The sequence below is a fragment of the Thunnus albacares genome, chromosome 14 (genome assembly GCF_914725855.1).
Source record: "Thunnus albacares chromosome 14, fThuAlb1.1, whole genome shotgun sequence".
NCBI classification, from domain to species: Eukaryota; Metazoa; Chordata; class Actinopteri; order Scombriformes; family Scombridae; genus Thunnus; species Thunnus albacares.
Window position 1 is genome coordinate 17,420,779 of NC_058119.1, and position 233,146 is coordinate 17,653,924.

The 233,146-nt window shown below is 39.7% G+C and overlaps 11 protein-coding genes and 1 long non-coding RNA gene across 20 annotated transcripts; 6 read left to right on the forward strand and 6 right to left on the reverse strand.

Moving 5' to 3' along the window:
* Positions 1-6,318: 6,318 nt before the first annotated feature.
* LOC122997557 (dickkopf-related protein 1-like) lies at positions 6,319-10,244 on the reverse strand. 2 transcript variants are annotated; one of them, XM_044373778.1, is made up of 5 exons: positions 10,135-10,244; positions 7,923-8,158; positions 7,653-7,794; positions 7,318-7,452; positions 6,319-7,193 (listed from the first exon to the last, which is right to left on the reverse strand). In XM_044373778.1, the coding sequence occupies exons 2-5, from the start codon at positions 8,136-8,138 to the stop codon at positions 6,928-6,930; spliced, it is 759 nt and encodes a 252-aa protein (XP_044229713.1). In that variant the 5' UTR covers positions 8,139-8,158; positions 10,135-10,244; the 3' UTR covers positions 6,319-6,927. The 2 variants fall into 2 exon arrangements, with proteins under 2 accessions (XP_044229713.1, XP_044229715.1); XM_044373780.1 differs by lacking the exon at positions 10,135-10,244 and having other exon boundaries at positions 7,923-8,915.
* Positions 10,245-10,358: 114 nt separating this feature from the next.
* Positions 10,359-95,253, reverse strand: LOC122997545 (cGMP-dependent protein kinase 1). Of its 2 annotated transcripts, none has more exons than XM_044373756.1 (18): positions 94,502-95,253; positions 85,030-85,196; positions 65,671-65,784; positions 41,898-42,003; positions 38,192-38,255; positions 32,466-32,543; positions 30,828-30,919; positions 23,505-23,570; positions 21,885-21,959; positions 16,781-16,877; positions 16,506-16,645; positions 16,066-16,155; positions 15,214-15,355; positions 14,638-14,801; positions 14,309-14,431; positions 14,152-14,214; positions 13,976-14,042; positions 10,359-12,995 (listed from the first exon to the last, which is right to left on the reverse strand). In XM_044373756.1, the coding sequence occupies exons 1-18, from the start codon at positions 94,756-94,758 to the stop codon at positions 12,897-12,899; spliced, it is 2,004 nt and encodes a 667-aa protein (XP_044229691.1). In that variant the 5' UTR covers positions 94,759-95,253; the 3' UTR covers positions 10,359-12,896. The 2 variants fall into 2 exon arrangements, with proteins under 2 accessions (XP_044229691.1, XP_044229690.1); XM_044373755.1 differs by lacking the exon at positions 94,502-95,253 and adding an exon at positions 90,407-91,019.
* A 15,170-nt stretch (positions 95,254-110,423) lies between these two features.
* Positions 110,424-135,238, reverse strand: sgms1a (sphingomyelin synthase 1a). 4 transcript variants are annotated; one of them, XM_044373771.1, is made up of 7 exons: positions 135,125-135,233; positions 133,093-133,233; positions 115,571-116,480; positions 115,325-115,442; positions 114,278-114,431; positions 113,217-113,383; positions 110,424-112,879 (listed from the first exon to the last, which is right to left on the reverse strand). In XM_044373771.1, exons 3-7 carry the CDS (start codon positions 116,185-116,187, stop codon positions 112,703-112,705), a joined length of 1,233 nt encoding a protein of 410 aa, XP_044229706.1. In that variant the 5' UTR covers positions 116,188-116,480; positions 133,093-133,233; positions 135,125-135,233; the 3' UTR covers positions 110,424-112,702. The 4 variants fall into 4 exon arrangements, with proteins under 4 accessions (XP_044229706.1, XP_044229707.1, XP_044229704.1 ...); XM_044373772.1 differs by having other exon boundaries at positions 133,059-133,233; XM_044373769.1 differs by lacking the exon at positions 133,093-133,233 and having other exon boundaries at positions 135,125-135,238.
* Positions 135,239-135,377: 139 nt separating this feature from the next.
* Positions 135,378-141,920, forward strand: LOC122997553 (multiple inositol polyphosphate phosphatase 1-like). Of its 2 annotated transcripts, XM_044373768.1 has the most exons (7): positions 135,378-135,600; positions 136,599-136,710; positions 138,106-138,604; positions 138,686-138,880; positions 139,548-139,645; positions 140,388-140,518; positions 141,024-141,920. In XM_044373768.1, the coding sequence occupies exons 2-7, from the start codon at positions 136,609-136,611 to the stop codon at positions 141,406-141,408; spliced, it is 1,410 nt and encodes a 469-aa protein (XP_044229703.1). In that variant the 5' UTR covers positions 135,378-135,600; positions 136,599-136,608; the 3' UTR covers positions 141,409-141,920. The 2 variants fall into 2 exon arrangements, with proteins under 2 accessions (XP_044229703.1, XP_044229702.1); XM_044373767.1 differs by lacking the exon at positions 135,378-135,600 and having other exon boundaries at positions 135,616-136,710.
* Positions 141,921-144,724: 2,804 nt separating this feature from the next.
* Positions 144,725-150,589, forward strand: LOC122997550 (multiple inositol polyphosphate phosphatase 1-like). Its single transcript, XM_044373762.1, has 5 exons — positions 144,725-145,631; positions 145,714-145,908; positions 148,023-148,120; positions 148,899-149,029; positions 149,844-150,589. Exons 1-5 carry the CDS (start codon positions 145,043-145,045, stop codon positions 150,265-150,267), a joined length of 1,437 nt encoding a protein of 478 aa, XP_044229697.1. The 5' UTR covers positions 144,725-145,042; the 3' UTR covers positions 150,268-150,589.
* Positions 150,590-151,032: 443 nt separating this feature from the next.
* On the forward strand, positions 151,033-166,490 carry LOC122997548 (bifunctional 3'-phosphoadenosine 5'-phosphosulfate synthase 2-like). The gene is made up of 12 exons (XM_044373760.1): positions 151,033-152,110; positions 155,091-155,205; positions 155,325-155,560; positions 155,700-155,838; positions 156,037-156,155; positions 160,642-160,755; positions 161,809-161,920; positions 163,182-163,387; positions 163,689-163,824; positions 164,547-164,815; positions 164,957-165,186; positions 165,539-166,490. Exons 1-12 carry the CDS (start codon positions 152,084-152,086, stop codon positions 165,678-165,680), a joined length of 1,845 nt encoding a protein of 614 aa, XP_044229695.1. The 5' UTR covers positions 151,033-152,083; the 3' UTR covers positions 165,681-166,490.
* LOC122997560 lies at positions 166,238-166,946 on the reverse strand. The gene is made up of 2 exons (XR_006407234.1): positions 166,905-166,946; positions 166,238-166,753 (listed from the first exon to the last, which is right to left on the reverse strand). It is a non-coding gene; the product is annotated as an uncharacterized LOC122997560 (long non-coding RNA).
* Positions 166,947-168,673: 1,727 nt separating this feature from the next.
* LOC122997551 (phosphatidylinositol 3,4,5-trisphosphate 3-phosphatase and dual-specificity protein phosphatase PTEN) lies at positions 168,674-181,602 on the forward strand. 3 transcript variants are annotated; one of them, XM_044373763.1, is made up of 11 exons: positions 168,675-169,610; positions 174,042-174,126; positions 174,287-174,331; positions 174,442-174,485; positions 174,729-174,967; positions 175,445-175,586; positions 178,081-178,164; positions 178,266-178,334; positions 178,892-179,058; positions 180,152-180,424; positions 180,578-181,602. In XM_044373763.1, the coding sequence occupies exons 1-11, from the start codon at positions 169,532-169,534 to the stop codon at positions 180,761-180,763; spliced, it is 1,413 nt and encodes a 470-aa protein (XP_044229698.1). In that variant the 5' UTR covers positions 168,675-169,531; the 3' UTR covers positions 180,764-181,602. The 3 variants fall into 3 exon arrangements, with proteins under 3 accessions (XP_044229699.1, XP_044229701.1, XP_044229698.1); XM_044373764.1 differs by lacking the exon at positions 178,081-178,164 and having other exon boundaries at positions 168,674-169,610; XM_044373766.1 differs by lacking the exons at positions 178,081-178,164; positions 178,266-178,334 and having other exon boundaries at positions 168,674-169,610.
* A 26,472-nt stretch (positions 181,603-208,074) lies between these two features.
* Positions 208,075-215,173, forward strand: fas (Fas cell surface death receptor). The gene is made up of 9 exons (XM_044373860.1): positions 208,075-208,896; positions 209,330-209,451; positions 210,809-210,940; positions 212,717-212,831; positions 213,025-213,083; positions 213,200-213,286; positions 213,489-213,541; positions 213,901-213,919; positions 214,515-215,173. The coding sequence occupies exons 1-9, from the start codon at positions 208,823-208,825 to the stop codon at positions 214,790-214,792; spliced, it is 939 nt and encodes a 312-aa protein (XP_044229795.1). The 5' UTR covers positions 208,075-208,822; the 3' UTR covers positions 214,793-215,173.
* A 3,392-nt stretch (positions 215,174-218,565) lies between these two features.
* LOC122997246 (cholesterol 25-hydroxylase-like protein) lies at positions 218,566-219,815 on the reverse strand. Its single transcript, XM_044373283.1, has one exon. The coding sequence runs from the start codon at positions 219,777-219,779 to the stop codon at positions 218,958-218,960; it is 822 nt and encodes a 273-aa protein (XP_044229218.1). The 5' UTR covers positions 219,780-219,815; the 3' UTR covers positions 218,566-218,957.
* A 2,578-nt stretch (positions 219,816-222,393) lies between these two features.
* Positions 222,394-226,800, forward strand: LOC122997188 (inositol 1,4,5-trisphosphate receptor interacting protein). Its single transcript, XM_044373208.1, has 2 exons — positions 222,394-222,532; positions 224,433-226,800. Exon 2 carries the CDS (start codon positions 224,490-224,492, stop codon positions 226,101-226,103), a length of 1,614 nt encoding a protein of 537 aa, XP_044229143.1. The 5' UTR covers positions 222,394-222,532; positions 224,433-224,489; the 3' UTR covers positions 226,104-226,800.
* A 130-nt stretch (positions 226,801-226,930) lies between these two features.
* On the reverse strand, positions 226,931-231,626 carry LOC122997189 (glutathione S-transferase omega-1-like). Its single transcript, XM_044373209.1, has 6 exons — positions 231,482-231,626; positions 229,136-229,244; positions 228,795-229,017; positions 228,596-228,697; positions 228,223-228,329; positions 226,931-227,398 (listed from the first exon to the last, which is right to left on the reverse strand). Exons 1-6 carry the CDS (start codon positions 231,507-231,509, stop codon positions 227,248-227,250), a joined length of 720 nt encoding a protein of 239 aa, XP_044229144.1. The 5' UTR covers positions 231,510-231,626; the 3' UTR covers positions 226,931-227,247.
* Between the last annotated feature and the right edge of the window lie 1,520 nt (positions 231,627-233,146).

Genomic DNA, 233,146 nt, shown 5'->3' on the forward strand with positions numbered 1-233,146 from the left:
AAAACCCTCTGAAGATAACTACCTTTGATATGACCCCCTGCGATTCACACTGTCCCCAGCTTAGCCCCACCAGCAGGGGCAAGACAATCCAATCCATTTGCCCCCCAGAGAGATCAAAGCCCCAGCCTCCTCCTTTTCATTCTATTACCAAAGACTCCACCTTTGCAAAGTCCCTACACAAATGAGATTGTGCATCAGCCATTTTCTTTTGTGGGGTTAAAGTGTTTTTGAAAGGAGGAAAAACAAGCAGGGACATTAAAGAGTTTGGGTGATGAAGGAGAAGAGATGGACTGGGAGGGTGGGGGTGGATGGGGAGGGTGGCAGGGGGGCATGAAAGGAGATGGCAAGTGGCAAAAAAGGCCTGATTAAGGCCTGATGACCGTTAATGAGACAATGGTTGAACTGCTGAGGCCATTACTGTGCCATTGTCTGATAGGATGCTTCCCCGTTGAGTAAAGGTATGCCATTACACAACATTCAGGGCTTTTGATGCTCCTGCTTAAGCACAGAGATATTCGTTTCTCACAGGAGAGGATCCAACGAGACAGACTCATCTCCTGTTGAGGATGTTTCATTAAATGAACTGAGGGCTCAGACACACCTATTTCCTGCCCCTCATAAAAAGCAGTAGTCTGTCTGCTGTGAGCATACTGCATTAGGCATGGTCACCAGCAATGCCTACTGATGGCATGCACTGACATGCCAAATACTGGGGTTTGCCAGTCATTGGTTAAACTGTCTCTCCTCAGTACTATAAGATATTTTTCAATGTAAGTATAAGGTTTCTGCGGTCCACTCTATTCAATCAGCTGTTCTAATTGACTGTGACTTCATAAGCCTGCCATCTTTCAATGTTATATAACTGCGTATAACTTTATTTTTTACTGAATAGCGACTCAGTCCGTGTTAGTTTTCCACCAACTCTCTCACTGTGCAATATATTTTTTTAACTTCTTCGAAAACTTTGTGAATAATGAGTAAATTATATGTGTGAAGCAGCTTTGCGCAATGTGGTTGTGGCTGAGGCAGACTTTACATAGCAGCCAGGAGCTGAGCCAGCTCTGGACCTGGCCCTTGTCCTAGTCCCAGCCCCTAGGCCGCCAGCAGCAAGCTTCTGGACCAACCATAATGAAGAGTAGGCATTTTTATCCCCTGCTGTAACTCTGCCCCCCTCCTGGTGCATCTGTTCGCTCCCTGCTCGTCTGGCAGAGCGGGCAGACATTGCATATTGGGATATTATTTGTATAAACAATGGGCAGATTGTTTGTTTGCAGTGAATTGGTCGCAGCTGTGAAAGCACTGGGATAAGTGGCACATGGAGGGATTGGAGAGAGTGAGGGAATCCACCTGAAGGATACAGGTGGTGGAGGACAAATTGAAGTACCTACATGGCCCTTGAGTCCAACAGCCTCTGGCTTTGTTGAAAAAGCCAGTCTCAAAGTGAAAATAAACATGTACATGAGTCCAGAAGGCAACAGAGCAAAGCAAAACACATGGTATTGTGGTCAGGTATCTCTTTCCTTGGGCTTTCATGTAGTATTACTGTAACAAGCAGCTTATGCAACATAATACGACACTTGTTTCTGTTTTAGCCCAACACACTTACAGACCACGGGCCTTTACGGCTTAAGTCAGAGCAGCCAAGTTTCCTTCATGTGGTTAATGGGGACTCAAACATGGTATGACATCATCAGAGAGGGACCTGAGACCACAGAGGAGGTGTCAGCCGCAGATGGAGGGAACACCAGGATGGATCAAACCAGTCCATCCACGGGACTCCCCTGGTGAGCGAACCCAGTGTCACGGCTCTGTCCTAAGGATGGCAGCGAGAGACGGGCTGGGCCTTGTGGACGCCACATGAACAGCCCCACACACAGCCCCACACACAGCTCTCTAATTAAATGGAAATGTTTTAGAGGCATCATGCTGATATTTTAAAGGAATATTTTAGGAAATGGGCTTCATTCACTCTCTTAAACTAAAGTATGCTTCTTCCTGAGATCTATAAGAAGATCAATGCCATGTCTGTGAAATATAAGGCTACAACCAGCAGCCGGTTACCCTAGCACCAACAACTAGCATGGCTCTGTCAAAAGGTAACAAATCCACCTACCTGCATGTCTAAAGCCCACTTTTGAGATAACAATAATATTTTTAATGTGTTTTTAAGACATATTTAGTTTGTTTGATCCAGGAAAAAAAGGGTAATGTAGTCACAGTGAGGTTACCGGGCAACCACGGGGAGAGAGAAAGTGATAAAACTTTGGAGTTGTTGGTAGGAAGATTTTGTTACCTTTGGACAGAGTGAGGCTAGCTGTTTCCCTTTGTTTCCAGTCTTTATGCTAAGCTATGCTAATCGACAGCTGGCTGTAGCCTTATATGTAAAGGACAGGTATGGAAATGTTCAATCTTCTCATCTAACTTGTGGAAATAAAGAAAATATGCATATATTTCCAAAATTTCAAACTATTGCTTTAAGTGCAGAGCTGGACACAGAATGTGTTAAGACCTTGTTAAGTACAAAGACTGAAGGTGGGGAGAGAAGCTATGCTGGCTCTCCAAAGTAAAAAATACACCTACCAACAATGCAAAAGCTAAATAATATAAGAATATAAATAACTAATTAATAGTTCATACAGAAAGACAAGAGTAAAAACAGGGAATTAGTTATTAGAACTTTCTTTTTGTGAACAGCCAGGTGCAGTGACTATATGCAGCATTCGAAAGTCTTGTTGTTACTATCAGGTTTCAGGGTTTGTGCAAGATGCTAAATAAATAAGCTGTTCTTTTTCAAGAAAAATGTAATATGATACCCAATCAAAGTACAATATGTCATCACCTCGCTCTGTGAAAACCCTTGTTTCCACTGTTGTGTTAACATCACTCAAAAGTTGAATCAGTGGAGCAAACCTGTTCTCCACCTGCATTCACACACACAACACATTGTTCTGAATGAGTTGTTCTTTGTTTAATTATTATTTCCCAAGGACAGGGAGATTACCCCTTATTGCTCAATCAGGCAGGCTGTCCAGGCCCGGCGCCAGGATGAAGTGACTGAGGGGGCCGTTAAAAATTTCTAGGGGGCAATTATTTTCATAAAATGAAAATAATTAATTTAACCATTCAATAACCCCAAAAAGGCTAAATAACAACAACACGAGGCTACTATTTAAAAATCAAAGAATACATTTGTATTTGTAATTGTCTGTCCCAAGATTGACAGGAGCAGTGACAGTTGGAGCTGGAGGAGGCTGCGGACCCATTCTGCCTCTGCATGTTGTGGAAGAGGCCGCCACCGGAGTAACGTCTTCTGCAGCTGGTGGAGCTAGCTCTATCCCAGCTAGCTCGATCTTAGCGATATTATTGCTGCTGCTGGGCCTACTGGCCTTGGTTGGAGTCTCTTGTTTTCTCTCTCCTGTTTTTTATTACAAAACCACATTCTGATATCCATCCTTATTCCTGAACTGCATTTTACGGTTAAGCAAACAAGCCAGGTAACATGTAGGTGATACGTTAACGCTAACGTTAAAGTTAGTTGAACTATGAGTAAACAAGCTAGCTTTGGTTTTTGCTTGTTTTTTTCGTCGTGTGTGGTGCACGCACCCCCTACACACAACAAACAGCACTGTCCATGGTTCTGAAACAACAGCTAAACGATAATCACATGCATCTCTGCCAATAATTTTGTTGTTTTTGCTATTTTTCTATAGATACATAAAGCTTAAACCGAGGGGGCAAAAAATACAACTGAGGAGGCTAAGCCCCCTTAAGACTCTTTGTGGCACTGGGCCCGGCATTGTCATCCCACAAAGATGAATAGCGAGCATTGTGTTTCTTCTCTATGAAGTGATGGGTGCCAGCACCCAGAAGTTTGACACCTCCCTGTGAAATTTTGTTTACATAAGAGCTTGGTTTTGATCCGAATGCTCATTCCAGAAGTATGCCATCTCTTTCATCTGACAAAATAACACGCATTGCCTCTGTGTACACTGCCTTGTTTCTTTACCCTTTGATCGCTGATGGTTCACTCATGAGTTTGTTAACTCAGGGATGTCTGTCAAGGGTGTTTGGCAGCAATGTTAGAATAACAATGACAGATACGCCAGGTACTCAAGCAGAGAAAAGCTTTATTGTAACTCTTAGATTGTGAAGTGTGATAGCATTTAGGGCAGCAGTATGAAAAAATGATTCATTGTTTTATTGCCTATTAATTGTTATCACACAGTAATACTCTGAACCTGATGAGTATCAGTCCAGCTAGATCTTAATCTCCTTATGAAAATAACATAGAATGCATGGCTGAATGAAAACCAACAGACTTCATGGATAATCAGTATTCTCATGAAATGTAACATATATGCATTTTGTTAGGGGATAAAAGCTTGATCTAGTTACATGTTTCCAGTTTCTGGAGGTCTACAGTAGCATGAAAACGCATGTCAGTGGAAATGCTGATTCATTCTTGTGGTATGACAACACCAAATGTTGTTGGTTAGGATGCCATTGCGTGGGTGAGTGTGCTCTACTCCAAACCTCTCACACCCCAAGATTCGCCCATACAGGGTGTGTGAATGTGTGTGGACATGTGTTTGTATATGTGTAATAGCTGTGAGTGGGCATGTGGGGACATGATTGTGTGTGTGTGTGTCTGTGTGTGTGTGTTTGTGTGTGTGTGTGTGTGTGTGTGTGTGTGTGTGTCTGCTGGTTGAAGTGGATGCTGTTGTTGTGTATGTACCATACACACACACATACTTTGGCCTTCCTGGACTTGGGCACATGCCTGTGGCCAGTGTTAGTCTGAGGTTGGTGTAATGATGACAGGCTCACACACACACACACACAGATTCCAGGACCCCCACAAACATGACTTGGCTTCGACTGCATGGTATATTGTACTGCTCCCATTACTCTTAATTACTCTGAAGAATGGACACTAAATTGTTTAAATTCAGTGTGTCTCTGTATGTCTGCCTGCCTCTTTGTCGATGGATCTGTCATCAACAGTGGTGGAACCTATATTCAGATCCTTTACTTAAGTAAAAGTAGCAATACCACAATATAAAATAGTCTATTACAAGTAAAAGTCCCACATTCCAAATTTTATTGAAGTAAAAGTACCTATTATCAGGAAAATGTACAGTACCAAAAGTAGAGGTACTAAGTCAGTATATATTGACTGAAAGAAAATTTATTGTATTTTATAAGCTCATTAAAGCTTTTTAAAATCTTAATCTGCAAGTTAATGACTATAACTGTCCAGTAAATGTACTGGAGTAAATAGTGCCTAGAAATGCAGTGCTTAGTTATATTACACCACTGATCCTCCGTGACAGCCAGACTAAACCTAAAAAACTTAAAATTAATGTATATGGGTGTAAACAGATGAAGAGGTTACCTGACTCGGTCAGAGTGTCTTATGCTCCTTTTGATCTGACACGAGAATCGAGCAGAAAGTACAGTAATTTCCTTGCCATCTTCTAATCTAAACAGGTCTAATTACAGGCACCAAGGTGTATTTGGGTGGATTCATAGCCTACACATTAGAGCACATCCATTGCACAACAGCCAGGAAATGGGGTGTGCTGTGCAATTGGAGAGATTGAGACTGAAGATCCGCGCACCTCATTTCATGAATCCTTGTGTAGATTGAGTAAGATGAAGTAATTAGAGGCTTTAGCTTGGATAGCTAACTATCTGCTCTGCTGCACATGAAGGCAGGGAAGTTGTAATTAGAAACTAGCCAGCAACACCAAAGGGTTAGGTGGCAAACCCTCGCCAGGACACACATACTTTGTTATTACCTCTTTGCAGTTATCATTTGATATGGCAGCATCCTGTCCTGTTTTTAATGTTCGTCTGATGACATAGCCTTGATGGACCATCATCTGCTTCCATAGCAGGATGTGGCATGTTGGGGCTCTGGTAATGACTCATTAAAAGTTGTATTTTTGTATGTTTTCTGTACCAGTGTGCCTGCACATATTTCAGCAATTGAGGGTAATGACTTTGAGAAGCATATCTGGGCCAACATTTAAACCATCCACTCAGCCTTAACCACTGATAACTGGGCTATGAGTTAAACACTTGCACCAGTTTTTGTTCAAATAACTGTTGCTCTAGAATGGGGTTGTTATTTTGTAATACCAGAAACATTTTCTTCCTGTAACCCAACTTAAAATATTTGGACACCTTGAGTAAAACGTCACTGAAACAATTTTCAGTTTTGAGTCAAGATTTTCCTTTTGTTTTTGCAACACAATGGACACATGTAATCCATCAAAAAAACGTCTGCCAAAAATGAGGTGTAGAAAGAGGAAGTAAGGTTATCAGAGTAGTGTTTAATAAAACTAATATATTCACATTTTCTGTATATAACATTTTCTTATAAAACAATATATATAACACATTTACAATGCATGCAACACCATGTCTTAATAATACCGGTGTTGACAGAATTCAATAGTTCAATTAAGTGCCACCTCCAGGATAATATTTACAATACAGTAATTTACTGCAATAACTGAGGCTTGAAGTTCCATAAAAAGAGAAACAAAACAGCTCTGCCATTACCGATGACATGAATCGATCATGCCAAGACCTCTGAAATGTCACTTCCTAACTTCCGACTCCTTATCTGTTGATGGGGAATAAGATCAGTCCATCTTGCACTGTTGCATCCCTCTGGGTGTATCACTTTTCCCAGGAATCATGTCTGTCCTTCCGGGTGCTGTGTTTGTGTCAGCAACTTTGGCAGGAAAGAATGTCTTAGGTGTTGGTGTCTGTGTGTGTATGTCAGCATCTCTGGTGTATGCAAGGCTGAAAAGTGTTTGTCAGTGTCTATGACTGATTTGTAGGTTTGCAGGATGTGTGTGCTGTATGTGTGTGTGAACGTGTATTTCTGTCTCTGTGTGTGTCCATGCGTTTGTGTCAGCGTCTCTGACAGGTGTGTAGGTTCCGGGCTGCAGTCCTGCTGACACTGTGGTCTCGCTCTCCTTTCTCTGGTCTGCAGGCCAGACCGTCACCACAGTCGCAGCGCTGGAACAGCTCCAAGCCATGGTTGCCTTTCCTGCGGTGGCGCGTACACACCTGTCCCTCCGTCAGCACCGGCTTACAGATGCGAGACCAGAAGTGTCTGGCACAGCACAGACCCTCAGAGCAGTCTGCAGATCTCAGGCAAGTATCCCCCTCTTGACCTGGAGAGAGAGGAAAGAGAGATGACAATATGTTACATGAAACAGATCTCACTGAAACATTAGATGTTAAGAAAGTTGTTACTTGAGCCCAATAAAGACTAATCATTCTTAACAGCAAACTCACCTTTCACAGCATGGGGCTGATGGCCGTGGGTAGAGGGAGGCCTCTTGGTATGATGATCCATGGTGCTGTTATGTGTGTGCCAGCCAGTGGTGATGGGTGCATCTGTACCATCAGTGTCATTTGGCTGACAAACACCTGGAAATGTCAAAGGACAGAGGAGACTTGCATTTAAGGGTCTGTATTTATCACAGCATATACAAAGTCATCTATTTTTTGCATAAGATATGAATGAAAACGCAGACATGCAAGACAGTATGGCTACAAGACAAACACATTTCAACAACTTGGTAAGCATAAATGTAAGTATATAGTTCAGATGAGATGCCTCTACTCACCATTACTGCAGCGGTTCCCTGCACAACACATGGAATCCCGTGCGCAGCGCTTTCGGCTCTTACGGCAGGGCAGGCAGACGCCTCGGGCGTCGTTGCAGAATTCATCACCTCCGCAGTCTTCATCATCTGTGCAAACGCCTGACTGCAATGGCATGATAAAAACAAAAGCAGCGTGTCATTGAAGTATTAAGATTACTTGTAAAACATACGTGAATGCAACTTTTAACGTTGCGCACAGACTTGACTTTTACGCACGGGTGAATGAATTACCTGCAAGGTGTCAACGGATAATTTGTGTCCCATGCTACCGGAGGGCGAGGTACGCGGACTCGGACTGACAGTGTCGGTGCCTTTGCTACCCGAAGCACCGGGTAAGTTTTTGATGGCGTTGGAGTTCTTCGGAACTGTCCCCGCGTAAACGTCCCCAAGGTATCCAAACAGCGTGAGGTACACAGCCATGAAGCAATGCGTTGACGGAATCTGCATGATTCTCCTCTTGAATTCTGCTGTGTAGCAAACACACAGGGAGAAAAAAAAATCCTTTTTCTCTTTCTGGAAAAATGACTTGAGTGACAAAGTCCAAAGCGGCCTTGAATCCTGAATTCCAAAGTTTCCAGAGAGTTTCGGCACGATGCTTGGAAGTCTCCTGACGCACTACAGCCCTGGGATGATCTCTTTATACATGTGGACCTGTTTGTCTTCCCGCCCCTCGCTGAGCACAACAAAGACGGAGGGGTGGAATTTCAAAGAGAGCCCCACTGTACGGAAATGGCCATCTATTCTCCCTGCACAGGACTGCGATTCACAGTGTCTGTGTAATGATAATGACCTGCAAAGCCTGTCTGAATGCCCATCGTTTAGTGACGCATACTGAAAATAAAGTATATCCAGGACGTACTCTATACAGGGAGTTTAAAAACACATTTTCTTGTGAATAAAAATGAATAAGTTATTTATTTCCACTTTTTCTTTTTTCTCAAGGGTAATTTTTTGTCAAGGTTCACTAGTGTAGTCGTCTACCTTATTCTGCTTTGCTTACGGAAATGTGTGGAAAACATAATCACACTACATTGATACAACTTATAATATGGGCATTTTATGCAATTATTTTAAATATCTTGTTTCCCAATAAAAACTGAGCACAAGACATGTTTTTCTTGCTTTATAGACCAGAATTCATTTATTTCTCCAAATTTTTGATGCTAACATTTCACCACTTATACGAACATGGATATATTCTATCTTGACTATTACAGGTCTGATTCATTTGACAAAACAAATGTATATGCTACAAAATGTTGCAGCACATTTTATTTGTCAAGTCATTTCGCTTTATAGACAGTACTCATCACAGTGTGGGATTTTGTGTGTTTCTTTTTTCATAGACTCAGCTCTCCCTCTTTATAAGAGCTGTTGGATATCCCGGTTTCTTTGACATTCAAGTAGCCTAACTGCCCTTTGGCGGTGTGAAGACAGTGATTGAAGTTAACTTGCGTCGATTAACTACTTCATTTGATCCTTCTGATTGCAAAGGGGGCAATTATCCTCCAAAGTGTGCTTGATTACACCAGTGGTGGACATCAATGTGTAGGATATGCAGACCATTAAGGGGTGTGAAAAGTTTACCGAATTAATGGACTTCCGTGGTGAGGCCTTTCAGGGTTGACTGGCACTTTGAGATTAAAGGCAACTCTGATCTGTCCTGCTTTCTGACCCTTTGAGTTCCCCCACTGCAAGAAATACCCAAACTAGGGGAAGATGCATCCTGCAATGTTCAAATTAAGTCTTAAAAGTGTCTTTTTGATAAGAAGTTTGCCAGCCAAGACAGATCATTCCACCTTTTCATCCGGTAAACAACAAACGTAAACATTTTTATTTTATGAAGTCGTGAACTGTTCTATTTCTCTGCAAGATGCTCTTGAAAATGACTGACTCAAGTGAAACTGCATTTAGGAATAACTAGGACTCGTTTTTGTCGTGTCAGGAGGCATTTTGGAATTGTTTTTAAGACAAAAAGTAGACTGGGGTTTATTTGATTTTGGTCACTTCTTGCAGCGTGAGCCAAAGTCAGTTTCCGATGTGCCGAGAAAAGCTCACAGGTGCTGAAGTGCGCGATGGAAACGAGCACTTTGGTCTCTCTATGAAGTTATTTTGGCACTTGGACGTCATCTGCTGGTCGCCTGTGTTTGTGTGTGTGCGTGCATGTGTGTGTGTACGAGAGAGAGATGCGCTGTAGACACCTGACAAACACACTGCAGCACTTTGCGCGTTTGAATTGCTGTATATCTTTTGAAGTAGAGCTTTTATCTCCACTTTACTAACTGTCAGTGTTGGTAAGGTGAGCTCCTTTGATGCACTTTGATCCCCTTTGATCTTGAAGACGTCACCCTGTTGTTATGGCTGAAGCCGTTCCCCTGTCCCCCAAACAGATTTGTTGTGCGAATAACACTAGGACCAGAGAATCTGAATCATCTGCACTTACCATTAAGTGGATGACATTAACTCTAGGGCTGATTATTAGATCGGAGGCAACCTTAACTAGTTTACATCAAGTTGAGGCAGCTGGGTTGAGGAAGATCTGTCTTTCCTGCAGCTCCCTCATGTGGCAACTACAGCAAACTGTAAAATCTTCACAGTTCAAGCTCTGAATAAATCATTCTGATTTGTTTCAAATGACAAAGAGACAAACACCACTCAAAAGTATTGTTTTTACTCTATAATTTTAAAAATCTTACACGTGGCACTCTGCAAAATTAATTTACAGCGGAAAAACAACATAACACAAGGCAAATATCAGGTAACATTGCAGAAGGCGGGTCAATATAAGACTTAGAACCAGTGGATTGTAAAGTGATGACATACATAAGGCTTTGTGATAAAATTAACCTGCCCTTAATACAGTAAAATACTTATGGTATGCCTACAGCACTAAGATTTCTTCTTCTCATTTTTAGTTCTCCATCAACATGGTGGTATCTATTCAATGATTCATGTATTTAAATAGAAGTGTGTTAGTCTGTTTGGCTTTCTGGGATGAAATATGTTGTTTACACCAAATGATAAAATGAGAATTTAGATGACAGTGGATCATGATCAATGCTATCATACCATCAAAGATTGTCAACAGTGGTAAACAAGAGGATTGTTTTCATATTAGTTAAATGTTTAAACTGCAAATCATTCTTGCCATCTCTAAATACTCAGATTTCACAACCGAAACGAGTGATGGATGGTCCCTCCGGGCTATGATCTACTGTTCACTTGTGTTTCATGTCAAGCCAGTTGTGGTTGACTTCATAAAATCACATTAGATACACAGAGAAAAGCATGTCAATGCAGTCATGTCAGGTATGATAGATTTGATCTTTTTACTATTAATAAATGTCCATGTGAGATAAATCAAAGGGGTAAGCAGGAAAATAATTTCGTATACACTTTTCTCAGCCATCAAATGACTAGAAATTCTCTTGCCATAGTGATTAATGTATTTATTAGATATAACAAAGGATGAGAAGCAGCCATCTAAGAGGACATACGTTTTTGAGGTGTATATGTGTTCATGCAGCATCGAAAAGGTCTTGTGATGTCAATTTTGTATGCCATTGATTTAAGGCACTTACATTTCTTCTGATTTAATGCTCTGATTGTTGGACATGAGAGGTGATGTGTAGGGTGAGAGATCATGGTGCTAGTGGACAAAGTGAGTTTTCACAAAATATAATCTTTCTTCTTTCACTATTTGTCTCTGAAAGACTTTAAAATTTCTTGATAAGATGAAGTTAAGATAGTCTTAAGATCATGTGAATGTGGTATATTTTGCCTCCAAAGAAGATGAACTCATAAGGATTTACTTGACACGGTTAAACCTGTTTAAAAACCTTGAGAATACCACTTAGCACAATGTAAGATGGTGTCGAGTGATATAAAACAAATGTTCACTCAAATTTACAAATTGATTCTAGTATCCAATTTTCTAAAGAAGGAAGTCAAGTATACATAACAAAGAAATCAAGCGCAAAAAAAGTCACTATACAAAACAATAACCAGTACTGTCATCTCACCATCGCTTATTATAATTTATCAATAACAGCACCAAAGACATTGAAACCATGTTCACAGTTATGTCAGAACTATACAGGAGCAAACAAAGGAAGTCTGGTTTGGTTGACTGGGAAGAGGCATTTGGGTGGTTTAAAAACAAAATTAATAAGTATGTAGGTACCGAAGCATTCATATGCGTGATTCAAAGCGTATTTAAGAAAAAAAAAGAATGACTTTATCTACTGAGGCTTAAAATGAGCTTTAACTACTGATTTTCTCAGTTAAAGGATTTGAATGCATAATGACACATTGCTTAATGGAAATACTAACAGACATTTCACGTGTGTCGGTGTGATTAATTAAATTTTAAGCAGGGCACTTGAGTCACGTCTCTTTCCACTGAACGCACAGTGTTTGTGCTTTTCAAGGTAGGTTGATCTCCTATCAAGTGTACGACGTATTTGATTTCAGCCTGGATATGATCATGTGTGAGAATGTACCTTGTAAATTCAAATACTATGTACCGTACATACTGTATGCCATATGGATGTCTCAATAAAAAGAAAGTCAGTGACATTCAGGTTAGTCTAGAGCACTTGATACCAGTTTTACTTGCAATCCGTTGTGTAGCTCTCTGGAAAGTATCAGAGATTGCAGCCAGCAGCTGCATGTCAAAAACCAGGAAGTAACTGCACATCTTATATCCTCCCATAAGTCCACCAACAAATATTGAGGAAAAAAAAAAATCGATCAGCCTCCTCTCTTTTTGAGCAGTCCATCACATTTTTCACTCTCTTATTTATCCTAGAACCAAACTTAGACAGACTATTGAGCATTATCCACCCATTACGCATTTTTCCCTGTTACATGGGAAAACCTGGCTTCATTATCAGCCTTTTTGTATTGTATGTATGTGTGTGTATCCCTGCACTCTCTTTGCCTTTGCCTTTTACGCCGAGTGTAAGACAACACTGAAGAAGTGCTACAGCAGTCCCATTATAAATGCTTGATCCAGAGCCACAGTGAAATAAAGGCATATCGGTGACCCAGAGGGTTTGCCATCCATCCATTTATCTTCTTTTTCATATCCTCTCTTTCATTTTTAATGCAGTTTTTTTTTTTTACAACACAGCCATGTTCTCAGTATGGCCTCCAAGCCAACAAAAGAAGAGTTTCTCCTGGTCTTAAGGGGACAGCAGGACTTCAGAAATCAACATCCCAGCCAGAGTTGTCATCAGGAGGCGGGTCCTCGTTGTCCTCTGGGAAGCTGTCGAAGTTACTTGTGTCAACTGCTGATGTGACCTGGTAGAAAAACAGAAAAATCATACACATGGATGACAATTTACAATTTTGCTTTTATCCAAAGCGACATATATCTGAGAGCTGATACAACACAAGCAAGGATCTAGTCTGGAGAGAACAACATGGGTAAGTCCCATAAAGCTAAGCTCGAGATGCCAACAGGCAGTGCACAGAGGTAATGCATAGACTGCATAGAAGCAGATTTTTTTCTCAGTCCGTCAAGAGCGGATGTGTTTGCGAAAGAGCTGGGTCTTTAGCCTTTTCTTAAAAACTGAGAGGGACTCTTTAGATCAAACAGAGTTTGGTAACTTGTTGCACCACAAGGGAACTACAGAAGAGAAGAGTCTCGCTAGCGACTTAGGGCCCTGTTGTAGTGGTATTACCAGACGCCTTTCTTTGGCATGTAGTGAGCAGGAGGGAGCATAGACCTGAATGAGGGAGTTCAAGCAGGCGGGAGCTGTTTTAGTTGCTGTTTTGTAAGTGAGTGTCAGGGTTTCGAATTTGATGCGGGCAGCAACTGGGAGCCAGTTGAGAGATATGAACAGAGGGATGATGTGCTGTTTTGGGCTGGTTGAAGACCAGCCATGCTGCTGTGTTCTGTATCATCTGCAGAGGTTTGAACGTACATGCGGGGAAGACCTTCCAGTAGTCAATGTGCGATATTATGAGAGCCCATACCAAGAGTTGTGCTGCATAATCAGACACGTAGGGTCTGATCTTCCTGATGTTGTACAGAGAAAATTGACATAACCAAGCAATTGAGGCCACATGAACCATAAAGGTTAGTTGGTCATCAATCATGACACCCAAGTTACGGGCAGACTTTGTAGATATGAGCTGGGTTGATTCAATGTTGTATAGAGGGACTGGCTGGGATGACAAGGAGCTCGGTCTTAGAGAGGATTACTAATGGATTTTGACAATGAGATTGAACATAAAAGAGCATATAAAGAGTAACGCTATCAGCAGTGTGCACTTACATTAGGGATAATAGGAGGTGTCAGTGTCCCCTTCTTCAAGCCCTCACAGTTAAAGCCCTCAAACCATCTAAAAGAGAAAACAGCATTACTTCTTAATTTCTTAATTATGTTTAACAGCATGATTACACTGCAAAGACAAATGAAAGAGGATTCTATTAATTTATAAGCACACATACTTGTGCTTTTGGATGTCTTTGACACCATTTTTCAAGTTTCCCAGTCGTTCAGAAGGATTATCCCTGCAGTAGAAAAAAAAAACACGATACTTCATTATAACAGACCACACTTAAATTAATCACACTGAGTTGAACTGCTGGAGGCACCAGCACTCACCTGCATAGCTTTTTGATTAGGTTGGCAGCATTTTTGGTAATTTTCTTTGGAAATTCGATCATGTCGATGCCTCTCAGGATGATGTTGTAGGTTTTCATGGGATCAGGGCCAGAGAATGGAGGGCTATGTAACAGAGGCAATTGTATTAGTTTTGAGTAAAAAGTGTAAAAAGATAAGTAATTATCAGTAATATTATACAGTATGGCAGCATATTAAAATACTCAGTCTCCGAGCAGATTTTTTCATTTGTTTGTTTTGATGTTTATGGTATGACAGAATATGTCATCACAAGGAACAGTTTTTATGGACATTGCCAGGTTTGTGTGTACCTGCCAGTTAAGAGCTCAAACATGAGGATTCCTAGGGACCAATAGTCAGCTGAGATGTCGTGGCCCTTGTTTAGAATGATCTCTGGTGCTACATACTCCGGCGTCCCACAGAAGGTCCATGTCTTCTTCCCAAAACCAATCTTCTTGGCAAAGCCAAAGTCCACCTAACAAAAAGAAAGACTTTGTTAGGTCACTCAGTCAAAGTTGAAATAGTGTAATTGTTTTATATACATATATAATATATATAATATTAAGGTTTTTCTCTTGATGCTTTGCTGTGATGGACAGAAATAATTGAGCAGCTGGTTGTTGCTTTACCAAAAGCTACAAACTGGCTTTTCCATGAGGAGAGAGGGGAATGGCGGTACCCCAAAAAACACAGAACCCGACTTAACCTCAATCATTCCACACTATAATTATGGTTTTATCAACAGCTAACATGAGGCCAGTGTTCGAATTTCATTTGATCCTTCATTGGAGCATCATAAAAAGATGAGATTTTTCTAGTTTGCAGCATTTTAGACAAAAAAAGACAATGCAAAAGTTTTTAGGTTGTGCCCCCTGTTGATCTCTTACCAGTTTGGCATAGCCCCTGTGGTCCAATATAAGGTTCTCTGGTTTGAGGTCTCTGTAGATGATGCCTTTGGAGTGCAGGTAGGCGAAGGCCTCCACCACACAAGCCGTGTAAAACCTGGTAGTTGAGTCCTCAAATGAACCCCTGCAAACACAGCAGGACAACAGAGATGAACTGACAATCAACTCTGTAAAGATGCAGACAAGCACTGGCTGCATGCTGGTAGATAACGGCGGCAGTCGAATAATGACGTCTTTTCATAGACCAACCAGGAACCAGTCTCAGGAAATTGTATTTGGTGTTGAAATAGTAGAAAGTAAGCTCTTTCCAGAAAATAGAAATAACCAATTGACTCAACATATGTAGGGCTGCCACTAATGATTATTTTCATTATCAATAAATCTGTGGATTATTTTCTTGATTAATTGATTAGCCATTTGGTCTTTAAAATGAGATGAGAAAATGGTAAAAAAAATACCAATCAAGCCCAAGATGCAACCTAAAATGTCTTGTTTTTCCGAACCAATAGTCCACAACCCAAAGTAATAATCAGTTTAATATCATATCGGATCATTCCACTAATCGATTAATTGACTAACCATTGCGGCTCCACAAATATTTGATCTACACATGTTACAAGAAAACTAAAATTGTACTGCTACAAAATTCATAGCTGAGATGTAAACGTGTAATTTATGTTGAAAAACTCTAGAAATCTTGCAAAAGAACATGGCTGAAATACTTGAGGTTTTAGTGCTGCACACACACCATACAGTATATTGTAGTCACTCGTTGTATCACTAACATTAACTAATACAATACATTAATATCTGACGTGATGAAATAGAGCTTACCGGTCTCGAAGAATGGTCCACAGCTCTCCTCCTAAACACGCTTCCATCAACATGTAGAGGTACTTGCTGTCCTTGAATGTTCTATAGAGTCTGAAAACACAAAAGTGGATGTTATCTTTAACAGCTGTCAAATGCAAATATATTAGACGAATGGACGGATGGAGAAAGACAATATGTGGGGAGTTGTGGAAAATGGAGCATTTTCCAGCATACACAGGGATGAATGCGTCAAAAAAAACACTTTGTATAGGTCACCAGCACAACTCAGGAACATACTTGACTTGCATGTGGGAAGAAATCTTTATTATGAGAGAACCTGCAAGCTCTAGAGAGAAAACTCTGGCAATGAAACCCAGGTCCTTCTGGCTCTGAGGTAATAAAGTACTGATCCTTATGACATGTGTGGCATATACAGTAGTGAAATTGATCAGGCGGCGTACCTAACAATGAAGTCAGAGTGGGCCTCCTGCATTATGAGTTTCTCTGAACGAATGTGCTCCTGCTGTCTTGTGTCGACAATGTGCCGCTTCTTCAGGATCTTCATGGCAAAGGTTTTGTTCTCATCACTCTTGAGCTGAACCTGCAGAGAGAAGAATAAAAAAGAAACTCAGATATAAAGGTCAGCCTTGCACATTAATCTGCACAGCTGGTTAGTACATTTGATTGTTTAAGATTCGTATGATTCATGTCACTCTCAAAGTGCGATGCCCCCTACCAGCTCAACACGTCCAAAGCCACCAACCCCGAGAGTGTCGATGATGTTGAAGTCAGCTAGGTTGAGATTGAAGAAAAATGCATTCTCTGCTTCATACCTGTGGGTCCAGGAAAAGGGGGAGACAAAGACAGAATGGGAACAGGATTAGAGATGAGATGAAGTATGAAAGAAGAGATAATCCACTTTCAACAACCTGAGACAAAATATCCGTCTCTCTTTGAGCTCATTTGTTTGCAAATCTTAGAGGATTTAACTCATAGTAATCTGTCAAGGATGTTATTGAGGATGTGGAGTGTATAAATATGAACACGTAAACAGGATGAGTTGGAGTTTAGTCTGCTGGCAAACCACTTTGACCTCTGTCTGAACACAGACTAAACTGTCCCCAGCCTGTCCCCATTCTTGAGATGAAAGAACAAAGACGGGACATCTGTCACACAGGCTGCTCACTGCTCAGCTGGCTCTGAAGACATGCTTTGGCTCTGCCACTGAACACCCCAAAATGCCATTGCTGACCTGCACATGCTGGCAGCGGAGATTGTTTCCAACATGTCCATCCTTTATCCCCAGATGCCCCATGTCTTCTCTGGTTATTGTTTGATCCAGACAGAGTTTCATCAGATCAGTCTCTGGATCAGTGGGCTTAGGACAGATCTGAGCCTGGACAGGCCTTTCTGGGTCACTCAGAACAGACTACTGCATGAAAGTGAGGCCTTTTCTCTGACAAAAACAGTACAGTCTTACGCCAACATTTATCAAAAAAAACAACCATACCATTAATCTTGTTTAGGCTTGTTTAGATAAGTCAGCAATCTTCCTTCATAGAGCAGCAGCAATTAACTTTATTTACATAAAAATAAGTTAAACAATGACTCATTTTATGAGCACTGTTTTTAGTTAGAATTTGATAAATTAAATGTCAAATGAGATTTCTTTGTTAAATAAGTGGCACTTTAGATGCGTAAAGGGAATTTCACTCCATCTGATCCACCAGACACATCAGTAATACTACAAGCTAGAACAATAAAACCTTTTCCCTAAGCTGCTTGCCAATGGGCACAATGGTGGCACGTGTTGGCAGGTTACTGAGCATGGTGTTTCTAAGAAACACATCAGGTTACCAGGGCAGTCGCTGTGTATTTGTGTGTACAGGCACTACTACTATAGTGTGAGATATAAAGGTGATCCTTTCATCTTTTTCTCCCCATCCATCATCTGGAAGCAAGCCCAGAAAACACTTCAAATCCCAAAATGCTCTCTGCTTATGAAAAGGACAGAGAGTTGTGACAGAGAGTACAAAAATACTGTGTGTGAGACAGGATTATTAAAAGGTTGGACTGACCAACATTCAGTGGCTCCCAAATATGTACAAATTTCTGAGTGTTTAACACACACAGAGACAAATCAAATCTATGAGATGCAGACATGAGGTTTCACAAATTCTGTCAAGATAGAAGGCCTTATGTTTGAGGCAATCATTTCACATTATGAAAGTCTTAAAAACATGGTTGCTTGTTTAAAAAAGGTTTAAAAATAATAGTAACCTTTTGCCAGCAGATGGCGACATTGCTCTATTAGAGGTATCAAGTTAAAAGAGAATATTACAGCTGAGGAACAAAAACTCAAAGGCATTAAAGCTGAATCACAGAGTGAAGATATATTATCCAGCGGAATCAATCCATATACTCTAATCTGTGCATTAGATTAACTATTCTTAAAGCCAATAAAATAAGGTAATTTTGAAACCAGCTGGTGAAGTTCACTGTAAAAATAGTTATGTTTCAGGAAAAACACTTTGTGTCACTGTGTGTGTAAAACAAGGGCAAAATGGCTAGATTTATTGTTCTTGTGGAGATACATGTATGTATATTTTTTCCATATAGGCAGACAGCAGCACTTGTCTATGTTCTTGAAGCACTAGATGTCAGAAACAGGAATATGATACTGGCCAGCAGACCCAGAGGGTTTAGAACCATACATCCACCTTAAATAGATGTCTAAACCATGACCTTGACTGAAAACTAACACGGAGCTCAGCTGCATCCAACACAGTAATGTAACCATTGTTAGTTACATAGTACTTGTATTTTGAGGTCACTTGCATCAAGTGGAAATAACATGTTACTTACCACTGTTAGGTGGCAAATCCATTGCTAGCACTGTAATAACAAAGTGTTCCTATGCGGGTCAAGTAGCACCGCAGAGGGTGATAATCTGTATCAGTGGACAGATGAGATCATAAAAAATGATGCAATCCCCATGTGTCCAAGTGTGCGTGTGTGTGTGTGTGTGCATGTGTGTGTAGTATGACTTAAGTCACTTTCAGGGACATACACCAGACTTAAGATCAGTTGACTGGGGACGGCTTTTGCAACTGGGGACAAAAGCCGTGTCCCCATTTGGTAAAATGCTGATTTTTGGGTCAGTGGTTAAAGTTAGGGTTAGGTTGCGTGTGTGTGTGTGTGTGTGTGTGTGTGTGTGTGTGTGTGTGTGTGTGTGTGTGTGTGTGTGTGTGTGTGTGTGTGTGTGTGTGTTCTTCTTCTCTGGTCTAGCCTGGCTCAAGAGAGAGGAGAGAGGAAAAGAAAGCATCTCTGACCTTAAAGCTGACTGACCTTAAATGCCACTTTTATTTACCAGTAACCCCTGCTTTTTGAACTCCTATACCTGCCCAATAGACACAGGACATGCTGAGTCATAGTGGGTCATATTTTCTCATCAATCTTCAATCATACAGAGCTTTCTTTCTAGTTGAGCAACAAAAACATTAACTGGAAAAGAGCAGTATTTGTGCTCAACACAGGCCATCTTTGAATTTCATAAACTCAGATATAAGACTGTTTAATGACAGTTTGATAGGAAAATTAGACTAATTTCATCATGTAAGACAGTGGGGGGAAATGAAAGCAGCTGCTGACCTATTAGAGAATTTTGAGAACAAAGAAACGGAAGTTTTTATTACTTTAATGGACAGTATGCAGCAGAGATAACAGGAAATGAGAGGAGAGAGAAGCCTCTGATCAAACACAAAATGTGGAAGTTGTCATTTCAGGGACTCCTCATGAAACAAAGCTTATTTTAGACTTCTGCAACTGTATTTAAAAGTTTTAAGTATGTTCCAGTAAATAGGGATAGCATAATTTTGTGAGGATTTGCAGGCCCTACCGATAAGATTATTACGGTTTGGTATTACGGCTCTACACTGCAGGTGAATCTCTGCTCACCTCACCTTCCACTAAACATAATACTTGGATTCATTTTTTATGCATGTAAAAATACAGGTGAAAGATTACAACAGAGTTGGCTGCGTTCTCTCTATTATGCATTATGTGAAGCTCCTCCTACAGAGAGAAGCATGATCAAAAACAATGTGCGCACACAGCACATAGCAGGGAGGTAGTCTTTGAAGGAAAGACCTGTCAACCTCACAGAGAGCAGCTGTAGTTTGCTGTATAGTTACAGTACTGCTGCATGGTGCTTATCCGCTGTGACCAATTAGAGATAGTTTCCATCACTGTGGGATCCTGACTCAGGCTTTCCTCACCAAGAAACAAATGTGCTCTGCTGGGCGGGAAGTGCCAGCAAGAGCTGACATACACACACATAGCACACGGCAGGTGAAGCTACCTTAATCAGGGTGAAAACGGCTTTGATGTGACAGATTTCAGGGAGCACGGGGAGAGATAGAGACTCTATTTTAAAGGTTCAGTGTGTAGAATTTAGTGACATCTAGCGGAACGGAATTAGCAGAAATGGAATATAATATTCATGTATAGTATAGTAAGTATGTTTTAATTAGTCTATAATCACATGAAAATAAGAATTGTGTTTTTGTTACCTTAGAATGAGCCCTTTATATCTACATAGGGAGCAAGTCCTTTTCCACAGAGCCCGCCATGTTGCACTGCCATGTTTCTACAGTAGCCCCGAATAGACGAACCAAACACCGGCTCTACAGAAGGCCTTTCATGTGTTTTGCGAGTTTTGCAGCCACGCGAGATTCTCCTACATGCTTTGAAGGGGAAGGTGAGAGGAGGTGTATTCATTTGGTTTCAATCTGCAAACCCACCACTTAATGCCACTAAATCCTACACACTGGTCCTTTAAGTCGACGTTTGGTGGAGAACAAGGTTGATGATAAGGTTACAAATGATAGCCATGGAAAAGTGTGATTTGTGATTCATATTTGCATAAAATCCATTTCAAACTAGCTTCCCTGAAAACCTAGCAATGTGAAGAATGGGCTAGAGAATGCTCACTGCAAATCTTTTTCAATCACACACATCTGCTAGCAGAGCAATCATCAGAGGTATTGAGCCATAAGGACCACCTGGCCAGGGCTAAATGCCAGAGGCAAGCCACAGTTCCCCCCTCTTATACCTTCTCTCTTTCTTTTATGCCTCTGTCCAACTGAATAACTGGTGTTATATTCTGCTCTTTGCTGACTAAATGCCACTGACTTGCAAAGATGACTGACAATCTCGGCGGTCAGCTAGAAGTCCAAAGCATCAGCCAGTAGTCTAGTCTGCTTCATCTTGTTCTCTCCCTGTCTCTCTTCACTTCTTGCGTCTATCTATATCTCTCTTTCTTTTGCCGTGGTGATAAGCTGCCCCTGCTCTCTCAGTCTCTGTAATCTGTCATTACCGGCCGGGTTCTCGTTTCCCCTCACCTTGACTCACAATTTAGCGCTGAATGAGTGGGGTATCAGATTATGCCAATATATACCCCAAGATGCCCACCTCATTGCCAAGGTGCCCTGTGCTTTCTATAGTGCTATTCTCTTGTTTCCATAGCGATGATAAATAGAGTACATATTAATTCCTCCAGAAATAGAGGCGGAGGTCATTGCCTCTGCTTTCTGGCCTGCCACCCGAGTATTGTCTTGTTATGTAACAAACCTAAAGGCACAATGCATTAACAGTTGGCCTAGGGCATGTTCCTGTATAAAACGTTGCAGCTGGTGAGCAGTCACGGTATGGTGCAACGCTCTAGAAGCTAATTGCTGACTGAAAATTAATTTGCTAATTTAATTGATTAAAACAAAAGACAAACAAAAATCAAGCCCCAAGCACAAATTCAGACATAGCATTAATCGTTATTGCCTTACTTGGCTTTGGCATCTGCATCCTCTTGACTTTTACTGGATACATCCTCCAAACCTCCAATCAGGTGCTTAAATGAACTGCAACAAAGAAAATAAAAGTTAAAACAGCATTGATTCACACTGTCGTGACCATTTACTTTGTTTAAGGATCTTCTCTCTATCCAGCCCAAAGTAGTACACACATTCTCCACTTACAGTATGTAATGAATTAATAGCTTATGGTTAGAGGGAACAGAACAGCTTGTACACTTCAGGCGATCCATATGAGAAGCTGGTGAAATATATGGCCAGACTGTCATAAAAATCACTGCTGGTTACTATGAAATATTAATCAGTCTGCTTTTAGAGACAAGCCTCTGCAAAAATCACTGTGAACAGACGAGGAGACAGAGCTACCCCGAAGAGGCGTAAAACAGTGTGATAGCAGACGGGTGCTGAGTGGGTATTTTGGAGACAAAAGTAGAGGTCCTGCATAAATTTTTTAATCAATGAATTATGAAATAGGAAACATACTGTGCTGACTGATGAAAAGACACTGGATAAAACTTGGATGGATATACAAGTTATCATTAGACATTAAAACCCCATAAAATATTGTCTGTTCTTTTAGCAGCTAGTAAAGTTATTCAACTCAAAGAAACATTGAAAGAAACAGCAACCATGGTTTATGTCAGGCCTTTATCATTAAAATAACAATAATAATTACAAGTTCATTTTCTCACTGGATGTACCTGAACTATTTTTTCATTAACATGACTACAGAGGCTCATAAAAGCATAAATGAAATAACAACTTTCCGAGTTGCACACATGGGGAGATCTGGTACATGAAAACAAAAACAATACTGCTTATGTAAAAGACTCAAAACATCCTGGAAGAACAACTAGCTGAGACAGTTTTCATGCAAGGCTCATCAAGCTGTCAGACAGAAGATGCAATACAGCTGCTGTTTTCTCCTGTTGAGACCATACTGTCTGTGAGCTTGGGCTGTTTCAGAGCTGCGCTTGTCTTTAAATGTTTGGCTGGTTATAGTGTCTACTGCAGTGAGTCGATGACTCCCTGCCATTTGCTTTTCCACTTTCTTCCTACTGTCTTTTTTTCTCCAGAACAGCTCCTGCAATTCTCCTAATCTTACCTCTAAAGCTGCTATGTTTCATTTAAATGCGTCACACATGCATAGACATACAGGAAATTAATAAATACACAGACAAATAAAGCTTTAAATACAACCAACCAACACAGTAACATAATGAGCTAGCTTTGTGGGCTATGACGGCATTAGCTACTTGTATGACAGGCTGTGGTAATCACCTGTGCTGGATGACTCACTCACTATCCTCTCTGCTAGCTCTGAGGATGGTCCATTTGTGCCTGCCTTGTTCCCTGAGGGCAGAGGGAGGCCCTGGGTAAGCTGATACCATCTCCTCCCCATGCCCAACCCGTCTGTCTCTATATTCTCACCACAAGACTTAATGCTAGAGATGCTCAGAGACAAACTGTTTCCTTAGATAGTAACCTTATATAAACTTCTTTGGATATCTACATTATTTTAAACATATGATAAACATTAAAATGTCAAACCATGTTATTGCAATACAATGAAATGTGGGAATTGATACTCACTCTCTATCAATGACCAGACAGGTGACTGCCTCTGCTGCAATGACATTGGCCGTCCTGATGTCCTCCCTGGAGAAAAAGATCATAAAGCATGATTAGCTACAATAGCAAAATTATACATTTGAACCACTGATCACACACTGTGTGGCCATCATTACATCACATCATTATTAATTTTAAACTCTGTATCAGAAGTGTGATGATGGAACCAGTCAAACCAAATACTTGTAAATCAGTCATGTCTTACTCCATTCACTCCATAAATGAAACTAGCACAGGCAAAACACAACACTGAATGATTGACATTACTCTTTATTATATTTGACATCAAGTTCATCTTCCTCTGATGATGATGCTTCTTCAGAGGAGTCGCCCCAATCACATGAATCCTCTGAGTCTGTATCCCAAGAGTCCATCTTTCACTGTGAAAAAGTCTGCGACAGAGTCCCACAGCGATAAGCTCTAAATTTGAACCAGTGCACTGCCCAGGGCAGTCCTCCAATAAAAGACTTGTCTGTAATACTTGTATATAAATCTCCAATCCAAGAGTAGCGTTATCCACTCTAATATATTAGAAAAAGACGGGGGATTCTTCGGGTGATATCCCATAAGCAGATTATTTCATGCCCCATCTTTTCAAAAGAGGAAAAAACAAATTCTGACTCAAGAGTTGATCCAATTCAATTGAAGTTCGAAAAGTAACTGACAATCACTCTCTGTGTCTGATCTGAACTCAGACATATGGCAATCTATTTCAATAAGCTGAGGTGACAATTCCTCCTCACGCTATGTCAACTCCCTCTGCCTTCCCCTCTTGTAAGCACACACATGCGCAACCGTCCCTCCTCATGCACGAACTCACGCACACTCTGCCTCGCTCTCTCTGCTGACCCCTTTGAATAAAAGGTCACAGCTGGTGGGGGAACAACAAATTTTGAAAGGTGAGGACTACAGAAGACAAGAGAGCAGAGCAGATGAAGGAGGTGTTTGACAGGGGAATAGGATATATTAAAAGATGACTATTGGGTCCCTCTAGCTAGCGTGGCACATACAGTATTTCATTCACCTCTTATGAGCTCCTATGACCTGCATCCAAGCTCTGAACACTATTCTCTGGCAAACGCTGCTCCACCTGTTCTTGTGTTTGCCCACAACAGCATTCAAAACCTTTCCACCCATTTACATTCCATTAAGCACACTTAAAGTATTAATAACCATGTTACAGTAATAGGTGAAAGAACAACAAATGTCCCAGTTTGGATGAATACACAGTGTTACACCATGACATACTGTATATACTATTGATTATGTAATGATTAGTTTGGGAAACAAGAGTCTTGATGAGCGACAGTCAGTGGGAAACAGTTCTCCATGGTTAACATGCACAAGACTTTTACTCTGTATAATTTAATCGACGTTCTCATGAAAGAGTGACTGATTTAATTAATTGCAAATTACAAATTGGTAAGAGAGGAGAAAAGAGAAATGTCTTCTTTTGTGAGTATTTAACAAACTGGTTTAGTGTAATTCATAAAGAAAAGCATAAGAGCCCTCATAATATAGGTTTAATCAGGTGATTATTCAAATATTCAGATGAATAGGGAGTTAACTTGCACTTTTTAGGGCTGTTGAGGCACAAATTCTTGTAATATGCCAGCTGTGAATTTGCCAGTGACAATCCACCAGATGTAGAGTCACTTTTCAAAAGCTATCACACCACTTCTCGAAATTTACCTGCCTCTGTGGAGTAACTTTAACAAGCTTATTTTTAATTCATGTCATATACAGTATGTATCCAAGGACACATCAAAAATGCTCCTCATATTATAGATATGAATTCAAAATGTTGAGTAGTCATTAGTAGATAAATTAAGAACCTCTTTAATAAAACATTTTAGCAGATTATGCATCACTTTCCCTTACTGGTAAATATCTTAACAAAGGTCTGCACATCAGACACACACACACACATACACCCACACACACACACACACACACATCAGTTTTCACATCAGTGTTAATGAGCTACAGCTACAGCGACATCCTCAATCTGTTACATGAGTTAATTTGTCACTTCATAAAAGGAAATGTACAGTGTTTGTGTCATTTACTAACCATGGTGACACAACACAACAACACAACACTTTGGGCTATATTGAAATAGTGGTTACGTAAGCATGAATCATCCTTAAGAGACCTAAAGGGTTTCATATTAGACAGCAGCTTGTTACACCTGTCCCCTGCTGCTTGACTGTAGCTGAGGGAAACAACTTACTGCGCCATTGCGTTGATGCTAGCGATGTTCTCTGTGAAACACAATCGCCAAACAATATCTGTCAGAATGAGTCATTTTCACACTGCTGAGCCTAAGTCATCCACTAAGCCAAAGATGGCTCTGCACTTGTTAATTTGCAGTGCAACAAGGAATACACTGGAAAACAGACACGCACACACAAGCACAAGTACAGACACACTAAAAGCAGCTGCATGCTGTGTCTGGAATGTCCTTTGGAGTTACACAGGAGGGAGCCTGTGGTGTTGATTTCCAGGAGATGGTTGAAATGAACATGGTAATTGGACAGTGATCTGGTGTCCTGGGAAGGGGGGTTATGAAAATAATGTACAGGCATGGAGGCTGAGAGTGGGGCAGAAGCTCTAAGCTGGAGAGAGAAAAGTAAAGCCGGGGTCAACACCGGGGCAAGAACAAGAAGTGGCTGTGGAAGACACAGTCGATGATTTGAGCTTAAATTCTGTGACTGAGAGGTATTCAGGTGGGCTTGGATAGCTGTGTAAGAGACTTCACAGGCTGGGATGAAAGTGCTTTAGTAAAGTGCCAGTGTTTTTGCAGCTTTTTCCCATTAACTGTGCATACTCCACATAACTGCTGATTATGACTTCTCTCCAAAGCGCATTTTTACATTTATGAATATATCTTTTCTACGATTCCAGGCAGCCACTGGCATCAGTTTATGAAAACTAAGATTGCTTTTAAAAACACTTCCTTGTTGGTGCATTTATATGCTTGTTTGAAGCTCTGACATCCACGATTAAAGTGTCACAAGCTATTTGTTGTTAGAATATCAAGCCCAGAACACATAAGCAAACATGAACGATTTGAAAGGGACACTGAGGAGAGTTACCCCTAAGTCTCAGATGTCTGTGCTTCCTACAACCACATGACCACACCAACTGGGAACTAGCATTTCTCATGTATGGGATTTATTTTGGTAGCCTGCCCAAAAATAATCCTCTTTTTTTCTTGGCTGTCAAAACTCTGCTTGGACATGAAGTTGACAGATCACTCTGCCAGAATGGTACATACTTTTGAAATTGTTAGTTATTTTGTGAATTCAGTGCTAAAGCTGCAGCTGACTCTCAATGCTTGTTGATGCTGTTTGCAGCTCCCCCCCACCCCATCCCTCCACCCCCTTCCTCCCACCCCCCTTTCGGCTCCAACACCTAAAATAAATTTTGGGCCTGTGGGAAACTCTGAAGGAACAGTCCCAGTTTGAAACTGCTTTACCACACAACGATTGTGCATGTTTCTAAAATAAAATAGGCAGCATGGGATTCTCTTTGATCAAGTACCTCAAGCAAGTTTCAAGTGTTTGGAAGTTCAGTGCGGTAGCTGTATAAAATAAAAAAATATCTCCATTAGTCTAGATCCTACGGTATGCTTTAGAGGAATGTGAAACATACAGAGGATACAGACAGGAACATGGGAATGGAAAGTTTAAAGTAGTTCATGGTAAATGGCAGACGTTAAAGCGGTGACTCATGGTTGATGAGCTTTTTAAAGAGTAAGCAATGGCTTGGAGTGAGGGGAGAAAGAGAGGGGTCTAAACACAGCTTGTCATCAAAAAATGTAGCATTCATTTCAATGAGACCATTGTGTTGGCACAGCAGGGCTACTGTGGGATCAAGCTCGGGGGGGAAAAATGCATGCATCATCTAGCAAAAAGGTAGATTCTGGCTCAACTTTTGTAGCAGCACAGTGCAGCGTTATCTGTACAACGTACATGCAAGCACACAGAACAGAATACCTTGTGGCGTGGCCCTTTGCGCGTAAAGGATGAACATGTCGCCTTTGAGACCGGAGAAACCTATGCTGTTGAGTTATCTTTACAGAGTTGTAAAACTGTACCAAAAGGACTAAACCACTGTGCAGTGTTGCGGTGTGATAAACTTTCAAAGTGGACTTCCTGATTCGTTTCATCTGCACGCCGGTACCTGTGGCAACACACCCACACTGACACAGCCTCTTGCTGTGATTTATCAGATGTGGCCGAACACTGACACCAATTACATTTCTGTCAGTGGCATCACACTTTTTTTTAACAAGCTCTCATCTTCTCCAGGCACACCCCCGCAAACATACACACACATAAACTCACACACACACAGTACACACAGGAGAACAGGTCAGGGCACGCATAGGCCGTCCTGCTGATGGATCTACACCTCAAGTCAAAGCTCACACTTCACCATGACAGGAAGAATGTGACATCAGATATGTTGTTGGCTACGTCCAAACAACAGTTGGAACATCCACTTATTGGGATGAGGTACTGTACTATTCATTCAGGGCTATACATATGTTAACCCCTTAGAAAAAACATGCAACATGATATTTCTTCTACTGCTTTAATGCACACACACACACACACACACACACACACACACACACACACACACACATACGTCACACACCAGCACTCACACAAGCACTAACAAACCATTACGGCTGGCAGAAGAGCAGACTTTGATTTGTAAATATGTTGTTCTCACAGATCAAAGGCGATGTTTTCAGATGGACAGAGTAGCCTTTGAGTAGGGGCTATTGAGTTTCATGAGCAAGGACACACACAGTTAACTTCTAATTAGAAAGATGAGCCTGCAGAAGAGCCCTCTGATCAAAAGCCAGGTTTCGAAGATGGCCAGCATCTCAATCATTTAAATTTGCGAGACACGCTTGACCATCAAAGCTGTGGTTGAATAGGCTTCTCTCGTTCAAGACACTCCAAGACAAAAGGAGGAAAACAGATGATGACAACAATGAGCAGACACTGAGGCGGGGAGAGCACTTTCTTTTAGTGGGAGGTAGAGACAATATGGTTTTCCTGATTAAACAAGATGTGAGATATTCTTGAAGTTGCTTTGAAGAGCTTTTCAAGACACTACTTGAAATCTCACTCTGGGAAACACTACACATGTATTGATGTAACTGTATATTTAAGGATAAATGTGATATACCATATTTACATATGGTTTGATGCGGTACATATGTGTGCACATACAGAGTCACCAGAGTGATATGTCATGATTTTTGTGCTTTCCCTTTTAAGTAATCTCAGCAGTGCTTAAAAGAAATCACTGAATTCCTGGAAAAATTCAAATAGTTCACTTGAAAAGTAGCACAGCTGCTCAATCCATTATAAATTAGTACTTTGTGTCATGCTCTCATTCATCATTCAAACAGTATGTTTTTACATCTCATTAGTGTAAAAGGATCAAATTTCTATTAGGAACAACCCACTCCTCCCACTGCCAAGAGATCAAGCTTTCCTGTGCCTCACATGTATCTTATCTCCCATCTTCCATATCCTATAGTCATTAGTTTTAACATATGGAAGAAAGCCCAACCATCTGTGCAGTTCCAGCTGTTGCATGAATATCACATCTAGCATTTGCAGTGTGAATTGGACTTTTGAAAATAAAAACAATGACAACACAGAGGTTAGCATTTAGCTTTCTCTGTGTTTTAATGTGTTTATTCTCTTGATATATGATTGTTAAGGGTTTGAGAGCTGATTTGAGATGGGTTTCACATTCAATGACCACAAGATGGCGACATCTCCATTTTTTTTTTTTCCATTTTGACATGCCTGCACTTGAATGTACCAGCATGAATGCATACAGTATGCTCGCTGTTTCTACCTGACCCCCTCACAGACATAACACACCTCAGACTATTGGCTATCTTTACCCTCCCTCTGGTTTAATAAAACATTGTCCATGGAGGTGCACCGTTGTGACAAGACAAGACAAAAAGCAAGGTAAAAATAGCACTTCAGGACACTGGCATTTGATGCCAGAAGCCATATAAAATATTTTTATTGTACCTTCGTGTTCTTTCAGTAAAAGTATTTGAGTGCTGAATGTTTGCAGTGGCTTTGAATCACTTGATCCCTCAAGTATATACAGCCTGGTTACTTCAAATTTGCCTCAGTACATCTACACAGCTATAATACATATTCCTGGCACAAGCTTACATAGTTGATTTATATCTGCTTTGTACATGTTTATTTCTATCAACATTGACCTCTGGACTAGTAACAGCAAATATGCTCATATATTTAACACAAATGTTCATAAGAAAACATACAAAGAGAGTGGAAATTCATTAATACAGTCAAGGACAGCATGGAGATGTCCTTGATAGCACAATGGTCTGGCAACCAAGACAGGAAGTGAGAGGAAGAGAAGAGAAAGGAATCTAAGAAGCACATAGATAAAACTGTCTAAATGAAATGAGTCTTCGCCTGGGGAGCACATTATATGACTGTCAAACACCAAATAAATGACTATGTTTCCCTGTAGTTTCTTGTGTGACATGGCTGTGTGCACAATATAGCGCAGATGGGTTGTCACTTGGTGCCGTTTTGAGGGATCTCCACTGTCACTTGAACATAAAAACACTTTTTTTTCCTTTTGATTTGGGTAAAAATAGAGCTCTCTTTTGTATTTTCTGCAAAGAGGGTTGGAGGTGAACTAGCTGAACTTGGCAACTTTACATATTTATGCTGTTTATACTGTATAGTATTAACTAGAAATATGACTTCATAAGAAATCATTTCAGAACTTGTCTTATTTCAAGTTGCACAAAAAACCCTAATCTGATAAAAAAAAAGATTTCAATTTCTGTGGCAGCCTCAGTCTTTCTTATCAGTTCAAACATACCAAATTTTCTTTGATTCTCAAATAGAAATTTTTGTGTCAGATCTCAAAAATGTGTCTGGAACAGCTATAGTAAATCGTCCCTGAAGTTGTGTAATGTGTACCCGGCTTTAAGCATTACCAAACATTTAGCATGTTATCACACCTGTCAAGAAGAGTGAGTGGAGGAAAAACTGATGGAAAGATAGGACCTGGAGGCTGATTGATAGCAAATTAGAAAGGATAGTTGCACAGAAGTATAAGAGAAAGGATATTAAAGACAGATTGTGTGTAAAAATTAGATGGAAAGTGGGTGACAGTGAAAGAGACAGAAACAGCAGGAGAGCAGGCGATTTAAATTGGAAGAGTCAGTTTTAGGAACAGTCTTACCCTTGCAAGGCTTTCTCTCCAAACCAGTCTCCTTTCCCAAGGCTGCGCAGGTAGACAGGTTCTCCACTGGGCTCCTCCCTGGTCACATTAACCTAACAAGAGAAAAGAAATCCAGGAAGAGGATAGTTAGATCGAAGAGTAGTGTGACTGGAAGGAAGATGGATGGAAATGAGGAAAGAGAGGGGGCTGTAAAACAATGAAAAGAAAGTAAAACGGTATGAAGATGTGTGGCAAGTAGAGGAGGGGAGATAGTTTAGTTTATAGGTGATAACATTTCATAAACACTTACACATCTCCATCATTCAGGAAGAACTTGACATGTAAATGATCTGTCAAGATGGCAGGCTAATCACACTATTACACACAGGGGAGACAAACCAGTATGACAGGTATCTCTGTGCATGGCTAGTCTGTTACAAACAGGTGACTGCCGTCTCTGTGCAAGATCTGACCACTTCATTAGCCAGATGACATGTGAGTGATGGCACTGTGCTGTATGAAAGACTTTACAAATCAAAGTGATGACACTTGAGTAGATTTTAGAGGAAGTGAAAAAGAGACGGTCGTTTCGCCTAATGAGGGATCTTGTCTTCATCGATTAGTCAGATCTGTGCAGGTGTAGCAGCGTATCCAGCACCAGCACACTGTAATGCTGTCTACACCTGAGTAACAGCGTAATTATGCATGATCTAATCCGATCAGGTGGCTGCAGAAAAAAACACCAAAAAGAGGAAGTAGGAGGTAAAAAGTGTGGGGCCAGAAGGCAGATTGTGTGTGTGTGTGTAGTCAGACGCCAAAACATGGTGGTATGTCTTTTTCTAGTCCACCGTCTGTGGTCTGGATAGAGACAAAAAGCATTGATAAGGTCAAGTATGTTTGTGTGTGCTTGTGTGTGTGTGTGTTCATGTCTGCGTCCATGTCCTTGAGCATATCTGTGTGTGACTTAGATGTGCCGACCTTGTGAAATGTATTTTGGGTCAAAAGGAGAGAAAAAAAGACAGAAACATATTGTAGCTTCATCCTTTACACTGACACATCCTGGAATGTGTGAACTCAGAGAAAATGTGAATTTATCTAACTGACTGGGACTTGAGGAGGAGTTTTTGGTTGTGGGGGTAGTGGAAGGAGGAGAAGAAACATGATTAAGGAAGGTAAGAGAAGAAGTGAAGGAACATGTGTAAAACGGACAAGAAGGTAGAAGTATCTTTAAAAACAGCTGAGAGAAAATGGGGACGAAGAGCAACAGGCATCTAAAAGGGGGATGAACATTCTGCAACCTCAAAACATGTTAATAATACCGGGAAATAAAAGCCCTATGATAGTTCTGATGACGGACGGGACACTTGTGTCATCTGTGCTCAGTGTGAAAGCCACTGTGGATGACAGAAAGGTGAAATGAAAGTGACTCCGTTCTCCTTTCTAGATGCTCCCACTGCTCCAGCAAGAGATGATGAAAGACGCGGCACTTCTGTCTCTCTTCTCCCCTATCTCAAGATGATTGATGACAGCCAACTTCCGCCCCAAAAATATACTTCTTAGCTTTAAAGATAGGTGTCCTTTGCCGTGTGTGGCATGATGCCCTGCGTTGTGATGTCAGTGATGATTATTTTGGTGGTAGGCTAGAGGCATTTTTCTCACCTTTCCCTTGCTGATGATGAAGAAGGTGTCTCCTCTGGCCCCCTGTCTGATGATGTACTCTCCATCTTCGTAATGTGTCTGTCAGAAGAGAAGAGAAGAGAAGAAGAGAGGAGGAGAAGAGAAGAGAAGAGAAGAGAGGAGAGGAGAGGAGAAGAGAAGAGAAGAGAAGAGAAGAGAAGAGAAGAGAAGAGAAGAGAAGAGAAGAGAAGAGAAGAGAAGAGAAGAGAAGAGAAGAGAAGAGAAGAGAAGAGAAGAGAAGAGAAGAGGAAGAGTTAATCAGGCACATTATAATTCTTCTTCCTTATTTCTCACATGGGAGTGAGATGCTGTCACCAAAGATAAAAGGGTACTCCTCAGAGGAGATAAGGCTGAAACTGGTCCAGTCAGATAAATCGCAATTAGATGCTTTTTCTTAATACCACAGACTGGCAAGAAGTCCAGGGTGTTTTTCTGCCTTCCACACACTGCTTGCTTGGATATGCTCTGCAACCTTAAATACGAATAGACAAGTAAATAAAATAATGATTAAATGAATAATACTGCATAAAATCTAGTGACAAATCACAGTTCCTTTCTAAGAGTAAAATTAATGCAGGATATCTATTCATCAATCCATTTTCTATACCCACTAATCCTGTTCAGGGTCAGGCCTTCTGGAGTCTAACCCAGCATGCACTGGATAGGCTACACTCTGGACTGGTCACCAATGTAACACAAGGCTGACACACATACACAGAAAACCACTTTCACAGTCACATTCTCACCTCATGTTGAAAATAACCTTCACTGCCAAATAAGGAATCAATTTGCTCCAAGGACAGTTTCTTTCAGGTTATATTGAAGTGGTATGTAAGATGTGACATAACTTGATGTGATGTGAAAAACCTTTTGTGCCGTGGAGAGAATAGGAATAACATCAAGTTATATCATGATCTACAGTACAGTAGAGCTACAAGAAGGTACAAGAAGTTACTGAAAAACACGGACAAGGACCACAGTCTAACATGCATTGTTTTGTTTTTATATTACAAGTTCTGGTAGGATTTTCACTTTCTACACTGAAGACAGAGCTCAATATTTCTTATTTTTTTAGAGCATCAACAGATTCCGCACAGACATTTTCCAGGTGTTTTATTCTCATACAATTTTACCAAGAAAAGGTACCTTACATCTTACTTCACACCAAGCAGTGTGTGTATGATTCATGCCTGCTGAGTGTCAATCAAAACAGAGCTTTTGAGTTAACAGAAAGTTGCAGTTGTGATGTTTAGTTCAGCTTAATATATCATGGACTGAGAAAAATAGCTATATCTAACTTATCACAAATCAATCACAGACCTAGCACAGACAGAGACCTTGAAATTCCCAAATTCGTGAAACTATTTTTTGCTTGCTTCCATTCCCCACAGTTCCCTTTAGCCATGTTTGCCCCATTTTATACTTTCCAATTCAGCCTCTGACACTGTTTTACCATCGGTGGCATAGCTTGCTGCCTCCTTAGGTCAATGTACTTTCCCACAAACCTCTTTATTTTCCTTGATGGAGTTGTCCTTGCCCATAAAGGTTGTTATGTGTAAGCCCATAGCTTCCCTTGGTTCTCCTGCCCTTCAATATCCCAGCTGACTGGCTGCAGAACTGCATCTCTTGGGTTACATTGTTAGTCTGCAGACACTTTTAACTGTTAGGTCTTCATCATCAATTTGACCTTTAAGTAGTTACAGAATCTCCGCACAGAAAAGTTCCATACTGTGATGGAGATGGATGGCATTTTCAGTTTTACCATGGTACATTCCCTACTGCAAATCATGTAATATGTGATGGCGGTATGTTACTGGCCATTGTATTAGCCATGATCCTGATAATACTAGCTGCCATGGTACTGAAAATATAATGTAAGTGGCACAGCAATGTAGCACTTAGTCCATGTGTAGTACAGTTTTGCAGTGGTACATTATCAGTTGTTGTATAAAGAATAAAATAATAAATAAAAAAAACTTTGCACTGTCATGTTACATGTATGTCCCTAACAATGTGTGCAATTGTCTATACAGTCATAAAGACAACCTGATCATTCTGGCTGGCGGTGTGGGATTTTATATCAATATAATTAGTACTTGCTGCACCAGGTAAACTATGAAAAATGCCTCATGGTGTCATTACTTGTATATCTTGCACACACATCAGTCTTCTGGCTTTTGTTTTTTTTTTTCATTTTCTGGGCCATACCGCTTTGACGCATTACACTTTACAGGTAATACAGTGAATTAAAAAGCGAACTAGGCTAATTTAGTCAATAGTGAATGTCATTGCAGATCTAGGCTACAAGCATGTGCATTACAAGCTGGGTCAGCACATTTTGCTAATCATGATGTAGGCCACTGTATACAGATACAGTGAATGAAAGACTTACACCACAATCTAAATGCCCCGCAAAGACACACAGAATCTCCAAACTATGAAACAAAACCTGTCTAATGTATTTAAAAGCCTGCTATCAATCACATAACTAGTATTTGTGCCCAATGGAGCCAAAATAATAGGCTAGTGAGGGATGACAAATAATGATAAACATTCCCACCTACAAGAAACCTGATTGGACAAGCCCCAACCAATAGCCTACGTTAAATGAATCTGCTAATCAATCCATTTAAACCACCACTGGTAGCGCCATCATGCACGCAACAGACATTCACCGCAGTTTCCAGTTCAACGACCGTTGTAAGCAAATAAAAGTAGTTAGCTAGCTAGTACAAATAATGTGAATAGTGCATTCCCTCTAATCCCCTCTAATCCCCCCATCAGGGGGCGACTCCACTGGCTCCAAACAGAGGTCCATTTGTATGGAATGCGATGGGATATTGACCCTACTTCTCACTTGATTTATTACCTCAGTAAACAGTTTCTTGATGAGTTTATGGTCTCAGTCGCTAGTTTTAAGGCTTCTTCAATACAGCATGATGTATTTTGTAAATTATGGTGACAATAAAGGAGGGTAGGCTTTAGGCTGTGGCTATGTTGTGATTGACAAGTCCCTACCACGGCGACAATGTTGGTTAGGTAACGTAAACATGGCGTAACCTCAGATTCACAGAGTGTAGCTGTCGCTATCCCAGTGTGTTTTCAGTTCATGAAAGTTAATTGTAACATTTTGGTCGCCTAACAAAGTCTTGTCCGGTAAGTACATTTTGTTTTAATGGTCTTGAGCCCGTTTTTTGCTAGTGAAGATTACCATTACCATTAGCAGTATCACAGTTAACCATAGACTGTAAATGCACCACACTAACCGAGCTAGCAGCCAGCGTTAGGGTCAGCACCACCCTCGTCCAAATATGGCCACAAACCAATGGGTGACGTCACGGTGGTTTCGTCCATTATTTTATACAGTCTATGACTAGTACAGAAGCTACATATATGGTTTAATGGTAGACATAAAATGTTAGCTTAAGCATATAGCTTGTGTTGTGCTAGCAAACTATTTACTATGAAGTAAACATTGAGTTAACAGCAGATATATTTCTTTCTATTATTGGGGGGATATCTGTTGAGAAAGAGCATTGTAATTAAGAAAGTAACCTCTGATTTTACTGTTGACAACATAAGGCAAGGTTAGGCACATTTTATTAACTTAACAAAAGTGTCACAAGTAATCAAAGGCTAGGTGGAATTTTATAAACCTAAAATAGCTTTGTGTTTTTAGGTGGTGTCATGTTTCCTGTGTGAACCTCACATACCTGCCCAGCCAAGATTTTGAACTTCACTGGTATGTAACCTAGCTAGATGATGTGTTTTCACTTGTCTTTACAGAAAAGATCAAATTTTCCATCTTGTATTAATAAATTGCATGTTATTGCTTGTTTAACCAGGATGATATGATGGAGAGATAGTAAGATAACATGTTGGCCAAATACAGTAAGAAGCCTACATTTTACACCAGAAAAACAGAAACCCTCACAAAGTGTAACAAATACAATCCAGTCCTGAAAAAAATATGTTCTAACATATTGAAGATTTAAATATGAGACAGTGTAAGAAACACCATGATTTAACTTTATGGTCATTTTTGAGTCATTTGTAACAGTTTTGCATTATGAATACAGACCAACAGACCATTACTGTACATTCATGTTCATGTTGCCTGGTTGGTCAGTTACATTTTACTGGATGGGGAGAAACAACTCTACAAATGGCTCACTGAGTATTATGACATCTCTGCTGTAGTTTTGATGTTTGAAAAAGTTACAACATAATTGTAGGTTTAAAATGTGTCTGTGTAATGGTTCTTAAAAGTAACAATTGTGACCATATTGCATGTTTAGCAGTTTGTTCACGTCACATTTAAGAACAAATGTAATTAAAACAAATCTTTAATCTTCTATTTTTGCTAGAAACTCCTACACAAGACCAGTGCGAGCATTAGATGGTCAATCCATTCCCCAGGGTGAGTCTTAAGAGTGGAAAATCCTTGCAACTTGGCCTTCTTTGGCTTTTCTTTAAAGCAAAAATGATCTGGGCTGCTTTTGGTTGCGTACATGATCACATATATACACACAGAGACATGAAATAACCTAAAGATGTGAGCAGAGGTCATATTTGAATGCAGTTCAACAAACATACTAAAAGCCTCAATGTCAGTAGCACACATCAAAAGTGTGAATGAGAATGTGTTTGCATAATTAAATTATGCTGGAGAAAACATCAAACGAAGTGGTGTGCAGATGGGTAGAAAATGTGATATTGAGACACATTTCAAAATGCACACTGTCACCAGCATGACATGTACCCAAAGAAGACATCCTGCAAACTACAGTTAGAAGAACAAGGATTTTGCAGGTTTCAGTCCATTTATGATAAGTCACACATCACAACTGCTAACCATTTGGCAAACCATGCTGGTTTGGTTCAGGTTGTTTAATGTATTCTTCTGGCTTTCAGGCAACTGTTGGTTTCCATTCATTTACATTTGGAATGAAAATCAATTAGCAGACTCTTAATCCATCACAGTAAACACTGAGACCAATATATTTTTGTTCAAGTTACAACATTGTTATGAGGTAATGCCAGGCAGACTTTTCAAATCAATTTGTACTTTAATTGCATTATCTCATTACAATAATGGAACTCGAAAAAACTTTCATTCAATATTCCATTCAGTTTGATGGATTACACAACTCAAATCTGAAGGGTGATTTCAATGTCTGCGTAAATGAATGCAAAACAATGTATGCCACAAAGAAGAATGGTAGGAAAAACACACATTAAAAAAACAAAAACAAACTATGCTCTAAGAAAAGAAAGTGCTTAAAGTAGTAGTAGTAACATCTAAGTCAAAATGGATGTCACCCTTCAACATGTGGTAACGTGGATTACAATGCGCCCTGGCTTGCTTAGATTGTTTGATCCCTTTTGAAAGCTGAAATGACTCCTGGCAACTGTGCACTCAATTCCTGAACTGGTTCATGAAATTAACTGTACCTTAGTAGGTGGACCATTTAGTTCAATATTACCGCACTGAGCATATACTAAAGAGTAACAACCCCCCACCCCCCACCCAACTTGTCCAACTGCCTTCTGCCAGTGCACATTATTTGGAATATGCCTTTGTTACCCTTCTGGATCCCTCCTCTGATTGCAATAAAAGAAAATGATTGGGTGAAAATCTAACAAGATGAGTGGACATCTGCAGCTTTGTGCGGCAGATGTCACAGTCTTTGGAATAAGGCACTTACCTCCTCAAGGACATCGGCAAGCTTGCTCAGAATATCTTCCTGCAGGCTGTGGAATGTGGGGACGCTGCAGGAGAAATAAGAGGAAGTACTTTTAGAAAAAAGGCTCACACATATTAAATATATTACTGATTCAGTCTTTTGTAGTTGTCAGATAGAAAAAGATGTAGAAAGATGTAGCTGGCAGCATACGTACTGAATGCATTAGCTTAAACAGCTGACCAGAATCTAAGCAGACCTATTTAAAGATAAATATGTGCAACAGGAACACATGAAGATCAATATAATGCTATGGGTGTTGGCCTGTATACTATATTACAGTACGTGTATATAAATATTTCAGAATGAACTGGGCAACGTGTCTGGTTACACAGCAGGGCATCAGATCCTAAGGTTGAATACACCAGAATGAGGCTCTAATGTTTGTTCTGTATGCTTCCGGGCAGCCTCATTGAATGTTATCTGCCTGTTATCAAGCCTACTAAATAAAAACTGGCCCAATGTTTATCAAAGAGGAGAGAAAATAACCCGTGTTGGTGAACAAAGGGCTTATCTCCCTGTATCATCTCTCTCTCTGTTTCTCTATTTCCCTCTCCCCCTTCATTTTCCATGCTTTATTACAGTAATCTGAACCATCTTGTCTCAGCCCCCAACCCAGGCCCTAGCCACTATGCTGATCCTTGTTTCATTGCTTCCTCAACAGAGGCATTAGCTAACCAGCTAGGCAGTGAACAGATGACCCTACTCTACATGAAACATATGGAGTTTAAATCCTTCAAGCTGTGAAGCTGTTGACACAAACAAAAGACCTCTGTTGTAGTATATTTCCGATTCATCAACTTAATTGTGTTACAGCAAATTAGTTAGTTGTACAAGGCCAATGGGGAAGTGCTGTTTCCCTAATGATACTGTACCATAAAAACATCTACAAAACTAGTATTTCTTTGATGAAGAGCTTCGATTAGTGATTTCCACGCCATTGCCCAAGTCTGGTGAATCGTTGGGCAGATGGTTGTCTGTTTTTATTTTGTGCCTTACAGCTAGAGTGTATCTATTAAGTGGAAGGGTTCAGAGGGTTGAATAGCTCACCAGCCTTAGAAATATCAGTTACGGCAATACACATTTTGCAAATGTAGGTGATGTTTGTAAGCTCATTAGAAACTATCCCTGCAGTTACTCCCCCTGGAGCAATGTATTTGAGTGGTTTAAAATACATGATAAGGAAGAGGTAATAAAAAAATACTCAAGCACACTTACACTTTGCATATAATACAATGTGGGATTTCTCTTTCAGTTTTTCATCAGTATTCCTCCTACACAACTTCTGAGAGCCAATATATAATTTTACAGCAGGTAAAGAGTGGGTAGAAGACTAGAACCAGCATGTGTTTGTTCTTACACTTTACCTACACTGCTTTTATTAGATCTGCTTCTGAAACAAAACAGGAATATAAATACATATTGTGAATTAACAGATGTTACTATAAATCTCTTATATAAATGTCCCCCCTTGACACCCTGTTATAAACCAAACACACTGTAAGCCCAAACCAAGCAATACGTACAGCTATTAAATATTTACTTATCTGTTGGACTGTTATACAAGAGCAGCTGAGAGGCGAGAGCTGCCATACAGTACACACTCACACTCAGTAAAGAGATAGTGTTTTGTCTTTTTTTAGTCAAAGCCATTACTAAAATAGCATCAGTCTTAGACAGGAAAGTCTGATTAATAGTGTTTTTATCTGGTTTGAAACATATTTCTTGTACTGTATGTCTTAAAGTCTTCCGTCATGGTGTAAGCATGCAGCATTTGTTGTGCTGCATGCATGTGTTGATGTACAAAACGCTTAAAAACAACCTTGTGGAAGCCTATAGGGGACTCTATCAAAATGATAATGTAAACTTAAAAATTGAAATGTAATTCCACAGTAGCATTATAATTTTCCACATACATATGAGCTATTTGAGTAAAAATGAAAATTCAATGATCCAATTTCCATTTTCATTTTCACATACTCCTATGGGCAATCTGTGACCATATTAAAATGAAAATGGAAAAGTTTATGGGGCTTTTTTCCTATCTTTATTCAAGAGCATGGTCTTTTAATTTGAGAGCATGATTTATTGATTTCACGTTTAGATTTTGTAATTCTTTCCCTCAAACCCTGCCCTTGCACTCAAATAGCCCCTGCTTGCACTTAGATTTGCTCTGTTTCTGCTCAAACTGTATGCTTACACTCAGATATATTGTTGCTTGCACAGATTTCCTACTCCAGTTTCAGCCCTTGTCCTCACACTCAGACTGCGTCTGTGCTCCCGTGAAATGTCTGCGCTGCTTTCGCATTTTTTGTGTGCAATAACCCTGTCAAAATCCCCCAACCAATCCCCCAGTGGTCTTAAGCCCATTTTTTACTAGCAAAAATTAGCATTAGCATTAGCATTATCACAGTTAACCATAGACTGTAAATGCACCGTGCTAACCAAGCTAGTGGCTAGCGTTAGGGTCAGCTCCACCCTCTTTTCCAAATATGGTGACTTCTCATCACTTCTGGCTCCAAAAATCCAAGATGGCGAAGGTCAAAATGCCAAACTTGAGGCTTCAAAACATGAGTCCAAACCAATGGGTGACGTCACGGTGGCTACGTCCATTATTTTTACAGTCTGTGGTCTCGGTAGCAAAGGCAGAAGTTGTACAACATTGTTATACAGCTACAGAAATTATAGGGTCTAATGGAAGATGTTAAAGTAAATGGCTGGGTGTACAAGCAGTGTGACTTTGACATCAACAGCAATCGTTGGTTTCTTTTAACCATGTCTGTGATCCTTTCCTAACCTTAACCAGCTATTTTAATTTCCCAAACGTACATATACCAGTGGGTCATTTTGGAATGAAGTGATTTTGCAATTCGAGGACTTGCTGGAAATTTCTAGCGGAAAGCTGGTTTCCTGTGTGCTGTATCTATCCGCCTGCCTTGAAACAACTCTGTCAAATGGTGACAGAGTCTGATCATGATCAGAGTGATTCATGAGGATTTGTTCAGAAGAAATGATCCTAAACAGAGCGTGTTCTTTAATGATTTTGGAAATTCAAATAAACATAAACAGTGGAACACATGTGTGAGAGGGAGTGAGAAGAGAGAAGGACAAATGACATGTAATATAATATGTAATATAGGGGAGATGTGATATAATCACTTAATTGGCTTGATGAAGACCAAAGTGGGTGACAGAAAAACAGGAGAGTCGAACAGAGATACAGGGTGAGAAAGATTTATACTGTAATTGCATCTCATGCATCTTGATCATCACACACTGCTCCCTCTGTCTTTTGATGAGTCTTTCTTTTATCCTTTACTCCATACAGGCCAAAAAAAGAGAAAAGAGTCAGCAGGCCTTTTAAGTGATAATAGGCTTCTTCACAGAAAAGTGGTCAGGGCTCTCTGATACAGATAGGGGCTTTAAAGAAATATGATACAAGTACAAGGTATTTTTCCTGTAGGATGAATGACATCTTCATTGAAGCACCAGCAATTTATGTAGAGTTATATGATTTATTGGCACAAATGAGGAGTATGGAATCTTCTACGAAACAGCTCACACATATTCTCCTGAATTCATTTTGTTAATTAATTCATTGCATCCCAGATCAAAGCTCTATTCAGGTCATTTGTCTGTCATTGTGGGACAATTTGCCTTGGTTCCTCACCTTTTCAGAAACTCCATATACTCTGTGTGCTTGATGAGACCCGTCCTCATCATGATCGTCTGAAAACATTGTCGGTCGATGGCCCACAGCTTCACATTTGTTAGAGCTGGAAAGAAGAATACACGTGAGCAATGTCATGTGAGACAGTTTTTACCCTCAGGCGATAAGAATAATAAAACAGCATATATAGTATACGCATAATACATGGCCTGCAACAGCTTTATGCTTTGTGCATGCACAATATGAATAAAGTGAATATTATATGCAGTTTAAGGCATTTTATATTGAACTGGAAATATGAGAAGACGCATGTCATGGTATACTGTATGTGAGTGAAATTAAACTAAAATCCTACTGAAATCACCAGAGAGAAGAGAGGAAAAATCTGTGAACCTTTAGGTTAGGTAGTCACTCTTTTAATAGCAATAACTTTAATCCAAGTGTTTTCTCCAGCAGCTGATCAGGCCTGCAGAGCAAGTAAGAGGTATTCTGGTCAATTACTCTTCACTCTGCAGTTGGGAGTTAATTGGTATTTTTGGAATACCTTGCATGGATGGCTTGCTTCAAGTCATGCTACAGCATTTTAATTGGTTTAAGGTCAGGACTCTGACTCGACAATACTAAGTTGTTTCATATCACAAACAGATAGCCTGATATTATTCTGTACAATTTCCTGGAACAATTTACAATTAATTGTTCCCCCAGTGATTGCAATCTGCACCAGCCCTGAGGCATCAATCCAATCCAAACTGTAATGCTCTCTACACATGGAATAGATGAAGGTTTAATTGTATGTATGCAGTGTTTTTTTCTTTAGATATAGCATAGTGTCTTGTTTTACCAAAGAGTATTATTCCACAGAGCACCATGTCGGAGACAAGCTTTAGACAGGCAGAAATACTTTGTCTTTGGACAAACCATGAACAAACTAGATGAATTTTGTATTGTGGGCGGATTATGTGGAATTAAGTGAGTGTAAGAGATACCCAGTATGCATTGCTCTTATGCTAGCTTTCATTGATACCTCTGAATAATTTACAGTTGTCATGCAGCAATCTTAGCAGGATATCCAGTCCTTCAAAGAACCATAACAGTGCTAAGTCTCTCACATTTTTTTCTCATTTTTTATGGCTGGCTGTTGATTGATGGAAGCCTCGGTCTTTTGAAATTCCTTTGTTGCCATTTTCAGTGTTTGAGCCTCAAAAGCCCCTTCTCAGAGGTCCTCTGTAGTCATTTTTGATTAGAATATGTTTCACCTCAACAGATCTCTGTTGTGAGCCAACTCTGTAGAAGCCAGGCCTGCTGGTTTTTCATCAGAGCACTGCACCTCTACACACACCTGAATGTCATTAAATTTACCAATTGAACCCCATTTCACAGACAAAATGGAGTTGTTGGGGCAGAAACTTTATAACAAAACATGTAAAAACCTCATATTCCGTCTAGCTGAGCCACATTGTAAAATGTATTTGAGAATTTAGTGCTTCGCTTTGTTAATAGCAGTTTATATGATAATTATTCCCAAGTAACGTTGGTGTCTCTCACAATTGCCAGTGTCATTATCTTCTTCAACAAAGGCTCTTAATTTCAGTTCAGTGTTTCAATTGTGCAGTTGTGCGGTAGACTGTGAGGAGTAATAGGAAAGAAGAAAGAGAAAATCTACAGTCTGACCCCAAAACAAATCTGGAGATCCCCTGGGAGCCCTCTGGCAACAGGGACATGTAGTAATATTAGAAAAAAAATCATCAGATAAGAGTCAGTCTACTTGGTATTTTATCTGAGTGTGTCTTCAGTATGTCTGTTTCCAGAGCTTTTCATTTTATGTCACCCTCCCAGTGCGACACTTCTCCACAGAGTTTTAAAGAGTTTTGTTGATAACGGTGTGATATTTATTGAGTGTAAAAAAGTGTTTTTCCCAACAGTGAAGTCACAGCACAGGCTTCACTACAAAGCAGCAGGCTTGTGCTGGGAATTCAGTATGTCACTTCAGTAGTGTGACTGCTAGGCCAGGACCCTGGTTTAATGGAATTTCCTAATAGCTTATATCTGATACTAGTACTCTTAATGAATATGATTCCAGTCACTCACACACACAGAACACCAAATTTGTTTCTATCTTTGGGATTTACCTTAGAGAGTTTTTGCTCAGAGAGGTGATTCCAGCCAACTGACACTTCTTCGAGGAAATATTTGCTTGTTTTTAGAATGAGTTTTAGGTGAAGATAATGGCTATGGTAGTTAAGCATGAACTGCTGAAGGGTCAGATCAGAGTTGAACTGTTGTCAGTGATGACCTAGTAAATACTAGAAATTCACATATGGCTGCACATACTGAACACATACACACAGAAATGCACATACATACTTGCACACAAACCCATATACTGTAAGTATGCATGTATACACATATGAGACGCACTCTGACAGACACCACAAATCTTTCTCTCTGCAGACCAAGACTTTGGCAGCACTTAAAAATAGGACCAAACCACAGGAGAAATGCCCTCATTACACAACCTGACACTGTTTTTAGTTAGAGACACTTTCTTGGAGGAGGAACCCAAAAACACACAGTATGACATATAAATGTATACAGAAACACATGCGTGGATACACAGATATGCAGACATCCTCTATAAGCATGCACAGATGTGAGAGTACACATACAGGATGTGCATATACACATATGTATACAAGTATGTCCTATTAAACACACATACTCATGTGTCCACATGCACACATAAACATTAAGCAAGTGTCAGATAAACTAAGTGGAGAAATTTGAATTATACACTGTGACATACCGTCTGCACTGTGCATTGTAATATTGAAGCCAGAGTCCAGGCACACATGTTCCACAATAATACATTTATTCTCCTTGCAAGTTTTCCAAAGGCGTTATTCTAAAATTTTCAACCATATCTGATCGAGTTATGTCTTATCTAATCAAAAAAGTTATTTTCTACTGGGGCAATGTGGCCAAATGGTGGCAACAAATTACTCCAAGGTGGACTGCAGACCCAACAAATCTGGTATATGGAGATAGGTCTAGAGAGAAATGATTAGAGTTGCCTTCTAATTTGACCCTGAAGCAACAAGAGTGGGAGGTTAGACGTCATTGGCCACTATATAGTGTGCAATGGAGTGTTGTGGCAGAAAGTGGGGGCACTGGGAAATAAGATATGTAAGGAGCCTGCAGCGCACCACAGTAGGTAAACGTATTATTCGGAAGCTTGACTAAATTGCAGTGAGACTCAGGGAGCTAGTTATCCTGTAGTGAGGGCACAGATGAATGTCTTAATGCTCATGGGTTGCCGACCATTAGCTTCACAGCTTTCTAGATGCACATAACACCCCAGGCAGTGCTGGAGAGATGTAAGTAGTTGTCTGTGAAAGGTTTTGAGGAATGGAGTAGAGTGTTGTTCCATTGGGATGATCACCGGGGTTTAAACAGTCAGTTCAACAGTAGACTATAAATGCATGCAACACTGAAACCCACAGGTGCATACTGTAAACACTGGAGGTAGACAAAAAACTGGAACACCTGTGCAATTTTATGTCACCCAATACAGAAGCTTGGCAATAAATACTACCTTTGGGAAAATTGGTATTGAAGGCCACTTGCTTCAAATTGCTTTGTATTGTTGTTGCATTGTATTGTAATAGCTGTTATCTTACTCACCTTATGTAATGCTATCATATAAAGTACATGACAAATGCACTGGATTAGTTCAGTTAGTCATCTGTGAAGGTGATCATTAGCATTTGTCAAATTTCTGTCATTTCTGTTTTAGTTTTGCCGTGGGTTTGAAGGTGAAAGGTTTAAAATATATGCAGCCATTTTCTTTCAAAAAGAGCAAAACATCAAACAATCAAGGTACAGTAGCCATGATGTGGCAACCCAGGGTGCAGTTATGATAAAATTGACACTTTCGTGAAAAATTGACTGTTGTTGGTGCAGCAAAAGTGGCATCTTGATGTGCACCAACCCACAATCTGCTGGTGTGTGAGCTTACAGAAAATAATGGCTGCGAGGATAGTTCCTTCAAAATTTTAAAAACACAGTCGCAGTTTTTTGTATGTGCATTTAAGAGTCTTCATTGACATAAATACATATTCAAAATTTTACTCCCTGAATTAAAATCTTGCCAACCTCAACATACACAATGCTGACTGCCACTGTTTTTAACACCTATATTCTTTGCCCCTGAAAGCTCCTCTAAATTGAATGTAATCCCACGTCAGAATGAGAGATGACTATTCATAGCCCTGCTGCTCACAGCCGAGTACTTTATCATTATCATTTACTCCTGCTCCTCCTTTCCTTCCTTTTCCTTGATGTAGTGATTGTAATCCCCAACCCTTCAATTTCTCCCAATTATTTGCAACAAGAGACCAATATGTGTTGATAGTGAATACTGCAAAAATGGGACAACAAGATCCCTTGGCATGCCAGGCCTCAAAAGGGAGGATCTGTGTTTAAGCCTGAGGAAAACTGTGAGAAATAATCATTTGAATGTCGCCAACAACAGAGAATGCAGGACAAGGCATACTTGTGTCGGAGGGAGTCACTCATTCATTTGCCTCAGTCATAATTCATCGTAACTGAATTTCAGCCCAGAGCATTATGCAAATGCTCCATGTGTGTTTGTTCTTGTAATCTAATTTTTGCTCATTAAATTATACAAATATAGCATGAGATCAACAACATTTCTTCTCTGTACTTAGGTTATGACAGTTTACATCCAGAGAGTGTGGGGTTTGGAAACATCAAAACATTGTGCATTACTGCGACTGTAATCTTGATTTCTGTTGTGAGTGTTTTAATGTAAGTTTTAATGGGGTTTAAAATGACTCAAAACAGTCTACGTCTGGGCCATGATGATTCAGCTGAAGTATAAAGCTTCTGCCATTTGCACTGCAGAAAATCCACATTCCTTTCCAAAAGTACCATTGGGCCACATGAAAGCGGTACTTAAATAGAGATTAGAGCTTCAAGTGGTGAAGTGTGAAAAAAAACTTGTACTCTCTGATGAGAAGAAATATATGTGTTAGTAACATAGTATTAACAGGAGAATACACTGCTTATTGCAGTGTACACATCATTTAACAGAAAATAAGTTCCAAAATAAACTCTCCCCCTCTCCACATTCATCTATCTAATAGATGCAGGGAAATCTGCATTTATTATCTGCCTGCTGCAGTGCCAGTAGACATTTTCTAGTGGAGAAATAAAACCTGCCACAAAAAGATCATGACAGATCATGTATTTTGACAGAATACTGTATATTTTAACAGGAAGGCCACGCTACCACGCTGGTAATCAAATCATTGTAATGTAGCAAAGAAAATGTGTTAGAAAACCTTGGAAACATTAATCAAATGTGTCTTTGGTGCTACATTGATTATTAGGATGTTCTCAGATGTGAATTATCATTTTAACACTTGTAGATGATTAACCTGGGGTCATACAGCTTTGAGAGAAGGAATGGCGTCTCCACCTAATTAGTGAGTGCATCCACCATAAGAATTCTCACTCAGAAATATTGTTATAATGTTTGGGTTTCAGGGCATTTGAATTTGTTTTCACTGTCACTTTATCAACTTTTCCTTTTCAAATCTTTGACTTGCCTACTCCTGCAATGTAATTTCTATCATTGCCATTTTATCCAAAACACCCCCCTTTTTCCTTCCCTGCGATGTCTTAGAAAATTAGATGAGCAACCGTTCTCTTCTCTGTTTCCCATAGGACAATTGCTTTGGGGTGGGGGAGTAGGGGGCAGCCAGCAGCCAGCCAGCCATTTCTCTGTTCTCTGTTTAGAAGCAGCTGAGATTGACACTAAAATGAGAATAGCTGGTCCCACCTTAAAGGTCAGTCCACCTGAAGTGAGCCTGGTCAGGTTAAGCTAACCCATTGTCACTAACTACGGGGCTAACCACCTTTACTTTTCCAGCAGTTGGGGAAACAATGGACAAGACTTTTCTTGGTCTTGAGAAGCTGCAGCATTTATTAACTGACACACTGTAGCCTATACTGTACATTCACTGCCAGATGGACAACTTACTGCTAACCTTTTCCTCTACTCCGCTCACATTCAGGTCACCTTTTGCTGCTTGCTCACCCTCGCTCAACCACAAACTCACTATGCACACACATTAGATACTGCCCTATTCCTTAAAGGAGCTACAGTACTCTTATAACAGTACCTTTCATGTAGATGTCCTTTGAAGAATGAGGAGAGGGAGAATTCTAGTATTTGATGCACTAGTCGATGACTAAAAACAATTTCACAATAATGTAGGGTGTTATCGTGCTTGCACAGTGTGCGAGTGACAATCATTAGTAATCCATCTTGGATTTTTGGAGCCAGCAGTGACCTTATTTGGACGACAGGATGGAGCTGACCTTAACGTTAGCTGCGCCAGTCATCCCATTCATTTGAATGGGGGTAGTGCGGCTCGGCTGCGGCCATTTTGGCCTCTGCGGCGCCACACTGGACTGTGGCCGGAAAGTTGAGCCATAGTCAACTTTTGGAGAAACACAACCTGATGTCACTGCGCCTGAAGGCTGTGGTGGCCAATCACAGCAGGAGATCAGACTGACAAGAGTTGTAAACTCTGCCATCAGGGAGGACAAAGACATTACTAGGACGAGGGGAGGACATTTCTCTTCACTTGATAACGTTAGTAAAGTTAGACTTTGCTGTCAGCTTCCCAAATCAATTTAAAAAAGACGAGAGATAAAGAGAGAGAGAGAGTGAGAGAGAGAGAGAGCAGCTGTGGTCGAGCGAGCTAGAGAGTGAATGAAGAGAGGGAGTGCTGGTAGCGAGAAAGTCGGTGAATCAGATCATAGAGCACAAATAAACATGCCCACAAACCCACACACCTCCGCTCGACCCTGCAGCTGAACGCTGCACCGCCTGATTTGGTGTGAATGCAGCCTAAGTCTCTTAAACTTTTTCAAGTCATTAACTCTACAGATGTAATTCCACCTCCAACCACAATGTGGGTTGCAATGGCAGAGTGGCACTGTTAGTATTTCCCCTCGTTGACATTACGGGCAGAAGAAGAAGCAAATCAATGTTGTTTATGAGGTATTTTTATATACTTCTCAAGAACCACTCATCCAAACAACTTCACACTCGACATGGCACCTCCTTGAGTCCCCAGCAATACATCAGCCAAGTCTGAAGTAGATTGGATGAACGGTTCTTGAGAAATGTGAAAGACAAACATACAGACAGACAGACAGGCAGACAGATAGACAGACAGAGATTCCTTGCTTTATAAACCACTCCGGGACTCCGTAGCCCATTGATATTAATGATCATGTGAAATTTAAGCAGTGGTACTCATAATTCTGCAGCGGCGAATGAATATAGGGGAAATACTGCTCTTCTCAGTGACTGAGACACACATTTAAAATCACAGTCACGTGAACGCTAGTCCTTCGAGGTTTCCTACACGTCTTGTTTTGGAAAGCGTTAAGAGAGCGATGCTGTCATGGCTGCAGGTTGGAAGAGTGTAATCTCCTTTCCCCCTAAGTCATTAATAACAGCAGCCAAGTCTGATTACATCTGGACGAGCTCTTTAGAGCGTGAGAAAGCAGGACAGGTCATTTACACCAGACTGTCACAGAGCCTAAAGAGAAATGAAAACAGAGGAATTCTCCTCATAATTATGTCTTTAATTATTATTTAGGCTTAAAGGAACATAACACAGAGTAGGAAAAACAGATACTGAGAAATACATTTGGTAATAGTTGAAATATGTAATACGTTTCTAAAATTCCTGTGCAAAAGAACAGCCACCTATGATTTAAATGATTTATTGTGAACCGTAGCACTGAGTGTCTGTAGTTAAGGTGGAAGCATGTGCTCTTACGACAGATTTCACAAATCACTGAATCCCAACACAGAAAACTAGCTTGCTTAATCAGATGCAATCTCCAGCTGCCAGTTCTGCCAATATTCGCCCCATGTGGGAGACAGGAGTCCATGGACTTGGAGCAGCAGCTGCTTGAGAAATATTGAACTGAACGTCATCTCGCCGCCATCCACCCACCATGCTCACCCACACTTTGTTGTGTATAGAGCACCAAAGGGAGGACAGAGTAAAAGAAGATTACTTACCTTTTTCCTTTTGTTTTAGAGAATAACCAATATAATTGCTGTTATGTTTGGTGTTTCAATTTCAGTGGTTACAGAAGAAAAAGTTTAATTTTATAATCACTGAAGTCCAACAGGGTCCATCAGTAAAACAAAAAAGACACCCAGACGTGTGGGAATCATAATATTTAAATGCATAAATCTAACACTGAGCACAGGAAGGATACTCTCGTTACATTTCAGTCGGAAACTTCCTGTCACCGGCTGATTGAATAGGAATATTTCTGAAAGCGTGCTTCTAGCTTTCTCTGTCTCGGTGAGTCCTGAGATAAAAACACCATTTACCACTCATCTCTGTAACATTAACAAACCTCACTCTGGGCCTTTATTCATCACTTACAGCTGATCTTGTTTGGAAGTTCATCATAAACATGCACACATTTAGAAGACTGGAGTTTTGTCAGTTTAAATAAGCATTCCATTCTCCTGAAAGGAGAGTGGCCCATCTAAAGTTAGCTCAGTGAATGCAGATTTGCAAATGTTATTCATACCTGAAGCAAAGAATGAAACATTTCCAGCTTAAAGACTTTGACAACTTGAGCAAGGAGTCTGTAATCTTTGGGATAGAAAAGCATTAATATTTAAAAGTCATATTTGGTGGACTTCATCATCTCTCCATTCCATTCAAGGAATAGCTTTTCTAGGTGAGATGTGCTGTCTTGTGAACAATCAGTGATGACAAGTGACACAACAAAGATAATTTACATGTGTGATTACTTAACACTATTTTAAAAACAGTGTTGTCAGTTGAAGTTCACTGTCTAGGTCTCAAATATAAGTTTGAACAAAATGTATGAGAAAAAGCCAAATTTAAGGTCAAGTAGTCTAAGTAAGTAGGGGATATGTGTCAACAGGAAGTATTTGAGAGCTACAATACCGCTGCAAAAACAATTTTTTTGGCTAAACTGTCCTGTCCCTGTTTCTGCATTTGCAGACAAAATAAAGGAAAAAAGGTATCTGAGTGGTACTGTACAATAATTTATTTTACAGTACATGATATAAGAGCAACCCAATTGTATGAGACATAATGAATGGTTGAGGAGTCACTGGCATACATTTGGGTGTTAAGCATGGTGCAGGGTGAACAGATATACAGTCATCTTAAACCTCCAATGGATAGGAGAAACGGATGAACACTATATATTTGTGAGCATGTGTTTTAGTTATGGGGATAAATTAGTGAAACTGCAAATAAAAAAATAGTAATAGCTATAGGGTGAAATACCAGTCCCTTTGCAGTACATTTCATTTCATGTATCTAGAAGTCTTTATAGCTGTTTAATGTTGATGCATAAAGGTGAAAAGGTAAGCTGTCGCTGCAACAGCTCCATTTAAATTCACAGTGATGGATTAAAGTAGGGTGGCAAATTTCAACTCTAAAGCCTTCATAAAATGCAGTTTCTCAGATGATAAATGTTTCACCTGAACCAGTGAAGGTAGGGGGGGTCATAGGCCAAAAGAAAAGTGAGATTTCTCTTTGATGAGGAGGAGTTAATAAATGGTAGACAGGACAGAAATTACAAAGGACAAAAGAACAGAGTGTTATATCAAAGGAAAAAAATGAGCAAAACCATTATCATATTGTTCTTTTTTAAAGCCTTTAATCAGTCCAGTAAATTTTTAACAGGTCTCTGTCCTTTGTTCAGAGTTTTTCATTAACAGGAATTCATGTCATGATGTTATTGCTGCTACCTGAGCTGGTGACGTCAATAGTAAGGACAAATGCTTTGTTAGGGGGAAAGCGGCAATTGAATTTGAAAGTCAATAAAAAATTACATTTTCAGCAGAAATTGCTTTCTCATCAGTTTGCGAGATGAATTTTAATTGTTTGTTGTCATTGTCATTATAGACAATCAACCAGAAACTATTTGCCTCAGAGGAAATCTGTTTGAATAACCTGATAAATTTCAGCCTTCCCGGCTGTAGAAAATCAAGTGGAGGAAATGAAGTGTGTTTGCTATTCATCAGCAAGTGGGTTATTTTAGGCGCTGGTCCAGGTTGTATCAGGTGATACATTTCTCTATATAGTTGGTTCTGCAGGCTAGTCGTATTCCACACTGAGATCTGTCAAATTATTGGTTTGTCAGACAGTCAAATATCATGAGAACAATGTGAAACCATGTGTCACACATTGTCAGCTGGAATTATTCATGTAATGTCCCAAGACAATATCCTACTGACTGATATAACCATGGTGTCTACTCTAAAATTACTACAAACATAGGAGTATTTTCTTTTTCCTGACAAGAAGAAATGACTTGTTGTGTCATTGTTCAATTTCATAAGGTCCTCTGTCAGTCACGGTTGATGTTTTGCAATCCGCTGAGGGAAAAACATCAAATCTCTGCACTCAGAAATACACAGTGAAGCTAGAGTGATAATTTCCCCCACTGCTTTGCCAGAATGTGATGAAAACATACATGTGTCTATGTGTGAGTGAGTGACTACATGCCAATATGTGTGTGTACACACTCATTGCATATGTGTGTGTGTGCTGCTGTTTTTTTAAAAAAGAAACAGCAATTATTCTGTCAAGAAGCCTCTTTATTCTGCAGGAGTTCTACATTCAGCTCTGCTTCTGTGGAGAAACTGTTCATTATAGGGGGAAAAGATGTATAACCATACAAACATTAATCAGACCTACGACTGGCCCGGAGGTTATAAATGTGTTTGTCTGTTCAAGGATCTCCTGTAGGAAAAACAAATTACGCCATGTTACAAACGTTATCAGAGTGGTTAGTTTCAGTTGAACTATTTGTTGTTAGTAGCGCAGTGACATTGATACATTATGAGATCTGTGACCAAGCAAAATACCTTTCAAATGCTCTTGTTGGATTATTATTTGTAGGGACTCCATTCCTTATAGCTTTTTTTGTGACAATTGTTTGTAATTTGTGATATTAAATTAGCTTTTCTGAGATTGGGTTACTGCTAAACAAGCTAGCATTATACTGATTGTCTGACCGGGATCACGACCATGCAAACGTGTTGCTACAGCATTCTAGGTACTTAAACTCTTGTGGACTCTACATTCATGTTTACTAGATTAATTACTGTGTTGTACTTCCCATAATTACATATACCTAATATTTCAAGAGAAATGTAATGCCACCTGAATTATATTTATATCAATATAATGAGGAAACATTTTTAATGAATGTATCGACAAAAAATCGTTTGACAACATATTTTATTTGTTATCCCTGCAATCTTTGCTCTTACAATGCAAAATCTGCTTGTAGCAACTAAAGCCAACTAAAGGAAAGATAGTGGCCGTGGTTAAATACAGAAAAAATGACTTGAAGCACAACATATTTTGTTTGCTTTATTAATGTGTAACCGAAACCATGATCCTTCTGACCCAGAGTATTTGTAACCAAATGCATGACTCTCGATGTGAACCCTGGCCTCTGGTGTTACAGTCCTGTCCTCTGTATGGCTACTGTCCACCAATTTGTGGGTGGTAGAAATAAATAGCAATTCTCCAAGTCATAGAGACATTTATAATCCTGGCAGTAACAATTTCGTGATATAACTAATTTGACAGCTAGTGTACTTTTGTAAATCCAGTTTTCTTGTTACTGTACTAATACATTTTTACAATACCTTTTGTCTAAATGAAGGAAAGCCTGTAAGCTAGTTCAGGCAGCCCAACTCACACTTTTGCTGCATCCCTGCTGCCACACTGCTCAAGCAAGCTATCCTGTCACTTGCTGCTACGACTGCTGCCGTTCATATAGTGTTTGCTAGTTGTAGGCTTTGAGTCTACCTTCCCCTAGGCGAGAAGTTATTATCGTCGCTCCCCACTCCCTACTGTCCTGAGCTCAATATTTCCTTGGGGGGAGTGATGAGGTTAGAACCTAGACACCAGACATTAATGCTGTACATATTCTACATTTAATTAATCTACTCTGCATGAGTCGGATGACTGAACTCATATTTATGGTATCTCATCTCTTTTCTGATTTGTAATCACTATCATTGAATGTACTGTGTTTAATCCAATACTGTTTTCATAGTTGCTTCATTTTTGCAACACTGTTTTCAAGCTTTATAAGAGATGTGTTTAGCTTGGTCATAGCTAAGATCTACATGCATAATGAGTGAAGAAGAATTGTATAAATTATTGGTTTTCAGAGGGTGAAAGTCAACAAAAGTAAGGATGTTATAGGAATACCATTGCTTCTCAGTCAGTTGTTTTAATTGTATTTCTGGTACCACACATCAAGGCCTATTTATTGCCTCATGCTGAGGTCAGACCAGAATTGGCAAGCATGAGCGAGCATGACTGGTAAACTAATATTAACATTCCACACCTTCTAAATGATCCATGTATATAAGGCAATGTATTGTCCTCCGCCATGCCACACTTTCTGCTGCTTCTATTTTTTCACCATGCACTTAAGAAACAACAATCAGCCCTTTTGAATGAAAGGTCAGTCCTGTGTTCTCTCTCAGATTGGCTCAACATTAGTCTAGCAATTTGGCTAAGAATGGCTGCATGGTATGTGTCCTAGACCGCTGGACCACACCTATCTGATCTTTGCACTGGGAAGGTCAAACTAAATTAAAACCTGTAATAAGCATTTTGTTCCACACTCATCGACTTTGACTCTCGAGGGTACATTTTCTACACTGTGTGAGAAACAGCTTGCTTACAGAATTCCTTTTTACAAAGATAGCTCAACAAGTTCATAAATCAATAAGCCTGTAAAATAGCCAAGGTTGTGAGTCATACATGCTCCAGTTCATTCTGTGGAGGATAAGAGTTCATGTTCCTCACAAGCAGTATCTTCCAGTGATAGCTACTAGTATCTGAGGCCCTATTTAAACTTGACATTTTAAGTGTCTCGTACTGAGATAAAATCCAGATGAGATTTAAGACCCTTTCATGTAAACTTAGCCACATATATGTCTCCATTGGCCAGATCATAAATCTGATTATAATCCGCCTTCTGCACTCTATAGTTAGTAATAACAACTAGCTAACAATTATCCATAAACTAACACAAACACATGGATGGATGGATAAACTACTAAGTTTTATCGTCTTCACAGGCTCTCATTCATGCCATTACCCTCACCCATACAGGTCAATGCTTTCTCACCCATACAGATCATTTAGTGGTTAGTGGTGGTCAAGCAGCGGGGAGAACAGCGGCTAATTTCAGTGTCATTTCAGCATTACTTTAGCTGCCATTATCAGAAGGGACAGACAATGCCAAAGCTACTTTCATAGAGCGTTAACTGACACATGTGTCTCAAACCACCTCCTGAAGTAGCTCGCGCAATTGGATTTCAATGCATTGCAAATGCTTCTTCAATACATTTACACTTAGCTTTTTAGAAATTGGATGGCTGTCTGATCCAGCCAAGACGCATGAAGTGACTATGTGTAAATGGAGTCTGAGTGTAAATGGGTTGTAAGATTCAAGTAGACTAGTAGCATCTGAGTAAAAGTATTGTTAAGAAAAGCAGCACCACAGAGTTTCCTTAGCTTTGTTCCCTCACTGGTACTCAGGTACAACTTCACCAACAAATTACTTTTTTGTCACATAGATGTTTCCCAAAACTGTATCGAAAAAGGCAAGCAGTGCAAATGGCCCCTGGATAATGCAAGGTAGGTAGACACCAATCTTATCCTTAAACGGAAAGAGCTGCCCTCAGTTATCCGACAATCCCCCAGAGGAAAATTCATGTTTATATTATTAGCCTGCCCATATTGTCACATGAGACTATTAGCATAAAAAATGCCCAAGAAAAGGAGTTGTTTAAAGCTATGCCTGCAGGACTGTTTCCTTACTGACTGACTGTATATTGCTGCTGTCTGAGGTTGCCTCTCTCTGAGAATTTTAACCTTTCGAACCGTCTAGACCCCCAGAAGAGCCTTTAGCTCCAGGCTCACACCTGTGCTCCAACTGAGAATCAGGACAACAACAACAGCAGGGGCCCTCAGTCGAAACACACACACAGGGAGAATTATTAACACGTGCACTTACACACAAAAGTGCATAAGAATTCAGATGTTTCCATCCATCTACAAAAATAAGCCACATTGTCAACTTACACATACCAACATCAGACAAAAATTCATGCAGTGACCAGCACAACAACCGTGACTTCAAACAGCTGGGTGGGGGCTACCGTGCTACCATCACCATTTTACCACCGCATTTCTTGCTGCACTCTGGCAACGGTGTTACCATGGCAGCCATGGAAACAGAGAATATTTTTTTCCCTGCTCGGTCCCACTGGAATTCTATCTACCAAAGACATTCTCTGTGTCTTCTCTCCTGTCCCTGTTTCTGCATTTTCTTCGGTTAACCAGTGAAATCCCTCATCCCATAACAACAGTTCTCCTGAACCTCTGCACACACAAGCATGAGGTGATGAAAGGAGAGTGATGGTGCCCTAGCTTTAGCAGCAAAATATCAGATCACAACATTATGCACATGACAGTCACAGCAAATGAGATGCCAGTTTGTGAGGTTTGTTTTCTAACATTATCATCATTAGTATTCATTCATGTTGCTTTGTGTGGTGCATTTTCAGATATTTCTTGTCCAATTGCTTGTGTGCACTCTGATGTGGATTGTCTAAATAAACCATGAAGTCCATTTCCCATTTCTCTCATTTTTGCATTTGCATGTTTGTCTACTGATGCATTTGTATGTCTACCTTGTCGCCTGTCTTTCATTTCCTTGGCCTTGGTTGCACCTCTAATTAAAGTTGGGGTAGATGGTATTCTGGAAAAGGCAAAAAGAAAAACTATGTCCAGAATATGAAAATAAAGCCCTCCTCCTGCAGCTCTCCCTCCTCCACTCTCTGTCCTAAGCCCCTCCCACCAGACAAACACAGGCATTAGCATACTCCCACGCAACACAACAGTGTTTACTACTGCACTCAATCACGCACACGACTTCCTCTCAAGGCACAACAACCATTAGTAAAGAATAAATAGTGAACAGGAAGTGAAGTCTGCCACAAAGTAATGAGTTTCCCATCTCCCTGCTTGAGTTCCAGTGATATTGTGTTTCTTTCATTGTCAGCCTCCAAAACCTCCTCAGTCAGCCATCTGTTAGAGAGCCAGACCCGGCCCCACAGCTCCGAACTGAGTCCCAGAGTGACAAGTAGAACCAGGGCGCAGAGACGAGTTCACTTCCATTGAAAGCCTCTTGCTCCAGCATTGTTGATAAGATGATGCGCTGTACAGTTTACCCTGCACTACAGGCAATAGTCTGATGATCGCACAATGTTTTCATTCTTTCTGTTGAGATTCCTCTGTCGGTATCCCACTGCTCGCCTGGCCTAAAAACTTTTTATGTTGTCTACTTCGCCGTGATAGGTAGGTTGACAGGCAGGTAGTCCGTCCAATTACTTTGGGCTGAATGAAATGATTGAACGGACTTATTACAGGCCTGCGCGAGCCACAGATACTGCATTTTTTTTCTTTTTATTGTCAGAGCATTGGAGTTATTGATTGCTGTTGGGATATACAGAGAATTTCAACAAATATTGCAAAAAATGCTCCTAAAATATTTCCTACCCAAGCTTTAAGGTTTTTTTTATTGTCGGAGCATTGGAGTTATTGATTGCTGTTGGGATATACAGAGAATTTCAACAAATATTGCAAAAAATGCTTCTAAAATATTTCCTACCCAAGCTTTAAGGTGAGTAGCCTAAAATTGGAAAATACACAGCAGCACAGCAGATGGAGCCTGTGCTCGTTGTTAAGACTGCACTCACTATCTTTCCTGAAGAGCCCTTATCTTCACAGCCCGGCCCTGTCTAATGATGGTGTATAGGTCCACCCTTAGTTCACAACAATGAATCTAATTTGTTGTTCCTCTTAAAAGCTGCAGTGGTCTTATGTCTCTATGGTATACATTACATACTCTTACTCCACTCATTCTACATCTACATCTCTGAGGTAATCTATCCACTTACTCAACAGTACAGTGTGCACCCTTTTCAGTGCATATAGCTTCTTCTCTCCCTTCCCAAATCCAAATAAGTGTGAAATGACTTGCCACTAGATATTAAGACAACCTGCCTGTTCCATATTTTAATTTCATCATATTTTAAGACATATCTTTATAAATTACAGCTACTTACCTATTGCACAGTATTCAGAAAGTCTCAGTCTACCATCTCCAATGTTTTTCATCTTTGTCTGATTTGATTTAATTGAAATAAATAATGCAAAGAAGCAAGCAAAATACAAATGTGTTGTTTTATATGAAAATATTAAATGAGAGTAAATAACAGAAATATAGATAAATGAACATGATATAAGGCTGTAGTGTTGGAAACAAGCTCCAGGCTTTTCAACAAGTGACATTTATTTTGAGGAAAGCTTATATCTGTGATCAGAGTGTAATCATAAAAATTATAAATTTGAAAATCACCAGCAAGATGCTATTTGCTTGGATGTTAAATGTGGCTAACGTAGCTGACATAGAGTTAATGTAAGATCAATATAAGACAGAGCCACTCACTCCAACAGATTTCCACTGTCAGCATGCAGAAATATTAGCCTAGTGGAGGCTGCATACCTGTCTCAGTGTTTTTATATTCAGTTGAATTTATAAGAAATTGCCAAATTTAAGGTGCAAATTGAAAGTACTCACTCTGGTTTTCAAAAAGCACAGAAGTAATGATTTTTTGCAAGGAGGGTGCTTTTACATCCTGCATTCACTTTATTTTATTCACATAGTATACCAACAGCTGGTGCTTGGTATTCTATGTCAGGTCTAATGTGAGTATCCAAGAACATTGTGGAATCACACTGCTTGGTCAAAGAAAGGCTTCATTATCAAGAGATGTGTGAAAAATGTTCAAATGCAGTCAAGAAATGTTTTGTAGGAAGTCTTCATTTCTTTGTGATGAATATGTGAAGTAAATACGTCATAGACACAAGAAGAGCAATCAGGGAAATAATTGTGGAATAGATCAGAGACGTACAGTATAAATACACAAAGTGGACCCAAGAGTAACAGAGTGCTAGACATACTGACACATACTGACAGTCATACAAGCAGCATGTTTTATTATTTAAGCACAACAGGCTCACCAGTAAAAGCTGCCATTCTCTACCTTCCGCAGCAGTCATGATGATGTTTAACTTGGTGCCTGGTTCTCCAAGGAGTCAAACCTGTAACTTATCTCTTTCTGCCAAAACAAGATTCACTTACTGTGGACAGGGTGATTCCTGAGACTGAGCAGACGTAGTCTACTACACACACACGCACACATTTACACACACTCGCATGCACATTTTCTTCTCTCAGGCTGATTAGAAAGACAACTGTTTGCTCACTCCCAGCGGAAGGAAGGGTTTTTAAACAGCCAAGCTATCACTCTGTAACAAGGGCCATTCTCTGAAGTCTCCAGAACAATGCTGGTGCTATATGGCTTCATGTTTTTTTCTGTGATACCATGATCCCAAGTACTGTTTTTAGTAATGCACAAGTGTGTGTATGAATACAGATGCACAAGCATTGCGTAACATCAGCACACTACTAGCTGTCATGTTTCATCTATGGAGCATGCTGAGGCAAAAGACAGTTTTACCTGCAAAATGGCACCTGTCAAAATGCAGATTTGTATGCATCTGTGCATATGTCAGAAAGTACATAGATATGTGTGTGCAGTTTGAGCGCTTTATTTGTTAAATTCAATTTCTCAAAAGAAATACTTTTAGCTCTGACCAGAACAAGTCACTCTGATTGTCAAAAATAAATAATAAACATACTTCTCTTTGACTCGCTCGGTGGGGGGGGAAGACAAGTTGTCCATGCAACAGCCTCCAGTTTTTAACCCCCAGTCATTTAGTTTCCAGTCAATTTAATGCAACCATTTTCATAGCCGAGCTTGTTTTTCCCAATATCTGCAGACACACGCTCCTTTAAACAAGTGAAACCTAATTTTCAAATGAGCATGGGACCGTGAATGGCATGCCAGTGTAAAAAATGACCACCTAATGTTGGACATTGATCATCATGAAAATGAATGCTTGTCAATTCTGACTGTAATATACTGAATTCTCTCTGTGAGAAAGAGTGAGTGACAGAGAGAATTTGTGTGTGAAATGTGTGTGTGTGTGTTTACGCATGCCTGCATGCCAGCTGCTGGCAAATGCCCAACAGTCTGCTTGATGGCTAGTGCTAAATAGGATTTCCTTTCAAAAACATGCTAACCCCCACCTCTTCTGGATCTCCCTTTAAATGTTCTGTCTGGCCTGGTACTTCTCAAAATGGATTATAATGTTGTTACTGTTCGAAAAGTATTATAATCTTGTCATATGCCAAAGCATTCATGTGCATTAGATATGATCCCAACTGAGAGCTCCACTGAGTTTCTGCAATGACGTCTGAGACTGCGTGTTCCACCACTATCATTAAGATGGAGCGCACAGATAATCAGTCTCGCTGATTATGTTAGTAGTGACTGCCGGTGACCTCACTCTCTAAGAGAGGACTGCTCCAAAAACAATGTTAGAATTTCTTGTTTAGAGCAGCTATGACTGTACTTTTTTTAAAAATCTTTGTGCCACATTCTGGTATCGTATTTAAATATTCTAATATGGTTTATATTTGAGCTTGAAAGGTTATTAATGACCTTGGAGCTTGACCTACAACAGCGGTTTGACAAAAATCTAAACTCAAGATCCACTTTTTCTGCAGTTCACCCAATTGTTATGGGCAGATCTGTCTGCTAAGAAAGACTATGTCCTGGGGTAGAAAACTGTGGGAAAAAAGTTAGTAAGTGGACTAAGGATTTATTTTTCAATGGCATTTTTCAAGAAATAGTCAGAACCACACAACAATATTGTTTTAAATGATGTCTTTCCCACTGATGTCATGTGGTGCAGTGATGTCTACTACATTCAAATGCTGCACAGCTTTATGTCGCTCTATGCTGAATTGTGTCCTGGTATGCTGTCAAGTCCAAGTCTTCATGAAACAGTGACATTTTGATGCTATAAAAGAGTTTGTTTTGTTTTTTTTAAGCAGAAGGCCACTGTCCTCCTCACTTCTCTGTCTGCAGACAAAAAAATACCAATTTTGTCTCACTTCCCTTGAGGTGGCTCCCTCATTTTGCTGTCACTCCTTTACTTTATTTAACACTTCTCTCTTTTGTCCATCACTCCTACCTTTTTCTTCCCCTCTTCTCTTCAGCCAATATCTTCCTATTTGTTGTCATGTGAAAATGAGGTGATATGGTATGGACTTTTTTTTTTGTCTCAGGCAGCATTTTTTGTCCTTTCCTCATGTAAAAGCCCACCTTTTTTGCTGCGACTGGCAAAGCCAAAATCCCAGCGAGGCTGTAACTCTACACTTAAGTGTGTCTGTATCCTGGAACTAAACATAACCTATTGATTAGTTGAGCTTGTTGAGGGCAGTGAACAGCCTGGGAGTAAGCGCTACTCGAAAGGCTCAAGTCGGGGCAAGAAACTTACTTAACAGGATCCATTTCTGTTGGGAGAGTGCAAGCGTGCAAGTGTTCATATGATGGCAGACAAATAGCCGTCTCAGTCCGTCCAGGAATTTGCAATCATGCAAATGCAAGAAATAGTGTTCAACTAATCCCTGTATTATGTGGGAGAGCTTGCAATTGTGTCTAATCCACATGAAAATGTGTAACTGGTTCATTTTCCAACATAAATGGACAAATAAATAGTTGAGCTGAAATATGTATCATTGATTTAGTTTATTATTCATTTGTTTTACTGAGCCTTTTATTTGTATATTGTTATGGTCATTCAGTGTATTATTAATTTAGTGTATTATTCATTTGTTTTACTGAGCCTTTTATTTGCATATTGTTATGGTCATTTAGCCAACTAGAGCAGTGATTTAACATATTTTTACTATGTATCACAGATATTGTTGTCCATTACCAACCATTTTCCAAATTGTGTTTTGCCTTCTTTCCAGGCGGTCATTGGCTCACTTTCATGCTAGTGTGGTTTGACAAACAACTTGCCGAGATTTGAAAATTAAGTGTGTGATAGATAATCTATCATAGCGAACATTATGTCTGCGTGTATTCTTGTCAGAGTCATGTTATCACTTTGTAGACAGTTGAAAGTGCAGATTGATTTGGAAAGCCATCAGACACAAAGCTCACTGTGATGAATTACCAAAATCAAGCCAGTTTCAAGTCTGTGAAAAGATCGTTTTCATAATGTTCTGAAATTAATAGAAACCAAATGAAGCCTGGAAGATAGGACACAATGAAAAATCTGTAACAGTGTTGTGTGCTTTGGAAATTGTTTGCACTTTCGTAAAATATAGATAATTTAAAGTAAAGGGACTAAAATAGGCTAAATCACAGTAACTTTCCTTTAAGACAGCAGCTGCAATACAACATTTCAAGCTAATTTTACTGTCACTGAAATTAATTAAACAATCACATTTCCTTGCCTGTTTTATTTCAAAGCAACATAAAATGTTGCAAACTCTACCACTTCATTATTTCAGCTACGTAAACACTTTGTGGTGGAGGAGCCTTGTGTTGCTCTTGATTGATCTGACTGAGTTCAAAGCACAGTGTTCAAATCAGAACCACACACAGTTTCTCTAATTGAGTCATTTTACGTAATGGCTAATTGTTTCTGCAAGTACTTTTAATAGGTGACAGACTCAAATCATCTCTTCATTATCACAGTTAACAGTAATGTCATTATACTGTGAGTTACCTATAGCATTAAAGGATGAAGGGGGGATACTGTACACAATTTTATGGATGAACTCCTCTGAGTCCACATTAGCAGGTTCATCATTTAAAAGCCAATATGTAATTGCTCATGCGTATGGCTTAGGAGACCATGCAGTGTAAATTGAAATTACACTGAGGATGAATCCTCCTACAGAGTTCCACATGCAGATCAAATTAAATTGGTTTATTGGAAGCTATACCCCCTTGCACTCAGGTAGTTGTGTGATTTCCATCGGAGGCCGTCACCTCTAATAGCCCATGTGGCAACTGAATTTCTCGGCACATTCTTGTGTAGACACATACATTAAAACAAAGACAGCCACCCTCAGAGACAGTGCCAGTGACCCTGTTAGACTGTAAACACACTTCTGCCAATGTAGACAGTTACATCATTTGTTCCATGCAGAGTTTTTATTAAGCAGCCACCTCACTGGCAAAGCACTGACGTACACTTCTAACGACGGTGGAAGGACAGGCCGGTACGCTGGTGGAAGGCAAAAGAATATACAAAAAGAAAAAGACAGACACTGTGTCGCCTGTGGGAAGGGGAATATTTTATCCCACAAGAGTTGGCTCATCTCCCTGTGGGCACCTGTTGCCATAGCAACAGGAGCTGGGAGTTCTGTCAGGATGGCTGGTCAGTGGTAGGGGATCACGGGACATGAAAGGGGTCAGCAAGGGGCGTGCAACCTTGATGCCATCATCAACCCGTTTCCTCCAACCTTCAACTCTTGCCTCCTTGTCCCTTCTTCTACGGGCCCATTCAAAGTCGGGCTGGGCGATAAAACGATATCGATACGAGATTGCAATAAAATTTATGTCGATAACGATGATAAACTTTGGACATTTTTTTATTCAATATGGATGGATCTAACAGCATATCACTCAGCAGAAATAAACACAACAACAGCCAATCACTCTGCAGTTTTTTCGCCTGCACATCAAAGTACACACCCATTTCCTACCACATCCAACGAGACTACACTAGTGCTATAATTAGCAGGGCTATGCCTATCTGGAGTGCCCGTCACATCTAAAATAACATTAGCCAAAAAAAGCTGCTCTAAGTCATGGACACGTTTCTCTAGTAGAGACATCCTGCTTGCAACTGCGGAACAGTCATCACACGCCATCGTTTTAACAAGGCTGCTTTGACTGCGAATGCACAAAGCTAAGTGCTAAGCTAGGCTAAACTCGAAGCTAGTAAATAGTAGAAACTAGAGGCTACACACTAACACTATTGTCATTTTATAAAGAATCTCATGATATGTGACCTAAGCACAGAAAATAACATAGTCAGTAAAATAAATGAAGAGGTTACAGCAGAATATGTACTGATATATATATAAAAGATGTAGCATAATGACTGGATTACAATTTTGCACTTTTTACTCTGATTTCTACCTCTAAAACATTTAAGAGATGTAAAACCAGTACATAATTAATATCTTTTAAACTTATTTGATCTTACAGTTGAGTGTATGAATGTGCTGGGGCCTTTGTGATCCACTTATTTACTTTTTTTGGCTTGGTTGAACCTCTACAAACATTTGAGATGTTTGCTGCCCTGCCAAAGGAATTTGATGTGATAATAATCACAGCTTTTAGTTTTCTTTACATTATTTTAATAAGTTACAAGGCAAGCTAACTTGTATTGTTTTGTTACAGCAGATAAAGCACGTTTGCAAAGTTAAATGTTTATATTATGTTATGTATTTTTTATGTTAATAAACTATATTTTAACTAATGAACCCTCTGGTTTCTTAAGGCTTCAGTCATTATCAGGATACTCTTTAAATGGCAGAATTATCAATTATTATTATATTATTATTATATATATCATGGTAAATATTGATATTGATCAATATGGAAAAAATTATTGTGATTTTTTTTTTTGCCATATCGCCAAGCCCTAATTCATAGCTGGGCCACACATAGATTTTCACCTCAAACACAGACAACTTAACCAGCTCTCAGTGTGTGGAATTATTTACCAGTTCAATAGTCATTATACTGAATTCTTCCAACACAAATTTTTAAACTAAATATAGAGATACATATAGATACAATTTGGACAAGAAAAATCTGAACATAATATCATCAACTGTCCATCACAGATGGTCTGCCAGTATTTTCAACAATCATTTAAGGCACATGCACACATCAAAACACACTCATACGCAACAAAAGACAGAAGACTAAACATTAACATTAACCATTTAGTTCATACTGTCACTCAAGAAGACCCTCCCCTACATTCATTTATTTCAATTTAAACTGCATGCATGTGCACATTAAACCACCAGACCCTTTCTTATCTCACCTTTTGTCTATTTATTATTCTATCCAAAGACACATTTTTAGCCATTTCCCATTTCCTGCCTTGCATAAACACACATTTTTCATCCTGACACACTCTCTTATAACACACAAGTTCTCAAATGTGCGTGGTCCACCATCTGTCCTCTCCTTTCTCAGTCTCCTCTCCTTACTCTATTAGGATGACTATTCAAATCGCCAGTCTGATAGACCACATACTCACCACTGTACATCCTTCATAGCTGGAGCTTTGACACATGAAAGAGCAGAGGCAGTAAACCTTGCCATTTAGCTCACTAGGGGTCTCACAAGACACTTAACCGGAGTGTTGCGAAAGCGAGGACTGGTGATGGGTAGTGTTTCATCATGACCGAGTAACAATGCTATCGCTGGGTTCCATGCACCCATTCATACAGTGACAGTGTGATCCCTCTCTCTGTGTCGAAGCGGGACTGATAACTTAGAGGCTAGAAAGACCCCTAATTCTCCACACAAAGGCAACAGATTGGCAACAGACTCATGCAAACACTTCAGATGTTTTTCCAGGTGCCTGTGGAGACTCACTCTTGACAGTGGCAGTCCTGGTGCAGTTGTAGAGAATAGCCAGCTCTCCAAACACCTTTCCTGGCCCCATGGTGCAGAGTTTCAGGCTCTCCTTTGTCACCTCCACCTTGCCGTCTGAAAAATGCAAAGAAAGACAGATACACCATTAGACATAATGCTATTCAAACTGCATTTCTTTTCCTGCCTGATTACCCAAGTGTCTGAGTCTTCTGCTACATTCAATATGATCAGCAAACAAAGTTTCGGTAATGAAATGGAGTGGATGATAGGTATCTGAGGGCTTTTGCTTCATTCTTGGGGGCACTCAGCCAGATTGCTCTTGACTCACTGGGCTAGAAAAAAAATAAGATTATTTTGCAGTGCTGTGGACTTTCCAAGGGCTACTGGCCTCCTACCAAGGCTTGTGCATGGCCCTGTTAAATAGCATTGCAGCAGCACCAACGTGAGAAAAATCTGCTTTAAGCTTAGCGCATCATAACTCATAACTCACAGACACAGTATGCTCTGCCTGAAGGTAAGAACTATTTTAATCAATATACTGTATGTGAGAATGTGTAGAGCTGAGGCATTTCACAAGGAATATTCCAAAATAATATTATTATTAATTAAGCATACATGCTTATATGTACTGTACATTGAAACAGCTTTTGGTCACTGTAATAATTCCTCCTGTCCACACTAGGACATGAGATTCCTTCTTAATGTGATTTCAATGTCAATAATGAGGGTCAAAATCCACAGTTCAGTGTGAAAATACATTCTGTTGTTTAGCTGAGGTAAATATGAGGCTTTAGTCAGCCCTGTCTCCTCGAAATTACGTTTATATTTTCTAAATGGCAACAGCAAATACGTTTTTTTAGGAAGCATAATGTTGTTAATTAACATATTTGGCAAGGAACAAAAATGTACATTAGATTCTGAACATATGAGTGAAATGTTCAGTGTATTCCTTTTTTTTTTCATAATATCAAATTAATCAGTAGAACATCCACTGGTAGTAACAACAATGCTATTAAACTTTGTTATGTTTGTCATGTTACAGTTTAGTAATGTCATTTTTAGGAAACAGGGTTGCTTCTGTGTTGGAGTTTGCCGAGTCAACTTCCAAAGTTACAGTCTGTTAACTGTCAAAGTTCACCACAGCTCAACAGGGACCGCTGTCCAGGGGGAACACAAAAAGGGGGATTTGCCACTGAAAAGACTAACTTTGGGTTATACCCACAAGATTTGACTTTTTCAGACTACTGAAGCCAAGTATTATCTTCAGCTGAACTTGAGCAACAACCCAGAACGAAGACTGTGGATTTGGTCCCTCATCTCTTATGATCACTTTAAGAAAGTGTGAATGGAAGGAATTACAGCGACCAAAACCTCTTTTGACCTACGTATGGGTATGTGAGTATTGTACTAACATAGACTTGAAAAAATGTGAACCTGTCCTTTAAGGAACCATTAACTGCTTTTTATCTCATTAATATAATATACTCCAATAACAATGGGGTTTTTCCCAACAAGACCACATGAAGAAACACTTAAGCAAGTACATCCATTTTCTTCTTTAACAGTGTAGTTCTTTGTGCCTGTGACTGAGGGGATGGCTGCTGCCACTGTGTTTAGACAAGCCTCATCAAGGATGTATGCTTTCCTAGAAACTGAGCATTCCAGTTCCCTATAACTCTGATTCACCGAGAGCAGAAACTCAAAGAAAATAGTTCAAGAGTGCTCTAGGCAACTGATGAAATATAGCAAGATGATAAGAGCAAGCGAGTCATCCTCAGAGAAAACAGTTTGACACGTTATCTTGTTAGAGAGGGCCTCAAACCCCTTTGACAAAAAGCCCCCCAAAAAACTTGTCTGTCTCAGGACTGATTCTGTTTCCTTTGTAGTCTTTTTTGGCACCTTATTGTAACTATAGAGTGCCATTTTCAACGTAGTAAACAATATATTTTCCATTTACACTCAGCGTGAAACGATACACGAGGGAGAAAATACTCACCTCAAGTATGTCACCATCTTACTATCTACTTTCCCGATGTTTTCACTGCCCCTCTTATACAGCCTTTTTGTGTCAGAGCCTTCTGGTAAAACTCTGCTTTTTCCACTCAAATAATGAGGTAACAGTTTAGAAAACTGAGATGTTTTGCCATAAAAAGTTACTTTCCGATTTTTTTAAACAATGCTTTATTTGTGCATCGTTTACAAGCTTAATTCATAAGAGGTTTCTTAGACTGATTGAAAAACATACACACAAAACTTGTCTCTCTCAGATGTTTCTTTAAAATCCAGTAATGGCAGAGTCAAACACAGGATGGCTCACTTAAAGACAGTAACAGGAAGCTGACTGCTTGATCAACTAAAGAATTATTTAAAATTCAAAACAATGCTGCAGTTCTGATACATAATCATGGTTTTGGTTTATGTATGCAGAAAAATTATGAAAGCAGTCATTAAACACTGTAGTTTCTCATATTTCTCCTTCTACTCCTTCTAGACAAGCTGATGTTTGTCACTTTCATGAGCATGAAATCGATCACTTCATGAGCACCCCTCGTGCTTGTTCACAAGAACGACTGTAGAATGTTTCATGAACTGAATACAGCTGAAATGTTTTTGTAGTGTCAGTCTAGCCTCAGAAAATCTATAGACTGTAATAAGTGAGCTCAATTCACTATAAGATTTAAGTCTGGAGAACAGGCATTGAGAATCGATTGAGCTCAACACATACAGTACGTGTCAGACTAATCAGCAAACTGTGGGGGGGGGGGGTTTAGATGCTGACATGACTTGTCACCTCTCAGAACTCGTGGATCTTTACAACGAACTATTAAACCTATGTGTCACAGATAGGGGATACAGCACAGCTCTGAAATTGATGAATGGAAATTGGCAAAGGTTTCTCGACAGCTGCCATGTTTTTCTTGTTTGAAAATTGTAAGCGAATACCAAAGACATGCCTGCGTGTAGAAGTGGTTGTTCTCTGAGTGAAGGAGGAAGCTGTCTGTCATCAACTGTTTGAAATGTCTATTGAGCTTTGCTGTATCAAAACAAACGAATCAAAAATTGTTGGTTGTTGTTGGAAGGCTCTGATTCATCAGTAACGTTTAGTTTCAAGAGGAAGAAACTCTGGTGGAGTGCAAACAAAGAAAGTCCCTGCAGTGATATATAGATAGAGATAGATACACTATATATCTGTATATATACAGATTACTGGCACCCTATTCAAAAGGACACACGACACAGAACCTCATTAAGTGCAATAAAGGGCAGTCCGTGATTTAAAAACAGCAGTGTCTTGTGGGTTCATGTAAGGACAAACACAACCACATACCAGGTAGTAAAAACTTTCAGTCTCACATGGACAAAACTATTACTTTCCTGTGGAGAGCCATGCAATGTTTCAACTCTGAGAAAGGTGAGTCGTCAGAGTACAGCGCTTGTTTTGGATAATTCACTGGCTGCAGGCTGTGAGAGAATTGCTAGGAAATTAAGTAATCCAATTATCCAATCCACGAATGGTGTTTTTTTTTTTTTTTTTTTTTTAGTTCAAGTTCACACGCACCCAAGTGCACACACACAAACACACGGTCCACCTTCCTGTTTTCGTGTCTAATAAGACCTGCTTTATCACATTCTTTATTACGGAAGCTCCAAATGCACTTGAAATTCACCTCTCATATGCAAGTGCTATTCAAATCTTATTCAAATAACAACACCACAGGCAAATGCGCTCTCTCTCTTTGGGCAGTCGATCTGATATCAAAGTACAGTACATTTACATCTTACAGAGCCATTTAACAACAGCCATATACATGTTGTCTAAAGGCAAATTAAAACTGATAATAGAAGGAACTGAAAAATTCAAAATACATTAAATACTGTATGTATAACATTAAGTGATGTTATATTTTTCACTGTCGATGTATCACAGCAAGCCTTCTACCCCTGAGGCTGTGTAGCTATGTTAATGGTTGATCATTTGAATGCACACAGTACTGCGCTCCACATAGCAGGGCATCAGGACAGACCTCTGAGCAGACTTCCCTTTGGTCAAGTCAGATGTGATTCTGCATTTCAGATCAAAAAGCTGCTCTGTTTTGGGTTGATTTTATTTCACACTGGTGTTAAAAAAAAAAGGTCCACAGATGAAAAGCAATGTGAATATTCTCCTACTAATCTTCCAGTAGGAGTCACTTAAATAGTCCTCTGTAATGGATAGGGATATCTGACCACATTATCAACTTTTTTCTATTGAGACATCTGTCTTTTAGACAAAATTTGATGGCTACATTTAACAAGATCAGATAAAAGATAAAGTCATTATGATTTCAAGGTGCCTCTGTAAGCAGCATGTGACAAAGTTCTCTGTTAGTGCCAAAATAAATTAGAAGAAAAGGACATCTGTTAACTTCCACGTGGAGTCATTCACACTGAGGCCATTAGACTGTGTCTATAAATAAATGTGAGTTTCAAGGGTCAGGCACAGGATACTGTTTGATTTTTCCTCTTATTCCATTGATAGTGTATATGTTTTCCGAGCAGCACAAAATGAACATCAAGAAACAGGATGTGGGGGAGTTCAAATCCCATAGAGGATAACACACAACCACCATTCCATCCTGATGGGCCTTGTTCTTCCGCCACTGCACAGGGGGTCAGATTACCAAATCTTATCCCTATCCATTAGGACCACAGAGGAACGCTGATACTACATCAAGCAGAACGTTGTTTAATCCTGTTCCCACTGATCAAAAATGGGGCCATTATCATTGAATTGTTTTCAGGTGGTACATTGCCCAAGTTGACACCTCTGACTTAAGGTCAACAGAGATGTCTATGAGAAAAAGAGTCACATTCTGTCTGACAGTTTAAGTGGTTTTGTGGAGGAAAAGCCATGGGAGAATGGAAGACAGAGGTTGAAAGCTCTTTTGGTCAAGCGTGGGATCAATTCAACGGGGACTGAGATGGGATCAGAAAATTCCATGGTTTAAAAATCAACATTTGCCCTTTTATTTTTTTTTTAAAGATGTGGTTTGGAAGAAAAATCTATTCAAAAGTTTGACTGAAATAGGGCTGAAACTGTAGCTTTTTACAGTACATCAGCTCCAAGCAGTTATTTGTGTTGTCACCTTGTTTTTCAAAGAGCACGATATGACCTCTCAAAAAACCCAAACACTTTCAACAGAAAAAATATTCATAGCAGCAGCACAGTGAGGAGACATCAGAAATTGAAAAATATAATAAATTGATCTCAAGATGAATGCAGCACTCTGGTTCACATTCAGTGGAAAGATATTCAAAAGGCTAGATGTCAAAACGTGTCTGGGTTTGAGGCTAATAAATGGACCTTATTAAATTAATCACATTTTTAAAGAATTGGTAATTCTTCCTGACCACAGGACTGTGACTGTGTTCAATAATTAGGACTGTTTGTTCTGCATCAGTGTTCAAGCACATGTCCTGCATTACTATTCTCTCCAGCTCAAAACAAAATTAACCCTAGAGTTTAAGAAAATACGGATGTGAGCTGAAGCCAACAGCAAGAACAAACACAAAATAAGAGGTAGAGGGATAGAGAGAGAGAGAGAGAGAGAGAGAGAGAGAGAGAGAGAGAGAGAGAGAGAGAGAGAGAGAGAGAGAGAGAGAGAGAGAGAGAGGAACAGCACTGTTATGTTATTAATCGGGACGGATGGCTCAGAATGGGAGAGACTTGTATCAAGTTCAAAGCACCCTGGCACTGGAAATGACAGAAACACTGAGTGTTGTTGTTTCTGGGAATCCATGTTTGTATGACTGTGTAACTGTGAGCTGAAAGAATACAAGCAGCAGGATGATGCATGGCTGGCGAGTGCCAAAACAGGGATAGAGGGTGAAGGCAGTGGAGTTAGATAAAAAGATGTTTTGTTTTCAACTAGAGCTGCAACAATTAGTTGATTAATCAATTAGTTGCCTACTATTAAATTCATTGCCAACTATTTTGATAACCGATTAATCATTTTGAGTCATTTTTTAAGAAAAAATTTCCAAATTCTCTGATTCCAGCTTCTCAAATCTGAATATTTTCTGGTTTCTTTAGTCTTCTATGATATTAAACAGAATATCTTTGGGTTGTGGACAAACCAAGACATTTGAGAATGTCACTTTGGGCTCTGGGAAACAGCAATCAACATTTTTAACCATTTTCTGACCATTTTATGGACCAAACAACTAATCAATTGATTGAGAAAATAATCGAAGGATTACTCGATATTGAAAATAATCGTTAATTGCAGCTCTATTTTCAACTCGCAGGATGAAAATGTTGGGATACTTTCAGATAGGGAGTGCTTTGGCGGTGTCAGTGTTTTGTATTTAAATGGGTGGCAGAGGAGTGCTGCCATAATCAAAAATTGTAACTGATGTTGTTCCAAAGACATTTTTTAACATTTGATATGTTTGTTTACCTCTCATTGAAATGTTTTCCTGGGTTCCCATGACCACACAGCGAGCCATGGTGGCAAGTTGCACGTTTACATGAGCAGCAGCTGCCCTCTCTCTCCTTGCCAATGCTGCTGCCATCAACACTAATGTTTACATGGGAAATAATGGAGGTGGGGGTGGTAACTGCTCGCTGTCTGAAAGAACCTTTAGTTGTAGTAAAGGTAACCCTGGATCTCTTCCACAAAGCACAAATGGTAGGGTAAACATAAACACAGTTTGATGTATGCCCTGAGTCACCCATCCCTGTTCTACAGAGCAGCACGTCTGTAGCTTCTCCCAAAAATATACTTGTTGGCCGTTGTGAGCTTTCTGTCAACAAACTTGTGAAGCAGTCTGTGTATCCTGCTGCAGCTTCAGGAATCTTACCCATTGAAGAAGTAAGAGAGGGATTGCAGTTTCTGTACTGTACAGCTGAAAGTCATTAATGGTGATGTTGTATGAAGTTGTACCAAAATATTTTAACTTTTAAAGCATGTAAGTCATTAGACCTAATATAGAGGACAATTTGGGATTCACATTGGTCATTGTTATGTTTGTGTCAGCTGTTTTCTCTCAAAACTTGCTCCTTCTCCCAACTCTTGAACAGAGCAAGAGATGGACACGATTAGATTCAGGATTCCAAGTTGAGTCAACCAGCTGACTGACTAGCGTAGCACAACTTTCAGCTGTTTGGCCTGGAGTGCACTCAAACTTTTTGTGTCTCGTCGAGAAACACAGGTGCTTCCTTTTGAATTGACAAGAGCAGACAGTTTTGTAGATACACTTTATTAGGAACACCTGTGCAGTCTAATGCAACCCAGTACAACAGCTCTGCCGTAAATTCCACATTTACAAAACTCATACATTTTCAATTTTTCTTGACATTATCAGTAAGGTGATAATTCTACTTTACTTATTATTTTGCCCCCCTCATGTATGTTAATGGAGTGGACAAAATATTAGGAACACTATTCAATATAATGCACCCCAGTACACCACCACCACCACCCACTATGACCTCAATAATAAACATAATGTAGAATTAATACTTTACTGACAATGTCAAGAAAAACTGAAAATGTATAAGCTTTGCAAAATGTAGAATTTATTGCAGAGCTGTCGTATTGGATTGCACAGGTGTACCTAATAAACTGAGCGGTGAGTGTATATGCACTGCTCTTTGGGTTAGATCCGAGTACAAACCAGCTGACGTCAAACAGCGCTTTTAAACGTATGCCATATTTATCACAGGGACAACAAAAGGGAAAGAGAAAGGAGCAGGGGAGAACGCAAGAGGAGTGGGACGAGAAATGCAAGACAGCAGACATAAAGCGAGGATATGAGAAACACGGACAGCAGGGGAGAAAGACGCAGGAAGACAAGGAGGAACACCTGATGCTATAGGTGAGCATCATATCATTTGGGATGAGAGCACTTAGAATCTTTTTCAGTTCAACTAATGCACCCTCACGCAGGATTGCCTGCCATCAGCACGGTGGAAAATTACATTGCAGTCTTGTACAAGTGGTTGGTGGGACCTAAAGACACTAAACAATGTGTTATCAACAGGATGTAAAGGACAGCTGGTTTTATCTTTTTTACATTCCACTTTAGAGTCAGGGCTCTGGCAAGAACATACTATATGTGCTATATATGTCTACTTTTAGAGCCCTTCTGCCTCACACTGAAGCTTACTTTCATTCAGTGGAAATAATAGGACATGTGAGGTGAGGCGCTACAGTTAAATTCCCTTATGTAGAGCCTCCCTCCTTTCTCTGTTTTCATTAAAACATTTTAATAGGTCTGGTTCCATCCCTGCTACGCCTCTAGTCATCAAACTCTGATTATGGCTCATGTGTTGACAAGCTGATTGATAGCCAGAGCAGGGGGCAGTGAAAATGATCATTTTGTATTCACAGACCAAATCACAGCGTTGTAATTAGCAGTTAGCGACCATGCCACATGCACAAACTGTAGCTTTTCTTTTATGCAGTCCAGACTTAATTAGTCAGCTCCAGCATCAGAATACAGATTAATGTGGCATCTAAAGTACCACAATAATGGGCCCCTCTCATTTCCGCAGCCCGCTCTCATTTCAGTAGTGTGCTGTATCACCACAGACATGAGAAGGCACTTATAAGGAATCACTGTCAGTCTCGTCCCACAAATTATTACACACACAAACACGTGCAGTAGTTTCATGCATAAAAAGTACATGACTAAGAGTCTACAGCCACTCTAACAACTCTGTGAGACAGTACTTTGAGCTAAACGCTAACATGCTGATGTTTTAGCAGGTATAATGTTCACCACTTTCACCATCTTTGTTTGGCGTGTTAGCATGCTAACAGTCGAGGCTCATGGGAATGTCATTAGTTTTGCAAGAATTTCGTCATAAACCAAAGTATTGGATAAATTAAATCACTGACCTGATGATGGCGCTAGATAAAAAGTTAAGGGATCACCACAATTTCCATTCTTTCAGATTGTTTCAAGAACACATGCTGCGTCTTTTAACCTCCTTGCCTCACTAAACCCCTTTTCAAAATCCCTTCATGTCCAAAATGCTTTGTTATCAAGCTTAACACAAAAACTGTTTGTCTTAGATTTGGAAAAGTTGAGATAATTAAAATAAAACAGCGTGTGCTCCTACTTTATATGTATGTGAATGCACATACACAAACACTTAACACACACATATACACACACACATACACACACAGACAAAGGCAGCTTATAACAGTGATTTGTACATGGCACAAAAAACGTGAGGATTCCCATGTCGGGGGTTGAGGGTATTTGGCGGAGGCAATCAAAGTTCAAAAAGACATCAAAGAGATGAATTTTAACTCAGGAGACTCAATAAAAAGTCTGCAGTGAGAGAGGAGAGATTTAAAAGAGCCCCTTATCTCAAAGTCCTGCAAAGCTTGATTCCAGTGACACTGATTGATGAAACGGGCCTTTCCAAGTTCAGTGTATACAGGCTTCTTTAAGTATGTAAGTTAACAATAAAAGCCAAAAACACTGGTTAACCTGCAAGGCTGGACGTCGTCACTGTCCTCAGATAACAATCTTGTATAAAAGCCAGTGCAGTCAGTATTGTACATGTTACTGAACCCTGAAGTTTTTCTTTATTTTTGCAGCTATTGGACATGTGTACAGTATATGTGTGTGAACGTGCTAGTCTAAGGGTGAAGGGAGGGATTTGTCTGTCACTGTAGCAGAGCAGATTACTCGCACCATATCTTGTATCCTCAGTCTGAACCTCAGCAAGCACAGAGCTTATCCAGGCACAGCAGACTCTCAGCGTTACTCCAAATGTATGGCTACCATCTCCCCACACACACACACACACACACTCAGACATATACTCATAGCAGTAAATATACAATACAGTACAGCTTATACCTATAGTCAAAGCAAAGATTAGATTTTCAAACATTTGCATACTATTCGGCTCATATGATGGTTTTGAGCTCTTTGTGACTGTCTCTGCTTTTCTTTCCTCGTCCTCCGCTCTCCTCATGTCACACACACACACAAACACACACGCACACACACACACTGCTTTCATGATCTTTCCAGGTGAGGAACTCTCAAAAGTGGGGTTAGCCACAAAGGGGATAAAGGCTAAGGAATCATTCACAAATTACTCATTAATTCTCTATCTAAGGTGTATTCATTGGCCTCTGTAGAGTGAAAATGAGGATCAATTTTTACTCTACGGTTTGGAAGAGAAAAAAAAACAAAGGCCGCCTCACCCTAATCAGAGAAGAGGAAGAGACAGACAGACCGAGAGGGAGACAAACGCAGTGAATATAAAGAGAAAAGTAGAATGAAAAGGAGGTGAGATGGACAGATGGGCGGAGAATAACAGGGGAATAAGACAGAAGAGGAAAAGAAGTGACGAGCAAATGGGGAAAGATGGTGACAAGAGGACAGATTGGGGTCAAAGTCAGTAAAATGTGAGGAGGAGTGATAGAGGGAAACATGCATGTCTCTGGTCTCGTATTTGAGCTTTTTGAATTGGTAAATTGGTACCAGCGTGTGTGTAAGTGAGATAATTAATGAGAGAAAGCGACAAAAGGAACAACTTAGAGGCAGAGAGGGCAAATGAGAGAAGACACAAGCCAGAGAAAGAGTATTTTCAATTGGTGTTGAGGGCAGATGATGCACTGCTAAGCGTAGGTGAGATTATTAGTCTGCAACACACGCGTACACACTATTTGCACATAAATAGCACATTAGCTGAAGTTATAGCTTTCTTGATAGAAGTATTTCAAACCATTAGGCTATTATATATTAGCAAATACAGCTGGATATTTACCCACCTTTCTAAAAAAAAAAAATCAATAAGCTACCTGAATTTGTTGTGGTGAATAGAAAACTGTATTTCCTGCTTTTACTCCTTCGCCCTTACACATTTTCTTCTCTTTTCACTGCTTTTGATGAATAAAAACCCATTTCCAGTGTAGCGCTCATCTGTAGAGGCTTTGCATCCAGTTAATTCACTGTTACATTGTAAGCTTTAAACTAGAAATCAAATCACAAAATGCCAGAAAGTAAAAAATATTTCCTGCAGGATCTTTCACAACAATCGATTTTTCATGCCTGAATATTGCATCAACGATGCCGTCAGTCAAGTGAAGAAAGAGAATTATACACACACACACACACATACACACACACACACATTGTATGTATAGAGATAAAAAGGTGCAAGTATATTAATCTATCTCTCTGTGACATTTCAGGCAACAACATCACAGAAATGTCATTACACACGTATTTCATTTAAGAAGGTGCAACTCTGTCGATACAGTTTCTCTGCACTCGCTACTATTTCATTATATAGGGGCAGATTTCAGTAGCGACCACATGTAAGCGAACAGATACAGGGCTACCACCTGATCCCAACAGTTCCTTTTACCGTGTGTGTGTTTGAGATAATAAGGGAGAGTGTTTAAATGTCATTCCAATTACAGACACCTCACCTTTTCCCCTGATGACGCCTTAATAAACCTCCACTGAGAGCCTCATTAGAGTTATCATGAGAGCCAATAGCCTTGAAGAGGGCTAGCTATATGTGAGTCAATCTCGTGGTTATAATGGTATTGTGTGCCATGTTGCATACGCGGGTACACATACTCACGCGCATAGTCAATCTTACATTCGATTTTAGTCCTGAGTAGTTGAAATTGAGTTCCCTGTGATGCCTTTTCAGCAGAGAAGGTGAGTCTGAGCCTCAGCAGTGGGTTATGGTTCATTTCTAACCTATAATTTACTGCTGTATGATGTCGTCAAGACACAATGGGCAGTAGTTACTGTATTTAAAGTTGGCTGCATGCTGTACTCTTTGGGGCCCATCAAACTAAAATTTATGAGCCTCACATTGCTGAGCCTTTTTCCCCAAGATGCTACTTTGACAGCAACAGCAGCAACAATTTGAGATCTGCATTAGTTAAGTTGCCAGGCAACAATGTAGTGTAATGGGTTTGTGCACTCACGTTTCTGCAACCCAATGCATTTGCTATTTGCACATCAACTCATTAATATGTGAATAGATCGTAATAATCACTGTGATCAGCAGATAGTTTATTAACAGCAACACCAGTAGCAGTGGTTATAACTGTAGAGGTGATACTAGTAGAAGCAGTAGGAACACAAGATAATCCCTCTAATTTGCTTTACATATTGTGTCCTTTCACACATATGACATTGAGTCACACTCAGGTGCCCGTATTGATTACATCTCTAAGCTCTGCTGAAGATGAGAGAGGAGCCATCTCCCTTTACTCTGCCTCATTGACCAGTAGACTCCAGCCTATGTTAGAATCTCAAAGAGACACATTTATTTATTTTGTCTCTTGCAGACTCTTGCCAGCTTGATCCTTGATTATGTTTTTGGGCTTGTTAGCTGGTGGTTAGTGACATGTTAGCTGGTTAGTTAAGGTGGTTAGCACAGGCTGAAGACATTTTATATGACTCATAATTCCCTTATAAATAGTCAATGTTGAGGAGCTCTAAAGATTTATGTTCATGTCAGGTTTTAATAACTCAGCCTGTGTGGTAGAGTACAAGGTGACAGAGAGGCGATAAGGTGCTGGTTGAAGCTAAAGGGGATTATGACAAGATAAAATATGCAATGAAATTAAATGTAAACAGACACCTCTGCTTCTCATTTCCCAGTGTTTTTTTGTTTTTTTTAGATTATTTGTTTGCCCCTTTTTGCCTTTATTGACTAGTTATTGGTGAAGAGGCCAACAGGAAACAAGTGGGGAGAAAAACAGGCATGACATACAACAAGGGTCCCTTGCCAGACTCAAAACAGGTACGTTGCAGATATGTGGCATGTGCAGTAACCATTCAGCTACCAGGGCACTCCAGTGTTGTTTATATTTGATTAGAGATTCAAGCAAACGCATCAGAGTTTGATGCTTACACACACAATCATGTCTACCAAGTGTTTTGAGTGTCTTATCATAAAGAGTCAAAAAGGTTCAAATACTTACTCCCCTCATAGAGACAAACTAGTATCGAGCCACAGTGGGTAAACATTGTTATTCATTGTTATTCATAGGTATATCTCTGAAAAAACAGAAGGAAAAATGACAAGAGTGGTTCAGCATAAGCCTCTAAACACCACATTGTTTGTTTTCTGTCATATTCAAACATTAAAGGATAACATTTAAGCCTCAATTAAACTTCAACTATTCACGTCTTCTTGAAGACACCTGTCAGAATAGTATATTTACCTTACCTAACTGTAGGTCAGATAAAATAATTGGGACTCTGTCCAATTTGTTTTGAGAAAATGTCAAATCCTAGGTGTATTCTCAAATCCCCTGAACACTTCAAGCTGAATAAAATGGTGCATCAATGGTTGCACTGAATTTTGTTAGCCTGTCAAAGAAACTGTCAATGTGAGCACTTGGGGTTTGGAGCTGACTCTTACTGTAACATCACCACTCTCTTTCCCCACCTTTCTGTCTGCTCTCCCTGTATACTTAATAAAACTAGTAAAATATACAGTGAGGGCAGACAGCTGTTTTTCCTACAAGATATTGAAACAAATACATGAGTCAGAGTCAATATCACATATACAGCCTCCTGGCAAGGCTTTTCTTGTTCTTTGAATGTTCTTGTTTATCACTCAGGCTGAAAGTTACAAGACAAAGTAGGAATCGTAAGTGAATATTCAATATTCAATTCTGGCAACAGGAAATCGAGTCAGGAGAGACCTAATACATCCTCTTACCACAATAAAGTTGTCAGATAGAGGAAATCTGTTCAGTTAAGCTTTCTCATCCAAGATGTACAGCCCAGACTTTTAGCCTAAACTTAACAACACCAAACCTTTACTTAACCCTGTATCTCTAATATCAACCTAAACATAACTATTGTCGGATCTATATGGGTACTTAACCATCTCAAATTTTAACTCAACATAACTAGAACTGAAAAAATTAGTCATTTCCAGGGATCAAATGATTAGTCAGACTGATGATTTTTTGAAATTTTGATGATCGTTTAATCATTTAAGCAAAAATGCCCTAAATTCTCTTGTTCAAACTTCCCAAATGTGAATATCTGAGGGTTTCTTAGTCTTTTATAATTGTAGATTGAATATCTTTGGGTTTTGAACCATTCCCAGATAGCAAAATTGCTGTGGACCAGATCCGGCCCACACCCGACACTTTCTGCACTTTCATCTGGCTCACATACCGCATGGAATGATGCCACTTGGGCAGTCCACTCCTGTCTCCCAGATCTGGGCCACAAGCAAGCCGTATGTCAACCAAGAACAAACCAGATAAACCAGAACTGGCCCACATCCAGAATACACATACCTGAGAGCACCGCACCTTTACCAAAAAAGGCCCACATTTGATTTGGGATATTTGGGCCATATTTGCTATTTTACATGTGGGCCATTTCAGGTTCACATCCATTTTGCCCAGGCCAGAAGAAGGTCAGCAGTGCCTGAAGTGGCCCACTTCCGTATGCTATCTGGGGTAGTTGGACAAAACATGCAATTAAAATATGTCAACTTGTGTTCTGGGTAACATTTTTTGGAATATTTTTCACAATTTTCTTCTATTTTAGAGATCAAACAGTTAATCAGTTAATCGAGAAAATAATCAGCAGATTGATGAATAATGAAAATAATTGTTACTTGCAGCCCTAAACATAACCATTTTTAACGTTAACACCGAAAGCTAACTTTCAAATTAGACAGGTCAGTTATTACCAGTAACAACTGAGGGATTCCTAATTTTAATGTCGTTAAACTTCAGATATGAGCTCATTCTTGTTAACAACACAAAACTGTGTATTTTTTAACATTCTCCAGCTGGCGGGTGAAATGATCACCATTTTCTTGAGAATTAGACTAAACTATAGTCTGTACTCTTCCTAGTTTTGCATTTTGACCACCACCCAGTGTTTCAGGGTGTTTATGCCATCCAAACAAATCACTAAATCTCTATTCCCAAAGCTCAGGAAGCTTTGGGAATAGAGATTTAGTGATTAGGCGGCTCCATTGCACCTTAACAAGCTTACTGTTAACATCATCAACACTGTCTCCTACTGCCACATGTTCCTCGAGGATATGTGTAATAGGAGATACTTATATTTATTAGCACACAAAGTTTCATTAGATTGAGATGAATGATGACCATGGGCATTTCACTGTCGAGGAAATATTTGATAGTAATTGAATGTGATTATACTTGTTATTATTATCATTAGCCACCTGTATGGGTGTTCGTGGATGACACAGTCAAGCAAAAACCTATCTCATCTCCATGGAAACATGAGCTTTTGTCTCAGTTGCAATCAGTATTTTTAAGATGACTGATGCCATATACAGCTCAGTGGATCCAATCAAAATACAACAAAAATTTATTACAGCAGCCACAGCCAGGCGGGCAGTCTCATCACAGCAGCAAACCAGTGCCAGAATCTATTCCGTTTCTGCAGCTCCTGTTTTGTCTGATCTTTAATTATCAGGTGCATCTGTAATAACTATCCTGAGGTTGTTAACACACAGAGGCTGTGATATTCTCTGAAATATAAGTCCAGTCTTTCACTAGGGAAGCATAAATGATGTATATGCTCTCTGTTTCATGAGATTGTTTTAATATTTTTATTTTAAATGAGAGCAATGATGTAACACACTATTATTGTTATTTAATCTTTGTATTTGTGTAGTTTACTTGAGCCTCATATGGTTACATGACGCATGACAAATGCTGTCAGCCTCAGGGCAAAACGTTAATGATTAGCCTGCCAACTCTCAATACGAAATGACACTACTGCCAGCGTAGTGAACACTTCATTTGCTAGGAAAATGATGTACAATGTTCAGCTGACGAAGCTGTGTGTTTGACATGCTATGGCGTAATCAGACACCCTGTCAGCATGGATTAAAAAGTCGCAGAACGCAATGGCCTTCCTCAGACCTTGGCACAAAGTCATCACCCCTTGGGCTAATGCTTTTAACATTTGTTTTTATGCAAAGCAAGTCAAGGCCAGGGACAGTTAGAGTGAGAACTGCAGGCAAGGGACTCGCTGGAACATGACGCAAAGAAACAAAAAGGAGGCGAATTAAAAAGTGGAATAGAAGAGAGTAAGGGGCAACAAGAGAGAGATGAAAATATTAATTAAAGATAAATATGTTAAGCTTAAACTGGGGATCTGAAAATATAATATAATTACCAAAACATTTGATATTAGTGGCACATGACCACTGTTGAATTGAAGCCCTATTTCTAATTATGCTACAGTTCTTTCCTCTATCGCTGTTAGAGAGGAAATCACAGAGCCCCTCAACAATTACTTCTCTCTCAGATTTGTATCTTTCTTTTCTTTCTTTCTGTTGCACTCAAGAGAAGCCTATTCATCATGTCAGTGTGACACTTGCTCATTGGTGACCCAGCATGACGAGTCACCTCTGGTACAATCATCTTCTCACAGCCTCTGTCACAGAGAGAGATTAGAATCCACTCACGACATACAGATGAGACTGGTGTTCAGGTAAAAAAACACTGAATTTTAGACAATTGGCTCAACATGTAGAGGTTTATACCCTGACTTTTTCCTTTTTCACCCACAATTGTTGGATTCACGCAGGACACCGGTGCAATAATTGAAGATGTGGTTTCTCATAACACTCATCAGGTGTCAGTACATGAAAGATATAATCTACAATACTTCCCCTCCCACATTCCAAATTTTCATCTCAGCTCTCTGTTGGCGGTTTGCACAGTCCACAGTTGTGTTTTGCATTTCATTTGCATTATGACAGTTACATGTTCGACTCTTTACATATCTGACTTCTCTCTGCAGTTTACAGATAAGGACGACAAATGACGTCCGTCTTACAACAGTGATGTGAAACACTGCAATTATGCATGATGTAAGACGGTTCATAAAATTAAATGTCTAAATCTAATTGACTGTTCAGTGTGTTGACTGACAGCCAACATGCTGTTTTGTTTGGTAGAACATCTACTTTTTGTAGTCATCACATAATTTACTGTAATTCTTGACCCATTCTTACTGTCACCTTTTCACTCCCCCTTAGTGAAATGCCCTATAAATAAGGTGTTTTCATACACACTGAGATTATAAATAATATGAACAGTATAACACAAAAAACATGAATAATGTATCTTTGACATCAAAATATATATGAGATATGGGAAATTCTGCTTACACCAATCATTTCAGGCATTAATTAGAAGTAATTCATTAGACATTACTTCAACTAACCTAAAACTACCTTGAAGAATTATGTCTTTAATTATGTGTTGATATTAAGGCAGTTTGAACAAGATTAAGAGTCCACAGCTATGCTAGCAGCTCTGTGAAACTGTACTTTGGCACAGTGGTGCTTTGAGCTAAATACTAATGTCAGCATGCTAACATGCTCACAATGACAATGCTAACATGCTGATGTTCAGCAGGTATAATGTTTACTGTGTTCAGCAACTTATTTTAGCGTGTTAGCATTTTAACATTTGCTAATAAACACAGGAATGTCATTAGTTTAGCAGGTATTTGGTCATAAACCAACAAATTGGAAAAATTCAACTTTGGACATGATGATGGAACTAGAGAAGTCAGAGTTCACCAAAATCATTACAGTTCATCCTGAAGATGATGAGAACAAGAATATTGAACCAAATTTCATGACAATCCATCGTTTCACTCAGGTAGCACTAGAGGAAAAGTCAGGGGGTCACCCTGGTCATTAAGATTCATCCTCTGGGGAGCATGAATGTTTTTATGGTAATATTTTCAATAGAGATATGTCAGTCTGGTCCAAAGTGGTGGACCAACCGGCACAGTCAACTTCAATTTAGTTCAGTCTAACAACACTACAGTTTTTTTTACATTTTTACTTCCGTTTAATATTATACTTCATACAATTATAGCTATCTATTTCTTCAAGATGACAATATTTCATTTCAGTCATAACAGACAAAACACAGTAAAAGACCCCTGTTGGTGTACTGATCAATATGACCAAGTCATCTTCCTAATACGATAACCTTTGAAGTCATAGCTTAGACCCCCCACAAAAGGTTTTTGAATTCAAACCCAGTGACTCACTAAAGAGAAGATGAAGACAGAGAGCAGCCATAACATTTCTGCTGGCATCCAAACAGAGACACTGCCTGTGGAGTCCTTTCAGATATGTCAAATCCTATCTGCCTGCGCTTGAAGAGAGCAATGTGCAGTTGTATAGAATTATAGATTTATGGTGTTATATAGTGTATATATATATTTTTTAATTTCTTTTTTCTGTTCTTTTTTTTTTTAAAGAAAATTGCTGTCTCATTATTTAAGCCGTACTTTCCCACAGACCTGTTCTTAACGATGTTTGGCTGAATGGAGCATGCAGGAAATGTCTTTCCAACCCAATAATCAAAATAGGTGGCCAGCGTGAAACAATAGGAGCAACAATCAATATCATCGTTCTTCCTTGTAAAATATTAACCTTTAAATGCCACTGCTTATAAACAAGATTCAAGCTTACTGCTTCGTGGTTTCCATTTTTCTCATTTTTCTACCATGATGTTTAGATTTAAGGAAAGTATTTCCACCATGAAACATTTTGAATTCTTGAAATTGTATCTGAGTCATGTGTAAACTGTTAAGGTTTTAGAGAGGAAACAAGCGATTATAGCTTTTTATACAGTATATTAGATACTTCTGTATTCTAATCTGTACAATGTCAGTGAATGCCCACATTCACCTCTATATAATGATCAATTATATTTTGAATGCACTGACTGAAGCCATTTTCCATGAGGTCAAATCTAATGTCAGGGACGACAGCTCTCTAAACATTTTATTGCAGTATCACTTGTTGCAAATCATGTAGCAGATATGCCCTTTCACAAATCCCATCAGTGCCAGACTGGACATTGTTCTGTTGTTCCCATAATCCGAGCTCTCACACTCAGAGTCACCAATCCTCGTTTAAAAACGATGAAAATAAAAGCCATATGCTGAAACAATACTGGTAAAAAAAAAAAAAGAGTGAAACATAAAGGATGCAGCAGGCATGCAACGTCATTTAAAATAAAATCATTGGGATGTGAGTGAATCATATAGCAGCGCCAAAATGTTGTAGTCTGAAGTTTTAGTTCATCGCTCTGCAGAAACCCATCAATAATGTCCTTTCATTTCTTTTCCATAATTGTCATGATGATGCTCTTAAAGCTCTCCAGATATTGCCCTACAATTTCAGTTGTGTTATATTTTTATTTTTAAAAAGTGTAATTGCGTACGTCATTTTAGACCCCAGCCTTTCAAACTGTTGTTTTCATTTGAATGCATTTGTGCCTCCGCAGGATGGACAATGTACCTTTTGTGCATGTGTGCTTTTACCTTCCATGACGTAGACCAGTGAGCCCACATCGCCCTCCTTAATGATACAGCTGTCCTTTCCATACTCCACAGGGTACATGCAGTCCACGATCTCTTGGATCTGCGAAAGCTCCAGGTTCTTCATGAAGTCATTGTCCAAGATGGCCTCCTTGATCAGATCCTTGGACCTTGGAAGACAAGGTGAAATGAAATGAGATATTCCAATATCAGACCTGCACAAGCACAAATTCATACTGGTGCTTCTCGGCTGTAGGAAGACAAAATGATAAAGAATAAGAGAGAGGAATTAGCACAAGAGTCTAAATGTATCATACACGAATCTCAACCAAAGATCTTGGCTTAAATGAAAATATTCTCTACAATCCAGTGAAGGATGTTGACCAGTACAACAGGCAGGTACACTGCCTACTTTTAAGTGAATTAAAGTCTCACACAATCTGCACAGTAGCTTTTCAAAAAAGATATTCTCCTTTCAAAGACGTCAAGGTGAAACCTTTTTATTTCCTCCAAACGCTGGAGCAAGTTAATAAATAGCTAAATCTATGCCTAATGGAAGCAGATTGTTTCCATTCAGGGTTGTACTTTTGAAAGCCAAATCAGCCTTCAGACTGCGGAGTAATTAGGGCATTCCACAGGTAAGTATTTTCTGCAATGACTATGCAAGGAAAGGAAAGAATGTAATTAACTGTAAAGCTAATGTGCAGTCGTCAAGGTACCGCTGGGTGTACACATGAAAGAGCACTTTGTCAGGCGGGCTAAAAGGAAAAGCAGACAAATGGAATTAGACCACATTATGAAAGGGGACATTAAGTCAAATCATCAGTTAAATCAAGGAATACACATTAGATTCTGGTGATGGATCATCGAGGGAAGAGAGGTATTTGTTTGTAAAAGATGTCCGTATGTTTACAACAGGTGAACGCAGGCCAGACGCAGTGACGTTTGAGACTGTTGAGGCAAACGTTAGTTGGGTCCTTTTGGATACATAGTGTCAAGATATGCGAGAGCCATTTGAGGCGGACCAGATCCTCAACAGTGAGTCAGGATCACTCATTCATTGAAGCATGTCATCACCAGAGTCTGACTTGCTCAGCTGAGTGCTGCCTGGCTGGTTTTGACAGTGTCAGCTGGATGAATGAGGTTAATAATATGTATGAGGGTTAATCCAACAAGATGACCCTAACCCTAACCCCTACCAAGAAGGGAAGCTTTTAAACCTTATTACATAAAAATGACAGAATGCACCCCTCATCCCCTGCTAGCTGGATATAAAGGCACTGGTGAACTGCTGCTTGCCTTTTTGTGCCTGGTGCCCTTTTCAGAAACAGATTTCTAGGGTGCATTGTTGATGCTGATCACCTGTGGAGCTTATAGCTAAAAGGGCAAATAACCTGGAAGACATTTATGAGGCAGAGCTCCCCCTACACACAGGCTTCTCTGGCCTGGTGCCATGCTGAAGCAAAGTCCTACACAGACCACGTGACTACACAAACCAAACTTCAAGCAAGAAACTTCAATGTCTGCCATGATACAATATCAGCAGTGCCCAGAATTTTTTTTTTTGTTTTTGTTAGATTTATGCACAGAGCACTATGAACATGTCTGTGTTTTTCAAAGAGCAAATACTACAAATTCCTCTGCACATTTATGTATGTGAGGTAATGTTTAATAGAGCTTGCATTGATCTTTTAAGGTCACATGAATTTTTCTCCTTAAAAAACGAATCTGCAAAGAAAAATGTTGACCCCTCCGATAAAAAAGTCAAAATTGTGGGAGATGCCAAACAGCAGATATTACGTCTGGCATGTAAATACAAATTTCAACCTTGACAAACATCTACAAATTTCAAGAGCGTCTTTTCTACCATCAGCTGAATGATTTGTTTTTGTTTGAGTCTCAAGTAGCATGCTAAATGATCACTAATGTACTTTTTGCATTCAACAGCCGGCTGAATTTTCAGTTAGGGTTTCAAGGCTTGTGGATCCCCAGACGGCCCTGCTTTTACTCTCTGACAGAAATTGAATTGAAGCTAGAACAGTTAGCCTCTCCAACAGAACGACCAGGATGATGTTGAAGTTCCTCATTAGAGATTTTTGACTCTGCCTTTGAGAGTCAGAACAAGCTCCTGTTGGGAATTGAAAAGAGAAGATTGAGGTGTTGCACCTATTTTTAAATTCTCACCACTCACTCTGTATTCATATGTGCTTCTCAAACCCTCCTCCTTTTCTCAGCAGTGACTGCACATGGAGATGATTTTGATTTCATCTTGAGGTTCTCATTAGGTTTTGAGGTGTAGATCTTAATAAAGGTGTGAAGTGTTGTGTTTTTTTGGACTGTGATGATCCTTACGACCTTTATTGAGATGGTGAAATAGGCTTAACTTTATACAGCAGAACTAAACAACCAGGAACAAACTGAAAATCCGTTTCCTTGAAGTTGACCTTTAATACTCTGGAAATGTGCCTCAATGACCCCGATTCTGTTACATTTACACCCAGGACATTTCTGGCCTTTTCCATCCCAATGGGACCCCCTGACTCGAGCCTCTGCTAGCAACGTTGAGCAACGTTTTGTCCGCTGCGGCCAACCAGACCCTTATAAAAACATCAGCCTTCCTCTCCTTTGTGAGGATGATATATTTGCCTTCATCCACTAGTGAACTTTGGGGCTGAGCAAGTTCAGTCTTCCTTAAAAGGAGAAAATATGCTCTTTTAGGGGGAAAAAAGAAGAGAGATGGCAGAAAAGTGGGAGAGGCTAACAGGAATAAGAGGCAGATGGAGGGAGAGGGATGGATAGCGTATGTGTAAGGAACACTCTACGGGCCTTGTAAAGAAGATAAAGTGGGCAAGAATGAAAGAAAAATATAAATATTTAGCCAAATCCAACAGTCATTATCGCTACACTTCAAAAACCAAAACAAAATGAAAATATAATGGACCTGCTTTTATCCCAGGAGGCCCTTGTGTATTTTATAGAAGAAAAATAAATTGTCTGTGTTGTCAATTGAGCAATAAAAAATAAAACCTAAGTTACAAGAGTCACACGGAAACAAAATAGCTAATAAATGTTTGCTTTGTATCATGAGAAAAATATGAACTTTTTCAACTTGCTCGAGCAAAGATGTCCAAACTAATTGGATAATGATAATACTGCTGAACTAATCAAGAAAACAGCGCCCAGACATACTCAATTATTTGCATTCAAGAGTCTGTCTGCTTCTCAATCATAATTTTTTTCATGGCTATGCTTATAAGAATAGAGACACTGAAGAGAAAGTCATTTTCTGTCAGATGGAAAGTGTGAAAAGAAAATTGAGGCTATAGCTGGGAGGCTTTTGATAGGAGTTCAAACAACCACTTGGTAAGAGGAAGTAAATTTTCAGTCACATCAAGAGATTTCCTTTTCGATTTTGAGATCATGCAAAACTGCTGTCACAACGGGTTTTTTTTTTTATAAATCTGTCCAATCTCAAACTGCCCTTTGTCCATCATAATTGAAAGATGATCGCATTGAAACTCCTGAATAGATGAGACACCAAACTCTTCTGGGAGTAAAAATGTCAAAAGGCTTGACAATCCCCCCAATTTTTTTGAAAAGTTGATATTTTGTAGATGCTGGGTTTTTTTTCAGGAACCTGATAATGAGAAACTTCCTGTTATGATCTCACTAAAAGCCTCTTTGGGAAATCCTTTAATGGAAATAGCCATATACAGCAAAAGCTTTAGGATGAGGACGATAATCATAATGAAACGGTCACTCTAGTGTGTTGTCCTTATCTGACATTCCAAGCCCAGCGTCCAGGGTCTCGCGTTTATTTATGACTGTGAGACAAATAAAACAAACACAAGAAAAGATTTGGCTTTTTGTGTGTTTTCTACACAGCTGACAGGTATAACAAAGACTAATGGCCTGTTCCTACTCAAATAAATAACCCCCCTTCATATTTGAATCTCCTTTGATGAAATCTTTGGAGCTTTCTTTGTCTGCGTGTCGAGAGCATAATGCCATTCATATGACACATGTGATCTATCTGCAAACTGTGCAGTGTTGTTTTTTTTCCTCTCCTTGTTTTTCATTTTAGTCTAAAACACCATGACGACAAAAGAAACATTTTATCAAATGCTTTACTGGGGTTAAAAGTAGATAATATACCAATAATTTAAATCGAACACCTTCGTGCCTATGTTAAGTGACGTCCATTTCTGCATTTCAAAGCTGGATTTAGTTTTGATTATGTATTGAATATATCCAATATTTCCACATTTCAGTGTGCTTGCAGAATGAAGGGTAGATATTCTTCCCGACCACCACAGGGGTAAGTATTGATTCATAATAACACAACCTTAAAGTTCAAACTCAGCAGATAAGTGGGTTAATTTAAAACAGAGTCACTTTTCTAATGCCAGCTTCAGTTTGAGAGACTGGCCTGACGTTGCAGACCAGGTTGAGCAGGAAAAGGGTGCTTGAGAGTTCGAAAAGAGAGAGAGATTAGCTCTAAACAAATCATAAGGTTAACATGCACAGAGAGCCTGTTAAGACTGGCTGTCACAGAATATGTATGGGCGGCTCAGTGGTTAGCACTGATGCCTCACAGCAAGAAAACAAGAAGGCCATCCCAGGTCCTTTCTGTGTGGATATATGTTCTCCATGTGTTTGTGTGGGTTTCTGCCGGGTGCTCTGGTTTCCTCCTACCATCAAAGACATGTATGTTAGGGCTAAAACTCCTGTCAGTGCCCCTGACTACTGGCACTGGCAAAAAAAACTGGAGTTGGTCCCCGGTTGCTGCACCATGGCTGCCCAATGCTCCTAACGTATAGGATGGGTCAAATGCAGAGGATTCATTTTGTTTCAATGTATGTGAGTGCTGAGAAATGATAATAAAGAAATCTTAATCTTGATCACAGCTTGTATAAGATAAGCAAAGGTATATTACACTGAGCTACCACCTCCAGCTCTCTAAACCTATAATCCCCTTTGACTGGATGACATTTCATTCCTCTCTAATCTTAGCCAATTATTGGACTGTCCGGCTACCACTGGACTGCTGGACAGCTGATTAATCTTATTAATAACTGTCATGATTGTTTCCTGATCATTTTTCATCTCATTTTCCTATAGTTGAAGGCGTCATGACATTTCCCCCTTTACGCACTGCGTGTCTATGTGTGTGTGTGTGTGTGTGTGTGTGTGTTTTGTAGAGCAACACCTCATCCTCCTTATGTGCTACAGGTACCGTACCTGCTGCGCCATACGTAACATTACGCACAGCAATCGGAAAGGTGACTAAGGGTGAATTAATTCATACTTGAGTGCAGCAGCTAATACAAGATGTCGTTATTAAAAGTGAATATTGTGAGATTATAATATGGACACCTACTGTGGGCTTTTGGGGTAGAAAGGTAGGGTGACATGGCTAAGATCCTGGATGTCGAAGGCAGTGGGTTCAGCCGAGATTGCCTGTCTCTTCGTCCGCTGCTGCTCATGCAGCTCATTCTGCTTGTGGACCTGCTGGGTTGCCGGTTTGATAACGGAGCGATATTTGTCCAGCTCGTTCTGTAGTCTCTGTATAAGCTCGTCTTTCTGGTCGAGTTCCAGTTCCAGTTCGTCGATGAGCGCGTCCCTCTGGCGCAGCTCCTCAATCTTCTCCTGGAGCGCGTACTGGAGGTCGCGCAAGGTGCCCATTTCACTTGGTGGCTACGAGCGACTTCCCCAGTAAGTTTATCGAAATGTCTGCAGTCTAGTCTTTATCCTCGCTCCTCTGCCACGCTGCTCATAAACTTTATCCGGCATCAACAGCTTCGGAGGATGCAGCCCCTGTCTCTCCTGAGGGGGGGATTCCTCCGTCACAGTCCGTCACAAAGCGGATGTTGGGAATTTAAGCGAAGGTATGCTCGGTGGATGCCGCGATTGCCAAGGTGAGCCCATAAAGCGTCTCAGCCACAGTCACGCAAAGTTTCCTCTCTCTCTTTCTCTCTCTCTCTCTCCCTCCCTCCCTCGCTCCTTCCCTCCCTCGGTGCTGTGACAGCGGAGGACCGTCCTCCCCGAGTGCGTCAGGCTGAGACCCGGAGAGAGCGCATGTCGAGAAGGGCGCCTACAGGAATCTGTGGCACAGTGCAGTCTGCCACTCCAGAGAGAACTGCGCTCGTCTCACATGAATAATGGACTCAGTGAGAAAGCCACTGCTCGGAGAACCATGTCATCATACCTCAGTAACTGGTCCTGACGCCCTGAGGCTGCTGAGTTACAAATAGATGAGCACCGGAGCCTTAATGGATGTTGAAGGTGATGGAAACTTAATGAACCTCAGTGTAAAAATAAACAACATGTTTGTCATCTATTGGGGAACAGAGGCTGCACCGCTTGTATTGTGTTGGAGTACTTGTAAGTTTTTGTCAATTTGGACAAAAGTGCAAAAATCAGGAAATATTTGAAACTATTAGTGTGGATTTGAACCAAAACAATTGACTTTAGGCAATACAAAGCATGTCAAAGTGGTAAAAAGTAATCCCACTTTTCTCAATGTGTGTGTGTGTGTCTGGGTGTGTGAGTGAGTGTGAGTGTGTGTGACAGATTAAAAACTGGACCAAGTGAAGGTGCTAAAGGCAAAGCATGATAACCTTACAGTATGTCAGACACCACCAGCAACAGCTGCTAAGGCTCACAACTCTTCACAGCAGCTCCACATTCCTCATCTAATCTTGTGTGTGTGTGTGTCGACTCTGAGCGCCGCTCTTGTCTGTCCACATTATCCCAATGAGTCATCTGAAGCTCAGCGAACAGCATTTGGCCTGATGCGCTCTGGACAAATTCAGAGGAGGATAAACTGCCAAGGACAATCTGACAGGATGAATAGTTACTGAGGCTAAAACAGCAATTACTGTGCTGAGAGTGGGGAGTCACAAGCTGGCAGTGTGGACAAAAAGTGAAGAGCAATGAGATTTCTTTGGCTGTAAGGAAAGGTGTTTTTGGTGTGGTGGTCAAAGAGCATTTTTTCCTGACAAGCATGTGAACAACACTAGGCAGAGACAGTTGGTGTAATAAAAGATCACAGCTGCCCTCTTGTGGCGGATTAAAAGATCAACCCAGGCAAACAACAACAAGGTGTCATGCCTCTGCTCTGCAGGAAAAAAGGTCTATCACTTAATGTTCCCACAATACTGGTGTTGAATTAGTGAATTAGTGACTGACTGAGCAGTGTGTTGAGGAAATAGGTTGTTTGTACTGTTAACAACAATAAAACAATTAGATATATCATTGCACATAATGGTATGTACAGTAGGCTTATGCACAAAAAGTGAAAGTGCCCCTATGTGGCAACCTTGGAGAGATTTGAATAAAACAAATGCGCATCAGCAGCTGAGCACAAACAATGCAAACCTGTTTTCAGAACTCACAGAGGTGAAAAGGTATAAATGTAAGCTTTCTGTGAGACTTTTAACGAGATGAAGCACCTGTGAGGAACACCTGTTCAACAAACAGTGCAGTTAATAGTCTGTTTAAGCCACTAACATAAAGGCTTTATATATTTTTCTGAAAAGATTTGTTTTCTTGTGCTTCTCTCTAAATGCAGATACCTAAACTTTCTAATGAAGCCAAAGCAGCCTCAGCTAATTAAAAAACCATCATATTTTCTTTTATCTCTGTCAAGGGAAGCAAAAGTTCATAGGGCACAAAGCTTGAGCAGCAGCAAAGTTTACTTTAGATTCAAGCTCTGGCTCTCTCAAGTCCAGTGTTGCATCCCCATCCTCCCATCATCAAAAGGCCCTCTCTCTCTCTCTCGCTCTCTCTCTCCCACTGTCCTTCAAAGCACCTCTGCGCTTTAAATTTCACCTCTCTAACCATCCAGCTCAGCCCTTTTCCTATGCAGATCAATAGAAACAGGATCCGTTTCTCCATGGTGCGGTAATCCGATGAGTGGGGCGGGCCGCCGGCTGGTGCCACGTCCCTGACTCTAATGGGGGCGGGGGGGTCACAACGTCTCTGACCCCACGGTGGCAGCACAGGTGGACGCCCTTCTCCAGACACCGGTGGCACCGAGAGCAATCACGTCATTTCACCGGTGCTTTACACAAATGCAAACAGGTTTACTTCCGTTTCACTGCACATGCATCACAGCCACAAGCAATTAGCCTTTCTGTTCACTGGAGGCCCATTCAAGCGCTCATTGTGCCTCATCAGCTGAGTATATATGCATAATTTGACCTTTTTCAGAATAGACCCAGGTCCTATAGAAAGGTTGACAATAGATCATCAGTATACCTGATTATTTTTGTCTTGAATATTTGTTAGTCTTTATTTCTCAACCTAGGTCATTCAGGAACTCTGTGTCTCATTCTCAAGTACTTTTTATTGTAATTCATTATGCTTCAGGACTCTCTCTGAAGAGTTTTGTGTTGTCTGAAGGGACACTGAGCATCAATTAATGAGTGCAAATAAGGAGCTGCCCTATCTGTAGTTTATTCATGCAAATGAGGATTGGATATTGTCTAGCCATCTTAACTAAATTAACCCTACTGTCTGTTGCATCTTAATTGAGTTATCAGAGTGATTTCTGTGTGTGTGTGTGTGTGTGTGTGTGTGTGTGTGTGTGTGTGTGTGTGTGTGTGTGTGTAATATCAATATAATTAGCCATTTATCCTGATGTGATTCTGATAAGAGAAATTGAGATTAATAGAAATTAAAAAGCGCAAAAAGAGAGAGAGTGTGTGTCAAACTTTTAGCTGGGAGTAATGGCAACACAATCAAGCTGAATAGACTGAAAATAAGTGAATAAATGAGATAATAACTGACAACTAATCACATACAGGCCTCATGTGAAACCCTCAAATTCAGGACAACCATACTGTGAAGCTAAAATGAGCACCTAAAGGTGATGCAGGAAGCATATGGTCAAACAAAGCGTTTTCTAATGGAGTATTAAATATCCTCAGACATGCACTTCGGGTCCTCAGCGTCCAGCTACTAAAAGCCAATAATGCATCGCACTTCCTCCTGTCTGTGTCCTGTGGGACCGCCGTGATGGATCTGATCAATTAGGAGCTCTTTCTGAAACTCGCCTTGGAGCTGCGTCATCGCCCCCAAGAATGAAAGTGCTCGCCCATTCATGGCAAACGTCTCCTCCATCTCTCATTTAAAAAAGAAAGAAAGAAAATGTAGAAAACAGCCAGAAAAAAGCTCTGTGGGGGTGGAGATAGGCCACTGAAGTGCCACAAGAAGTGTGTGTGTGTGTGTGTGTGTGTGTGTGTGTGTGTGTGTGTGTGTGTGTGTGTGTGTGTGTGTGTGTGTGTGTGAATGAGTGTGTGGAATTCATAACATGTTCATTCATATTTTTGTTGAAAAAAAGAGACTTCTGCTTCTAATAACATATTTCATGGCACATCTTTACATTTTGGCAGTGAAAAAGAAAAACACAAAGCTGACACATGGGCGTAATGGGAAAGTAAAGTATCAATGCCATGCTGAACAATCTTACCAGTCAGACTTGGCATATTTCCGAAAAGACTGCCTTGACAGGTCCTGGTGCGTTTGAGGCTCCGCGGAGATGCCCTGCGCCCTGCGGGTCCTCGGTCCAATAAGTTGAGCGCTGGGCAAAACAGACTGACATTTGTGCAATTTTCTCTTCAGTTCTTGAATCTCGTCTTCCCTGTCCGCCAGCCGCCTCTCCAAGTCCCGTATCCTCTCCTCCTTTAGCAGCAGGATCTTAGCAAAGTCGTCCTCCAGGTCACTCATGTTGAAAATCTGCGTTAAACTTTGCCCCGCGATTCTCCGCTGATATGGACAAAAACGATTAACTCCAAGCGCTCGCACAGGTTGTGGGAAAACGGACACAAAAATCCCCTCTAAATACGCTCAGGATGATGATGATGATGATGCTCCGATAATGCCCCTTCACTGCCCACTTGTTTATTTCAGAAGAAAAGAGCAAAGCGGTGTTTAAAGCCGGGAAATGGACGATTGATGGAGCAGCGCTACGCTACAGTCCACCAAGCCTCCGGGGAGCAGCTGATGATCCTTCATTGAGAAACCAATTACAGCAGCTCTTCCTCTCCCGAGGACGCAGGCAGGCCGTCAAACTGGGCACTAAAGAACCGAGACAACTCCTGTACTTCACCGCCTCTCACACTGCAAACACACTGAGGAAGCTCAGGGCTGCTGTTACTGTTGCTGCTGCTGCTGCTGCTGCTGTCAAATATTTGTTTACCATATATCTGCACAATCCGGAACACCCTTTGAGTGACAAAAGCGCAAACACCAACATCACCTCCACGACCTAACCTACTGAAAAAATCAATTGTCCCGCACCCGTATTGGCTTCACAGGACAGTGGATTAAGCCACAGCTTGTTGGCAATGGATACATTTTATATATGGAATGTGCACACATCAGTGAAGTGAAAGTAATCTCTGTACAAGGCTAACAGCCTTTATATTGGCCAGAAGCCTCTGTGATTGTGCTTGCACAGTGTTGTTATGGAGATTTATTCATTTATTATGCGAGTTTTTAGGATGACTGTGCCTTTTTTTTATCAGTAGTGATCCTAACTTGTGTGTCACAAAAATAACCAGTTGATATAAAACAGCAAATTCAGGACCATACAATAACCAAAATCTTTTATATAATGAAATTAGACATCAGAATTTAAGGCTGTGAATGGCAAAAATGAATGATTCATAGTTGCATGAGATTAAAAAAGAGGCTTTATTGTGTGCATCCAACATAAAGTAGCCTAAAAGCTAATTACACAACAGATTTGGAATGTGTAATCTTACTGATTAGTTTAATCAGTAATTACATATTTTGGCAACAGTGCTCGTCACTTTCATCCTCACTATGCTGTATATGGAAGAGAGTTCAGTGATAGATCATCACTTCTCTGGCTGTAATATTAATCTCCAAACCCAGCCAGTCGTTTTTTATGCACCATTTTTCATTCTACTGCCTAAATCTGTTTCAACTCAATGAATTCATTGAGGGGGGAAAAAAAGGGAGCTCATGGGCGCTAGGGGGATGTTTCATTAAGATTCTGGGTTAAAAATAGAGTGAACAGATCTTCCCTTCGCTCGTGTAGTTCAACATATCTCACCCTTGTCTACTGCTTGCCTTCTTATTATTCCAACCACCTCTTGTTGGGCTGGAGATGAATGCTTGTTGCTGGAAAGCGTGGCCATACAGGTCTATTTGAAGAGTTTTATTACACATTATTTGACATGACCTTTTCCATTCAAACCTGCAGATCTCCAAATAGTTCACAGAGGAATATTGCCACGATAACTGGCTGTTAACCCTCGTCTCCCATGTGAGACTTGTGATAACCCGTTTAGCTCGCGCCTGGCTTGATAATCACCCCGAGAGTTATCAGGTGCAGATTGCACGGTGTCTCTTGCAGCGGCATTTTTACTGTTGTTACTGAGATCTCTGTGTATGTGTCTCTCCATGTTTCACAGTGATTGTGAGCAAAGTGAATGCAACCAGCATTCAAAGACAAGGTGAGGACTGGGGTCGTGCTGTTATCAATGTGGAAAATAGTGATTGATTAATTATGTATGCAGCAGACACTGTGCCCATAATGACAGTGGTAAATTAAGTATCACCTTCTGTGACCCTGTTCATATCCACGGAGAATATGGTTACACTGAAAAAGCACTACTGACATCCTATTCAAGAAAAGGACATTCATGCATTTGGGACAAAAAAAGATGCACAATATCAATCAGTTTTTCATTATCTTTGATCTTTGATTTCATTATCTTTGAACCAATGCTCACTATAAGTGCCTGTACCTACACACACTCTTTACGTCGTCACCATGACAATATCAGCGTCACTGGCCTAAAATCTGTGTAACCTCAACACAAGACTACTTCCATGTTTACACAGGGTGAGAAATGCTGCACTACCAGTCTCAGCTTGTGTTGTCTGAGCACTAGATGGGTCATCTCCCTTGGATGTTGCAGGTTAGGTAATGGACCCCGAGTTGACCTTACGGCACTTAGAGATAGACACTCTGACTGCCTCTCGAGTCGCTGTTCGTGGGCGTCATTGAGTTCACGGTGATTGCTGAGTCTCGCTGCGCTGTATTTAAAGGTTCATGTGCTGTCTTTGCAGTGTTTCGAAGGCGTCTCTGGGCAGAGAAAAGCCGGTGCCCTCTCGTTCGCCTCGGGGACAGATCAGCTTACGGAAGAGAAGAGGGCAGACATTAGTCACTGTTTTCCTGTAATACACTCACACACACACACACACACACACAAGCGAGAGAGAAATAGAGAAAGGTATCTTGGGTATACCCAGACATATACTTGCACATTATTATCACCCATGCACAAACTCGCATACAAAGATTTATGTAACCATTCACAAAGCTAAAATCCCTGTAGACACACAAACATGATCATGCCAGCAGCCCGTATGGAAACCTTAGAGGGGATTACTGTGAGTGCAATGGTAGGAGAGGTATGTTGCTACATCTCTGGAGAAGCGTCCCCTTGAGCCCCTGATGTCTTTAATACTGCATCTGGCTGCGCTCTTGTTGCCTCTGCTGCCGGTCCCAATGAGACACCACCAGCTGGCCGCCTGCCTGGGCCTGCCATCCCAGGAGAGGTGAGATGAGCACTGGGAGAGTGTGAAAGAGAGAGACATCATGGGGCGGGCACAGGAGAGATACTTTAGCCTGGAGCCATCTATTTTTGAGCCTTTTTCAGTACCGAACAACACTAAATCCTGCACTCTAGCAGCAATATCATACTCTGACTTCACATCACATTGATGTAGTCTTACATTGTAACATGATATCATATCCAGAGCTGAAGATTGATCATTCGCTTCACACTGGAGATGGATAGAACCAGAGCACAGGAAATTGACTTAGCAAACGCAATAATGATACTTCCTTCCTGTCTTTCTGCATTAGTAACATAAATATCAGATAGGTGGGGATAAACTGGATTCCACTTTTTTGTAACACTGCTAGGGCTGCAACTAACAATTATTTTCATTACTGATTAATCTATCAGTGAATCTGTCTGTGAAGATTCTCACTCATCAAGGCACTAAAGACACTTAACATCTATAAAGAGGCTATGATCAATATTTTGATATTTATATATGGATCACATGGCTACATGTATGTGAAAGGGGTCGCTCGTAGATGTTTTCACTCTCACCATCCTCGTTTATAGCTGCAGCAGGCAGCTGATTTTGGTGGAAACGCTCTGATGAACACATTGTAAACTACTTTCCCAACACCGAACAGCAGATAGATGAAGCTAGCAACAAGTGAGAAAGAGCCAGATGTTTCCCTCAACAGAGCGTAAAGGAGAGTGAATATTGGATTTATATCTGCCAGGTCACCAAACACAGCTGCAAATGGATGCTAATGTGTCTCTTTTGGATGTGTAAATAAGCAGCTGTTCGCTAACAACTTCGCCGTATCTACTTAAAAGGTTATAATATGTTAGTGTCGTGTTCGCAGCCTGGTTTTACTCAAAGTGACTAAAAGATCGGATAATGCAAGTGTAAGAAAAGTATAGCTACTTAAGTCCAGTTGTCTTTGATGTAGCAGTTCAAGCTATCAATTAATCAATGAATAATTTCATCAGTAAAGTCTTGAAAATGTCCAAAATTACCCAGAGCTCAAGTTGACATCATCAAATTGCTTGTTTTGTTTGAAAACAAACAATCCAAAACCTAACTATTTAATTCTAAAAGATGAATAAATAATAATTAAGGGGTTGGTTGATTGATCTATTTTCTGCCGATGAACTAATTGATTGAATCATTTCAGCACTAGACACTCCCTGAATACTATACAGTCTGATGGAGAGAGGATACTGCATTTTGCATTTTGGTGTTACAGAGGGAAGAAACGTGTCTGTGAGGTGAACAGAAGGTCAAGGGTCACTGGTTGGAATGCTGTATTCACGTCATCTTCCAGGTGCACTGGCTGACTAACATTGTTAATGGTCTTAGTCACATGTACAGTGGCCCAGAGAGGTCAAAGTACTGAAATTGAAGGAAACAAACAGACAAACCACAAGCAAATATAGGAAAACAGTTCATTAGTTTGACAACCCATACACAATTTAGATAAAAAAAAAGCCCTGCAAAGAAGTTGAATAAAAACTGCAAAACACATTCACTGGTTTGACTTTACATTTGCAGCGTAACAAAACACAATACAACAATACAACAAAACACAGAAAACATGCTACAAATGCAATACAACATGTTGGAAAATAAGCAAAAAGAATTTAATCTATTTTAGTTATTATATTATAATTATTACAGATACTTGCTGGTATTAACCTGTCACTGTCATTCCAATTTTCACATCCACTCCATGCAGGGATTGGCCAGTTGTGCAGAGGTAAGCAAGCAGAGTTTGGATTTATCCTTCTAGCTCTCTTTTTTCATTCTTCACGCAACTCTTTGTTAGCTTTGATGTGTACAAATAACCGTAACACTATGAATGCCTGAATAATATCATGTCTTCCCCCTGCTCCACTGTTTTGTCTGTTTGCATGTGTTTTATTTAGTTGCAGTGCACTGAGCTCTCAGGGCCTCCGTACACATGGCCGCCCACCCACAAGGTTCACGACTTTGTGACAGAGGAATTTTGTCTCAGACTTGCATCTTTTGTCAACCAACTGAAAATAACAATTTAGGGAAATGAAATCATGTCAACAATCTCACGAATGCCTTTTGTTTGGTGTTGTGAAATGAAGTGACATTAGCAAATGTTAAGCTGAAAAAAAAAAAATACTTATTTTGAGTTTGGCATTGTTGTAACAATAATAATCTGCTGATGTTTTCCAGACATGCTAAAAAATGGCTGCCAGTATTAGCTTCAAGTTGAAACAGAGGGAACAACACGTGGTAACAGGAGAAGAATACAAACAGATATTGTCATGAACCCTTATCCAGGCTGCTCCTACATCATCTTATTTTTACTGGAGAAAATGGAGGCTCTGCTGTTCTGTGTTCACTCAGGTGAAACTGGATTATTTTCTGCTCCTCTGGTAATTCTCGGGTGTAACAGAGGTGTTTCTTTTCACGCCTGTCTCAAGCTGTCTGACACTGTGTCATCAAGGAGCAGGGAGACAATAGCTGTGATGTCGTCATTTCAGAAAAATTGACTGTTTGCTTTTCCTTCTCCTGTGTGTGTTTATTTTAAACTGAATTGAGGCGTGTGACGGTTTAAAAAGCAGCAGCACAGATTGTGTCCATGTGGGGAGTTTACTTTTATAAAGCAGTATCAGGCTTTATTTACTAATTTTACAGACAGATTTGTGGTATAAATATAGTTGTTCATTGATTTTAGTCCATGTCAGGACATCTGGGTCATCAGAGAATTTATAGCTTGCTCTCATTTTGAACCTAATCTGGTGCCACATCCGTAAAAAAAAAAAAAAAAAAAGAAAAAAAAAGATTGAAATCCCTGCATTCATCACATTATTGATACCCATCTCGAGTAATGGACAAAACCCTGCCTGCATTGAATGAAAAGAGACATGTTATGTAAGCTGTGGAGAATCCCTCTCATCTCTAAGGCTGTGAGATAACAAATAGCCTCCTTTCCTTCCCATCTGGCTTTACAGCTGCTGCACTAAAGCAACAAACTAATATCGTGGCAGAGATGGGTTGTAATTGATGGTTCTGTGTGAAATAAATGACCCTGCTGATGCCTCACACATACACTAACATGATCTCACTCTCACTACCTGAGTCTCACTTCCTATGTGTTTGTGTAAGTGTAAGCACGTGTTTGAAAAGGTCATCACCTGTGACACATTTGAGGCGAATAACTGCCCGAGAGGATGAGTTGCTGTGACTTTTTCTTGGAGCTCGAAATGTGTTACATTGAGTGCTAGTCCATCTCCAGAGGAGCCTCTTTTTCTTGCGTAATAAGCTGTAAACACACCTGAGTGATGAGTCACTTCACTGGGGAGCTGGGACCTACTAGCGTGCCGTTATCGGGCTGTTTGCAAGGAATGTGTTTAATGGAAGCTAGTTTGAGAGAGCACGTTCCTCCCCCGGAGTAAACCATACCATATGGAGGATATACGTCAGGCTTTAGGCCAAAGCATTTCAGTCTTACTCTGTGAGGGTCAGGAGACAAAGATGGGACTGTATGCGCAAAGCTTTCACATATACTGAGCTTGGTCTGCTGAAATTCTTTGAATTGGGATGTTTTCTTAGACATTCCTCTTAAAAATAAGAACCAATTCTAGTAAAGCTTTTACAAGACATCACAGCCCATTATTCAGCTTCAAATGAATGGCTGTTATGAGAAAAAATGCTCTCCAAGCACTTAAGTTTTGGGTTGACCTCTTTGTATTTCAAACTCGGCAAATTAGTAACAGTCATATTGAACTTTGTTCAAAAAGGACTTTAAAAGGGACTTTTGAAAAGAAAAACCCAAAGTGCTCCACAGTCCTTAAAACTAGAAGTAAACAATTGAAATAACAAAACATATACAAACAAAATGATGATGTAATAATAATAAGAACAAACAATAAATAATATGATGATATCAATAAGAACATATCTTTAAAAAACTGCAGGTTTATTAATAAATTAGTTTTCAGTGTTTTTAAGTCTAGGTTTCTATTCATACAGGAGTCAACAACAACACTGAATGGTCAAAGTCTCAAGCCATTTCCACATTGATTACTAATAATATCACCAAATATGTGTAGATGTAGGCGTAATGTGTGAGTCTGAGAAGACTGCAGTGCTGGAAAATTGAAAATTAGGCTTTTAAAGCAGCTTTGAAACTGTGATTTATAGTGTGGGTCAATCACATTCGAACCTACTATGAGTTAAACTGTCCTCCATTACACTGTGTGCATTATGAATGAATGAATAAGAGGCATGCTGAGATTCTGACCAATGGCAGCATCTGAAAGTGAACATCCTACCTCCGGTGAGATAAAAAGTTCTCCTGCAGCTCCATGTTATTCTGAAAATGCTCCTGAATCCCTCAAAGCTCTCTGAGCTGTCAGAGAGTATTCTCCAAATATTTTTAAATACACTCTGACCTTTAACATTTTCACCAAGCTTATAAGCAGCCTCTTATTGCAAAAACATAGCATCATCAGCTGTTCATAATTCTGAATAATGTTTAGAGTAGCACATGGAGATGGAAAAGTTATAGGTAGCTAGAAGACGGTAGCAGTTGCAAGTTATAGAAGCCTTAAAAAAAACAGACATTGCACCCCCAAATTCCTCTGGCACATGCCTATCTCTGCAGGGTTACCAGCATACTAAGCAAGCTTTGCACAACCCGTGGAAGGAAGTAATGTAAAGTCATGGCAGAGGCCGGTCTAAGCGTCTGGAGCCAGCTCTGACAACAGTGCCACAGCACGCCTTCACTTCAACAAGCTCATAAAAGTCAGTGGAGCTAAAGATAGGCACAAGCAGCGAGAGGGACAGCAATAAATCAGTGGGAGACCCCCAGGGCTCAACTAGAAAGGGTCCTCAGATGTTGTAGCCATTACGCTGATCCTCAGCCTGTCACTGAACTAAACCCCTCTTATGATGTGCACTGTGACCTAAAGACCCAGCTGTCCTGTGTTGCGCTTTGCAGTCGGATGCTCAAACAATGACCTAAAGATTTGTCAAACCTTTGATAAACTGATGATACTAGCATTAACTCTTCAGGAGAACCCTCTCCTGCCTGCACGGTTGATCCTGGCTGCTTTGCGCCCATAGGGGCTCCACATTCCTGTCTCAGCTGGACATTCAACAGGCCACCACCTGCAGCATGTCAACAACCACAGGCTCAAACCGCACAGGGTTAACAATCCCCCACTCACTGTGAAACCATTTACCGTCTCCCTAACTGGAAGGTGTTATAAAAACAGTGTCTGAGAGCACTTATGGACCTGTTAGTGAATGTTGTTTAGTAATAATTTAAAAAATAGTAACAGTTGAGGCAAAGAGGGGAGTAATAGTGTAATTTTTTTTGATGAATGTAAACGAGAAAAATGAAGAAAAAAATATAGCTTCAAGATAAACAGTAACAAAGAAATCAAATGATAGAGAGAAGGTTATGCACATACAATGCCAAAGATCGAGAGATGTTGGGGATACAGATGATACAGTTAAAGCTCAAAACAAAAGACTGACATCTTTGATTGACATTTGCCCATGGCTGTACGTGCTAACAGTAGGGGGGGGCAGGGGGGAGTCTTGTCTCAGCTGTCACTTCTGAGTCTGTGGTGGGAAAACGTGAGAAAAATGCCCACACTCTCCGCCTCTTAGTCACATCCACATGCTTAGATCCCTCCACCACCCCGATAAATCCACACTGGCACATCTTTTGTTTTCCTCCATGGCTTTGTCTCCTTCTTATTGTTGTTTCACTCAGATTGCTGTCAGTCATTGTGTGGCCATTAAGAGTTGGAGTGTTTTCCAAAGTCTTCCCGTTGAAAAGATTGAGTGACTGATAAAATTTTTTTTAAAAAGCATCATTAATTTTCTTTGGCAGCTGAATACACCGATCTGCTTTGATGTCTGATTTAAGAAACCATCCTTCAGCAAGAAGGAGCTGGCTCACTGTTGGTTACGTGCAAATGTAATTTCCATATTTGCATGACAAAGACAAGACTGACTGATACTGGGAGAGATTGAGATATTATCTGCGGCTCCTCTTGCGTGGTTGCTGATTTGTGCGGCGTTGCAGTTGCCTAGTAGCCAGCGACGCCCTCTTCATTTCCAATCGACATCACATGGCGCCAGAGGAGCTCACTAGAATAACTGGACAGGCCTCCAGAGGCAACTGCTCACTAATGTAATATGTGCTAGAGTGGCCATCTCTAGAGTGTGAGAGATACAGTGATATGAACAGAAACAGGGAGACATTCTTCATAGATGCTTGAATGAATCTGTCCCTATATTGCGTAACAGCACGCAGCAAACTCACCCTGAATTCAGTCAAGAGAGACCCTTATGACTTTGCAAATGCAGTAAAAATCTGACCACGTTTTCCGGATGAGAGCATATCACTGTTCACTGCCGCAAAAAACTGGTGGATGACTCAGCCTCAGGGGTCGCTTCGAGATATCTGGTTGAAAAGTCAGGCATGGCTGCCGGGAAACACTCCAAGTTTTCACGTTCCAGGCATGATCACTCTTCATTTGCCTGCGCTGCAGTAAATCAGCCATGCAGGTCTCCATTATGGGAACCCTTTGACCTTGCACAAGCTCATCAAGACAAACAGCATCACTCAGTGGACACACTCATCACCCAGTGTACTGTAGACTTAGATTTCAGCTGGACTGTTTCTCTTATTTCTACCATACCATCCGTGCCTCATGAAGTTATAACCACATTAATCACATTTATATTATTTTATTTGATCTCCATTATTTGCAACACAAAACTGCTCCCTGCTCTACTTTTCAATAACAGGGAATGTTCCCACAGGCAAAAAGCATGATTTATTTAACACAGTGGACTTGAGAGCTTTTAAAACAGCGAAGATGAAACCTGCTTTTACAGGCTCTGCTTTGAGTTTTTAAAATCCTTGCATGGAGCAGCTTATAGAGACATTTAAAATAATAGCTGTCTTGAAGATTGTTTGATGGGTTGCGATCTATTCGGCCGTTACGCTTTGGTACTCTTCTGAACTGCAGAGAAGCATCTCACTGAAGCTGGTAGTACTCCAGGATTATTTCTCAAGGACACTTAATGCAGGGTGGATGCTTTATGGCTTTAACAGCTGAAGAACAGCCTCAGTACTTTCTATATAAGGCCATTATTGTGTCCCTGTTAATGTTGTAACTCAGTGAACTAATATGACAGTCACATACGGTATTAAATAAGACTTTGTGGCGTCTGTACTTATCTCTGACATTCCCCTTTTGCTGACCAAAGCTTTGTTCCTCTTTCACAGCGTCCAAATGCCATCCTAAAGCTAAGAAGTCACAATGTCATCTCGGATCAAAGGCAGCTGTGTCTCTGTGACTTTTTGAGGCGTTCGGTGCCTGAAAATGATTCATGTATAGTAGTATAGTCAAGGAAGTGGAGCTTGATTCTAAGCATCAGAATACATCGATTGCCAAGAATCATTATCATTGCTGAGAACCACTGAGAATCATCAAAGGAGGAGAAAATAGGAGGAGGGCGGAGGGAGGCTCGCTTGCAGTCGACGTTGCAGTCAGCTGCCATATTTCAAAATCATTCTGTATTGATTGACTCCCTGCTGATGGGCCTTTCAAAGCCTGTGCAGGTCTGGATTCTGACTCAATGTATACTGATGGAAAAAAGACATTTTATGAGTTTAAACACATTAACTTATAGTTGTGGGCATTTGATGATTAGAAAGTAATGCCTAGGCCAGGCTTAGTTTCCCTTAATGCCTCAAAGCCATGTCCTTCAGGTACAAGGTTATGAAACAAATCCTCATTTCCTGTGTGACCCCACATTAGGACAATATCAGGCCACTCACTTCCTATATGCTCTACATTAAAGATGCTCTAATCAATATTTTTATATCAGCAATGGATCACATGACTTGTATGGGAAAGAGGTCATAATGGTGATAAACTTACAGATAATTGTAACCCAACACTGCAGTTCCCCTCAGCTGTATGGAGCGTTTTAGCGTCTTTCAGCTTATTGTGGATAAGGAAGTGGTGAAGACCAAAACAGAGCTAAAAGGAGAGTAAATATTGGACCTTCGCCAGGTGGCCAGAAACACAAATGAATTCAAAATGTTGCTTTTTGTCTGCTGAATGTGTAAATACAGAAGGCAATTGTTTGTTAACACTTTCACTATATCAACTTTATTGGTAATGATATGTTGAGTCTAAAGCTTGTTGCGCTGCTCCAAGTGTCCAAAAACATCAAATATTGCAGATGATACTTTTAGCAGTTTGATACATATGAGTCCTACTACTCTGCTCACCAGTAGCTATCAATGTCGTCAGGCCTTTCTACAAATATTGCTGCAAATAACAATTATTTTCCTTAATGATTAATCTGTGGATTATTTTCTCGATAAATTGATTAGTTGTTTAATCCATATTTTGTCATAAATTTGTCCACAACCCAAAGATATTCAGTTTATTGTCATAGAAGACTAAAGAAACCAGAAAATATTTACATTTTAGAAGCTGAAATCAGAGAATTTAGACATTTTTTTCTTAGAGAAAAAAAATTGACTATCAAAATAGTTGGTGATCAATCTAATAGTTGGCAATTAATCAATGAATTGACTAATCATTGCAGTTCTACAATATATCACTATTTATTGAAAATCCCAGTACATGCACCACATTACAGAAAGGCAAAGTTCAATAGAATCATTGACAGACAAAATGTAGTGTGATCAATATATGTCAACAGAGCCACATTTAAAAAGTGGTGTGGTCTTTATATAAATGACACTTTGACAACCAGGATCTGACATGAATCAGTGTGCCGTCTGCTCACACGAACGTGTCTCTGCAACACAGCCTATTTCTAAAAATCCTCAACAAAAATAAACTACTCAGCAGCCAGAGATCAAAGTGTCTGTTCAAGGATGATGCATCGAAATCGGCCTTCCAGGTAGAGTGACAAGATAAACCAGGATGTCTGCGTTCGTGTGCTGTGCTGCGCCAGCACTGGTGGCAAGGACTGTCGACAGATGGCACGGAAACTGCTTCTATCAGTCATGAGTGTGTCCCCTCAGTTGGTGTGAGTTGACTTTTGACTTGTTACATCACACAGTATGTCGTCTTCAGAGATGATTCCAGCTCGGCCGAGAGACTGGGAACAAAGCTTGTAAGATTATAGAAGGTAAAGGAAGCAAAGTTACGTACTGTATCCTAACTTAACAGCACAGTTTGAGCTGTAGTTTGACCCAGTTTCCAGCCTCAGACCTCCACCACTAAAAAAAAATCACCATTTTATCATATCGGCTGTCATGAGTAACAGTTACTGAGTCACCTCTCCAGTGGTGGATGGGCTGAAACTGCATTGCAATTTCAAATGGTCAGAGGCTGTAGGGAGTGTTGGACCAGCTGACAGAGCGTGGCGAGATGAGCAAGCTCTGAAGCGAGGACAAACTTCAATGGTTAAGGGGGGTTGTGGGGGTTGATATGGTCCCCTCTTCAAACTGGTCATTTCATGGCCTCTTGAGATGTGTGTGTTTGTGTAGCCCTGACAGGGGAGAGGGGTGGCATTACAACTCAACAACACTGATAATGGTGTGCGAAGAAAATAACTATCATCATTACAGCTGTCGGCGTCTTCTGCAGCAGCCACATTCATTCTGGGCCTGAAGTGCTTCGATGATATCTAGTCTCTTAAGAGGAAATGTGTTGTTTCTCTCCTGACCTCACCACATCTCAGAAGTACTAAGCAATAAAAGAAATATAATAGTGTTTCTTGATGTTTAAATGTCACCACTTTTAGCCATTTTTCAGTCCCCCAAATCCATGCTTGCAGGCAGGTAGACCACAACAGCACAGTATATATAGTAAGCAGCGTAGTTCCGACTTACAACATCACATATTATAGATATCAGTTGGAGAAATTGAGCATTTTTATTCACATGCACCATTAAAACACTTCACAACACTGGACAGGTGATTGAAAACAGAGAGAGACGTGCAGAGGAATTCAGGTTCAAACTGATTGCTTATCGAGCTTTAAGAGACATTTAACAATCAGCGGATTTCATGCACGTATGTAAATGTGTGTGTATCTTTCTATCCATAAACTATCTCTAGTATAAGCACATGAGGGAATGAAGACAACAGTTCAGAACATGATTGTATACACCGTGGCAGTTTTATTACCCAAATCTTTTTTTCTCATACCACCCACTTTCCAAGGCATCCATTAATAGACAAAACTCCATTTGCACTGTGACAACATTATCTTCTCAGACTAAGTATGGTATTACGATGAAAAACCACAGCACTGCTGAGAATAGAATAGAATTTTTTTGTGAACCCATGAATCAGACTGTTGTTTCTCTTGGCTTTGGGTCCTCTAAGGAGGGAAAGTTACTCTATAGTAACAGTGCAGCCTTGCAACTGTAAAAAAATATTTTCACATATCGAGGCAGTAATGCTCCTCTTTAGAAAAACGAAAGCACAGAAAGCGCAGAGAGGGGCCAGATTGGAAAACAGGTTGGTTGCAGGCTGCAGTGTGGACAACAGCAGAGTAGAGGCTGCGTTTTCACATGCTGCCATACTATTCATGCACTATATGATTTGATTAATACAAAACTAACTACTTGAGTCAAACAAAAATTGCAAGTGTGAAGCATTTTAACACCCCTCTCAATCAAAAAAAAAAAGAAATTTTTTTAAAAAGTAGCTTTTTTTGCATGGTGACAGTAATTAAGAACACAGCCTGTTTTCTCCACACTGTTGTACAGACTTTACACCTTCATAATTACAATATTTTCAGATGCATTAAGTTGTGAACTATCTTTAGAGCATCAGTCTGGCCTATTTAAATGAATTCAGCTGAAACTAGAAGATGCAGCAGACTCCCTCCTTCCTCGTTTGACTGTGTACAGTAGTAGAGTGTGGGAGTTCAGCTTGGCTGGCCAGCACACAGTCTCTCCGGGGTGCCAGCAAATTCTCCAGCACGCCGAGGAGCCAGCTCAGAGTAAATATATACCTTTTCTCATCCAAGAAGTAATGCGTACCTCTCGCTCTTTTAGCAGGCAATTTCAAAAACTCCAGAGGTAACTCAAACCCCCTTTTCAACAATTCATCAACAACAGAAGTCATGATGTAATTAGTTTTATTTGGATCTCTCTTCTCCCTAGAGGCTGTTGTGGTGAGAATCGACGCTAATCAGTAACGGATCAGTCCTTCGATAATTTGCAAGATAAAAATATTTTGGACACGTTTTACTTTGGATTTCCAAGAGTATGTTCACAACTTCATTCCTTGAATGAAATTGGGTGAAAGTCAGTAGCTAACTTTAAATTATGGCTGTCTCAAGAGCCCCGAAATCCTATTTTCTCAGTCAGCTTCTTATGTGCCACAAGGTCTTATAGCACATCCTTATTTTGACTGCACTCTTCTCACTGGTTGGGACACATTTCTGTGCAACACTCAGGAAATGACAGTTGTGGGGTTGTTTGCTCATGTGGCTGTCAATCAAGCCTGATAAATCCTCACCTACACAGTCCTGATGAAGCAGATTACCTGAGTTTAAGCGTTGAACTAATAAATAGGGATGCACCAATCCGATACTAATATTGGATATCGGGTCCGATACTACTCGGCAACAATAGGGCCAATCTCGGATGATCTATTATCTAGAAAGGAAAACACAACGGTGGTGCTGTTAGATGCTTTTCTCCTGCCGGAGCTGGGTTGCTGCTGGTGTTTCAGCATTATGAAGCACATTGTTTAATAGACAGTACAGAGTGTATGCAAACGTATAACACTATGTGAAGTTGCTTTGGATGCTATCTTTAGTAAAAGCATGCAACTAATAAAAGTCATATTTCTGTTTGATTATTTAGCAATGGCTGGCAGTTAGTGTTAGCTCTGCTCCTCAGGCTCACTTCAGGCGCTTTCCCCTCCAGGATTCTTGCTCTCCTGCAAATGAATGACTTGAATTACACACTCATGAATTCATGATTATATTATCAATTTTATACAAATAAACGTTTATTTGTTACATTTTGTTTTACAAAGTTAGGAAAGTAATGTTAGGACAGCAAAGTCAAGTCTGATGTTACTTTACACATAAAATGACCCCAGTCTCTTCCACACAGAGTCATACAGCTTATTAATTAAACAATGATATCAGATTGGTACTCGGTATCGGCCGATACCCAAAACCCAGGTATCAGTATCAGGACTGAAAAAGTTGGATCAGTGCATCCCTACTAATAAATACCAGATTTTTTTTCAAACTTTAACTTTGATTGCTGAATCACACAGGAATATTCAATGTTCAATTCAAACCACAAAGTTTTTACCATAAAGTGTGCACTAGGAAAATTGTAAGAGGGCTACAAAAATGCTAGAAAACTCAGGTGTAAGTTTGTTTATTCAAAAAGTTCATGCTCCTGTTAAATGGATGAGGTCGACTATAAACAACTGGGCGGATAAGTTGAGAGGATACAGGAAGACTGAGTTTAAAAGATGAGAGAGATGTTTGCAGAATTAACAAGAGGCCCAGAATGAGCCCAAAATGAATGAAGGAAAAAAAAACAGTGACAGACATACTTGCAGTAGGTGGAGTGCACAAATACATTCTGGAAAGCAAAACACATTTTGGAAGGAGAGGCCACCCTTCAGTGTACTGCTCTTATTTATGTAACTCAATGTGTCCATCTGCTGGTTGTTAGTGGGTCTGCCATGACGTCATCTTTTGACACAATGAGAATGTAACCCGCTGCAAGAAAAACAGACTGACCACTGATAAAATACGTTATAGTAAAATCTTTTATTCAAAAGCGCCCCAAGTAGATTCCTTTATCATATCTTACAAACATCTGGTATACGCACAAAAAAGGGACAAACTGGGTGAGAAGTTTACAGAGAAACATACACAATAGCCAACTTTCATTTCTTTGAGACAAAAAAAATAAAATAAAAAAATAGACAGCTTGATTGGCAAACTTTAACTCCACCCTTCATCGATATCATGGCTCTCAAACGTAATTAGAGAGCCGCGTTTGTACTATAATCAAAATATGGCCGTATGCAAGGAACCATTGTGCTCTTAGAAGCTAAGAAACTGCTTTCTGTGAAAGTGAAATGATTGGACAATGCTACAGGAAGGAGAGGAAGTCTACATTGTATTTTGTCTCAAACAGACTTCAGACTTCTTCACATTGAAAATGTTCTCACCTCCTCCTTTTGACAACATTTAAAGAAATTAATCCTTGATTAATCATCATTATTTATCTGAAATTTGTGCAGTTTTTCTTCAAAGTTAATAGGTTAAATTTTAAGTGTCATATGACTTTAAAGTCATTCCCTATAGATGAACTTGTGTAATACTTATTCTTTTAAGTTCAGTCAACATGTACATAATTAGGATAATCAACAAGGACACATCTTCACATTCATGGAAATCAATGTTATCCTATTTGCACTCGTATGGCCGAATGTATCACCCGCTCTGTGCATCATGCTTCAACTTGTTCCCCTTACACAAGTTCCATGTTGAGTGTTTGCTAGGTCTATAAAGAAGTGTGTTTTGGCGTTACACTTGGGAGACAATGTAGAAGATACAGTGTCTTTAGACTGTAAGGTAGCAGCTTGATTTAGTACAAGACAAATCATACAAAGCACATACAGAACCATTAAAGACATGCTCAGAAACTTTGCCTGAAGCTTCCATTTTCACGACTTTGACATTCCCTAAACTCAACACAGTTGTCAAGTTGTACATTTTCCTAAACTTCTCATCACCAAAAGGGTACAAGACAAGATAGTAATGAGAGGATTTCCGATTCTGTAGTGGGACTCAATGTGGGGGAACAAGGTCGGGGCTCATTTTCTTTCTGAGCAAGAGATGTAGCAATGATGCCAGGTGCAGAAAAACTGGGATATTTCTGATCAAATTTCCAATCAGGCAGTGATGTTTGGCAGATAAAGTAAAACCTGCAGACATGGTAGTGTCACTGGGCGACTGAGCGTCAATGCTAGGGTTTTGAACATGGCTGGTGTTACTTAGACTGATTGGTAAAATGAAATGGTACAGACATTAAAAAAAAAAATACAATTAACAGTCATTTTTCTGTTAGAACAGTATTAACCAATTAAGCACAAGCTGACATCATAAAGCATCAATAAATAAATGGGACATTTCACTCACTGCATTTAAATTTGGGAAGACCAATCTTCTGGTAAGGCTGGCGTAGTTGTTTTTACATTCAATTGAACGAGACTGTTAACTAAGTACTGCCTCGTACCGCGGCATGGTCACACCCACGGCAGAGGGAAACAAGACACATAGTACTTGAACTGTTTTACAATCAAGCTAAGAAAGGCACTGGAATAATGTTATACCACATTAGATTCTTATGCTCTCAGTTATCCATCTTGAAAAAGGTAAAAATCTAAAAATCTTTTGTTGGACATCATTTGTTTTTGAAAAAATAAGGTTTGACATACTTAGAAAAAAGTTTTTTTGCACCTTTGACTCATTTTAGCAAGGACAGTTTACAAAACGTAATTTGCTATAATAAAAAAAAAAAAAAAAAAAAAAAATGCTTATGGCATTTTGGTTATCAAATATGGATTTGATTGACACTATTTGCACTAAAAAAGTTTTGTAAGAACATGAAGACATTAAGTTTTTGTGCTGAGAGAAAAAAAAAGTATGTCTGAGTCCTTATGGCCAAAAACTATTTGAGTATTGACAAGTTTTTTTGAAATGCTTCATAGATCTGCTACAAAAGCAGAAACTGTTATGTGGCCCACAAAGAGTAAAGGACACAAAACAAATATAAATTAGTGCTCGGTGTTGACAAATACTACCAGAAGAGAAAAGAGGACAAGAGAACAGAAATAATATATATAGTACATATACACGTGGAGGAAAAAAAAAAAAAAAAATACTAGGTGGGTCACAGTGTTACCCATTTGGAGAGGTTGTGTCTGTTACTAGAGGGGAAAGGACAGCGCTACATTAAACAGTGCCATCATGACAGCACTTCTGGAAGTCACAGTCCTCGCCTGCTTTGAGATAAGGGTCACTGGATGTCCAGTTTGCTGTATTTTACACTGCGGCTCCACTGCAAAGATCGCCATGATGACGGCAGCTGATAATTTCGAGGGACTGTGCCGTTGACGTTTTCTTCAAAGTATTGGAACAGTCTATACCACCACACCCGCGAGAACGGGTTACTCTGTGATGTCTCTTTCAGTGACTGAAACAAAAAAAAAAAAAAACAAAACAAACAAACAGACATTTAATTACTAGGGTCATTAATATTTTACGCAAGTTTCCTTATCAGTTAATTTTTGTTTTGGGTAAATTATCTCTTTAAATTATTCCGGAACTTGTCATTTCACAGTGTGTCAACTATACTTCTGTTAAAAAATGACAGTGCTTCACTGGACCCATTTATGCACAGATAAAAAAGGACTGATGGAAGCAAATACATGGAAAAAAAATCCTTGGGCTGAATTACTTTCCTTACTTCTTTTCTACTTTAATTCAAAATCCAGCAGAGGAAAATAATTTGCTCAGCATGTTGTACTCACCTGCTGGTTGGCCATAGTGTGGTACCACCAGAAGAGGCGTGTAGTGATAAAATATGCCACCACCACATCCACAGTGTAGTGGTCATGGGCCAGGAGGATGCAGAAAATTCCCACAGCGCTCAAGAGCCAGCAAATCCAGTGGTACCACCAGAAGCGTTTGGGGGAATCTGCCAAACAAACACAAAATCTTAGCAGGGTTAAAATATGTCTGATTTCCTCCTAACTTCTTAATTTATTCTTATTTGTATAAAATGTTTTAAGGTTCGGGAGCTAATATCATTCATTGCATTGATAAACATGTGTTTCGTAATGTGCAATCATTCTACTCTTCAGTGGTCCATAAAGGGCTGGTGTAAATTTAACATTCTCCTTTTCACCACTAGATGTCACTGCTGTATCTTTATCAGGTTTGTCAGCACAGCATTTTAACTCCACGTGATGTAGCTGAGGAAAGAAGAGTTTACACAAAGCTTGCATGAGAAATGTCATAATCTCTACAACTTGGCCAAGCTGTTAAAATCTGAGCCTTTCTGACCCCTGTGCTGAGGAAATGCATATTGAGGAACAGAAAATGTATTTTTCACATGTTGAAACCAACATGTTAACAGATAGTGGATAGTGCAACGTTTCCTCTCCATTTTTTTTGTGTCTACACTTCCTGATACAGTTCAGAGAAGTGTTGCGAAAGACCAGCAGTAATGAGAATTGCAGGGTGTGAACCTGAAACGTCAGTTATGAAACACAATTTGTAATATGTCATCTTTAATGCCAATTTAATAATCCAAATGAATAAAATAAAAATAAACAATAATGCTCCACATAATGCTCCACATTTATATTTAGCTAAGACTAACAACCTGCATATTCTTGGCATTCAAAGGAACATTGTTTTTAACAACCATCATTCATTTGATATCTGAACGGACATTCGGGAGGAAGTGTGCACTATTAGATTATGGCAGGAGGGGTTGTTGCATGATCGGCTGCATATTAAACAATATGAAACTAAATTGAGCTGTATTTGGCTGAGAGGACTACAGTATAAACACTGAGGAACTTACACTCCTTGATGAAGAGGTATGTTAGTGTTAACATAACAGTGTGGCCACTGTACAGATAGTCTCCACACATGGTGTGGGAACCTGTGATTGATAGGCCCCCACCAGCAATCATCTTCATTACTCTTCTCATCTGCGCTTCCCAGTTCCCAAGAAGCTGAAAGAAACACAGTCATACATCCCATCATCTTGTAATTAACAACAACGTAATAACTGATAACATTACCAGTGATTGCTAAAGAGATGGTTTGTGAAGATAAGATGTTGAGGAGAGAGAAAGACAACATAGCGGTACAAATCAATGAATTAATCCAAATAGGTCTTTTCATTCAATCATGGCAGGGGTGAAGACAGTTACAATCATGTTTTCCATTTAGTTTTCTTGTCTCTAAATTACTTTTACATTGCTTATGATATAACTTATCATTGCATGTGCATTTTTTTCCTCTTGTATGTTTTTTTAAGCATGTAGCTTTAGTAGCAGTTCAGGTCCCGTCTGTTGATTTCTTGTTGACGACTTTCCATGACCTTAACCGTAACATTTACCTAACCTTAACCAAGTAGTTTTAGTTTTCTGAACTCAATCTTAACAATAGTTTTTCCCTAAACATACACGTACACTGTGTTTCTGACCACTAGTGCAGCAAAGCAATGTTTTGACCCATAATGTTAGTGTTCTAAATCTTATGCAAATGTTTTACAGGTAGATATAAATGAAAACTTTTACTAGAATATTTTTAAGATGCTATAATCACACAAAAATTATGCACAATGTGAACAATGACTTGCTTTCCTAGTTGAATATTGCATTACATGCAACAGGAACTTAAAAAAGTGGAAGCAACCATTCGAAGCAAAAAGTAGGCATGAACATATACTATCGATGGTCAGTGGAGTGCACTCAGAGGCTTTCAGTAAAAAAAGAAAAGGATTTCATTTGCTGGATTTGCCCATTCAGCGCATTTGCACCCAAAGTAGTTAAGTAAGAAAGCTTTCATGCTCAACCAACCTACAATGGCGAGAGAAATATAAAGTGTATATGTGTTATACCTTTGGAGAGCATTTGAAGTGCATCCCGGGAACAGGCAGAGTGGTGATGTACATTGTAATACACCGATACAGATAGAGTGTGCCCACAATGAAGAAGAACCGCCTGCCTATAATTGACCTAGAGAGAAAAAAGGGGAAAAAAGAGACAATGAAAATGAATAACATGACATTTTTCATTTAGTTTGGATTCAGATTCAAAAAAGTTATTTTCATCTCCACAACTAACTGCAAGATAATTGAGCGTACCTGTGCTTGAGTAGAATCCACTGTATCAGCCAGAGTCCCACTAGCAGCATGCCGTTGATCTCACAGATGGAGAAGGCCCACTCTATCCTGTTAAACAGGTCAAAGAACTTATCAGGCAGCGGTGGGGTATGCTCCTTTGATGGTACTCTCTCATGGACCACCGAAATGACGACAGTGGTGGTCACAAAGCACACCACTGCATAGACGAACGCTATGCCCGTCTTCCCCCACTCGGCAGGGAAGGAGGTGCGTGTCGCTTCCATTGTAGGGGGGATGGGGATGTGGACCATCTCCATCCTGAAGTCCTTCATCCCCAATGTGCCATTCCTTAGGGCCTTGCTAGTCCCATTGGGCAGCCCACCAGCATGCCCGTTTGCATGCCCATTTTTATGAGCCTCGATATGAGTCTCTATCCGCAGTGTCTCTACTTTCTCCAACAGTTGCTGTCCACCATCAGATGAGACCAGCGAGAGGGGCGGCATCTGGAAATTTGCCTCTGTGAGCCTGAGCAGGGCGGGGCCGTCTGTTTGATGGAGGGCATCGATGTACTCTGGCATCCCCTCTTTGCTCAACCAGTCAGATACGTCCTCTGGTGACCATGCCGCTACCCTCTTCATCTTGACCGGTGAGCAGTGTGGAGGATCAGGAGGGTCCTCAGACTAGAGGGGAAGGTACACAAGGTTTGGCGGTCTATGGGGTAGTAGTTAGGCCGCTCCAGCTTTGGCACATGGTGTTTCTTGAAAGAGGGCACCCAGAGGGACCCCTGCCTCTTCTTGAAATGACAGGGGGGACTGGGAGAAAGTAGGCAGCAGGGTCACTCAGGGTTAGGGCCAACAGATAGCAGATGAACCACAGTGGCCTCCTTTGGCGTTTTTCACCTCATCTGTCTTTCCCGACACACACTGCACCCCTGTTGAAGGGAAAATATAATGCATGAATCATAAAGCTAGTGATGACTACCAAGTTCACTTTCACAACCCTACTGGGTGTAGTCCTGGACCGGATGCCTGGCCAGAAGTGGAAACTAGCATGTGCACTCTGTGATTGAATAATAGAGCAGCAGAGGTTGCATGGCCTCATACAGAAAATCACTGATGAAACCACTTAAGCTCCATTTCTCTGGCATGAAACATTAAATGATTTATTCACATCATTCTTAAGCTTTTAGGATAATGACATCAAGAGTATGAGGCCTCAGTCGATCAGCAGGTTTCTCCTCTTTGATCATCAGTACAGTGAAACCCTTCATGCATCTGTGGCAAAATCCTGAGTGAATTAGCTCTTGTATACATGACCCTGTTCTCCACCAAGAAAGTGTCAACATACACAAGTACTGTGTAGAGTAGTTATGAAATACCCACATTAAATGGGCCTCTGGTTCAAAACCACTATTATTAGACAACAATATGTAAGCAGATCTGAGGTGAACTAAAGGTGAGATGTGATGGATGGAAAAAGAGAAAAAAACATGTACACAGGCAGTGATTAATCATGCATTTGATAAGCAGAGTAGACAGTGCCAAACACAGATACATCTTAATGTCTACAGTTTGATGGAGTAGACTGCCAAATTACTTCAAATTACCATGTAATTCAGGTTACTTAACCAATTTATCACTCGGAACAAACAAACAAAATGTATGAAAAGGAGTTCCTACACTTTACAGATACAAATACCATCCCTACTGGTACAGTACTTTCACAGCCCTTTTGTATTTGTTTTCCAACCACATCCTAGTTTTCCATTGTGTGTATTTCTCACCCGGGCTTCAGGCAACAGCCAAAGCTTAGCATCAACAAGGAAAGGAACTCACACATCTGTTGCATATCATGCGTTTGTTTATAGGCAGCAATGTCTGTGGTGGACACAGGGTGGTCCTGCTTGTATTTGGGGGAGTGTGAGGTACAGCTGGAGGCAAGTTCTCATCTAATGCGAGGATAGGAGGAAAGCGGAAGGATGGGAGGGGAAACAGATTGCAAGTAGGAACTTATAAATCAGAGGGAAAATCAGCACCAAGCACCGAGACAGCCCCACCCCTGTGCAGAGGGCATTCAGCCAGCAGTCAGGCCCCAGCACAGCCAGCTTAGCTCAGGCCAATAGCAGCTAAATACACTGGCAGGCTGGCTGGTTGGCAGGACAACAAACTGCACATCAGTACTTTATCTCACCTCGACTGAGCTCTGCTCAGCACAGAGCCCTGTTCATGTAGGCCAGCAAAACAGGGCCGAGTTAAAGGGCTATAAGCTAAGCCATCTACAACACTGAGAACACCTGGCATCAGATTTATTCCTGCTGAGGTCTGGAGAACAATTTGACCTATTAATCCCCACGATTCTAACGTAAGATACAAACATTAAAGAGCTAGTATGAAAATAAACATATAGATAGCATGCAAACAGCACAGCATGAGAGTCCTTATTGCAACAGACTATCCACGTGACACCCCAGCTGTGCACCTTTAACATAGTGTGAGGAGTGCAAAGGAGAACACTATTTAGTGGAGATAAAGAGAAACAGAGACGTACATCTGTCATCAGTGTGCGATTGAGACAGATCCGAGATTAGCTGTCACTGAGTCAGCTATGTGCTGAGGACCTTTGGTCTATGAATCAGCTTACAACGTGCTCGGTGAAGCAATAATCTCACTCAACTGAACTGGAAAAGGGAAAAACAAAATAATCCTTACACTAATAAACATACTTTAACACTGGTATCTAAATATATATACACAGAAATACAGAAATCCTGGATATGAGGGTATTATCCATTTAAAAAATTACTGAGTTTACTGTAATTACATGAGAATATGCTTATACATTTTGGAAGTGGCGTAATGGAAAACAGTATGATGGTGCTGTGCTAGAAAATACAAGTACTTGGAGTACATGTGCATGCATTGGCTGTAACCTCACCCTGCAGGAACACATTCTGGATCACACAATAACATGAGGTTGTGGAAAATACATATTTCTCCAAAGCAAGTCTGTGTGTGCTGTTAACCAACATTTGGGGCCTGTATCACGAAGTGAGAACTGGGTTAGCCAGTTACCTTTTGGGCTCCAAAGCAGGTTAACTTCAGAGGATCAGATCAAAATCTGCCAACAGCCCAACTACTGACCAGTCGGCATTCAGCTCAGTGGAAAATTCCATGTCATTCCTACAGGATCCTGACATGGACAAAAGTCCTGAGTTTTAAAAATGTCACAAGTATTAAAGAGCAATATATATTTTTATAAGTCAGTAGAATCACTCTGCTGTTCCAGGCTTTCATGTGTCCACTTTGGGCTTAAAACAGAGCTTTAAACTCAGAACATAATTTAGTACAGACGTGTACTAAATACATAATGACAATTACTGCTGCATGTTAACTGTGCTACGTTTCTTGGATTCCTTAAGATGAAGAAACTTTTACACTATATACATTTATACATCCCATTGCTGAAGCTAAGAATAACATGAGGCAACTTTGTATTTCCAATTATCATCACAAACTATGCCCACAGTTGTCTTTTGTAGCAAAATGATCCACACACTAATAATTAGCTCCCATGATTATAAATTCAACATTTCAGTCAGATAAACTTCGACAGACAGTAACTTATTTTCCACTCTAGCAGCAGAAACAGTCCAACTTTACTTTTAACTTTTTTATGTGCATCACATATTCATAATACTTCTTCAGACAAAGACACAAAAAATATTCACTCTATACTAAAGACATATAAACATAGCGCAAAAAGTAAGGAAATTTCTGTTTGGTAGATTATTTCTTTGTTGTAACAATGCTTCCTGGCAATAAATCTTAAACCATTGAAAAGCCTGTTTATTTCCCTTTTAAATGGTGCCACATTCGTAAGGAACATGCATTTGTGGGAAGAGCAGCAGAGCCCAGTATGTGGGTTGCACCGATGAAAAATTTGCCAAATCTTCTCTGCCAATGCCAAACAGCTTATTTCGCTTATGCTATTGACTCTTGTTTTGAGCTTCTGGTACCCCCAGGTGCTGCCAGGAGGCCGGCCATGACTGCCCTTCACCGTCAGGCCCGTTTACGCTGGTGTCGGCAACACGTGCACTGGACATGTGGAGGAACGTTATATTCAGTGATGAGTCCAGATTCTGCCTATGGCAGTTGGATCACTGGGTCAAAGTGTGGAGAAGACGCGGAGAACGCTATGCTGATTTCTGCACCGATTGAGTAACATCTTTTGGTGGAGGCAGTGTGATGGTGTGGGGCGGCATCTCCCTCACTGGAAAAACGAGACTTGTCATCATTGTAGGCAATCTCAATGCAGAGAGATATCGAGATGAGATTCTGCAACTAGTGGCAATCCCATATCTCCACAGTCTGGGACCGAACTCTATCCTCAAAGATGACAACGCTCGCCCCCACAGAGCGGGGTTTATCAGAGACTACCTCCAGAATTTGGAAGTGGAGAGGATGGAATGGCCTGCCAGCAGTCCTGACCTCAACCCCATTGAACACTTGTGGGATCAGCTTGGGCGTGCTGTTCGTGCCAGAGTGACCAACACAACCACGTTGGCTGACTTGCGACAAATGCTGGTTGAAGAACGGGACGCCATGCCACAGCAGTGTGTGACCAGGCTGGTGACCAGCATGAGGAGGAGGTGCCAGGCTGTTGTGGCTGTGTATGGTTCTTCCACATGCTACTGAGGCTCCTGTTTGTTAAATGAATAAATTGTTAAATTGCCAATATGTCTTGTTTCTTCAAACTTCAAACATCCAATCCACCAAACACCAAACAAGAGTCAATGGCAGAATAAGCTGTTTGGCATTGGCGGAGAAGATTTGGCAAATTTTTCATCGGTGCAAACCACATACTCAGCTCTGCTGCTCATCCCACAGATGCACGTTCCTTACAAATGTGGCACCATTTCAAAAGGGAAATAAACAGGATTTTCAACGGTATAAGATTTATTGCCAGGAAGCATTGTTACAACAAAGAAATAATCTACCAAACACAAATTTCCTTACTTTTTGTGCTTTGTTTATAATAATTCCTACACTTCTTTACAGTCCTAGCCTTGCTTTTAAATGTTCAGAAATTATTTCTAGTGTTTCTACTGCTTCTTCCATTCTCAATAGGTGCCTTTGCTGTCTACATTTCACCTTGTTGAATATAACCTTTTGCTGTTGCTGTAATCACATTTTCCTGCAGGTATCACTGTTCCATCTCATTTCACCTTTCTCATATTTCTTTTAATCAGTGTTGCTTGTAATTAACAACTACGCCTCTGCTCATGCACGTGCTGATGGCTGAATAGGAAAACCCAGAGTTAACTGAGCCAGTTGCTAACCAGCTTTGTGATACAAGATATCCGATATTCACTTATGTTAGACTCAGTGAGGCCAGGTAACCCAAAGAGCAAGTAGTTGAACTTGCCTGGCGATAAAGGCCCCTGTTGATCAAGTAGCAGCCTTTGATAAGATGTTTCTGCCAGAAACAATACAGACGGAAATAAGACCAAGCATGACCTCAGGACAATATTGTTTGAGAGCAGGGAACTACAGAAACAGGACAGAAACAGTCAAGAAATGCTTCAGCCTTAAGATGTCGTGCATTTTGATACAAGATAAAGACTGTCCTCCCTAAACAAAGGATTTTGACCTTGAAAGCCTTTCATTTCCCTTCAAAACTATCCTCTGCTGTTGTAAATGAGACAACAGCAGAGGATAGGATTGTTGCGTGCAGCGCTCTTGAAGAGAGCTTTTTTTTTTTTTTTAAGAGCTGAGGTGTGTTCACTGAGCAGGGAGCTCTATTGTCATATGTTTACTTATTGTAAGCCAGGAAGCTCCTTCTTACAGCACTGACATTATTCATTTAGCCACTGTTTAAAGTGTTGAAAGAAAGCTTTTTTTTTTTTTTTTTTTACCTGACCACAAAGAGAGACATGGCACATGTTCACGATTGCACGTACACATACAGAGAGATGATGATATTGTTTTTACCATCACATAAGCTTAACCGAGCTGGACTTTGGATCTTAACGTTGCTCATAAAGCAGCAGAGTTCACCCTTACTGAAGTGATAAACAGGATGGAAACTAACTTAACACAGAGTGCTATATACTAGAGCCTTGACACAAGGTCTGCTTTATTTTTTGTAGTGCTGATTTCACGCACAATGCAATTTTTTTTCTTTCTTGCCTTATTCATGCAAATTTGACTGCTAGAATGATTTTCAGCACACTTCAGATGCTGTAGTTTAAAACAAGCCCTGCCTCTGTGTATATATGTGTGCATGACAGCTCACATGGGCTCATTTCAAAACCTATCAGGATCTCCACTGGTTTCATTTCTTTTCCTCCACACACTCTTTGCACTTTCATTTCCATTATGTAAATGTTCAATTTACTTGAGGACAGTCCTCGACAGTGTTGCATGATGGTATCACAGGCCTGGAATTAAGTCATTTTTAGGGCAAGGTCACCTTGGCCTTTGATAAATACAAACTTATTGGGGCATTGCAGCCAAAATGTAGAGCACCAAGGCCAAAACCAATGGTACAATAACAATAAGTGATAATTACATTGTATGAAGACAAAACAGTTTACAATCAACAATTAGGAGTCAGTATATTGAAAAACAGTATTAAAACTGTACACTGAATGTTTGACTTTTCCACAAAATGCTGTCCGATTGATTTTTTTTAAATGTGAACAATTCATTATATTAATTGTTATATTTTAATGATAAAATTAAGTCTATAAATGGGCTAAGAGTGATCAAAATTAATCTGAACAAGTTTCAACACCCATGCAACTATTAGCATTTGCATCTGAGATCATAGGAGCAGTCACAAAAATGATTTAACACACTTTTTCAAACGTTAAACATTATGTAACAGCCAACAGACTCTCCTGATCTGTCTTGACTGAGAAGTGACTGTCTTCTTACAGAGATGTGTGCGTGTGTGTGTGTGTGTGTGTGTGTAAACTTCGCATCACGCTGAAAAAGTAACAATCTGTCAGATCTCACAGCCAGTTATAAGCTCTGTGTACGTTCTTAGTTAGATAACACTATGCAGCAATATCCTGGTAAACTTTAAAACACACAAGTATTATGCTTATACTGTACAGTGTTTAGCTGCTTGTGCTTATTACATAATGTTAATTATTAACTGATGTTAGCTAACAGGTTAGCTGTTAATGTTTACGTTAACGTTACACATATATTTGCAGGAGTTGGAGAAATCTCGCACGTCTGTTGATATCCAGCATGATGACAGAGACACTGGGAAATGTGAGTTTGTTTATTTGCTGTGTTGAATGTAGTTTTAACTGAAGCAATCCACAACTTCCTTTTAAGGGCACAATGGCCAGTACAAAAAACGGACATGCCAAACTGGTCGTGCGGGTTGTTAATTTTCAAAGGGGCAGGTGCCCTGGTATCATGGCTTACCTTATGGATAATGTGGTAAAACGTGTTTGTTATGTAACTAACACCTGCCTATCAAGGATCATCAATTATTCATGTTAATATCTAAATTGATCACTAATGTCAATTGTACTTTGTCATTATGGCCCACAGACTATAAAAACTGCCGAAAGACAAATACCATCTTAATATCACTTAATTTTTTTTTTTTTTTTTTTTTTTTTTTTTTTTTTTTTTAAATCATTAAATCATCAAGTTAGTCTACTCTGATAGTAAACTGATAGTAAACCGGAAATCATTTGAAAGTGAAACACTTACCCCTTTGAAGGTTTGAAATGTGACTACAAGAGGAAGTTTGTCATTTACACCTTCACAGACAACAGAGGCTGTGATCAGCTTGTATTCATGGAGCCATAGATTCTACTAGTGACACTAGTACTACTTTAGGACAGCTAGGTATTACCACGAGATGAATTAATTTGTTCACTTCTCTTCACTGAATCTGTAATGTAAAATCATAAAAAACTTCAGTGCTCTGTTCTGCTTAGAGGAAGTGGGTAGAGGCAGGTTTTTGGGTGGAGCATTGTTTTGAGGGCACCTCAGAAGTGAATGTTGGGGCAAACAAGAACACGAGAACTGAGTCGGCCACTTCCTAGTCACTAGCTCACTTTGTTAGCGTGACTTTCAAAAAAAAAAAAAAAAAAAAAAACTACCAAGCCTTTGCTAATGTGAGACACAGCTCAAAAAGAGCTGCCTACTTTTGTCCTTTAAGTTCAGCTTGATGGTTGCAAGCTGATTATGGATTGCTTGCTTCTGTTTTTAAGTGAGTAATCATTTAGCTATTGGTATTTAACAGCTATAAATGCAACAGCATGGCCTGGAGACAATTGAAACCAACGTTATATCTTAGCAAACTAATTGACAAATCATGATTTGCCCAAAGAGAGTAAGTAATGACATAACAGGACACTTAAATCAAGCAGAAATGCCATTAAATATTTAAAAACTAATATAAAGCAGTATTATTCTAGCAAAGTAAAAGTGACAACAACACAGAGCAAGACGGCTAAATTAGCTGTGGTGACTGGAAAAAGTGATATGCTTGAAACTGCAAGTGGAATACTCTAATAAAACATTACCACAACTGCACTTCTCCCTCATGCGGTAAATCTTTCCCCTCTGGAAGTTAGGTTTGCACAAGGCAGTACATGTGACATCACCAGAAAAAGATCCCACCCAGGAGCGGACAATATGTCAAGCCGACACAAACATAAACACACCACCCATCTTTAAGAAGCCAAGAGCAAGACCAAATGACTCATTCTCAATGGCTTTGAAAAGCCTTTCAGAGACAAGGAGAGTCAATTCAGATTGAAAAACTGGGTCTGCCTCCGGTATACGTTGCATTTAGACTCTACGTTTTTTGTTTTTTTTAAGAAATTTGTCAGGCTACCACCTTTAAGGTTTCAAAACTCATCTGAAACCATTACTGCTAAACTTCATGTCAATCTTTTATGTTCTACTTAATTCCCCCTTCTCCTTTCATCGGCAACAGCATTGGCCTCAGAGGAGAGGAAAATTGTTTCTCTGACCTGTCACCACCCTCTATTTTTCAGTTTCCACCTCGTTCTTCATTCTCCCCCCTACTATCTCACCATCTCTATTGCTGCACATTTGTTTCCTCTCGTTCATTTCATTCTCTATTGTTTTTGTTTTAGCCCCTCATAAAAATAAGCTGTTAAAAGTTGTAAGAATTGAAATCTCCTGGTGAAAAGAATGGCCTTTGTCAAACTGGCAGAATATGTGATACGGATATGTGAATACTTCTGAAATGTGAGTACAGATGCAGCGCAGCAGCTCAACACACAAGACACACACACACAGGCACACCATCCCGTGGCATATTACTGTTGGCCTTACCAGTCTTACTACATCAACAGGAACATGTCGCCAATTTCTGACAAATTCAGTATGTCTCTTAGTCATTGAAATCATTGAGCAGAAGCATAATGCAAATTCAGGCCCACCAGGCCTAAGCATCAGGATTTTTTAAAATGTATTTTAAGATTATTTTCTAAACTAAAATGTGTTATACAAGTAGCATAGCTCAGTGCGTTGTGAGTGAGAGCCTTTGTGTGACGGTGAGGCTGCAGCTACCGGAGCAACCCACCTACCATCGAAGAGCAGGCTGAGCAAGCAGAGAGCGGGAGAGTTTCTGCCAAAAACAAGCACCAAGACCTGGTGAGACATAAGAGCAGCTGCTCACTAACAGCTACGTGTGTTTACAGCAGAGAGCAGACGTCTAACTCCGCTACTCTGTGCTGAGACTCTGCTGCTGCTGTGGACAGTCAGGGAGCAGACACTTTCAGTTTATAAGTGTAGCGTCCGTTGCCTGACTAAGTATTGATAACACGCTTAGTGTTTTACAAATTAGAGGGTTTTTTTTTTTTTATTTGATGAACGTGGGCGCTGATACACCAAAATTAACTAGCCTAAAACCCAGTACCGGCTTTTCAAGACAAAAATAATGTGCTTGAGCTTGTTACCGAGCCAAATCTGGATCCAATCCAGTGTTTCGAACAAGGAATTGGTGCAGGGTAATGTCACCACCATGTGAAGCTAGGCTAAAAAAGAAACATTTCAAGGTAACTTGAAGTACTGAGCAGCAAGGAGAGGAATGATGACATGAAAAATGTAATTCAGAGATTCATTAAACAAACGTATGCTCTACTGTTCCCCAAGATAGATTAGAAATGAATTGTAAAGTTGCAAAATTATTGTGTACATGACAGGAGAACAAGGAAGTGTGAACATTTGGTTAACCAGAAAAAAATAAAACTGCAAATTGGAAAAAAAAAAAAAAAAAAAACATGACATAAGAATAAAACTGGAATAAAAAAAAAGGTGCAACTGTGCAATAACAGGAATGTTTTCAATTTTGTTTTGTCTCCTTGGATACAAACTGGCCAGGTTGGTTGCTTTTAGCAACCATGTTTGACATGATACAAGTTGTCATCAACCACCACAGTACATCATGAGTTTTCCTCTCCAGTTGCAACACCTTGTAAACAAATGAAGTGCACAGTTTGCTGTTGTTGTTATGCTTCTGTTATTTTTATTGCTCCTGCAATGTGAATGGGCAACTTTCAGAACATGAGCCAACTCATAAAAAGTTTTGTTGGTGATTCCAGCGCTGAACTGACTAAAGCTTTAAAAAAGAAAACCAAGAACAAAATTGCTATCATTCACAAGGGTTAACAAACCAGTCCTATAGTTTCACTGATACTTCTCGTTTTTGACAGCTCATGTTGCATTGAACCTGGATGTCTGAATGTGATACATTTCAACAAAACAGTCTCTTCTCATATGTAGGTAAATCTTTGAGCAGTTAGAACAGACATGACATTGTGTTACCAGCAAACAATGTCTATCACATAAAAGGCAAACAAAGACGATATCCCCCCTCAAAAAACTGCTTGTCTTCTCCCTGCCCTGTGTCCTAAGGGTGTTGTTCTATTCTTTGTACAAAGGCTTTTTGGTTTTTTTGGGTTTTTTTTTTTTTTTTTTTACAGATTATTTATGTTGTGAGACAAAGCAACAATGGGTGAACAACATGCTCTCACCTGTATCCCTTTACACCCAACGCACAAATACTCCACAGGTTAACAATGAAAGGTCAATATTTACATAACTGGGAAAGCCTGAGCTTTAATGAAAGACATTATGGTTAAAAATTAACGGTGTATGTAACTGCTGTAGATTACACAGTTGTTGGAATGAGTTGATAAACCTATGCCAGGTTTTCTGAAATACGATGCTGTGACATATCTTGCTATTTCTGAGAACCCTTAAATCATTGACCAGCACATAGTCAACTCAGAAAAACTCATACAGAAGCAAATTTAGTAACAAAATGCAAACTTCTAAGATGCTTAACGACTGGCAATACACAGGACATCTTCACTAAGACTATTTGGGAGAGACAGACTAAATGAGTCAACTGTGTTAAGCTTCAACAGACACATAGAGGATGAGTAACATTCCTGGAATGTGCAGTTTTTTCAGAGATTAGAGGGTCCACACAATCACAAAAAAACAACATTTTACCACTTACTAACCATGCAGATACTGTAGTTTGGGCCAAGGTTTTATGATATCCCGCTTTTGCAATTGCTCCAGCCAACACAACAGCAATTTTATTTGCACTGCTTAAGAAATGAAAACTTTTATTTGAAAAGTTCATCATTGACATGTATTTCCAAGAACAACGTGCTGGTTACTAAATAATCCCAATGAAAACTATTTATAGTAAAGTCTGTGGATTATCAATAGTTGATGGGACAGGGGTCTTACTTTTACCTGAGCTTGAATCAACTTTAAACTATTGAGATGCCATTTTATTTCATTGCTTTATTTGGATTTTATTTTAAAATCTGTATTTCTTAATTTTAAAGTTAACTTTCACTATCATATTCAATTTCCAATCATGCTTTGATATTTAGCCTAATCTTACATGAATTTTTAACCTTGTTATTAACTAATCAAGCACTAAATTACATAACTAAATAAACTACTGTAAATTGACTTGACTTTGTAACTCACTTAATAAAAACAAAACCTACATTACTGCTTAAGTGCTCTGCGTACTTCTATCTCATACACGTGTAAAGTTTATAGCAGGCAATAAATGTAATCTAAATCCTTTACATTACTGTATGGTTACGTCTTGCTATGTATCCAAGCAAATGAACAATGAAGGTGGATGCAATGGTAGACTATAGAAATCAACACAGAATTTGAGTTTTCAACAGACCAAACCAATATCAATAAATATCTTTTACATCTGTCTTGAGCTAACAAATTCTCGTCATTGCATGTAACAATGACCGATAGTTCGATATGTCTGGTATGTTGATACGCACAAGCACGCACAGGCACAAAACAGTTCCTGGAGAATGGAGACAATACCAAGCTTCTTGTGATGGCATATGTGGAAATCTGCAGTAGATAAAAATCATTCCATTTATGAGACATGTCTAAACAGTCTTAACACTGGCACACAAGATACCCAGGGCAAGAAAAATGTATGAAACTGAGAAATTTAATGCTGAGGTCTGATGACTGAGGACAGTTAATGTGAAGTAAGACCACAGGCAATGAGGTCTGATATGTATTAGTGATAGGGAATCATCAATTTGCTAGCCGTAACCGCTGACAACAACAGCTCCAAAGCATGCATTACGTAACATCCTCCTACTACTGCCTGGGAATATTACACCACTAATTTTGCCTGAAAACTACATATCAGTTGTAGAGGGAGAACAAGCAAATGAAAATATGCCAATTTTGTCCATTCTAAATATTTTCTAGTGTGTGTCAAAGTGTCTCTGAACTGTGGTCATAGCTCCATTATTTATCTGTTTTTGCAAAGTGGTTAGTAGAAAAGGTAAACTAGATTCTGAGGACTTAGTATTTATTTTTTTTAATTTATTTATTTATTTATTTTTTAAATCAATTAAGTTAAAGTTGATGAAATGTTGCTAAGGCAGATGCAACACTTTCCTCTGTCTGTATAACAAAACCACCAATCTGATCTGTCATTACATATTATCATTATCATTTTCATTATTATTATTATTATGAGGAAAAGATGTGACAAAATTAGGTTTACCTTTCAACATTTGCAAGTAACTAACTAAAGGCTAAGATAAATACAACTCAAAGATGTCTTAGTAGTTTCTGTTAGTTAACAAGGCAAAAAAACTACAGTCTTAAACCGATGTGAGGTGATCAGCTACAAGAGTCGCCAATCTGTTTGTCCCTGCAGAAATACAAAAAGTCCACTCACTGTCATTCAGTGGGGCTACAGAGTGACTCACAAGCAATCTTTGGCTGAATACAGACATAGATTAAATTAAAAGTAGAACAGACCAACTTTTTGTTAACATTAATTAGCTACAGCTGATCTAATCTGCCATTTTAACCAGCGACAGTAGCGCTTGACTAAAACTGAGAAGCCTTCTACCTATATGTTTTCCATTCGTCTCTGCCAATAAATATAAAGAGTAAGGAGTAATAAAATGTTTGGTAAGAGACTCATTAGCCTTTAATCTTGACAAATCCAGCTATTTTGCCGACAAGGAACCACATCCAAAATGGAACTGGCCATTAGAAACCATCCCTCACAAGACCAAATAAACCTATTGCAAAACATGCTTCATCACAGAGACCATAGCAACCCTGCTATCACACAACAATATTATGTCCAATCAGTCTATTAATTAACAGAGCAAGGTGTTTGGCCGAGGGTAAAGATGAGACAGACCATAAAACATCGATGGCTCTTATTGAAGTCTCTAAGGAGCTGAGCTCAATGGCAAAACAACCACTGTACCGGTAGTTGCTATCTGCTAATGAGAGAAGCACCTGTGGCTTTATGAGTCACTGATTAGGGTGTCAGGCCCTCACAGCCCCACAGGACCAACACACGACTTGCCTCGTCTCTCTGGTTCAATTGCAAGTGGGGCAGACACTTCAGAAATTATATCTAGGATGGCACACTCCGGGACTTGTTGTCAACAGGGAGTAATTAGTGTGCAGCACAGCGTTCAGCCCATCTTTATATATAAACTTCCTCACTGCGAAGGTCTGTGTCAACAAGACCAATAGCTTAAAAACACCAGCAATGACTTTGCAGAGGCTTGTGGGTAGCGGGTACAACTAGAAAAACCGTGCTTCAAATAAAAAATTAGCACGCTTGAAGTAACAGCTAAGCTCAAGAGTTGACAGAATGCCAGTAAATGTGGTGATGTTCTTTCACATAACACAACTGACAAAATGCAGGTCTCTCTGGATTTAAACTTAAGTGAATGTAATCCATCTACTATTTAAAAACAACTTAGCTTAACCTGATGACTCTCTGCTAACGTTTTTGAAGCCCTGTTGGACTTTTAAAAAGGTAGACACGAATGTTGCGTTTTAGGAGCAATGACTTGCACAGCACACCGAGTTCTGGGCCTTCCCTTCTGGGTTTTTCTTCTGTCTGCACACTTATGATTATCATGTTTAATGATCTCACAACTTGTACTATAAGAAAATCCACATTCTTCAACAAGGAAAGAAAAACTCCCCCGCTATCAGATAAAGGTTCATCTACTCCTAGATGGAGGCACAAAAAGCTGCAATATCCTGTTTCATTTTTTAGTTTTTACAGGTGCTGTCAATGTTTCTACTTGTTTTTGGTTTCAATCATGTTATTCCAACTATGTACACATAGTTGCATTCTTTACCCATGAAGTGCAAACTGGGCTTAGGAAAGGGTTAGGCGGGTGAAGCAAAGATAGCACCCACAACCACAGAAAGTTATTATGCTGTAGATAATCTTATACAGTCATAAGGCAAGTTTCCATATAGCCTGGCACTGTGTCATTTTCAATTTAAAAGAATTATTATTTAAAATCAAGAGGAAAATGAAGAAACAAGATACTTCGACTGCACATTAGCGTAGGAAGACTTTTTTACTGCTGCTCTGGACTGAGCAAATAGAAGATAATACAGAAAACATCTCTCACAGGACTGTTTTTGGCACTGTTTTTTGGTTAGTGTCACATTTGCACTTAGCACCTACATATTGGTTTTAACATATATACAATTGTCCCTCCACAAGAGTTGTGGTGACAAAATGGCACACTGGCCTGCCCTTGGCTAAAGATGAACCATCTACTCTCAATATAGTATCATGTTGCATTTGCATTTAAATTAGGCCAAAATATGCACACAAAAAAAAAAATAGGGCAGGAGCAGGTGTATAGCAATTAGGCTACTTGGGTCTTTGCTTTCCCAGTGTTGAAATATCATCACACTGGTGTACCCTAAGTTGAAAAATTCACTCATACACTCTTATTCTCCTCACACCCTGAGAACTTTGATTAACATAGGTGGAATGTAGAAGGGAGTCAGAGTTACTCTAAACAAGTCATGACAGGGGGATACCCGACTCAAGTGTAAGCAGGCAAGACAACAGCACAAAAACAGAAAAGAAGCTGGCCTTCACAAGAGCAGCTTGCACTATTTAAAATTCCTTACTAACACTCCCACTCCCCCACCCTCATCCACATGTGTTTGTTACTACATTTGTCAAGTATCTGCATCATCTAGTCAAATATACAACCTTGAATCGTGCCAAATTCATTTAAAGTCTGTGTGACTCCTTTATTTATTCGAACAATGCCGTGCCAAGCAAGTAAGATGATATTAGCCTAGATTAAACTCTGGCATACTGTTCCACAAGGACTTTTAAACTTTCATATCATATTTTATCTTATTTTTTTCTGAAATACACAAAGTAGGCTACATCAAAGTGCTACTAGCCTAGATTTCCAAAAAGCAATTGTAGGCCACAAGAAACTGGGACATCAAGTGAGTGGCAGTAAAACTTGATGCGTTACTAATTATGGCAGAGAAGAGATTAAAGCCGATAAATATTGTTTTTATGGCGGCAAACGTATAATGCACATCAGATAATCAATTGCTATTGGCTGGCACTAACGTTGTATTACCATATGCTAGAACAACAAACAGGCCAAGGCCATCAGGTAATAGCATTATACCCTGGCTGTGGTTTCTGTGTTGAGGCTCAGTTACGCAGAAACAGAGCAGATTTGCAAATGTGTAATTGTCTTAAAAAAAGATCAACATGTATTTCAAGCATCAAATGTATATCAATTTTTAGAATGTCAGTGGACCCACACAGTGTTTTCCTGTTAGGTATCTGGTAACCGAATTAACGACAAATGTTTCATGACAACAAAATAAATGGCATTATTTGCCAGGGATTTGAATACTGTATTAATAGCACCAAATACATTTAATGGAGAAATGTTTTGATCACAGAGATCTTCATCTGGTGTTGTCAAGCAAACAAACACTGGCAGGTAACGCAAATGCTTGTTGCAATGGCAGTGACCTGTATAATTTTGGCTCAACACAAAATTCACCCTTAATATTAGCTAAGTATCGGTACTTAGATTACATTAAATTCATGTAGGAGGCATTCAAAGAATATGGTATACAAGAGAAAACACATGATATAAATGTACAGTACCAGTCACAAGTTTGGACACACTTTTTCATTCAAGTGAATGGGAAGGTGTGTCCAAAGTTTTAACTGGTACAGTATGTGATGGAGACAAAAGGCTAAATGATCCAATGCACTTCCTTTATGGTCGGTGAATTAATGCTTTTGTGTCCGCTGGATGGAGAGGGATTCAGTCTAAGCACATTTTAGGGTGTTGTACCGAGATAGTAGGCTTAGATAGGTTCATTTTGATGATGGTGCTCACTCAGTGTTGGGGGGGGAATGCAGATTTAACTGCTGAGCAAGTAACCTTAGTGGATCATCTGCTTTGAATTGAGAGTATAAATTCGATATATGTTGTTGGCTGTTTGTCTCTTATTATTGATTTAAATGTTGAGTGAGTGGTGATGGTGAGTTATGATACTGTTTTTATTTAAATGTTAGCAAACGATTGTTGATGCGTTCAGTGCTCAACTTTTGCTGCAATGCAATGTGATGACATCCATCAAGGCATTGCTTTGACCAGTCACATACATGCAAGGGCACGTCCCTGGTGGATTACTCTTTAACGCCAACACTGTATTTCTACTGTTTGCCTTGCCAAATAAAATAGTTGCCTTTACAACTTTACAGTTGTAAAATACTGTCTGTATTATAAATAATTGTCCTGATAAGCCATTAAATGCATTAATCTGTTATTCAAACTGGACTTCCTGGATCGTATTTCATTGTCTCACCAGTACCTTAAACAACACACCCCTGCCAAAGCAGCCCCCTTTGTTGTTTTATCACAGGGCTGTTTTTTGGTCTTAATTCCCGCTAAGACTGCTCAGGTCTGCTGTGTGGAGAAGTCAGACCGGTATTTTGGGGGTTTATAGGCATTATCACTGCATCAAAATACCCACAGACTTTTACTCACCATTAGAAAGCCCCCAAAATATCCACATTTAACACTCCTAGTATGTCTTTAGACAAACAGACTACATGAACTAAAAATCACTCATTGTGTGCTAACCTCTTCCATGTTGTCTCTCTTCACCTGCTCTCACCTGCTTCTGTACCTGTGTCTCATCTGTCTCTCTCTCCTAGCTGCTGCAAATGTCTTGTCTGTCTTACTCTTTGGTCCTGATGATCTCCATGTCTTTTCGGTTTCTCATGACTTCCTGGTGCTGTCTGTTTCTCTCTCTTGCCTTCAAAATTAAGATCAAAAATTTGAACCAACACTAACACGGGGTTAGAGATAAGTGCAGACATTATTCAGAGCGACGCTAATGTCTGCTTAGCTATGGAAAGTTATATCTGCAGCTCTAACTAATTTATCAGTTATATCTAGTAAAGCTATATTGTTCTCATTCATATAAATAACACCTCACTCTGATGTCATTAATCATTAATCAATCGGCAGCCTATGGAAGTGACTAACAGCGTACTCAGAGATGCACGAGTCACAGTTTTAGTTCCAAGTTAAAACAGAAACCCTTACGGAGATCACTTTATGACTCAAGAGTTTATCTATCCTCTAAAGACAATAGTGATGTGAACACGCCTTTTCCAGGCCAGAGGAAGTTGATGATCTAAGCTAGCGTTGGTCAATATGTTTGGTCGTCAGCTGAGACAGTTTTTCAAGGCCAAATCATAGCTGTGCCAACAGAAAACTCATTGTTTCCACTAAAAGACAAAAACTTGCTGTGTCCTCCTTGTCAAATGTACCCGTTTACTTGTTGATAGTCTGACATGCTTTGGTTTGGCAGTGACACTTGCTCTGCAATTGGCCGGCTGGATGCTATAAGAACAATAACCCCTTTGACTCAGTTTAACATTTTGCCCCCTTGACACACACTGCAGTCACACTGTTTATGTCTGTGAAAAGTTGCTTTCTCACCAGTTGCTTTGCACAGAAATCTCCCTGTTCATTTCGATCAATGTCTGTGTTCGCTCATCTGTATGTCTGACAGTCTTTAAGGCAGTATTTTTTTTTGGCCTAGCCGTTACACACAGCATGTCTTTGCTTACAGGGCAGGGGCGTCTTTTTCCCCCTCAAGGACACAACTGTTAAAACACATCTGTGATCAAGTTTGACCCCTATTTTCCAAAAAAAAAAAGGGGGGGAGGGGACGTTTCTATAAAACTTGTGGGGGGGAAAGTGCTAAATTGGGTCACCCGTTCCTCACTGTTTTTAGGTGAATAAACAAAGCAAAACAGACCTCAAATGTGAATCTGCGTAGAGGCGCAGAGCAGAAACAAATGTTTGACTACCATAAATATACTAGGTTAATATTTACAGAGAGGGAGGGAGGGAGAAAGAGGGAGAAAGATCAGCAGATGATGTCGGTGTTTCACAGCTACTATAACGTTAGTTGGCACACCTGTGAGATAGCGTTACGTCAAAAATCATGGCTGTCACAGGTGGCTTAACATGCTAAAAAAACCACCCAGCTTTAATTAACACTAAGGCCTTGTCAGCCGCTGTATAGTATAGCTTAAGAGCTTATAGCCTGGTCACCTAAAAATAGATAAGCAAGCTGGCGTCTTCAGTATTTTAGCTAGCTAGCTGGTTAGCTAAAATACAGGCTACACTGGGCTCTTTCTTGTAGCGCGATTTGGGGCAACTGTTAGCTACATATAAATGACAAAGCTGCAAAAAATATTCATTTGTCTTTCTTATATAAATATTAACCTCTCAGCATTTTACTCGTGGTAAAATGAACACACCGCGAACTGAGAGTAGCTTCTCTGCCAATCACGTTGAGTCGGGATTAACGATAACGTTTCTGTCGTCAACTGATAAAATGTTCCTACACAAGGCCAATGAGCAGTATGAGTTAGCTGCATTTGGTAGTACGTTTAACGTTAAGAAAAGGTCTGTCCGTTACGTTTACTAATAAGCAGTGAAACGTATGTCAAAATACCGCGGTGAATGTCTCAGAGTTTGTGTTAACCGACAGCAGAACACATTAACTAACAGTTACCTTGTGAAGCCAGTGCTCACTAAACAAGCTCACACCGGGATGAGAGGACTCTGCGGTTAGCTAGGGCTGCTCTCGACAAAAGAGTAGCAAAGACGTGTGTAATATAAAATACCTTGCCGTCGAAATGATGATGGATTTCTCTTCCAATTGTGGTGGTTATCACCGCAATGTGCTACGAATCCCTCTGTGAGTCCGTCCGGTGTTTTCATGGGCAGGCGGTTTGTGAGTCGGGAGAGCGGGGAGTTCCCTTCATAGCGTCACCATTGCTGCCTTCAGGGACCAACAGAAATGAGAAATTATTCAGAACGTCAGCGCCAATATTAAAAATTTGGAATATGATGCGATGGGTCACGGCAACACACTTGATTTCTAAAAGACACAACACCACGATTAACCATCACTTCTCACAGCATATTTATTCTTTCTTTTTAGCAAAAGAATGAGCGACAAGACATATTTATACATTGGAAGGCTAGACTCGGAGCATAGAAGGAGCAATTGAATGCAGCAGCAGTGACAACTACGCAGAAAATGCAGCGTTGGAACAGTTGAAGCTGACCCCACTCACTGATCTGAAGCCATCTATTGGTGAGGGTTTGGCCATGCCAAATACTTTAAAAGTGACTCACTCTATTTTTGAAAGTAAAGTATGGTTTCACAATATAGCCATGTTGATGAAGTTAAAAAAAAGACATATCGATTAATGAAATCACAACAAAATAAAGTCACAATGTGCACATACACACACATATGACTGGTAGGGATTTCCAAAGTTTAGTAGGAGAAATAAGGCAAAATAATGGGTAATGTAATGGGGAGGGCAGCAATATTGTTGAAATCAATATCACACTATTCAGAACAATATTTTATCCAGTATGGATATGGCAAATGTACGCAAAATACCATCAAATTATCAAATTGATGTCCAATGCAAATAATCATTCATACATCAGATCAAATTCCACTGTCAATAAACAACAATATTGAATTGAGTAGTGTTGGTGATGGGGGACGATATTCATTCCCCTAAAATCTTCTCAGAATATCTTTCTGGATGCAGCAATACAAAGCAATTCTAAGCTGAAGTTTCAGTCAGGCTTTTATAAGCATCACTCCACCAAAACAGCACATGAAATGTTAAAACATACTGATAATACTCTAGTTCTGCTTGTCATTCATGCTGCTTTTGAAACCAATGATCACTTTATCCTGATTGATGAGACAGGATGATTGGGTTATTTTGAATACCCACTGAGTGAAATTTCTTCTGTTTAATCTAGCAGAGCATTCACTGTCACTATATGTAAATGTATTTCCCTATCAGTCGTAACTGATATGTGACTCCTTCATGGATCAACAATGGATCAGTTTTATTTATCTCTCTGGATGTAATCTGTTAAGCTTTAAATAGTCTATTTGCCTTGTAAAGCATGATTACCTAAATTCTGAAGACCAAGACAGGACAGAAGTTTCTCTAACTAACATACAATAAAACAGAAATTCTTGGGCCTTCTCAAGGCCCTGACAAGTTTGGTAAAGCACTTAGCTGTAGGATAAAAACCACGCCTACATCTTCTCCTTCCCAGACAACTGCAAATGTCTTCGCACTGTCATTCCCTTGTCCCTTGTCTTCGCCTCATCTACAGCAAGCACAGAAGGTCTTTGATTGGCTCGTGGAAAACAGACCATATCATCCCAGTATGTGTTCCCCATTACTGGCTCCCAGTTCACTTCTGAATCTACTTTGAGTTTCGGTTGTTTGTTGAATAGACGGACCCCTACACGGTGACTTGTGTGTGGGACACTGCTACTATACTGAGTAGTAATTAATGAATCATAATTACTTGTAGGATTGGATGAGATGAAAGTTAAAGAATCAGTGATTTTTGTAAAAAGTTCATAGAAACAGAAAAAAAATTAAATGTTTTGGTATTATTATAATGATTGTGATGTCAGGATTTGGCCCAAAGCTGCCAGAGCTGATCTTGCACTTGTGGAGCTCTCATATAAATTTCTAAATTGCATCTTGACATTTAGTAATCTGTTTAGATATCTAAATGCATGTTGATTTAGATGTTGCCATTTAATAAGGTCTAAATGTCAAAACCACATTACATGCTTTGGAGTTTTTTTTACCAGTGGGTAGACAAATACAGTATTAGTTCATTAAAAAATATAAGGCCAGAAAAGCAATTATTAAAAAATAGACTAGCATGCTTGTGAATTCATGTTCACCTACAAGATTGAATTTCTGTTAAACAGCATCTAGTGAACTGAAATGTAGCTGCCAGGCTAATAACATTATGTCAAGTGGATGGGGAAATTATGGACAAAACACTGCACAGTGCCCTGCGTAAGGACAGCTTTTGCACAATAATGCATAGATTTTTTATTACACTGGAACTTCCAGTTCTGCACTTAATGTTTGGTCACATTACATGATGTGTAAGCTGTTCAAGGGAAACTGTTGCAGCTGTGATGATAAATATTTGTACCTACGAGATTGTTGTCAAACCAGAAAGTTGTGATCAGAGTGATAGTGTAGATAAAACAAAAGGTTTCACAACAAAACTGTATCCACATAAAACAACCTCACAGTGACACTGTGATGGCAATGAGGTCAAATACAGAAGGAATGACTACAGCAGTCTGTTACACAATCAGTCCTCCAATCAGTCCTTGTGGAACTCAGTTTTTGTTTTTAAGTTTCTAAATAATTTTACAAGAAGGAGCTGGATTATAATACATGAGATGCCTTAAAGACATCAGACAAAACTTCTATAGATGGTTTAATTTCTTACTGATTTAATCTTTTCTTTTCAGTGGTGAATGAATTCTCTGAAAGTTCAAATCGTGTTTACTTTACGTTTAATGCTGTGAGGAAATTGGGGTAAATAAACTGGACTGGACTCTGCACACTCCTGTTTTAGACAACACACAGATGTTTTAGGTTTAGATAAGTTGGGGGGGGGGGGGGGGCAGCTGCTTTTCATGTCTCCTCTTGGGTGCATCATGCTGACTTTCCTTTGGAAATTCATTGTCTTTCATTTCCTTGTCACCTCCTGCTGTTTCCTTAATCGTGTGACTCCTGAGGAGAATCCAAACATACCAGCGATCGCCAAATATTTCACCACAACAGGGCGGTATGAGGAAGTGAACCCGTATCTCATAGAGGACATACTTGCTGTAAACAGATCCATGCTTCAGCCTCCTTCAGCACAATGTCGCCAAATCCATCTGACTGCAATAATAAGACATGGCACGAGATACCCGACCACCCAAAGCATTAAGAAGATGCAGAAGCTGTACGACCTGGTAAGAAGCAGAGCCTCGGGCAAAGAGAGCTGGTTGCGTGAAATCCAGACCCAGTGGACGATGTGGTACACTGAAGACATGGACGGCAGACTAGTCCAGAAAGGTGTGAACGATCTCAAGCATCTGTCCGTCAGACTGTCAAAGCTGTTCCCCTCACTGATTTCAGAGCAGAAGCTTCGAGGTGGCCACATTAAATTCATAACCAGCTCAAAGCACAGGTGTGTCAACAGCACACTGTCCTTCAAGGCAGGACTGACAGAGCTGTGGGACATTAAAGGTATGATGATATAATATCATATTATGGGTTTATTACTTACATGCATTTAATAATATGTTCCTTTTTTCTCCTCCTACCTAGATAGGGAGTTTGACCATGCAGTGAATGATGCTTTGATGAGGTTTCCTCGCTGGTGCACCAGGTTTGTGCAGGAAGATAACCACAACCTGTCAGCTGTGGAAGAGGATGACAAGTTCATGCAGGGACCAGAGATGAGGAGGGTCCAGGAGAAGATTGCAAACCGTCTCAGAGTCCCGTACAGTAACATCACACATGGTCATATCTACCTTTTCTAAATTTTAGGCTGTCGAGTGTGTTGTGTGCATGCAGTCTAAAGTATTTAGCCTATATCAGGCTGTCCCTGGTCTATTACAGGTCCCCATTTGAAAAGATTCTTGAGTATGTTTGGCTTTAATCCAAGCAAAGTAAATTTACAGTATTTTATTTGTGTCACAGCCTGGCACAGACTATAGATTCAGTGCATATAGATTAGATATCTGCTATTATACATGAATGAAATGAAAAATTGTAAAGCAGAGATGTTTTGAGGGGGTAGTGTATCTTATTGATCAAATTTTACAGTGAGTCTTTGCACACTGGGTGGAGCTGTTCTCTAATTTAATACTAAAGCCTTTACATCAGGTTGTAGCCCACATGATCATTTACGGCCATGGATTAGTATCATGGGATTCAAATAGGTGCAATAATTAAGGCAGTTGCTTTAATGGTGCTTTAGTTTTAAGATAAAGCAAGTGACTTTCTGAGCAGCTGTAGTGTTACTACACAGTAAAACAGTTTTTGGTGCTTGTAGTGGAGGGATGTACTCCCAGCGCTTTGTCATTTATTTTGTGAAGATGTCACCTCTTTGGTATGTAAGATTAAATAGCTGCACCGCTTGTGTAACTTGACCAATTACCATTTTATGACAACCTCTTTCTTTCAGATATGGCTGAGTCTGCATTTGATTTGTGTGCTTTTGAGTTTGCCATCAAGGCAGTGAACTCCCCCTGGTGTCGGCTCTTTGATGAGGATGATGCAAAGGTCAGAGCATTAACTGCATAAAATTTCAATGTGGTAATGATATAAAATACTTATAATAATTATGATGGTGATTACAGAAGATATATTGTGGATCAAAAGAGTATGTTTCAAGTTCATTTATTACTGGAGACATTTATCACAATATGAATGAAAGCAGACATTCTGCTAAAACAGCGTTGAATATCAAAATACAACAAATGTCCATACCTCTCTAAATTTATGTGTTCAATTTTACAGTCACACATTCATTTATTTATAGAGCACTTTATCGCCAAGTGTAGAACAGGAAGCTTCTCTAGATAAGCAAACATTGTTCAAATATGTCACAAGCAAGTCTCAGAGGATTTCACAAAAAAGAAACAGAGTCAGAGGTAAAATGAAGCAGCACTTTAGTCTTACGCAGGGTTATTGTTAAGGTTATAGGGTTCATTTTCTCATAAGTGACTCTATAGCTATCCAGATGGACAATTGGGACAACCGGAGGGGTCAAGCAGGAGCACTGGAATATACGGGAACTAAACTACACAATCCAACACAAATAGAACAAAGCAAACAAACAACCTTATCTAATCTCAGTGTTTTGTGTCTTGTGTTACAAGCTGACCTAACACTCAGGTGGCTTGAAATGTTACCTGACACAATGCAAAACAGATTGCTATCTTGGGATACCCTTTTCTTTAAAGTCTTTACATAAAGCCCTCCAACCCACATACAAGTTACCTTTTGACTATCACTTCAACAGGTTATGGAGTATGCAAGTGACCTAAGGGAATTCTGGAAAAGAGGCCATGGTTATAATATTAAAAGCAAGTCAAGCTGCATCCTCTTCCATGATGTGTTCAGTCGGCTGAACAAGTCGGCCAGCGAGAACAAGTGAGTGGCCCTTAAATGTCCTGCAGAACATACAAATGTAAGGTGTACTTGCTCAAGAGGAAATTCTTCCGTAGAACAGATAGAATAATTACAAGTATCAGTGGTTTTAGTTATTTCTCCCACGGTCTTTTTTGTTTTTCCGTATCTATTTGGTAAGCTGATCTGTTTGCAATTTTCACTGTTTTGATAAGATTAAAAATAATAATAATAAAAAAAAATTATCTAAGAGAGATTAAGTTCACTGGCATGTGTCCTTTTCCTTAACTACAAGAATGGAGGTTTTTAATGTGTCCTTATACATATACAGACTGAAAAATAACAGTGGTAAAAACAGCCGTCTAACAACCCAACATTACTTTGTGTAGACTGTATATTCTGCTTTGTAGCATGAGTTTTTGTCATCTCTTGTGTTGTACTTACAAGTTTTTTTAAAATACTGTTTCTTCATTCAACTCAATTCTAAACCCTCAACTCCACATCCACCATTTTGCCCTGTATATTTCAGGTCTGGCCAACAGGTGACTGAAGCTGTGACAGTCCAGGTTGGCCATGCAAGTACACTGCTGCCACTGCTAACCCTCCTGGGCTTCTTCAAGGACAACGATACCCTGACATCAAGCAACTACGCCAATCAGACTGAACGCTCCTTCCGCACCAGCCACATGTTACCCTTCGCAGCTAACTTACTCCTGGTGCTGTACGACTGTGGAGGAGGTGACCTGAGACTGCAGCCACTGCTTAATGAGAAGCCTGTGACTTTCCCTGGTTTGACTGACCAGCAGGCCTCCATGCCGCTCTATCGGGATGTCAGAGAACACTACAGGGAACTGCTCCAAGGCTGTGACTTTGAGACAGAGTGTCAACTGTTCAAGCAGCCGGCTGATGTTTAGGCAGACAGCGTGGACTCTGGACACAAAGGCATTATTCATGGTGTTGATCAGAAGTTTATGGTAGTTTTGTATAAGGCGGATTTTGAGAGCCTAATTAGATACGGCATCACAGCTTGGTTTGGTAATCTCTCTGTGCAACTGAAGTCCAAACCAGTCCGACTCATGCAGACTGCTTGGAAGATAATAGGTGTAAGACAGCATCCATCCCTGCAGTCTACCTACCAACTGACTGTTCTAAGGCAAGCCAACAAGATAATAATTGACCCATACCAGCTACTGCCATCAGAGAAGAGGTTTAGAATACCATGTTGTTGATTGAATAGATTTTAAAACTCTTTTATTATCACTTCAATAAAAAAATTTAAATGGCAACAGATGAAATTCTTGTTCCTTGTAGCTGTCTTACCCTGTCTTTTATGAATGTGGAATGTTTTTTGTGGTTGCAGCATGGGTGAAAGCCTGATCCAGATTTCCTACAATGTGGGACAATAAAGAGAATCTTGAATCTTGAATTATAGAGGCCTAAATCTGTTTTATATGCAAAATAATAAATAACATGTTCCTACCATGAAAATGTAACTGGTTACATAAGTTTTTTCCCCCTAAATGTTCTAATTTAGAAGTTTTAAATATGAATGTTTCACATTTATCACTTTGCGGTTTTGCTGATTGCTGTAATCAACATTTTCACAAAGAACAAAAGTGTTCTGTGAAGCACTGAATTCAAAATTAATATTTGGCTAAATCTTCTGTTATTTTTTTGTTGTGTTTTTTTTTCCTGTGGGCTTTGTTTCCATAGTTATGGTAAAAAAAGAAAACTATTTAATCAGTTATTAGCTTGGCCAGTTTCACATTCCATATATCTGTAATTTATTAATAACTAGTCAAAATTCTAATTAAGATTTTAAAAAAATCAATTTCGCTATTGAGTTGTCTGGAACCATCAAAGATATTGCAAGATATTTAGGTCTGGCTTTATATCAGTTTATATCAACATACAGTATATCTATATGCAACAGTATCTAGATAACTTAGATAATAGTCTATGAATTTATTTAATTGGTGTAAGGCCAGAAGAGTGACTTGTAAAATTTCAAATTGTTTAGGTACGTGCTAAATTAAAACAGATTTTTATGGTACAGCAAATAATGTACAGATAGGATGGTGACTATAATTCAGTACATGGTAGTACAGAAGTCAGGGTCATTTCTAGTAACTAATTTAAAGCAAAAAACATTGAAAAACATGCCAGGAATCTCACAACGCACTCAACTCCAGTACATGTTTTATTGTGTTACCTTGATCATAGAAAGTTTCTTTAAACCTTGCACAGTCCAGGGTGGAGCAAACTAATTCATTTCCAGCAGATAAAATAAAAGGCTCTAATCTGGTACTTCACCCCAAAAGCACTATAGGTCCTCTAGAATTTAAAGATCCCTTCCAGACATGGTTTAAAATCCAGATGAAATGGCATTTCAAGAGTATTTATCTTCCGTACCGTGACGTATTTTCAAGTGAAACAGAACAGGCAGGACATGATGTTCAGAGAATTTGATTTGAACATTGAAAAGTGGGCATGTCATAATGAATCTTAGCTCTGTGCCGCTAAAAGTTGAAGATTAATTGATAGGTGGATGTAATGATATTATTGGTTGAAATTGGTTGATTCAAGTCTACGTAAGCACACGTCATATTTCGTTTTACAGGAAGAAAACATGATTGGATTTTGATATAAGAATACAAAGACATTGTTTTTTGGGGGGTTTTGGCATATATTGTTAAATAGCTGCACAATATAACTAATGTTTACCAGTCTGGTTTCAGAATTAACCACAGTTCAGAAACTGCCCTGGTCAGAGTTGTGAATGATCTTAAAATGAGCTCAACAACCATAACGTTTCTGCTCCTCTTGACCTCAGCGCAGCCTTTGATACGATTGACCATGTAATTCTTCTTCAGCGCCTTGAACACTGTTTAGGCCTTAGAGGCACTGTTCTTAACTAGTTTTCGTCTTACGTTAAAGGTAGATCTTTTTCTGTTTCTGTTGGGAACTTTGAATCAGATAAAGTCAGCATCCCATATGGAGTCCCTCAAGGGTCAGTTCTAGGTCCTCTACTGTTTAATTTGTATATGCTCCCACTTGGGTCCATCATTCAACAATACAACAAATCATATCACTCCTATGCTGTCGACACACAGTTATACATATCTGTTTCTGCCAACCACTTTAATCCAGTGAATGAACTCATCCAATGCATTACTGATGTCAAATATTGGATGGCCAAAAATTTCTTACAGCTAAATGAGGAAAAACAGAGATTCTTTTAGCAGGTCCGAAGGCTCTAAGGCACCAGATTCACTCATTGTTAATTCCCATGTCAGTAAAACCCTGCGAGCATGTGAAAAACTTGGGTGTGATTTTGGATGCTGATCTTAACTTTCAGAGGCACATATCCAATATCTCTAAGACTACTTTTTATCATCTTAGAAATATATCGTAAGTTAGATCTTTCCTATCACAGTCAGATTCTGAAAAGTTCTGTTGTTAAGTTTTCACATAGAGCAGGTCTAAACTGTACTCTTTAATTTAGAGAGACCCAACAATTCCCCCATGAGCAAGCACATGATTGTATAAGTTGCATACTGGACCATGATTGGCTCCAAACTAGTTGTGATGTCACAAAATCATACTCTACACGCCTTTAACTCAGTGAGCACAGAGAAACTTTCCCCCTTTAGCATAATGTGAAAACAGCCTTCCAGGGTCAAACTCTGCATGCACATCATTCTGCACAGTGAAGTAACAATATGCACAATATTTTTTTGTAGGATATAGGGGAGGACTTTTAAATGTCACACAGTGTCACGTCAGGCATTTTAATGCTGCTAAACGGGAGAATTTTTACCAGACATTTTGACCGTCACATCGGGCATTTTAGTGCTGTTAGATGGGACATTTTTACCAATTTTTACCGTCACATCAGATATTTTTGTGCCGTTAAAGACGCCATTTTACTGGATATTTTTTACTGTCACATTGGGCATTTTAGTGTTGTTAAATGGGACATTTTTACCGGATTTTTTTACATCACATCAGACATTTTAGTGCCGTAAACCGGACACTTTTAACGCATTTTACTGTTTTACCCCAAACCACGATCTTTCCCTAACCCTAGCCAAGTGTTTTTGTGCCTAAAGCTAACCATTTTGAACCAAACTATGGGAAGGATTGGCGTTTAACCAGCAAGCAAATACGTTCCTCCATTTTTAAACTATTTAAATTTGATCACGTGATCTTGCGCAATCAATACCAATGCGCATGCGTAATTATTCCGTACCAACAATAAACGGACTTTTGACACAGAGGAATCCGATAGCCACTTCCTTTTTTTAAAAAGTTATATTTCACAACCTAAAGGTCTTGTGAGCACTAAAAAGTAGCCAATGTCCATTATAGCCCATTATGTAACGACAATCCTGTCTCAATGTATGGTTTTGGACTGGCTTGTTTTACTACTAACAACCTCTGGGTAAAGGATTGGCTGGGCTGCTCAGTCCCACATGGACGACGTCACTCAGTTTTGGATCTGGTAGGTGGGGGCTCGCACAGCCACACAAAATACGTGGCTTCATCATGTCGACCATTTTTTGGAAAATCATTGTTATTCATTTCACCACCACAATCGGCATTTCCTTCTGTTTTCGTAACGATGTGACTCCTGAGGAGAATCCAAACATACCAGCGATCGCCAAATATTTCACCACGAAAGGTCGGTATGAGGAAGTGAATCCGTATCTCATAGAGGACATACTTGCTGTAAACAGATCCATGCTTCAGCCTCCTTCTGCACAATGTCGCCAAATCCACATGACTGCCATAATAAGACATGGCACGAGATACCCGACGACCAAAAACGTCAAGAAGATGCAGAAGCTGTACGACGTGGTAAAAAGCAGAGCCTCGGGCAAAGACAGCTGGCTGCGTGAGATCCAGACCCAGTGGACGATGTGGTACACTGAGGACATGGACGGCAGACTAGTCCAGAAGGGTGTAAAGGACCTCAAGCATCTGTCCGTCAGACTGTCAAAGCTGTTCCCCTCACTGATTTCAGAGCAGAAGCTTCGAGGAGGACACATTAAATTTATAACCAGCTCAAAGCACAGGTGTGTCAACAGCACACTGTCCTTCAAGGCAGGACTGACAGAGCTGTGGGACATTAAAGGTATGATGATATAATATCATATTATGGGTTTATTACTTACATGCATTTCATACCATGCTCCTTTTTTCCCTCTCCTACCCAGATAGGGAGTTTGACCATGCAGTGAATGATGCTCTGATGAGGTTTTTTGACAAGTGCGTAAAGTTTGTGCAGGATGTTGACAAGAACCCATCGGCACTGTCAGAGGTCGACAATTTCAAGCAGGGATCAGAGATGAGGAGGGTCCAGGAGAAGATCGCAGACCGTCTCAATGTCCCGTACAGTCTCATCACAGATGGTCAGTGCTGGAGGAAGTATTTAGATCCTTTATTTAGGTAAAGGTACCAATTACAGCATTGTATAAAATACATTACAGGTAAAAGTCCTGCATTCAGAGTCTTATAAAGGTAAAGCTACTTATTATTAGAAACATGACCCCTGTAAGTGTGTCATATTATATATTATATTATTGGAGTATTATTATTATGCATTATTGTGTGGTAGTATTTACTGTCTGTAATGCATTTTTTTATAAACTGGTCACATGTTTAGTGTGTAAAATCCTGATATTCAAAGTAATTAAAGCTGTCAAATAAATATAATGGAGTAAAACATACAATAGTTACCTCCAAAATGTAGTGGAGTAGAAGTACAAATGAGTATAACACAGAAATACTCAAGTATAGTACAGTTACCTCAAAAAATGCACAGTACTAGAGTAAATTTACTTGGATACATTACACCACGGCAGATAATAACTTTATTTATTTATATAGCACCTGTCAAAAACAAAGTTACAAAGTGCTTTACAATAAAAACAGATAATATAAGTAAAGAAGATCAAAAACTTAATATATAAACAAGATAGAATTATTTCAATATTTACAACAAATACCATCAGTTAAGAAAAAGCCATAAGATAAAAGTGAGTCTTAAGAAGAGATTTAAAAGAGGACACTGAGTCTGTCTGTCTGAGGGGCCGAACAGCAAAGGCCCGGTCACCTTTAATGACAAGTTGTTATTTTGGAACCATTAGTAGGGCCCTGCTGGACGATCTCAGGCAGCAATCAGGTTCATAGAAAGTTAGCAGATCCCAGATATAGGCAGGAGCCAGACTATTCAAGGCTTTAAAAACAAGCAGTAAAATCTTAAAATCAACTCTAAAACTCACAGGTATCCAGTGAGGGGAAGCAAGGATCGGTGTAATGTGGTTGCTTCTCTTAGTACATGTTAAAAGCTGCAGTCTTTGGATGTTTCACCTGCTGATACTAGAATAAAGAAGCAGATGACCATATCTGAATTAGGACTATATTTTCTAATCCAAGGCTATTGAGTCTGCTGTGTGCATTTATTCTGATGTATTTAGCCTTCATTAAGTCACTTAAAAAATTGTGAACCTTTCCATTAAGACTGAATAAAGTCATATTTAGGTACCCAAATAAAGAATGATTCCTGATTGGCATGATTGTTTTTTTGTCATGACTGAGTATATTTGTCCTATATTCCAAACTCAGTACGTGGTGACACTTTACTTTAAACTTCTGTAATTGCTGAGTGTAGGGAAAACAGAGCTGTAGTTCTGAATATTTGAGTTTAGTTAGTTGTGTTGAGTTTAGATGCAGTTTTCATTTTCATAGGAATGTCTTTGAATGGAATTCTCCATTTAAACCCAACTAAATATTAATTCATTATTACTATAACTTTATACTCTGTAAATGATGAACTGTATGCTTGTCTGTCAACAAATCTCACATTCTTGCATGTTCAGCTGGCTCAGATGCTCAAGGTTAGACTCACAATTAAGTGGAAATAATTAATTCAAAGTGTAGCAACTGAATACTGTCTTCATTGTAACTGTAATTAGAATAAAATTGAATGGTTTTTTCCAGGAACCTCCCCTGAATTCACAGTTACACATCAGTTCTTTTTTAGGAAAACTATGGGACAATGAAAACAAAGTGTCACCCAGTGACAACTGATTTAGTTTGAAACAGATGTATCATGCTATCATGCAGTGTATCAGCTATTACACACCAACTTGAATGAATCTTGTGACATTTTAAATGAAAAATTGTAATCAGATCCGGAGGGATAATGTGCACAACATCCCATTGGTCATGTTTGACAGGGAGTATTTGCACAGTAGGTGGAGCTGTTTTTTCCAGTGTCAAAGTATTATAGCTTCTGTCCCAAGTAATTAATTGACTGAGCTGTACTCAGTGTTGCCTCAGTCATTTGTGTGACCTTGAGTTAGTGTCACAGGCCTCAAACTGGTGCAGTATTTAAGAAATTCACACCATTGTGTTGAGGTTCTAGGACAAATTGTGTCAGTTCACAGTGATTTCTGTTGTGTTTGTTTAAATGGCTGCACAGCATGTGTGATTTCACCACATTTCAACCTTTCTCTGGCAGATATGGCAGAGGCTGCGTTTTACTTGTGTGCTTATGAGTTTGCCATCAAGACCGTGAACTCCCCCTGGTGTCGGCTTTTTGATGAGGTCGATGCACAGGTATGAGCCTCAGCTATTTAATGATTTTAGATTTAATGTGGCAGTGTCATCAAATGTCTGTTATTCAGCTTTGAAAGCATGCAGGTAAGATTCCATCATGAAGATTGTTATTAGATTGATTACACATGTAGCCGCGAGATGTTTATGGGTCAGTAACCTTTTAAAGTTCCCAGTATAGACAAACAGGATGATTTCCTGCACAAGTGGACTCAAAACTGTCCTGAATTTCAGAATGCAAAAATATCTTTATCTTGATGCATCTCTGGCAGTGAATTTGTGTTGTTTTTCATTGTTGCACTGTCTCGAGTTACTGTATTTACTTGCATTATTTCTTTATCACAAGCAAGTCTGCAAGAAACAGAAAACATATATAAGAACAGAAAGGAAAAATAATTAGATTTAAGGGGGAGAAAGACCGATCTTGTCATCTTATTATCAGTTTTAGACCCCAAACTCATGGAAGAAACAATATCAAAAACACCTTATTTGGGCAAAAATGAAGAACCTGTTGGTAGGCTGATTTAGACCTGACCCTTGACTATTGGTTTAATTTCACTTGTTTGTTCCACTAAAAATTACAATGCATTTCCTTCTCTGCCTCGCCACGGTATTCATTCATTGAGAAACAGTTGGGCATTATTCATGTCACAAAGAGTGTTTTGTGTCTTGTGTTACAAGCTGACCCAACACTCAGGTAGCCTGAAATGAAAGACTGACAGATTGAGGTCTCTTTTTAGTCTCTCAGACTAGCAATGATTGGTGCTTTCTGATTTGACAGGTTATGGAGTATGCAAATGACCTGAAGCAGTTCTGGAAAAGAGGCTATGGTCACGATATTAACAGCAAGTCGAGCTGCATCCTCTTCCATGATGTGTTCAGTCGACTCGACAAAGCAGCCGAAGAGAACAAGTAAGTGACCCTTAAATGTACTGCAGACATCAATATGAACCTTTCCTGAATCTGTTTGCTCAAACACACCAATCTGTCCCCAATGGACTGTCTCTTGGTTACTAATTACCCAATACACAAACACTGTAGCAGGTAAAACAAGAAAATGATCTTGAAGCATAAACATACGCAGATTTGCGGCCTGTGTAGACAGCTGTATTGATTAATATAGTAGCATCTGGAACATATCTGTTCAATCAGTACATGTGAAATGGACAACTGAAGCACTTGTAAATACCATGTAAGGCTGTGATTGCAATAATTAAATATTATTCCAATTAATGGTAAAAAAAAAAAAATGGCCATCACATTTTCCCAGAGTGGATGGTGATGTTTTTAAATGTCTTATTCTGTCCAATCAACAGTCTAAAACTCAAAGATATTTAATTCACTATTAAATAATTCAAATAAAAGCAGCAAATCCTCATATTTGAGAAGCTCGAACCAGGGAATGTTTGGCTTTTTGCCCACTAAATGTCTTGGACAATTTATCAGCATCAAAATTGTTTGCAATCAGTTTGCTGTCTAACGACTAATAGATTAATCCACTGTCATTTCAGCACTAATATCTACAACACCTATACGTTAATAGTTGTCTACGCAGTTTTAAACATCTAAACATTCCTCATAATTCTGGTTGAATGGACTCTTGTGTGGATGTTTTCCAGTCTGGAATCTTAGTCTGGATCATTTACGTTGATGCCCCCTGACATTTTTCAAACTGAGCTCATTCTGTGTTAGACCTGAAACTGATGTTGAATGTCCTTTATGTCAGGTCTGGCCAGGTGACGGAAGCCGTGACAGTCCAGGTTGGCCATGCAGAGACCCTCCTGCCACTGCTAACCCTCCTGGGCTTCTTCAAGGACAACGATACCCTGACATCAACCAACTATGCCAATCAGACTGAACGCTCCTTCCGCACCAGCCGCATGTTACCCTACGCAGCTAATTTAGTCCTGGTGCTGTACGACTGTGGACAAGGCGATCTGAGACTGCAGCCACTGCTCAACGAGAAGCCTGTGACTTTCCCTGGCTTGACTGACCAGCAGGCCTCCATGCCGCTCTATCAAGACGTCAGAGAGCGCTACAGGGAACTGCTCCAAGGCTGTGACTTTGAGACGGAGTGTCAGATGTTTAAGCAGACAGAGTTGACTCAAAAGTTAAGACAAAGGCATTACAGAGACCTAAATCTGTTGTAAAATGATGTGGAAATTCTGCACCTAATGGGACTAATAATTAGTCCAAATGCTTGTCCTATGCAAACCATGAGCACATGACTGTCTGAACTGGCTTTTTATCTGAATGGATCAACAAAGTGCCTTCACAGTTCAATGTAGTGTGCTCGTGGAGGCTTTATCTTATGCCTGAGAAAAAGCAGAGTTGGTGTCTTTGATACACCAATGATACCAGCCTAGGAAATCAATTTCAAGTTCACTTGTATCATAACAGTATTACTAGTGCTATACTGCATATTTTTCCAAGGTGTTCATTGCTGTGCAGGAATTAAAGAATTGAATTTTTTTTGCAGTGTATGCATTTTATGTGTTCTGTGTTTTTCGGGAAGCACTGAAACATTTTTTGAACACTGAAGTCGAAGTTCGATTGAGCACAAGATTGAATGGTCAGTATGTATCATGAGAAGGTTGGTGGTGTTTATTATCTCACAAGTAATTTTAATTTGCTCATAAAATTTATAAGTCACGATTTCCATGTCAGGCTGACTTATTTAATATCAATATTTAACTTTGACAGCCGATGTTTTACTCACATACGGTTTGACCTTTAACCGCTTTGAAGAATATCTCGGTACAGCTTGTAACGTTACTTATTTACTTATTTATTTACGTTAGTATAATTTTAACTGCATGTTTTGGGGATTTAATGGTGACTGACATCCACTTGGTTAAAGCTGATTTATGGTAGGTCGCTCGAAACTTTTTATAAGTGTCGCTCGACAGAAGTGAGGCATTTTCGACATAAAAAAGTGTCGCTCAACACTTTCCTTTCGCGCACCTGGAGAAATTTGATCTGTCGCGGACACCGTTATATTTTGTCGCGCAATGTGATTGGGTAGTGTTACTAACGTCGCCATGGAGATTGTAGTTTCCACTGAACTTCCTTATAGTTTGGTCTGAAACTTTACATAACTTGTAATGTAATTAGTCCCGGTCGGGATGATATAATGTAACTAAACAAGCCGGCTGGAGGATACCGTCTGGTTACCATGGAGATGACGGAAACCTTTTGCCGAAGCATACAATGAAAACGTCGCGCGACGCTTTCATTTTATTTATTGAGCGATTTTCAAAAAGTGTCGAGCGACCTACCATAAATCAGCCTTTAACTTTGGTTGAATAGCACCACAAAAGTGCTAATAATTCCACCAGAGAGAGAGAGGAACTGAAACTTTATGACAGTCTGCTTCGCTAGACGTTAGCTAGCGTAACCGTTACATTAGCTAACTGAGGCTAATTAGCTTGACAGTTAACGTTAGTTAGCCGGCTGTGGGTTAGGGGCCGGTGTATTTTTAACGGTTCCGTTTCAATCTGGCAACGGGGAAAACCAAACAATGCTTATCGCTAGTTTTGAACTGAGGTTCATATTTTCCCAGTAGTCGCCTGGCACGGACGTATTATAAGCAGTGATTGACTAACTGCTCGGAGAAAGTATCGCTGTAACGTTCCCCCCAGCTGTGGCTGAATCTCATGCCCAACCTCCGACCCAATCCTGCCGGTGTCGATGCTCGGCCCCGTCCTGTCGTTATGCTTGAGTATTGGCTGGTGTGCGGCGAATTATGCAGATTTCTGGACGTCGGAGGAGGAGGGCTGGAGGCTGGGCCAGCGGAATGCTACGTGTCTTGAAAGTCTCTTCTTTTAAAAACCCCCTCTTCTGCATCGATTACTGTAGCCAAAAGTTTGGAGGTTTAGTTACAACTCGAGCGAGCAACAGAGACTCCCCACATCCAGTCCGAGCCCGGAATTCAGCAGTACATCGGCGGTGTTACCCTCGTACGAAATGTCCGGAGTGAAAAAGCTTCGCACGGTAAGAAACTAGATCAGATAACGGGGTAGAAAAGCGACAACTGAATGTCAAGTTGTCATCAGGTTAGTCTCAAATGTTTCTCAATAGAACATTTAAGTGCTTTTGAGCCTACAGCGACGAGATGTAAAAGTCCTCCTATGTCTGTGTCTAATAAGTGTTTTATTAATACACAGTAATAACGCCCTTACTATCCGCTATATGTTCCCCGCTGACGATACTGCGGTCATACAGAAAAAAGCTGTGGGAAAAAACACTTTTTCCTTCAGAGTAACCCTGAATTTTTTGCTTTAAAAGCTCGTTTTCTGTGACACCATCTTCACTTTTGTGCCTCTTTACTGTATTTTACTACCAGGTGTGATGGTTGAAGACATGCCTGGACTCTGAATAGGCCGGTTGTTGTAGTAACGTACCCATATCAATTTGACCCATTCATAACGTAAGGTGTCTTGTGAAGGGGGGGTGGCTGGCTGGGAGAAAGAAGCCACTGTGAGACGGCAGGCTGAGACGAAATGCTGCACAGGAATGTTGCTAACTTGGAAAACTTAAAGGGAGTTTATCATAAGAATGGGAATCAGTGGAAAGCTCATATTTCATGTCATGTGTCATTTATCAGCAGGAGAGCTGCGTTTTGTAGAAAGGTGTACATCATTTAAAGTCTGACAGAGCTGAACTGATTTGTCAGTAACCAATCAGTCGATTAAGCCAGTGGGGTCCGGGGTCCCCCAGGGGCCATTGAGGTGGTTTCAGGGGGGTCTTCAGCAAAAATAATTCCATCCATAAGTTAGACAATGACAGTGTATAACTGTTTTGGTCGTGGGTTTCATACACTTTCTGTAATAAAAATCTTATCAGATGGGGGTCTGTGGTCTAATTCGTGTCAGTTTCGGGGCCCTTGACGTGAAAAAGTTCGAGATACTGGATTAAGCAACTATTTTGATAACTGAAAGTCACCTTTGAAGCAAAAATGCCAAACATTTGCTGGTTCCAACCTCTTATATCTGAATATTTATTGCTTTTTTCTATTTTATATAATTGTAAATGAAATATATTTGAGTTTTGGACTGTTGATCGGACAGAACGGACAATTTAAACGTAAATGTGGATATTCTGACATTATATAGTGGACAAAACATTATCCAAGTATTTGAGAAAATAATTGATAATGAAAATAATTATAATCAGCTGTGATTTCATGCATACTGTGGTATTTGTTTTTAAGTTAGGAAATGCTTTTGCCAATTTCCATTACTGCACGTATTCCTTCAAGTTGAGAAATTTCAGAACACTTAAACATCATAGTTTTATCTAATGTGACTTCTGGAGAAAGGGGATGTAAGCTGAACTGAGTGCGAGAGGAACAGAGATGATAGTAACAAGAGATAATAGCACACTTCTTGCCCTTTTCAACGGTTCAATTCATTGTAAAAGCAAGCAAGAGGAAACAAAGGAAGACATTAAGAATGTAATGAAATCAAACTGAATAATGAGTTTTACATGAAAGCATGTCTTAAGAGGTGAGTCTTGAATTTTTCTCTTAAATAAATCAACAGTTGTGCCATGATTTCGATGACGGCGCACAAAAAATACAGCATGTTCCCATGAATGTGGAAAGGAAGGAAAAGAGGATAAGGAGAAGTGCGTTGGCAGCGGGGATTGAGTCTGCAATGGCTTAATAAGACTATGTCTCCTACATTTGGAAGAATAGCGCTGTTTGTCTACGGCTCATACAGTTTGAGTTGGTGTGTGTGGGTGTGTGCATACATGAACAGCAGGCTATGTGTCATTTGGGGAAAATTATGCTCATCATTAGAGTGTGTAAAGTGGACTTTTGCTTTGCTCACGCTGCTCACGGTACATTAACACCATTTAAAGTCAGGGACCAGAGCAGTAGTGTATTGAAAGTCACACTGTTGTTATAAAACAGCACATTTTACCATAAACACAAACTCTTCAACCTGTTTATGAGTCCTATGTGGTGTGATTTCTATTCTTTGGTACCAGGGATGCCCAGACTGGTTATCTATAAATTCCCTTCCTTCATCCCTCCCTTAAAATCCTTTCTCCACCAGGGAGGCAGCAATACAACATAACTTTATATGGTGATCCTCCCACATCCTTGACTGAAACATGCCTCACTGTGCTTTGTCAAGGTCATTGTTTTTTGGTTTTTTTTTGCAGTCATGGCTGTGTGTGTGTACATGTAGAAAGGCTTTATAAATGCAAATACATACTGAATACCGCAAGAGCATATTGCAGGATTAAACTACTGTAACACTGGGTAGAAAATGGAAAAAGCAGACAGGTTATAGGCAAAGTGTATGGTGATCGAAGGAGAGCGGGGATGATTATGCAAAAAGTGAAGCGATGGGGTGGATGTAGGGAAGAAGGGAGAGTGGGTGCAGAGGGCGAACGTGTGGGCACGAGCACTGCCACATCATCGCTTGGCTGCAGGCAGCACACTGGACACATTGTCCAGTCAGTCCTCTCCCTCCCTCCGTCCCTTCCATGCCTCCCTCCTCTACCCCTCCCCGCTAGAAGTCAATACAGCCCCATTTATCCTCAGTCTGGTCCACATAGTCACTTTGGTCATATAAAACCAGACAGACTGTGGTAAACCAAACTCTAATCACTATGCAAAGTGGGTGGGCGTGGACATATTAGTTGCATGACACAAACAGTTAATTCTAAATGGTGTCAGGCCGGAAGCTACTGTACAGATATTTTACAAGTCATAGCTAACAATCAACTAGCAGATGTTGCCAGATTTGAACAGACAAGATGTAGGTGGGGTGTGTGATACTGTATAATGTCATAGTGAACTGAGTGATTTCAGCTGAATACCTTAATACTCAGCAGAGGCTCATTGCAACCACCCATTTCCTGTTTGCCTATTTTCAACATGCAATCAGCAGCACAAGTAATTTCCCAGAACGATTTGAGCTCGCCTTATTGCCACCATCACTGTGTTCTTCTATTTCAGGACCTCAACAGGTCGACTAATGTGGTGTACCAGGCCCACCACGTCAGCCGGAGCAAGAGAGGGCAGGTCGTGGGCACCAGAGGAGGCTTCAGAGGATGTACCATCTGGCTCACTGGTAAATTTCCATTAGTCATATAATAACCACTTACTAGTGATGAGGCTGCCATCTAGGAACCATTTCAAACACATATTTCAACCCATCTTAAAATATGCCTTATCTCATGTATCTACTAGGTTTGTCTGGTGCTGGGAAGACTACCATCAGTTTTGCCCTGGAAGAGTTCCTTGTGTCCCACGCCATCCCTTGCTACTCACTGGACGGAGACAACATCCGCCACGGCCTGAACAAGAACCTGGGTTTCTCTGCCGAAGACCGCGAGGAGAACATCCGCCGTATTGCCGAGGTGGCCAAACTGTTTGCCGACGCTGGGCTCGTTTGCATCACCAGTTTCATCTCTCCGTTCGCCAAGGTCAGAAAACACTAACAGTTACAGTCAAGTGCTGGTGCATAGGTGTTCATTTAAATATCTAATAAACATTACCTGATGATGATGGATGTTAGAAATTTGGGTTTGATGAAAGAGTTTTATAATGTTTTATATTCCACAGGATCGTAGCGAGGCGAGGAAAATCCATGCAAGTGCTGGGCTACCGTTTTTCGAGGTGTTTATCCACGCTCCTCTAGAGGTGTGTGAGAGCAGGGATGTCAAAGGACTTTACAAGAAGGCTCGAGCTGGCGAGATCAAAGGTGAGTGCGGCAGTGCTCACCTCATCAAACTTTCTCCCCATGTATTACATGCTACCACACTTCTTTGTGTTTCCACAACTACAGGATAGTTCACTTCCCGTTTTAGTTGTACTGTATGTTATTCAAGTCAAAATGGAAGAGCAAAGTCTGTGGGGTTTTAATTACATTTCTTTATATGGTTTTCACATTTTTTGCCAGGTTTCACCGGGATTGACTCTGATTATGAGCGTCCTGAGGCTCCAGAGTTGGTACTGAAAACTGGGGAGCTGACAGTGAATGAATGCGTCCATCAAGTGTTGGAGCTGCTCAGGGACCAGGTGGGTTTGACAGAGAAGAATTACAGACTTCTCTGCTTAACACAGTAGCACAAACCACCACCCTCTGTACTGTACACGTCATCTCTATCAGTGTCAGTTTATAGCTCTGTATCACAAAGAATTTACAATTCAAACAGTAAGAAAACGTTTGTTAGTAAGTGACGTAAATGTTAAACATCAATCTGTCAGGAGTCAAGACACTAAAAAATACTTTATATCCCTGTTTAAACAAGGAGCTCATGTTACATGGTAAGTTCAATATAGTCAAGGATGGGCTATACTAGATGGCCTCCTAAAATCAAACAATGACTATGTACCAGTACAGCTGAAGAAGTTCTCATGGCTACAATTAGCCAGAGGGAGATAACATTATGGTGTTAGTTTAATGGTGTTTGGTTGCTCAGAGAAGATGACACTATTGATCATATTGAGGACAATAGGTCACAGCAGCAAAAAGCTGAGAAAAATGATATCATTACATCACATATGCATCATAATATAAGGTGTATTAAACAAAAATAATACGTTATTAGGATTAAAAATAGCTTTTTTGATAAATGTAGCTGTAGAATACTACAGAAGAACCTAAAGGAAATGACCCTCACTTGACATGAACTGAAAGTCTAAGAGCAACATAAATATCATTCTTGCTATGTTCTCCCTCTAATTTACTCCCGTCACACATGAGAAAAAATAAATATAAGGTATGACTCTCTTGCTCTCAGTGGCATTTTTACCCAAGGATCCTCTACATGTGTATGCACAGGAATAACAGATCCAATCACAGATTCAGACACAGAGTTCACATTACAGTGTAAATATTGACACATCACTGTGATCAGAATTTTGTTTTATATTTGTAACAACCTAAATCACAAAAGTCAAACTGGAAAGACAAATGTAACCCCGGCCATAGAATATAAACCTAAAGTACTATTGATAACATAATCATTAAAGGTAGAGTCAGTCATTCTAGAGAGAGAGTGTTGATATTTGAACTAAACACCTAACAAATACACCCCTCCCTTCGTGCTCCTTCAGGAGCTCCGCCTCCCAAATTCATGGACGCACATTGCCAAGGCAACGACCAAAAGAAAAATATGGCCGATTCCAGAGCTATGCGTCAGCTTTAGAGTCACTTCTGTTCCTCTCACACATTATCACGAACAGAAAAAAAAAAAAAATTGGTCTCATGTGAGCACAGCAGCCCAGCCACACTCTTTGCCTCTCTGCGGCCTCGCCACTTCTCAATCGACCTGTGTTCAGCATCTCTGTCCACAGAAGCAGCCGTCTGTCAGCTGCAGCTCCTGTAGAACTGAGAGGACGGTGACCAGACAAACTGCCTTCACCAAGCTGACTGACAGCAGAAATTTACTGAACCAAAATAGTTTGCATGTCGGCTCCGTGTCAAGAAATTGACACAAAGAAATCGTGTTTGAATTTATTGATTCATTGATACGACCTCTCTCTCTCCAGTTCGCCAGCCCTCCCCCACCATTCAACAGGTGCTGGAGACGGGAGACTGTCATGTCGTCACACAGACAGCTGCTCTGATAACTTCCCCCGTCCTGTGCACGAGCACGAATGCCCTCCGCTGCTGATTGGCCAGACACAGAAGGGACAGCTAGTGGAAATATTCGCTGAATTTGACAAAAAGCATTCTGGATTAGAATTGCTGACTTTACCTTTAATAGCGTTATATAACATTAGCAATAAAAATATATTTGTATTGCTAATGTCATGTAAAACGTAACATTGATTCTGCTCCCAAGGCTACAATATATCAGCTTTTTATTGCCCTGGCACAGCTGACTTGCTTTTAGATAAAACAATGCTGAGTCAACACAGCAAAACATGGGAGTGTAGCTGCAATATTGTACAAATCACTCTCAGGAATCTCAAAATTTAATTGCATTTACTACAGATGAGTAAACATATTATTCATGTCACAAAGCCAGACCAACGCGGACTCATATATTTGAAAGCAGCTATTGAGAGATTCAAGAACATTAAAAGAAGACATTGATGATTATGATTGTAGTGCTCAAGCTCAAAGAGCCAGGAGAAAGAAACAGAAGATAAAACGGTGTTGTATCATTTATTTAAGCATATTTTACAAATATAACATGAGGTTGTAAAACAGGTTTAGCAGAAACACTGTAGTCTGCCAAATGACAAAATGTGAAATGCAAATGTGAACTGTACATACTGAACATATTTCTACACCTTATCATATATTACTGCATTTTATGGAAATATCCTGCATATAATAATAATACACCAAGATTAATAACAGCCATTTTACACTAAAACCTAAAGAACACAGGTCTGACTCAGAATATAAACATGTATTTTCATGCATGTAACTGTATTGCTTAAGAAATACTTCAAGGCAAGCTGTGTCAGGCTGTGTCATAGTTGGTTTCCATGAAGCTATTGCTATTGCCACATAACCGCTGACAGAGCTGTGCCTTTTACACATGAAGTGAAGGAAGTAAAATTACACATCACATAACGGTAAATTATGTAAATTACATCATAATCGTATGTAAGTGTTGATTGCTCATTCATTGCAGTATTATTTGGTAAGCTAGATTAATAGGTTGCTCACGACAATGAAATTGCAGAACCCTCTAAGTGCACATGTAATAATAAAGTAATAAAAAGACAGATAAACATTGATTAAAATACATAAAGTGCAAAGTATATTAAAGCACTGGGCTTGCTCCAGTTATTGCACACTGGGAGGTGAGGGGATAGGGGTAGAAGCAGCATTATTTAGTAGCGCCACAGCCCTGCGAAAGACACTTTTTCTTCTTGGAAGTCTGAGCTGCAATGTTTCTGTATCTCCTCCCAGACGGCAAGAGGTTGAACAGGTGGTGGCGCTAGTGGGATGGATCTTAAATGATGTGAGCCCACAATGTTGTGAGGTGTAGATTGAGTCCAAGTCTGGTAGATGGGTCCCGATGATATCCTGTGCTGTGTTCACTATCTGCTGGAGAGATTATCTGTCGGCCTGATTGCAGTTGGCATACCACACTGTCATGCAGTATGTCAGTGTGCACTCAGTAGCACTGTGGTAAAAATTCACAAGCAGTTTATGGGGTAGACTAGTTTTCTTTAATGTCCTCAGATAGTAGAGGCGCTGCTGGCTTTCCCTACTATCACAGAGGTGACCTTTTCCACTATGTCTCCATTTATAAGGAGTGGGGCGTGTTCAGTCTTTTTTGCTTTCCTGCAGTTAATGATCACTTCCTTATTTTGTTTTTTTTATATTGAGTGACAGGTTGTGATTATTGCACCATGTGTACAATCTAATGACTGTAGTGTCATCCACAAACTTTACAATGGAGTCAGTAGGGTAAGTGGGGACACATTCATGTGTGAAGAGAAGTTTAGAAGAGAAAACACAACCCTGTGGTGCTCCTTGCCCAGTCTGACCATCTGGGTTCAGCCTAGTCAATTACACATCAAAACAACCACAGAAATTTACAAATATTAAACATAATTGCAGCCAGCTCATACTTGTTTGTACATACAACACGTGCTGGACTTCTTTCTGTCTCTGTCCTGTAAAACTGATGATTTTGAAAATTAGCTTTGTACAGAGAAAAAAAGTTTGGTTTGTGGAAGAAGGTTAGTAGAGATTATCAGTAACTTTCTCCAAAGGACTGTGTTCCCTGTAGTCAGCTACTGCTTTATTTCTTAACTAATGAATGGACTGACTGAGACCAGGACAATACGTTAACTCAGTAAACTACCTGGTTGGATTGAAAACCAGCAGCACTCTGGAGGACAAAAACCTAGTAGATTCTGCATATAGCTGCAAACATAACATTTTGAGAGTATTGACAAAGATTCATAAAATTATATTAAACATTTGACATTTGTCAGTTTCCTGGATCATTAAGAGCTGCACCTATTGGTTCACTGTTGACTCAGGTTTTGACATAATTTTACATGTTTACTAATGAAAGCATGATGGAGAGGAGGGGGAAGAAGAAATAGTCCAGTATCTTTTTGGTGTTCAGACATCTCAGCAGTGTCAGCTGGTCCAGAGCAGAGCTTTTCATTGTTTTTAGCCAACCCACTTTCTCTAAGAGCTCTTCTCTGGTTACCCAAAGCTTAGATCTGATTCCCACAAGATAAACCTGCTTGAGAGAAGGTTAAGTGTACAGCCCGAGTAACCATGTACCACGCGAGCCAAGTGAGCCATTGTGGTGAAGCTGAAAAACTGGAGTAAAGTTACCTCACCCACCCACACATTTTTGTGAAACAGACCTTTAATTTATGGATGAATTGTAGTTTTAAGCTTTCACCCCACCTTGTGGATACCGTGCCGCTCTTAACTACAACAGTTTTCATTTATTCTTATCTGAAAATATAGCCAAAATATTTACAACAAAAACTCTAAACGTCTCTAAACATCAAGCATGCACTGTAAATCAACATGACATTAATATGACTTTTCTCTCCTTGTATGTAGAATATTGTACCAGCAGAGATCATGGAGGAGGTGAATGAACTCTTTGTTCCGGAGAACAAGCTGAATCTCGCTGTGGCTGATGCAAACACGCTGCCCACCATCAGCATCACCAAGGTAACCCACCACTCCAGTATATAGCCTTCTTATTTATCACACAGCTAATGGACACGTAGTCAATACTGGACATGGCAGAGAGACGCTCATGATAAGCCCATAAATATTCCATTTTGTTTGGACTGTTTGACGTCCCTAGCTACTAATAAAGATCTTAAAGCCCAACCAGGCTACAGTACAGCAGGGTGTTTGAAGAACTGAAATACACACTAACAGGATTGTCAAATACTGTTCAGGTCAAGAAGAATGTTTTTTTTTTTTTGTATTTATACAAATACTTTGAATTATACTTTTTTAGTATTTTCTCAGTGGGTCCAGTCAGATCATTATTTCAGATATGTTGTTTTATCTGTAGCTTTGATGCATTTGCTAACTTAAGGTCTGTGTGAGAAGGAGTGACACATCACTGAATGTGTTTATTCAGTCAAGACAGTTCAGCAGACATGAGATTTGTCAGTTTCCTTTTATTCAAGTGGCAACAAACTCAAAATAAAGAGATTAAACCAAGTGATGACTATGCACTAATGTAGTAATACAGTATTTATGAATATGATTATACACTGTTATTATTTCTAATAATACTGTTTACTTACAAGATATGTAATTTGTTTTGGTTAGAAAATAAACTAGTTATAATTATGTTAAAGCCAGCTCATGAGTTCTATTATTCATCCAAGGCTGTGTGTTATCTCACAACATCTCATCATGTTTTTAGTGAGGAGGTCAATATATTGATCATAAATACGTCAGCAATAATATCTTATTCAAACAGCACAATGGGGCTTTTATATAGTCAGACACTGAAGGTCTTTCAGTTATGGAGGAAGTTCAAAAGGTCAAAGCTCATTTGTGAGTTTAAAAGAAAGCAGCTGATTGGCTGTGCCTGTTTTCCATCTATCCAGCATTCTTATTTCCACAATTCATCAAGTCATTCATTCATAGCGTAATTACAGACTTATTGATTAGTGTATTGACATTTACAAGACACTGAACACCATCAGTATCATTTTCCTTTCATGCTGTTCACTAAGAGGGATTATTCTTTTTCAACAGCTGGATCTACAGTGGGTGCAGGTTTTGGCAGAGGGCTGGGCGAGTCCTCTGAAGGGCTTCATGAGAGAAAGAGAGTTCCTCCAGGTCTTGCACTTTGGCAACCTGCTGGATGGTAAGAGACGACCACGCCGTCATATTTACTCCTCTCATAACCTGCTGGGAAATTATCTCTAAACCAGCCTGCCCACAAAAGCATCCACAGCAGTGTAGTGTTAATCACATGTGCTACCTGTTCCCTTTCAATTTGGGTGCTTAAGTTATGATTAAGTTTGATTTCAGGTATTATTTTTTAATCATTGTGCAGTTTATTTTAAAATAAACCAAATACGTGTTCATGTCATATTGTCAAATAGTCCACATGCGGCATCTTACAGCAAAAAAACAAATTCATCTTTTTTGGTTTTACTGAATAACTTTTTTTAGATCATTATATAAAGGACAATATCAAAGCAAATACATTTATTTTTCTATTTTATTTAACTCACATAACCAGTAAATCTGATCATGTTTTTCAATTCCAACATAACGCCCTGTTTCCAGATGTTTGTAGTAGGTTACACACAGATCTTTTTCTTTCAGGCTGATTCAATTACACGTGTCATTACTTAACTCAGTTTTGAGTTTACCATATGTTCTAAGTTTGGTTTATTCCATTTCATTATTTGCCCATTTTTCTTCAAACAACTGAAAAACTAAAGCTTTAATCAAACCAGCATTATATTTGTCAATCCAAATGCTTCCTCACAGCCCACTTTTTGAAATAAAGTGTGCATGCTCTGCCCACAGACTGCGTATCTGTGCTCCCATATGAGGAGTTTACTATGTTGTCTGCTTCACTGTCTAATCATGGAAATAACATCTTTTAGCTATTTATTTCAGTTATCCATCTCTTTTGGCTATTTCACCATTTATACTTTTAGCTAACTCTTCAACCATTATCCAATACCTTTAGCTAATGAAAAGTTTATTCATTACGATTGATTAACTATGTCAACTTCTAACTAGTGATAACAAATGTTCACACACTAGTTATCACTCTCTCAATCTCTCAATTGCAAGAAGTGTTCAGATGTTACAGTTGACTCAATAGTCAACTGTTTAATTTTAAATCAAGTCCTAATTTCTATTTTTTCAAATTATTTGCACCACAATCTTATCACATATTCTCTGGCAACTGCAGAAGTACCACTTGGAGGTTGGGGATCACTCTAACAAGTGCAACATTATTTGGAACTTACTTAGCGGTTGTCATGAGAGCTTGAAGTGCATTATATTTGATTTCTTTGTGTTTTTAGTATTTTGTACATTACAACTCTGAAATAATATTCGCTTTGGTTCACTGGTTGAGATCGCTGCATCCTCTTCTGTCTCAGGTGGGGCCATCAACTTGTCTGTTCCCATCGTCCTGCCTGTCAGCACCGAGACCAAGCAGGAGCTGGATGGCTGTGCAGCCGTGGCTCTTGAGTACCAGGGTTCTCGTGTGGCTATTCTCAGGAACCCAGAGTTCTACCAGCACCGCAAGGAAGAACGTAGTGCCAGACAGTGGGGCACCACTTGTCCAAAACACCCTTACATTAAGGTTATAAGGCATTCATCAGAAGTCTTCACACAGTCATGCACAGTTATAATTTCAGTGTCTACCACATGGTTGCCCTGCAGACAGTAACAATCTCTAATACCAACGTCATTGTTTACTCTCACTGTGTCAATGTTGAAATGGCAAACAACACGTAAATCACTTAAGCCTAATAAAAATATTACATAATATTAAATAATTCAGAAACTTACCTCAAAGGCAACTTGAATATAAATCATAAGTGCAGTTACATGTGAATAATTGTGTGAGCAAAAGACAACTGACAGTTTCTCACCTTGTGCAGATGGTTATGGAGGGCGGTGACTGGCTTGTTGGTGGAGACCTGGAAGTGCTGGAGCGAATCAAATGGAACGATGGACTCGACCAGTATCGTCTTACTCCTTCTGAGCTCAAGCAGAAGTTCAAAGACATGGAAGCAGGTTAGAAAATCCTCAAAAACGTTATTCCCACAACACAAGTAACAATCAGGGAACACAAAATGACATACAATTTGTTGTAAGTAGCTACTGACTCTTATGATTAATACCATTCCATAAAGAGCATATCCGTCTCAGCTGGAGAGTAAATAAAATGAAGGCGGTTTATTCAGAATGCCCCATTTGTCTTTCAGAAGAGCATGACAAAGGACCAGATGAAAAAAATAAAATGGTAAATTAAAAACTGCATGGTGATGTTTGTGATCTGTGTTCAGTTATCAGTGGAGATGTATCTTGATGAACATTGAACTATGATCACCTGTTCTCACTCTCACTTTGATTTGAATGCTGTTCTCAAGATTGTTTAAGAAGTGTCCATTTATTTATCTACACCATAATACAGTAGATGTTTGGGTAGTTTTTGTTTTTCAGTATTCTTTGATGCTCTGTGGTCCCATCTTGAGGTTTTTTTTTGTGATGAAAGCATGTTGTGATGCTCATAAAACACAACCCACAAGCGACTTTGATGTCAAATTTATGAAAAAAGCCAATTGGAGTTTTGTGAAATGCATGATGAGCATGTTTGCTGTGACAGATGCACAATATCCACACGTTTTGGACTGCACAGATCACGCAGCTCAACAGCTCAAATAATGCTGCTGCTAGAACTCCAAATGTTGTTGTTATGTGAACCTCATTTTGTGCTGCATTCCCTCCATGTTTAGATGCGGTATTCGCATTTCAGCTGCGCAACCCCGTCCACAACGGCCATGCTCTACTGATGCAGGACACCAAGCGTCGTCTGCTGGAGCGAGGCTACAAGAATCCAGTCCTCCTGTTGCACCCACTCGGTGGCTGGACCAAAGATGATGATGTGCCTCTGGAGTGGCGGATGAAGCAGCACGCCGCTGTCTTGGAGGAGGGCGTCCTGGACCCGGCCACCACCATTGTAGCCATCTTCCCCTCACCTATGATGTACGCTGGACCCACAGAGGTAAGGAGCAGCGTTGGCTTACTGTTTAGTTAGGTCTTACGGTCAGTCAAGGTCTAGACAACACTCTTTGTTTAACCATTTACATATGATATAAATGTGTGGTTAAATATCAACCTGCATGTCTTTCAACTTTTCCGTCAGGTTCAATGGCACTGTAGGGCCAGAATGATTGCCGGAGCAAACTTTTACATTGTTGGCAGGGATCCTGCAGGCATGCCTCACCCGGAGACTAAACAGGACCTGTATGACCCCACTCATGGAAGCAAGGTGCTCACCATGGCTCCGGGCCTTACCTCTGTGGAGATCATCCCCTTCAGGGTAGCTGCCTACAACAAGAACAAGAAGGCTATGGACTTTTACGACTCAGAGCGGTGAGCAAAGAAAGATCTGCAAATTTTACTTGAAAACGGCTAAACCATTTTAAAAACTGGGAACCTGACAATTAAGAGGAGGTTCACCAGTGCCAAATTATTTCATAACACATTTTAACATATTTATTATTTTTATAATATTTATCTTTCTGTTGACTTATAATTACAACCATCATCATGTCCTGCTGTCTACTGCGTATTTATTTATTTTGTCGAATAGATTTTTAATGCAGAACCTGGAGTCTACGGTAATGGTTGTCCTATGTCATTTTAGAGGAGACCACACCACCTCCAATAACCTATCCTGCCCACTCTCTCCATGTTTCCCCTCCTCATTTTCTCACCTTCTTAGACATGCCGAGTTTGAGTTCATCTCTGGAACTAAGATGAGGAACTTGGCTCGCAGCGGAGAAAACCCTCCAGACGGTTTCATGGCTCCCAAGGCCTGGAAGGTGTTGGTCGAGTACTACAACTCTCTTCAAAAGGACAAGTAATCAGCACAGTGGCTCGGCTCGCCAGTCAACAGCATACTATGAAAAGATACAGTCGGTTCTTAAGGGGGGTTAAATAAACACCCATCTCTACAGGAGTATCTTAGATATCTGCCTCTTTTATCTCGTCCAAAAATGCTCAGTAAGAGTGATGAATTTAGATTGCTATAAAATAATAAATAATGGCAAAGGTGGGTGCTTTGTAAGTCTACACCAGATCAAAATGACTTGCCGTAAGCAGTTAAAGCATTATATTTTGCAATCCTTTAAAATTATGTGATTGTATGTTTGTATTCATATTAACTTAAGCTGTGTATTTTAATAAATTAAAGGTAACATGAGATTCTTTATACTATTTTTATTTTTTAGGAGCACATCCCATGACAGGGAAATCATTTTTTATATTTACATATAATATCTGAAGGATGCATGAAAAAAAAACCATGTACATTTCACATTTTATAACAATTACATCACAGTCTAGTTATTTGTATATTACCTGAATGGAAGTATTTTTATCACTACCTACAGTGCCTGGTTTTTACATGTATGGATGTTAATTAATTCATCACGCTAATGTTTCCTATTATTGTGAAATACAACGTAGATTTTTTCATATGTGAAAGTGCCTTTCTCTCAAATGTCAACATTATAAAACTAAAATTGTTAAGAATGTGTTGTTGGTGTTTGCCTGAAATGTCTCCGAGATTCATATGATGTTGTGAAGTGGGCATGTGCATTCATTTAATAAAGATGAACATAAAGATGTGTATGTAAAATGCACTAATAAAGGAACTTCTTTGTTATTATGAATCATTGCTGACTGACTAATACTGGGATATTGTGTTATGTAACCTAAACCTGTGTCCTTTAATGAAATGGATACATGTTTCCTGTCATATCTCTGTCCTGATGTTGTGTGAGTGCCGCTGGTTACGCAACATACCTTACATTAACGTCTGTCTGTGCAAGGTCCACCCTTATCAACTGAAGGTTAAAGGTTGAAGTAGGCTGACCAATGTGCCACTCTGAGCCTGCAAAGCCAAAAGTGCACTGCTGCCATCTGCTGGCAAAAGCTGGTACAGGGAAACACACACACATACATACACACACACACACAAAAACCTGATGAATGAGAAACCGCTGTGATGCGTGTAAAAGGTCACAGAGATTTCTCTGACAGTAGATCAGTTTGATAACTGCACTCATCATGATAACTTCACTTACTGAGATCAGACCCATATAGACTTATCTGTGGCTCTCTGATCTGAAAAACAATCCCAAAACAATCAGATTTACTATTGGCATGAACTTTGATTAAAATTTCACAACTTGCAGCAAATCAACAATGCCAGTGTTCTTTGAAATGATCTTATGTTGTGTGTTCACACGCTGGGAAACATGGAGTCGACACTGGGTTGGCTACACCAGATCGATCTTTTATAATAGATTAAAGAGATCCTGAGACACGTTCAAATTATACTTAAGAGATGGTTGAATGAACTTGAAGGACTGATTAATTTTGCCAGACATTAAGCTGTGAGGGCTTACATTGCTATGAGGAGACCCAGTCTCTCCTGTAAGAAGCAGATTTCTAATTAGCCTTACATGGGATCAGATCATTTAATCTGCAATGTTCCAGGTAACCCCATTTAAATCTGCTGAACTGCACTCTCAGTACTTAATAAACATCTCCAACTACTGTACATCCAACATGTCATGTCACTAAGAAATGACAAGGACAGCTCCTGGTGTAAATCTTAGAATATGGTCAGTGTCCTACAGACCTTATACAGTATGTCTGAATATATTCTGACCCTACGTTCAGCTCTGGCATGAGAGCTGATGCTCATGTCTACTTATTTGAATATGAAAATATCAATTAGTTATTACAGATTTTGAAATGGTATTGTGGTGTTGCATGGAATGGATTGAGTAGATTTCTAGATGTAGACTGATGATTATGTGTAGTTGATGTTATTGTGTCTTCAATTATTTTGCAGTATGGTTGTGAAGCTCCTCTCGCTCTGTAGCTGGTGCTGTTTGGCTGGAATAGTAATGGGCCCCGCATCCACAGCCAGTTTCTGAAAGGCAGATCATGAGATGCATTCTTTTTTTTTTTAAATTATTTATTTATTTTTGCTGGTGTGGTGGAGCTGCAATCATAAGATTATTTTGTTATTGATTAATCTGTTGATTAGATTGTTTAATCAGTTCATCAGTTTGGTCTATAAAATGTCAGAAAATAGGGGAAAAATCCCCCTCATAATTTCCCACAGTCCAAGATGATATCTTCACAAAACAGTCCAAAAACAAAGATATTCATCATTAGAAGTATAAGAAACCCATTAAATATTTACATTTTAGTAGTTGGATCCAGTGAATTGTTGGCACTTTAAAAAAAATTTGATTTTCTGTGGATCAACTAATTTTTTCAGCTCTAATCCAAACCCTATAAAACATTACCTCATATTGATACTTTGGTTACATCCCTATCATTAACATTTTTTATTAATACTGATGATTATAATCTATTTGTCTGTGTATTTATTGTTCTGTTGTCATGCAAATGTAGGCTATGAATGTGTCTTCAATCTAATTACGTGTAATATAATGTGTTTCTTCCCCCACTGAAATTGTGCTTCAATGAAAACAACATTTGCGTCTATGGCTTATACAATTAACAACACTGGTGTCATTTAAGATTTGATTTGCCGAGATTTTATGTAGGAGGCAATAAAGGTACAGCAAAGTATATTAATATTCCATTGTAAACGTAATAAATGTCTTATAGTTTACAATTATATGTTTTCTATAGCTTGAAATGACAGTTTAAACCGCGAAAAAGTGACATTATGTTAGAAACTTCCCTAATTACAGCCACACGTGATCACTTTGACAGAAGGGAGCGTCGCATGCGGACTCACTTTATCCTTCCGCCACGAGCAAGAAAATAACTCCATTGTTGCACTTTTACGGATAAAACAAGTACACGCGTGAAAATAGCTGATCGTCTACATCTAATATAAACACTTTAAACATTAGTAGCGGATACTGAAATCGTTCGGGTTTTTTCTTTATTAAAACGTGGAACTATATGGTGAAGGCGGTGGGATATTTGTTTTTTTAAAATCCCAGCCTGCTCTACCTTCTTTTTTTCCTTCGGTTGGAGGCCATGATGGCAGCCTGAGTTCAGCTGGAGCGAGAGGAGCCAGAAAAAAGAAGATGATTCCCCGGGACGGACCTGTCAAACCGACCTGTGAAGACTCCTGAGCTTTGTATAGTCTATATACATTTACGGTGGAGCCTGTCACTTTTCTTTTCTCAGATGTGTTCTTGGCAATCAGTCGATGACAATGTTGACTCGTTAGGAAGCTTTTGGCTCGGAAAAAGGAGGCAGCGTTAGCTACTAGCTGCGAGCTAGTTAGCTAGCGAGCTAGCTGCGTCTGAGTGACTGGATACGGGTTTTTTTTTTTTCTCGGGAACCGGTGACTTCTCTCTCCTCTCGCTGTCAATCGCGGCGGCTGCGGTTGAGCCACCGAGCTTGCACCGAGTCTGGCATCTAAAAGGTTTATTTTTTTTCTCTCTCTGAGGACAACTGCATGTGTTTTATTCGGAGGTTGTTCGCAAGACGAATTGCAGGATTGGGGGAAAGTCGGGGCCTGCACGGAGGAGCAGAGCAAGGCCCGTCTTTATGATCCAGAGGAAGCCTGTCTAATCCTACCCGACAGCCATCGCTAGCTCTGCGGGCTAGCCCGTCTCTCTGCAGACCCTCGGTGACCGCGACACACAACGACTAGAAAAACCTGTTTTCATCATTTACCTCCTTTTACAGACTCCTGTCACCTGCTGCGATGGCTGCGATTATAAAAGAAATGGTCAGCCGGAACAAAAGGAGATATCAAGAGGATGGCTTCGACCTGGACTTAACGTGTATCCTTCCCTGTGTGCCTTATTTCCCACAGCACCCGGGATATTGATCAGTTGCTGTGTAATAGATGCATTGATTAGTAGAGCTGGCAACCAGAAATGTCAGAGGAGTAACGTGAGGTGAGGTAGTTAGCTCCCCTTGCTACTTGGCTAACTGGCTTTGCTGTCACCCAAAGCATGTTTGAAAGATGGTGGATCTGTCAAACGAGCACGCAATAAATGTCACAGTCATTTTTTTGCTGGACATTAGTGTGTGTGTCTTTCAAAAAAAAAAAAAAATAGCAGGGCATGTTACACACACACACACACACACACACACAGAGGTGGATCTAGCTTGGGGTTGTGAAATTGTCAGTGGCATCAAGTCAGATTTTTTTTTTTTTTTTTTGACAGGTAGATGCTTTCAAATCTATATCTCAAGACGCTTTTCTGTATTTGTTGTTATATCAGTCTAAATAAGAATATGTGTAACCTCAATATATGGTAGGGATGTGGTTCATAATTGTGCAAATACTTAACATCCCTCACCTTGCATATGTGTGTCCTCTGTAGGTGATTATTCATTAGTGGGTTTCTCACTATTCTCTGAAGTGTCAAATTAACATGTTTCTTTCCCCTTCATGGTGATATGATCATTTCCAGATTTAAGAATTGCTATTTCAGCCCCCCCACCACCACCCCCCCTGTCTGTAGGACTCATTTCTCATCTGTTACCACTGGTGATAGTTGACCTGGTTCCCTGATGCATCATTAGTCCTGAAGTTTGTACTTTTTTTACTTGGTTGGCTGGTGTGAAACAAGATTAGCAGCCAGTGTGGTTGACCATGACCAACTTAACTGCAAAATCTAGTATGTGACAGTGCAGAGACTGAGTCGTGGTCTGCACTTGACATTGTACCAGGATGTCAAACCGCCTTATACAGATTTTTGAGTTTGATACTCTTGGAACTAAAGCTGAAACAGTTAGTCGATTAACTGACAGAAAATCACAAGGCATCGATTCAACTTTTGTCAATTTTTAAGAGGAAAAAAACCCCAAAATTCCCCAAAATATTTCCTAATTTTTTTTTCCCTTGTTGTCTTGATAGTGAATTGGATGTCTTTGGGTTTTGGACTGCTTGTTGGATAAAACAGTTCATCTGAAGATGTCAGTTTAGGCTTGTGATAGGCAGTTTTCACTACTTTCTTAAATTTATAGATCAAATTGACTAATCAAGAAAATGGTCAGCAGATGAACTGATGAAGAAAATGATAAGTTGCCGCCCTCTGTGGTTCTCTGCACAGCATGTAAAGAATTAAACAGGCCTGAGTATTTATGGACATGATTTGCTTTGGTAATTCTCCGTCTTGTGGCATTAATGTCATAATATTGCTGAGTATCATGTTTTCTTTTTCTATGTGAATGGAAATGCAACGCTGTGTGCCAATCACCTCGATTCAGTCCCTGCACTACAGATGGAAACATACTGAACTGAATCCAGGCAGATCTGTCAGCTGGGATGTATATGCTGAAATGTGTAGCATCACAAAATTCAATCAGATGTCTCTCACCTGGTTTCATAATGTTGTAAAGATTGGGTCAGGGGGGGCCCGCGGTTTGCCTCTACAGCTTTGTGCAGGTGTGAAGGGGGCATACCACTGAAAAGCGGCACCTTTCTTTGGCTTGAAGCGTCCTCTTGTTCAGATATGGGCCCTTTCGGACTATCCCTTTTATCATTTTTGGCGTGGTGTCTAAAAACAATATAGGCTCTCTGCAGTTATGTAATGCAGTATCACAGTTCTGGGAATTGCCCTTAAAATAGAGTTGCCAGTGATCTTGTATCAGCATTGCTGTCTGAGTGCTCTCTCCCTCTCTTGCCCTCTCAACCCACCACCTCTCCTTTTGCTCTTTTTCTTTACTACTCCCACTCTAATTCTCCCTCCCTCTGCTTGCCCCCTTTCCTCTGCTCTCCTCCTTTCCTGTCCTCCCCACCCCCTCCTCGCTCGGCGCTCGCCGGTTCCCACTCTCCCTTTCCCCCCCTCTCTCTCTTGCTCTCAGTTGTGGATTTGGCGTATGCATAGAGCTGAGGCAGGGCTGGCTTTAAAGAAAAGGCGTGCCTGAAACGGCAGATTTTTTTTTTTTTTTTTTTCTCCCCTCCTACTTGGAGCTTCCGTTGGGGGTCCCGCATGTGCGTTTCCTCCCAGCTGCAGAGACCAAGCCCCCCATGCCCTGGGCTGAGGCTCTCCTGGGAGCAGTGGAGCTTTTTAAAAACACTTAGAATAGTCTGACTGGGATCACTTTGCCAGTAGGTCCAAGGGTTGGAGTAGCCTATTAAATAACATAGAAAACCTGCATTTGGCTCCTAATTAGGTCTTTGAGGCATAAACGGAAGGGATTATCATGGCACAGTATGTACAGATAGGCTACTGTGTCGTGAGCTACAGGGAAGTAGTTTGGCAGTATGCAAATATTACTATAGATTTTGTTGTTAGGTATGTTGAGCGTACCTTAGCTGCATTAGGGATGCTGCATTTTACAAGATAGCTAGATATTATCTAAATGTGAAATTGCATTCGTCTTTGTACACTTGTCCGTCATCATACAGTTGATCTCGACTACTTGCTCTGAATCCCAACCTTTTTTTTTTATATACTAGCAGCTCCACTGATTGAACAATGACCTGTGTGTGTGTGTATGTGTGTGTGTGCGTGTGTGTATGTGTGTGTCTGTCACAAAAACAGTTTTCCTCATGTGTTTTCATGTGCAGGTACTCTCTTGTGCGCATCACAGCAAAGTTGAAGCTTATGTAGAGCCAGCTGTGCCTTTTCACCAGAGTTGTCAGATGCGTGTGTCCAATTTTTCTGACCAGTTAAAAAGTGATTTGACTCTGGGAAAAAAATACAATCCGCAGAAAATAAAACAGACACGTCCAATTAGAAATATTCAGCTTTTCTATTTTTGACACGGTGGCACAGGAAGTGTAAGAAAAGGTTGCCCTTTAGGCAGCGGTTAAAGTGTGAAATCCCACAGTTTATAGCGACAAGCAGACTTCAGTTACAGGTAGGCGTTGCAGCCGAGCCTCGAAGTCATGCGTGCCAGCTCGATTATTCTTTTCACTGCAATGTGACACTGATGTGTGCCTTTTAAGATTGTATGTATGTCACCTTATAATTGGCCACGACGCTTTCTATCGCTTTTCTGCGCTGAAATGTGGAGCACCGGTCAATGATGTAAGGCAACTGTAAAATAAGGCAGTAAATGTGTAGCACAAGCGAGGTGGTGCAACTAGAAGTTAAACTTGTAGTTAAATCTGATATGTGTGTGTATGTGGTTCATAAACTGTTGCTTCCCACTTGTTTCTGTGACAACTACCTCCTGCTGCATCTGCATCTTGCAAGTGTCAACACAATGGATTTTATGTTTGCTGAAACTTTTTTTTTTTTTTTTTTTTTTTTGCCACTCGTGTCTTCATGTTGCCTGCATTCATTCTACATAGATAGATATTCAAATTTGTGCGGCTGAGCTCAAATGGGAGATAAGCTGAACATTTGCAATCATCCCAATATAACTTTGAGCTCTAAAAATACATGCAGGTCAGGGAGCGGAGACTCTCGTGCACCCACATGTAGGACTGGCTCGAGCAGGAGCGCTGTTACTCCCGTTCCTCTCTGCCTGCTTCTCACTGTCAAGGCCATCTGTCACAACACGCGGACACACACACATACACACACACTGATCAGCACCCCTCCTCTGTGATCTCATCTATCCATAACCACAATGACACCCTCATATTGACATTGGCTGAAACTTTTTCATGCTCTGCTGCTCATCTCTGCATTCATGTATGTGTGCGCTAAAGACAAATTCGTATATAGTAACTACTTTTAAAGGTCCACTGTGTAGAATCTAGTGGCATTTAGCAGAACAGACTTGGCAGAAATGGAATATAATATTGAAAAGTCTGTTTTAATTAGTGTATAATCCCATGAAAATAAGAATTGTTTTTGTTATCCTAAAATGAGGCCTGTATATCTACACAAGGAGCGGGTCATCTTCAACAGAGCCTGCCATATTGCACCGCCATGTTTCTACAGTAGCCCAGAACGGACAAAGCAAACGCTGGCTCTAGAGAGGTCCTTTCGTGTTTTTCGAGAGTTTTGCAGCCACCATAGCTTCTCCTACATTCTTGGAAGGGAAGGTTGCAATCAGCAACCTCAGTGCTAGATGCCACTAAATTCTACACACTGGTCCTTTAAATACATTTTTTTTTTTTTGGAAAAAAAAGCATTATAGTCTAGTTACATGGCTGTTGAAAGCATCAGTAAGCCTACTTAATCTGAGAGTTAAAGATGTGTTGCCAGCCACCTCGGTAGTGGCACTTTCATGCCACCTTCTTTTCATGCTCTTCTGTTGCGCACAATGTATGTATATTTCCTTGACTCCTGCCTCAACAGATATCTACCCAAACATAATTGCTATGGGCTTTCCAGCAGAGAGACTCGAAGGCGTGTACAGAAACAATATAGACGATGTAGTACGGTAAGTTGTGCTGCTTCTATTACAGTCAAGATGTGATCATAGAAAAGGGAAATGTTGAATGTAAGTTTTTTTTTTTTTTTTTTTTTTTTTTTTCATTTTGCTCTGGCACTTGAGTTCATTTACATATTCTGTATCTGGTTATGTTCTCACCATCAAACAGGTTCTTGGATTCCAAGCATAAAAACCATTACAAAATCTACAACCTGTAAGTGTTCCACATATTATCTGCACTTAAACTGCTCTGTGTTTACTCACACTGACTTCCTCTGTGTGTGTGTGTGATTGCTGACTGGATTTTTGTTCTTCCCATTTCAGCTGCGCAGAAAGACACTACGATGCTGCCAAATTTAACTGCAGAGGTAGGCTGCTTTACACATTCAATAGAACCTTTTCCCCCCTTTAAAACAGTTTCACAGTAAGCCTGACCTAAAAGCCTGATGACTCACAAGGTCGTTTTAAAATCTCACAAAATGTCCACTGTGTCTTCCTCCCTGTCTTGTCTCCTCTGACCTGTCTGCCGCTGTGTTCCTGTCTACAATTTTTTTTTTCTCTCCCCTCTCTCGTTACAACTTTGCGTGGGTCTGCATCCTGTCACGCATCAGTTGCACAGTACCCCTTCGAAGACCACAACCCTCCTCAGCTGGAGCTAATTAAGCCGTTTTGTGAAGACCTGGACCAGTGGCTCAGCGAGGATGACAATCACGTGGCGGCCATCCACTGTAAGGCTGGGAAGGGCCGCACTGGAGTCATGATCTGCGCCTATCTCCTCCATCGCGGCAAATTCCTGGAGGCCCAAGAAGCGCTTGACTTTTATGGCGAAGTCAGGACAAGGGACAAGAAGGTGAGATGTTCTTAGGGGACTAATTGTCTCAACTTAGCAGGTCTTTATCAACTTCACGTCATTTTTTGCTAAAAGGGCTGCGACTTATGATTATTTTCATTATTGACTAGCCTGCTTATTTTCCTGAGCTATTAAACATAATAAAACTGTGAAAAAATGCTCATTTCCAAACACTTTCCCAGATACTTAAGTGACTCAGATTGCTTGTTTTGTCCAACTAACCGTCCAAAAATCCAAATATATTCAGTTTACACTGATCTTAAACAGAGAAAAGCTGAAAATACTCACTTTCAAGAAGCTAGTACAATGTTTGACATTTTTGTTTGGAAAGTGACTCCAACAATTAATCACTTGTCAGACTAATTTCAGTTCTAGTTGCAAACGCTTGCACTCACACAGAAAAGAGCAGCTCATTTGAAACAGTCTTGATGGCTTGTGTACGTCCAGGATCTCTAAACATTGTTACTGTTGTTACAGGGAGTAACGATCCCGAGCCAGCGCCGCTACGTCTACTACTACAGCTACCTACTGAAGAACCAGCTAGAGTACAAGCCGGTGGCGCTCCTCTTCCACAAAATGGTGTTCGAGACTCTCCCGATGTTCAGCGGGGGCACCTGCAGTGAGTCACACTCGTGTTCAGCTTTAACTCCAAACTAGGGCGTAGGCACGCATAGCGCTGTTCAAACGGAACAAGAGCTTTGGATGTGTTGTGCTCTGTAGGGCTCACCCACGCTACAGGTTAGCCCCACAGAACAGAGCGGGTCATCTTTTGGTAGAGCTGAGTCGTCCTCTGCTGGGGGTTCTAAAGTCCAACTGAAATCACATTTTATCATCATGCTTTGCAGTCAAAAATAATGTCGACATGTGATTTTAAAAAAAGACGGAAAAAAAGGCTTTTGGGGGAAATATCAGGGATGCTCCTTTTTGTCTCAGCCAGCTGTTTGGGGGGGGGGGGGGGGGGGTGTCAGTGTCTGTGTTTGACATTACATGGCACCATACAGAACTTAGACAAAGTAAACAAACTGCTTTAGCTACACGTCATGGACAGACAGTGTGTCTCTAACGGGGATTTTAAAGAGCAACAACCAAACCACCATCCAACAGTTCCAAAGTGACATTTTCAGGTATGTTTACATGCTGTTTAATGTGCTGCAGCTGAGCAGTTAATTAGCTATCTAGCCTGCAAACTGACGTTAGCGGTGCACTTTTCCCCCCCGGTGAATGTTTGTTTGGTGGTTCGTTCAACAAGCTAACGTGCAGGAAAAGACATGTGTTCATGTTTGTATGTTGGATAAGAAGGGAGACTTTAGCAGGAAAGCTAATGGGGGTTGTTGTTTAGAGTCTGTAGCTCTCGTTTTTCGTAGCAGGACGCTATCAGGCTCTGTGTGACTGTCTGCTCTGTTCGCCGTGCTCTGAACGCCACGTTATCGCTTTATTCAAGATTTGATTTGCTGTATCGGAATAAGGGCTCCAGCCATGTAGGCAGATAACAGAACAGTATTTCATTGAATTAATGCAAAACTAGGAGGGAGCCATCATGAAGCCAAATAATTTTAAAATATAAATTTCTCCCATTTGGCTTCTGATTTTTCTTAAAGAAGAAGACAGGACAAGTGATGTACAGAGCAGATATTTATCTAGTTTAATTTCAGTTGGACTTTAAAACCAAATCAGGTGTCACTGAATTTCCTGCAGTATTTTTGGACCTTTTTTTAATTAACAAGGGCAGCTTCTTGTTGATGAAGTCCTCTTTTTTTTTTTTGCTGCTTTCAGCAAGGTCAACTTTAAACAACTTGAAACAAATAAAATAAACTTGTTGAATCAAATCCCCTGTTTGTCCATAATGGAATTTTCAAATGTTATTAGGATCATAAGATGTCTTTTCTTTGGCATCTCTCACTGAAAAAAAAACACATAAAAACAGAAATTGGTTGCGTTTTTTAAAGAATTTTATTAGCTCAGAAAGCTTCAAACTCTCTGCAAAGTCAAGAAAGGAGATATTTCAGCTGTAATTTTTTATTTTATTAGCTTCCCCTGAGGAGTGTCTTTTTATATGAGTCAGGCTGTGTGCGTAATACTAATGTGTAATACTTTTTTTGTTTCTGTGCATAAGAGTTATAATATGCACAGTTTAGACAGTAGAGAACTATGAACCCTGCGTGAGGGGAAGTAAACTGTGGACTCAAACACCGGACAGTACAGTAGCAGACTTTATGTGCTTTACTTCCACATAACCAGGAAGTGACAGAAAGTCAATAAAATAATTTGGTCAGTGATTTTCTTTTTTTTCTTTTTTTTTTTTCACAGCACAGCACTCATGAGTCACTGCAGTTTCCGTCACTCAATCATGTGTATTTACATATCACTGCATGTTTGCTCGTAGCTTGAGTGGTATGACTTTGTTGTAAAATAATGTGTTACTCAAACAGCGACCGGAGTGACAGACACAGGCGAGGCAGTCGGACTCGGAGCGTGTTTGATTTTTATACCTGTGCTGGGGAAAAAAAAACTTAATTGACATCCATACTAAGTTAAATTAAATCTCCACTGAGACTTTTGTTGGGCCTCGAGTAAAATCTTCACCTTTTTGTCTTCAACAGAAACTTATTTTCATTGTCTATGACCATTATTATTCAGGATGTATTTTTCTGTATATACCAAACTGTATACTATAGTGTGAGTCATACAACGTTGTGCTTTTCTTGTATCTGAATTTGTTCATTTTTAATTGTCGGTCAGAAAAAAACGCCTCCTCTTCCTTTTATTTCTGTGGCTTTTTCACCCTAACACCTGACTGTGCTGAGCGGCCTTGACTGTATTGATCCTTCTGTTTCCTCCTAACTTAACCTTAAAAAGGCCCTATTCTGAGTTCATGACGTCTTAATACATTCACACACACACACACCACTGTTTTCTAGCCTCGGGTTTTAGCTCACCACAGCAACAAAAGACGAGAAGTTAGTCTGATAAATCTGTTTTTATAAATAACCAAACATGCATTTGTTTAAATTTACCAAAGAAATCTGATGTTTTTTTGTGATTGTTTGAGAGTGTCAGCAAACTCAAGTCTCCCCCTCTCTTCCGTCCCCTTTGTGTATCTCACAACACACCAGGTCTCACGCCAATGAAGATTGACACCTCCACTTTAAAGCCACATATGTTGTTTCTTAAGAAAAGCTATGTAGATGCAAATATCTGTGAGTATTTTGTTTAGATATCTTTGTGTTTGTGCCTGCTGTGCTGCCCCTGACAGGCCAGCCAGGCCCAGTTTGTGATAATCTCCTTCTTTCTCTCTAAGGGGACAGTACCGTTAAAAACAGGAGCGAGCCGACCCCTCAGGGCTTCAAGAAAGGGAATTGGCATTGGGGTAAATGAGCCTTTCATCCATTATTATTTCATTCATTTTCTTTTATATGGCCCCAGAGATCCACCAGGAAGGAGCAGTCAGAGGTAGACATGTTGCCTAGCAGGATAGGACTAGTTTACAGGCATATGAAGTCATATCCAACACCAACCTGACAGGAAGAAGAAAGTTATAAATTCCTCTAAATGCAACGTGTTGCGCTGGTCCAAGACCAAACCGTGACTGTCTATCAGAATAGGGTCCTGTGTCTCTGGTTCTGGGTCTTTGGGTGTTTTACATTTTGTGGTCTCTTTCCCTTTCTCCTCCTTAATTTTAATATAATATTTTTTTCTCTTTTTTATGCACTTACTCAATTGGTGGATTGTGCTGTTTCCTTTGTCAAACTCATGTAATAACACAACTCTTGTCTTTCTCTCGGTTCACTCCCCTCTCCTTGTCACTCACTCTTCTTCTCATGTTTTCTGTCTCCTCCCCTCTAAATCTCTCACAATCTTGTCCACCCCGCCCTGTGCGGCGGCAACACTTTTTTTTTTTTTTTTTTTTTTTTTTTGATTTTGCAGATCCCCAGTTTGTGGTGTACCAGCTGAAAGTGAAGATTCACACGTCGAACCCCACTCACACGCGGCGCGAGGACAAGCACATGTTTTTCGAATTCCCCCAGCCACTGCCCGTTTGTGGAGACATCAAAGTGGAGTTCTTCCATAAACAGAATAAGATGATGAAGAAGGTCAGTTTGTGTTCGTTCAGGGGTTTTGTCATGATGTCCGCTAGGTCAAAAAACAATAAGTGTGCATTTGAGTAAGCTTTTATTTCACTTAGTTGTGTGCCAACAGTTATGCTTTTTAAATGATGATGCTTGAATTTGTATACACAGTGAATTGATCCTATAACAAGTACTGCCTGTGTAGCTGAAGCCATTGTTGTTATATATTAAAAAAAAAAAAAACCCTATTTAAAAATACAAATACACACTGTTGGACATGTTTGTTTTGTTTGTTTTTGTTACCATGATCATGAGCACTAAAGTTTATTTTGAGTCATCAAATACACTGTCCTGCAGCTGCAAATGCACACCACTGCACAAAATGTGTATTAATTAGGGCTGCAACTTTCGATTATTTTCATCATCGATTAATATCTCCAGTTACTTCGTGATTAATGGATTAGTCATTTGGTCTTTGAAAGAAAAAATGTTGATCATTGTTTCCCAAAGCCCAACCTGCAGCCTAAAATTTAATGTTTTGTCTCAACCAGCAGTCCACAACAAAAGATATTCAGTTTACTGTCAGAGAACTAATAAAACCAGAAAATATTCACATTTAAAAAGCTGGAATCAGTGCATTTTAGCTTTTTCTCTTTATAAATGACTCAAAATGATTTTATCAAAATAGTTTGTGATTAGTTTTCTGTTGCTTGTCTTATTGTTACAGCTCTAGTATTAATCAACAGTTAACTAAAACAGTCCCTAACACTATTTATTCCTTTTTGGGTAATGTTTGCTAGAAACTGCAGTGCCCAGCTGTTTTTAAGGAAGTTATTTTGTTTTTTTTTAATAAATGAAGTCATGCATTTGTGAGCTGTTGATTTGTCTTCAGTAGGAATCAGAGGACTCGGCTAAACGGGGTGGAAAGTTGGAAGCTATTGAGACGACAACACATTTTTAGTCTTGTCATGGGATTTGTTGACAATAAGAAAAATACAGAATTTTGCCAAGCTTATCCTTTAAACAGGACTGAGCCCATAAACAAGTGTTATTTGAAACTTAAAAATGTGTTTGAGTTCTCTGTCGTGCCCCATTTCTGATTATATCTGCCCTCCAGGACAAAATGTTCCACTTCTGGGTGAACACCTTCTTCATCCCTGGACCAGAGGAGAGCGGGGACAAGATGGAGAACGGGGCAGTGAACAACGTGGAGAGCCAGCAGGGGGGACCGGGCCAGGGCCAGCCGCAGAGCGCCGACAGGGACAGCTGCAGGGAAAGCGGCAGGGAAAGCGACAGGGACAGGGACTACCTCATCCTGACGCTCACTAAGAACGACTTGGACAAGGCCAACAAAGACAAAGCTAACCGCTACTTCTCGCCAAACTTCAAAGTAAGTATTGACGGAACAGACCGGATTTAGATATTAGTTGGATAAAAGGATGGATTATTTGTAAGTCTGTTAATTGCTTTGCTGTCAAGTCACTTGTTTATGATTATTTTTGTTGCACAGACTGAAGTTTGTTGTCTCGACTCTCAATTTCAGGTGAAGTTGTATTTTACGAAAACCGTGGAGGAGCCTTCAAACTCGGAGGCAAGCACTTCTACATCCGTCACCCCGGACGTTAGCGACAATGAGCCAGACCATTATCGATACTCTGACACCACTGACTCTGATCCGGAAAATGAACCTTTTGATGAAGAGCAGCACACGCAAATCACAAAAGTGTGAACTCTTTTTAAACAGGAAAAGAAGAAATTATACACCAGAAAAAAAGGAGAAAACTTGAATATAAACTCAAAAGAAGAACGTTTGTCCCTTCCCTCCCCAGACGGCAATAGAATATCATCATGTCAAATGCCAATTTTAGGGAAAAAAAAGATAAATATCTTGACCAATATATTGTTTTTTTTTTTTTTTTTTTTGTTTTTTTTCTTTTATTTTTCTTTTTTTTTCTTTGGCACGGCCATGTACCATGTGCGAGGTATTGACACTGTTGCCCCATGGGAAAAGGTGCTGTAGCTATAAAAATGTTTATATATATATACATACGTATATGTATATACATATATACATGCATATATAAACAAACAAACTTTTTTGTGTCAAAGACAATGGAAAGAGTACCACAATCAGGAGACGGGAGTTGAAGTGTGGGAGAAGTTTGAATGATATACTAGGACTATGCTGCTCCTTCTCCTGTCTAAACCAAGGCCAGTGCTGCAGTCACTTTGTTTCACTCCCTCTCTTCTCCTCCTCCCCTTCTCCCTCTCATCTTTTACTCTTCCCTCCCCTCCATCCTATCCTCCTTCCTATCCTCCTTTACTGTGAATGCTTCTTGTGCTCTTTGCAGGCTGTCTCACGTGACTTTTGGCCTTTGTGCAGTGCAAACTGCATGCGGGCAGTGGGTTGGGGGTGGGCGGGGTTATGAAGAGGCTGTGATGATGTCTAAAGCATTGCCATTCCTGTTCCCACTGTGTATACGTTAAATTATGCAGAACAAGGCATCCCATGTAATTGTTAATGTTTTTTTTTATCCTAAGATAATAAAAATATAATACACAAAACAGCAGGGAGACAAGTGTTTGCAATAATGTCAACACTACATTTAAAGGACAATGGTGATTTGCATGTATTGGAATTGGCGTCCATCCCTAATAAATGTATGCAATGTTGTCTTTTCTTAAAGAAACCAGCTTTGAGATGTGTCTTCTGCGTGGGGTTCCCCAGTGCTTTGAGTCATGCTCAGAAAATTACATCAGAGGTTTATGTAATCTATTCCCTTCACTGCTGTCAGTTAATGAAAATCATGCAGAATGAAAATGAATATTTCTAATATGCAGTTGTCACCGAACGGCGAGGCCAGTGCAGTCTTTTAACTTGACACCGACGCTGTCAGCTGAAGTCATAACCCAGACCCCGTAAACTAAACTCTAGCATGTGTGAGATGGTGGTTGACGGGGAGGGAAAAAGTGCACGAGCGCTGTGCTGCGCTTGATGAGAAAAATGCTGTAAAGCAGGTTGTCGTTGCAGCTGCTGGAGCTGTGTTAACAGTAACTTCCTGCTTTAAAGGTCAGCACTGCAAATAGCAGGTGGGACCTGAGGTAGGGAAGTGATGGAAGGCTTATTATTAAAAGTTCAACTGAGGGCGTAGAGCCCACTTCAAACAAATAACAGTGACTCAACCATTGAGCTGAGCATCTACATTAGTGCCAGTCTGTGGTCGGTGAGAAAATGAATCTAGTTTTGAGAGTTCTGCTTTCAATTTGACTTGACTGGTAATTGATGTACACACAATTGAGCTTTTACTTTGTTTACAGATCAAATGGAGAGTTTTTATTTTGTGTTTCAGCCAAGTAACAGTTCGTTTCCTGGCTGATTTTAAAGCAAACTGACCTCTGAACCTTGATTTAAAAAAAACAAAAAAAAAAAAACATGAATATTTGTGAGTCAAAAGCAGCCCGACCTCATATCCAACCATCAGCGTTGCATGCAGAGTGGCTGCTGCTGGTTAATCAAGGCGTTCTCCAGATGAAATGAGCAGAGGAAGGAAAGGCTACCAGCCCAGGAGGGAGGCCTCTGGGAGACGAGGCTGCTCTGCTTGCAGGCTTGTGCGACTCCCCAAATGAAAGAGTAACAGGATTAACGACCATGTCACTGTGATAGGAGAGCAGAGAGTGGCAAGACCCTGGCTAGAGCATACCCCGGAGTCTCCTGATAATAAAATAAAGTATGAATTAAACATACATATATTTTTTTAAAGAAATGTTCCACCCCCAGAGGCAGGCAGTCACATAATCCCCTTCTGCTCTATTAAGACTTTGTCCCCAGCTCTTTCGTGTTGATAGAGACATCAAAGCCAACCAGTGCAGCGGCGAATGAGACAGGCAGCAGTCGCAGGGGCCCGACTGTAATTGGCTGAACTGAGAGGGAGGGAGAGACTCTGGTAGATTAATAATGAATGTGCTGTGCTGGGTTGAGAGAGACCAGAGAGATGCCTCAGCTCTCCACAGGCAGGCAAGACTGAAGAGAACGAAGAGGGCCGACTTCAGTAGAGTTTGAGCCCACATCTTTGCTTTTGATTGCCCTCCTCATCACATACACAAACACAGACACAGCAGCAGTAGCAGCAGCATCTGAAATATTAATCTAATCAATATACAGCTTCATTTGTATGCCTTGAGCATCAGCTCCTCTAAAGGTTTGTTTGATTTTTCTGCATCAACACCTCTCTTGAGATGAGACAAAGACGGAGAAACAGGAGATTTGGAGGAATGTTTGCTTTGTATATTTGAATCTGAACTTTACTCGATTATGTGGGTGATATATTATAAATCCGGGCAGATAAGGATACAATACGATACATTTTTTTAGTGTATGATGTGAAATTGTGTTTGTATTGTGTTGTATTGTAAGCCTATATGGAAGCCAGTTGCCGCCAGAAAAAGGCCTCATAAAAATAGAAATACTCATTGTATGTAAGAAATTTTACTTATAAAAGTATGAGATAGTGAGTCAAAGTAATGAAATAATAGTAAGTCAAATTTTACTTCCTAAGTCGGACACACTTCTCGCATACTTACTGAGTGACAATTATAAGATAGCAAATCAAACGTATAAGATGGCCAGTCAAAATTATACGATAGTAAGTCAAAATTTAGTTTTTCCACACTTATTAAGGGTGTTTTCAAACCTATTGTGCATTTGCTCTGGTCAAAATCAGTGGATGAATTAGTAAACTTGTTTTTTTTTTTCAAAAATTCAGGCCAACCAAAAAGCACCATTGAAATCCACGTTCACACCTCTCATTAGTCTGGGGCCGTCATAATTTCTTGAAGCTCAAAGAGACGTCTTCAATTATCCTGTTTTATCCAATCAACAGTGCAAAATCCAAAGATATTCAGTTTACTATCATGTATGACACAGAAAAGATTCAAATCCTCACATTTGAGAAGCTACAACCACTAAATATTTGTCATTTTTGCTTAAAATACGACTTAAATGATTATTTGATTATCAGAATAGTTGCTGATTCATTTTCGACTAATCTACTGGGGAAGTCTGAAGAAGGTCCTGTCTTCCCAAATCTCAAGAAGGCAATGTACATCGCTGCTAGTCCACTTTGTTTCATTCTCCGGCTAGCTGCTAGCAACCGTTGATTTCGCTCATACACATCCCAGTAAACAAAGTCTACCCAGCTATGCGTGCTATTTAGCTAAAACTAAGTACGTCTTGTATTTGTGTCAGGGTTGAGGTGGTGTGACGTTCCTACCACAAACAAACCGCTCCACTTCCTTGAAACGGTCTCAATGTGGGTGTTTTGGTCCACACCTAAGTGCGATTGCTGTGTTCATATCTGCTCAAATGAATCGTACCAAGAGCAAAATTATGAGATAGTAAATCAAAATTGTTAGATTGTAAATGAAGTGAATTTCAAAATGAATTTCGTAATCTTGACTGTTTATTTTTGTCATTTGTTTTCCTGGCGGGAGTGACCTTCCATAGTCCAAGCTACAACTACTGTAAAAAGAAGGAAAAAAAAGCTAACACCAAAATATAGAGATTTAAGTATAGTATTATGACCACATGAGGGGCTGGGGGAGTATGAGGGGGAGGGGGTCAGTCTGGCCTACAAAGAGAAGATAAGCCCAAGCTGGTAACCCCATTTCCCTTCCATCTGTTGGTAGCAGTTGTAGAGCATGGCTGCACTCACCAGGACCTGGCAACCCATCCCCCAAGCCCTCTTTCTCTGGCTGACTGCACAGCTGTGTTGCGTTTGGATTAGGCCAAGAATAAAACAGGAAGTAGAAATTAAACAAAAGCTTAAACACACACACACACACACACACACACACACACACACATACACACACACACAGAGAGAGAGAGAGAGAGAGAGAGAAACACACACTCACACACACAGGCACAGTAAGTTAGCAAAGGCTCGGCAGCAGCAGCAGCACGAGTGACAGCCTGTGGAAAAAGTGCACACACACACACACACACACACACAAATATGCTTCAGTATGTACAAAGTCATACTCTGCCTCCCACAGACTCACATAAGCCCAGTCAGGACCACAGGCATATCATTTCTCTGTGCCCACACTCATGCTCACACATATGGTCTTTTTACATGCTAAGTGCCTCTCTGCCTCTCCTCTCCTCTTTGGTGGTCTGCTGCGGCGGCTGACGAGGAAAACTAGCAAACACGCTCAATCAGTCGTGGAGCATGCCAGCGTAATGATGCTAATATGGAAGTATTTTGGAGAGGAGATGTCATGCAAACTTTATGTTCATAACAAATGACTATGGATAAGATAAAGACCACATAAGTGCTTTGATTACTTGTGCATCCACTCTGGTTATTATGCAAGCTGGCTCACTAGGACTGGAATATGGAAACCATTGACGCCTAGAGATGTAGAAACACTTCATTTCTTGTAGATTTTTTTCAATTAATTCACTACAATAAAGGTTGAATCCCATCCAGCTTTTCTTTGAAGGAGATTAAATAAAATATAACACTTGTATTGTAATTTTAATCAGTATTTTTTGCTGTTTTTAAGGCACAAATCTTGATTAATCTCTCTTAGGTCCAACTTCATGAATACCTTATGATCAAAAGCAACAGAAGATTCAATCTGCATTGCATAAAAAAATCATAATCTGACCATCTGATCAAATCTGATCCAAACAGCATAAATCTAAGTAAACCTTAATAAGAATATATTAAATGTTTTAAATCATCACTCCTCAATCCTTTTAGCAGCCCTTTAAAAGTATCAGACTACTAAAATAAGGTCATTATGAACTTGATCCCACTATCAACAAATCCTCTGCACGGTTTCTCTTTCTGTGTGAATGCACCGAAATAGCCCCGCGATAGCACACAGGAACTATGCTGAATGAGGAAGTGGAATTGGGAAGAAGAAGATGAAGAAGAAGGAGATGTTTGGAAACACGTAGACATGCATTGGACAAGTTAGTTGGCAAGGTGCATTTGATGAGAGCCCATTAAAGTGCTTCTCGTCATGAGTTGGACCAACTGTTAATGAATATACGGTAAATGTTTACAGATGTTATTTTACTGTCAAGACTTGAGTCACCTAATGAGTCACATGAGCTCTCTGTATGTGTGTGTGTGTGTGTGTGTGTGTGTGTGTGTTTGTGTTTTTGTTGACATGGATATGCCAGCATGCTTGTCAGTTTGTGTGTGTTTATGTGTGTCTTCATGAATAAGGAAAGCACATGGAAACACTTACTGTATTGCTGTCGTTGCTGACCCCTCCCCTTCCTCAACACACGTACACACACATGCGCAGGCACACACACACACACGTGCACACACACGTGCACACACACACACACACTTATTCTCTTTATGTGAGCAATGAGGAGCACATATGTGTCCATTGTACTGAATAATAGCCAACATGCATAGCCAGAGGCAAAAAACACGGAAAGAAGCGTATCAGCTTTACCATAGGGCTCTACATAGATACAGCCAGCACATGTATGCACACACACATATTTGCACGACAGGAACTTGCATTGTGTTTAGCTTGGCTTTCTGTGATAGGAACCCAGTAGTGAAAAGTGCTCCTGCTGCAGGGCTTTAATGTGTATCAGGGTGAATTTGTAAAGTGTACATACATACACCATATATCCTCCACAAGGGGGAATGGAAGTCTTCGCATTTATCAGACTTTACTTTGACAGGCTCTGTTCTCTACCTGACTTCTACCCTGAAATCTTAGAGCGGGCGTAATCCTTCCCCCAAGCCTCCTCCTCCTCCTCGCTCTCTTCCCTCTCTCCATCTAGTGTCATCAGGAGGGTAATATGAGGCATATGGCTGCTGATGACAGTCCCTAATCCTCACACTGATAACTGATAGTTACCCGCGCACTTCTCATCCCCATCTCATCCTTATATACCAAGAACAAGCAAGGGAGCTGATACTCTGCTCAGCCTCCGCGTCGCTCCACTCTCAGTCTCACCCAGCTGAGAGTCATTATCTCAAAATGACTGATGTGAGAACGACTGATGGACAAGACCGATATTAGTGTTTGCGCTGGAGAGTGAAAGTTAGAAATGGTACTGAAAACTTTCAGAGTTTCAGAGAAGAGAAACCGCCTCAGGGTTTTGCAGTATGCGATGCATCAAATAGACATGTACAGTACATTTTGAGAGCTTGCGCATGACTTTCAAGTGATCACCTTCATCCAGAGATTGGTCTGCAACATTCGGCATTGCTTTTCCAGTGGTTTAAAGCAAGCCTATGTAACTTTCAATGATTGGGGCAACAAGTAACAATTATAGGACAATAATTAATTTTAAAATGTAGAATAATGCTGGCATCAGTAGAGAAAAGTCATAAATTTATCTGATACAATGTTCAATTACTAGGTTTCTCCTGAACTTTAAACCACAGCTGACAAAATCCATCCAAAGCTAGCAAGTGGACCTTGAGGTATCCCAGTGAGCACCAACGGGGATTTCAATGTTGATTTCTAATTGAAAACTGGGTGATATTCAGTCTGAAGACCTCTTTCCGCTCTCTTTTCAACCAGCTAAAATGCGGTTACAACACCAACGTGTCACAAAACACAAATCTGTTTAATCATTTTGATTATTTGTTCAGTTTTGCTTGAAAGAGAGACGATATTTATTAGTGTGAAGGTATTTCTCCAAAGTCAGATTGCACTGGTGGGCAATGTGGTCTACACAAAGATATTATTTCAATGCATTTAATTTTTCATATAAAATGTCATATATATGAAAGTATATAGTACAGGTGGAGCAGAATCCGAATACAGTATTCAGAAAAGATTATTATTACCCAAATAGTGGGTAGCTACGAATATTTATTTTGTACAAATACTTTAAAAATGATTTGTTTTCAGGAAGAAAAAAAACATGTCGAATAACAGCGTGTGGGTTGGGACTTGTAGTGTAGCGACATTACATTGTTATGTCTGTCTCTCTCCTCTGCTCCACTCTGCTGTCTGTCTCTGTGTGAAGGATGTGTCTGTGTATCTGGCAGAGCTGAGCTTTGGCTGAGTGGTCAGCGCAGTTGTCTGTGGTCTGGGAGACTAGAGTTTGAGACCCAGTGTGGGAATCATCCTTTGCTAGACTCTATTCACTGGGATTTGCAACAGTGAAATTGCTCAATGGGAAAATGCTCACTAGGATCAAGATTATTCGATGAAACTACCAATTTTTATGGTCAAGAATGAACTGTCACACTCAAGAATTAAAAAATCAGCTAATTCGCTCAGTAAAGCCACTTACAGAGCAAAATCTATATCCATAAGTAAGCATTAGTTAGATAGCAAAATCAGATTGAAACATTGAAATGTCGTTAGGCAGAAGTATTGAATGTGCGTGGACACCTGACATTGAAGCCAAATTGAAAGTGCTCATTATGACTGTTTTTTGCTGAGTGGCAGCTGTAAAAGACAAGTTAAGCTAAGTTTCTTTCTGCACAGAGCCGGTGGCTGGTTTAGGCATGAAAAAATGACAAAGAGGGACACAGGGCCACCCTTGTAGGGCCTCTTAGGGCTCCATAGAGGAATTCATTCATTTGTATGACTTAAACTGTATTTTTATTTTGAAATGTAAACAGTCATTTCCTGTAACTGTAACCTGGACCCTCAGCCAATCCCCATTGGTCAGTGTGACCTATGACCCGTGACATCCCCAGGTCAATAAAAGGGCCAGCTGGCCTTTGTTCCCTGTCTCTTCTCCTGGGCTGTCTTCTCTTCACTGCTGCTGCGGGTGCAGCAGCAACTGCTTGGCTCTCCCCCTCTTCTCTGCCCACGCTCTTCACTGCAGCATGAGATACAGCTCTCTGACCTCTGTGTGGCCTGCTCGGAGCAGACTGCACTGAACTCTTTTCTTAACAGCAGCGACACAAGAGCCTGCCTAAGATTCAGTAAACAAGTTTATTGAGCGCCAGCGGCTATGACACAGAAGCTGCACTGCCAGCACAGCTGATCTCCTCAGCAACACGGAAGCCGGCAGCAAGACCGGCCTGTACTCCTCCAGGAAGCCGCGCAAGCCTGCAGCTCACTGGACAGAACAAAGCAGCAAGCCAAAGTATCTCTCTCCCTCCATGGACTTGGTACATACTGGGCATAGCATAGCAGAGCAGAGCAACGGCAAATGGCTAAGCACAAGATTGTTTAACGTTGTCAGTGTACATGTATTGACTTGGTTTAACGTTGTTCACTAAGCTTTGTTATTGTAATGTCCTTTTACAGTTAGGTTATTGAGTAGCTACACCGCTAAGTTGATGTTAGTTTATGCCTTACACACAAATTCATAGAACTGGAGCTACATCCAGCAACTACCATATCTTGCATGTAGACTAACTATCCTCTTTTCTAACCTGGTGCCTTTATACTATATGAATTGGCCTTATCATAGACACATGCTTAGAGAAAACTCAAAGCTCCTGCTTTATACCCTCTTTTGTTTCTGACCTAATACATGTGTTCATGCTCGTGCACGTGGAACGCACGGAAGAACGGAAGAACAAATAAACACACACTCTCTCTCTCTTTTGTCTCTTCACATGCCATGCGATCCCAGCAGCCATCTTTGATTTCGCCATCTTGTTTGTAGTTTTTCTATGATTCCGCCATCTTATTTGTAGTTTTCTTAGTTTACTTCTCACACGTACCATGTGGTCCCAGCCACTATTCTGAGTCAACCATTTTGTTTTTGTCTGTTTTCCTACACACACACACCCACATCTGTATATATTACCATAGCTATCGATTATTCAAATATTATGATGCACCAGGATCCACTGACATCATTTGTATGTCAGCTGACGTTCTTACATTTAAATGAAAAAGTTTGGAAAATATGCTCATATGCTTTCTTGCCAAGAGATAGATAAGACGATCAATACCACTCTCATGCCTGTGGAGCTACAGCCAGCAGCCAGTTAGCCTAGCATAGCATAAAGACCAGAAAGTGGAGGAAACAGCTAGTCTGGCTCTGTCCAAAGGTAATAAAATCTGCCTTCGAGCACCTCTAAAACTCACCAATTAACATGTTTTATCTTTTCTTTTAACTTGCATCTTAGCAATCACCTGATTCCAACTCCCTAAACTTAACCTATTACACAGTGTACAGGGGAGGAAACTCACCAAACACAGTCTTGTATAATGGTTTGCCTGAATGGCTGCTTGATTCCCTTGCCAGCCCAGTTAAAGTGACAGGCCAGGAAGTTAGAGTAGCTGACAGCATCCTTTGGATCATGGAGTCTGACGTGGTGCCTCCTACAATACAATATAAACAAACGAGAGGGACAAAATGGTTGTCATCATGATGTTGCCTGCACTGGAATCATTTTTGAGGCCACTGCTTATACTGTTGTGTTGAACTACATTATATTGTTCTGTGGGACGTTATGCTGGTAACAGCACAGCAGAGCACTCCATTTCATGAACACACAGACCAACTTCTGTTTCTACAAACCCAGATATTCCAGCCAGTGGTGGTGGTGGTCAGTCAAATACACTCCAGTCAGAAGTTTAAAAGGCAATAACTGCATTTTTGCTGCTAAATGTAGCAGCCTGTTTTTGGTAATTTATTTTTGAAATGGCCATAAAATTATATTGAAAGGGCTGCTACTCATTTTATCTATACAACACTATTTTAACTATTTAGTTTATACTATGCTGTGATATATAAAAAGCTGTTAGCATTTTTATCTGTAGTTTTTTCTATTTTGTGTTATTTTTGTTTGAGGAAATGTGAGCAGGGCTGCACTGTTATTACCCACATCATTTCATATTTCTCATACAGGCAGAAGATTGTAAGGTGTTCTCAAATTATTGCAGTTCAGTTTGTCAAATAAATTACCACCTTGTGATGGACTGATTCATTCTTCAGTAATGATTCCGCCTCATGGAAGTCCTCTTCATTCATAATTGGCAGCTGAATGGGGGACATCTCAAGGGTAGTGGCTGGCACTGGTCCCTGAGAGACCACCCCACCCAGGGTCATTTTGGTGTCTGCCAATTCATTTTTGACAAACTGTATGTCTCTTGACACTTGCTTTACCACCACTAGTACTTCAGCAAGCTTTGAAGTCATTTTCTGGATGGCAAGGTCTTAAGAAAAAGAAAGCTGAAAATTGTTAGTAAGTGAGAAATTAAAATAACTTGCAAATTACTACTGCGGAATTACACAGTTTGAAATAGACTCATGCCTTTCAAAAGCTGTCTGGTGTGTTCACCTTGGCATTGCATCTGTGTGGTTACATCTATAAAATACAAATATTAATCACTGCACACATTTTGAAAGGTATGAATGAAAAGCCAGTCATCATTTTAACAAAGAGGATTAATATAAAAGCAGAATTTTATAAACATGCAGTAATAGGATTGTGACATCACCGGGTGATGCACTCACGTCCAAATTGAATTACTGCATACAGTATGATCATACATTTCCCTCTTAAGAAGTCTAGAGTTAGGGAAAGTTGTACACAAAAAGCATAAGACCAGTTTGTTTTGATTTGTTTGCACAAACAATTTTATTTTACATGCATTTTATTAGTAAATTGTGGTTATTAGTGCTTGTTGTGGGTGACAAAGGGGGTTGTATTGCTCTGCACTGGATCCCGATATACCTGTTGAAAAAAAAAAGCTGTAATGATATTTCAGTATAGTTTGGTAGCATTCGCCATTATAATCAGCTCGTTATAGGAATATATTTGCAGAAAAAGACCGAACCTAAGCTGCAAATTTGAGAACTGCTTAACTATTCTTTGACTACATATATCAGAGTGACACAATGGCATATTTGGTAACCTATTAAACTGTTAAAACTGTATAAAAGAATTATTGCCATGCCATTTTGTCATTGTGATATATGTACCTGGGAAACCCACATCAGGCGGTTTGGCAAGCCTTTTATTTATTTTAACATCACCATTTGATGGCTCATCTGAGTCTGACTGCAAAAACAGGGGATTTGGCCTAAAGAATAAAATAAACAGAAAATGTAGTTATTTCAGACTAAGTTTATTAGCCCTCGTCCTCAGATTCTATCTCAGAGGTTGCACACATTGTCGTTTAGCTTCGTCAAAGGTCTTTCGGAGAGAGCGGAGGGAAAATAACACCACTTACTTAATATAACATAACAGGTATAGTGTTAAGGCATTTGTTTGTAAAACTTTTATACACTTAGTTACAAATATAATTTAAGTACATGCATGTACATGTGTGTTGCACTGATTACCCACCACATGTAATTAGGAGGCGGATATCCTCATATGAGATCCATTTATCATCTGGTTTCATTCTATCTCAAAGGGCCTTTGAGACTTTAATGTTTTTGGGGTCCATGACAATGTCTTTTCTTTTGCTTTAAGCCAGCTCTCTAGAACTACTGCTGTGCCAACATTTAGGAACTGTGTAACTGACCACAGCACCACCTCACCTCCTATCTTGAAAGGTCAATGTATTTTCCATGGATGAAAATGAAAAGAATTACTTATGATGTACTATGATCTCTCCCACCAAGCCACCCTCCCCCAACCCTTTGCCCATGGCTATAGACTACTTACTGCATATGAAAAAGGGGTATTTCCATGGCACTATCTCCATCTGGATAGAGAAGACATTTGTGCTTGATATAGCAAAGTTTACCTATCCCTATATTCTCTTGCAACCCACTGACCTGTATGTACCGATGTATGATGACTCACAGGGAAATATGTAGTATGGCTGTTCATAAACAACTTCCTCTGATTGGACTATATTCTCCACTGCAGCATGTTCTTCAGATCCATGCAAGATCTAAAGAACATGCTGCAGCCAAACTGACAGCTGCAATGAGCAATGTGTCGGCATGGCTAGCGAATTCATGTTTGACCCTTAATGTAAACAGAACAGTTTGCATGTATTTCACAGCGAGGATCAATAATTCAGTCAATCCTAATATTTTAATTAATGGTGAAGTCATTAAATCTGTGACACATGTTAAATATTTAGGCATTATAATTGATACAAATCTGTCCTTCAAAAAACAAATTAGTAGGGTGATCAGCAATGTTGAGTTTTATTTGAATAATTTTAAGAGCATCAGGCACCAGTTGTCTCCGTCTCCTCAAGCTTAATACTCACTCTATAAACAAATCCTAAGTGCTAGATAAAAAGCCAAGGGATCATCATCATCGTAATATTCTAAAAAATATAATATTCTCAATTTTGATAATTTTATTCTGATGTTTAAAATTGTTTATAATCTCGCACCCCTCCTCATAGAGGATACCTGGCCTATCCTGGCAGTGGCAGTGCCGGTAGGACTAGAGCATCTACTAGGGGTGACTGGGTACCACAGATCAGATAGAAAACCTTTGGTCAATCTGCTTTCTCGGTCAAAGTAGTGGGGAAGTGGAATTCCATACTAACGAATATTAGCTTTGCAGTGTTTAAAACCAGCCTCAAGCTTTGGCTAAAGTCAGCACAAAGGTGTCACCTCCAATGATTGCCTTGTATTTATTGTATGTGTCATACTGATTATATTTATTATCTTACACTGATGGCTTATGTATTGTGTTGTTTTATGTAGTTTAATTGTTGTACTGTGGTTGTTATTTGTCTACCTACCCAGAGACAACAGATGTAAATCAGCTACTCTGGTGCAATTACTTTTAATTGCGCACTGTCCCTGTAAAAATAAATAATAATAATAATAAAATCTATCTCCCACCTCAATACAATTGTATCGCTTCTTTGTGGACAAAGTAAACAGAATAGTGGAGACACTCCTGTACTGTTGTGAAGAAATGAACTGTGGGCCTGTGGGGGAACAGGACCATCAGTGTGGATGTTGTGTAACATTGGATCATTTCTTGGATATGGTACCCCAACATCTGGAATTTCAGACAACCTGCCATAAGAGGCTGACGTGGCTTGCGTAGAAGATGCTTAATTTGCCCAAGATAGTTCTCAAAAGGGAATCCTGAGATATTATCTAATGGACCAAACTGCCTGTATTCTTCAGCCAAATGAATAAGCTGGTGTACATAAAACACAATCTCATCCCTTCTGTACAACTGTCCAAAGTGTTCAACAAAAGAAACCATCAGCTTGTGTGCAAAGGCACATTTCCTCATAAATATCAGGGACAGCAACAGGTACAAGCTAACAGAAAACAACATGAAGCTGTCGTACATCTCACTGGGAAGGCAATCCTTCAAAACAACAGGGCCCCAATACAACACAAAGGATTGCAGCTCAGTGGCTTTCCAATGATCTGTCTTCGATAGTCCCCTTGGTTTACGATTAAATTCACAAGGCGTGCAGGAATGTAGTGTTAGCAGTTTTCTTGAAACGGTTGCTACAGTTTGGGAAGGAGGACTTGTCACCAGATTTTTGCCCTTTAACCACATACTCAGTAGTTTCCTTGTTATTCTGAGGCAAATGAGATACATGTAATCAATTGGGAACATAAAAAAACATCATTACTACCCCAGATAAAGGGGATAGTAAACTGTCTTCCCAAGGTATGTTCCTCATCAACTATATCTTTGAAACTGTCTGTCCTGAGTGTCACATTTGTTCAAGGATGTGTCATTTTCTTCCTCCACACACCCCCACTGAAAACACTTGTCACACTCTGAATATCCATTATTTGCCTTAATCTGCTCAATGAAAGCTCTAGCTGGAGCATCACAAATAAAGGAAGAGACCTGTACTTTAAATTGCTTGCCATTATGAATAATGCCATTAGCCAGTGCATTCTTAAGACCTTTGACACGTTGTTGTAGGTACTCAAAAACATTGTTTGGCTTGCTTATACCACAAAAGATACAAAAAACAAATGGGGTCTTGGTGTAATCACATTTGAGGTGTGCAACTATGGGCTAAAACTGAATTTTGGAACTTTCGAATAAGGTAAACCATCTATATTGAACTGTAAAGTAAGTGTAGTCAGAGTTGCTTGCTCAAACATGCCAACCGTGAAAGTACTCCTCTTACTAACCCAAATTGATAATACTCGCCCCCTTCTGTTTTAGTGGTCAACACACGTGCTTGTGTTCCAAACGAAGGCCTTCCATCTTTGGGAAGGGTGGAGTGAAATATCTTCAAAATAGACAGCAAAGCAGTAAGGTACAACTAGAGACACTGGATGGGTTGTTGCCCAATTTTTTAAACTCCTTTTGAGTAAATCTGCATTAGGCTCATCACTGTCACTCTCAGCCCCAGCTTCATTTTTAAAATTAACATGTAGTGAAGATTTCAAGGTTTTGGAGTGGATATTTTCACTCTGCACATTGATAATTAGTGGTCTGTTTAGCAAGAGGTCAGATGAAGTTGATAAATCATCTAGCAGGCACTCAGAAGAGGCTGTGATAGGAAGATTTGTTCTCACAAAAGAGTGAAGGTTTGCACTTGAAATATCAGTGGCTAAATTATATTCAATGAGAATATCCTGCTCCTGCTGTGTCCCTCACTAATTTGCTGACTTTACATCTTTTAGCCCAATAAGAAGACATCTGAACAAGAGTGATGGAGTGAGTGGAGTGATATAATTTTGAAAATCATATTATTTTATGAGTTGTGTGATCCATGTGTTAAACAAGAATCATCATAGCAAACTCCTGACTTTATTAACAGATAGGTGACATTTTTTCAGCTTCAGTTACCACTGAACTAGCTAATGTTAGGCTACATCTAACTATGATAACCAAGTGATTAAGTAAGCCAATACATGAAATAATCAAAGTAATGCTAGGTGCCACCATTTTTATCACTGAAATATTTCATTAAAGCCAAATGATAATCTCACAAATTCATTTTGGCTCTAGCCATTGATGCTTTTTTACTAGTTAGCTACACTGGCTAAGTTAGCCAAGCGGCATGTAAACTAAACCCCTAAAAGTCTTTATAAATATTTAGCTTAATGCTAGCTTGTGCCATGTTTAAGCTAACATTACCCTACACCCACATTAAATCAGCAAGGTTAATATTAGCCACTACTAGAGTGTAAAGAAAAGAAAGTATGTTAGTTAAATAAATTACGTTTGATAATTCAATGTTAGCTAATGCTAATGCTAACATTGACTCGCCAAAAACTTGATGTGGATGCCCTGTTTAAGTATCTTAATTACTTTTTCTTCACCCACATAAGTACTCTTAACAAAATTAACACAAAACACTGCAATTATTTTTCACAGAATCTGCTAATATAAAAGTAATAAGAAATTCTCAACTTACCCTTTCTTTTGGAAGCAACATGACAGACGGTGATGCGCTGATGGCAGGGACGTTAACCGCTAAATTTAAAATTATGGAACATTTCACAGGGGACCAATCCACTCTCTAACTTCCTTGCAGTCTCTTTCCAAAGGTGACTTTTAGATGCTTTTGTCATTACACATTACACACATACCTAAAGAAGATTTGCACATAATAACTGCACATAATAATTTAAAAAAAACACGATCCATCGTCCACAGACCTCTATCATAAAATGGTCTCACCCAGTTCTCTACTTTAAAAAATGTACAGGATCTTGAGACAATATTGATGAAATGTTGTCTGAAATGTTGTTTCAGTTGTGAAATTTAACCATAATATCATGTTAATTCAATAAAAAAATCTTTTCAACATTTAAACTACTTGGACCACAATGGATTTTTAACCTTAACCGAAAATCAACCTTTTTGATCGTAACTCAATGTTGAATAAACAACTTTTGCTATAGTGGTCATACCAGACCAGCCAAGACTGCAGCAGCAAAACCCCCTGAGTGTACTGAATTGAGCAAATGTGCATTTTTATTGCTTTTGAGTTCCACTTTTTAATTGTAAGAGGAAGAATGTGTTCTTCTTTCAAACTGTACATACATCTCACTTTAAAGAGCCTGACAGTGATGTCAGCTAAATTCCAAAACCTTTAGTTTACCATAATGCTGAAATGAGGAACCACTATGACCTAGAATATTTTCTTTTTCCTCTGCTAAAGAAGGGACCTGTTGATTCTGCACTCTTGTTCTCATTCAGGCCACTGTGTTTAGTTTTAGTACATTACATTAATTTGCTAGATGCTGCTTCCATTTTCCCCATGCATACACAAACATAGGGAGCAGTTTGGGGTTGAGAGTCTTTCTCAAGGACACTTGAAGGAATAGTGTGTTTATTTGCTTTCTTGTCAAGAGTTAGATGAGAAGATTTATACCACTATCATATTTGTCAATTAAACCTGCAGTGCAGAACTTTTATATATGAATTAATGTGAGTTTTTAAATCTCATGTTGGGTGCCACCTTCCCGCACTGGCTGTTTGGCCGTTAATCGTGCGGCTCTTCTAGACTCTCTGAATATTATAGGACCAAATGGATCAAATTCTGAAGCGAGTCATTTCGTGGGGGTTGTGTGACACTCAAATCAATTTATCCACCATTTTACAGCTGCAACAGTAGGTTACGGCTAGTGGTGTATTGGCCATTGGGCATACTGGGACAAATCCCGGTGGGCCAGTGAAACATCAAAAAATATGTTTTTTGGGCTGGTGGACCGCCAAAACATATCTGTTTTTACTGGCCCTCTCTGTGTGCCTGTCACTCACGGTGTGCATGAGAGCATGCTGCATGCCTGTATCAGGCAATCACAGCTTTACACTCAGTGCCAGAATGCGGAGACAGAAGTTTCAGATAATTAGTTAGCTTAGCATAAAAACAGGAAACAAAGAGAAACTAGCCTGACTCTGTCCAACGGTAAAAAAAAGTCTTCCAACTTGCACCTCTCCAGCTCACTAGTTAGCATGGTATCTCTCTCTCTTTTTTTCTTTTTTTTTTTTTACCTTTGGACAGATGCTAGCTGTTTCCCCCTGCCTCCAGTCTTTATGATAAGCTAAGCTAACAAGGCAAATAAGTGTATTTCCCAAATCTCGAATTATTCCCTTAAAAATCTGGAAGATGGAGTTGAGGATCAAACCACCAACCAACAGTCGACCCGCTAGACCACCTGAGCTACAGTCGCCCAAATGTTTTTCTGAAAATCTTTCAGAGCAATAAAGGTTTCTGGGTAGTAAACCACTTGTTGTGTTAACCAAAAGGTAGATTAAATGTACTGTATTTCACAGTATGGTATGCATTTATTTGAACCTTCTGACATAAACTACATGTCTGCAAATGTTTATGGGTAAAGCTATTTTCACCATATTGGATAATACCACTGAAAAAGCAACATGCAATGGAAATTTCTGGTGTGTGCAGCCTATGTACATACTTGTACAAACAAGTGACATACTTTCTGGAGGCCTAGTGGATGTCAGTCACAGGAGCGGGTAAGCATGGTCCTTCCCCTCATTTAGAGCCTGCCAGTCAGCCAGCCACTCAACCAGCCCTGGAACCAGCCAGCCAGAGCTTTTTAAAGGGCCTGTGATTTGACAGAATCCCGTGGGGGGAGATGGGGGGATTAGGATTAGCAGCTGTTTCCCCTCAAACACTGGAGAAGATACGCTATAGCTACACCACGTTGATGGCAAATTAATAGATGAATAGAACATGCGTGCGTCGTCTCAGATAATGTGCTAAAGCTCCCCGTTTCATAAATAGAGAGGAAGGTGTCCTTTTCTTGAACCCAGCTGCGTGGATCTCCTGTCACACACACACACTGAGTAGCGGGGAGGGAATCGAAGGCATATTGTAGCCGTGAGAAAGGTTTAAAACATCATCACTTTAATCTGGGAGCACAAAGCCAGCTACAGATTATGCTTCTGCCTCTCAAGCGACTCTGCTGCAGATCCGGTTTAGATGACCCCCGCTAACACCCTCAGAGACAGGGGCTTTTAACCCCAAACAAACACTGATAGCAAGCAGCCATCAAATGAGAACACACAGCAAGCGCGCACACACACACACACACACACACACACACACACACACACACACACACACACACATTATCCAAATCTATGGCATGCACACACCCACAGCATCCAAAAACACCTACTGTACATGTAGGCACACACACAGAGCACAGAGAGGACACCCGCCTGCCCACAGCACATGCTCACAGCCACAGACAATAACAGATAAACACAAAGGCTTTTGTCAGTTCCACTTGCATCCATTTCAGACTATTAAGCAAGACATGAAACGCCCAAACTGCTGTTTTGCCAACAGGTTTTGAGGTAGAAATGACACAATTGCTGGACTGTCACATACACCACCTGAAGTGAGGATGATACTTCTGTAATGCTGTGAAGATTTATGGCAAAATAAAAGCCACAAGTGCACATGTGAATCATCTCAAAGCAAACATTTTCATTCAGAAGATCACAGAGAAAAGTTCAACAGATGCTAGACTCCTCTGCTGCTGACCTTGTGGACCTGTATTACCTGAATTAAGTAGATGAGACACCCTGAGGTAACACTCACAGATTTTTGCTCAGTAGGCTTTTAAACTGGAGCACCAACCACACAATTAGCTCCCTGTGAGTTAATGACTAGTCTTCTCTATCGCTTATAAAAATCTTGGAAGGGCCACATTCAATGCAGAAAGAACTTAATTCTACCCCAGTCTGTTATTTCCCACCTATCTGTCCAAATATTGAACTATTTCAGTTCACAAGATTGGCATACTCTGTATAATTTACAGTATTTTTTTAAAAAGCTAGCTCATATATATTTAATTGGAAATATGCATTATTTAAAGCTATCTACATTGAACTAGAACTTAACCTTTGCTAAAGAGAGACAGGCACAGAGCAAACAGAAATGGAAAGAGGGAGAAAGCGAGATACAGGAGAGAAAAAGGATATAAAAGAAGAGTGAATTCGACAGTGGTTCGCCACAATACACTTGGGACCTGAAGGATGAGTCAGAGAGGAGATGGTCATGTTGAAGAAAATTGTGAAAGCTAAAGACAGAAAAAGAAGGGAGGGGGGATTTTTTTTAAGCACAAGTAGCATTCTGTTTGAACTTAGCCCTTGATTTTGAACTCAAAGAATAAAACTATGAAAATGTCATCATATCTTAGTCTGCCTCTTCAACTTGCAAGCACCAAATCCATGGAAAACTTCTTCTATGGCGTGACAAGGCTATATATATATTTTTTTTTGCCAATTTTTGCCCAACACTGCAATGAGCCTCCGACTGATTGGTCTCACCGCTACCCCACTTCAGCCATTTGTGTCTTTACATGGCGCAGATCTGGCAGATTTTTTTTTACACTTTATAATTGCAAAGCTTAACCACTCAAACCACATGGAAAATGTCCCCACACCCTTAAATAACGGTTACGTGTAAGCGTGTTGCAGTGTGTGTGTGTGTGTGAGAAAGAGAGAGAGGTAAAGAGAGAATGAGGGTGAGAGCACACCCTGATGTTTCCTGTCTCCAAATAAAGACTGATAGCTTGTGTGTGTGTGTGTGTGTGTGCGTGCATGAATACCTACAGTGTTCACTGTAACAGTGCCTGCCCTCTCATCTATATTAAAATTTACACGTTTAATATCTTTCAAATGGGTCACACATGACATGAAACCAGTTGAGATGTTAAAAACTGCTGACATATTCAAATAAATGTCATTGCATTCACATACGTCAGGACACACACACACACACACCACCTGTGAAATTGCCACAAACAGCTGGTTGAGATTGTGTTTCTGTGCGATCTCTAGTAGAAGTGAGATAAATCAGGACAGGAGGACATACCTTAAAACCACCTTGTATTCATTCTACAACAACACAAATCCAGATTTGATCAGATTTAATAAAAAGCATGACATACAGAGAGAAGCTGCACAGTATCAGCTCTCATCTCTTACATGTACTAATGCAGTGGTGGAGCTGTAAACACACACACATCTCTGTGTCACAATATGCCATAATATCACGTTCTTTCTGAATGATTTCAACCATGACATAGACTTCCATCAGATAGAAAATGACAAAGTGCTGAGGTTTCATGTCTGTTCACTTCCTCTGTGATTTCTAGAGAGTGTGCATGTGTATGTGTGTATGTGTGTGTGTGTGTGTGTGTGTGCGTGAGATAGAGAGGGAGAGAGTGAGAGAGGGCCTATCTGTGCTTGAACACTCACCACCACTACAAATAAGTGAGTGTGATTCATCACTTCCTTCCTATTAAGCATGAACAGCGCAAGAGAGCACAGGGTGTAAACCAAATGCTACAGTTCGAAACGCCAGGCTCTCCACCCCTCTGCATGCATGCTTGCAAGTGAGTACTGTGTGATATGTACAGCGTATTTGTGTGTGTGTGTGTGTGTGTTTGCAAGCACACACCTGCATATGTCTTTATTACATACAAAACTTTTTTTAATTTGTACTTGAGATGAAGCAAACAAGTAGTAGCTTTTTTTGATAATTGAAGTATTTAAATGACGAGTGTGAAGCGTCTGTGCATGTGCGTGTGTGTGCATGTGAGTACGTGCAGTATGTGTGGTGTGTGTGAGAGGGCCTCCAAAAAGCTCTGCTCTCGACCTCTGGTGCCATCTGCCAGTGACAGGGCAGAAATGCAAATCAGATGCAGTCAGATAATACACCACGCTCGCTCCCTCCATTAGAGCAGCCTACAGAAATAAACTAGGTCAGACAGACCAGCAGCCAGCTGTGTGTGTGCGTGTATGTAAGTGTGTGTGTGTGTGTGTGTGTAATAAGGCACATGCGCCTCTCTTTGTGTGGGGAGACAGCAATACATGTGTGTGTGGGGGATGGGTTTCGAGTTAGCATTGAGGGTTCATAATATCCTCACTTGTGATACTGAACACTGAATAGTCACAAGTAACATATAGACAAACAGCAGAGCTCATCCAGTCAGCACTCCTTCAAAGATTTTAGACTGAGAAGGCACTCTAGGCTGTGTGACAGGGAAAAAGGAGCTGGGTGACAAATAAAGGCTCTTATCTGAGGCTGAAATTAGACCACAGCCAGAGCGAAACTGATAGGGAGCGTATTAAACTCTCGAAAACGAACCACCCGGGAGGGTGATGCAACGCAGAGGCAACGCTAGCGTAATGCAGACAGATGCGTCCTCCTCTCTCATATCGCTGCGACGCCTCTGAATTATGAATGAGGCCTCGTGCACCTCTTCAATGCAAAAGGCTTCTTCTCTTTATGCTCACAATGTACTGTTTGTTTTCGTTAATGCCTTGCACTAAAACGCAGCCTCCCATCTTCACTGTTGGTTGTGCTAAAAATCTTTAATAAAGACTCAGAGTGTTTGAGAGGCCCTTTTTTTTTAAAAAAAAAAAAAAATCCCCTTTGTCTAAGGACAGTCAAACAGTGCACAAAGCAGATGGCTTATAGGTGCTGATCTAAGACAATTAGGTTGCTTGGTGTTGCATATGAGAAGCCGAACTGATTGTAAATCACCAAAACAATTTTCAGATGATTTACTGGAATACAGCAATATCATAATATTAATATTTGATCTGACAGTTTATAGTTTCAGTTCTGTGTCCCTTTATTTGGTTTCTTGCTGATGCTGCAGAACATTAAGTTTGTATCATTTCTAAAATCCATGCTGCCTGTTACACTGTCATGGCTAAATCAGAGCTTATTTACCTAAAGGACAGTGTATTACTTCCATAAATACACAGTTTAGCCTATAAGTAGTTTTAAATCTGCTACTGTCAGAAAATAAGTCCAGATTCCTAACAGGCATGTAAAGTGTAAAACTGTCTTTTTTCTCATTCCATGTGATAAACACAGAGCAAAATGAACCTGAATAATAAATGACTGCATGCCTTTCAGAATCATTTCAAACATGGGCTTACTATTTATAGGCGCTCAAACATTTCCTTCTCCAGCTAACTTTCTCTATTTTCTTTATTCCTCCAACTGATTTCAGGCACAGATTGTAGATTCAGTCACAAGGGAGGGTCAATGATTCTCATTTCCTGCAGTTTGATCCTCTTTAACCAAATGACTCTCCACTCCCTGAATTCTCTGAAGTTCCTTGGAGATATCCGCAACCTCTCGTGTGTCTGTATGTTTACTTTGCATGAGTCTGTGTTCACATACGACCAGTATGTAATGTGTGCATGTGTGCAGTGTGGCGTATGTCTGCAGTCATACAAGCATGATACATAAAGTTAGACAAAAAGGTGACATGAGATGAAAAGGTTAATATTTTCCAGGCTGGTGGGTGGGAGGTGATAGCCTGTGTGTTCATGTGTGTGAGTGGTGTGTGTGTATGTGTGCATTTTTGTGTTTGATTACACATTCATGTGTGTTTTCTGTGTGGGTGAATGGGAAAAGTTTCATGTAAACTGTTGCCACGTTCTCAGAAATGAGAATCCATTTCACTGAAGTGAATATGCTGCAGCAGATTCATTATGTTTGTTTGTTGGGATATCTGAAAAGGTTGTCGAATCTCAAAAGACATTTCAAATTTGTTGGAATGTTAGGCCGTGAGCCAAAGAGAAAAAGTTTTTGTTTTTGTTGTGGATCCAGTAACTTTAAGGATTTCTTTGGGAAAATTTTCTCTAATTTCTAATGAATGTTGCGCTTACTTGAAAGAAAGAAATCTGATGCATGTATCCTGTGATTATTTCTCACATTCAAATCCAGATGCAGATGCAAAATTTCTAAACATTTTCCATTATTAAAATAACAAATCCGTACTGAAAGTCAAATGAAATAGATCATAGCTAACAGTTTACGAGAGGGTTTGGGAGTGTGAGGACCACAGACTTATAAAACTTTCACATATTCTGCAGGAGGGCGGATACAGAAACAAGGGGAAGGGGGGGGGGTGTCATTGAGCACAGACTGAGAGGACACCCTTTCATCTGATGGTTTAGACAAAGAACAGTATGACTGAGGACCCACTCTGAGGACAGAGAGGACAGGTAAAGGACAGGACAGGCAGGGTTGGAATCAGTTTGGCCTGGCCTTCAGGCTCAGCTTAGTCTTTCCCTGCTGCCTCACAGTTTTGATTAAGTCCCTAACCGGATTTTTCCTACACCAATAGTCCCAATAAATCCATCTCTATGGGATATTCAACTGGCATTATTCATGTCTTTCCTGTGCTGGAGAAAAGCACTCAGCACAGTTTGGAACAAGACATCCAATCTGCACTCCTCTCCATTGTGTTCCCCACCAGACAGCCCAGTGAATGAATGCTCCTGGCCAAATCCCCCCTTCCATGTGGAGACGCAGACTCCCTTGCCCACAGATACACTCAGCTCTAATTAGGCAAACCGCTGGACGTGTTGCGGGGGAAATCTCTCTGCACAGACATATCGTCTAGTGGCAGCTTTACAGATTTACAACTTTTCATCTAATTTGTGTGCATGTGTGTAAGCTGGTGCTGGGGGAAAGAGAGACCGGGAGATATTGTACTTGTTTTTGGCGATTTGGTCATGAACACAATCCTTATTTTTAATGTGTGGCACAAAAACAGCCCCTAAAGAAACATGTGACTGAATATGGAAGTGTGTGAACGTGTGTGTCTGTGCTGCAACATGTTGCACTGCCTTGCACAGCGCTGGCGTTCATGAAGTTACAGAGTGTACAGTATGCCTCAGATCTATAGAACTTGCTGAGCTTTCCCTTGAGACCAGCGTCATCAGCACTGAGGTTATTTCCTGTAGTTGAAGAGCAGCATGACTCTCTTCCTGTTCTGTGTGTGGAGAGGCATCAGGTTTGTGCCACCAGTCCCAATTTCTTCTGTGCTGGACATACTGTATGTTACGAGGCAGGCAAGCAGTAGCAATAGATGTTGTTGCCTCACATTAGTTATCTCCTCTTTCAAATTGTTTACTACATGAATAGATATACTTGTCTGAATCCTCTTTGTCCAATACCACAGTTTCAGTGTCTGAGCATAAGCACAGAATAGCAAAACTCCGAATTGCTTCTGCCTTTTAAGGTAAACGTTTCAAAAATTCACATCCAGACGGAAAAATCTGAAAACTGTCACAGTGTTTAAATGTCAAAGTCGCAGTAGTATAGCTATTCTGACGTGAAAGAGCAAAGCCACTCCCTTTGGAAATATAGTTTTCACATTTGCTCTGAGTGTATTCATGGTTCATGGTTCATGGTACCTGTAGGCCTAAAAGCTTTGGTTCTATGAAAGAAGTGCTGCAGCTCAAGTTAAAGATGCTCAACCTCAAGGCAGTAAATATGAAATATGAAGCATGCTTCACCACAAATGCATGCAATTTCAAATTAACAAATGCATTGTGTACTTAAGGGGAAAATATCAGCTGGTACAAAATGTGGCACTGACACGCATGCAATAGATTTCTGGGAAAAGAAATTGTCAGTTTAACTTCCCGCGTATTTGCTTGTTATTTTCAGTTAACACTGTTGTGACCCAGTTTCTAAAAAAAGACACAGTGCATCGTGTCTATAGTTAACAAAACCTCAGCTTTAATGAACTTCGTCTGACAGAAGGAATCACAACCACTGATGTCTCCTCTCTTCCTTTTCAGTGCTTCTCCACGAGCTTCTCTCACCCAAAGAGAGGAGCTGTTACCTGCTGCTTCCACGACTCCATCTCCTCCCTCTTCTTCTGTGTCTCTGGGGAGGCTTTGCAACACGGTCCCTTCCAGCAGCTCCCTCCTAACAACAAAAACATTGTCTTATGCCATTTTTATTTTCCCCCCTCCATCTCAGTGGAGCTTTTACTCTGCCTTATTCTGCATAGTATGACCTGGGGGCGATGGGAGGCGGAACACATTGGCCGCGGATGATAATGTCCTTTGCACAGAGCTGAAATCTATGAGTTGCACTTCTCTGGTGGTGGTTTTGCAGCTATTTGGTTTTGTTGCAGGACAGAAGAATAGAAGAGAGTGTCATTGTGGCCTATTGGTAACAGTATATACTGTTATTATATTAGAGGACAGGTTCACAATTTTTCACGTCAGGTCACGTCAGGTGCCCAAATGAACATTGAATTTTGTTTATTCTTGCCATAATCATTCCTCCTGTTCATACTGACCATTCAAAGATCCCTTCATAATGCACTTACAATGTAAGGGATGGGGGGCAAAATCCACAGTCCTCCTTCTGTGCAAAAATGTATTTAAAAGTTTATCTGAAGCTAGTATGAAGCTTCAGCCGTCCAAATTAGTCAAATCAAGTCAATATATTTGAATGTTACAGTCTTTTTAGTGCTAAAGTCCCTCTCTGTGTTACTATACTTCCAACAAGGAAATGCTGTCCGAGGAAACACAAAGAGGGAATTTTATGCTAAAAAGAATGTAAATGGGGCAGATATTCACTTGATATGACAAACTCAGACTTTGTCCCACATTACTTACATTGAAAGCACATTTGAAGGGGATTTTTTAACAGCCAGTATGAACAGGAGGAATGATTACAGCGAGGAAAACCTCTTTCAGTGTTAATATGGGCACCTGACTGTTGTTTTAAGACAGACTTGAAAAATTGTGAACCTACCCTTTAAGCGTTAGCCCACATAAAATCCATATCCAAATCCACTTATTTATCCTCAAAACCAGCAGCTGAAGAAGTAGACAGATACAGTTTCATGTATTTGAATTGTTTGATTGATACTTATAAACAATGGTCCTTCAGGAGATTCAACCCAGCATGTTATGAGTTACCTCTGTTAGACAGGTCGCAAAAGGTGGTACAAGTCATCCTGAGGGAGGCATGAATGTCTGTGCCAATTTTCATGGCAAGTTAACATTTTGTCTACTTGATGGTGGAGTTAGTCTGTGACCTAAATGTCATTGCCATCCATCCAATGGTTGCTGAGATATTTCAGTCTGGACCAAAGTGGTGAACTGACTGAATTACATTTACCCAAGAGCCAACACTGCTAGTGTGGCTAAAAATATGAATTCATGATTTTTCTACAACACCTGTCTGTGTGTGTATGTGTGTGTGTGTGTGTGTGTGTGTGTGTGTGTGTGTGTGTTAATTTTGCTCTATAAGTGGGCCACATGAGCAGGCAGTAGACTGGTACAAATTCGACACTGGGGCTCACTGGGACTACAAAGGGTTGAAATTTGATACACTTGCAAAAACAACCAAATCCCACAGGAGCTCTCCTTCAAGTTAAGTTTTTATTCCCTAGCCAAACACTTTTTTCTTCACTTTTGTTCAAAGATAAATTTGCTGTTAACTACACTTGGCAGTGATCAAACAAATATGACGGGGGGGGGGGGGGGGTGTAGGGGGTTTGGGGGTGGCAGTGAGGCATTAATTTCTTAAGTAGGTGTTGGCACAGACAGAAAGGATTTCCTGCTACAGAAATGTCTTGTATAGCACATCAGGAGCTTCATGAATTCACTGCAGAAGAACTTTGTAAAATCAAAGACTGAGTTAAAATAGATATTGATTCATTATATAGTTTAATGTAACTTTAATTTGATTCCACATAACTTGAGAATGAGGCAATTGCCAGCAGGATAGCAGATTCCCAGCAGCGCAGTGCTTCACTCACCTGTGTTTATCAGCTTCTATTCATTTTCATTTGCCTGATATCCTGTTCAGGAACAGAAACGTATGATGTAATGGGACAGATACATTTTTAAAACTTAATTTCAGGCTTGTCTTTCTTCAATGCAACTGTTAAATCTAAATAAACTGAAATAAACTGTGTCTGTAATCCAAAAATCAGGTGTGTTGTTCAGGAGAATGCATTATAAACACAACTCAGACAGGTAAGTGTCACCAATGTTGGATAGTTTTTGTTTTGTAGTTTGTGGTGTTTCCCATTTCATCAGTTCTCAATCAAAAATTAAAAAATCTGAAAGATATTACATTTTATTTTACTGATGGACTCCCATCAGCAGGAGCAAAATCCTCCTTATTTCCAACAGCATCATACCAAATAAAGAACAATGACTCCCCCTAGTGGTCTTATTTGAGACCTGCGCAAGGGCCAGTCATGCGCAGATCATAGAAATTTTACTTTCAGTATTAGTCACATAATTATTACATTACAAGTTAAGTAAATATGTTGAAAGATAAAAAAGAATAATAAAATAATAATAATAATTATCATCATCATCATCATCATCATAATAATAAAAAGAACCCCATATATTTTCAAATCCCCTAAGCTTTCCCTTATTGTAAGTTTTAAAAATCCCCTTCAGACCCTTCTGCCTCATTGGAAAGTCCATAATTTATAAATATGCAAATATTTGTTGTTGAAACAGAATTGAAAAGTCCGTCCTCATTGTGTTTGTGCACTAGAGACTGAAAGTTTCCACATCTTGTTTGTGTAAATTGCATACTTGTCCACGATTGGCTTAGTTGTGTGTCACAAAATTGTAACACTCACACATTAAACTCAGATTTAAGGTGATCACAGTAATGATAGTTTACATTCTACAAATAGAAACTTACATGTAGTGGGTATTTTATAAGATGATCTGTGTATTTTTAGACTCAATGTGTTTAAATTTCACTACTTTTAAGCTAACAAACATAAAGCTTTCATCATTTCAATCCCCATGAATCCTATCCTTGGCAACACATTATTTAGACCTTTATGTTGTGAAATAAACTTTACAGAAAGTATAACTGTAATGTAATGTGGTGAGTCACCTCAGTATTTACAACCTCCTGGCTACACCCAAACACAGCAACTGACAATTGTATGTAGGCTGTATTGTAGGTTAGACGTACTGCAAAATGACTCATCCAATGTTATTTGTTTACGGAAATATAAAGCAACTAAGAAAAAAAATTCCCCGTAAAAAACACAAAAATCCCCGTCTGCGCAGACTCAGAGGGAAGTACTAACGTACTGTACACAGAGGATAGACGTGTGATAGGGAGTTATAACTTTTCACAGCAGTTTATGAAGTTTAACAGCATGGTGGCATCTGATTCAAACATGATTCCTGTCTGGTTTATCATCTTCGCTTTGTCACTGTAGGTAAAGTTTAATAGACCTCGTATATGAATTTTGTGAGCACTGTACTCTGTAGTTGTGTTGTGATGAAACAGGCTACGTTTCCGAAAAGTGTTTTTAGGAAAGAGTTTGATTTAGTTTGTTGCTGTATTTATGGTTTATAAATATGACTGGCTAGGTTTTGGGCTGAAGGTAAGTAACGCAGAAGCAAAAGACAGGTTTCTCTGGTTTTTGTGGTTTGAGGTGCGATTTCACGTGGGGAAAGAAATCGACGGGTAACACAATTTCAAATAACACCTATATTCTACGTCACCTAACCGTTAGAGGTGAAGACAAGTGACGTTACGTGTACGTTAGTGGAGGTCTTACATTGAGTAATTAGTATTTATTCAGATATATTAAAGGTGTAATGTACCGAGACTTACTTTCACTTTCGATTCTCTGTTTTTCCAGAGTTTCCGTCCCCTCCTCAACGGATGGTAAAGGACTAATCCGAAGCAGAAGGCAGGATTCGAACGTGTGTGCTGATGGCACCTACGTCCATGGCAACAGGAGCTGTTGTCAGTGCCGTGCAGGTAAGTGTCAGTGCAACTGGTTCAAGTGAACTTGAATGGCATTATGACAACCAGTTTAAGTTTGCTGTCTTCCTTAATCAAGAGGGAATCAATGTAGGGCTGCATCTCAAGATTATTTATGATCTCGATTCATCCCAGTGGTGGAAAGTGACTAAGAACATTTAGTCAAGTACTGCACTTTAGCACAATTTCGAGGTACTTGTACTTTACTTGAGTATTTCCATTTTATGCTACTTTATACTTCCACTTCACTACACGTCAGAGGGAAATATTGTACTTTCTACTCTACATTTGACAGCTTTAGTTACTTTTCAAATGAAGATTTGACACAATGGATAATGGATAAAGCTACAACACATTGTTAAAGATGAAACCAGTGGTTTCCAACCTTTTTGCATTTTGACGTCTTACAAAAAGCAGTGTGTAGTCAGGGTCACATTTCGGATGTCTATGAGTTGTTAACAGCTCCACCAAAAAGTGATTTTTCCCTCCAGTTTTTAATTTCATTTTCCCTCTTTTTCCCTCTCCCTCCTTTCTACTTCTCATGTGGTTTCATTTCAATAAATGTTCAAATGATCAAATATTTCACCAAAAATCAAAGATTAGAGAAAAAGTCCAAAAACTGAAAACAGATTTGTGTATCAGAACTTTGTTTTTTCTTCTTTCCTCTCCCATTAATCTCACGACCCCTCAGGTTTAGCCAATGACCCTTTGGAGGGGCCCAACCCCTAGGTTGGGAACCACTGGACTAAACCAGCTAACTGTATATACAGTAGTTCAAACTAGATCCACCTCTAGCAGCTACAACAGTAACATGCTGCTTACACACTGATGCTTCAGATTAGTAATCTAATGACATTTATATATAATAATATATCAGTCAGAGGGACCAAACCACTACTTTTACTGTAATACTTTAACTACATCAAGCTGCTAATACTTTTGTACTTTTACATAATTAAAATTTTTCATGCATGACTTTTACTTGTACTAAGTATTTTTACATTATGGTATTAGTACTTTTACATATGTAATGGATCTGAGTACTTACAACTTAATACTTAATCTGCCGATTATTCTCTCAGTTAATTGAATAACTGCCCCCAGTTTAGGAAACTTTGTGGTAGGTAATGACAACGTTTGTGTTGCTGGACAAAGGCCTATCACACAAAACCTTCATCCACTGAAGAATATTAACATTAAATCTTTTTACACAAGATATTGATAAATATGACTATTACAAGCTGTAGTGTCTATTTTGCAAGAAAAGCAGTACTGACTTTAAATTTTTTTTGCATAAATCTATCTGATTAAATCATTTTCTTGTGCTTCTGGCTCATTTGTCTCCATATTTTAGGTTACCGACGGACAGAATCCTGCGATGTGAGTCCAGATAATCGAGAATGCCACCGCTGTGAGGAAGGGACGTACAGCAGTCACCCTACTGTCCAGACAACCTGTGAACCCTGCACACAGTGCGATGACAATGGTACACAGTGAGACATCACAATTCCTTGGTTTAAGAAGGGGTTTAATACATGTCAGATTAAAGGTATATATATATGATATATATGTATATATGTATATATATATATATATATATATATATATATATATATATATATATATATATATATATATATATATAAGAACAACAATACTAAGGCCAGACAGACGAAAAAGGTCCTTAGTTTTTGTTTTTAAGAACAGAGTTGGAGCTAATCTAAGGTGGCAGGCAAGTGCATAAAGAACATTTCTGAAATGCATAAAACAAAACATCACTAAAAAATTCAAAAATTGGCCTTTTTCACAGCAGATACTTAGACTTGCCATGGTAGGAAAAAGCGCAGGTGTTACTAATGACATTATTGATCGCTCTGTTTTTTCAAGTGTCCCAATATGACAGTGTGACAGTGAGCCAGCTTTCACAGTACCAGGACCTGACAGAGTTAGCAGCTAAATTAAATTTAGCCGTCATTGTGTTTTTCCTCTTGTGACATCTCAAAATGAGAAAGGCCTATATTGTTTGAGCAAGCAATTTTAGAGGGAGGTAGGTACACTGTCCTTATAAAGATGGAACCGCACAATTTTATGACCCTAGAGTCAAGAAATCTTAATTATATAGTTAATTAAAATTTGCATATGGCTGAAAATTATTAATTGTCTCCACTTAGTTAAGGAGTAAAGTATATTCACAGCTGTATTTAAACCTTACACAAAGAAGAATGATTGCAATTAGAGCTGAAATTATTAGTTGGTTAATTGATCAGTTGAGTCAATCAATGGAGGACTTATCACCGATAATTAAAATAGTTAATTGTTTAAGTAAATTAGCAAGCAAAAATGCTATAAATTGCCTGGATCCAGCTTTTTAAAGATTAAGATTTGCTGCTTTTCTATGTATTGTATCATTGTAATTTTAAGACATTTTGGGTTTTAGACTGTTTCAAAGAAATAAATCTATTTATTGACGTCAACTTGAGCTCTGAGAGAATGTGATGGGCTTTTTTTCTGACATTTTATTAACCAAACTATTAAAGGTGCAGTGTATAGAATTAAGTGGCATCTAGCTGAACAGACATGGCAGAAATAGAAAATAATATTCATAAGTATGTTTCAATTAGTGTATAATCACCTGAAAATAAGAATCATTGAGTTTTCTTTAGCTTAGAATGAACCTTTTATATCTACATAGGGAGTGGCTCATCCCATAGAGTTGCACCATGTTGCACCGCCATGTTTCTACAGTAGCCCAGAACAGACAAACCAAACACTGGCTCTAGAGACGGCCTTTTGCATTTTTTGCGAGTTTCGCGGCCACCAGAGGTTCTCCTACACACTTGGAAGGGGATGGTGAGGGGAGGGGTATGCATTTGGTTGCAATCCTGCATCCTCACCACTAGATGCCACTAAATCCTACACACTGGTTCTTTAAGAGATTAATCAAAATGATGGCCAGATTAATTAATAATGAAATAGTTGCAGACCTAATTCCAGTCAGTTCCATGCAGTGAGATATACAGATTTTAAAAGAAAAAGAAATAAGAGCACTATTTCAATTTGTCTATGAGAATTCAGTACTCAGAGTAAATGTCTTTTACTTTTAGAAACGACAACATTGAAGATTTCACTCTAACTTGAAATGTAGACTATTATGTACCGCAAAAAACACAATATTTCACTGTGTTGTTTTTATGAAAATGAAGATATATAAAAGTCTGTCAAACCCTTTAATGACAGTTGTGTCGATGTGCTTTCTTTTCAGCCAATCTAGAGGTGGATAAACACTGTTCAACTGACAGAAACAGTAAGTGTCGATGTAAAAAGGATCACTATTGTGACAAAGAAGAACCCTGTACATTCTGCTTCCCTTGTAAAGCGTAAGTATTGCTCATTCAAATATTTGTTAATAATAATATGTATGTATGGCTTCTTAAAATCTCTTCAAAGTTTTCTTACAATGGTAAAACATCATCACCAATTTGTTGACTTGTCTTCATAGATTACCAGCAGAGTTTTTAAACCACGACAAAGTAACTGATACCTTTTGTTTTTGTTTTCTTTTGGTTCAAGGTGTGGTGTTTATGGGATCAAAGTAGCCTGTACAGCCACCAATAACACCGTGTGCAATGGTAAGTTTGATGTTTGCAGTTTGCAACCTTGTGACAATCAGTCTATTGCGTGTTATTTAAAAGTATTTTTGCCTGAAATAAAAATGTCTAACAATGTCTGTGTCCTTTTTTTTCAGAGGTAAATATGTTAATTATAATACCCTGCGTAATTATACCAATTTTCATTTTAATTGTGCTCATCGTCCTGTGGAGATGGATAAAACGTGAGTATTTCTACTACTATACAGCTATATCTAATTAGACCAGCAGGGGGCACAAGAACCTCATATGTTCCTTAGCAAAAAAGCAAAGTACAGTAATAATACCTTTAGTTCAGTTCTGGTGAAGTTCTAATCGAATCGTTTTCTTTGTGTCTTCTTAATAACACGTCTGTGTATCTTGTTTTTTGATCATTTGTCTCATAAGGGAGGGCACAACAGAACATAAACCAACAGGAAAATGGCAATGCAACTCTGGTGGTAAGTTATTCTCCAGTGTGTTATCTTTTAGTTCATTTATAACCTTTTGACCATTTTTGACCAACTGGAAGATGTTTGTCCTGTTTTTAAGAGTTATCACACACACACACACACACACACACACGTACATGTATCATAAATCCTTTTCTGTCTCTCCTTTAACGTTGGCATAGCTGCACCTTTCTATTAGGAGGTACAGGTTAGTTGTCTGAAACCGTTGGTGTTGATAGTGTGCTTGTGCCGACTCAGTATCATTGTTGTGTGACTATAGCTGTAAAACTTGTGTAACTTTATTTCTTATTTTATCACTCTGGAGTTGAAAATCTTTCATTAACATTCATTTTACTTTTGTTTCTCAGGAGATGCGTCCTCTTACAGGTAAGAAAAGCAAAACGTGATTCTTAGTTGATGCAATATTAGAGCTTTATTTCTTTATATTTTGAGCTTGTCAGATGAAATAGCTGTTTGATTGATAATCAGATTGAACTGACATTTCATCTCACGCTGTTATTCAGTCTAACTGTGTGTTCATGTTCGCTGATTTCTGCATGCAAAGTTGTTATTATCCTTTATCTGTGAGTCCAATCTCAGTCTTGCTTGTTGCCAATTTTGCGGCAACAAGCATGTTGCTATTTTTCATGGATGTAGCAATTTTTTTCTGGCTCTGCCACATAAAGACGACATCCCTATCTGCTTGGTTATTGTTTGTTTATAACTGTTGTGAAAATAGAAGATGTGAGGAGTGATTTAGAGGTCTGGAACCAGACTTTCGATTGGTTTAGTGATTGTGACTGATTTCCTTTTCAACATCACTCACCCTTAAACATAGCTATTAGCTATTCTGTATCTACCTTGTGTCTTTTTATGTCTACTTTACAATTCCCAAAATCAAAATGCCCCTGCAAGATCAATAAAGTTGTGATGTATTGTGCTTTGTTACATTCATCCCTATTTTTTCTGTCTGTCACATTAGTTCCACGTGTGGATCTCACGCCTCACCTGCCTGAGATTGCAGAACATATTGGATTTAATGATATGAAGGCGATAGCAATGCGTTACAGGATACCACAAGGTACAATTGACAATTGTCAACTGGACCACCCAAATCATGCTCAGCAGCAGACAATCCAACTACTGAAGATCTGGGTGGAGAGTCAGGGCATGGACGCCTCAGTGAAGTTGATACAAAACCTGGAAAATAGTGGCAAAAAGCTCACAGCAAAGAAAGTGGTCGATATATTGACTCGTTGAATGTTTACATGATAGTAACTGTAAATGTTAAATTTATGTGTCTATTATGAATTTTTCTGTCTTTACTTGAACTTAGTAAAACCAGAGTTAGAATTTGGATCAATTTGATCAACAACTGTGTTACGGAGGAATGATGTGGAGGAATCAATATTCTTTTCTGTTACTATTTCAATCCACATTTGAATGTCAAATTGTTTACAAAGATTAGATCAGAGTAGTATTAACACATTGAATTACACTCCTTTCCTGTGTTGAAGAGCTACAATATAATAATGTCTGGAGAGAGTTGACATGTTATCTGTGAGTGATGCACAGCTTGCCACAGCTTGTATATTGTGTAATAAACCTCAATAAATGATAATTAGTGAAGTGCCAAATGTATTTTGGTCCCTTATATGTTTATGAAATTGTGACTGGTCTATTTTTAACTAATGCTGATAGTTCAACTGACCTTCCTGATCTTTCCAGATGAACATCGCAGTTTATCATTTTTAAAACTGCATAACTGTTTTTTAGTTCGATCTTGGTGCAATAACTGCTACTGTTTAAAAGCAGTTTTTATTGTAATTCTAAAATAAAAGTACTAGTACTAGTACTATTTAAAAGTACTTGAAAATATCTGTATTGTTACCTCCTTCCCACATTCTTATTTTGTTCTAAAGTAACTTTACTGCACCTCATAAGTGGTTAATTAATTAAATGTTTATTAAGGAGTCGGTATTGAAAAAATACAAATTAGCTTCCATCCCTCTTAAACACAAATTATCAGATTATTCTGTGATCTCTTGTCTGTTTTACTCGTATCTATTTGTTTTGGTAGTTTCTGATAAGTATTTTATATTTAATAGTGGCTGCAACTAAGAATGAGTTTCGTTATCAATATATCAGATTAATGATTGTTATCTCGATTGATTGATTAATCGGTGTCAGACAATAGTGAAATATACTTATTGCCTGTTTCCTAGAACACAAATTGATGTGTTCAAATGTCTTGTTTTGTCTGATGGAAGAGATTCAGTTTAATCATATCATAGAAATCATAGAAAACAAAGAAAATCAACAAATCTTCACATTTGAAAAGCTGAAATTTTTGCATTATAAATTACTGAAACATGAGTATAAAAATTTCTATCAATTAATTATAATAATTATGAATTAACTGATTAATCTACTAGTCATTTCAGCTCTTGGCTCTCTGTATGTACAACAAAATTAGCCATTTCACATGGTTGTAATCTAAACCACCACCCTTTAGTAAGTAGTGATTATTATGAACATTGAGGGGCTGCAACCAGTGATTGTTATCATTATCAATTAATCTGCCAATTATTTTTTGATTGATTGTGATTCATTGTTTGGTCTATAAAAATGCCTTGTTTTGTCTGAGCAACAGTCCCTAACCCAAATATATTCAGTTTAATGTCACATTAGACAAAAATAAATGCAGGAAGTCTGCACAGCTGAGAGGCTGAGACCACAGAATGTGTTTGTGGAAAAACAACTGACTGATTATCAAAATGGTTTTTAACGTCATTTTATGTCAACTGACTAATAACTGTAGCTCTACACTGAGGAACAGAACAGAACTGACCAGCGTTGATGACTGGCTGAAACAAGAACCCACTTTTATTTCTGACTTCATTAACAAAAGTGCTGATATGAAAACACAAAATTCCCCGTGTATTTATAGTGGATCACTTACTCAATCCGAGTAACTTCCATGTTCTGTGAAATACTGATTAAGACAAGAAAGTGAGCTTACCTCGGTCAGAAAATAGTCCGGTTGAACATCACTTTTTGTAAATAAAATTAAAAAGTTAATCATAAAGTGAACTTGGGGATTTGTGTAGAAAAGGTTTTTAGTTGTAGAAACATTGTGAGTGTGTACATGTGTAATGATAAATCAACAGCAAGGTTACACAAAAAGACAGAAAAAAGAAACAATTTTATATTTTGGTACAATAAGAAACTGTACAACAATGCTTAAAATTTCAGCCCATCTACATTTAACTCATTTGCTTGCTTATTTTCCATCATTTTTTGCTATTTCCTGCAGTTGTTTCTCTGTATAGACAGCTATACTTGTGTGTTATTACACCTTACATCCAGCCTGGTCACTACACTAAAGCAGAATGTTTTCTCATGAGTGGATGTTCATGGAGACTACAAGGTTACTGATAGCGAAGGCGTCAGTTCACACTAATTATTTCTCGTAATTGTCATTCAGTATCTTCAGATAATGAAAGAACAAAATTTAGGTGCCTGAAATCGTTTTCCATTTAGTTCTTTACCATATAAACATAGCCAGATAAAAATGAAAGATTTAGAAATATGTCTCTTTAAATATTATCGGGGCTGCAGTTATCAAGTGGTGACAAATTAAAGGCCCTATACACCCTCAGTACACACACAAGTGTTTTCACTATTTTTCCTAATTAAATCTCTTCTGGAGGTACAGTGAGATGTGAATTATACAGCTTCTTATCAAATACTTCTTCTCTGCTTCATGTAATATTACTTCATTCAGTAATAAAATAGGAATAGAAACAAACAATATTTCCTGCATGAGAGATCCCCCTCTCTTAAACTTCCTGGACGTGTGAGAGCCTCGCAATTTTGTGTGTAAAGGTTTAGTTGTCGTCAGAAGCAAATACACCTAATTGAAAAGAAGCAAAATTCGGTCTGACCGCACCTGGAGGACTGTGGGCGTATATGCAGATTTGGGCTTAATTTCCTGGTCATCCTATTAGCCTTGTTGCACCTGTGAAGGGGGGTTTATCCCTTTATATTGTTCTCATTAGTTCACAGCGTTTTGTGTCGTTACGTAATTCCCGCGGCAGCTCCACTCAAGCTAAACCTGAGCAGAGATCTACAGTAAAGTAATTAACCTGCAGAAATGAAAGCACCTGTGTTCCTTTAAATGCAAATGTAATTTACATTTATTAATTCAAGTTAAAATTAATTTGTCATTCAATTTTATCCATATGAAAATACCCAGACAGCAGATTGAGATATTATGTCTCTCAAGACATAATAAAAATGAGGAAAAAACAAAGTGCCATAAATATGTCATTAGATTCGTGTTCCTGTCCCTTACATCCATGAGGAAGGAAGACTGTCTTTTTAGTCAGGGTATTTTTTGTCTGCGCAGTAGTCTACTTTCATTTCTCATCATTCAGCCTCAAATTGCGACATTGGTGCCAGTATGCCCTCACCCACTTTCAAGATATAACATATCTTTGTTGTAAATTAGTATTTGGGCAGTTTTGTGGACTCAGACATCAGCATCATTCATTCAACAAGGAAATTCAAGGAAATTCTGTTGAATTCTGTTTTACATACATTATATCTATTTCATATAATTTATTGAAATGTGGTTGCACATGTGGTTGAACATTTTTCAGGGACTTTCTTTATATACATATATATGTGTGTATATATATATATATATATATATATATATATATATATATATATATATATATATTATTACACTGATCCAAGCTAAATTCTCATCAGGTCTCTTAAATATTGGCAGGATTGTCGAGAAAGTCAAAACCACTATTGCTCATATCTAGTCCTCCTTTATATTCTTTATATTCCCTTTGATTTTAGGGTCAAAACACGCATCTGATGATGCCTCTTAATTGATTATTAAACTAGAAACACATGCTTTTGCATGAAGTAATTTGCCATTCAACAGGTAATAATTATGTTTCCTCCAGTACAGATAGAGTTTATTATTTATTCAGTACACTTTTTGCTACAAAACACATCATAATAGTTTTGGAATCCATTACAAACACAGTAAATATAAGCTGTCTAAAGCTATGGTGCCCCTTGAAGGAGCAAACCACAAACTTTTTACACCTTTAAATCTTAGATTCAGTCTATCTTGATACAGTAATTACATGTCCATGCTGTATGCATATTGAAACAGTTATTGGTTACTATTAAGAAGATTCTCTTCATGAAGCTTTTTCAAAATCTGGACTTATCTTTTGGGCGTGAAACACAACAGGTGGTGTGTTTTATATGCAAGAGATTTGGATGGAGTATCACTTGATGTCAGCATCCAGTCCTTGTTTCTGACACTTAAATTAAATCAAAGTTAAATTATAGTACGTTGGTGCTTTGCCTGCAGGTCCTTCACATATCCTGATAATCACAGCCTCTTTAAAGTCTCTGGGTTTCGTGATTTATTCTGTGTGCCTGCTCCCTGCAGCGTGCCAAAAAGTCTGTCCCAGTGCGTGAAGTACGGTGCGTAGTTTACTTTGAATTTGAGGTGATGGAAGTCATGATGCTGAGCTCCTCCGTAGAGGCTGAAGGGTACCAGTTTATGTGGCGACCAGGGAAATTCATAGCCTGAGTGAGCCTCCACAGACAGATACATGTTTGTAATGAAGAAGAGCATCTCGGTGAGCGGGTGGCAGTCCAAGAGCGCAGGGTTCAGTGTTGTGAAGAAGCTGAGGCTCAGCATCTCCCAGACACCTGTGTTCTCCGTCGCCAGGGAGAAGGTGGCAGTGTAGAGGTGGTGCTCCTTGTGGAAGAAATAGTAGAGCCAGGACACCTTGTGGTGTAGCAGATGCCAAAAAAAGTACTGCATGTCGAACAAGAGGAGGCAGGCCACTACATCCTTTACCACAGACAGCATTGCAGGGGCCAGTGGAGGAGAAACCACAGGTCTCCAGTACCAGTACACAACAGAGAGGGGGAAAATGTAACAGACATGGTTGTGAAGAATTTTACACAAGCACCTCCAAGTCATTGCCCATGTCACCGTGCTCTGAGGCTGGATCTTGAACCGACGTACCACGCTCAATCTGGGGCAGAGAATATCCAGACAAATGTAAGGCAAGCAGCAGCTCAGGTGAACAGTCAGGGAGAATAAAACTGGGAAAAATGGAGATCCTAAGAGGCTCTGTTCTCTCAAACAGTCCCAAAGAATCTGCAGGAGGAGCCTCTCTGTGTTGTCTGAGTTTGACATCGCTGCAGGCTGAGTGAGTGAGAAACCTTAACTGTACTGAAGCACTTCTATTTCTAGTGAAGACGATGTGATGAAGTGCTGTGATGTTACATAAGATACTTACAAAGCATTTCCTCATGAGGAATTTAAAAGGGCACTGAGGACACTGACAAATAAAACTTCCACATTTGGGTTTATTTATTTACTTTATTTAACTGTGTGAGTGCCAGTTGCAATAGTGCTTCTCTGAATTTCTTTTTTCTGGTGTTCACTACAGGACTGTCTCTCTCCTTACAGGGACTTGACTGTCTTTGGATGCTCCGAGAAACTCTTTAACTCTCCCCTCGCACATACAAAACTGCTCTGTTGATGAGCATGGTACTAGCTAAAAAACTTTATTCTCAAAGACTGGAAGACACCAACTCCGCCACTTCAGAAACTGTTTGCATGAACTTGTTTTGATTATCCACATGGAGGAACTGTGTTTTATTAACTTGAAATGTCAACACAAATAGGAACAATCTTGGGATCCTTTTCTTCAATATCTGGATGCAATTTGACCATATTTGTATTATAGACAGTTTTTTTTTGTTTTTAAATCTTATTTTTGATGGGTTGTAAGTAGCAATCACATGTAGATGATATGATTTTTGATGTTATGATGTTTTGTGTCCTTTATGTGGTTAAAATGAATTAATCTCAGTTATTTCTATCTCTCTCCCCTGGTGTGTGTGTGTGTGTGTGTGTGTGTGTGTGTGTGTGTGTGTGTGTGTGTGTGTGTGTGTGAGTGCATGTGTGTGTGTGTGTGTGTGTGTGTTTAAGTTGGGTTTTGGGCATTGATTTTTGTGTGGTTTATATGTCTGCACAAAAAACTGAAAATAATATTTAAAAAAAAGAAAGGCCCTTCTCCACTTTATCAAATTGAAAAGGGGTTTGTTTAAGGTTATTATCAATGTATGATTTTCAGAGTTAATGTAACAGTATCTCTCAATGAATTAAACTATGTTAATGTGTGCTGTGTCTGTAAGTCAGTGGCTTTCTGCTTCCAAAGGTCAAAGTTGTCATTGTCGTTGTGATTCTGAGTGCAGCATTATGAGTGATGAGTTGTGTTCAAGCGGCACCTCTACTGTGTCTCCAACTCTCTTGTACTCTTGGTCTCGTCTTGCTCATACATGAAGCGCCACCATGTGGATGCAAAATGTTACTTGTCACTGATAGCTGTTCAAACGGATGGTACAAACTGTGTTATAGCAGCAACCACGTGGCCCACATGAAACAGGAAAAATGTAGTCAGTAAAACTAATACTTTATATGCTTTATTTCTTACCACTAAGCATGCTGTTATATTTTATGTCATTACAAATTAGCTGAGCTGTTTCAATGTAGGCTGACCTTTGACCTACATCAAGGCCCAACTTTTACTATTCAATTTAATAATTAAGTTCAAAAGAGACTTTAAGTGAAGCCTCTTTGTTTTACATCACAAACTAATATTTACATGTGATCAGTCCACTGGCTGATAAGGTTACAGTTTTTAGAGTTTAACAGCTATTCATTTTCTAGACCAGGAGAACAATCATCATCAACTAATCATCAATATAAAACTATGTAAAAAAAAAAAAAAAAAAACTGCATTAAATATGCACTTCACACTGGCATTTTGCAGTGTGAAATGTACACTTTGAACATTAGCTGTGACAATACTGCAGCATCTGTGGAAAGATAAAATCATAATGTCTACAACTAGTAGACTACTTCTGTTAAAACACATGCACAGCTTTCAGCCTCACGGGAAACAACATGTAGCAATGCAAATGAAAGAGGAAAACTTCTTCTTCTAGAAAATGAAAGGAGAAAGATGAGTGTGTATTAGTGTATCCTCCAGTCTGTGAGACGTAATTTCCTGTGAACCATAATCAGAAATGTCAAAGAGAAGCAGTCAATGCAATGAAAAGCTGGTAGGATTAATTTACTCAAGTACTGTACTTAAGTACATTTCTGAGGTTTATGCTACTTTACTTACTCCACTACATTTCAGAAAGAAACATTGTACTAAATAAGAAAGTAGTACTGATTCATCAGTATTAACATTCTAATACATTATCTTAGTATTTTTGGTAAGTGTGATTGCTGCTAAATTTTCACTGAAATTGTTTTAGAAAATTGTATCTGTTTATGCATCATAACTGGATTTTTGCCCTTGACCTTGTATTGCATATTAACTGGATATTGTGTTCACTCTTTTGTCTGTTTGTATTGTTTGTGTTTATTGTTGTAACAAGGTTTATGCGGCTCTCTTGGCCAAGTCGCTCTTGGAAAAGAGGGGCCTTTTTCTGCAGAATGAGTTGGTGTACTTTTACATTTTCTAATGCTGGCTAGTCAAGAGTACATAACAATATATCTCTATAAACTGACCATATATTTTGTTTTTAAATTCTTAATCTGCAAATAGACTGTAATAATCTACTTTTATCAAGACAAATTAAAGCTATAATAGTGAATGAGATGGGTAAAATATTTTCATTGTGCACACCACTGATGAATAAAACCAAAACCCTGGCCCCCTCACAGCTTACACTCCCTATTTGGTTGAATAAGGGGAAGCTGGGCGGTGTCTCATTATATGGGTGGAGCTCACTTTCAGGAAATGTGTAAGAAAAAAGCTGTGAAACTGTTCCCTCGATGTTGGCAGGATGTTCGCAGGAGTTCATGAAGCAGGAGAGCCCGCCACATGAGGTTTATCATCATGCAGGCAACCAGAGAGCAGAGCAAAGGTAGGTTTATCAACTTTTTTCTTTTTTGTTTTTACAACATATATCTTCTAAACTTGGCTTTATAGACTTGTAAATCGACGCAGAGCGAGTCCAAGCTGCTAAACATGCAATTATGTTGTCCAAATGATGCAATGCTGCTTTGTCTTGTTATGCTTTCGGGAACATTTTTGTCAGCTTGCCGTTGTTTGCTTCAAATCTTCACATAGCATCCTATAAAGCAGCGTTAGTAGTCTGACACCAGGCTGTTAAGTGACTCATGAGTCTGGAATAATGTTTGTGCCAATTACTGCCACCATATTTCCGTGATGAGTGGGCCACTATTTTGTTGCTAAGACAACTGAGGAGGTAACCCTTGGCAATGTAACTACACCACTTTGTTACTACAGTCGTGGCATTGTGGGAAAGTTTGGTTGTACTCTGTTTTTCCAAACAATTTAAGCTCATTATCAGCAGTGATTAAGGGTAAGAATTAAGTACATTTACTCATGTGCAAGTTTGAAGTACTTGTTCTTTACTTGACTACTACACTTTTATACTCGTTCACTGTTTCTCACAGGAGAAAGTGAACTTTTGCTCTGAAGATTAAGATTGATCCCACAAAACATATGATTAGCTTATAAATTATGATGCATTTGTAGCTTATAGACTGAGATACCAAACACTATGTAAATTAGGCAGCTGCAACATTAAAATGCTGCGTACTTGTTTATAGATAACACTCAGAAAGCTGTCATTCTGCATACTTAGTAGTTTTACGTAACAGTACTTGTACTCTTACTGTAATAAAGTGTATTAGTACTTCAGACACCACTTCAGTCAATGTTCTGTTTTGAGTTTGATCTTTTATGGGGGAAAAGAGAGTAGAGAACAAGGATTCAGTCTTTTTAATTGTTGACTATAGCAGCCATGTTGTGTAACAATAGATGGATCTCAGATAATTTTCGATGAACTGCCGTACAGACCTCTGTCTCGCTTGATTTGTTTGTTTGGATGAACTGAGCCATGTAAATGTTGGAAAACATCCAACTTGAGCAATTCATGGGAAGTTTCCCTTGGCTCAGTGGTCTCACATGCTCTGCTATTACTGGGCTGCCATTACTGCTGTCATTTCAAAGCTCATACCTGACAGAATAGTTCATAATGTCATGATCTATCTATGTGATCATGATTCATGTACTTCCTACTGTCATTTCTTGTTTCTCGTATTTAAGGAAGTCCCCTTCAGAGCACTTTTAGCTCTTGATTTTACATTATATTGTCTTACTAATAGTTTAAGTAAATGAGTCCATCCCCAATAGAGCATTTGAAAGTGCAGTTGTCTCTTTAAATTCCCCTAAAAGCTCAGAACATAAGCAACAGTCTTATGTAATTTCCTCTTAGGTACAATTTATTGCATTACTTGTTGATCTGATGACATTCAGGAAAGAAGATGATAATGTCAGTGTTTTCTGAAACATAGTTTCACTTACAGTAGAAGCTCAATTTCTAGTTTACAAACTTCATTTGGACATTCTTCAGAAAGGGAGTAGTTTCTCATTTTTATTTCGGATAAAATGTTAACAGGATGTAAATGTTAGCAGGCACAATGTTGGTAACTAAATAGGGTTATCAGAGAAGGGCGACACTCTTCTAAAGAGCTCAATCTTCCTTCCTCCCATGTTGCACAGTCTGATACTGGACGAGTGCGTCACTCAGCCCACTGCCTCTATATTTAGAGGTACAATCTGTGCTTTCCCCCGATGGGTGGAGTACTTTTTCAAAAATAAAAGGATTATTTTTATATATATGTACAGTACATATCATGATTTTCATCATTTTAATTTAGTACACGAGTGCTCATTTTTGTTTTGAATCCACTTTTTGTTCTCAATAAAACGACTGTTTGTGTTTTTTGTCTCAGGATTTGAGCTGGACGTCTTCAAGGTGCTTAAACGTGAATGGTAGAGACTAGCCGAAGATGCAGGGGGCCATCGCACGAGTGTGTGTGGTGGTGGCGGCTGCCATATTAAACCATCCCTTGCTCTTTCCCCAAGAGAACACCACACTTCCAGACCAGGACGAGGAGCTGATGACTCGCATGCGTGAGCACGAGGAGAGGCTGGAAATGGAGCAAGCCAAGCTGGAGAAGGAGCTGTCAGAGCTGGACTCGAACCAGGAAGAAACTAGGTTGGAGGAAGGTTACAGTTGGTACTTCTGGAGTGCTTTTTCCTTCGTCATATTCTTCACCATTGAGATGTGCAGGGCGGACTCTGCTGACACAGAAATCCGGCCAGTTGATGATGAAGACATATTTTCAGAGAGTGAATCCGTCAGCCCAAGCACAATGGTACTAGACAAGGATATTCTGAGCAACTTCTGTGACAAATCCACCTACATTTCAGCCCATGAAAACTGGAGGGTCAGAGAGTTTGTTGAGGGTTTTGCTGATGATTTGCTTGAATCGCTGAGGAGCGTTTGTGACAGGGAGGCAGACATGGAAGTTGGGGACTTTGTCGGGATTGGAAGCATGTTCGAGTCTTGGAAGGTGTGCAAGCCTCTGATGTGCGACCTCATTGTGCCTTTCTCACCTCCGGATCCGTTCTCCTTCCAATTCAATCTGTGGTGCAGTCCGTCCAGCGACATTCCTCCAGACATGCAGGGTTGCGGCATGATAAAGGTGACCAGGTTTGGGGAGAATGAGGGGGGCTGTCTCTGTGGCTCTGCTAACCTTGGGGAGGACATGCTTTGTCTGTTGCATAGTAGAAATGACGCGCTCATGGTGGACCGCAGCCCTGATGAGCTGCTGTGCTCCAAGAACACACCTTACTTGGCCAAAGATCAAGTCATGAAGTGGTTTCAGATCTCCGTAACCAAAGCGTGGGGACGTATCTCTCACAAATATGACTTTGAGGTCACTTTTCGCAACCTGGATGCCGCCGGTGCTTTGAAGATCAGATTCCGTTCAGGGAAGGTCATTGTGATGAACATCATACCAGTTGTTCAGCTAGAGGATACAGATGCTTATTTTGTTTCACACTTTCCATCAGATTGCGGCAGCCCTCCAGACCCATACTGGCCCCTCTCTTTTGCTGTCTATGAAAGGAATTTGCTGAAACATTTCGCTAAACGCCTACCACAAAATTCCTGTCACTTGCACTGCCTTCAGATTGTTACTTTCCTACACAGAAAGCAGACAGGGCTCACAGGAAAAAGTGCTCTGACTAACTATCACTTTAAGACTGCTCTGTTGCACCTGTTGCTGAGTAAAAAGCCCTCGTTGTGGGGCATTGAGAGTGTTGAACGCAGGCTTCGGGATGTGCTCAGCTTCATGCAGAGGAGCCTCGAGGAGAAGAGACTGCATCACGTTCTGATTGGGAACAGCAAAGTGCCAAACGAGCTCCACGTTCCTGAGATAGTTCGTAAAGCAGAGCCCATCAATCTGTTCAGGTCGCTGGTGTTGCAAAGGGACCTTTATGCAACAACAGTCAGACATTTCCAGGAGATGTTGAGAAATTCAACTGTGCTCATACAAGAGTACACACCTCTATTGTCAAATGGAGGAGTACACCACAGCCTAGATGAAAGTCTGTAAGCATTGACCACATTGACTTATTTATAGCACTAGCAGTTCTGTACATATTCTGTTACTAGAAATAATGTTACTGATAGTTGCACCTGATACACAGGAAGGTGCACATAAAACCGTTATTTTGCTAATGCTGATTATCTAGATATGTAGTAGTTTTGCTGTAGCTGCTTTCTTAAACAAGACACAAGATAGCCAGTTTATTAATATCCAGTCAATACATTATATTTGTTCAGCTTTGCAACAGAGTTCATGTAAAGTTTGCTCTGCTTTGTAAAATCTAGTAGCAAAACGGTGCATATCTTACAATATTTGACAGGCATATCATATACCGGTATATGGATATTTTTTCAAAAATCATTTTGAAGGACTGTTCCTGAATCTTACAAGTCACGATGCTTGTTTTAGAAGCACAACCTGGAGGAGCACTTATCAAATCTAAAAGAAGTAGCAACAAGTCGTTTACGGATCATAATTTCACCATTCACATGAAAAAGACACTTTTTCATATTGGGGAAATGGGTAACAGGAATACCTCATATTAAGCCAGTCTATACAGGAATCCTTTACTGAACAGTATTGCACTGTTGTTTGTTTTCATTCATACTGTTGCAAATCTGATGGCAGCTATTACTTTGTAATGTTCAGTTCTACTCTCTTATTTTTTTATTGCTCATTAAAAAGCACATTTGACCTTTTTAGATTTCCGCTGTGTCGATGTCAACTTTTTGTTACAGTTTATCAAACGGAACCACCATATCAAGCCAAGAGGGAAAACATAATGTAGTTTTGTGTATTGTAACACAGACAGAAAACTATGATTCATGCCAGCATAATTTCAACTACAGTTTTTATTAGAAAAAGTGCAGATCGTTGAAAACACCTTACACATATACGACAAATACTGTTACTGTACCTCATTCCCATAATGTCGATCTCATATTTTCCCCTCAATACTATAATAAGTGCTAAATGGCCAATAAAACAGGTTGACTGTTAATCTGTTAATCTTAACTCATCATGGTACTTGCTAAAGTAAAATTTCCTATTACATCAAAGTTTGGAAAATGGACTTAACTCCAGAATAATAATGACCAAGAACATGAATATAAACAAACATTGGACGGCTAAAGGTTTTGGTCACTGCTCTCTACAGGCCGTAGTCATAGTTGGGTTTCCCATCGACGTAACTCTTGTAGAAGGCCTTGTAGGTGTCCATGCTGTGCATGGTGGCTTTGACAGCAGGATCCACTAACATGCTCTCTGACCACTTCTTCAGCTCAGGCGTGTGATCTAGGATGCTGAAAAGACAAAAGGAAACAAATCATTCACCAAAGACTCAGGGCTCTTCTCATTTCTCTATTTTGTGCCTCCTCGTCTCCTCTCTCTCCTCCGTCCTCCTGCCTTTGACTTGGAAATCGATCTCAGTGTGTCATGTTTAAGGATGTCTCAATTCCTAAAATGCATCTCGAGGAAAGAGGAGGCTTGCCGGGGGAGCTATGAGCAAGGATACACAGGTGTATCCCTTGTGGAAGTCTTCTTGGCACTCGTGCCGTGACGTATAAAAGAGGCGTGACACAGCTGGAATATACAACCATTTGCAGTGTGTGTGTTTTAAATAAAAAATGACAATGTGTGACATCTTTACATTCTTGTCACATTATGCCACGTTGTGTTTTGAATTAAAAGTAAATATGTTAGTTGTCATGAACACTGTTATGCTCATTCGGCAGAGATCATAAAATATAGTGGTAGGCTATAACAAAACCATGGACAGATGATGCAGCTGTGCCATAAGTCATATTTAATTGACATGACTGCTCCAAAGCAAGGATGTCTCATTTTGTTAAATGCCTGTTGCCTCAACTTTTCTCTCCTCGTGTCTCTTCCTTGCCTCTTCCGCTTGCATCTCAGGTGGGAGGGAGTAAGACCCGAGGAGAGGAGGTGAGGAAAGGAAGGAATGGAAAACAGTGTGCTCCGATGTTCTCTTTATTGTACTGGTCTTACTTTTGTACTGCACCTAATATTTGTACTTTTTGCTCCTCAGAGAGGTGACATTGAGTATCTTGGAAGTCTTCCATGAATAAAATGTATTTATTTATAAAAGCCCTGAGAGATTACTCACTGCTTCAGTTCGAAGATCTCCAGTCTCTCGAACCATGGCCACATCATGTAGTCGATCATTGTGATAGAGTCACCACCAAAGAACTTGGTCTTCTTATTAACCAGGTCCTGAAAAATAATTGCTACTGTCATCCGCCTTGTATAAAATTTCTTACAACACTGGAAAATAATCACGCACATTCATTAAAGAAAGAAGTGGATGATAATCTCACAAATAAAATAACTTCACTCATTATCTTTGACCACTTATTACAATTCATAGAGTCACACTCATTCCTAGGGACAGATTTGACTTTACAATTAACTAAACGACACATCTGGTGAATGTGTAAAAAAACCAGAGCGCTCAAATGAAACTCAATTTAGCAACTTACCTCATTTAATTTGGTAAACTTCTCTTTCAGTTCAGCTTCCAGTCCTGAAACATCCTCGCCATTCTTCCTGCCCATTGGGATCTTGTAGAAGTACGGCGTTATCTGCCAAAAACAGCAATTCATATGATTATTTAATGATGGGTGTAAACTTTACAAGACAAAACCCCAGGATTTGGATGAAAGTCTTATCATAAGATACCTTGGAAAAATGCTCCAGCATCATCTTTTGTTGAGCTTTACCAAACGGGCTGGAAGGAAGCAGCTTCTTCTCAGGGTAAACTTCATCCAGATATTCACATGTGATGGGAGACTCATACACCACCTCACCAGCAGGTGTCTCCAGTGTTGGGACAAGACCAAGTGGATTCTTCTCAAGGAACCAGTCAGGTTTGTCTTTCAGGTTGATGTTGATGGTGTCATGCCTGATGAGGAAATAACAGGTTGTTCAAATTTATTCAAAGCATATTTAAAGGAATTTCTTGATTCAGTATGGGTAATGTACAGCATTAAATAACAAAGGATCATGAAACTTGTGTTTACTTGATTCCTTTGGCATTCAGCACCAATCGGGTCCTCTGGGCGAAGGGGCAGAACCTCATGCTGTAAAGTCTGATGTGGCCTTTGGGCACTGGAGCGGGTGCAGTACTTCCTGAAAAAATATTTGCAATTTCCACATGTTACAAAGTGCAACTGGGCGAGCATGTTGATTTATATTTGCTGCCACTAAAGCACTTTTAGTTGATGGTTGATTACATTCACTCCTTTTACAGCATCCATGTAGCTTTACTTACTGACTTAAATAAATTTAGGTCTTGTGCTTCACATTTAAAATCACAAACAGTACACACTTTCAATTTTGTCAAATCACAATTGAATTTGCTGGCTTTACTTCTTTTCTTCAGGTATTCTATTTGTGAATTTCAACTTTTCTAATTAAAACATTTGTGAACGAAAAAAAGCACATTTACTCAAATGCTGTAGTAGTAAAACTTAGAAATGCAGAACCTTAACTTAAAAAATTCTCTTTTTACATTGTGGTATTACAACTTTGAGTTAAGTGAAGGATCTCAGTTGCCTACATTTTGCACAGCTGTCAATCAGTTTGAACACTATACTTTCAGCCTTTATGAGTCACATGAGAGACCATATGTTCTTTTCTAATAAGTAACTCCAGTAACTTTCACAATAAGTATATTTGCAACAGTTTATAACAAAGGGTACAGGTCATTTACAGCACCAATGAAAATATGGATACACCTTCCCATTCACTTGAATGAGAAGGTGGGTAATAAATGAAGCATGCCACAGCGTGATCATGTACAATAAATCCCTCTAGTGTTGCCAGTAAATGTGGCACAAAGACCTTTGAGTCATGTCACAACATGTAGATGTTTGAATCTGACTACCAGTTTGATTTTACACAAAAAGCTTTTATATCTGCTATATTGTAAGAGAATAATACTGATCTGCTTCATAGAAGTACATAGAACATAGAAGTTACACAGTAACTTGATACAATGTATGAAGTAGCTGTGACTAAATTCCTGATATATCCTGCATTCCTTAATTCATGCATTAAATCATCATCATCATGAGTCAGCATTAGTTAAGCATTACTTAATGATTTGTACCATTATTATAAACTGTTACCAGAATGATTTTTCGTTAAAGTAGAGTAGGTTAAAGTAGTAGTGGATATCACAGTTTGCAATAAACCACTGTATTTGACTTTTTTAATCCATCAAACTTTTCAGGATAGCTTTATTAACCGGGCGAGTCATGTTACACAACGAATGACTTTGCAAAAAATATCGCTTCAATCATTGGTTCCACATTTCGCAACGGCACAGACCGCACAGATCAGATACTGCAGGTCAGAGAGTAAGAAATGAATGAGAGGGCAAACACCTAGCTGCATGTCAAGTTAAATATCTCACATTTGCCTTATGTTTAAATGTAAAGCAATGCATTCGGCGGGGAATGGGACAATGTATAAACCTTGGCAGATTTTAGGAAGTGAAAACGTGTTTGCTAATCGGTCAAGTGAGCGGTCGTTTGCGAAAACCCAGTCTAAATTTTGTCTATTCCATATATTACGGTACGGATGCTGAAAGCGGCCAAAAACAACAAAGAAGGCTCACAGAAAAAAAAGCAAATTGCAATAAATTCTCACATTTTAGATATATAAAAGCGAAATGACAACACTCACACACACTATATATGTAAGAAAATGTTTTCGAAAGGCGACATCACTAAAGACGATATGATAAAACACTGACATGACTTTTGAGGGACTTTCCCTTTCCTTTTCTCCAAAACTGTACAACAAAATGATTTGAAGTGTTCTATGGTTTTATTTAGAGACACAGTGAGCAAGATTCACGTTACATTGATTTTTTTTAGCAAATATCTAAGGAAAAGGGGAAAAAGGACCAAACTTTAAGACTTAGTCAATTTGTTATATTGTGATTTTTCTTTTGAGGGGATTTTCCTTTTCCTTTTCCTTTATTTTTCAGTGGGGTGACTTTAAATTTGATCCCTTTTTTTTTTCTTTTAATTAGACTCAGTGCAGAACATTGTGAGCAGAAATACATTGGGATTCTCAGAGAAGGAACTTTGCTGGTTTTTACTCCATTAGGGCTTGTTTGGTGACGTCACCTTCTAAAAAAATACTTATTTAATACAGTATAGGATGTGTAATGTAATTTCGTTTTTATTATGTAATAAATTGTGAGAAATATCTTCAGCTAGTGTGTCTACCACCCCTACTGTAATAAAACGAAAAGACGCGCATCAAAATCTAAACTGCGACTGGCTTCACCGCAGCCTAATCAAAGCTAACTTGCTGCCAAAAACGAGAAAAAGAGTAATTGCCGAATGCCTTACCTTTGGCGAAACACTTTTCAGTAGCCATGTTTACACTAGAGGATGAATTCCCAGTAAAAAAAAAACCGGAGAGGGTTTGCAAACGACCGAGAAGGAGCGCACTGTCAACAGAAATGCTTTGTCGCTCAGCTGTTTTAAGTTGTACTTTACTTCCGGGGTGGGCGTGTCGGACAGCCTTTCTTTTTTTCCCCACAACTTTATTGACAACAGTCAAACTCAAACAACAGTAACATATTAAGTTTAAAGAACAAAAAGAGGAAATGAAGTACCACCAAACAAAGTAGCACCTTAAAGATGCTCGGTCACAGTCCTACTCCAACCTATTAGTAATAATCCTGGCAACCCTAAAATCTTTTTCCACCATGAATCATCTCCTGAAGTCACAGTCATTCTCCCCCATTGAGGCTACAGAAGAGCAATGTAACAGCTTCACTAACTTTTTCAGAACCAAGGTCAACAATATGCGCTCACTGATTCCTCTCTGCCTCCTCCTGTCATCGACCCTCTGTCTAGGAGCTTGTCATCTCTACTCCATTTTACTGGCGTCAGATCAGAGCCACATTGAGGAAATCCTCAGGAAGATGAAACCCTGGACCCCAAATCCAAGGAGATAAAGGACTGGATGAGCACAAAATTCCCCCAGTTAAACAGCAGCAAGAATGAAGCTCTCCTTATTGGCACTCTACACCAGATTCAGTCATCCCCCATACCTCATCTCACTTTTGACAGTCAGGACATCCCCCTTCCCTCCTAAGTCACTACTGCAGTGTGCTCTTCACAGGGATCCCTGGCAGGACCATCCAGAAGCTCCAGTGCATTCAGAACGGCGCTGCCAGGATCCTGATGAGAGTGCAAAAACACAAACATATAACACCAATTCTGTTTTGATTGCACTGGCTCCCTGTCTCCTTCAGGATTTACTACAAAGTCCTGTTATCCACCTACAAATCCATCAATGGACATGCGCCTCCCTACCTACAGGAACTGATGACACCACAAACCTCCTCCCGCACCCTCAGATATGCCAGCAGTTTGCTCCTGGGGCCCCCAGTACTAAGCGTTGCACCATGGGGGACCAAGCCTTTTGCTCTGCAGCACCACACTGGTGGAACAGCCTTCCTAAACATCTGAGGGCAGCACAGACCCTAGACTCTTTTAAAAAAGACCTATTCAGGTTATTCTATTCAGGAAGGCTTTTTTATCTTAACTCTTATTATTATTTTCTTTATGTTGTGTGTTCTATGTCAGTGGTTCTCAAACTTTTTCAGGTCATGAACCCTGAAACTGACTCAAATGAAATCACGGACCCCCATCTGATAAGATTTTTGCTTTTAGATGTTTTATTTTAGAAAGTGTATGAAACCCATGACCAAAATAGTCATACATTCTGTCATTCTCTCTTATGGATGGAATTATAGTGAAAATAAACTACTCCCCTTCTTTTTGGGAACCCCCTCAAGGATCTCTGGGGATCCCTGGACCCCACTTTGAGAACCACTGTTAATACTGTAGCAGTTTGAGTTTCAATATGAATAAAAAGTGAGGTACAAATGAAATGTATTATTATTATTATTATTATTATTATTATTATTATTATTATTATTATTATTATTATTTACTGCTGGCTCTAATGTCTCTGCAGCATTTTGATATATGATATAATTA

What these genes read in the sequence shown, in the direction of transcription:
- LOC122997550 (XM_044373762.1), top strand. Translation starts at nt 145,043, where the DNA reads ATGTCGACCATTTTTTGGAAAATCATTGTTATTCATTTCACCACCACA. An exon ending in AGAGCTGTGGGACATTAAAG is followed by an intron (nt 145,632 to 145,713) that starts GTATGATGATAT and finishes TCTCCTACCCAG; the next exon opens with ATAGGGAGTTTGACCATGCA. An exon ending in AAAGCAGCCGAAGAGAACAA is followed by an intron (nt 149,030 to 149,843) that starts GTAAGTGACCCT and finishes CCTTTATGTCAG; the next exon opens with GTCTGGCCAGGTGACGGAAG.
- LOC122997188 (XM_044373208.1), top strand. Translation starts at nt 224,490, where the DNA reads ATGCAGGGGGCCATCGCACGAGTGTGTGTGGTGGTGGCGGCTGCCATA.
- fas (XM_044373860.1), top strand. Translation starts at nt 208,823, where the DNA reads ATGAAGTTTAACAGCATGGTGGCATCTGATTCAAACATGATTCCTGTC. An exon ending in CTGTTGTCAGTGCCGTGCAG is followed by an intron (nt 209,452 to 210,808) that starts GTAAGTGTCAGT and finishes TCCATATTTTAG; the next exon opens with GTTACCGACGGACAGAATCC. An exon ending in CAATAACACCGTGTGCAATG is followed by an intron (nt 213,084 to 213,199) that starts GTAAGTTTGATG and finishes CTTTTTTTTCAG; the next exon opens with AGGTAAATATGTTAATTATA.
- LOC122997551 (XM_044373763.1), top strand. Translation starts at nt 169,532, where the DNA reads ATGGCTGCGATTATAAAAGAAATGGTCAGCCGGAACAAAAGGAGATAT. An exon ending in CTTCGACCTGGACTTAACGT is followed by an intron (nt 169,611 to 174,041) that starts GTATCCTTCCCT and finishes CTGCCTCAACAG; the next exon opens with ATATCTACCCAAACATAATT. An exon ending in AGAATAAGATGATGAAGAAG is followed by an intron (nt 179,059 to 180,151) that starts GTCAGTTTGTGT and finishes TCTGCCCTCCAG; the next exon opens with GACAAAATGTTCCACTTCTG.
- LOC122997246 (XM_044373283.1), bottom strand. Translation starts at nt 219,779, where the DNA reads ATGTCAAACTCAGACAACACAGAGAGGCTCCTCCTGCAGATTCTTTGG.
- LOC122997557 (XM_044373778.1), bottom strand. Translation starts at nt 8,138, where the DNA reads ATGCAGATTCCGTCAACGCATTGCTTCATGGCTGTGTACCTCACGCTG. An exon ending in TATCCGTTGACACCTTGCAG is followed by an intron (nt 7,795 to 7,922) that starts GTAATTCATTCA and finishes ATGCCATTGCAG; the next exon opens with TCAGGCGTTTGCACAGATGA. An exon ending in AGGGAACCGCTGCAGTAATG is followed by an intron (nt 7,453 to 7,652) that starts GTGAGTAGAGGC and finishes TGACATTTCCAG; the next exon opens with GTGTTTGTCAGCCAAATGAC.
- LOC122997548 (XM_044373760.1), top strand. Translation starts at nt 152,084, where the DNA reads ATGTCCGGAGTGAAAAAGCTTCGCACG. An exon ending in TGTACGCTGGACCCACAGAG is followed by an intron (nt 164,816 to 164,956) that starts GTAAGGAGCAGC and finishes CTTTTCCGTCAG; the next exon opens with GTTCAATGGCACTGTAGGGC. An exon ending in GACTTTTACGACTCAGAGCG is followed by an intron (nt 165,187 to 165,538) that starts GTGAGCAAAGAA and finishes TCACCTTCTTAG; the next exon opens with ACATGCCGAGTTTGAGTTCA.
- LOC122997553 (XM_044373768.1), top strand. Translation starts at nt 136,609, where the DNA reads ATGTCTTCGCACTGTCATTCCCTTGTCCCTTGTCTTCGCCTCATCTAC. An exon ending in AAACAGACCATATCATCCCA is followed by an intron (nt 136,711 to 138,105) that starts GTATGTGTTCCC and finishes GTGACTCCTGAG; the next exon opens with GAGAATCCAAACATACCAGC. An exon ending in AAGTCGGCCAGCGAGAACAA is followed by an intron (nt 140,519 to 141,023) that starts GTGAGTGGCCCT and finishes TGTATATTTCAG; the next exon opens with GTCTGGCCAACAGGTGACTG.
- LOC122997189 (XM_044373209.1), bottom strand. Translation starts at nt 231,509, where the DNA reads ATGGCTACTGAAAAGTGTTTCGCCAAAG. An exon ending in CTGAATGCCAAAGGAATCAA is followed by an intron (nt 229,018 to 229,135) that starts GTAAACACAAGT and finishes TTTCCTCATCAG; the next exon opens with GCATGACACCATCAACATCA. An exon ending in AGTTTACCAAATTAAATGAG is followed by an intron (nt 228,330 to 228,595) that starts GTAAGTTGCTAA and finishes ATTATTTTTCAG; the next exon opens with GACCTGGTTAATAAGAAGAC.
- sgms1a (XM_044373769.1), bottom strand. Translation starts at nt 116,187, where the DNA reads ATGAAGAGGGTAGCGGCATGGTCACCAGAGGACGTATCTGACTGGTTG. An exon ending in ACTTCAAATGCTCTCCAAAG is followed by an intron (nt 114,432 to 115,324) that starts GTATAACACATA and finishes TGTTTCTTTCAG; the next exon opens with CTTCTTGGGAACTGGGAAGC. An exon ending in ACACTATGGCCAACCAGCAG is followed by an intron (nt 112,880 to 113,216) that starts GTGAGTACAACA and finishes TTTTTGTTTCAG; the next exon opens with TCACTGAAAGAGACATCACA.
- LOC122997545 (XM_044373755.1), bottom strand. Translation starts at nt 90,711, where the DNA reads ATGGGCACCTTGCGCGACCTCCAGTACGCGCTCCAGGAGAAGATTGAG. An exon ending in CACTCTGACTTCATTGTTAG is followed by an intron (nt 16,156 to 16,505) that starts GTACGCCGCCTG and finishes TTGTGTTTTCAG; the next exon opens with ACTCTATAGAACATTCAAGG. An exon ending in ACAGGGGCTATGCCAAACTG is followed by an intron (nt 14,802 to 15,213) that starts GTAAGAGATCAA and finishes TCTTTTTGTTAG; the next exon opens with GTGGACTTTGGCTTTGCCAA.